At 41.8% G+C, this 288,249-nt stretch overlaps 7 protein-coding genes and 1 non-coding gene across 9 annotated transcripts; 5 read left to right on the top strand and 3 right to left on the bottom strand.

Annotated features, from left to right (window-relative positions):
- The first annotated feature begins 319 nt into the window (after positions 1–319).
- GPX7 (glutathione peroxidase 7) lies at positions 320–7,469 on the top strand. Its single transcript, XM_060142591.1, has 3 exons — positions 320–655; positions 4,916–5,177; positions 6,663–7,469. Exons 1-3 carry the CDS (start codon positions 356–358, stop codon positions 6,824–6,826), a joined length of 726 nt encoding a protein of 241 aa, XP_059998574.1. The 5' UTR covers positions 320–355; the 3' UTR covers positions 6,827–7,469.
- A 16,781-nt stretch (positions 7,470–24,250) lies between these two features.
- SHISAL2A (shisa like 2A) lies at positions 24,251–42,532 on the top strand. Its single transcript, XM_060141935.1, is given in 4 exon segments — positions 24,251–24,345; positions 31,798–31,937; positions 42,292–42,381; positions 42,384–42,532. Coding segments are annotated over 4 exon segments (393 nt in total). The 5' UTR covers positions 24,251–24,331.
- A 22,110-nt stretch (positions 42,533–64,642) lies between these two features.
- Positions 64,643–81,443, bottom strand: LOC132516185 (cytochrome c oxidase assembly factor 7). Its single transcript, XM_060142589.1, has 3 exons — positions 81,293–81,443; positions 77,159–77,299; positions 64,643–65,879 (listed from the first exon to the last, which is right to left on the bottom strand). Exons 1-3 carry the CDS (start codon positions 81,396–81,398, stop codon positions 65,431–65,433), a joined length of 696 nt encoding a protein of 231 aa, XP_059998572.1. The 5' UTR covers positions 81,399–81,443; the 3' UTR covers positions 64,643–65,430.
- Positions 81,444–89,500: 8,057 nt separating this feature from the next.
- On the top strand, positions 89,501–89,607 carry LOC132516496 (U6 spliceosomal RNA). The gene has a single exon (XR_009539330.1). It is a non-coding gene; the product is annotated as a U6 spliceosomal RNA (small nuclear RNA).
- An 18,337-nt stretch (positions 89,608–107,944) lies between these two features.
- ZYG11B (zyg-11 family member B, cell cycle regulator) lies at positions 107,945–188,208 on the top strand. The gene is made up of 14 exons (XM_060140061.1): positions 107,945–108,125; positions 132,043–132,208; positions 138,074–138,828; positions 148,552–148,692; positions 151,358–151,534; positions 152,662–152,726; positions 155,380–155,479; positions 155,729–155,779; positions 158,078–158,239; positions 158,350–158,397; positions 168,464–168,661; positions 168,787–168,839; positions 169,944–170,041; positions 183,302–188,208. The coding sequence occupies exons 1-14, from the start codon at positions 108,096–108,098 to the stop codon at positions 183,490–183,492; spliced, it is 2,235 nt and encodes a 744-aa protein (XP_059996044.1). The 5' UTR covers positions 107,945–108,095; the 3' UTR covers positions 183,493–188,208.
- On the bottom strand, positions 162,701–163,212 carry LOC132516184 (mitochondrial pyruvate carrier 2-like). The gene has a single exon (XM_060142588.1). The coding sequence runs from the start codon at positions 163,210–163,212 to the stop codon at positions 162,850–162,852; it is 363 nt and encodes a 120-aa protein (XP_059998571.1). The 3' UTR covers positions 162,701–162,849.
- A 7,994-nt stretch (positions 188,209–196,202) lies between the features above and the next one.
- Positions 196,203–254,590, top strand: ZYG11A (zyg-11 family member A, cell cycle regulator). Its single transcript, XM_060142587.1, has 14 exons — positions 196,203–196,292; positions 210,442–210,607; positions 223,202–223,953; positions 233,040–233,180; positions 235,186–235,362; positions 237,597–237,661; positions 239,004–239,103; positions 239,202–239,255; positions 243,048–243,209; positions 243,543–243,587; positions 247,448–247,642; positions 249,798–249,859; positions 250,262–250,359; positions 254,427–254,590. The coding sequence occupies exons 1-14, from the start codon at positions 196,203–196,205 to the stop codon at positions 254,588–254,590; spliced, it is 2,271 nt and encodes a 756-aa protein (XP_059998570.1).
- A 2,365-nt stretch (positions 254,591–256,955) lies between these two features.
- ECHDC2 (enoyl-CoA hydratase domain containing 2) lies at positions 256,956–283,329 on the bottom strand. Of its 2 annotated transcripts, XM_060140059.1 has the most exons (10): positions 283,099–283,328; positions 269,936–270,003; positions 269,778–269,865; positions 267,254–267,340; positions 266,326–266,418; positions 264,839–264,895; positions 264,436–264,623; positions 259,912–259,962; positions 258,441–258,488; positions 256,956–257,581 (listed from the first exon to the last, which is right to left on the bottom strand). In XM_060140059.1, exons 1-10 carry the CDS (start codon positions 283,229–283,231, stop codon positions 257,504–257,506), a joined length of 891 nt encoding a protein of 296 aa, XP_059996042.1. In that variant the 5' UTR covers positions 283,232–283,328; the 3' UTR covers positions 256,956–257,503. The 2 variants fall into 2 exon arrangements, with proteins under 2 accessions (XP_059996042.1, XP_059996043.1); XM_060140060.1 differs by lacking the exon at positions 267,254–267,340 and having other exon boundaries at positions 283,099–283,329.
- Positions 283,330–288,249: the final 4,920 nt, after the last annotated feature.

Here is a 288,249-nt window from a genome sequence, read left to right as displayed (position 1 = left end):
AGGGGACGTCCATTCATTCACCTAAAGTTCGTAGGCACCATTCAGCTGACAAAAAAGTTTCACATCCATTTTTCTATTACTCTCATTCTGTACTGTCTAGGTGCATCAGGAAGGCAACAGATGGAGAAACTGGGGTCCAGAGAGGTGCTGCGACCAGCCTAAGGGCACTGCACTAATTAAAAACTAGCTAAGCTCCCAGATGCAGTTTTCCATCTCCCTTTCCCTACCTAGTCGCTGCATCCTGGAGCAAGAGGGAGCCTCATTGAAACGAATTCCGGTCTCAGTGGGCAGAATCCTGAAACCACGGCTCTAGGGTCCGGAAAGGGGCGCGGAGTCCAACGCTCCCGCAGTACAGATGGGGAGACTGAGGTCCAGAGCCCGGCTGTCCACCGCCCGCGGAGAAGGGGGCGCGTCCTGCCCGGCTGGCCGCTTGGAGCCGGGGCCGCCTCCTCCCGCCCGCCGCGCCCGTGACCCCAGCCCTGCCTTTGCCTTTGCCACGCCGCCTGCTCGGGAGCGAGTCATGGTGGCGGGACTGGCGGCAGCATGGCTGCTCCTGGCGGCTGCGGCCTGCGCGCAGCGGGAGCAGGACTTCTACGGCTTCAAGGCGGTCAACATCCGGGGCAAGTTGGTGTCTCTGGAGAAATACCGCGGCTCGGTGAGTGTCCGCCCGCCGGGCCTCGGCGCCATCCAGCCGGGGCCTGACGGGGGCGCCCGGCGCCCGGGACCCTGCCGGGTGTGGCTCCGAGGGGCTCTGGCCGCCCGGCCACCCTGCCCTGGCTCCCCACCCCCACCCAGACATCCCGCCGGGCGCGGCGCCCCCAGATCCTGCGCCGGGTCTGTCCCTCGACTACGTGGCATGGCCCGGCGCGCGGTGAAACCCGAAACTCTCGCTGCCGGCGCCGATTTCCCTCCCAGCGATTTTGGGCAGCGGGGCCCAGCCTCTCACACACTGGTCTAAAAAGTAACCCTAGCATCCTAGGGCCTTTGTCTCTCCCATCCCCAGTTTCCACGTTCGGAACAGAGGGAGTTGGTGATAATCAGTCCAGTGAGAACATTGTGGAAATGAAAGCTCGGTGCAGAGGGAGTTACCATTTCAGACACACGGGGACCTTACACAGATCATCCTTTAGAGAGTAGTACACTAAGTCCCAGAGAGGGAAGGTCGCACAGCGCTAGAAAGCACGGAGCCTGGAGGAGAACCGATTATCCATCCGTGGCCTACTCTAGGCAAACTTTTTAGCTGGGAGCTCAGGCTGAGATTTAAGTGTCATCCAGTATAACTGCTACCTCCTTACCGAGAGGGAGTCTTAGCTCAGAGAGGACTTGAGAGAGGAAGTGTGCCTGGGTGAGTCTTTGAAACAAGAGTGAGTTTTAGTAAGACCAAGAAGAGCACTCCAGGCAAAGAGAACTGTCAAATGCCAAGACTCAGAACTAAACAGTAAGAATGGTGATGCTGGTGGGGAGGTCTTCAAGCAGTTGTGCTTGAAGGAGCATAAAGCATGAGGGTGAAAGACGAGGCTGAAGAGGGTAGGGAGGGACCAAGAGGGGCCTTGAACGCTACCTTCAGAGACCGAAATGTTGCACTGTGTGTAATGAAGAGCCCTCCAAGTTCACTTCTCAAGGTGGACCTCAGGCTGTGGTGTGGAAAGGGTGGGGAGTTGGTTTCTAATGGACAGGGAGGCCCAGCATCTGGATTTGGATGGACCACACACACACACACACACACACACACACACACACACACACACAAACGGCTGTTAGCATTCTCCTCCCAGGAGCAAGGCCATCCTTAGTGAAGAAAGTACTCTCTAAGCCTTGGAATTCTCAGTTATCCTGGGAGTACTGGGTATAGTAGTCCTTGTCCTGATTGCCCCCCGCCCCAAGGTATTGTGAGTTTCAAATGAGGTGACAATGTGGAAGCACTTGGTAGAGTGCTTGCTCTGTGCTTGTGTTTGTGGGGCCCCAGCAGGAACCTCATCCAGGACTCGGGGCAAAGGGCCAGTAAGAGCAGGGCCCATTGCCATTCAGGCCTTCCCTTCCCTCTGGAGCAGCTCACCAGAGAGCCCCAGGTTTAGCACTTGACCAACTCTGCTACTCATTAATTCATTATTTATTGCTGAGCACCTACTGTATACTAAGTACTGTGCCAGCTCTGTGGATACAACGGTGAACAAAACAGCTAAGTTTCCCCTTTAACAGAGCTTATATGCGGTGGAGAGGAGAAAGGCAATAAACAAGGAACGGAGGAATGAACAATGTAATTCCTAATAGTAATAGATGCTAAGACAAAAACAGACAAAGGCTATTTGCTTTCAGAAGTAATAAGGCATGCAGGATGTGAGGAACAGAAATCCTGGAGAAAAATTACCTGGAAAGTAGTCCCAGAATTCTGAGTGTTTTCATCCTCTAGGTCACTGGTAGATCCTAAAAAGCATTGGAGTGAGAGGCCTAGAAATCAATCAGAAAGAAACTGAAAAAAAAAAAAAAAAACGAAGTCACACACCTGCTACGAGGTGGAGTTAGAATTTGAACCCGGGCAGTCCAGTTCCAGAGCCCATGTCTTAATTTCCAGCTTATTTCCAACTTTAGAGGGAAACCAGGAACAGTCAGTCCAGGGAACCTGTAAACGAAACTGTGTGTTAACCCAAGCTTGGTTTGCCACTTGGGCAATATGGTCATTCATTCACCTGCAAATAGCTACTGGCTCATTATGTGTATTTTACCATGGGTTTTTTAAAAATTGGAAGCAAAACCCACTGGCTTCTTTATAGGCACTACATGCCTGCCACTGGGTCCAGCCCTGGAGACATAGCCATGAGCAAAATTGTATGGTTTGTGCCCTCACGCTAACTGGGAAGACAGTCATTTAGACCAGTGTTGAGTGTAGATAAATGGGTGACACTCAGGAATGCCCTTGGCTACACTGTGAGGTTATGTACATATAGGCCTGAGTGTAGCGTGTATGTGAATGGTGTATTTGTTTGCTTGCTTCTGTGTACTCATCTGAGTCTGCATCTGTGCTTGTATACGTATATGTAAATTTACTGTGTGTATTTAGGTGTATCTGTCTGTGTTTTGGTCACTTTAAAGATAAGCTTTTTGGATTCAGGCACGGAAATAGAAATAGGATTTCCCTCCTTCCAAAAGTATGGGCAGACACACAAGATGTAGGTTAGAAATAAACAACCTTTAATGCTCTCAATGCCCAAGGATCCAGTAAAGAAGAAAGAGGAAGACCTCTAACTAGTGAAGGGAACTAAGAGTCCCAGTTTCTCACCACCAGAGGCGCAATATGGCATATGCTGACAAAATGGGGGAGGTTGTTCTAACAGCCTGTGGCCCCAAGGAATGGGTGAGGGAGATACAGCACAGTGGTTCTCATCGTCTAGCTCAGTGGTTCTCAGCTGGTGGTGATCTTTTTCCCCAGGGGACATTCGGCAATGTCTGTAGACATTTTTGATTGTTAAGACTAGGCGACTACTGGGTGGAGGCCAGGGACGCTACTAAACATTCTACAATGAACAGGACAGCTACCTCACAACAAAGATTATCCAGCCCCCAGTGTCAGTAGTGCTGAGGTCTAGAAACCCTGTCCAGCCTCAGCAGTCTGTGCCCGAGCATGTCCAGTGCCCCAAGCTGCCCCTGGAAGGTGGCCCTCTTTATGGAGCCAGCTGGTATAATCCTGCCTTTTCTAAAAAGTGGCCAGGACTTCCCTGGTGGTGCAATGGTTAAGAATCCGCCTGCCAGTGCAGGGGACACAGATTCTATCCCTGGTCCGGGAAGATCCCGCATGCCGCGGAGTAAATAAGCCTGTAAGCCACAACTACTGAGCCTGCATGCTGCAACTACTGAAGTCTGCGCGCCTAGAGCCCGTGCTCCGCAACAAGAGAAGCCACAGCAATAAGAAGCCTACACACCGCAGCAAAGAGTAGCCCCCACTCGCCGCAACTAGAGAAAGCCCATGCATAGCAACAAAGACCCAACGCAGCCAAAAATCAATCAATCAATAAATAAAATTTTTAAAAAAATAATAAAATAATAAAATAAGAAGTGGTCAGAGAGATAGGGCTTGGCTACCTAAACACAGGGTGAGAATTTAAATCCTTTAATAATATATAACTAGAAGCTAAAAACATAGCATTGGTGCCAAAATTGTAACTGCAGTAATATATTCAAGTTCCATCAGCCAGATTTATATTTATCACCGAACGGCAATAAATAAATATATTATAAGGCAATCATAAATTTAAGGGTTAGTCTAGTGATAGAAGAAAGTGGTATTTGTTTGCTGGAGGGAGAGGGGCAAAAAGGGATTGCCCTGAGGTTCTTCGGATCCTTTTATCAAGAAAACCATGTCTGTCTATGTACCCATTCAGGTGATCATATATATGTGCACACTTACTTATTCATTCAGCACATACTTTCTGAGACTTTTCCATGTGTCAGGCCCAGTAATGAAGTGAACATAGCTCCTGCCCTCAGTGGGTTCACATTCTAGAAGGAAGACCAACACATGTATAGGCAACTACAGTGTAGAATGATGAGTGCTAGTTGACTGAGCCAGAAATTGAACCCAGGTCTGCCTTTTCTCTCTCCTGTATCACCTCCTGATGTGCGTTCACCAGTATGTGTGCCTCTCTCTGTGATGGTGTTCTGTGTGTTTGTGGGCATGTGTGATGTGTGCTAATGTATCTTTGTTTCGAGGGGCACAGGCATACCCATTCATGTGTATTGTGTACTTATTCTCATGAATGTTTATGTATGTGTTTCACACGTCTGTAAGACCCTGCATGTTTATGAGAGAGAGCATTAATTGTTGAGGGGGCATCACATACGTGGGCATGTCAGGCCATGTACAAGCGTGTGCCTCTTCACTGGTTTGTGTATGTGTCTGGGTTTTGCTTTTGCCACCCAGGTGTCCCTGGTGGTGAACGTGGCTAGCGAGTGTGGCTTCACAGACCAGCACTACCGGGCCCTGCAACAGCTACAGCGGGACCTGGGACCTCACCACTTCAACGTGCTTGCCTTTCCCTGCAACCAGTTTGGCCAGCAGGAGCCCAACAGCAACAAGGAGATTGAGAACTTTGCCCGCCACACCTACAGTGTCTCTTTCCCCATGTTTAGCAAGATCACAGTCACCGGCACTGGTGCCCACCCTGCCTTCAAGTACCTGATCCGTGAGTCCTGAGCCTTTCCCTCACCTTCCTTCAGCTCCCTGGGCAGCAGAAGCTACTGGCTGGCTGGGTGACCTGGGGCCCCTTAGACCCACACAGGCGGGTTGATGGTCTGTTCTAGCACTAATCTTTGAGGATGAACTGAGGAGTATTCCTGCTTAAGAATATCCCCGCCCCTGCTGCCTTGCAGTTCTCCCTCAGAGTCACTCTTGCAGACTTCTCTGGGCTCCTGTTTCCATCTGCAGTGGCTCCTAGAAGGAGACTGGACCCTCAGATTTTAGTCAGTGTGAATTAGTTGAGCTTATGGACTTAGCTGCAGGCAGGGGATGCCACATGCCTGGAGAAGGCCGGCCCATATCTCCTGTCCTGAGTCAGAGGCAAATTGTGTAGGCCACAGGAGAGAAAGCTTCTGAGCTAAAATACCAGATCTTGGGAATTCCCGGGCAGTGCAGCAGTTAGGACTCGGCACTTCCACTACCTGGCCTGGGTTCAGTTGCTGGTTGGGAAACTAAGATCCCAAGCAAGCTGTGTGGCGCAGCCATAAAAAGAAACAAACAGATCTTAATATTTGAGAAATAGATTCCTTCCGCAGAAGCCTCAGAACCACAAAATGGGGTCATTAGCCAAGCTTGTCATTAAGTACTGTTTCCTTTCTCAGGCCTCTCTCTTCCTTTGGGGGCTCCATTTTTGCCTTCTCCCACCTCCTATTCCATGTTTCTGGTTGCCTTCATATCCCTCACTACCACCCCCCAACCCCCCCCCACCCCCCGCCCCCCCCCACCCCCCCCCCCACCAATCCATTCACCTGGAAGAGTAAATAACAAACAACAGTGTAGCAAACAAAAGGTCCCTTACTGAGGCAATTTGAATTTTGCTTTGTGGGTCAATCCTAATATTTGTTTTTTTTCCCCTGTGTGTTTTTATTAGTTCCTTCTCAGTTCCCATAGTTATAGATCAAACCTGGCTGTGCTTTAGAAGCACCTGGGGACCTCTTAAAAATGCATTAGCCTGAGACCTACTGAAGCAGAGCCCAAGAATCTGTTTATATTAACCCCCCTCCTCCACCACCACCACCACCACCATGATTCAGATGCAGAGAGTCCATGGACTAACATTTGGAAACCATTGAGATTTAATCAGAAAATAGGATATAGACTGTGTAGTAGTTTGAGGTCATTAATAAAGGAAGGTCTGATGTTGCCTTACCCAGCACTTCACAGAATCATAGAGCAGTAGTTCTCAACCTGGGCACCAGATTGCAATCTCCTGGAAAGCTTTTGAAAAATACTGATGCCTGAGTCTCACCCCCAGATATTCTTACTTAAGTGGTCTGGGGGTATGGACTGGGCATCAGGATTTTTAAAAGCTCTCCAGTTCATTCTAACTAATAGAACCACTACTTCAAGGGAGGGATGGACACCAATAGTGGGATTCCAGGAGAGGGGACACAGGGAAGCACACTTTGCTCTCCTTCTTCCTTTGCTCTAGAGACTTCTGGAAAGGAGCCCACCTGGAACTTCTGGAAGTACCTAGTGGCCCCAGATGGAAAGGTGATAGGGGCTTGGGACCCAACCATGTCGGTGGAGGAGTTAAGGCCCCAGATTACAGCGCTTGTGAGGAAGCTCATCCTGAAGAAACGAGAAGACTTATAACTACTTTCCCTCCTCTCCCACTGTCCCCTCCCCTCACTGTTCACCAAGTGACTGTTCACTCAGTGTTCACTGAGTGACCAAAGCAAACTCAAATGGTGCTACAAGGGAGAGACTACTGACTCTCCTTCCTCCACTCTTATCCCACCTACCCCATCACTCCTGTCTGGGGAAAATTCTAGTAGTTTGATTATTTGAATCTTAGAGCAACCTGTAAGAACCCCTGACCAGTGACAGCTCTTGACCAATGACTCAACAACCAATAAGAACCTCTGGCCCCTGAAAACATGTGGCAAATAGAGGTACAAGCAATAATCTCCTACCTGTTATGAACTCTCTAAAATGAGGCCAATTCCTGCCTCACAGGGCTGTTGTGAGATTGAGGATGAAAGGCCTACGAAAGTGCCTAGGGCAGTGCCAGGTAACTAGGAGGCGTTCAATAAATGTTTTTTGCATATGAACCAAAAAATAAGTTGTGATCAATAAAAACTTGAACCCAACATGAATTTCCAGCCATGAGAATCCAGGCCAAACATTTGTTGTTGTTGTTGCTGTTGTTATTGTTTTCCTATGTATTTTTTTCAATTACAAAATTAATACAAATTCATTGTAAAATAAGATGATACAAAATAAAAATGAAACTATCGCCCTCATTTCCTATATGGTCACTCCCTGGAGGTAAACACTGTTCGCAGTTTGGTACCAAGTCTTCCCAGGCTTTTTTTATCAAGCCTATCATTATTGCCCAATAAGCATTCACTGACCAAAAGTACACTACAATTACAAACAGGCAAAGGATAAGAACAGATAATTCACAGAAAAATAGAGACGGATAATGAGGATATGAAAAGATGTTCAGCCTCATTCAAGTTGGAAAGATTTTGTTAAATGATAATACCTGTCATTGGTGAGGATGTGGGGAAATGGGCATTCGCATAAGCTGTCAGTGGGACAACAAACTGGTACAGCTTTTTAGAGGATGACTTGTCAATATCTTTTAAAACAAAATGTTTATATGCTTTGATCCACCATTTCTCCTTTTAAAAGACTCTCAAACTGTGCAAATATGTGTGTACAATAATATGTATGTACATTGTTCATAATGGTGAAAATTCGATGCAATCCTTGTGTCCATCAGTATGGTTTGGTAACAAATTATGGTACAAATCCAAATGATAATAATAACTAATACAGGGCTTCCCTGGTGGGGCAGTGATTAAGAATCCGCCTGCCAATGCAGGGGACACAGGTTCAAGCCCTGGTCCAGGAAGATCCCACATGCCACGGAGCAATTAAGCCCGTGCGCCACAACTACTGAGCCTGCGCTCTACAGCCCGCGAGCCACAACTGCTGAGCCCACGTGCCACAACTACCGAAGCCTGTGCACCTAGAGCCCGTGCTCCACAACAAGAGAAGCCACTGCAATGAGAAGCCCGCACACCACAACAAAGAGTAGCCCCCACTCGCCACAACTAGAGAAAGCCTGTGCACAGAAACGAAGACCCAACACAGCCAAAAATAAATAAATAAAATAAATATTTTTAAAAAGGGAAATAATAAAAAATATATTAAAATAATAATAGTTATTCAAATGAATGAATTAATTTCTATGCTACCATAGAAAGTTGTCCAAAAGTGAAAAAATGGCAAATTGTAATGAACACATGCACACACAAGAAAACATCCAGTACAAACAAGAATAATATTTTTATTAAAAATTTACAATGTTAAGTGTGAAAGAGAGAGGGAGGGATGGAGGGAGGGAGGGATGTAGACCAAACTGTTAATGGTGGCTGTCCGTGAGGGCGTGGGGTGGGATAACAGGAGTCATTCACTTTCTTTGTTAAGTATTTTTGTAATGTTTGAATTTTGTGTGTAAAAATACGTATTTCACTTTTATATAAATATAGAAAAGAGGTGATGAGCAGAGTCACTGATAGATAATTTATCGGCCAATGAGAATTTCATGTCTACTTCTCCCAAAGTCACTCTTCTAGAAGAAGGAAACTCAGATTCAAGTCTTGGCTGTGCCCTTGACTCACAGACTGAGCAAATTGTTCCCTCTCTGCTGTCTTCCATTTTCCCACTGGACAGTGAAAGGGTTGAACTGTGCTCAAAGCCTCCCTTAATAATCCTTCCCAAAAGCTGCAAGAGTAAATGAAGGCTTTCTGTGGGCTGACCACATACCACCCTGTGGTGGCCTACAGCCTGTCCTAACACACCCTCCTCCAAGCTCTGGCTCTGCACGTGGTCATTTCCGCGTGTGTGCAGGTGCACACACACACACACACACACACACACACAGTGAAATCCAGCTATCACAGAAATTTTTGTGATGAACAACTCAGAACCACATTCTCAATGGACATCTCTCTGACCTCACCCTACTTGACCTGTCAGCCGCTTCTGACATTGCTGATTGTATGACTCTTCTCCCTGACACATTCTCTTCCCTTCTTAGTTTTCCTGCCCCTGTCTTCTCTTGGTTTTCCCCCATCTCTCTGAGTGCTCCTTCCTTCTCAATGTCTGTCCATGACTCTTCCTCCTCTGCCCACTCCTTCCCTGTTGGTCTTCCTTAGGCTTCTAGGCGGGTCCCTTTTCTCACTTCATATACTCTTCCACAACCATCTCATTTTTTTCTCATGGTTTTGACCACCGTCTACATCCTGATGATACCTAAATCTCTACCTTGTATCTATGCTGGACTCATACCCACTTGCCTACTGGGCATGACTAGAGACACCTCAATTCAGGGTCTCCAGAACTAAACTCATCACCTCTCCTTGACACACTTGCTGTCCATTATCCCCAGCCTTCACAAACCCCCTAAGCCTTTCCTTCCACACACCACTCACTCACTCACCACATTCTCATTGTTTAAGTAACTGCCTTCCTTTCTCTCCTCGGCACAGTGCTTGGCCCTTAGCAGATTAAATTTAATTATATGGGAAGCATTTTGAGCACTGGCTCCATGCTGTCCCTGCCTAGACCCTATCTGGAAAACCAAAGACAAGCAAACAGTTCCCCCCAGCAGTTTAGAGTCCAGCTGAGGATGTTGCACTCCAAATTAGACCTTTATTCCTAGGCTTTATCAGCTTTCTGCTGTTCCCAAGTCCCTTCTAATGTGCAAGAGTCCTCCTAGGAAAAATCTCATTTTATGTTGTTATCAACTGTTACCTCAGTCATTGGTTAAGCAATATCTGCTAACAACTTAGTTTTAAATTAATCCCTCGGTAATCATCTAACACTTGAATAGTTAATATTTGATTTTTCTACTGATGCCTTAATTATCTTCTAACACTTATAAGCCAAAAAAAATTTTTTTTAACAAGCCTGCATCTGACATTAATTAATTTATTTATTTTTGCTGTGTTGGGTCTTCGTTTCTGTGTGAGGGCTTTCTCTAGTTGTGGCAAGCGGGGGCCACCCTTCATCGCGGTGCGCAGGCCTCTCACTATCGCGGCCTCTCTTGTTGCGGAGCACAGGCTCCAGACGCGCAGGCTCAGTAGTTGTGGCTCACGGACCTAGTTGCTCCGCGGCATGTGGGATCCTCCCAGACCAGGGCTCGAACCCGTGTTCCCTGCATTAGCAGGCAGATTCTCAACCACTGTGCCACCAGGGAAGCCCCTACGCCAAATATTTTATTTATTAGGTTATGTCTTAGCACTTAGCAGTTTAGCTATTTGCTAACACTTAATTATTAATCAATATTTTAGTTGTCTGCTTAAATCATATTACCGATCACTAAGCTCTCTGCTATTAGTTTAGAGGTGATAAGCAAGCCTGGGACCACCAGTTAGGAGTTTGGAGAAGGGCTCATTTCTGGCTGCCGATACGATAATAGCCTCTGTCTTTTGTTGAGCTCTCGTTTCACCCTCAGATGATTCTCATTCACTATCAACTGGTCCTAGGTCCTCAAAGAGAGGGTAGACCCATCCTAATTGCTTATTTATTTCTCTGAGCTGGTCTGGAGTGTGGAGGGAGGAGAGCGTGACTATGAGGGGAATCTCTGGAAAATTATGGTTGGAAGGGACTTTCATTCATCAACAAATATTTCTTGAGCACTGCCTATGTGTCAAGTTCTGCATTAGGTTCTAGGGATATATCAGTGAACAAAACACCCACGTTCCCAGCTGTCATGGTGCTCAGAGAATAGTGGGAAATAGTGGGAAACATTAAACAAATAATTACACCAATTATTATACAATTACAATTATGATAAGCACCAGGAAGAAGTACAAGGAACCATGAGCATGTATAAAAGTGGCATTGGACATATGCTGGAGTGCAGTGGAGGCTTCCATGAGAAATGACATTTAAGCTGAGAGCTGAAATTTTAATAAGAGTTAGGGCAGGGCTTCCCTGGTGGCGCAGTGGTTGAGAGTCCGCCTGCCGATGCATGGGACACAGGTTCGTGCCCCGGTCCGGGAAGATCCCACATGCCGTGGAGCGGCTGGGCCCGTGAGCCATGGCCGCTGAGCCTGCGCGTCCGGAGCCTGTGCTCCGCAACGGGAGAGGCCACAACAGTGAGAGGCCCGCGTACCGAAAAAAAAAAAACAGGGCAAAGAAGTAGAGTGGAGGGTTTGTAAACAGCAGTGGCTGGAGCAAAGACCCTAATGAGGGAAGATGCTCAACAGAATGGAGCCAGTGCTGCTTGGAGCGAAGTGATAGGGAGAAGGGTCAGAGAGGTAGGCAGGGGCCAGATCATTCAAGGTCTTGTGGGATCCAGGTGAGAAATGATAGTGACTTGACTTAGCATCACAGAGTCTGTCTTCAGTCCCAAACCTGAAGGTCAGAAATAAACCCTTGGCGCAGAGGCAGACACTGAACTACAGATAGGAGAAGTAGATGGCTCTGGGGCTACCAGGAGCACCGGTCAGCATGGAGACACCTGTGGAAGGCAGGCAGATCTGAAACCTCCCAGCTCCAGCAGGGCCAGCCTGGTGTTTGCTGGAGGGAATTGCTGAAGCTTGGTTAGCTACAAATCACCAAGCTGCTTGCATAGATTCCTGGGCCCCAGAGGGATTACATTGCAGGTGGTCAATAGGCTACATTTCAAGACAGAAACACTGCCTTGGGTATAACAAAAAAAAACCTCTGCAGCTTCCTCTCCTCCCCACATCTCCTTCAGTCCCTACATCTTAGCCCTTACCTGTGACTTTTTTTTTTTTTTTTTCTGTACGCGGGCCTCTCACTGTTGTGGCCTCTCCCGTTGCAGAGCACAGGCTCCGGACGCGCAGGCTCAGCGGCCATGGCTCACAGGCCCAGCCGCTCCGCAGCAGGTGGGATCTTCCCAGATCGGGGCACGAACCCGTGTCCCCTGCATCGGCAGGCGGAATCTCAACCACTGCGCCACCAGGGAAGCCCTTACCTGTGACTTTTACCACTTTGTGTCGGGATAGAGATTTGGCAGCTGTAACAAGAACCCAAAGTAAACACAGTCTCAAAAAAAGTAGAAGTTTTTTCTATACCATGTAAAACTTGGACCTTTACCTGCTCCATGAATTAGTCAGGGGCCCGGGCTTATGGCTCTGGCATCCCTAGGACGTTGTCATCAGCCGCATGACCCAAGACAGCTGATCACCTCACCCCATGCCTTTAAGGGCATGACTACATCACATTCTACAAGTCAGAAGAACTTAGTCTATAGCCATACCCAGACATAATTTACTTTCACTAGGAAATAAAGTTTTTATTCTGTATGGCCATGTGCCCATATGAAAATTGAGTTCCATTAACATAAAAGAAGGGGAGAACAGATGTTGCAGGGGTCAGGGACAAATAGACAGCTCTGCGCTATATCTTAACATTTTTCAAATCTCTCTCCTCTCCTTTTTCCTGCTACGACTATCCTAACTCAGGATTTATCATCTTTCTGGCTCATATCCTTGGCCCCAATTCCCTCCTTCAATCCATCCTTCGTGTCACAAGCTGAATGATGTTCCAAAAAGCAGACCTGAGCATATCACCTCTCTGCTTCAGTGTGCCCCCCAACCCTTAACCTTGGAATAAAGGCTTGGTTCTTTAAACTGTCATTCAAAGCCCTTGTGCCTCATCCTCCTCAATTTCTCACCTTCGGTGTTGCTACAGCACCAAACTTCTTGCTATATTCTCTCTCATTTCTTCCTCCCATTGCACAGGTAGAAATTCTCTTCCTTTCCCTCATATTGCTGTGCACCTTATCTCTGTTGTGTTCTTTGAACGTAAGAAATGTCTGGTCCATAGTAGGTGTTCAAAAGTCATATATTGACTGACTACCTCATTGTCATCATCTATGTCTGTTTCTAAGTGTCCTAAAGACTGTCTCAGCCCCTGCATCAGCTAGGTTCCCCGTAAAAGGCTCAAATCCTCCCGTGGAAGGGGTGACCAATCTCAGTAAGATGGGAAAGCCCAATCAGAAGGCCCCTTCTTCTAATCTCTTGGAATATGAGTGCTCCCTTCTGAGCACATGACCCATTGCGCCCTTCTGATCATGCTCCAGAGGGGGTCCCAGGGCCACAATCGTCCCTGGTGTTAGTGATGATTGCATGGGAAAAACTTATATTTTAAAAATTACTCGTTCTTCATATGACATTCAAATTTAACCAGCTGTCTTGCATCTTATCTGGCAACACTAATCCAGGGTTGAATACCGTGCAGTGGGAAGTTGAACTAGATAGCCTCTAGGATCCTTTCAACTCTAGGAAACAAAAATTCTAACTCTTCTGATTCACCTTGTAACTCCCAATGAAAGCAGAAACTCAGGATTAAAGTCAAAGAGCTAAGAACATAGTTAATAGGCTAATCAACAGAACAAATGACAATGTCCCCTTACTAGATGTGTAACATTGGGACAGTCACTTAATCTACCTCAACCTCTATTGCTTCATCTAGCCAATAAAAGGATTTTACCTAATAAATGCTGGGCACTGTGTTAGACACTTCTGTCTATGTGCTGTCTCCCCTGGAATGTTCAGACAAACTAATGTGTGAAAAGGCTCTTTTTTTTTTTTTTTTTTTGCAGTATGCGGGCCTCTCACTGTTGTGGCCTCTCCCATTGCGGAGCACAGGCTCCGGACGCGCAGGCTCAGCAGCCATGGCTCACGGGCCCAGCCGCTCCGCGGCACGTGGGATCTTCCCGGACCGGGGCACGAACCCGTGTCCCCTGCATTGGCAGGCGGACTCTCAACCACTGCACCACCAGGGAAGCCCGAAAAGGCCCTTTGTAAGTGGAAGTGGGCTGTAACAAATATGAAACAGTATTAGGATTAGTGTAGCATCTATCTCTAGCTGATTTCCTTTACTGAAACCTTCAGGGGAAAGAAGTTTCCCTAGTTTGGTCATATTGTAGGGGAAAAACATTGTCTAGGACTCTAGTGCCTAGAGCAGTGATTCTTAACTAAGGGTGATTTTGCTCACCAGGGGACATTTGGCAATGTCTGGAGACATTTTGGTTGTCACAACTGGGTAATGGGTACTACTGGCATCTAGAGGGTAGAAGCCGGGGATGCTGCTAAACATCCTACAGTATAAGGACTGTCCCCTACAACAAAGAATTACCTGGCCTAAAATGTCAGTAGGCTGAGCAGTCATGGTCAAGAGTCTTCCAAGCAGAATTTATATCCCAGCTCTACCACTTAGCCACTGGGCGACTCATGGACTTTACCTCTCTGTGCCTCAGTGTCCTCTTCTGGGACATCTGGGATATTAATAGCACTTACCTCATAGACCGATTTTGATGATTAAATAAAAATACACCCATAAAGCACTGGAGTATCTGGTCCATAGTAAACATTCTGTAAATGATAGTTCTTCTTATAGTTATTTAAATATTACTGTCCCCTCTTAAAAGATAGGAAATTGAGACTCAGAGAGGGGAACAGACTTGCCCAAGGTCAAGAGAAAAAGCAATTCTAGTCATGGGGTTGACAAACGTCACCAAGAATCTTCTGTAAACAAAGGCTGCAGTTTTCTTGTGTGTGGACCTAACATGAGACACCATCCTTGCACTCAGCAAAGTGGAAGGAAAAGGAGAACTAACCTTTACTGAGTGCTCACATAACCTATATCTCATCTCTTAAGGTAGGTATTATGATTTCCATTGTACAGATATGACTAAGTGAGAAGTCTAAAGTCTCCCAGCAAGTCAATTGCCAAGTAGCAATTGAAATCCAGGCTGACCCAGTACCAAAGCCCCTGCCTCTCTCTCTGTTCTCTGCTCCCTAGACTCTGGTAACACTCCAGCAGGGACAGGGAGGATTTATGGTTGGAGATTTTGATTCTGGGAGAAGGCCGTTCAATCCAGGGTGCAGCAGTCTTGGAGTAAATTGCAGAAGTGGCTGATCTCAGACTGAAAAAAACTGTGAATATGAAAAATGCTTAATAACAAATAAAGTGCTGGACTCATGTTGAGACCAAAGAAGGAGGTAGACAAAGGCAGTGTTTGTTTCCTTGAACTTTGGGGACTGGCAAACCCAGGACAAATCCTAGTTTCTGCCATTCCTGGCTGGGTCCTTGGGTGAGAAATTAACCTCTCTGAGGCTCAATATCTTTATATCTAAAATACCCATTCAGAATCATTCGTTCATTTATTTTATCTTTTTAACATCTTTATTGGAGTATAATTGCTTTACAGTGTTGTGTTAGTTTTTGCTGTATAACAAAGTGAGTCAGCTATATACATACGTACATCCCCATATCCCCTCCCTCTTGCATCTCCCTCCCACCCTCCCTATTCCACCCCTCTAGGTGGTCACAAAGCACCCAGCTGATCTCCCTGTGCCATGCAGCTGCTTCCCACTAGCTATTTTACATTTGGTAGTGTATATATGTCCATGCCACTCTCTCACTGCGTCCCAGCTTCCCCTCCCCCCTCCTCATGTCCTCAAATCCATTCTCTACATCTGTGTCTTTATTCCTGTCCTGCCCCTATGTTCATCAGAACCATTCTTTCGTTCATTTATTCGTTCTTCCTCCTCCCTTAACCTATATGGGTACGCAGATTTTGAAGGTGGCCAGCAGAAAGGACAATTAGGAGTTGAAATCTAGCCTGAACTCTACTTACTCAGCCTTGCCTTTGGCATAGAGCTATATAAAGCCAGAGGAAGGGACACTTTTTTTTTTTTAATATTTACTTATTTATTTAGGCTGCACCGGGTCTTAGTTGAGGCACTTGGGATCTTTGTTGCCACATGTGGGATCGTTTGTTGTAGCATGTGGGATCTTTTAGTTGCAGCATGCGGGCTCATAGTTGTGGCATGCAGGCTTCTTAATTGTGGCATGCAGGCTTCTTATTTGCAGCATGCAGGCTCATGGTTGAGGCATGCATGAGGTATCTAGTTCCCTGACCAGGGATTGAACCCGTGCCCCCTGCATTGGGAGCTTGGAGTCTTACCCACTGGACCACCAGGGAAGTCCCAAGGGGCACTTTTTTCTGATTTGCACAAAAGCACACAAAAGAACAAAGGTGGCACAAAGCAGCAGCTTGAGAACCAGCCCTAGACTAAGTGTGGTGAAGCCAGCACCGAGCAGGTATAACTTTTGTCCTAGAGGAGCCTATAGTCTGAAGTTGTGGTTCCTAAGTGAGATGATGGCACATGGAAGTGTTCAACAAATGGTACACATAGACAGAGCAGACGCTGCAATAAACAATGGTGCTTTCGGGAGCGGGGAGTCTTCAAGGGAGTATAGAGGATTTAGATAAGCAAAAGAAGGGAACTACATGAGCAAAAACTTGGGAGAGGAGGCTCCCTTCCCAGGTCAGATTGGCTGAAACAGAGGCTTCCTGTAGGAGAGAAGAGGCAGGTATAGTTGGAGACGTATGGAGAGTTCAGATTTTAGAGGTCAGACTAGAACCACTGGGGCTACTTCAACCGCTCAGGTCAAGACTTCAGAGGACCTCTCCGTTGATAAGTGTGTGATGGGAGAGAATCAAATGCAGAGAAAAAAGAATCATATAACTCTGCCTCAAAAGTCAAAAGAATTCTCTTCAGCATTGTACTGGAAATCCTAGACAGTGTAACAAAACAAGAAAAAAATAAAATGCATCAACTGGAAAGGAAAAGTAAAACCGCCTTTATTCACAAGCAACATAATATGTTGCCTGTGAGGAAATCATGTTTTTTTCATGTTAACATAAAAAAATCCTTAGTCTATAAAAAAGCTACTAGAACTAATAACTGAATTTAACAAGATCTCAGAATACAAGGTGAATATAGGAAAATAAGTTGTATTTCTGTAAATTGGCAACAAACAACTGGAATATCACATTGAAAATGTCATTTACAATAGCATCAAAAATAAGAAAAAGGGAAAAATTTTACAAAATGTGTAAAAGACCTGTACATGGAATAGTATAAAACATTGCTGGGAGAAATTAAGAACTAAATAAATGAAGAGATATATACCATGTTCATGGATTGGGAAACTCAATATTAAGATGTTAATTCTCTCCAAATTGATCTATTGATTCAATGCAATCCTAAACAAAATCCAAGCAGGATTTTTGGGGGCAAAATTGACAAGTGGATTCTAAAATTTATATGGAAATGCAAAGGACCCAGAATCATGAAAACAATTTTGAAAAATAAGGACAAAGTTAGGAGACTTATCCTACCTGATTTTAAGACTCACTTACAAAGCTACAGTAATTAAGACAGAGTGGAACTGGCATAAGGATAGATCCAGATCAGGTCAATGGAATAGAATAGAGAATTCAGAAATAAATCCACACATACATGGTTAATTGAGTTTTGACAAAGGTGTCAAGTTAATTCAATAGAGAAAGGATAGTCCTTTCAAAGGATGGTTTTGAAACTACTTTTACTTCATATCTGGCACATAAATTAACTCAAAAAAATCAGAGGCATAAATGTAAAAGCTAAAGCTATAAAACTTTTGGAAGAAAACATAGGAGAAAATCTTTGTTATCATGGGGTCCGCAAAGATCTTTTTTTTTAAACTTTTTTTGGCCGCCCCCCCCACCACCACATCATGTGGGATCTTAGTTCTCTGACCAGGGATTGAACCTGCACACCTTGCATTGGAAGCGTGGAGTCTTAACCACTAGACCACCAGGGAAGTCCTGGCAAAGATCTTTTTTAGATAGAACACAGAAAGCACTAATCTTAATAGAAAAAAAGTGATAAATTGAACTATCAAAATTCTTAATTTCGGCTTTTCAAAAAACACCGTTAAGAAAAATGAGAAAGAACACAACATTGTAAGTCAACTATACTTTAATAAAAAAAATTTTAATGAGAAGTCAAGCTATAGATTGGGAAAGAATATTTACAATAATATATTGATAAAGGATTTGTATCCAGAATATATAAGAACTGTTACAGTTCAATAAGAAGATAACCCAATTTAAAAATAGGCAAAACGGGGCTTCCCTGGGGGCACAGTGGTTAAGAATCCGCCTGCCAATGCAGGGCACACAGGTTCGAGCCCTGGTCGGGGAAGATCCCACATGCCGCGGAGCAACTAAGCCCGTGTGCCACAACTACTGAGCCTGCGCTCTAGAGCCCACAAGGCACAACTACTGAGCCCACGTGCCACAACTACTGCAGTCTGCGCACCTAGAGCCCGTGCTCTGCAACAAGAGAAGCTACTGCAATGAGAAGCCCGCGAACCACAATGAAGAGTAGTCCCCGCTTGCCACAACTAGAGAAAGCCCGCACCCAGCAACCCAACTCAGCCAAAAATAGTAAATAAATAAATAAACAAATGTATTTTTTAAAAAAATAGGCAAAACATACATTTTGCCAAAGAAGATACATGAATGGCTAATGAGCACATGAAAAGTTATTCATCATTAGCCATTAGGAAAAAACAAATTAAACCCACAATGAGATGCTACTTCACGTCTACAAGAATAACCAAAATAAAAAATACTGACAATACCAAGTGCTGGTGAGGATGTAGAGCCCTGACTCTCTCTCATACATTGCTGGTGGGGATGCAAAATGGTTCCAACCACACTCTGGAAAAGAGTTTGGCAACTTCTTATCAAGTTAAACATACATCCACCCTATTACCCCAAAACTCCACTTCTAGGATTCACCCAAGGGAAATGAAAACATAGCCCCCCCCAAAAAAATATATGCAAAAAATTTTATAGAAACTTTATTCATGATAGTACCCAGCTGGAAACAACTCTAATGCCTATGAACAGTTGAATGGACTAATTGCAGTATTTCATATAATGAGTATATTTCCAGGTACTCGGCAATAAAAGGAAGGAACTACTCCTACATGCAACAATTTCTGTGTATCTCAAAGGCACTGTGGTGAGCAAAATAGGTCAGGCACAAAAGAGGACATACTATCGGATTCCATTAAGACAAAAATTCAAGAACAGGCCGAACTAATCTATAGGAAGGGAGAGCAGAGCAGTGGTTGTCTAAGGCCAGGCTAGGGGTGGGGAGGAGGGCTGACTGCAAAGTGGCACAATGGATGGTGACAAGTGATGGAAATGTGCTGTATCCTGACTGTGGTGGTAGTTACATGAGTATAAAGTCACCAAGCTGTACACTTAAAATGGGTATATTTTACTGTTTGTAAAATATACCTCAGTAAAATTGATTTTAAAAATAAAAAATCACAAGAGAAACAGCATTATATAGTAATAAAAGAAATTGGAAGAGGCTTCCCTGGTGGCGCAATGGTTGAGAGTCCGCCTGCCGACGCAGGGGACGCAGGTTTGTGCCCCAGTCCGGGAAGATCCCACATGCCGCAGAGCAGCTAGGCCCGTGAGCCATGGCCGCTGAGCCTGTGCGTCTGGAGCCTGTGCTCCGCAACGGGAAAAGCCACGAGGTCACAACAGTGAGAGGCCCACGTACCGCAAAAAAAAAAAGAAATTGGAAGGAATCTGAACTTTGAAGAAAATGGATAATAAATTATCATATATTCACTAAGTGGAAAACTATATAGCAGTAAAAGTGAATGAGCCAGATTGAGCATACACATCAATATAGACAAAACTCAAAAACATAAGACTGAGTGAAAAAAATCAGGCTCCAGAAGAATACATGCAATGTGATGCTATTTATTTAAGATGTAATCACACGTAAAGCAATTTCATACATTGTTCAAAGATCCATACATATGTGATAAATGCATGAATAAGAGCATGGGGACGATAAACACCGAATTCAGGAGAATACTTATGTGGGGAAGGAGGAGTATGGAGGGCAGGAGTGGGGCTTCAAACAGGATTGATCAAATTTTTTATTTCTTAAATTTGAGTAGTACATGGGTGGTTCTTGTATTATTCTTTATGTTGTTTGTGTGCTTTAAAGATTTCATAGGAAGACAAACAGCAAACTAACGAAAACCTAAACCCAAAGAGTGACCACTTAGAGTTGGGGGAGAGCCTAGCTGGTATCAGGAGATCTGAGCCTCAGTCCGGTTTGTCCCTGGATTTCATGTTCCAACGTGGCAAAGTCACTTCTCTCAGGATGAGAAGCAAGAGCCTCATTCTGGAAAAGAAGAGAAAGAATCAGTCTTGGGCAGCAGGGGAGCGGTGGTGCGAGGAACCGGCCTTGCGCTTAATGCACATCAGCGTCCTTCCTTTGCTTCTCCAGCTGCGGTGACCTGCAAGCTGGCACCGGAGCCGGGTCGTGGATGGGGAGAGCCATCGGGGAGGGGCGTCGGGCGGTTACAGCTGGATGCAGTAGGGCAAGGGGAGAGGGGGGTGCTCCACTGCGTCCAGAGTCCAAGGACTCCGGGCAGACCCCTCAGTGAGTGAACCGAGTCCTCACCGCGGGTTGTGCCCGGGTTCTCAGCCTCCGTGGGCTTCAGTCACCGAGCTGCGCGGCCCACGACAGCGAGGGGCGTTTCTTTCCGGACCCCTGAGGACCGGGCTCCGGAGCAAAGTTGCCAGGTCTAGAGCGCATTGTTTTGAGAACCACGCAGAAGGAGCTTCCAGTTACTGTGACTCACTGGGTGCCAGGCTTCATGCTCTTCCATCTTCACTACTGCCCTAATGCAGAGAGGGAAAGTGACCTGCCTAAGGTCACACCGCAGGTGATTGTAGCTTATTACTTGTATATCCTTAAGCAAGTTACTTAACCTCTCTGGGTCCAGTTTTCCTATGGGTAGAGTGGGTGCAAAATTATGTGTGTATCTGGAAGACTCCATACCAAAGTATTAAGAGATATTTCTACCTAGTGAGGTAATGGGTGATATTTTTTTCTTTGGGTTTATCTATATTTTCTAATTTGTTGTTTTATAATAAATATGTACATATTTAATTATTTTAATTTTTATTAAGAAAGTAACACTGCACAGAGTTGTGAGGACTGAAGGAGACTATGAAAAGCACAGAGTTCTAGTTCACAGTGTGTTCTCCATAAATGTGAGTTCTCCCTGCTTACCCTTCCCTCCTACACTTTCCTTCCCCTCTGGTTGGAGACTCTGGCCCCCAGACCTCAGGTTGGGAGGAAGGAGGGAAAAAAAAAAGCTGTGTGGCTTTGGATAAATCACTTGACCTCTCTGAGTCTCAGTTACCTTCCCTGAAGAATGGGAAGAAAAACACCTACCTCAAAGGAAGTTTTCAAGGACTACATGACATGCAAGACCGGAAACTGCCTGGCACATAGGAGGTCTGCAGTAAGTGTCTGTAGGAAGAAACATGACACACATGATGAAGGAACAGGCATTAGAGTAGGTTCTAGACCAGAAGAGGTAGAAGATTTTCGCATAGATTCCAAAGAGCCCAAGGGGTCCATTGATAGAGTTCAGCATGGGAGAGGTCCATGAAGTTGTATTGAAAAAGATTACATCCTTGTTTTCACTACCCCTAAGTCAAATTTAGCATTCCCTTCTATCATGCATGTAAGCAACAAATCACAGTAGTATTAGCAGAACCTGTGACTTTGTCACCAATAAAAATCAGTTATTTTTGTATTGCATTACAGTAGCATTATCTTGAAATACTGTTTACACTCATTCACCATCTCAAAGTTACAATAGTTAATAGACGAATCTCTCTATCTCATTATTTAATATGTTAAAAAAGAACTAATTCACAAAATAACTATTTTGATAATGATTCTACATAATTGGTATCCTTTGTAATCCTAAGTAATTTACTTTCTGTAGTTAAAAATCTTCTTCTGAATAGGGGACCATAGTTTGCATCAGACTGCCAGAGAGGACCCTTGGCTAGACAGACACGGATACTAGTCCTGCCTGGGCCACTGGCTGCTTTGTGACATTGGCCTTGTTATTTCTCTCAGGGGCCCCATCATCCCTGCTTGGCTCACTCCACAGGGTTGCTGGAGGAACAAATTAATTCTTGGCTGGAAAAGGGCTTTGGAAACTGTTGACAGCTTCCCAATTTTGCCAAAAGCCAGAGCAGAGTGCTTTGTACCTCACAGCTGAATCCCATGTCTCCAGGAGACCCCCAATCCTTTCCACAGGACTCCACCCTTTCTCTTTGCTCTCCATCTAATAAAGAGGCTAAAGTGCACCTCCATTAAAGTAGTCATACAGTTCCCAGTTTCCAGAGGTTCACAGCCTAGGGGAGGAATTTTCTGGAGGATAATAACAATTCCTTCCAGTTTTCATATTTGACCTTACAGTGACCCTTGAAGACACTACCCCCTCAAAACTCTTCCCTTCTCCTTCAGAGGGTGATCCCTCCGTGGCCATGGTCCCTGAATTTCCCCCTTCACTGCCGTGTCCTGTCATCATCTGTCCGACTGCCCCACTATACAGTGTTTCTCAAGGGCAGACCCAGATCTGATCTCTCTCAGGGGCCCCAGAGCCCAGGTCAAGGGCATGGCACACATCAGTATCTGAGGAGCTGACCTGGATGAAGAAAAGGAACCTGAAGCACAGAGAGAAAAAGCAGAGAAGGGGTAGAGCTAGGGCTTGAGCCCAGATCCCCTGATGCCCATGATTTATCCCATACACACTGAAAGCAAGGGATGGAGTAATTAGGGACTCCCAAGGCATCACATTAGCTCTTTCCTACTCTATCCACTGCTGTGAGAAATGAGGAGAGCTAAATATTTTGTAATCTTGAGTGAGTCCCTGCCCATCTGTACAATGGGAGGTGTCAGATTCAGTGGCTTTCAAACCTTTTTGACCTGATTCAAAATAAGAAATGCATTTTACATTGTGATCTGGACCACAGTACACAGAGACACATGTAAATGAAACAAGCATTTTATGGAAGAATACTTAACTTTGCTATTTGCAGTGCGCATTTTCTATTCCATTAATTTTTTTTTTAATGCCAGCTGTAACTCAGTAACTGATTACATGACCCATAGGTCCTTTTCAGCTCCAACACTCTGTGATTGGCTGAATGGGAAGTATTGACAACTAAAGTTCAGCTGTCCCTAGTCCTGGTTCAGTGTAATTGGGCCATACTGTGCACCTCTCAGAGCCTGGGTTTCCCCAGTGTACCCTGAGAGGACAGACAGGCAGTCTCCAAAGGCTTCATACAGTTCCTTCAGACTGTGGTTCTCTGATCCTAGTGAGAACGCCGACCTTGTGATATGGAAATGATGTTTGAGAACCGAGAGGTGTGTTGGCTTTGCTTCCTGCTGGGTGGAGTTACCATCTGGACATCCACTAGCCCCCTTTGTCCTAGGCCAGTGTGGCAGAGAGTATGAACAGGGGAGCGTGAACATGTCAGTGCATGAGTTAGCTGCTCAGGGAAAGGAAGTGGCCGGCAAGGAAGCCAGATGATGACAACATATAAAAGTCACTGGAAAAGAGGCTCTGCGAGAACCCCAGAAAGAGCAAGGGCTTGGGAACAAGACAGACCCACGTTAAAATCCCATGGGCTTTAAGAGCCCTGGAAAATGACTTTAATTTGACCCTAAGCTCTCATTTATAAAATGAGTATGAAAATCCCTGGTCCTCTGGGTTGTTGTGAAGGTTAAGTGAGGTCGTGCATTGATCATCCCTATACTGACTCTACTGTGTGGTCCATGGCAGGTCCCCTGTCTGTGTCCTGCACTAGCCTGGGACTGCCCCGCACAGCGCCTAGCACAAGGGCGGGTGCTCAGCGCAGATGTGGAATTCAAGCCGGTGGCTTCGATTCCCGCTCTGCCACCCGGGACATGCGCTGTCTCTCTGAGCACCCAGCGCCCTAGTGTATAAACTGGGAACGTAGTGGGGCCGGTGGGGGACGCTGGCAGAGACGCGGGCGGCTCCCTCCTCCCGGCTCCCGCCCGCCTTCCCGCCGCTCTCCACGCCCTCCTCCTCCCTCTCTCTCCCTCCTCCATCTCCCCTCCTGCCGAGCCCTGTCGGGTACCTGGTCGCCTCCCTCCGTCCTCGGGGACTCTAGGTCTCTAACCGCTGCGTCTCCGCGCCCCTCGCTGTGTCCTCCTTGTCTCTGCGTCAATCTCTGTCTCTCTGCTTATCTCTGCCTCTCTCCTTGTATCTTTCTCGGGCTCAGTTCTGTCCCCGTCCGTTCGTCTCTCGGCGGCCGTCTTCTGCTGCGGCTTCCGCGACCACAAGTACTGCTGCGACGACCCGCACAGCTTCTTCCCCTACGAGCACAGCTACATGTGGTGGCTCAGGTACCGGCCCTGGCCCTAACCCCACCTAGAACCCCACTCCAGTCTTAGCCCCCGTGCTCCATCCTCGGCCCAGCCGCCTGCTAAAGTCTCAGTCCTCATCCAGGTGCCCACCACAACGTCAGCACCGACACCCACCCAGTCGTTACCCTCTCAGGCTCTCGCCCTGTCACCAACCCAGCTCCCCCTGCGGCCGCTTCTCCGCTCCATTCCCCCATTTTGACCCAACCATTATTCAGATCCATCCTTGAACCTCACACCAACTCTACCCTGAAAAACCTTCACTTCATCCCCACTCCAAACATCATCATCCACCACCCTCAACCCAACCTCAAACTACATAACAAGCCCCAGCCTAACAGCAAACTCCCATCTTGCAGCCTTCACAGGATACCCAGACTCCTCCCTTATCCAAGTACCAACCAGGGTCCCCTCCCTAATGCCATCATCAGCCTCATCCCTGACCTAACCCACTCCCCAGTACTTGCTCTATCAGCAGCCCTAACCTCCGCCTCAGTCCTCCCTGCAAGCCCACCTCAGCTCTCCTCCTCACCCCAACTCCAAACATTATCTAGACCTACATTCAAACCTCACTCTCAAGCCTTAATACCTCACCTGATGCTACACCCCAACTCAGCCCGAGCCTCAGCCCAACCTCAATTCTTCTGTTCCCCCTCATATTTAGTCATGCTTTCAGCCACCCCTTCCTGAGGCCTTAGCAATGCCAGACCCTGTGGTGAGTTCTGAGCTAAGGCAGAAGACCAAAGACTCAGAGTTGCCTCCAACTCCATAATGAGACAATGACATGATGCCACAGCAGAAGCCAGATTGGTGTAATTTGGGTGAATCCCCACCACAGGACGTCAGTTTCCCCACTAGTTCAGAGAAGCAGGTGGTTAGGCCAGTGCTGACATTCCTGGAACCCAAGTGTGGGACTGAGAGGGTAACAGGTCTCAATCTCTGTGGGTCTCCAAAGGCCTCACCCAGAGAATAGGACCTGACCCTGAGCCTGCTCTGGGAAACAGGCATCAGCGAAAATGGAGTGGGCTGCCTCAGTAGACAGTGATCTTCCTGTCTCTGGAAGTATGTGACCAGAGGCTGTATGCCTGCTGTGTAGGAAAGGACAGTCTGCCTCTGAAACCTCTCTGAGCCTCTCTCTTTTCATCTATCAGATGGGGAGGATGATTTCTGACTAGGGCAAGGACCAAATGAGATCAAGAGGTAAAATCAGCGTGGCATATGCCACTAACAATTACAGATATTAGTTTTCTAGACTGCTCAGTCTGTAATTCCAAAGGATTTTCAGATGGCCAGGTTTTCAGATCCTGCACATTTGACTGCTGTCACCTGGGGAATTATATTCATATATTCTCTGTTCGTCCATATTTGCATTCATTCATTATAGCCTTTGCTTTGTGCCAGGTGCTAGGCTTGGCATTAGAGACACAGAAATCAATGATTCCCTCTCTGAGGAGTTCACAGTCCATTTAAAGAGATATGACGTGCATCTAAAATATAACAATGGAGTATTTGTTGAAGACCCACTGTGTACTCAGTACTGAGCTGAGTATTGAAATATGACAGCGCTGACCTCCCTTTGAGGTATGGAAGCAGTGTGGAGCGTTGGGGCTGGTTAGAACCTGGTCCAAACTTTGGCTCTGTCCCTTATTAGCTATGTGAATTTGGGCAAATTATCTCCGAGTCTCTTTTGTCATCTTTAAAATGGCAATAGTAATACCTGTCTCATGGAATTATTGTGAGGATTAAGTGCAATAATGCATGTGAAAGTGACTAGTGCATATAGTAGGTGCTCAGTAAAAGGGAGTTCCCTTTCCCTGGTTCATAGGTGGGGAAAGTGAAGCTCAGAATATGAAAGTGAATTGTCCAAGATCTTCGAACAATGTCGTGGTACACTGAGATTTAAAGAACATTACCTAACACCACCAAGGGCTAGACGCATTCACACATTCACAACCCTGGCACATCTTCTCTCCATCTTACAGATGAGGAAACTTGAAAGAGGTTAAGTTACTATCTTAGAGTACCCCAGTGAGAGGAAGTGGCAGAACTGGGATGAAAACTCAGGCCTATCTGGTCCCAAGCCCAGGCTTGAGCTGCTGCACAAATGTCTAAATCTAGCCTGGCTCTCATAACCTGCTCTACTCAGATCACTTGAAAAGATACTCACTGACCTTCTGCTGTCTTCTGGACACTGTTGTAGCACTTGGAGACACAGAGATGAGTAAACTCCTCAGCACCCAGCCAGGATCCCATCCCACTACTACCACCCCCTTCCCTATACACCCCTTGGGGTCCCTCTCCTTGCCTTGGACCCTCTTGAGACATAGAGTGCTTTAGTGGCTCAGACAGTGAGCTAGAGGGTTGGATGGGGTGATCTCTGAGGTCACATTGCATGTTGTGTGCTTCCATTCTCTGACCCCAAGGGCAGCTGAAAGGTTCTGGCCTGCAGGGCTGACTCTTCCTAGGCATGGCTATAATATGGTTCATAAACATCACAGACAATTGTAAAGTGGAGGAGGGAAACTGGGGTCCTCAGGACATTAGGTGATCAGTATACTCCAAACCCTGAAACAACCCTTCCGGCATGGGATGTCAGAGCCCCGCCATTGCAGGGTGGAGAACATGTTTTGTTCTGGACTCCATTTGGCCCTTTTCATGAAAGCTGGCCCTTAAAAACATGAAAATCAGCAGGTAAACACTGTTTCCTTGGGTAGTGCTCAAGAAGAATTGCTGTCTTTAAAAGCATGTCTCAGGATTTCCTAGTGGCACAGTGGTTAAGAATCCGCCTGCCAATGCAGGGGACATGGGTTCAAGCCCTGGTCCAGGAAGATCCCACATGCCGCGGAGCAGCTAAGCACATGCACCACAACTACTGAGCCTGTGCTCTAGAGCCCGTGAGCCACAACTACTGAAGCCCGCGCGCCTAGAGCCCGTGTTCCGCAATGAGAGAAGCCACGGCAATGAGAAGCCCACGCACCGCATCGAAGAGTAGCCCTCGCTCACTGCAACCAGAGAAAGCCCACGTGCAACAATGAAGACCCAACGCAGCCAAAAATAAATAAATAAAATAAATTATTTTAAAAAAAAGCATGTCTCAGGAAATGAAGACTCCCTGTGGAAAAGCAGCTGGTGCTATCACATGTCTGGCTGACTTTCCAAACATCCTTTATCAGTAGTTCTGTTTTTTTTTTGTTTTTTTTTTTTTGCAGTACGTGGGCCTCTCACTGTTGTGGCCTCTTCCGTTGCGGAGTGCAGGCTCAGCGGCCATGGCTCACGGGCCCAGCCGCTCCGCGGCATGTGGGATCTTCCTGGACCGGGGCATGAACCCGTGTACCCTGCATCGACAGGTGGACTCTCAACCACTGCGCCATCAGGGAAGCCCCATCCTGTTTTTTATCAGGATGTGAGCCAAAGGCAGCAGCCTTGCTGGAGGGCAGAACTGGCGATCAGGCACTGTATATACACTATCTCATTTAATCTCTATGGACACTTGGTGATATAGTAACTTTTATGAATGAAGAAAATGAAGCTCAAAAGGTGAAGGATTTTTCAACTTATATGTGAGAGAACCAGGATTCACACTTAGAACTGTCTGACTCAAAAACCCTAACAAAGGGGCTTCCCTGGTGGCACAGTGGTTGAGAGTCCGCCTGCCGATGCAGTGGACAGGGGTTCGTGCCCCGGTCTGGGAGGATCCCGCATGCCGCAGAGCCGCTGGGCCTGTGAGCCATGGCCGCTGGGCCTGCGCGTCCGGAGAGCCGCTGGGCCTGTGAGCCATGGCCGCTGGGCCTGCGCGTCCGGAGCCTGTGCTCCGCAATGGGAGAGGCCACAACAGTGAGAGGCCCGCATATTGCAAAAAAAAAAAACCCAACAAATGTTAGACCATCCCTCCAGTTCTTTCCTAGAAGTCACAGTGGATTACCTATCTTTCAGAGTCATAGATCTGTGAAATCCTAGAAGGCTAGCAGCTCTTCAATCCCATTTCCCACCATAGGCAGGAATCTCTAACTTCATTGAAAGGTGGATTCATCCAGGTCTTGTGCAAACCTGTCCGACAATAGGAAACTTACCACCTCTTGAGGCAGTACATTCACCATGGGAAAACTCTGATCATTTGAGTTCATCTTATACTGAGTACAGATTTTCCCCCTTGGACCCTCCCTTGTTGTTCCCAGCTCTGTCCTTGGGAGCTTGTTCGTCCATTCCCAGACAGACCATCAGAGCAGTGCCCACTACCAGACTGACCGCTGATCTGGAATATATTCCCCCAGCTTTCTCACCCACTCCTCAAAGGATCCTACTTTTACAGGGCTTTTTCCAGCTAGGTGCCCATGGATGTCCCTTGTAAAGGGTGTGGTCCCAACCTGAGCACGAGTCTTCCAGATAACAGCCTTATAAACAGTGAGTGTATCTCAAGAAAGGAGATAATACTTAGTTAAATAGTAAACTAAAAAGTAGTAAACTAGTCCTAAAGAACTAAAAAGTACTATATGCTCAATGTGGAAAATGTGGAACGGACAGGAGAAACAAAAAAGGAAAGCAACCATGAGAAATCCAGTGTCTTAGCTTGGGCTCCCCAGAAGACTTGGAAACAAGGATTTGAGGGCAAGTAGTTTATATGACCAGCAATCCTAGAAAATACTGGTACAGGGTGGGGAAGTGAGATGGGAAAGGGAAGGAGCTAATGATGGTGTTACCACGCAAGTCACCACCAAGGGCCACCAGAGCTTAAACTGCTGAACTCTGCCAGCCAGTGTAGAACATACTCTCAGAGTCATCCCATCTGAGGGCCAGGAAGCTGGATAGTTACATACCAATTTCTTTCAGTCATTGACTGTGTGCTGGTGGGAGAAGGGAGGCATTAATTTTCCTGTACTTTTGACCTGTTCGACGTGCAGACAGAGACTGTTCTGGGCCCAAGAAAGCCCTCAGACAAAGAGATACGTTTGCGGGCTTTTGAAACCCTGGCCAGAATATTCCACAACTGTAAGACCCAATGGGACACAGACAGGACATCCACAGCCTGTGCTACTCCCAGAGACAGCCCGTTAGCATTTTAGTGTATTTACATCCAACCTTACCTATGTTATGTTATGCATGTACATGTTATGTTTATGTTTATTTATTTAAGTTAGGACTACACTATATAATTAGTAGTGGGTCCTGCTTTTCTCACTTAACATTATCTCATCAGAATTTATCCTTACGAAATTGATCTATTTGTACTGAGGTGGATACACCTAGAGTCTGTCATACAGAGTGAAGTAAGTCAGAAAGAGAAAGACAAATACTGTATGCTAACACATATATATGGAATTTAAGAAAAAAAAAGTCATGAAGAACCTAGGGGTAAGACAGGAATAAAGACACAGACCTACTGGAGAACAGACTTGAGGATATGGGGAGGGGGAAGGGTGAGCTGTGACAAAGCGAAAGAGAGGCATGGACATATATACACTACCAAACGTAAGGTAGATAGCTAGTGGGAAGCAGCCGCATAGCACAGGGATATCAGCTCGGTGCTTTGTGACCACCTGGAGGGGTGGGATAGGGAGGGTGGGAGGGAGGGAGACGCAAGAGGAAAGAGATATAGGAACATATGTATATGTATAACTGATTCACTTTGTTATAAAGCAGAAACTAACACACATTGTAAAGCAATTATACCCCAATAAAGATGTTAAAAAAAAAGAATTTATCCTTGATCTTAAATATTATTTGAAAACATGTTTTTAATGGTTCTATACTATTCCACTGCAGGGATATCCAATAATTTATTTAGCCTTGGGAAAACACACTCTCCAAAGCTCTAAGGTGTTTCTGTTTAGTGGAAGTTAGCCATCAGCTAGCTGGGAGTGAAATCCAACAGAAATGGCAAAGGCAGGAATCTGAGGCTGGGGTCAGGGCTGGGGGTGGGGCAGAAAAGCTGCAGGAATCACAGGCAGAAAGGGCACAAAAACAATCCTGGTGCTACCTATCCCCTACTATTTGGAGAACATCCCACAGTGTTTGGTGCAAAGTAGGTACTCAATAATAGTTACTAAGTGCCTGCTATGTGCTGGAGCTTGTACAAGGAGAGAACAAAGCCAGTTAAACATGGTCTCAGTCTCCCTACAAAGAACACATGAGGAATATGTTGAACTTCTATGCACCAAGTATATTACATATATCATTCATCCTCACTACCACCTGTGAGGTGCTGTGTTTTGATCATTCTCACTTTTCCGACAAAGAAGCTGAGGCTCAAAAGGCTAAGTAATTTCATCAAGATCTCACATCGAGTTAGGTACAGACCTGGGTCCTAAACTAGGTGGGTCTGTAAGAGTTCCAAAGCTCTGTTCTTTCCCTACCACATTGGGCTGTCTGACCAAGTAGGAAGTGCTAAAGGCCCAGAGTAGGTGTTCTGGCTGGGTGGGCCTGGCCTGGAAGAAGAAAGGAGAGAGAAAGAGGACCAAGGAAAGCGCTGAGGAGGAGACATTTGAGATGGGCCTTCAAGGACAGGTGAAATTCTGATGTGGGGGGATGATGGGAGAGATCATGTGAAACAGGAAAGACAGTGGACCCCAAAATGAGCCAGAAGGTAGTTGTATGGAGACCAGGTGACCAAGGCCTGACTTGGGGCAGAGGCAGTGAAGTTGTGGGGTGAGGGACCAGCAGCAGGGAGGTGTTCTAGACGTGGAGTCCACACTGGTGTGATGACCCACTAGAGACTGGGTCAGAAATTACCTTGAAGCTGGAAGGACAGCGGGTATTGAACTAAGGCCTGCTATGTGTCTTGATTTTTGATAAATTTATTTATTTTTGCCTGCGTTGGGTCTTTGTGGCTGCGTGCAGGCTTTCTCTAGTTGCGGCGAGCAGGGGCTACTCTTCATTGCAGTACGCAGGCTTCTCATTGTGGTGGCTTCTCTTGTTGCGGAGCATGGGCTCTAGGCACGCGGGCTTCAGTAGTTGTGGCACGTGGGCTCAGTAGTTGTGGCTCACGTGCTTAATTGCTCTGTGGCATATGGGATCTTCCTGGACCAGAGCTTGAACCAGTGTCCCCTGCATTGGCAGGCAGATTCTTAACCACTGTGCCACCAGGAAAGTCCCTTGATTTTTAAGAAACAGCAGTGTGAGGAGGGCTCTTTAAGATCATCTCTAGCTTCCTGGGGTGGGAGCAGGTTGAGGAAAGGAGAGGAGAAGAAAGGGAACACATACTGAGTCCCAACTACATGGTGACACTGAGCCATGTCAAGTTATGTATGTGGTGAGTACTTGCCACATAGTTGATGCTCTTTCCCATGCTTAGGGCCAGAAAACCTGTTTAAGGCAAGGAGAGACGAACAAAAGTTAAAGTCAGCTGACTCCTATAACACCTACAATACTTCTCTTATAACATGCTGCTTCCCAAGTCCTTTCCTGACCCTCTGCTCCCTTATGGTTTTCTCTCCCCAGTATTGGTGCTCTTGTGGGCCTGTCCATAGCAGCAGTGGTCCTCCCGGCCTTCATTGTCACTGCCTGTGTGCTTTGTTACCTGTTCATCAGCTCAAAACCCCACACAAAGTTGGACCCAGGATTAAGCTTACAGACTACAGGTAAGAAAGAGGTCACATGATTTCCTTGTATTCAGCAGGTTAGCACCTTTGCAGAGGGGAGATATTTAGAAATTATGTTCGGAACATTTGCCTCAAAAGTGTTTCTGGAATATTCTGAAGCAGCAGCACATTTCTCAGGAGGTTCATGATATGGACATTTCCATCCCAAACTCTTCCATGTGCTCATTGTTAATCAAAATAATTTGATTATAGTCAGCATCCTATTTGTTACAGGAAGATGTTATTAAACGTCCTACAATATATAGGACAGCACCCTACAATAAGGAATTATCTGACCCAGAATGTCAATAGTGCTGATGTTGAGAAACCCTAGAATAGAGACTCCAGAAACAGACTAATTAAAGAATATAATAACATGAATAAAATGTTTAATTTTAAAAATGAGGGAAATATTGGCAAATTTGCCTACATCAAATACAAATAGACATCAAATACAAATAATACAAAAGATACCATACATAAAGTTAAAAAACAAGTGGTGGACTGCAAAGATATAAATACACACACACGGTCAATCCTAATTATTTGCAGAGTCCATACTTGTGAATTTGCCTACTTGCTAGAATTAATTTGTAACCTCAAAAATCAATACTTTCAGTGTTTTTGAGGTCATGTGCAGATGTGGATGTACACAGAGCAACAAAAAATTTGAGTTGCCCTATCACACACATTCTCAGCTGCGGTTGAACAAGGAAGGCCATGCTCTGCCTTCTTGTTTCTGCTCTTATACAGTAAACAAGTGTCCTTTTCGTGGTATATTTAGTGCCACATTTTTATGATTTTTGTTGGCGGTTTCGCTGTTGAAAATGACCCCTAAAGTAATGCTGAAGTTCTGTCTAGTATTCCTCAGTACAAGGCTGTCATGTGCCTTATGGAAAAAATACATGTGTTCAGTACACTTTGCTCAGACAGGAGGTATAGTGCTGTTGGCCATGAGTTAAATGTTAATGAATTAGCAATATATATTAAATAAGGTGTTTTTAAACAGAAACACACACAAAACAAAGTTATATATTGATTGACTGACAAAAATGTGACCAGAGGCTCACAGGAACCTAACTTTGTAATTCCCCAAGGAGCAATAATTCAGTATTCGCTAATTCAGTGTTTGTGGTGACTTTTTAGAACATAACTACAGTGACTAATGAGAATCAACTGTATCTAAAATAGAGACAGGATTGATATCAAGAATATATAAGTATATCTTTGAACAAGTGAGAAAAACATAATCCACTAAAAAATACAAATGCCCAACACACATGAAAAGATGCCCAACCTTACTAATAATCAGGAGAATGCAATTTAAGAATGACATACCTTTTTTTAAAATGATTACATTGGCAAAACTCCAAAAATGGATCACATTAATAGTGAGAAGGTTACATGGAGGGAATGGACACTCTCATATACCACTGATAAGAATAAATTGGTAAAACCACTTTGTAGAGCAATTTGGCACTATCCATTTAAACTAAAAATGTGCATACCCTATAACTCAGTAATTCCACTTTTCTAATTATCTGCCTTAGAGATATAGTTGCACTAGGAGAGGACTTGTAAAGATGGATTCCATGACAGCTTGTCACACTGGAAACAAACTAAGTGTCCATCAGTAGAGGAATAATAAAATATGATACTGCAGTTAAAAGGAATGAATTAGCTCTAAATAGACCATCTCATTTGCTCTTCACAATAACCAGGCAGAGTACAGAACTTATTACTATCCATTTTACAGATCAGGAAACCGAGGCCTCAGTCACCTACTGAGTGAGTGACAGAGCCAACTCCACCTCCACCTTCCTTCCTCTCCTTATCCCTGTGCTGAGAAAGGGGAGTCCCTACTTTATGCCAGATACCATTTGAAACTTTACATGCACTATCTTGTCTAATTTTCCAAACTACCCCAGTGAGGTAGGTGTTATTATCACCCATGTTACAGATGTGAAAACCAGGTTCCAGGGAGGTCAGATAACTAGCCCAAGGGGTCACAGTTTGTAAATTGCAGAGCTGGAATTCAAATATGTGTGTTTTTCTGCCTCCAAAGTCCTACTCTTTCTACCTCACCAGGTCAGGTGTGTGGGGTGCTTCTGCTTGTGCCCTGCTCCCCTCATCTCTCCCCACCCTATTCCCTGTAGCCTTTCTAACTCAAGGGAACACAGTTCACCTGTCCGTCGATCCTGTGAATGAAAACCACCCTCCTGCTTTTCACTGCTCAGCCACCAGCTGGGTTATTCAATTATTCAGTCACCAGGGTTTGACACAGCTTGTGTTCTTGCTATTTGCTTCTTATTTTTCAGATGGAAAATGCATTTCCTGACTGTTCACTAAATGACAGTTTTGGGCTCTCTCTGCCTTTTGCCCAAACTCAGCTCTTAGCACCTCCCTTTTTTCTTCATTAAGTGCTGTCCTCTCCTTCCTCTGAACCCACAGCATCAACCCAGGAGCCTCTTGTCCCTCCTGCATCTGAGATGTTTACAGGCCGCTACCTTACACTAATCAGAGCTTGCCCCCTTACACAGACTTTCATCTGTTTCCATCTCCTTCTCTGGTAGGACATGTAGAGAGATCATTAGCCCCATTTTACAGGGGAGGAAATCAAGGCTTTAGCCAAGGGAAGTGAATGGCCGAGTCTACACAGCTGGTGAGCATGTACTGCTGGGATGTCAACCCCGATCTCCCCACGCTAAAGCCCACACTCATTGCACATGGTACCTGGGGTCCTGATCTCTGAGTCGGGGGGCAAGGACGGGACGGGGAGTTCCTTGGCAAGAGCAGAGTGGAAATAGAACAGAGCTTCTGAAAATAGGCTCCTTCTGCTGCCCAGATGGTCTGTACTGTCCCATTACCCCCACCCTACCCCATCCCTCAAACTTGGGATGCAACAAAGACCATAAACTTTTTTTTTCTCGTACTTTGTGAGGAACTAGCTTGATCAGAAGGCTGACCGAGCTTCTACGTTTGTGCTAGGCACTATGCCAAGGACTTTAAACATATTATCCCATTTAACCCGTTCAACTACTCTACCAGGTGGTTATTATCAATCCTATTTTACAGATGGGGTGAGTGAGGTAAATGTGGAATTGATATTCCAACCTAGGTACCTTTAATAAGAGACAAAAAGTGGGGGGAAAAAAAGAAAGACAAGAGTTCAGTTCTCATCCTCCTCTGAAAATTGTTGGTGGGGATATCATTAATCAGCCATTCTCACTTATTCATAGGGCTCCTAGAAATCAAGTCTGATGTTCTCACTGTATCAATGGGTTGCTGAGGCCCAGAAAAGGACATTCATGTGCCCAAGGTCACCCAGGCAATTGGCCAAGCCTTTGCTTCCTGGGCCAAAGATCTTTTCCTGTAGCAGGCGTTCTTACCTTCCAGGTTCCACTTCCTCAGAGCCCACTGCTTTTTGTTTTTGTTTTTTTTTTTGCGGTACGCGGGCCTCTCACTGTTGTGGCCTCTGCCGTTGCAGAGCACAGGCTCTGGACGTGCAGGCTCAGCGGCCATGGCTCACGGGCCCAGCCGCTCCACGGCATGTGGGATCCTCCCGGACCGGGGCACGAACCCGTGTCCCCTGCATCGGCAGGCGGACTCTCAACCACTGCGCCACCAGGGAAGCCCTGCTTTTTAATTAACCACACTTGGGGAGGTAGTACCTATGACCCAAACAAGCCTCAGTGATGGGTCAGTCTTGACTCATCTCCAAGCAGGGAGAGAATCTGAGAACTCCTTTCCTGGCTGGTCACTACAGGCTAAGACCCCAGGTAATGGGGGGACTGGCCAAAAGGTCCCTGGAGAAAGGTAGGAAAGCACAACACTGGGCTGGGGTATCAGAGAATCTGGCTCTAATCCTGACTTTGTCACTCTCATTGTGTGGCCTTAGGCAAGTCACTTCTCTCTGGGCCTCAGTTTACTCTGTAAAATGTGTACAATAATACCCACCAAGAAAGCTATAAACCTAGAGGTGATGCTTACATAGGAGCTACTTAGTCTCTGATACATGGTAGACTTTTAACAATGAGTAACCCTCATTTTTATTATTATTAGGCACTTAGATTTTTACATGTTAGTCTCCTCAACCTGTCTGTTAATATCTCAAATATAGGAACCATGTCTTAAGCGCCTTTGTATCCCCAGCACCTAACAGAGTTCCTAACCTATACTAAGGGTATGCTTGCTCTGTGGAAAGAGCCCAAGCTTTGGAATCGAGCAGAACAGAAAGTGTATCCTGGATCCAATACTTAATACCTGTGTCAGTGCTAACCTTCTCTGTCTGGGCCTCAGTTATTTATCTATAACATGGAATAATAACACCCACCCTCAGAGAGTTGTTAGGAGAATCAGATAAGATTGTTGTACCGGTGTGTCTTAGCCAAACATGGATCTTATTGTAGCTTGAAAATTGAACTTTTTATATTTGCCTTTAGGCATCCTCCTCTCCAAGTGCCTCTTGGCTAGCACCTTTATAAGATAGAACTCCCTCCCCCAGGCTTCCGGCACCACTGAGGGACTTTAATAACTTTCATTATATATTAGCCAGAGGAAGAGGCAGAAATATATATGAGTGCTCAAGAGTTGGACCATTGCCTATTCTGCTGGTTTCCCTGGAAGGGAATTGAAGGGTTGTGGAACTGAAGGCCCTGGGATACATATGTGAGGGAATCCGTGGGATCTGGGAAAGATAATCATATAAAAAAGACATGTTGGGTACACAAGTTCAGTATGAACCTGCATTGTGATGTATCTGCCAAAAAAGGGTGAGTGGAAGCTCAGATTACATTAACAAAATTATAGAGTCTGGACGCAAGAGAATGATGGTCCTTCTTTACTCGCAGTTGAATAGAATGCATCAGCTGTCACAGCTCAGAGGTAACATTTTAGCATCCACTCCACAGGTTCCCAACTTTGGGTTCCAAGTATATCACCCAAGGGTCCCCAAATATAGCAATGAGGATTCTTGAGCAATTTCCAATATTTCAAAGGTTTTACTGGGACCAAGTTTCTTTGTTTTGAGCTAGAATTATATTAGTCCAAGGAGGGTAATTAGCACGGGCTCTTTCCTGCTAATCAGAACTCTTTAATAGAAAATGGGAGGGGGGGAGCTAGTACCTAATAAAGGCAGTCTATTATACAGACAGAATCCTTTACAATTTGGAATTCCAGGGAAAAGAAAGAGAAAAACAAGACCAGCCCTACTTTCTACCCCATTTTATAGAATAGTAACTGAGATCCAGAGAGGAGAAGAAGTTAGCCCAAAGTAGCACAATGATTTAATATCAGAATGAGGATCTGAGCCAAGGTTTTATAGCTCCTAGAAGCCCAAGGATTCCCCCTGAGCCCTGACTGCCAGCTGCTCAGAGACCCACAATTTCAGAGGAACTTTGACCAATCAGAAGGTGATCAGAGGCAGGTGACCAGCTTGGTCTGAGAAACAGATTATGTGAGTACCGGCTGAAGAGCTGGGGACATTTGGCCTCAAGCAAAGGAGTCTCAGGGTTCACGGCCTAGGACCTCCAGTCTCTGCAAGGCTACCCTGGGGCACGAGGAAGAGACATTTTGAGAGAAGCCAGAGAACAGAGTTGGGATCAGTGGGGGAAGCCTTAGGAAGGCAGATGTTGATTCAATAAAGCTGGGTCTTTCTTAGAATAAGACCTGAAATACTTTTGTAAAGCGAGCCCTCATCACCATAGTCGTATTTAGTTCATCAATTGTAACTCTTGGTTTAAAAAAAAAAGAGCACCCCCAAGCCTGGAAGTTAACCAGGAAAAGGCTAAATGTGGGATTCAGTGAAAGAGATTCTTGCATTGAATAGAAGATTGAACTAAATCCCTGTACCAAATGGAATGCCTTAAAATGCAAGCTTAAATAACAAAGGATCCCAAAGAATCTGCAAAACAGGCACAGAGAGATGCACAAAACAACCTCCCAGACCTAATAAGTGCATTCAGCATGGTCACAGTATGTAAGGTCAGACCCAAACATCAATTGTATTTATATATACCAGCAACAAACAACTGGAGACCAAAATTTTAAATACAATATCATGTATAGTCACTCTGAAAAAAATGAAATGCTCTGGTATAAAACTAACAAAACATGTACAGGAGCTATACGATAAAAAATACGAAATGCTAATGAAGAAAAGCAAAGAAGACTTAAATAAATGGAGCTAGAACACATATTAAAGCCACAATGAGATACCACTTCTCATCTATCAGAACCCTAAAGTAAAAACACTGACAATCCAAAGTGAGGACATGGAACGACTGGATCTCTTATATACTTCTAGTGGGAATTAGAATGGTATAGCCACTTCCGAAGACAGTTTGGTGTTTTCGTAAAGTTAAACATACTTACTACATGTATTAGTTTCCTATGGCCACTGTAACAAATTACCACAAACTTGGTGGCTTAACATAATAGACATGTATTCTCTCACAGTTCTGGGGGCCAGAAATTCAAAATCAGTTGTGCTGGGCTGAAATCAAAGGCTCCATGGGCGAATCTGTTCCTTACCTCTTCCAGTTTCTGGTGACTGCCAGCATTCTTTTGCTTGTAGCTGTATCACTCCAATCTCTACCTCTGTCTTTACATCACTGTCTGTGAGTGTCTATCTCCCTCTGCCTTTCTCTCTCTTTTTAAAAAATATTTATTTATTTATTTGGTTGCGCTGGGTCTCAGATGCAGCTCGCGGGCTCCTTAGTTGTGGCTCGTGGGCTCCTTAGTTGTGGCATGCATGTGGGATCTAGTTCCCTGACCAGGGATCAAACCCTGACCCCCCTGCTTTGGGAGTGTGGAGTCTTATCCACTGCACCACCAGGGAAATCCCTGCCTTTCTCTTATAAGGGCACTTGTGGTGGCATTTAGGGTCCATCCAGATAATTGAGGATAACCTCATCTCAAAAGCCTTAATTTCATCACATCTGCAAAAACCATATAAGGTAACATTCACAGATTCCAGAGATTGGGACATGATATCTTTGGGGGTCACCATTCAGCCCACTATACCATACAAAACAGCAATCACACTCCTAAGTGGTCCTAGAGAAATGAAAATGTGTGTCTGCACAAAAACCTATATACAAATGTGCATAACGAATGAACTGTCAATACACATAACAACTTGAGTAGATTGCAAGGTATTAAACAGAGTGAAAAAAGCCAATCTCAAAAGTTGTACACTGCATAATTCCATCTATATAACACTTCTTAAATGACAAAATGATAGTGTGGAGAAGAGGTTAGTGGTTACCAGAGTTAGGTTTAGGAGGAAGGTATGACTATAAAGGGATAGCATGAGAAGGTTTCTTTGTGGTGATGGAACAGTCCTTAATCCTGATTGTGGTAGTGATTATATAAATCTACACATGTGATAAGCTTTCATAGTACTATACACCAAAAAAAAAGTCCATATAAAAATGGGTAAAATTGAATAGGATCTGTAGTTTAGTCAATTGTACTATGTCAATGGCAGTCTCCTAGTTTTGAAATTACTCCATGGTTATGTAAGATGTTATCATTGGGGAAAGCTAGGTGAAGGGTACAATGGAACTCTCTACTATTTTTGTAACTTTTTGTGAGCCTTAAATTATTAAAAATAGAAAGTTCAAAACAAAACAAAACAAAAAAGGAATTTTTTGGCTCTGTAGATGAGAAGTCCAAAAGTAGGATGAGTTTTAGGAATGGTTTCAATAGAAGTTCACAATGTCCTCATGCTTGTGGCTTTTTCCTCTGAGATTCTCTCAGCTCTGCCCTCCATCTTGTGTTGGCTTTCTCCTCAGACTGATTTTTCCCATGATAGTAAGTTGGCTGCCAGCAGTCCCTGGGACTGTGTGCTTTTTGTTCCCATCTAGCCAGGAGGAGAAAGAGGGAGCTATCTCTTCCTTCAACCAGGAGGGAAAAAAAGGCCTGACCTCTACCCTGATTGGACTACCTCAGGTCCTGTGCCAACCCTAAACCAATCACTGAATCCAGGGAAATGCTATGCACTGACTTCTCATCCCTGTAGCAAAGGAACAGGACTACTTGATGGGCTGGGATCAATCAGGGTCCCCTGCTGGAGCTGAGATGGGGCCAATCCTACCCAAACATAATTGCTATTACTGGGTGGGAAGAGGTGGAATGGATGTTGTATAGCCAAGTCCAATGTCCCATACAGCCTCCTTTTTTTTTTTTTTTTAAATTTAATTATGTATTTATTTTTTGCTGTGTTGGGTCTTCATTGCTGCGCGAGGGCTTTTCTCTAGTTGCGGCGAGCGGGGACTACTCTTCGTTGTAGTGCATGGGCTTCTCATTGAGGTGGCTTCTCTTGTTGCAGAGCACAGGCTCTAGGTGTGTGGGCTTCAGTAGTTGTGGCACGCGGGCTCAGTAGTTGTGGCTCACGGGCTCTAGAGCACAGGCTCAGTAGTTGTGGCTCACGGGCTTAGTTTCTCCACAGCATGTGGGATCTTCCCGGACCAGGGCTCGAACCCGTGTTCCCTGAATTGGCAGGCAGATTATTAACCACTACGCCACCAGGTAAGCCCTACAGCCTCCTTCTTGAAATTCACTCTTCCCTTGGTTTCAGAGGCACCATTCATCCTCGGTCTCTTCCATCAATGGGTTTTAAAGCATAAGAGTTTTCTAGACAAAGAAGGTATAAAATGTCATTCCAGGCAGAAGAAACAGTAAAAGCGGAGACCCATAGATGTGAAGGAATGGATCCATTCAGGGAAAAATGAAATTTTGGTATAATAAAGCATAGAGTTCTTGAGGGAAGAGTAGTAGTAAAAAAGCTAGAGAAGGGGTGATGGGGCTAGTACATGAAGAACCTTGAATGCACCTCAAGGATCACAGGTAATGGGAAGACATTGAATGCTTTTGAGAAAGAGCAGTACATGGACTCACTTCACCTTAGAAAGATCTCTCTGGACTTCCTTAGTGATGCAGTGGTTAAGAATCTGCCTGCCAATGCAGGGGACACGGGGTTCAAGCCCTGGTCCGGGAAGATCTCACATGCCGTGGAGCAGCTAAGCCCGTGCGCCACAACTACTGAAGCCCGCATGCCTATAGTCCGTGCTCGGCAACAAGAGAAGCCACCGCAATGAGAAGCCCGCGCACTGCAACAAAGAGTAGTCCCCGCTCGCCACAACTAGAGAAAGCCCGCGCACAGCAACAAAGACCCCAAACAGCCAAAAAAATAAAATAAATAAAAAGATCTCTCCAGCTATAGCCTGGAGGGTGGACTGGAGGGGACCCAGCCGAAGGCTGTTTTTCCTGGGCAGAAGAAAATGAAAGCCTGACCTAGTGTGGTGGCCTTGAGGATGGAGAGAATGGGTGGATACGGTAGATAGTGATTTGGTGGAATCAACAGGACCTGGTGAATTGCTTGACTTTGGAAAGGGGGAGGGGGAGGAGGTGTGAGAGTTGACTCACATTTCTGGCTTGAACACTTGATATACTTTTTATCCAAGAAGGCAGAAATGCTTAATTGTGTGAAATGCTCCCGATAAGCCAAGGGAGACAATAACTTATAAGTAACCATGGGATTCAGTGCCTTCTGTTGAGGGCAGAAACCAAGTAAGCTGCAGCAGAATAAGTCATGAATGGGAAGTGGGATATGATAAGGCCAAGTGAGCTTCCTATCAAGCTCAGTCATAAAAGGGGGAGAGGATTAAGCAGCCAGTGAAGAGACTCATGAAATCTATTCTTAAAGCAGAGAATAATACATGCTTTTAAAATTTCCAGCACTTCCCTGCAGGCTAGCTGTGTAGTAAGCCTGTATCTTCACCTATAAAATGAGTGTTTGTTTGTTTGTTTTGTTTTGTTTACATCTTTATTGGAGTATAATTGCTTTACAATGGTGTGTTAGTTTCTGCTTTATAACAAAGTGAATCAGTTATACATATACATATGTTCCCATATCTCTTCCGTCTTGTGTCTCCCTCCCTCCCACCCTCCCTATCCCACCCCTCCAGGCGGTCACAAAGCACCGAGCTGATCTCCCTGTGCTATGTGGCTGCTTCCCGCTAGCATATATACACTACCAAATGTAAAATAAAATGAGTTTTTAATAGTACCTACCACACAGGTTTATGGTGAAGGTGAAGTCTTCATATATACTAACAATTGTTTATTGTCTGTCTCCCCCATTAAACGTTAAGGTCATGAGAAACATTGACAGCTCCTAGTTCATGATGTGGTATATTGTTAATGAATATTTGTTAAATGAATGATGCATTTAAGACTCTGAGCGCAATCCTGCCCACGGTAAGCACTCAGGGGAGTTCAGCGCGTATGATCCTGATGGAGAGAAGGGCTGCAGGAGGAAGCCCCATGCCCTCGGCTTGCTGTTTTCCAGACCCTGATGAGCTACTGCCTGACCACCAAGGTGGGAACATGGGCAATTCAGTGGAGGTGCCAGGAATGAGCCCTCTCGGGCAGAGTCACCCTTCCTGAACCCATGGCCGGACTGCAATGGAGAGCAGGCTGTGGACCCCAAACGCCTCCTCCAGCACTGCTTCATGGCTACAGTGATGGCCGGTGACATTCTGGGCAGCCCTGAGGAGGCCCCTGTCCCCAATCTAGACCCAGCTCCATAAACACCCAATAAATATTTCTACACCATCCTCTTCTGGATTCTCTCTTCTTGGTAAAAAGGTGGGGCTGGGGATAATCAAAGGGACTTTGGAACCTAGCGGCATAAATGAGGGCTTTTCCAAGCAAACCCACTCAGGTCTTACTGTGGATCCAGCCATAGTGCTCTGCCTGGCCCACTGTGGGCCGAAGGGAGTTTAGACACGGGTCCCCGGTAAAATGGTCGTAACAACTGCAGGCGATCAGGGAGAAGCCTGGGGCCTGTGGAGACTCAGAGGAGCCCCTCGCCTAACCTGGGGAATCAGAGAATTCGGACCTGGTCTTCCTGCCACAGAGCAGATGTACTTAGGAAGCCCAGGGAAGATGACCAGGACCCAGGGGCAGGTGACTCGTGCCCCTCCAGCAGCTCTGTGTCACTCCTGGAGTGAGTCCCTTGCCAAGGAACAGAAGGAGAGGGAGTGTAGAGTACATACACAGGGCCCAGCCATGTTTAATATCATTCAGTTCCTCAGGTGAATGAAAGAGTGAATGATCGCGTGAGCGAGGGAACAAATGGTTAATAGGCTCCACAGTGTGGCCTGGATAAAGTCCCTTAGTCTATCTGAGCCTCAGTTCCCTTGCAGGGTCATGGTGAGTGTTCAATGAGTTGATGGATATGAACTCTCTTCCTAAACATGAAAGTGCTACAAAAACTCCAAAAATTACAGGTGTTTTTCAATATAACTTAGTAATTAAGAGCAGGGACTCTGGAGCCAAATGCCTGGTTTAAATCTGGTCCCTGCCCTTACTTGCTAAGTAACATTTGTGCCTAATCATCTGTACAAGCAGGGATAACAGTAATATCTATCTCGTAAGGCTTGGGGGAGGATTAAATTACTTAGTCCATGCAAAGCATCACACTTAGAACAGTGTTGGCTAACGGAGAGCATTGTGTTAGCTATTATTATTGGGTTTTTAAAATATTATTAGTCTGATAGCAAAGGAATCTTAGGGCAGGATGCTGACTGCCTCCCCTCTCTCCCAGCTGCTCTCCTTATCTCAATTTTGGCAATGGCTTTAGGCTTTGCCTTGGGGGCGCAAGGCAAAGATGGGGAGACTCAGTAGCCACTGAAGGCAGTTCTTGACATTTCTGACAGTGATACGACTCACTACTGGATTTGGCAACAGTAGAAGGGTCACTCTTAGATATCTGTGCATGGGGCCTGCACCAGCCAAGGGTATATGATGGGCAGCAAGACAGGGTGAGTCATCTCAGAAGTGCCCTAGGCTGCAAATCGAGAGATTTTGGTTCTGGTCTTGCTTTTTTTGTGGTCTTGTGTGTGTGTGTGTGTGTGTGTGTGTGTGTGTGTGTTATTCTCAGCACTCTAAACCCAGCACCTTTGTCCCCTTATTGTCCATTCCGTGGTGTCTATCCTGTGCCAGGACTTGTGCAGGTTACCAGAAACAACAGGGAATCAGCCACAGCTCCTGCCCTCAAGGGGTTCATATGGAGGGTGAGGTGGGTACACCAAAGGGCAGTGGGCCCAGTGGTGGCCCTTCATGCAGCTGGAGGGAGGAATAAGTGATGTCTGAGCTGAATCATCAAAGATGAGTCAAAGTTTCCAGGTGAGACAGAGTCACTGTTCAAAAACAGTGAGAGAGAGCCTAGCACAGCCCAGGAATTGCAAGTTATTTGTTGTAGAGACAGCTTAGGGTACCTGTGTGTGTGTGTGTGTGTGTGTGTGTGTGTGTGTGTGTGTGGCAGGAATGGGTGATACGTGGGAGATTTAGTCACTGATGCTCTATGTGACCTTTCACAGCACAGATCCTGTCTCTCTCCTTGGTACCCCCATTAGGAAAATTCAGTTTTTCTCAGGACACTTTCTGTGCTGGCCTTCTGGCAGGTTACAAGGAAGAATCCTATAAAGACCTTATTTTTAGGCTGTTCATGGTCTGTTAGGGGGAGACGATCTGTAAATTCTAAAAACTCAAGTGGTCATCAGTGGCCTAAGCCCGTGGTCCTCAGACTTCAGCCTGCATCAGGATCAGCTGGAGGGCTTGTTTAAAACACAGATTGTTGCTCCCTGCCCCCACCCTGCCCTCAGAGTGTCTGATTGGGTAGGTCTGGAGTAAGTCCTCAGAATTTGCATTTCTAACCGGTTCCAGGTGATGCTGATGCTGCTGGGCTCGGACCACCCTTTGAGCACGACCGGCCTGGAAGAATAAAGAGAATTCGGAGCTGGGGAGGCTAGGAGGAGACCTCACACTGAGCAGGGCTGAAGGCCTGGTAGGTTTTCCCCAGCCGAAGCCTCTGTGGATGGGGTGGTGATAGACGGAAAATAGATTTCTGTGCGCCTCTGCTGACCTACACATCCCAGGCCCCATAAAGCTCCTCCCCCACCCCCCTCCAAAAAGCCACATCGCATCACCCTTGTTCAGCTTCTCCCGTTTGAATTCAATCAGCCCCCAGAGCTGGCTCACAATGGGGTTGGCTTGCCTCAGTCCTAGGTTGGAAACAAACTGCCCAACCGGTGGTGCAGGAACCCCCTCCCCCAAGGCAGCCAAGGAGGAAGGAAGCCGGTGGGCTGACGCACAGACAGAAATAGTCTGAGCTCACCGCTGCTCCCAAGCACACACTGACCCGCAATTATTTCTTGTAAATTGCTTTCCTGGTTATGTTCCGAACATGTGTGTGTGCCTGCCTGAGAACAAACACTCAGGGCAGGGGGTGGCGGTGGCTCACTGGGGAGAGGGCTCTAGAGGGAGTGGAGCCCAAGTCTCAATCTTCGGCCAAGAATTAGGGAACTCTTGGATCTTAGAACTTGGAAATATTAGAACCTTCCACTCACCTTTATGGCACTCCTGTCAGGTGGTTTTCTAGCCTGTCCTCAAATATGCGCATTTGTTTGTTCCTTCAACATTGATTGACGGTGATTCTCTGCCAGGATCTGGGCTAAATGAAATCCCAGTCCCCATTCTCAAGGAGTTCATGGCTATGGCATCTATGGGAGATCCCTAACCCAGACAAAAGCTTCAGGGAAGGCTTCCTGGAGAAAGGGATGCCCGAATTGTCTTGAGGGATCCACTGATGGGGGAACGGGAGTTTGTGGTACAAGACAGAGAATAGCATTCAAGGCAGAGGGAACTGATACACAAAGACCCAGAGCTAAGAGACAGCATATGATGATTTCAAGGAACAAGAAGTAGTTGAGTTTGGTGAACACTACAGTCAAGGTGAGGGATGGTGAGATATGAAGCTGTAGGGATATACGGGCCAAGTCCTGAAGTCTTTGCCACATCAAGGGGCTTGGGCTTCATCCTCCTGGCAAGGAGGAGCCATAGGAAAGGGTTTAAAGCATTGGAAGGAACTCGGCACCTTATGCGATAGTTTTTTATGTTCTTTATGACACTGAAGTAAAATTTGCCACCAGGAGCTCTGCTTTCAGGGCCTATTCAACAGCTGCCCCTTTGGTTCCTGAAATGTCAGAAGTCTGATGGACAGTGATGGATCATGTGCCCACAAGAAATGGCTCAAGCCTTGGACATCTCTCCTCTTGTCAGGAGGAGGCCATGCCACTGCCATTTGGGACACTGCTTCTCCTGGTCTATGTCCAGTTAGCTCAGGGGCCAGAGTATAGGCAACCAAAGCCCAGGGCACAGGCCAGAGCCCAGGGGAGCAACATGCCTTGCTCTGTCCCAGAGACCTGGGATGCTTTCATGTGTGGAACACTCACAAGGGTGTGAGTGGCTCCCTGCATACCTTCTACGTACCTCACAGGATCAAGGCCATCCAGAGTGGGTGCTCCACTCAGGGAGTGGTTTTTGTTGTTGTTATTTTGGGGGGTTTTTTTGTCTGCACCATGCAGCATGTAGGATCTTAGTTCCCCCACCAGGGATCGAACCTGAGCCCCCTGCATCGGGAGCGTGGAGTCTTAACCACTGGACCACCAGGGAAGTCCCAGGGAGTGTTGATTGAGGATGTACTGTGAACCCAGCACTGTGACAAGCCTTAAGGGATAGAGGATGCAGCCCTGCCCTTAGGGAATTACTCACTAGGGATGCAAAGTAGTTTTGACCCATGAAATCCCTAGAGAACAATAAGATTTTGAAAGCAAATGCCAAGCTGTGGAGTAAAAGGCCATTAGAGTTGCAGAGATTCTAAAACAGGAGAAAAGAAGTAGTTTGGACACCTTTGTGGAGGAAGAGGGGGTTGAATTTGACCTTGATGGACCATGGCAATATTTGAAGGGTCTCAGTGAGGTGGAGGAAGTGTTCTATAATGTCAACTTTATATTTAAAGAGGGTACTACTTGTGGCTCCAAGGGCTTTGGACGAGTAGACTATTCACCACACCACCCCCAGCCACAGTCATTCAATAAACTACACTTAATATGTTTTGTGTGCCTTGTCCTGAGCTCTAGGAACAAAGAAATGAATCAGTCATAATTCCTGCTCTCGGGGAGTTCTCAGGCCATTGGGGAAAGACTGACAGGTTAATACACAATTACAATAGTTTGGAAAGTGCTATGATTTCTTTTATTCATTCATCGGTTGAAAGATGGCTTACCACTAAGATAGGTTATACAAGCCTACATGGCATTGCATTAGTGCAATGTAACTTTGCCACCCCTCGTATCCAGTAGTGGAATGTATTTTTCCATCCTTTGTTTCTGTGCCGACTTTGCAACTTGCTTTGACAAACAGCAAGTGGCAGAAGTGACACTGTGCTATTTTGAGTTTAGGCCTCAAAAGACCTTGCAGCTTCCTCTCTCACCCTCTTGGAATGCAATGTCACCATGTAAGGAAGCCTGGGCTAGCCTGCTGGCAGATGAGACCATGTAGAATATATGTGAGCTCTCCACTGAGGCCCCCAGGCCAACCAGCTCCCAGCTGAGCTACCAGATAACTGCAACTACTGAGTGACCCCAGGTGAGATCAGCAGAAGAACCGCCAGCTAAGCCTAGCCCAAAGTGCCAATCCACAGACTCATTAGCAAATAAGCGGTTACTGTTTTAAGCCATATGTTTTGGGCTAGATTTTTACACAGCAATAGATTACTGGTGTAATTCTTTTCACATATTTCATTACAATTGTGAATATACCTGTCTTCCCCGTTTTTTGATAAGCCCCTCATTAGAGGAAAGAAACGTCTTTGTGCCATCTTCTGTTTGCCACTCCAGACCCACTCTCCATATCTTAGAAGGATGATTTTTATGATTTACATTAAGGCACTACTGTGCCCTTCGGATGCTGTTAGGGGTTGGTCAACTAAAGTCCCAGCAGAGTATAAATTCCCCTGGCTTCCTCCTTGAAGTTACATCATGGGCTGGCTGCATCTCTATGGGAAGGACACAGCTCCTGTCACACTGTGCTTACCACAGCTCTCTTTGACTCCAGATTCTTGTAATTTCTCCCTCCTTGCTCCTTTAGGCCTAAGGGTAGTAACTAGTGCCCTAACATTACTTGCCCTATTCCTTGTCCCTGTATTACATAATCCCTTTATTAAACTCTTCTCAAAATTACCCAATTTGAGAAATGCCATTTATTTCCTCCTGACACCCTGATTGATAGTGTTGTATTAATTAATCTATCCCAGCTGCCAGCTATCTCATGGTATATGCTCAATAAGTGTCATTTGGTGAAGGAATAAACATTCCAAGCGATCTGCTGTTAGAGTTATACTTCGGTCAGAAAGACTTGGGTCTGGATCTTGGCTCTGTGGCTTCCTAGCTGTGTAGCCTCGGCCAAATTTCTTCACTCCTCTGAGCCTCAGTTTCCTCATATGTTAAATAACAAATAGCAACACTGCAGGATTGTTGCTCAGATTGTATTGATAGATAATGTTTGTAAAACCTGTGGATCACAGTAAATGATAAGTATGACTTTGGTGAAGAGGTAGGAAGGATTTCATAACCATTTTCCCATTTGATTTTCACTACACCACTGTAAAGATCACTATCCCCATATTTTTTTAGCAAAGTAAGACCAAGGGACCAAAAATCAACCTGCCCAAGGCCACACATTGAGCTGGAGGTAGAGTCAGAATTTGAATCCAGGTCTCTGACTCCCAGTTCAGTGCTGTTTTTGCCATACCAGCTGAGGAAGAGGCATGACCTCAACACACCTCCCGTCCTATAAGCCAGCTGGGAAAGCAAACAAAAACAAAGTGGGCCCTCCTAGGAGAAGCCAGCAGGGGGTCACCTGCCCCACCCTCTTCAACAGAATTTTTTCACCTTTTCCAAGAAAAGGTCTTGGCCCGGCTGCCTGCCTCACTGCCCAGCAGGAGGCCTGAGAATGAAATCATCCTTCTGGAGACTGGAGATGGAGGGAAATCATGCTTGGCTGGGAAGCCCCAGGACATGAATGCTGGGCATTTCGTAGGGCAGCTCAAGGCACTAGAGTCCTCTCCCTCACCTGCGCCCACTTGGGCGCCCTTTTCCTCACCTTTCCCTCACGCAGGGCTTCCTTCTCCAGTAAGCCTTCAGCCCTCAGTGAGTGAGCCCTTCTCTGAACTATCACAGTACCTGGCACATAGTAGGTGCTCTGTAAACCTTCTGGAACAAAAGAATGAATGTGTCCATTTGCATAAACATTCATTCCACAAATACCAGATGTCTCCTCTGTGCCTCCCCATGTATTGGGCTGGAGGACGCAAAGACAAATCAGCCCATGCCTCACAGACCGCATGATCCTCCTCTTAGTATTCACCACCTCCGCTGTGTTTACTAATAGTTTGATCAAACACTGTCAGAGCTCAAAGGGCCCTTGGAAACCTACCCTTTCAACTGTCTCATTGTATAGACGGGGAGACCAAGGTTCAGAGAAACAACATTCTGGTACAGAGAAGGGCAAGGATCAGAGGTCGGCACAGCTGGGTTCGAATGCCCGCCCTGCCAGTGACTTGCTGGTGACACTCGACCTCTCTCTGGACCTGTCTGTAACGTGAGCAAAGAAGCAACGTGCACTCGGCACAGAGGGCTGCTCGAGTGCAGAGCTCTGTCTCCGAGAAGGCCTTTCTCCAGGGAGGAGGGAGCTTTCTTTGTCAAACCTTCATTTTCAAAGCCTCCTGCTCCGGGTTCTCAAGCCCCGCCTCCTCTCCTGGCTGCCGTGCGTTACCATGGAGACCGTAAGCCCCGCGCAACACCCTGCTGTTCCGCACCCCTCCCCCTTCACCCTCTCTTTAAGCTGTTCCTCCTGTGGCTGCAGATCTCCCCCAGGGCTGATAAACTCCCGAACTTTCCCAAGACAGGAATTATTATCCCCATTTGAAATCGAGGAAAACTGAGATCCAGAGAAGGGCAGGGATTTGCCGCAGGGACCAGCAGCCTGTTACTGGCAGAATCATAAACACAGCTTTGCTCCACGAGGGGCACCCCTTCCTCACCACAACCGTCTCTCTGTGTGGCCTTATGTGCTCCTAATCAGGGAGGTTTGTTTTCCCTTTTTTCTTCTTTCTGCATTTTTGGTAGTTTAACTTTTTATTCTAAGGAGATCAGAACGTGTTCTGACTAAACCTAGAGTGATTTGAAGTTCAGTCTTTACATTAGTGACTTTAAATCTATTCTTGGATATGTTGTTTAAGTCCTTTGTTCACTGAAAATAGTGCTGGATGATAAAAGCTGCCAAAAAGCTATCGCAGAATGTACCAGCCCTGATTATGCTGATGCAACAAGGATAATCACATTTTAGAGCACTGCAGCATGCCAGAAAGCATTAAGAAAAATGGTACATGACCGTGCAGAATTTACACAACAAACATCCAAAAATTTGGACACATTATACCAAGTAGTTAAAAGTGTTTTCACAACTCTGGAAGACAAGGGTATCAAAACTTTGGCATATGAAAAATAGAATTTTTTCTGCAAAGCTGGGTTCCAGTCCCAACTGGCTCATTTTGATCTTCTGCACATTACTTAATCTGAAGGTAGAATACCACCCACTCCAGTGTGATGCAGTGATGGGAAAGGACTTTGGAAGTTGTGATATGTTCAACAGATGTTATTTATTGTTGCTAAAAGAAGGTTGGAGAAGGATCTCCTAAATTTTTCCCAAGGGTCTCCAATTGTCAAACGATTAGGTTCCAAAATTTTCTATGACTAACATATGTGATGCTAAAGTCTGTGATTCTAGAATCCTGAGCCTGATTCTAATCCCAGAACCCCATGAGTCTGACATTTTCTGATTCCATACAAGTGTGAAGTCAAGGTCTGAAGGCCAGGGCAGGATGGAGACCCAGGTGAGCAGCATGGTCTTAGGCCCCTGGGGCAGAGCAGCTGTCCCTGCTGTTCACCTTCTGGGCTCACCCATGGAGCCTTAGCCTAATTCCCATCAGACCTGTCTTCAGTTCATCGGCCTTCCTCTAGCCAGCTTTTGTTGGGGCCTCATTTCCTGTATTATCCATATTCATCACACATTTTCTCCCATTAGGTCCAATTAAGCCATTTCGCCAACACTGCAGGAATCAAAACCCCTGGATTTGGAGGCCCAGCAGAGGAGGCCCCAGTTTAGGATGATTCCACCACCCACCTCCCCACCCCCACCCTGTACCCCAAACACCCTTATTCCCTCACACCCCAGATCAGCATAGTGGCTTAAGGAGCATTACTTTCTGTAGGTTCTGGTACATGATGTTCCCTCCCTGCTGGCCTCACAGGCAGCTTCTGACTCACCCCAAGTCTCTAATGTACCAGGGATCCACGTATTCAGATGGGTCTGCTTCACAGGATGCAGCAGCATATGTACATGTGACCTCACATGCATGGACACCACCAGAGCACCAGTGCTGGGCTGCAACTTGAGACCCAAGTTCCAGGCTACTACTGTTTACAGGGTTACCTTGAGGTAGTACCTTCCTCTCTATCTAAAGAAAAGATTCTGGTCCTATGGGCCTCATGGGGTGTTTTGAGGCTTTTGAACCAGCGTATCAACAATGAACTGTTCAACAATAATGTGTGATGGAAAGTGATATATAAATACACTGTACTACTAAGATGTTCATGGTCAGTCCCACATCAGCACCGACATCAGCACCGCAGCCTTGCTGTGTGACCTCGGGCAGATTACTTTACTTCCGTTTTTTTTTTTTTTTGGCCACGCCATGTGGCTTGTGGGATCTTAGTTCCCCAATCAGGGATCGAACCCATGCCCCTCTGCAGTGGAAGCGTGGAGTCCTAACCACTGGACCGCCAGGGAATTTTCTTATTTTACTTTTCTGAACCTTAGTTTCTGTGTGCGTGTGCGTATGCGTGTGTGTGTGTGTGTAGTTTTTTTGAGTGCTTACTATATGCTAGGCACTGTGTCTGGCATGTTACATGATTTACTCCATACCAGTTAAGATTCGCGGTTGCAAACAATTGAAACCATCTCTGGCAAAACTAAGCAAAAAAGAGCTTTATCAGAAGGCTACTGGATGGCTCACTGAAATGTGGGGAGACTGGAGAACTAGTCATGAATCGGGGCAGCTGGGCACAGCCAAAGTTCTGCCTTAGGAACTGTTTAGGACAGACTCCACCTCAAGCCACACAGCCTCTTGCTGCTCGCCACTGCAATGTTGGGCTCTGGTCCCCACTGCAGCCTCCTCCTGAAGTAATCTCTGACCGTCTTCACCCCTCTAACTCCCACCAGATTCAAGGCCCAGCTGGGGCACCAACCTGGCCCAGCCCAGACCCTCAGGGATCAGGTGAAGAGCAGCTGCTTTTTTTTCAGCTTCCATGTAGCTTGGAATTCCTCCAGGTAGGCAAAGTGTTTGGATTTGGAGTAGCCAAAAGTAGGCAGTGTCCACTACAGGTGCCAGCAATCTTGAGTCAGGCAATATTACACTTTACACATGAAGAGACTGAGTCTCTGAAGGGTTTATCTACTGGTCACCCAGCTGATAAGTGGGTACACCAACACCCACCTCATAGGAATGGGAAAAAAATATGGATGTGGGTGGTTAGCAAAGATTAATCCCCCTTTCCTCCTCAGTAATAGCTCAGCCATGGGGAAGGCTTCTTTTTTTTTCTTTTTATTATTTATTTATTTTGGCTGCACTGAGTCGTAGTTGTGGCACACATGCGGGATCTAGTTCCCGGACCAGGAATTGAACCCGGGCCCCTTGTCTTGGGAGCACAGAGTCTTACCCACTGGACCACCAGGGAAGTCCCGGGGCAGGATTTTAAAACCTTGTTCATATTCCCTATGACTCTGGAGCTCTCCCCAAACTTTCTGGCTATGTGCACAATGGAAATTTATTCCAAGAGATTGACTGCTATGCAGACAGATCATCATCACCACCCTCATCATCACCACTACCACCACCATCATCATCATAGTCCTTTTAGCTCATTGGAGCCTCACAAAACCCTGTGAAGTAGGTATTACCTCAGTTTACCAAATGAGAAAACTGGGGCTCAGAGAGGTTTAGTGATTGTCCCAAGCTCACAAAGCAAGTCAGAACCCAAATCATGTCTAGGTCTCCTGTCTCCAGAGTCTGCTCTGTCACACGGCCTTTATTTCAAAGGAGCAGGCTGATAGCAGGACATCCAGGATTCAACAGAGACACAGAATGTCAGGGCAGGAAGGGGTCTAAGCAATCTTCGCATCCTTTCCCTCTTTTCACTGATGGCAAAGCCGAGGCCTAGAGAGAGGAAGTGCCCTCCCCAACTTCACACATTGCCATCTATGAAGGCTCATTCAAGAGCCAGGGTTTGAATGCAGTTCCCTTGCCTCCCCGTTTACTGAGCATTCCCCACACCACTCTGGAGCTCATTTTAAAGTTGCTGTAACTGAGATGGACAGCAGGAGAATACGTGGCCCACCCAGCTGTTGGGATGAGGGCCTGGCTAAGGTGTGGGCCAGGAAGAAAGGGCATGGCAGCAGGATGGCTGGGCGGTAGGAGGCTTTGCACCTCCAGAACATCCTGTTCTCTCGTAACCAGGAAATGTCTCCAGACATTAGAGCCAATTATCTTCTCCTGGTTGGAAATGATTGCAAGAGACTTAAATTTGTCAGTTATTGGAATAGCTGGGGAGAGGGGTCTGAAGGCGATTATATTAGACCTGGACAGATCAAACTCGTGGGCCCAAAGAACTGGACGGTCTGCAATCGTTAGCACCTTGATCTGAGGCTCCCACCTAGATGCTAGGGATTTTCCACGTGCTTTGGCCCTTGAGGCAGCCTTCCCACCACACACGTGTCCCCTGACTGCATCCTGATTCCAGAGTCAGCTCAGACAGCATTCCTCTAGGAACATTTTTGAACTTCCGCAGCCCCTACAACTTCCCTACATCGCAGCCCTCACCACGCTGGGTTGTCAGTGTCCGTGCTGGTCTCTTCCATTACAGACTGTCAACTACAGGGCATGGAGTTGACGTGGTCTGCCACTGAGGGGCCTCAGCGAATGTTAGCTAATTGAATGAATGGATGGAGAAAAGGAGGAGAGAACATCCAAGAAGCCAGCCCTCACCCCAACTCCTTCTCCATTTCCAGTCTAAACTCCAGGCTAAGGGCAGCAGTCTCTGTCCTAATCCAACTCCTGAATTTGGCCTTTAGATCAGGTTCCTCTGGTAATGAAGCCTCAACTCCCCCGCTACTTATCCTGACCTGGCTTCCCCTTCTCATGACCAGCTCCAAGGATCCTGAGTTGCCTTCAGCCTAACATCCCCAGAAGCTGAACTCCAGCCCTGAGAGCCCCACCTGCAGGTGGCCCAATGGCCAGCAGCTTGGCATGCCCTAGAGTAGCCATAAACTGGGCATGCCCTCTGGGCAGACCCTGAGACAAGCACTGAAGAGAGAGAAATGGACAAGGTGGTCTCCTGGGGTCCTGAGTCTGCAAGGTATTTGAGATATACCTCAAAGAAGAATAGGCAAAGTCAGAAAGGAATAGGCATCTCAGTGTGAAATTGACAGAAGCCCGTAGGCCAGCCTGGTGCCCATTGGCACAAGGCTCCAGCAACCAATCTTCGCTGGGCTCTTAATAGGACACTGAGTAGGAGATGTGGAAGATATAGAGGCTGAATCAGATAGAAGCCCAACCCTAAGGTAAAACTAAGCAAGGAGGATGCCAGGACATCTAGAAGGAGGTGTTCTAGGAACCCAGTCACATCAACATTCCAGAAATACTAATATTCTAACACAATAATATCCCAGCACACCACATTCTTTCACCTTGCCATTCCATTATGGGGGGCCACTCCACCCCACCAGCCTTCCTCTCTCTGCCATTCCCATATTCTGCCCTACTAACATTCCTCCATACCATCACTCCAACATTTTAAAAGACCATTATGTACTACAACTGAAACTTTCAACCTTCCAACTTCCTTTGACTAAAAGCATTTATTTGTTTTTTGGTTCACTTATACCAATGGCTCTTAATATTTTGGGGAATACAGACTCCTTTGAAAAATTAAAATCCATGGCCCCTTCTCCCCAGAAAAACAAAGTATGTGCACATAAATTTTGCAGATTATTGCAGATTTTCAATGACTATGGGCAAGATAGTCTAGACTCTAAATTAAGAACTGTTTACTTTTACCCTATCTTAATCCAGAAAGGCATTTAAGTAAAACAAGATCATTAAGTTTAAGACAGGACAAGATAAGTTTGAGAAAAACAAAATAGGGACAAAGTGGAGCCTGGAATGATGCAAAAAGTGCAGAACATAGTGACGGGCACAGCTAAATTTGCGTCCCACATTTTTAGCTCTAAGACTTCCAGCAGCCAAGGCAAAAAGGGAAAGCTGTTTACTTACACAGTTCACTGTGTACATGAGATAAAAACAAAGCACTTACTCCTCAGGAGACACACAACTATTCTTGGTATGAAGATCAGACAAGAATTTCTCCTGAGAGTCTCACAAAGAAGGACAGAATGGACCATGACCTCGATAGGGCTCTCACGCAGCCCCAGAGATGTGTTACGCAATAGAGAGACCAACTCATTCCGGTTTGCCTGGAACTTGCTCAGTTTTAGCACTGAAAGTCTCGCGTCCCAGGAACCCTTTAGTCCCAGGCAAACTGAGATTGGTTGGTCACCTTATTTGTGAGTTAAAGGTCAGTCAAAGCTTACCTGGGCTAAGGTTCTACAGAATTGTGTGTAGTCAAGATTATCCTTGGAAGGCCTTTCAATCACCCATCAGGTAGGAGAATAGAGCCACCTCTCAACAGCACAGCCAATTCGTCCTCTAGCAATGGAACAGGTTGCTGTTTCTTTGGGGAGGTTTCTGATGAAGAGATTGGCTTGCTTGGGGGCAAGAAATACGAGAATCGCACTCAGTGTGGTGGATTGTACGAGGCATGTAGGAACTGATACCAACAGAAGGAACAGCAGGTTTACCTCTCCCGTGACACACTCATCCTGCGGCATATGCTGAGTGGGTGAAATATTTAATTTATTATTGGGCTTTCTCTTTCCATCTCTCTTTTTATTAACAGCAAGTAAAGTTGAATTTCTGTAAGTTAAATAAAAACAGTACCCACCCCATGGGGTTTGTGTGAGAATTAAAGGAGTTAATATTTACAAAGCACTTAGAACAGTACCTGACACAGAGTGAGTGTTTGCTCTTATTATTAATGTAGACATGGTGGCACTTCACTGTATGTCCTACAGCAATCCTGGATAGGTGATAGCAATTTGGGAAAAAGATATTCTGTGGCAGGGACCAGTTTTAGGGACCCAGCCCTCTGTAGTTGGAACTTCATGAAGGGATAATTTCTAAACTTCTAGAGGAGCTGAGGACTGCCTGCCTTCAGACAATCTGCCCTGAGCACTGGTTCTGAATCCAAGATCTTAAGCGTGAGTGACGGTGAACACTGGTGAGGGCCTTGCCCCTTTCAGTCCACTCCTTGCCTTAGAAGATCCCCAAATAACCACCCAGAGAGCAGCAACTCACCAAGCTCCCGCCATGGTCCAGACTGCACACTGCTCTCATGCAGTCTGCTCTGGTCCTAGGGCAGGTAGCCCTGGCTGTCTGAGATCTGTTCAGAGGCCTGAACAATGCGAAATGCTATGCAGATATGAGAGACCAGGGTTAGTATACAGTGGTGCTAAGTTCAGAGTCCAGACGCATAATGAGACTGGAGCTTGGGCAATGCCCATAGGGAGGAAAGGACGGAACACCAAGGCAATTAATTCAGAAGGCGTAGCGTGGGTCATACTTGATATTTAATTATGTGGAGGTCAACGATTGGTAAGAAATCCCAAGACAGCTGGGTTCCTGAATCCTCCTCCAGCAGAGCACACATTTCCCAGAGGCTTAGCATCTCAGAGATGAAAGAAATAACGACTAACTGATTAATTTAACAAAGGGTAGATGCTTACTCTGGTCTAAACAATGGACTAATTGTTATGAAGTCTGACCTAAGTCCTAAGGTGGAAGGTGACACTTCCTTGACTGCTGGCCAAATCCCAGCTCCACCACTTACCAACTCTGTGATTAGCAAATACTGACCTTTTCTAAGGCTCAGTTTATGTATCTATTAAATGGGAATAATGCTAAATAATAGCTACACCACAGGATTGTCTTGAAGATTAAATAAAACAATAACTAACAAACACTTAGATACAAGTATATGTCAAACACTGTTCTAAGTGTTTTCCATATGTAAACTTTTTTTTTTAGAAAAATGAATCTTTTTTTCCTTTATTGTTAATTGAAGTGTAGTTAATTTACAATGTTGTGTTAGTTTCAGGTGTACAGCAAAGTGATTCAGTTATACATACATATATATACATATATTACATATATATGTATGTGTGTGTGTGTATATATATATATAAATTTATTTTTTTCAGATTCTTTTTTTTTGTTTTTGTTTTTTGGAGGGATTTTTTTTTATTCAAACTGTAAACTCATTTAATAACAATAATGCCAGGACGTTGGTACCATTCTTATCACCATTTTCCAGATGATGAAACGGAGGCACAGAGAGGTCAATTAAGTTACTCCAAGTCACACAGCTAATAAGTGGTGGAGCCAGGACTGAAAGAATGCAGTATGGCTCCAGAGCCTGCGTTCACGACCACTCTGCTGTCCTCTATGTTTTCAGTGGAGTGCTTAGCACAACTCCTTGCACACTGTAAGCACCCAGTCAATGTTAGCTGCCAGTATTATGATTATATTTTTAACAGTTTTATTGAGGTATGCTTTATATATTGGGGTTATATTTTGACTATTAGAAAAGCCCTTCTCACACTGAGCAGAAACCCCCCTCAGATCATGCCTCTTCTCTGTGGGTTCCTGTTGTATCCCCAGAACCTCCTTAGAGCCTGTCTTTCCCTTGCCTGGTTATAGCCTCTTAGAGATTTGCGGTCACAGGTCAGACCCGTTACGGTGGGACTTGGTCTGGCTTCTTTCCTGTCTGTTGGTGACTCAGCCATTGGCCCATAGGATTTGATGAGCCTCTCTGACAACTCCCAGGACCACAGCAGGTTGGGGGCAGTTGCCTCCCACCCCAGAGCACAGCACCTACACAAATAAACTACAAAATGTGTGGGGTCCAGTGGAATAAAAATGAAAATGCAGGGTCCCTTGTTCAAAAATTATTAAGAATTTCAAGACGGTAATGGCAGAGCATTAAACTGAGCACGGGGCCCTGTGCAAACGCATGGGTGGCACATCCATGAAGCTGGCCCTGAAAAGCACCCTGCATCTTCAGCTCTTCATCGCCCCAACCCAACCTCAGCCCGTCCTACCACATGCCCATGTGGAGGCAGGGCCTGGAAGCTCCTGGCACACCTGAGAAACGCAGGAAGAATTTGGCACCAAGAGAGTTAAAGCCCACTTGGGCTCTGGAGTCTATCAGTTAGTGAAACGCCTACCTTGAACTTTACTGGCTATAAGACTCAGTCTTCCCCCCTCCCTCCTTGGCTCCCTTTGTCAGAGACAGCCCTCTGGGTTTAGCGGATGGTGGTACAAACACCAGACTAGGAGTTGGGAACTTACCATTGCCTTGCTAGACCACTGGAGGCATTTCATGTCCTCTCTGGTGTCAGTTTCTTTACCTATTAAATTAAATGGTTAAATTCAGTATCAAATGAAATGTTTTTTCACTGAGCACTGACCAGGCAAGTTCGCATTATAATAATCATATCATTAAACTAACTACTTATTATTTGCCAGACACCATTACATTACCAGACATATGACACCACTGTACATTTCTCCATTTAATCCCCATGACAATCCGGAGGTATTTTCCAGAACTCTAAAATATAAACTTGACAGGGGTAGTGATTTTTGTCTGCTTTTTTCATTGATGTATCCCCAGCTACTAGAACAATGCCTGGCACACAGTAGGTGCTCAAAAGCTATTTGTGGAACAAATGAATGAGGAAACAGGCTCAGAGAGGCAGCAATGTGATTTGTCTAAGGTCTTATCATTAGGAAACGCCAGAGACAGGACTCTAATCCTGCCTGGCTCCAAAGTCTAGGCTTATGCTTATTCACCTGACATGTGGGTGTGATTCTCATTTTATAGATGACGAAATAGGCTCAAGTGAATGGGGATCTCTGCTGCCTCTCAAATCCTGTGTTTCTAAGCACACGAGCCCCACTTTGCAGTAATAACATCACTTTGAAAGCTGATGTCATTTGTCCCTTCTGCCTAGGACTCTTCAGGGGTCTAGAGAGTACTCTTCTCTTCTCACAGAAGCAGGGTCAGTGGCAAAGGCACACCAGGCTCAAATCCTGCTCTGCTACATACTCACTGTGACCTTGGGCAAGTTCTCAACTTTTGTGAGCCATAACATCTTCATCTGTAAAATGGATTCCATACTTCCTAGACCTTTCTCCAAGGATGTCCCCTCCTCCAGGAGGTGCCCTGCACACAGTGGGTCCTTAATAAACGTGGCTGTTATTACCCCACCCCAGAGCAGCTTCAAGGTCAAAGCTTGCTGCCACTGATGGCTAGAGTCCGCTGGGGCCTCCTGGAACCTGATCAGAGGCCACCGGCTTGGGGAGAGTAGGGTCAGCTGCTATTCTTGGAGTTGATGGAGCCCAGCCAGGTTTCAAGTTCCCTCAAGGAGCCCTGACCCGGGCGGCTCAGTTGGTCATGTGAGCCGTGAGCTCTGACCTCAGCATGTTCTCCCCGGCCCTCCACATGGCCCAGGCTGGAGAGAACCCTGGGGCAGAGTGTGCTGCAGGGAGACCACATCCTCCTGAAGCTGACCTCAGCCTTTAACTATGTTCATTAGCATCTACTTGGTGCCCAGAAGGGTGCTGTTTGGGGAATCTCCCAGAGACTGCAAAGAATTTTCAACATCTGGATGACAAGCAGGCTTAGACAGAGGAAAGAGGGATTAGGAGACAGGCAGGACTAAATTTTAACCCCAGCTGCACTACTTTCTGGGTCTGTGTGTCTCTTTGCAAGCCACTTTTTCTGTCTGGGCTTCAGTTGTCTGAAAAATGGTGAGAATAAAAACTTCCTTAGAGGGTTGTTGAGAGGATGAGAGCATCTGGCACATAGTAGATGCTCAGTAAATGATCATTATTTAGACTGTGAGCTCCTAAATAATGGGGAACTTGTCAGATTCAGCTATGTCTCCAGTGCCCAACCTAGGGCCCAGCCAAGAGGACACTCTCAGTGTTGGTTGAATGAATAATGAGTTACAGAGGCACTGAATGGCAATGCCTCATCGGGATCCCATCTTTCACCACACTCAAACCCACCCCCACCCCAAACCTCATGTAGAATCAGTCACCTCTGCATCAGCCCTGACAGGTGAGCATCTGCCCTCGGCTTGCACACTCCTATGATGGGAAGTTCACCTCTTCCCATGTCTTTACATTCTGTCAAGTAAAAAGTTCCTCCTTCTATTCAGACCTCTATGAACTGAAGTCTGTCTCCTTGCAGCCTCCATCCACTGGGTCTAGTTTTGCTCTCTGGAGCTGTACGGAGTAAGCCTAGTTCTACTTCCAGAAGAGAGTCCCTCAGCGACTTATTACACAATTAGAATGTTCCAGGCATTGAGCTAAGCACCTCACTTACTTTATCTCATTTAACCCTTTAACCCACTCATTAGCCCTGAAAAGTAAATATTATCCCTACTTCAAAGATGAGAAAAATGAGGCTCAGAGACGTAATGTAACACATTTGTATGTGGCAGAGAAATGATTTAAATCCAGGTCCTTCTCCAAAGCACTACCTTTTCAATACTCAATGGACCCACTGGAAAATAAGATTCCCAGAGTCCCTTCCCTTCCCTTTCCTTCAATAAAGATTTATTTAGTACCTTATCTGTGAGGTCCTGAGCCAGGCCCTGGGAATAGAGATAAGTCGGACATAATCCATGTGCTTGACACACTTACAGCCTACTCCAAACGATGTGAAAAGAACTAGAGTCAGAAGCACAAGGACTGTCAGAGCATCACAGACGTTGGAAGTCCAGGAGGGCTTCCTGGAGGATGTGACCTCTGGGCTGAGTTTTGAAGGGCTATTAGGAGTTGGCCAGGCTTGTCCCAAATAGGGCAAGAAAGCAGGATGTTTTGGTGGAACTACTGTGCAAAGAGCTGAAGCTGTGGAGTCCAGACTGCGCGGGGGACCTGAGGCCAAGAAGCTCAGACTATATACCACTTGATTGGGTGCCTAAGAATCTCCTGGGATTTGCTTATTTAGAATCCTGATTTTCGGGAATTCCCTGGTGGTCCAGTGGTTAAGACTCTGCACTTCCACTGCAGGGGGCCTGGGTCTGATCCCTGGTCAGGGAACTAAGATCCCGCAAGCCACGTGGTGCAGCCAAAAAAAAGAATCCTGATTTTCTTTTAGTACGTCTAAGTGGACCCAAGAATCTCTGTTTTAGGTAGGTGCCCCAAGAGATTGAGGAGTAGGGGGTCACCACTGCTGTAAGGGCCAAAAAGTCTTTGAAGGATTTCAAAGAGGACAGAATTCTTGGTCCCTATCTTTGGAACCTCATAGACTAACCAGGGAGACAAACAGGAAAATAAGTAATTATAATGAGGAGCAAAGACCATTAATTCTTAGAATTTCAAGAAAGATATTCTTAGTATTCCAAGAGAAAAGTGTGGCCTACTTGACTTGTGATTCTTTAGCCATGAGGATATTAATACTGGTTTGCTGGCATTAAGTTACTGAGCATGTACTTTAGGGTGCCAGGGTGGCCCTGTGTTAGGTCCTTTTCCTTCATTGTTTCAAAAACATTCTTTTTTTAAAAGACATCTTCCTGAATAGAATCCAAGAAAGAGTACCCATCCATTCATGTGCCACCTCCGGCTTAGACAGGAGCTTTCCTTGATGAGCAGTTAGTTTCAAAACCAGTACAGTCCTGCAGCTTACACCGGTTTTTGGATGTGCCGAGAGGAGCCTGAGCCTGATTTATCTTGAGGTGGTTGGCTAAGATGCCACTCTGTGCTGTTCATCTCAGCAAGCAGCAACTGTTGGCCTAGCATGTACCCAGGCTCAAGTCCCTGTTCTCCAGGAACTCCACGTCTTGCTGGACGTGGAGACCATAAATACACAAATAACACAACTCGGGGCACTATAGAAAACCTCTATCCTGGCCTGGGGGATGAAGGGAATGCTTCCAGAACCTTAAAAGATGAAAGGCATTCTACTTAAAAGGTAGAAGGGCATTCCAGACAGAGGAACCAGCAAAACAAAAAGCAGGGAAGTAAAAAAACCAGCCTGGGTGTTTTTGTTATTACTTTTTTTTTTTGGCTGGGGGGGGGTGGCCATGGGGAGTGACTGGGGGTGGGGGGCGGAGTGCAGAAAGTACAAGCAGTTCGCTGTTGCAGAAGCCTGTTAGGAACAAGATGGGGCTAAATACAGAGGAGGGACTGTATCATGGGGGTGGGGATACGTGTTGGGGAAAGAATTTTGGCCTTTCCCCTTCAGACAGTGGGGAGGCCTGATTTATAAACTGTAACACAATCACCATTCCTCAAGCCTGGGGAGGGGCACCAGCTGGGAATAGTTTCCACTCTGGGCCCCCAGCAGGTGCAAGTCTTCTCAGGGACTCTCTCTCCACTGGGGCAGCAAGAGAAGGGAGGAGGCAAGGCAGGGCCCACCCCAGCCCCTCATCAGGCCTGCCTCCTGCAGCTGTTTGATGCCTGCACACCCCTAGAGAGCTGAGGCCCATCAGCTCCCTGGATGTGAACAGAATGGCAGCAAAGGCAGCCTGTTTTAGAAGCTAGACTACCTCACAAGCAAACATTGCCACTTGCAGAGAAAACAATTATCTAATTGTAAAATCTGGTCCCATAAAAATCTTTCTAAAGGAACAGCTATCATTCTGTGATAGGAGCTACTATTTAATCTTAACAACCCTAGTAGAAGGCATTGTTGTCCCCATGTGAGAGGTGACAAAACTGAGACCCAGAAGGTTGGGTAACTTGCCCAGGATGGCGCAGCCCATAAAAGGCAAAACCACATTAGTCCTCAGGTTAAGACCTTCAGCCCCAGGAACTGGAGAGTCTGGTGCCCCCAACCTCAATGCAGAATTCAAAATAAGAGATCTAAACTGCAAAACGAATGTCAGGAAGCCAAGGCAGTTTTGATTTTTTTTTTCCCCAGTGATTACTTAATGCTTTTTAAATACATAAAATTATTTTTTAATTTGTATTTTCTCATTCTTTAACACTCGCACTCAGTAATTCTTTGACTAAGGCAGAGTTGCCCACATCGGTAGGGCCTTCGAAGTCTAGGCCTTTTTCCTCTGCCATGCTGCCTCTCACAAAATTTTTCAAGCAATTTCATAAAACTTTGACAAACTAAAATGTAAAGTATTTCTAAATTTTTAAAAAAATTAGCAAACAGCTCAAAAAAGTTTTTTTGTTCCCCTTGATCTCAAAGGCTCCAAATCAATACGGGTGGCTCCCCTATCCATCCATGTGCCCAGGCTAGAAATCCGGGTTTTTTTTAACCCCATGCTTGAATCCACCCTCCTCCTACTCCCACAGGCTCTTTAATCCATTTTCCACACTACAGTGATCTAATTTCCAAATGTAATCATTTCATTCTCCCGCTCAAAACCCCTCAGTGTGACTCTGTATGACAACACCCAAATCTCGAGACCCCCCAGCCTCCTCCTCTCTCTCTGGGACTCCTGATTCCCTTTCTCACAGCCCTGAGCACTACACTGAGATTTTAGTGAGAACACTAACGAGAACACAAACCACTAGTCAATTATGAAACTTCTTCCCCATTGCACCATCCAGCTCAAGCCTGGGATGGAGGAAAAATGTTGGATATAGTTGCCTGCTGCCCAGAAGACAGAGTAATGATCTTGTTTGCTGAGACCAGAGTGTGAAAACCCATTTTCAAACCTTACCTCAAAGGTTGCACAGAAGTGAGAAACTCAACCATGCTGGCTCTTATCAACCTATTCCTTCCCATAGCAACCTGGATATGAAACGGCCTTGGACCCTGCTGGACAATATATTATTATTCTTTGCATTTTAAAAAAATTAATTAATTTATTTTATTTATTTTTGGCTGCACAGGGTCTTCATTGCTGCGGTGCGGGCTTTCTCTAGTTGCGGCAAGCAGGGGCTACTCTTCATTGTGGTGCACGGGCTTCTCACTGCAGTGGCTTCTCTTGCTGCGGAGCACAGGCTCTAGGTGCGCAGGCTTCAGTAGTTGTGGCATGCGGGCTTAGCTGCTCTGCAGCATGTGGGATCTTCCTGGACCAGGGCTCGAACCCGTGTCCCCTACACTGGCAGGTGGATTCTTAACCACTGTGCCACCTGGGAAGTCCCTGTTTCCACCTTCTGGCTTTTGTGAATGCTGCTATGAACATGGGTGTACAAATACTTCTTGGAGACCCTGCTATAAATTCTTTTGGATATATACCCAAAAGTAGAATTACTAGACCATATGGTAATTCTATGTTTAATTTTTTGAGGAATCGCCATATTGTTTTCCATAGTGGCTGCACCATTTTACATTCCCACCAACAATGTATAAGGCTTTCAATTTCTCCACATCCTCTCCAATACACGCTGCAAAACTGAAAGCCCGAAAACATTGTGATGACAGAAATAATGATCATGTCATCAGCAGGCAAATGACAAGCTCGCCCCCTAGTGTCAAGTAAGGAAGATAACAGAAAAAGCAAACATTCTTAAAAGGCAACCACCACCACAAAGAGCATAATCTCTACCTTACCAAGAATCTGGAGCGAACACTAATAACACAAACTACTAATCAATCAAAATAGTTTATTCACAGGGACAATTAAAAAGGTTCAGCTCTGAGGGACAAAACGTATCGCCAACCCTTGCATACAAATCCCTAGCTGAAGTTACCTCATTAGCTGTGCCAGATGAGTAGCCTGGGGATGTTAATTTTTAACGTGTGAATGTCTCCGCTAAAGGAAGGCTTATGTTGTATCCTCTTTAGCAACCCTGAAGCACAACGGCCTTTAACTGTTACGTCACACGTAATTCCCAATCTCTGAATTTGCTGAAAGATCTGACTCTAAAGGCAAAAAGGAAGCCCACACCAACGATTAAGTCAGAGGGTGGCAGTCATGACTATTTAACTGTTCTTAGCTCCTTAAACCCGCTATTATGTAAATCAAGATACTTTCTGATTTTTTAAGCCCTCCCAACTAAAATAATGATGATAATGATGTCTGATTCTTTCAGGCCCTGTGGCTGCTAATTTTTCCAACTCCCTGCTCTGTCTCTCCTGCCCACCCCTCCAATCTCTATGGCTCACTGGTTTGCTGTTTTTCACAGAGCTGCAAGAGTTTGAGAACCAAAATCCCATCAATGTGGATCACACCAGATAAAGGAATACTGATTGAAGTACACATTTCAGACTACATCCCCGTAGGTGACACTCTGGGGCAATGGGTCTATACAATCAGAGTTATTGATATTAAATCCCAAGTCTTTCTGCTCCAGCAGGTCGACCTCCAAGGGCTGCATCAGAAGTAGGAGGTGCCAGCCTCAGGCTGACTGCTGCCTAGGAGGGCGGCCACACTACCCAAACGTTACAGGCTGGACATTTTTCTGCTGCTCTTTGTGCAGCTGTCGGGCCCGATTTTTTAGCTCTTCAGCCTTAGCTTCGTCCTTATCGACACCATCCCCCAGCTTGTACATGCGGCTGGCATTGGCACAGGCCCAGACATGGCCTAGGTCACAGGCTTTCATTGAGTATTTGCATGCCAGGCCCATGTCCTTGGGAAAGCCGGGGGCGCCCTGCAGGAACATGGTACTGAGGTTGAAGCAGCTAGAGGCATAGCTGCCATCACAGGCCCTTGTGTAGTAGTCTCTGGCCCTCTCCAGATCGGGCTGGCCATCCTCATTGACCTGTCCATCATGTGCCAGGAGACCAACGTTGTGGCATGCCTCCAAGGACTTCTTTCCTGGCTTCTCACATGCCATCAGAAAGCAGCTGGAGGCAGCTTTCAGATCCTGGGTTAGTCCACCTGGGAGGAAGGAAAAAAAGGTCAACCTAAGCCAGGGCAGAACCTGAATGTCTCAGGCCAAAGTCAGGGAGCAATTCCTGAATATAGTTTATAAACTTTGAGCTAAGGCAGCACGAAAAGAAGATGGCCTGGTATACTGCACAGATTTTCCAGCTTTTTTAGCCATGGAATCTTCTGTTCAAATGGTATCTTATAAGGAAGCTTAAACAGGTAAAAAGGGTGAAATGATAATATCTACCTCTGGGGGTAACAGCAAGATCATAGCATCTTATAAGCACTTCATTAAACGCTTAATTTTAATATATACTGAATGTGTATTATTTGCCAATTAATATGCTAGGTTCTAAGGAATAGATGCTGTCCCTGCCTTTGTGAATCCTGTGGTCTAATGAGACAGACATTAAACAAGCACACAAGTAAATGTATGATTATAAGTGTGACAAGCATATGGAGAAAAAGTACAGAATGCTATGAGAATGTATCAGGGCTCTGAACTAGGAGGCAAGGTCAAGGAAAGCTTCCCCAGGGACTTCCCTGGTGGCGCAGTGGTTAAGAATCCACCTGCCAATGCAGGGGACACGGGTTCGAGCCCTGGTCTGGAAAGATCCCACATGCCTCAGAGCAACTAAGCCCATGTGCCACAACTACTGAGCCTGTGCTCTAGAGCCCGCGAGCCACAATTACTGAGCCCGTGAGCCGCAACTACTGAAGCCCGCGTGCCTAGAGCCCATGCTCCGCAACAAGAGAAGCCACTGCAATGAGAAGCCCGCGCACCGCAATGAAGAGTAGCCCCCGCTCACCACAACTAGAGAAAGCCTGGGTGCAGCAACGAAGACCCAATGCAGCCAAAAATAAAATAAAATAAAATAAAATTTAATTTAAAAAAAGGAAACCTTCCCCAAAGAAGGGACATTTGAGCTGTGATATAATGGAAAAAAGAAGGAAAAGAAAATAAAATATGTAGTGGAGAAAAAGAAAAGAAAAAGGCAAAGAAAATTGTTCCAGGCAGCAGGAATAGAATACAAAGAGAAAAAGAGCCCATGTGGCTAGAACCCAGAAATCGCTAAGGAAGGGAGGCTGGAGGGCAGGCAGGGGCCAGATCATGGAGTGTCTGATGGGTCTCCTTAAGGACCTTGCACTTAATCCTAGGAGCAATGGGAAACTGCTAATGGATCATTTTAAGGAGAGGTGGTGACAGGGCTCACTTTTTTCTTTGTTTTGTTTTTTAATGGAACATTTCAAATCTCCATTCTCAAAAAGAGAAACATTTTAAGTATCTCAACGTTTAGTTTTTAAAGTCATTCCAAACATACCACCTAGAAATAACCATCATTATCATTAAGAGGACACCATGCCAGTCATCTTCATAGCATGTGTTCAAATTAAATGTCAGCTGGCTGAATGGACAGCTAGACAGAAGCAGAGTTGACCCTTGAATGATACGAGGGTTAGGGGCGCCCACACAACCAAAAATCCAAGAATAACTTAAGAGTCAGCCCTCCCTAAATGTGGCTCCTCCACATTGGCAGACTCAACCAGCAGAGGACTGTGTAGTACTACTATAGTATTAATTATTGAAAAAAAATATACCTGTAAGTGGACCTGCATAGTTAAACCCATGTTGTTCAAGGATCAGGTGTATTCTGAAAAACTGGATTACCCGTGCTACTTGTAAATAAAAAATTTAACTTTGATTTTACTTGTATTTATTGTTAAGACAACCAAACTGAAGTGAAACTCAAGAAACTGCTAACTTCAAATGAATATTTCAACAGAGAAATTTCCTAAATGAGCCCCTAGAGTTATAGATTATTAAAAGGTTAGCACCACAGTTTTGTTTTGTTTTTTTAACCAAATTTCAGACAGTATTGACTCATGAGGATGTTGTCACCTCACACTTCTCCCTATCTCTCTTGCCCTGCCTTCTATTTTTTGTTAGATATGTTATTTCAACTTCGGGAGACACAGAGCACAGTGGTTACCAAAGCCTGGGCTCTGCAGCCAGAAAACCTAGGCGCCAGTCCTGGCTCCATTACTTGCTGGCCGTGTGAGCTTAGACAAGTTACTTAAACTCTACAAAGCTTCAGTTTTCCTCATCCGCAAAATAAGGACAATAGTATCTACTTCATATTATGGAAGCTTAAATGTGTCATTACAAAGAGCCTAGTACGTAATAAGTGCTCAGTAAATGTTGTGGCATTTTTATGCCATAAAGGTTTATATTATTTACATTCTATTCAGTTACCCTAATTAGCCCAACATTCATTCTAAATGGGATTCTGCTCATCACCAGTCTTTTCATCAGAGCTCCTCCATTTCTGAATTATTTCTCTTGATTCACCTACTTCCTGATTATCACATAGATTTTTCTAGAAAAGCGTACAGCTTCTACAGCCTCTGAGTTCTTTCAGTTTTGAGAATGCATTCTTGCCACATTTCTATTTAAACAGTATATAATTAGGTCTTGCTTTTATATCCAGCCTGATAAACCTACGCCTTTTACTGGAGTGTTTACTTAGATTTAATGCAATTCTTGATATAGCTGGGTTTAAGTCTACAACCTTATTTGTTTCCCATTTGTCCCAAATGTTCTTTGTTCCTTTTTTCCCTTTCTTACAATTCTTTTGAATTGTATATTTCTAATAGTCCATTTCATTCTCATCATTGGCTTTTTAGTAATACTTCTTTTATCAGTGGTTTACCTAGTGAAAATACTATGTATACTTAATCACAATCTACCAAGAATTAATATTACAGCACTTCACATATAATGTAAGAACCTTACAATAGTACACTTTCATTTACCACATTTCTATCCTTTGTACTACTGCTGTCATGTTTTACTTCTAAATATATTACTTATTTGTTTGACTTCTATATAGTGTAAACCCCATAACATATAACTATTATTTTTTTAAGTCAAGCATTTTTTTTTTTTTTTTTTTTTTTGCAGTATGCAGGCCTCTCACTGTTGTGGCCTCTCCTGTTGCGGAGCACAGGCTCCGGACGTGCAGGCTCAGCGGCCATGGCTCACAGGCCCAGCCGCTCTGTGGCATGTGGGATCTTCCCAGACCGGGGCACGAACCTGTGTCCCCTGCATCGGCAGGCGGACTCTCAACCACTGCGCCACCAGGGAAGCCCATAACTATTATTTTTGCTTCAGTTTTTTAAAGACATTAAGAAATGAGGAAAAAATTCTTACATTTACATGTATATTCCAGTGTGCTTTCTTCTTTTGTATGGATCCTAGTGTCCACCTTTTTATCATTTTCCTTCTACCCAAACAACTTTTCTTAACTTTTCTTGTAGTGTAGGTCTGCCAGCGACTCATTCACTCAGCTTTTGTTTATCTGAAAATGAATTTATTTCATTTATTTATTTATCTTTTTGGCTGTGCCATGCAGCTTGTGGGATTTAGTTCCCTGACTGGGGACTGAACCTGGGCCCTCGGCAGTGAGAGCGTGGAGTCCTAACCCTTGGACTGCCAGGGAATTCCCCATCTTCATTTTAAAAAATATTTTCAGGGGTGGGATAGGGAGGGTGGGAGGGAGGGAGACGCAAGAGGGAAGAGATATGGAAACATATGTATATGTATAACTGATTCACTTCGTTATAAAGCAAAAACTAACACACCATTGTAAGGCAATTATACTCCAATAAAGATGTAAAAAAAATATTTTCAATAAAGTAGAATTCAAGTTTGACAGTTTTTTTCTTTCAGCATTTAAAAGATATCCTTTTGTCTTCTGGCTTACATTACTTCTGATGAGAAGTCAGTGATTATTCTCACCAATGTTCCCCTCAATGTGTCTTTTTCTCTGACTGCTTTTAAGATTTTCTCTTTACCTTTGGCTTTCAGCAAATGGTGATAATGTGTCTAGGTATGATTTCATTGGTTATCCTGTTTGGATCCAGTAGGCTTCATGGATCTGTGGAGTGATATTTTTCATCAAATTTGGAAATTTTATACTGTTATTTCTTCAAATACTTTTTTCTGCCCCAATCTCTTCTCTTTCTGGACTCCAATATACGTTATGTTAGATTAAAGGATAGTGAACCCCACAGGATGAGGCTCTGTGTTTTGCTTTTTCTCTCTCAGTGCTTCAGTTTACATAACATCTTCAATCCTGTCTTCAAGTTCACCGATCTTTCAAATTCACTGATTATTTCCTTCTGATGTGTCCAATTTGCTATTAAGCCTGTCCAGTGAATTTTTCATTTCAAATATTATGTTTTTCAATTGCAGGATTTCATTTGGTTCTTTTTAATAGTTTCAATTTCTGTGATGAGACTTCCCATCTGTTCATTCATTGTGTCCATCTTTTATTTAAACCCTTTAATAAATTTATTTTCCTTGTTTAAAAATATTTGACTGCTAATTCCAACATCCCTGTCACATCTGGGTCTGTTTCTATTGACTGCTTTTTTTCTGTTTAGCAATTTCTTACTTTATGCTGGACATTGTAGATGCTACTTTGTTCACTCTGGTTTGTTGTATTCATTTAAAGACTGTTATACTCTGGTTTCTCTTCAGATCACATAAATCTTTCACCTTTTACTAAAGACTGTTGAGTTTTGTTCTCACAAGTAACTAATTCACTGGTGAATCAGCCTGATCCTTTTGAGGCTTGTTTCTAAGTTTTGGAACCTTTCTGCAGTCTGTATTCAATGAGATCTCTCCACTCTGGCTGGTGGAATTCAAACAACTCCCAACACTGTGAAACCTCTGGAGTCTCTTTTCAGTTCACACCTCCCCAGTAGCTTTTCACTGCAAGGTCTCTCAGAGTCTCCTCCTATGCATGTGCAGCTTAACACTGAGCCAAAGACTTAAGAGCACCCCTATGTGGCTATCTGGAGCTCCTTCTCTGTGTAGCTCCTTCTTCTCTGGTATCCTGTCCTGCAAACTCTGGCAGCCTCAGTGGCCAGAAACTCTGACCTCTGCCTCATCAGTTCAGCAAGACTATCATACTCTACTTGGCTTCCACCTCTTTGTGCCTAGTCTGAAAAGTACCTCCAGGCAAAAAGCCAAAGCAATCATTCATGGGGCTCATCCTGTGTGTTTCCCTTTTCTCAGGGATCACTGTACTGCACTGCCTATTTTCCAATGTCTGAAAATAGTTGCTTCATATATTTTATTGAATCCATGGTTTATATCCTTAAAAGTTCATTTTAGTTGCCTTATGGAAAGATTAGATACCTGCATTAATGAAGCAGGAGACGAAGGTGGCTTGGATAAATATGGTAGCAGGAAAGGGAGAGACAGGACAGATCTGAAACATATTTTAGAGCTAAACTGGCCACAAGCTACTAGGTAGGGAGAGATACCACTTGCTAAACTGGAAGACAAAAGGGGTGCAATATGTGGGAGGAAAAGAAAACAATTAAGATTTCTATATTGGATTTGTTAAGTTTGCAATGCCTGTAAGAACTCCAAGTCAAATTTTCCAGTAAACAAACAGTCAACTATATGCAGTCTGGAGTGGTTTTGCCTAGAGATAAAGGTTTGTTTGCAGTTATCATCACTAACTTATTCACTGCCACATCCTAGAGACCACCACTATTAATTTTTGGTGTATTTCCTCCTACTACCTTTTCAATGTAGTTTGGTCTTGTTTTTACATGTTGTAATCATGTGTTTGTTCTTCACTCCCCATTAGAAACCCATCTTCATATGTTTTATTAAGAATATTTCATCAAAGAGATGTATCAGAATTACTTTCCACTTCCTTTTAAATGGCTTCACAAAAATAGTTCAAAGCTGATTTCACTGATGAAAACACCTGGGCAAAATACCTTGGGACACTCTAAGTGTCCAATCCAAGGTAACTTCTGCAGCAACCAACACAAACCAGACCTGTTCACACTGACAGAATGTTTTACAATTTAACAAAGCAGTCACGTGTGAGTTCATTTGATGCTTAGAAAAATCCTATGAATAAGGTGTGAGCTGACCTTATTACTCCAATCTTGTCACTGAGGTATTTGTAGCTCAGGGAAGGAAAATGCCTTGCCTGATACCACACTGTCCATTAGTGCTCAGGATGAAAAGTGACCTCCCACTCTTCCCCCCTGCCCCAAGCTATCCTTGATAAAAGGAGAGTTATTAACCAGTCTTTGTCAAGAAAGGACACTGGGTGTGTTTTCAGAACAGAGGGCAAATTCTTAGGCTCAGAACTAGGCAGGGGGGTCAACAGTATTGGCTTTTAGAAATGGCAGGGCCCAAGGTCTCCTAACTAACAATCCAAAAGAGTCTGAGTAGCAAAGATCAGCTAATGGGATCTCCTGTGACAACACCCGACCTCGAGGAAATTATTTAACAACGTCAGCTTAACAGAGGATTAAGTATTATTCTCTAAACACTCTTGTGTTCTTTCACCTGCTTACCTGCTCTCTATTCTGAAGAGAAGACATAACTCTATTCTACCTCCAGCAAATAGAATCTGCTCTGTCCTTTAAGAACCAGTTTCAATGCCTCCTCCTCTCAGCACCCCCTGATGACGACATGCTCCCAGAACTGAACCCCAAAAGTACTTTACATGTCTCTCTATAAAGATACTTATCGGGGCTTCCCTGGTGGCGCAGTGGTTGAGAGTCCGCCTGCTGATGTGGGGGACGCTGGTTTGTGTCCCGATCTGGGAGGATCCCACATGCCGCGGAGCGGCTGGGCTCGTGGGCCGTGGCTGCTGGGCCTGCACGTCCAGAGCCTATGCTCCGTGGCGGGAGAGGCCGCAGCGGTGAGAGGCCCGTGTACCGCAACAACAACAATAACAACAACAAAAAGATACTTATCAAGCTCTCCCAGGTTAACAGGTATTAGTATAAATACTTCTTCCCTGGGGAGGGGGTAAAAAAAAAGATTTCTTCCCCCACACTGGTCCATCTTTGCTTCACTGTACAGAGTAAATACTAAAAATTTGCTCAACAAAGGAGCACTTAAGAAAGAAAAAAGTCTCAGTGCACAACCATTAATCATATAAGTTTGTCAAAGAGAAGGGAAAATAATTTCACAACCTCCACAACCTCTTTTGTTCTCCTTAATTCAATAAGGAACTAAAAGTCCCTGTGGAAAATGTAGTAAAATATGATATAAAGGCAAAAGGAACCCAAAACTTTACCAAGACCCAAATTCAGAGACTAAACAACTGGGAACATTTTTATTTTTGCACAGTATATTATATAGCTGAGTTCACATCATACGTAACTTTGTGTTCCGCTTTCTTCACTGAACATTGTATCATAAACCTTTCCTGATGTCAACAAAAATTATTTTAAAATATTATTTTTTTTCTTTTTTCACATCCTTATTGGAGTATAATTGCTTTACAATGTTGTGTTGGTTTCTGCTGTACAACAAAGTGAATCAGCTATACATATACATATATCCCCATACGCCCTCCCTCTTGAGCCTCCCTCCCACCCTCCCTATCCCACGCCTCTAGGCTGTCACAAAGCATCAAGTTGATCTCCTTGTGCTATGCAGCAGCTTCCTACAAGCCATTCATTTTACATTTGGTTGTGTACATATGTCAATGCTACTCTCTCACTTCATCCCAGCTTCCCCTTTCCCACTGTGTCCTCAAGTCCATTCTCTAGGTCTGCGTCTTTATTCCTGTCCTGCCACTAGGTTCAACAGTACCACGTTGTAGATTCCATATATACGTGTTAGCATACGGTATTTGTTTTGCTCTGACTTACTTCACTCTGTATGACAGATTCTGGGTCCATCCACCTCACTGAAAATAACTCAATTTCATTCCTTTTTATGGCTGAGTAATATTCCATTGTATGTATGTGCCACATCTTCTTTATCCATTCATCTGTTGATGGACATTTTGGTTGCTTCCATGTCCTGGCTGTTGTAAACAGTGCTGCAATGAACATCATGGTACATGTCTCTCTCTCTTTTTTTTTTTCTTCTGCGGTACGGGGGCCTCTCACTCTGTGGCCTCTCCCGTTGCGGAGCACAGGCTCCGAACACGCAAGCTCAGCAGCCGTGGCTCACGGGCCTAGCTGCTCTGAGGCATGTGGGATCCTCCTGGACCGGGGCACGAACCCACGTCCCCTGCATCGGCAGGCGGACTCCCAACCACTGCGCCACCAGGGAAGCCCATGTCTCTTTTTGAATTATGGTTTTCTCAAGGTATATGCCCAGTAGTGGGATTGCTGGGTCATATGGTAGTTCTATTTTTAGTTTTTTAAGGGACCTCCATACTGTTCTCTATAGTGGCTGTTATCAATTTACATTCCCACCAACAGTGCAAGAGGGTTCCCTTTTCTCCACACCCTCTCCAGCATTTGTTTCTAGATTTTTTGATGATGGCCATTCTGACCAGTGTGAGGTGATACATCACTGTGGTTTTGATCTGCATTTCTCTAATGATTAGTGATGTTGAGCATATTTTCATGTGTTTGTTGGCAATCTGTATATCTTCTTTGGAGAAATGTCTATTTAGGCCTTCTGCCCATTTTTGGATTGGATTGTTTGCTTTTTTGATATTGAGCTGCATGAGCTGCTTGTATATTTTGGAGATTAATCCTTTGTCGGTCGTTTTGTTTGCAAATATTTTCTCCCATTCTGAGGGTTGTCTTTTCTTCTTGTTTATGGTTTCCTTTGCTGTGCAAAAACTTTTAACTTTCATTAGGTCCTATTTGTTTATTTTTGCTTTTATTTCCCTTACTCTAGGAGGTGGGTCAAAAAGGATCTCGCTGTGATTTATGTCAGCAGAGTGTTCTGTTTATGTAGAAACATTATTTATTTATTTATTTATTTATTAAATAAATAAATAAATTTATTTATTTAAAAGATATATTTATTTATTTTCGGCTGCATTGGTTCTTCATTGCTGCACACAGGCTCTCTCTGGTTGTGGCGAGTAGGGGCTACTCTTTGTTGAGGTGCGTGGGCTTCTCAACGCGGTGGCTTCTCTTGTTGCGGAGCACAGGCTCTAGGCGTGCAGGTTCAGTAGTTGTGGTACGCGGGCTCAGCAGTTGTGGCTTGCAGGCTCTAGAGCACAGGCTCAGTAGTTGTGGTACACAGGCTTAGTTGCTCCGCGGCATGTGGGATCTTCCCAGACCAGGGCTCAAACCTGTGTCCCCTGCATCAGCAGGAAGATTCTTAACCACTGCGCCACAAGGGAAGTCCCAAAACATTATTTTTTAATGGGCTAAATAACATTCCAGCTGCTGGAAGTAACATTATTTATTTAACTAAACTGCTACTGTTGGCACATAGATTTTTTTTTTTTGTGGTATGTGGGCCTCTCACTGTTGTGGCCTCTCCCATTGCGGAGCACAGGCTCCGGACGCGCAGGCTCAGCGGCCATGGCTCACGGGCCCAGCCGCTCTGCAGCATGTGGGATCTTCCCGGACCGGGGCACGAACTTGTGTCCCCTGCATCGGCAGGTGGACTCCCAACCACTGCGCCACCAGGGAAGCCCAGATTTTTAAAAAAAATAATTAATATAATGCAGTTATATATTACTTATAAATTATAAATTAATGAAAATAAAATTCTGCCAGATAGATAATGCTCGGGTGAGAATCTTTGCATATAATCTTTATTTGCATTTCCAGTTATTTCCTTAGGAAAAGATACTAGGAGAGTTACTAGGCCAAAGAAATGCTCCTTTGTTCAAGCAAGGGAACCTGATATTCCTATTAATGCTAAACTTTCTTCAACTTTGAGACTACCATAGACCCCATGTCCCATGTGAAGGGAGAAATAGCCCACACAGCTCCAGAGATTTTAAAAGACATCCTCTTGATCAAACTTTCACTGAACATCCTTCTAACCAGGCTTCACTGGGTACTGGGAACAAGGGATCATCCTCAAGGAGCTCATGATCTAGTGAGCAAAAAAAGAATTGCCTGTCTAAGGTCATATTCCCTATTTGTGGTGGTTTTAAAATATGCCCATGAATTCTTTTTTTTTAATTTATTTAATTCATTTATTTAAATAAATTTATTTTTGGCTGCGTTGGGTCTTCGTTGCTGTGCACGGGCTTTCTCTAGTTGTGGTGGCGAGCAGGGGCTACTCTTCGTTGTGGCATGCAGGCCTCTCATTGCGGTGGCTTCTCTTGCTGCGGAACATGGGATCTAGTCATGTGGGCTTCAGTAGTTGTGGCACACAGGTTCAGTAGTTGTGGCATGCAGGTTCAATAGTTGTAGCTCATAGGCTCTAGAGCACAGGCTCAGTAGTTGTGGAGCAAGGCTTAGTTGCTCCACAGCACGTGGGATCTTCCTGGACCAGGGCTTGAACCCATGTCCCCTGCACTGGCAGGCAGATTCTTAACCACTGCGCCACCAGGGAAGTCCCAGCCCATAAATTCTTGATATTCCTTCTTTCAACAGGTGGAATTTAAGTTTTCTCCAATTAGTGTAAGCTAAACTTACTGACTCATTTCTAATAAACAGAGTGGAATAGAAATGAAAAGTGTGTGACTTCCAAGGGTATAGTATAAAAGACACTGTGGATTCCATCTTGCTCCATCTTTGGATCACTCACTCTGGAGGAAGCCAGATGCCATGTCACCAGGACATACAAGTAGCCCATGAAGAGATCCATGTGACAAGGAACTGAGGTCTCCTGACAACAGCTGGCAAGGAACAGAAGCTTTCACCAACAGCCGTGTAAGTGAGCCAGCTTAGGATTGGAAACTCTGGTTCCAGTCAAACCGTCAAAGGACTACAGCCCTGGCTCCCTGGCTGATGTCTTGACTGCAACCTCACTGAGAGACCCTGAGGCACACAGCTCAGCCACTCCCAAATTCCTGACCCACAGAAACTATGTGAAATGATAGGTTTGTTGGGATAATTTGTTATTTAGCAATAGATAACTTAAATACTACTGAATACCAACTGCAATTAGGTCATGAGGAGAAAAGCAGATGGAAAGGAATTAATTATTGGTCCCTTCCTCTGTGCCAGGCACATGCTGATGCCTTTACCTACATCACCTTATTTAATCCTCACAACAAACCTGTGAAGCAAGTACTATTTTTTTCTCCATTTTACAGGTGATATAACTGACGCACAGAGCTAATGTGACCGGCTCAAGGTCCCACTACTTGCAAACAGCATTCCTTAAGGTCTGCCTGACTTGAAAGGCTGTGCTCGTCCCTCCATCACTTTGCTAAACTCTTGACTCCAAATTTTCCTATAACATGCTTCCCCAATGCCTGTGAGGACCCTTCTGTAAAGAGGGCTCAGTATGAGCCTCAGGACGTGATGTCAGCACTACCATCAATGATAAGGACCAAAGAAAGCAGGCCCCTCCTTACCTTTCCCAGTCACATAATAGGCCCCCAGTTTGTAGCAGCTATCACTGTGTTTGTTCTCTTCACAGTTGAACTTCAACACCTTGGCAGCCTCATCAAAATTCTTCTGGATCCCTTCCAAATAGTCCACCAGCCGATAGCAACCTGTGAGGAAAGGGCAAAAGCTGCTGTTCAAGTCTGGGGCAGTGGGGAGGGTCTAGGTGTGGCAGGCCAGATGTGCCTTTTATTGAGGACCAGCCTCTCTCCTAAAGAGCGCAGGTAGTGTTCAGCCACTCCTACAAATGGCACTGTCCGCCCTCAGCCTAGGACTGAGCAATGTACAGACTGTGGAGACCTTGGCCCCACACTGGCTCCACCACTCACCGGCCCTCTGTTCCGCCCAAAGATGCACTGGCTTCTATAATGAAACTCTGCTAGCTTTGGAACTTCTCAGGAAGCTCAGCAGTAAAACAGTGAGAACCAACAGGGTCCATGGGCTGGTCTTCATAGCTGCAAGAAAGGGATGCCTTGATGACTATACCTTAATCCTTGGCCAGGCTGGGTACATTAAGAAGAAAGAGTTGAAATGGCAGCTACCAAAGGAGTTGGAAGTAGACTCCCTCTCCTTGGCAGTCTCTGGTCCCTCCTTAACATCTCTCTCCTCTGTCCCTTTTTTTTCATCCACAATAACACCCATCTCTTGTTCATTTTCATTCAACGAATATTTGAGCATCTATCTGCATCAATGTACAAGGCACTGCTTTAGTTGCTGGGAATACAGTCACTTGCCTGCCTAAAAATTACATTGTAGAGGAGGAAATACAATAAATAAGTAAATAGGTTAGCAAGATGCATTCAAATCTTAATAAACAAATATGACTGAACTATAACAGGATGATAAGATAGTTCGTTGTGCATGTTGGGGGAATGGTTAACACAGACTGGGCAAGATCAGGGAGGGCCTTATTGGGGACTTCGATGCGTGAGCTGAGATGTGAATAACATGAATGAACTAGCTATTTAAAGACAATGAAATGGGAAGGAGGCAGAAAGTCTCAGGCACAAGGAACAGTAAATAAAAAGACCCAAAAGGGGGAATAAGCTTGGCACAAATAAGGTATAATGTGGCTGGATCCAGGAAGAAAGAGGCAGGAAGTGAGGAGAAGGTAGGGACCAATCACAGGGCCTTGTAGAAGATAGGAAGAAATTGGGATTTTACTCCAAGTCAATGGCAAACCACTGGAGGGTTTTAAGAAGGGAAGCAATATGATTCGATTTTTTTTTTTGTTTTTTTTTTTTTGCTGTACGCGGGCCTGTCACTGTTGTGGCCTCTCCCATTGTGGAGTACAGGCTCTGGACGCGCAGGCTCAGCGGCCATGGCTCACGGGCTCAGCGGCCATGGCTCACGGGCCCAGCCGCTCCTCGGCATGTGGGATCTTCCCGGACTGGGGAACAAACACGTGTCCCCTGCATCGGCAGGCGGATCCTGAACCACTGCGCCACCAGGGAAGCCCCCGATTTGCATTTTTAAAAGGTCATTCTAATATATATGTTTGTATGTGTCTGGATGAATATGGAGTAAGTTAAGTGTGAAGGGACATACTCCAACACTGATAATAACAAAAATGTGTTATTTTGTCATTTAAAAAACGAATAAACATTTAAAATAACAAAATAAAAATTTAAACATCAGTCTGTGAGTTGAGAATAGATCTTAAGTGAGTGACAGTGCAAATGGAGAGCCAAGTTAGAAGGCTATTTCAGTAATCCAGGTGAGAAATGATGATTTTGAACACTAATATAGAAGTAGCTATAGTAACTACAGCCTCCTCTCAGGCTCTCCTTCTAAAGTGCCGCAGCCTGCCCTTCTTATATGCCCACCCTCCCCTACTTCACTGCTCCGTACATCTCCAGAGTACAAAAGCATGTATGGCTCTCCACTGCCTACAGAATAAAGTCTAAATGCCTTTCCGTAGCATTCAAGGTCTGAAACACTCCATAAACAAGACGAAAAGACAACCCTCAGAATGGAAGAAAATATTTGCAAATGAAGCAACTGACAAAGGATTAATCTCCAAAATTTACAAGCAGCTCATGCAGCTCAATATCAAAAAAACAAACCACCCAATCCAAAAATGGGCAGAAGACCTAAATAGACATTTCTCCAAAGATATACAGATTGCCAACAAAAACATGAAAGGATGCTCAACATCACTAATCATTAGAGAAATGCAAATCAAAACTACAATGAGGCATCACCTCACACCAGTCAGAATGGCCATCATCAAAAAATCTAGAAACAATAAATGCTGGAGAGGGTGTGGAGAAAAGGGAACCCTCTTGCACTGTTGGTGGGAATGTAAATTGATACAGCCACTATGGAGAACAGTATGGAGGTTCCTTAGAAAACTAAACATAGAACTACCATATGACCCAGCAATCCCACTACTGGGCATATAGCCTGAGAAAACCATAATTCAGAAAGAGTCATGTACCACAATGTTCATTGCAGCTCTATTTACAATAGCCAGGACATGGAAGCAACTTAAGTATCCATCGACAGATGAATGGACACAGAAGATGTGGCACATATATACAATGGAATATTACTCAGCCATAAAAAGAAACGATATTGAGTTATTTGTAGTGAGGTGGATGGACCTAGAGTCTGTCATACAGAGTGAAGTAAGTCAGAAAGAGAAAAACAAATACCGTATGCTAACACATGTATATGGAATCTTAGGGGGAAAAAATGGTGCTGAAGAACCTAGAGGCAAGACAGGAATAAAGACACAGATGTAGAGAATGGACTTGAGGAATGGGGAGGGGGAAGGGTAAGCTGGGACGAAGTGAGAGACTGGCATGGACTTATATACACTACCAAATGTAAGGTAGATAGCTAGTGGGAAGCAGCCGCATAGCACAGGGAGATCAGCTGGGTGCTTTGTGACCACCTAGAGGGGTGGGATAGGGAGGGTGGGAGGGAGACACAAGGGGGAGGAGATGTGGGGGATATATGTGTATGTATAGCTGATTCACTTTGTTATAAAGCAGAAACTAACACACCACTGTAAAGCAATTACACTCCACTAAAGATGTTAAAAAAAAAAAAGGTCTGACACACTGTGGCCCAGGGTCCCCGTCAATCTTATTTCTGACTACATTCTGACTTCAACCTTTCAAAAGAGCATTTTCTTCTCTTCCTCTGCTCCATTTTATCAACACTACTTGCCTATCCCTCCTGACCTCTTCCAGAAGTCTTCCCCAACCATTCTGCTCCTCAGTGACTCCAACTCCTGTGAAATCTCCCTACACTCAGGGCATAGACCAGCCCTCAAAGAACAGCCCTGAGTTCTTTTTAAGCCATCTTACACTGCAGAGCAACTCTGTGTAGTTGGTCAGCTTCAGCTAGACTGCAAGCTATTTGAAGGTAGGGCCAGTGCCATTTTTTTTCCCCTTTATAAAAATGAAGTAAGAAGAAGAAAACCACCCAAAGGTACTGGCTGCTCTGGGTGGCCCCTTCTGGACATCACCATCCACCCACACACTGAAGTCAACTCAATGTTCCCAGAACACACGGGGCACATTCACGCCTTAGAGCCTTTTCACTAGCTGTTACCTCTGCCTGGCATGATTCTCCCTTACCTTCTTCAACACTGTTCAAATGCCACTCTCCCAATGATTCTCCCTGACGTCTCAATTTAAAATTGCCCTCCTGAACTCCTGATTCTTCTCAGTCAGTTCTTCTTCCCATTGCACTTACTACCTTCTAACATAATATCTCATTTATTTTCTTATGTTTCTTGTCCAGTATCCCCTACTAGAATGTAAGCTCCACGAGGACAGGACGTTTTATCAGTTCACTGATGTAGCCCCAGTCCCTCTACTCCAAGCGCCCGCGCGCTTCTCTTCTTTCCAGCCCGGCCTCTAGGCTCGGTGCCGGCAGAGTAAGCCCCGGCTGCGAGCCCCGCAAGTCACGTGGAACCCATCCTGCCCCTCCCCAACACACAAAGAGCCGTCCGCGTCCTACAGACCCCGCGTGTCCGGCCCGCGGCTCCTTCCAGATCCTCTCAGAGGTCGCTCGCGCGACCCGTCCAGCCCCCCGCCCCTGCGCACCGAGCCCTCACATGTCCTTAGGGCCGTGCAGGCGGCGCTCACCGTCCGGGTTCTTCTCGCGGTAACACTGGTAGTTGCACTCCACCTCCATGTTCTCCAGAAAGGACTTCACCTGCTCCTCGTCCTGGAAGTCCACCACGCCCGCCATCGCTCTTGCTCGCCCAGCCAAAATCACCCAGCCACTCTGCCCCTGGCCACGCCGCCCGCCCGCCTCACGGTCACGTGAGCCGGCGGAGGGGCGGGGCCTGGGAGCGGCGTGCCGCCGAGGTCCGCGGTCACCCGGGCGCCCGGAAAGCACCGTTCCCGGAGCCTAGGCTCTCCTCTGTCCTCATGCTGTTAGTCTTTGGCCGTCCCATCTTTCCCTCTGGTCAGCCCACTCCTGAAAGTGGTAGCAGTCTTTCTGCAGCACTTTGTCCCAGGCTTGTGGTCTTAATGCTTCTCTGCCTGCAGTCATTGATTCCATTCATTCGTTAATTCGGTGTTCCCTAAGCGCCTCTGTGTGCGTCACCAAGTGCTTGGTTTTAGTAATACAACAGCTAGGAAGTATGGCCCCTGCCTTTAAATAGCTTGCAGTTTAGTAGGAAGGCATTTGTTTATTCATTCAGCAAGTATTTTGAGCACCTACTATGTGCCAGATGTAGCTAGACAAACCAGTGTTCATAAGTCTGTATAAGTGCAATGAAAAATCTGGTTCATCTCTGCTTTCCTCCCAGACCTACCCCGTGCCTCCAACATGAATGACCTAAGGAATGAATGGCTATGGAAGATGATAACTGGAACACAGTAGCTGTACTGGTTGCAGTAATAATACTGTTATAATAGCTAATGCTTAAACAGTGCTGAACTTTGTTCCAGATTCTATTCTAAGAGCTTTATACTAATTCTCATGGCACTCATTGTGACCCTATGGGGTAGGAATTATTGTTATCCCCATTCCCCCAATGAGGAAACTGAGGTACAGAGAGGTTAACTTGTCCAAGGTCACACAGGAAGTGAGAGAGTTGTGCTGTAAATCTTTTTTAAATAAAAGAATGAGGTGCAAGAGGAACATGTCAAAGACATGGGAAAGAGGAGAGGAACTTCAGCTGGTTTTTGCTTTTTCTCCTGCTCAGAATCATTAGTTCCATAGTGCCTAGACTGAAAGCTCTCCAAAGACAGTCAGTTCCTATTCATCTTTGAGTCCCAGCCATTCCTCCTCTAGAGCCCTCAGTGGAGCTCAATCCATGGTTTCCCATTACCTATAGCAATGCTTCCCAAATGGCTTCATTATTAACCTATCCCTAATGGCATCAGAGAGTGGACTACTTCCAACCACGTCCTTATTGTAGAGCAGCTTACTGTACGTGGGAAATGTCTTTGAAATCCCAGTTTTATTTTAAAAGTTCATTTGTTTTTACATTCAATTCCATAATACATCCTTCGTAGCATAACACATTCCAGTTGCTATGCCACATTTACTAGTGGTTTCTCAAACCCCCAATCACCTTGGGAGATTCCCTCAGTACACATGTCTCAGATAGAGAAGCCCTGACCTTTGATTTTGAGTTCACCTTCCTTTGGCTGGCCTCCAAAGCCCTGTACAATCTGATTCTAGCCTCATCTCCTGCCTCTCCTCCCCCATATCCCACCCAACTTTCTGTTCTCTGGATGGGTCCCAGGTTTGTGTCCCTGTTTACTATTGCTCTTTTTTTTTTTTTTTTTTTACTTTTTTTTTACTTTTTTTTTTTTTACTATTGCTCTTGATGCGTAGACTACCCTTCTCAAATCAGAGAACTTCTCCTCTGTAATGTCTTCCCAGATGCAACAACCATACACTCCTAGAGTAGATTTAGATCCTCTAACTTCAGTGTTCCACCCCACTTGGTCTATTCTTATATAATGTAGTAGGGGATGACTGGCTTTGGAGGGCAGACAGATCTCAGTCAGGGTCTATGTCCTATGTTTACTAAGTTGTGACCTTGACCCAATCACATTTGTGAGCCTGATTCCTCTTCTGTAAATGAAGATCCCTTGTGGGCTTCCCTGGTGGTGCAGTGGTTAAGAATCCACCTGCCAATGTAGGGGACATGGGTTTGAGCTCTGGTCGGGGAAGATCCCACATGCTGCAGAGCAACTAAGCCCTTGTGCCACAACTACTGAGCCTGCACTCTAAAGCCCGTGAGCCACAACTACTGAGCCCACGTGCCTAGAGCCCGTGCTCTGCAACAAGAGAAGCCACCACAATGAGAAGCCTGCACACTGCAACAAAGAGTAGCCCTTGCTCACCACAATTAGAGAAAGCCCACACACAGCAATGAAGACCCAACGCAGCCAAAAATAAATTAAATAAATTAAAAAAAAGAAGATCCCTTGTATGGCTGTCAGTAGGACTAAAATTGCATGTATGCAGTATGCTTAGCACAGTGCCTAGCTCAGAGTCATTCCTGTTCTAGAAATGTTTCTTGTCAAGCCCCAAAAGTCATGAAAGTCTGTGTCCCAACCAGACTGTGAGCTCTATATCTGTTGTGCTGGACACGGGACCAAAAACAGAGCAGAACTTGGTTGAGGGTAATGTAGATAACTAAAGTCAGGGACTGGGCCACAAATATGTAATATTTTTTCCTTAATCATATTTGCTGAGTTGAACTGCATTGAAATGAGACAGCCTAAGCAGTAGAGGGCGATAGAGAGTTGGAGAAAAGATGAAAGAGAGGCTGGACCAAGTTGGTCACATATTTTTAAATGAAATATAACGTCATCAAAAGGACAGCTAGCTTCTTTTTTTAGGCCTGTCCTTATCTCTGTAGTTTTATTCCCCTATATTCTTATAAATGCTTGCATTTACTTTTAAAAATATTTATTTTAATTATTCAAGTGATACATGAATATATGTTTATTGTAAATTAATCTTATGTTTTTCACCTAATAACCCTTTTTGATAAGCATGATACAGCTTGTAGACTGTTGCAGAGAAACTGAAGGTCCGAGAAGTTAGGTGATTTACCCTAAAACACACAGTGAGAGGACCAGGAGAAACCAGGCCTCTTGGAATCCTAGCAACCATCCCAGATCCTAGAGGAAAGAATTCAAGGGCATTATAGTTCTCACTTCCTGACTCCAGACTTAGATTCAACTAATAATATTAATTGGTCACTAATTATGAGTTTAGTACTTTAGATATATTATCTCATTTATTCTTCACAACATTACACTTCATTCGTTCAACAAACATTCCCTGGATGTTTAATAATATAATGACTAGGGCTTAAGGGATGCAAAATTGAAGAATGCAAGATTTCAACAAGAACATGCAATTCTTAGAAGAGCAAAAGCACTTGTCAACAAATATATGGTGAGATGCTCCTCCTAATCATTAAAGGAAGGCAAAGTTAAAACGGTGCAATATTTTTCATTTCATATTAACAAAGATTGGCATCCTGTGTTTGTGATGGTGCTGAGAAACCAGCATTGCCATACGCTGTTGGTGGGAATATAAATTGATGCCTCCTCTTTGGAGAGCAATTTGGTAATATTTATTAACATTTAAAATGTGATTATAGGACTTCCCTGGTGGTGCAGTGGTTGAGAATCTGCCTGCCAATGCAGGGGACACAGATTTGATCCCTGGTCCTGGAAGATCCCACATGCCGTGGAGCAACTAAGCCCGTGCACCACAACTACTGAGCCTGCGCTCTAGAGCCCATGCTCTAGAGCCTGCGAGCCATAACTACTGAAGCCTTAGCTCCCTAGAGCCTGTGTGCCGCAACTACTGAGCCCGTGTGCTGCAATTACTGAAGCCCGTGTGTCTAGAGCCTGTGTTCTGCAACAAGAGAAGCCACCGCAATGAGAAGCCTGCGCATCACAATGAAGACTCAATGCCGCCAAAAATAAAATAAAATAAAATGTTAAAAAAATAAAAAAAACAAAATAAAACGTGCTTATATATTTTGGGAAGGGTGGGAGAAAATATTTGCAAGCCGTCTTTACCACAATGGACTTGTATCCAGAACATATAGGGAACACCTACAGCTCAACAATAAGAAGATAACATTTAAGAAAATGGGCAATGTATTTGAGTAGACATTTCACCAAAGAAGACATAAAAATAGGTAACGAGCACGCAAAAAGACACCCAGCACGGGGAAATGCAAATAAAAATCCACAATGAGATACCACTATAAAATTACTAGAATGGCTGTAATCAACAAGACAAACAGTAGCAAGTGTTGATGAGGATGCAAAAAAAAAAAAACTGGAACCCTTATACGTTTCTGGTCAGAATGTAAAATGCTGCAGTCATTTTGTATTTTTGTTTGTTTGAATTTCACTTTGTTTAAGGACGCTTAAAATGAGATCTATCCTCTTAACAAATTTTCTTTTTTTTTTTTTTTTTTTGCGGTACGCGGGCCTCTCACTCCGGACGCGCATGCTCCGGACCCGCAGGCTCAGCGGCCATGGCTCACTGGCCCAACCGCTCCGCGGCATGTGGGATCCTCCCAGACCGGGGCACGAACCTGTATCCCCTGCATCGGCAGGCGGACTCTCAACCACTGTGCCACCAGGGAAGCCCTTAACAAATTTTTAAGTGTACAAATATATTATCGTTGACTATGTGTACAATGTACAGTGTTGTACAGCAGATTTCTAAGAGCTTGTTAATCTTGCTTAACTGAAACTTTATGTCCTTGATTAGTAACTCCCAGTTTCCCCTTCTGCCCAGCCCCTGGCAACCATCATTCCTCTCCTAGATTCTATGAATTTGACAATTTTAGGTACCTCATATAAGTGAAATCATGTAGTCTTTGTCTTTCTATAACTAGTTCATTTCACTTAGCATAATGTACTCAAAGTTCATGCATGTTGTAGCATATTGCAGAATTTCCTTCTTTCTTAAGGCTGAGTAGTATCCAATAAATAAATAAATAAATAAAACACTTTCTTTATCCATTCACCTGTCAATGATATTTAAGTTGTTTCCACACCTTGGTTAGTGTTGTGGAACCAAACTAAAATGAGTCACTTATGTCAGGGACAAAATGGAGACGGTCAAAGCAAGCACATAAAGAAAACTTAATCTAACCTTACTGGAATTTACAGCTCTTCTCAGAAATCAGCAGAGGATACCACCCAATCCTCAAACACCAAGTCTGTTCACACTATTTCTAGACTTTGTTCCCCTGACTCAGCTACCTTGATCCAAATAAGAAAGAAGACCACTAGGCAACCAATCAGCTGAAAAAAACCAAATAACTTCCACACTTACACCATAAAAATTCCTTAGTCTGTGAGCAACTCCGAACTCATCGCTCCTTGTAGCCTTGAGTTTCCTCACTTGCAGGTTGAAAGCCTTGCAATAAACTCATCTTTCTGCCTTGTTTTATTCAGTATGCAGGGTTTGATTTTTGACACTGTGAATAGTCAAAAACAAACTCTGTGAACAGTGCTGCAATGAACATGGGGAGGTGCTAATATTTCTTCAAGAGGCTGATTTCAGTTCTTTTGGATAAATGCTCAGAAGTGGGAACACTGATCATATGATAATTCTATGTTTAAATTTTGGGGAAATCTCCATGCTGTTTTTCATAATGGTTGCACCATTTTGCATTTCCATCAACAGTGTTCAAGGGTTCCAATTTCTCCATATCCTCGATGTCACTTGTTGTCTTTTGTTACTTTTCATAATAGCCATCCCAATAGTTGTGAGGCAATAACTCACAATACTTCATTGTGGTTCTGATTTGCATTTTCCTGATGATTAGTGACTTCTGAGGCATCTTTTCATATACCTGTCGACCATTTGCACATCTTTGTGAGCTAAGGACCACTCAAGTCCCTAGCTCATTTTTAAATCATGTTATAAGTTTTTTGCTATTGAGATGTAGGAGGTCCCCACATATCCGGGAGGTTAACCCCTTATCAGATATCTGGTTTGCAAACATTCCCTCCCATTCCATAGGTTGCCTTTTCATTCTGTTGGCTGTTTCCTTTGCTGTGCAGATGCTTTTCAGTTTAATGTAGTCCCATGTGTTTATTTTTGTTTTTGTTGCCTGTGCTTTTTGTGTCATTAAAATGTGCTTACATTTTTGACCCAGAAATTGAACTTCCAAAAATGTATCCTACAGAAATTCTTACACAAATAAATAAAATTTGCTGCAGGTTTTGTTGTTGCTGCTGCTGTTATAATAGAAACAACAAATATCCAAGGATAAGGGCTTTGACTACAATGTAGACATTTTAAAAAAATGAGAAAGGTCTTTTCTACCAACCTTGAAAGATGTTCAAATATATTATTAAGTGAGAAAAAAGTTGTATAGAATAACTTAATTTTTGTTTAAAAATAATCTTTTTATATTCACAGAAAAAAAACCTGAGAGAAAATACACTGAACTGTTAATAGTTAACTTTGAGCTGGGAGAAAGGGAGGAAATAGTGTACAAGGAACTTCCAGTGTTTGTATTCTATCTTTATTTTTATAATGTTACTTTTGTAAGCAGAAGCAAACAATAAAAGAAAATTTTATGGAGATGATGTCTTTTCTGGACATGTTCACTGTCTTATGGGTCATTTCAGGATAGGTATTAATATATCGATTTTATAAACGAGGTTCAGAAAAGTAAAGTGATTTCTTCAAGGTCACGCAACCCGCCAGTTCTCCCCCAGAGGTCAGTTGACAGTGAGCTGACAGGACGCGCCCGGTGCTGAGAGAGGACCAATCACATCTGCTGTGAGGTCACTTTGAAGGCCTGGGATTGGCGCTGGTGTCTAAGCTGAGCCGGCAGTCAGCAGCCCATGCAACTGCGGGTGGCAGGAGGCTCAGGATGATTACGCTTTCCTGGGGTTGTTCCGGGGGCACTAGTTCTGTCCTCTATAGGTCTCCTGGGGACCCTCAGCACTGGGTGGGTTAGCCGTGGAGACGCCCTGCCCTTCTTGCTGTTGCCAGTCAACCCCCCAAGCCCGTGCCGGCCTAGCCTGCAGCTGCTCTCCCTGCATCTCTCCCACCGAACACAGGAAAAGGCCGTGACAGGTGCCAGTCCTGTTCAGACTCCCGTTTCAGCAGCGGTGGCTGCATATCATAAAGTCCCCGCATGACCTGCCTGGAGCCAGCACAAGCAATCAGAGACTGGTTTCATGCAACCTCTACTTCCCTGCCTGTCTTTGAGGGTCCCAGGCTGTGCTGCAAGCTGGAGAGGGCCCTGCTTTATAGAGGAAGAGAAGGAGGGAGGTCCAGAGAGAGGAAGGGGTTTGGCCCAGAGTACACAGCAAGTTAATGACAGAGCCACAGACCCCTCCTTCAGGACAGTAAATTGGATGGTAAACTTTCCAAATTTACCCTCACCTCCTCCTAACAAATACCTTCACTCTTCTCTGCCTCTGGCTTCCTCTGTGTCTCATGCCTGTAAAGCATCATCTGAAGCAGCAAGGTTTATCAAGAACGATAAGGACTTTAGAATCACACTGACCTCGGAATCCCACACTGTAAGACCTTGGACTTACCTGGCCTTATTTTCCTCTCTGCCATGGGATGTTAATCTCTACTCTACCTTAAGAATAAATGAGAAATTGGGAGGCAGCTTGGTAACTTAGTGGTTTTCAAAGTATGATCCCTGGACCATCAGCATCAGAATCACCTGGGAATTTGTTAGAAATGAATATTCTCCAACCCTACTCCAGATCTGCTGAATCAGAAACTTGGGGGCCCAGCAATCTATGTTTTAACAAACTCCCCAGATGATTCTGATACATGCTAAAGTTTGAGAACCACCAGTACACAAAGGGTAAGACTCCTGGGTTTGGAGTCGGGCATTTATGGGTTCTTCTGAAAGTGTCTTTGTTCTGCCTGTTACTATTTGGGAGTCCTCAAGCAAAGCATTTCACCTACATGCTCCTTAGTTTACTCATCTGGGAAATGGAGGTAATGGTTCTCTCTACGTAACAGTGTTGTTTATTTATTCATTCAACAAAATTTTTTTGAGTGCCTATTATGTGACAATCATTCTTCTAGGTTCTAGAGATACAACAGTGAACAGAACAGACAAAAATCTCCGACCTCATGTAATGTACATTCTAACGAGACTTTGAGGATTAATTAATATAATTATAATAATGTATAAAGCTTAGTACAACATGGGCACATATTAAGCATTCAGCAAATGGCAGCTATTATAAATGGTGGAGAAATTGCTTGTAAGCAGTGAAATGCTCTATTAGACTAAATTGTGAACTCCTAAGAATTGTCTGATTCATGCCTGTGTCATCAAAATCTAACATAGGGTGCTCGCCTCGGTAGCACATATACTAAAATTGGAATGATACAGAGAAAATTAGCATGGCCCTTGTGCAAGGATGACACACAAATTCGTGAAGCGTTCCATATTTCTCAGAAACTAACACACCATTCTAAAGCAATTATACTCCAATAAAGATGTTAAAAATTTTTTTTAAAAATATCTAACATAGGACCTGGAGCTGAGTAGGGCTTGGTAAATATCTGATAAATGTATGTACAAAAGTCAGAGATTAATGATATCTCTCTTGTCTGAATGGGTCTCTTTTATAATCCTTTAGAGTTGACGGCTCACCAGTAAGCCATACCCTCCATAAACCTTCCTCTCTCCCTATATTTGTATATTTCACTTGGTCCAGTGTAGTGGAATAACTGAGGACATGGAAAGGAGACGTGACCCATGAGCCCCCCCCCCAGCAAACTGGGGGCTGGTGAATAAGCCGAACTGCAAACGGTCCTGATTGCTTTGAGCCCCCCTGGCAAACCGGGGGCCTGCGAAGAAGCATTGAGTGCTTTGGGCACTGGTCCATGAGATGTCCTCAGTATAATCAGAGTGGTGGGAACGCAAGGAAATGTCCTTGTGCTACTTCAGTATGATCAAAATAATGGTGGGAACTTTGTGCTGCTTTTGCGCTCAAGGACGAAGCACGGCATGTTTTCAAGAAAGCCAATTATTGCTTGTATAATTAATAAATACATAGTTGCTGCTTTGGCATTTCTGAAATGTTAAGAAAACAAGTCTTAAAGTGTAAACCTAGATAATGCTTTAATAAAAGCTACCACAGCAGGACAGACGGCGCTGTTTTGCCTGAGCGAGCGGCAGCCCTCTCCTGCTGTGCTTCGGCACAATTCATCTCGTGTGATGAGCTAACTTTCGTCCCTGTCATAAGATAAACTACAACAGTCCAGTTATTGAAAGGTCATTCTTTCCACATTAACATGTTGTGATGGGTCTGAAATGTAGTTGTTCTATGATAAATCTGTATAGAGTGAATGAGTGGATGCCGGAAGAAGCATAGAAATACACTGGAAATAGCACTGAAATAGGAGTCAGGAGGCTTCAATTATAATTCCGGTTCTGCCACTTCTATAGTGTTTGGTCTTAGCTAAATCCATTTTCTTTTCAGATCCCCAGTCTCTCTATCTGTGAAGTGGGGCTTAGAATCCCTACCCCACCACAATGCTGGAAGAAGACAGACTAACTTTGGTACCTAAGTTTTAAGGATGTCTCACACAACCGTGACTGTGTTGTCTCCTTATCATACCTCTCAAGAAGAATTGCTGAAAGCAGTAAAGGAGATAAGGTATATCTCTTTGCAAACCTTCAAACACTGTAAAAATTAAATAAGATACTATTTCAAATCAGATAATCTACAATTTATAGATTATAGGTTGGAAACATCTGCTAATCCTTGATACTGAAAGTGTGATCTGCAGCATTGACACCATTTGAGATCTTGGTAGAAATGCAGACTCTTGGGCCCCAGCCACACCAACTAAACCGGAATCTTCATTTTAACATCCCCAGGTGATTCAAATGCACAATAAAGTTTGAGAAGCACTGCTCTAAATCAGACTCATAGGACCTACGCATTGAAAAGATTTTGAAGATCATCTTCAACTCCCTCATTTTACAGATGACTACACTGGAGCCCTACAATGAAAGGGACTTTTTCTAAAAGGCAGATCTAACTGTGTCACCCCCCACGTTGGAAACTAATGGCTCCACACTGCCCACATCGTCAACTCAGCAATTAAAGTCCTCTCATCTGGCTGCTGCTGACCACTCCACTTAATACTTCCCCACAGATGCTAGACAAACCAATCACTCTGATCCCTGCTCCTGTGCTCTGAACTCCTCAGGCTATTTTCTCAGTGTGGGCTGCCCTTCCCACTTCTCTCCAGCCTCTTGACACCAGCTCAGACTATGACACCCCTGGTCCTTATTTAGGACACTGGTTGACAGTGGGCATGGTTACCCAGCTGAGATCTCCTCTACCTCCTGAAGCACTGTGGTCATTATCTATTTTTACATTACTTGTTTTACCAGACTGCGAGCTCCTTAAGGGTAGAAACCAGGTTTCAGGTCCCAACACAGAGTCAGGCACTTTGTAAGAGCTCTATTTATCCCATATGACTAATGATCTCTAACGTGTCTTCCAGGTCTAACTTTCTGCATTTTTAGACTGTGAAACCCCAGACAGCAGGGACTTGATAGTCTCTTCTTTTTCCATCTTGCTCATGAGCCTCCATGTGTGTGAGCACAGCAGGCACTCATTCACCACCCAGGCTGACTGGTTCAGCTGTTGCGATAGTAGTCATTTCCACGACGTGCCCCACGACCTGGTGCACTGCAGCATGTTCAGGGAAGTCCAAGTGACCCAATGGGTTGCAACACCAAGGGTAGGGAAGGGATCAGATTTCAGAGTAAATCATTTCAACTCTGGGCTGAGATTTAGTGCCTTCTAAAAATGCTCACAAGTGTTTCTCTGGTGGCACAGCAGTTGGGAATCCGCCTGCCAAGGCAGGGGACACGGGTTCGAGCCCTGGTCTGGGAGGATCCCACATACCACGGAGCAACTGGGCATGTGTGCCACAACTATTGAGCCTGCACTCTAGAGCCCACGAGCCACAACTACTGAGTCTCAGTGCCACAACTACTGAAGCCCGAGTGCCGAGAGCCCGTGCTTCGCAACAAGAGAAGCCACCACAATGAGAAGCCCGTGCACCGCAACGAAGAGCAGCCCCCGCTCGATGCAACTAGAGAAAGCCTGCGTGCAGCAACGAAGACCCAACACAGCCAAAAATAAATAAATAAAGTAAATAATTTTTTTAAAATAAAATAAAAAAATAAAAATGCTCCCAAGTAAAGGGAACCCTCCTACACTGTTGGTTGGAATGTAAATTGGTGCAGCCACTGTGGAAAACAGAATGGAGCTTCCTTAAAAAACTAAAAATAGATTTGCCATATGATCCAGCAATCCCACTCCTAGGCATATATCTGGAGAAAACTATAATTCATAAAGATACGTGCACCCCAGTGTTCATTGCAGCGCTATTTACAATAACCAAGACATGGAAGCAACCTAAATGTCCATTGACAGCTGAATGGATTAAGAAGATGTAGTAGGGGCTTCCCTGGTGGCGCAGTGGTTGAGAGTCCACCTGCCGATGCAGGGGACACGGGTTCGTGCCCCGGTCCGGGAAGATCCCACATGTTGCAGAGCGGCTGGGCCCATGAGCCGTGGCCGCTGAGCCTGCATGTCCGGAGGCCTGCGTACTGCAAAAAAAAAAAAAAAAAAAAGAATGAAATAATGCCATTTGCAGCAACATGGATTATCATACTAAGTGAAGTAAGCCAGAAAGAGAAAGACAAATACCATATGATATCACTTATATGTGGAATCTAAAATATGACACAAGGGACTTCCCTGGCAGTCCAGTGGTTAAGACTCCATGCTCCCAATGCAGGGGTCACAGGTTCAATCTCTGGTCAGGGAAATAAGATCCTGCATATCTCGCAGTGTGGCCTAAAAGAAAAAAAGATCAAATATCACACAAATGAACGTATTTTCAAAACAGAAACAGACTCACAGACAGAAAAATTTATAGTGCCCAAAGGGGAAAGGGGGTGGGGGAGGGATAAATTGGGAGTTTGGCATTCGCAGACATAAATTATTATATATAAAAATAGAAAAACAACAAGGTCCTACTGTATAGCACAGGGAACTATATTCAATATCCTGTAATAAACTATAATGGAAAAGAATATGAAAAAGAATATGTATATATATATATATATATGTATAACTGAATCACTTTGCTGTACACCAGAAACTAACACAACATTGTAAATCAACTATACTTCGATTAGAAAAGTAAAATAAAAAAGTAAATGTACAAAATAAAATTATGTACTTTGCAAAAATAAATAAATACAATAAAAAATACAAAGGCTCACAAGATTTCACACTGTGTCCCAAAAGTCAGTTCCTGAGGCCTCCTGTCTCTACATACGAATTGATACAATAGGTGCTCAGTACATGTTGATAAGTGAATAAATGAATGAATGGGTAAATTGTTCTGGACTTCTAAACATAACCAAATGCTCTCAAAAAAAAAAACAGTTGTGCAGGAAGAGAGTTATAACCAAAGGTCACATAGCATTAAAGATGAAGTATAAGTTCTTCACCTTTGCCCACAAGCCCTGGTGTAATCTGGCCCAGGCTGCCTTGCCAGCTTTGCCTCTTCCCCTCCCATACGTACTCTTTTTGCCTCATCCCAAATGATTTGTAGACCCTAAAAATGTCATCTGGTTTCATGCTCCAGTGCCTTTGCACGCATGGTTCTCTATACCTAGAGTACTTTCCCCCCCCTCTTAATTTAGGTAATTCTTATTTGTCTTTCAAAGACCAGGTTAAGTTGTACCTCTTCTAGGAAGCCTGCTGTCACCCCTCAAGGGGCTAGATGCCTCTTCTGTGCTCTGGTAGGTGCCATGCTTCTTTTTATGAGTACTGATCATAGTCTTTTGCTGTTGTCTACCTTTTCCCCCCAAAGACTTGAGCACCTTGAGGACAGGGACTAGGTCTTATTTATTTCTGTGTCCTCAGTGTCCAGCATATGACATGACACAAAGGAGAGATATTTACTGGGTACATTATCCAGTGGAAAGAATGGAGAGTAAAAGAGTTATCATTAGTCAGGAAATTTGCCACCCATAGAATTCCAGGTTTAAGAAGGGCTTTGCAAAGTCTCATTATTTAATATTTGTTGAAGAATAAATTATTTACATGCATATGACCTCCTAGAAAAGGGCTAGGACAGTGAATAGTAAATGACAGGCAGGGATGCCTGGGGAAGTGGAATTTTACCACCCTCCCCTCCATGTCCATGGTAGATGCATGAGTAGAAGGACATGGACAAATGACCCGCTACAGAAAGATACATTGGAGACAGGCCCCAACAGTCTGACTAGAGTGACTATTCCAAACTAGCTGCCACTTTTTCCTTTCTCCTACCCTTCCCTGGCAGAGAGTGGCAGAAAGGTTAAAGACAAGAAAATGTGCACCCAAGGTATGATATCTGGATCAGTTACCAGACCCGGGAATTAAGTTAGTTCTATAACCTGGGGAAATTCACTCGTCTAAGCTTCAGTTTCCTCATTGTAAAATAGGAATAATAATATCTAGCTTGCAGAATTGGCAGGAAGATTTTATAATAATAGTTAATACTTATATAACACACATCATGCCAAGTCCTGTTCTAATACATAGACATTACAGCATATTATATATATATATGTATATATACACATATTTAGTAACTCAATGAATCTGGAACTCTATGAGGTAAGTACAACTTTCATGCAAACTTTATAAATAAATAAACTGAGACACAGAAATGTCACATAACTTTTCCAAGATCATACAGCTAGTAAGTATGGAGCTGGGAGTAAAACCAAGGCATATTGGATTGCTCCAGAGTCTGTGCTCTTAACAAGTACTGTACTCTATTTGCCTCTTCAGTAAGATAATTGTGTGAGAGTGAAGGTATCTGGCCCATAATAGTACATAAGAAACAATGACAATAAGCAAAGTAATCCAGTACCTGTAGTTGATGAGATAGCATAAAATGGATTAACATTAAGAGGTACAATATTACCTTATTACTCTTAAAAAAATGTCTTATCTTTAAACTGTTACATACTCCTGAGATTGGAAGAAGGTTTTCTGTATGAACAGTCTGGGCTATTTTAAGATGCCCTAAAGGTAAGGTGGCTTTGCCTTCTCCTGAGGAACTGGAACAAGTTCTTAGCACTTCAGCCAGAGGGCATTTGAGGGACATGAAGATCCCATGAAATTAATTCCTCCAGTCAGACCCTGAAGACAGAGACAAACTGAATCCAGTCAATGCTCTCAAGGAACGCACAACTAAACTAGGAAGGCAAACATAAGAGACCATCTCAGTATAGCACTGCTGTGGGGGGAAGCTCATAAAGGACATGTAACTTAATTATGGACACAGCAATCAGGAAAGGCTTTTCGGAGGAGGAGGAGACACATGAATCTAGTATCAAAGGGCAAGTGGAAGACATATTTGAAGAAAGCAAGAAGGGGTTTCTTGGCAGAGGGAATGCTATGAACAAATGCACAGGGGCTTGAAATAGCACTCTATATTCCAAGAACTACAAGTAGTTCAGTGTGGTTAGAACAGAGCAGGAGACACGCAATGGTAGTGCCAAGACATAGGCAGAAGCCAGATGGGGAAGTGCCTCACTTGACAAATTAAGGGGTTTAACCCTTATCTTACAGGTGATGTAGAGCCACTGACTCAAGTTCCAAACAAGAGTATAATATTAAAAGATAATCTTGGTAGCAAAAGGGAGTTAAATTAGAGGTTTAAGACTAGAGACAGCTTTTAAGCACATGAAAATATACTCAATATCAGTAATCATCAGAGAAATGCAAATTAAACCACAATGGATACAATTTCACACACTGGGATGCCTGTAATGAAAAAAGATGAACAACAACAAGTGTTGGCAAGGATGTGGAGAATTTGCAACACTTATACATTGCTGGTAGGAATGTAAAATGGCGCAGCTGCTTTGGAAAACAGTTTGGCAGATCATCAAAAGTTAAATATAGAGTTACCATATGACTCAGCAATTCTACTCCTAGTTATATACCCAAGAGAAATGAAGACATACATTCACATAAAAACTTTTACATACAGTTTCTTTTTTCTTTTAAATTTATTTATTTATTTATTTATTTATTTTTATTTTTGGCTGCATTGGGTCTTCGTTGCTGTGTGCGGGCTTTCTCTGGTTGCAGCGAGCGGGGGCTACTCTTCATTGCAGCGCACAGGCTTCTCACTGCAGTGGCTTCTCTTGTTGCGGAGCACAGGCTCTAGGCGCACAGGCTTCAGTAGTTGTGGCATGCGGGCTCAGTAGTTGTGGCACATGAGCTCTAGAGCGCAGGCTCAGTAGTTGTGATGCATGGGCTTAGCTGCTCTGCGGCATGTGGGATGTGGGATCTTTCCCGGGCCAGGGCTCGAACCCGTGTCCCCTGCATTGGCAGGCGGATTCTTAACCACTGTGCCACCAGGGAAGCCCCTACATACAGTTTTATAGCAGCATTATTCATAATAGCCAAAAAGTGGAAACAATCCAAATGTCCATCAGCTGATGAATAGATAAACAAAATACGCTACACCCGTACGGACTATGTAATAGAATACTATTCAGCCATAAAAGGGAATGAAGTTCTGATACGTGCTACAACATAGATAAGCCTTGAAAACATAATGTTAAGAAGAAGGAGCCAAACAAAAGAGCCACATATCATATGATTCCATTTATATGAAATGTCCAGAGTAGCCAAGTCCATAGAGATATAGATTAGTGGTTGCCAGGGTTTGGGGGTAGGAAGGGATGAGGAATGACTGCTATTGAGTGCAGGTCTCTGGAATTAGTGGTGATGGTTGTACAAGTTTTTGAATATACTAAAAGCCACTGAGTTGTATTAAAAAAGGATAAGTTTTATGGCATGTGAATTATAGAAAAAAAAGACTGGTGGCAGAATGACCAGTGAGGCTACCGAAATGGCCTAAGCAGCAGACTTCAAACAGGGAAATCTACACCATTGGAGGTTCATGAAGACTTTCCAGGGGCCACACAAGCATAAATAATTCCTACATCCCCAACTTTTACGTGTACCTTCTTTTCTAAAGCTAATCTGCCTGATAATGTGCCTTTTATTTCTCCTCTTTCACAATAGCTATTCTCTCATCTTCAAAGGAAAGATATGCCACTGAACTATCTTGACTATTACTATGGGAGTACCGCCCTGGGAGTAAAAATGTCTGGAGCATCATTGAAAGGATGATTTGAATATACAGGGCTTCTGATGGAGAGTCCCAGGACAACAAAGCAAGAGTGTTAAGTAAGCAATAATTAAACTGATAATAAAAATGTAGATGTCAAATTAAAAATGTATGAGGAGGACCATAGTTTCTCAAAATTCTTCTGGAGAGTACCAAAGGATAAAATCTAGAATTAGCTTTACCTTAGGATCCCCTGGGGTGCTTAACATCCAAAACTCCAGTTTTGTGGTATATCCAGGCAATGGAGCATTACTTAGCATTAAAAGAAATGAGCCATTAAGTCATGAAAAGACATGGAGGAAATGTAAATACTTACATTTTCATCAAGTAAAAGAAGCCAACCTTAAAAGGCTATACAGGGGCTTCCCTGGTGGCGCAGTGGTTGAGAATCCGCTTGCCAATGCAGGGGACATGGGTTCGTGCCCTGGTCCGGGAAGATCCCACATGCCGCGGAGCGGCTGGGCCCGTGAGCCATGGCCACTGAGCCTGCGCATCCGGAGCCTGTGCTCCGCAACGGGAGAGGCCACAAGAGTGAGAGGCCCACGTACCACAAAGAAAAAAAAAAAAAAAAAAGGCTATATATACTGTATGATTCCAACTATACAACATTCTGGAAAAAGCAAAACTGTGGAGAAAGTAAAAAGATAAGTGGTTGTCAGGGGTTGAGGAGAGGGAGGGATAAATAGCGCACAGAGGATTTTTCGGACAGTGAAACTACTCTGTATAATATTATAAGGGTCCATACATCTACTTATACATTTGTCCAAACCCATAGAATGTACAACACCAAGAGTGAAATTCTAATATAAACGATGGACTTTTAGTGATTATGATGTGTCAATGTAGGTTCATCAGTTATAACAAACGTACCACTCTGGTGTGGGATTTGATCATCCGTGAGGCCATGCATATGCAGAGGCAGTGGGTATTTGTGAAATCTCTGTACTTTTCTCTCAATTTTGCTGTCAGTCTAAAACTTCCCTAAACCAAAAAAGTCTTAAAAAAAAAAAAAGTCTCCTGTTCTAGAGGCCCATCCCAATCCAGTTAAATCAGATTATTTAGGTGGTGAGCAAAGGCCTTATAGTTTTGAAACCCTCCTAGGTGATTCTGAAGTGAAGTCAGGGTTGAGAACCACATAGGCACTGGTGATAGGGATATAAAGGAGGTGGGAACAGGTTTGAGAAATCACCCATGGAATTCTTCGTCTGGGAAGAGCCTTACAAAGCCTCAATATTCACTGAAGAATAAATCGATAATTTACATATGATCCTGTAGGAGCTAAATTGGTGGAATTTGGGTGATTGCTTGGTTGCAAGGGGTGAAGGAGAGGAAGGTGTCAAGAATGACTCCCAGATCACTCTTAAAAACTCATTTGTGAGCATCTGCTCCTGATAGAGGGAGCACAAGAAGGGGAATAAGATTTTGGGAACGATAGGGAATTAATCTTTGAGTCTGACGCTATGAGATATCAGTGGGATATCCAAGTGGAGTCTGCATTTGACATTAGATATGGAAGCCTGGAGCTTGGAAAAAAGATTTGGGAGAAAAATTTTGGACTCATCAGAATACAGGGCTGGTCTCCTTGTCTGCATAAAGCCACTGGAGAGTTTGTCACCATTCAAGAAAAGCATAGAGATGTACAAAGATAAAGAGATTGTGATGCATGTGTAGGATGTTTTCAGACTTCACACATGAAGGAATTTTGAGTTTGACAAGGTTCAGGGTGCAGTCATAGGAGTGGGTGGCTGAAGTGGAAGGGGGTGTCATTAGAACTGAGGTGGTCAAGGAGTAGAGAGGCCAGAGAGCTGGATGGGTCATGAAGGTGAATGTTGAAGTCACCCATGTTGTTGCAGGATTGCAATAGCCTAGTGGATTTCAAACTTTAGTGTGGATCAGAATCAGTTGGAAGCCTTGATAAAACAGACTTCTGGGTCCCACACCCTGAGTTTCTGATTTAGTTGGTCTCAGTGGCCCAAGAATTTGCATTTATAACAAGTTCCCAGGTGAGACCGATACTGGTGTCTGGGGACCACACTTTGACAATTACTGCAATAGAGTGAAGACTGGGTCAAGTGTCAAGGTCTTCTATGAATGTGTTTAGTTGGTGAGAGCAATGAAGAGGGAGTGACACCAACTCTAAACAGTTGATTTAGAATGTGGTCCTTTCACTTCACCTGATGGTCAGTTCTTTGCCCATCTTGGGCATATATTTCTCCCTACCACCTATACCAGAAGTTTGGGGAGCCTTTATCTCCCCTTCCTGGCTTAAAGTTTTAACCTCTACCTCCTAGGGCTTTGATTTCTTGTTTGAATCAAACAAGTGCATGGAATACATTTCACCTTGATGTTTGAATCAGAAATAGCTAGAGGTACCTTTACTCTAACACCAGCAACTTTAAGGGAAAAACAGAAGACTGAACTGCCAAACTGCTTTCTAACCCCAGAGGTTTCACTATGTGATGGGGAGCGAAAAAAAGAAAAGGTAAAGAAAACACTACAGAGGCCATTTATAGATTACATGAATAATAGCTGGCATATTTCTCAAACTAATGCTCTTTCTCACAATAAACATGTTTTGCGCCTTTATGCAACTCTCTGAAACATATTTTACAGACTTTAGAAGTTAATCTTATCTATTCACATGAAAGGTCAGGAAAATACAGGAAGGACTCATAACTTCTAATAGAAGAGAATGGTAGGGAATTCCTTGGTGGTCCAGTGGTTAGGACTCTGCGTTCTCACTGCTGAGGGCAATTCAATCCCTGGTCGGGGAACTAAGATCCCACAAGCCATGAGGCGAGACCAAAAAAAAAAAAAAAAAGAAAGAAAGAAAGAGAAAGAAGTGTAATCTTACTGGTTAGTCACATAAGAAAGCTTATTTCACATCATTGTACTTATAGGTCCAAGGAGTTTGTTTCCTTTCTGAACAAAAACCTCTGTTCATTGTTCCTTTTTAATTAAGACAAGACAAGAAATACTTAATTGATTTTTAATCCACATTTCTCTTCTCTGGAGACATAATTTCTGATTCCACAGTCAGAAATGCTCACCAGTTCCCCCATGAGGGCTTGGAGCATCATGTGAAGAGGATTTCTCATGTACATTCTAATTTTTCAGAGTTCCTGTGGCCCATTAAATACTACCTACTCTCTGTCCACCCTGGAGGCATAGGTATCTAGGGAAATCAAGACTCTGGCTAGGTAAGTTCAGAGCCAGGATGTTAGAACTGGTAGAGGGACCTGGGAGGTCACCCTTCCTGACCATGTACCCCCTCAGGACATTTTACAGATGATCACATTGAGCCCCAGAGAGAGGAAAGATTTGCCCAAGGCCTCAGCATTTCAGAGCTCCAAATGAAATGATAAACTGGGATTTGATAAAGGTAACAAATCCCACGTCTCCAGTGTCAGAGCCAAGGACTGGAAATCAACCCTTCCGACTTCTGGCATAGTGTTCCTCAGTCTTATCCTGAGCGTACACTTGTGTCTCAGCAGCACAGAGAGCTATAAAATCGTTCTGTTTTTCTCCTCAAATCACCCTCATTTGCCTTCTGGCATCTGATAGAAGATACTAGGAAGGAAGGATAGAGTGGGAGAGTGACTTTCCCAGTGTCTTCCTGGACCAGTATCATCAGCATCTCCTGGGAACATGCTAGTGATGCAAAATCTTGAGCCCCAACCCAGACCTAATGGATCAGAAACTCTGGGGGAGACACATAGCAAACTACTTTAACAAGTGCTCCAGCTGATTCTGATAGACACTAAAGTTTATAACGGATTCTAGTAGAAAATTAATTCCACATTAGAAAGACCTCCTGTTCACCAGGTTCTTCCTATCCTAAAGAGAAATTCCAATTCTTTCCAAGGCTCTGAGGTAGTGGAATGAGCTCTGGGGTCAGAATTAGTTCTTACATGGCTGACTTGTGAGGTTTCCTATCTCTGAGCCTGTGTTTTCTCATCTATCAAATGGGATAGTCACCGCTTTTACCAGCCCCAGGGGATTGTTATGAGGCTTGAATGTGAGGCTGGCTGATAAACTGCTTTCTAAAACACTGCTGTGACTTTGTAAGAGATTGCTAGAGTTAATATTTGTATTGCTACTTTCAGCTTGAAAAAAATCCCTTTGATACAGCCTAGCTCTACACAGAGAATAGCCAGCCCACCAACTAGGGTGGACTTCTCTTAATAGATACTGCTTGTTGGAAACTTTTGCCCTGAGTCTTGGATTCTGATGAGTGGTTGGAATGGAGCTCAGCACCTCATGCTCAGGAGTAATGAGCTGAAATTTCATCATACCCAGTAAGTTTGTTTTCTCCCATACTGTTAAGGAGGAACTTGTTTATTTCTAACTGGGAGTCTTTTTCATTATCCAACAGAGTAGTACAAAAGGCAGTAGACCTTTAGAATGGTCCCCTCCCTTAAAGATTCAGGGCACTGACTATTAAAAATAACAGGAAATACTGCCTTGGAAATAAGTGAGTTGTAATGAAATTCCTATTCTTTGCTTTTGTCTTTTCCCATTTAACTTTCTTGAGCTACTGACTTTCAGAATTAGGAGGAAACTGAACAATCATCAAATCCAGTTTAAAACTCATTATAGAACTCCCATCTATTATATCCCCAATATTTTGTCTCTTAGCCCCTTTTTGTACACCTCTGGTGACCGAGAGTTTACTGCCTCACGAGTATACAGCCCATTCCATGTGAGACAGTTCTTGCTCTTAGAATGTTTTTCCCTTTTTTGAGCTAAAAATCTACCTTCCAATAGTTTCCCATCCTCTCTTTGCCTCTAGCTTTACCTTCTAGAGCAAAATTGATATTCTCCTCATAATAATAATAACAATACGGTTATCATTTAAGAATAAAGGAGGGCTTCCCTGGTGGCGCAGTGGTTGAGAGTCTGCCTGCCGAGGCAGGGGACACGGGTTTGTGCCCCGGTCCGGCTGGGCCCGTGAGCCATGGGCGCTGAGTCTGCGCGTCCGGAGCCTGTGCTCCACAACCGGAGAGGCCACAACAGTGAGAGGTCTGCGTACGCAAAAAAAAAAAATTAAAAAAAAAAATAAATAAAGGAATCTTCCAAATTCTGTAAACAATTGACTTTCTAGAGAAGTAAATTATCATAAACCCTGAATACCTTAGATTCAGCCTTGATTATAGTCAGAGACCAAAGGTCACAAGCTTCAATAGCAGGAATTTTTAAGGATACAAGTGTTTTTGAGAGGGTGAAGCACTCACTGAATTAACCATTAACTTCTGTTTACATAGATAAGAGGAAAGAATAGTGTTTAATTATATGCCATTTATCACTGAATTTAAGTTAAAGCTATACTTAGTCTGAATCTTTTCTCATGAAATTGAATTTCTATGTTTATAAAAGGAACAGACCTTCCCAATAATATCAAAAGGTTTATTTTGATGGTTCCAAAGACTGTTGATTTGTAACCTTGAGATTATGAGCAGTTATAGGAAACTACCTCTGTTGTAGAAGGTGACATTTGTTCACTTAAAGTTATAAACTCTGTTTGCCAGAAGAGGTTGATTATATTCACCAAACATGATGAGTAACTACTGATCTAGTTCTGATTAACTCAACAATAATAGATTGTACAGAATCTCTTAAAATTAGGAACATTGATAAGTCATTCCTCATTGTAAAAAAAAGTTTTAATTGTAAAATAAATAAGCGGCTCAATCTTTTAAATTTTATTTATTTACTTTTAGAATAAGTAACACATTCTCATGATTAAGAAAATCATAAGATACAAAAGGCTAGTCTATGAAGAGTCTCTCTTCTACCTGTCTGCTGCCATCCACTTGTCCTCCCTAGCAGCAATCAGACAATCGAGGATGTCAGTTTCTGTTAAATTCTTCCAGGGATATTTTCTGCATATACAAGCAATCATGAATACATATTACTACCACCACTTCTTACAGGAAAAATAGTATGCAATATACATTGTTTAGGACCTTGCTTTTTCACTTAACAGTAGATCTTGAAGATCGTTCTATATCAAAAAACTTTCTTGTTCTTTTTTATGGCTGCAGAGTAAGCTTCGTATGAATACACTATTACCGTATTTAACCAGTTTATTAATAAACTCTATTAATGTTTATGAATAAACATTTAAGTTGTTTCCACTCTTTTGCTATTACAAACAAAACTTGTACATATGCTTGAGCATATGTGTAGATAAAATTTTTAGAAGTAGAGGTAATTCCCTGGCAGTCCAGTGTTTAGGACTTTGCACTGCAGGGGGCACGGGTTGGATCCCTGGTAGGGGAAGTAAGATCCTATATGCCTCACTGAGAAAAATAAATAAATAAATAATTTTAAAAATTAATAATAAAAAAAAATAAAACGTCCTTGTGACAAACATTCTTTAAAAAAAATTTTTTTTAGAAGTAGAATTGCTGGGTCAAAGTGAATGTACATTTAAAAATTTGATAAATACCACCTCCAAACTGTCCTCCATAAAAGTTGTTCAAATTTACACTCCCACAAACAAAATGTGAGACTACCTGTTAAAACCACCACCACACAGTGTCTTATCAGACTTACAAATCCTTGTCAATCTGACAGGTGAAAAATAGTATTTCAAAGAAATTCTAATTTGCATTTCTCTTATCTTGGGCAAGAGTGAGCATTTAAGAGCCATTGCTATTTCTTTTTCTGTGAACTATTTTTTTTTTTTTTTTTTTTTTTTTTTTTTTGCGGTACGCGGGCCTCTCACTGCTGTGGCCTCTCCGGCTGCGGAGCACAGGCTCTGGACGCGCAGGCTCAGCGGCCGTGGCTCACGGGCCTAGCCACTCCGCGGAACGTGGGATCCTCCCGGACCGTGGCACAAACCCGCGTCCCCTGCATCGGTAGGCGGACTCCCAACCACTGCGCCACCAGGGAAGGCCCTGTGTGAACTATTAATTCATGTCTTTTGCACTTTTTCCCCATGGATTTTTGTTCTTATAGATTTCACCTCTGTTTATAAATATGACAATTACCCATCTTCCTATGATACAAAATGCAAACATATATACATATATATATGTATATATGTATAGTCATTTTCATCTGACTCTTCTTATGGTGGCTTTTGCTTTACAGATTTTTTTTATTTCCACATAGTTGAATTTATCAGTCTTTTATAACATCTAAGTTTTGTTTTATACTTTAAAAGACCTTCCTCACTTTGAGATTATAGAAACTCCCATGGTTCCTTCAAGAAATTTTTTTTTTTTTAACATTTAAATCTTTGATGTATTTGAAATTTCTCTTGGTGAACAGTGTGATGTGCAGATCCACGTTAAATTTTTCTAGAATAACTGGCTATCCAGTTATTCTAACACCAAATGTAATGCCACATTTTTTACTGATTTGATACCTTTATTATACAAAATTCTCATGTATATTTGGATATATTTTTGGTCTTTCTATTCTATTTCATTGATTACAGGTCAACTGTGCTCCATTCTTTCTTGATGGCAGAGTACTGATATTTTTATGGTGATTTCCCTCCACTACCACCAGGTCCTCAGGGGAAGTGATTCTCAGTTCAGACACAGACAGTAAATCATTATTGGTCTAAGCTAATATTAGTGGTCTTATTCCCTTTGCTATTCGCTGGTTTACTCATGGCCAGTAGACTTGAGGGGAACTCAATTGAATGGCTACTAGGAATAATAAAATTCTATTAGACATACAAAGGGGGATGTTTACAAGTTGGCAGTTGGATATATAAGTCTGAAATTCAGAAGAGAGGTCTGGAATAGAGGTGTAATTTGGGGAATTATCATTACATAGATCGTATTTAAAGTAACGTGATAGATAAAATCATTAAGGAGTGAGTATAAATGGAGAAGGTGAGAGGTCAAAGTATTGAGCCCTGGGGCACTGCAGTATTTAGTGTTTTTTTTCTTTTTCTGGCTGCACTGTGAGATCTTAGTTCCCCTGACTCGTGCCCCCTGCAGTGGAAGCACAGAGTCTTAACCACCAGACCACCAGGGAATTCCTGGCACTGCAGTATTTAGAGGTCAGAGAAATGTGGAGAGACCAAGAGCAGCCAGTAAGACAGAAGAAGAACCAGGGCAGTGGAGTGTCATAGTAGGCAAGGAGGAGGAATTGATAAGCTGTGTCTAGTGCTCTTGGTAGGTCAAGTAACACTGATGACTGATCGTTGTGAGTAAATGGACATCACTGCTGACCTTGACAAGAGCATTTCAGTGGAGTGGTGAGGAGAAAGCTCAACTGGACAGGGTTCCACAGGAAATGGGAAAAAGGAAGTGAAGACATCAAGTACAGTACAGACCACCTTTGTGAGAAATTTTGCTGTAAAAAAGAGCAGAGAAATGGGGGCTGGAGGGTCAAACTCAGTCAAGAGAGGTTTTGTTTTGTTTTAAGATGGAAGAAATACATTCATTTTGGTATGCCAATGGGAAAGAAAAACAGAAAAATCATGACGTAGAAGAGAGGAGAATTGCTGGATAGATGTCTCTGAGAAAGTGAAATGGTAGGAACCTAGCACTGTGCTACTCAAAGTGTGACCTGTATACTAGTGATGGTCCACAAAAGTTTGTCACCAGTTTGTGACAGAAATCAAGAGTAAATATTTAGAAACTTTTATAGCAATTTGACAGAAAAATGTTATGTCTATTGGATCTAATAAAAAACAAACAAAAAATCTGACTGGAGTAGTCAAAATTCATAGAGACAGAAAGTATTATAGAATGGTTGTTGTCAGGATCTGGTGGGAGGAGGGAATGAGGAGTTATTGTTTAATGGATACAGAGTTTCAGTTTTGCAGGATGACAAGAGCTCTGGAGTTGGATGGTGGTTATGGTAGCACAACAATGTGAAGGTAGTTAATGCCACTGAACTGTACACTTAAGAATGGTTAGGAGGGTAAAAAAACTATATCTATATCTATACTTGGGCTTGCATTTTGTATGTCTTTTTTTTTGTATGTCTGTTTTTAAATTTAATTTTCTAGTAATTTTATTGCATTTTACAAAAATATAGGTTTATGGCTAATTGCGGGAAGAAAACAAGTCCTTTTGCGCATAGTTTGAGAAGAATTGAGGAGGGTTTGACGTTAGCTAAAAGGCGAATAGTTCGTTTGTAGTAAGGAAAGGAAGGCAGAGTATAGGAGCAGAGTTACAAGCAGAGCAGAGTTTTAGGTAGGTTGCAAGTCATGGTGGTGGTAGTGGTGGTGGGAACTTATAGATGTTCTCTTTTGTTTGCTTTATTTCACAGTAAATTGGAAGCGAAATCATCAGGTAAGTGAGATTGGGCGCTTCCCTGGTGGTGCAGTGGTTAAGAATCTGCCTGCCAATGCAGGGTACACGGGTTTCAGCCCTGGTCCGGGAAGATCCCACATGCCATGGAGCAACTAAGCCTGTGTGCCACAACTACTGAGCCTGTGCTCTAGAGCCCGCAAGCCACAACTACTGAGCCCACGTGTCACAACTACTGAAGCCTGCGTGCCTAGAGCCCATGCTCTGCAACAAGAGAAGCCACCGCAATGAGAAGCCCGCGCACCGCAACGAAGACCCAATGCAACCAAAAATAAATAAATATATTTTAAAAAAAAGAAGTATTGGAAGTTTGAAGAGAGAGATATGAAATAGTTATCTGGTGGGGTACGGGAGTGACGGAACTGGAGAAATGTAGTAGGATAGCCAAGCATTAAGGGCCACTCGGCGGCATGTGGGATCCTCCCGAACCGGGGCACGAACCCGTGTGCCGTGCATCGGCAGGCGGACTCTCAACCACTGCGCCACCGGGAAGCCCTCTACCCGCTTTTGCTACAGGATTACAGTTTCCTCAGGTGAGTACAGGGAAAGGAAAGAAGGCCTGGAGAAATGAAGATGAATACCTAGGACTGATTTTCATGATGGACATAGAAGCTAAGCTGTTCATGAAAGGAAATGAGGACATAGGATAGTGCGAAAAATAGTGAAAAGGTAGTAAGATTCTGAGTCTTGGTGGAGCTGAAGAGTTTTTGGAGTTGGGTATTAGAGGAAGTGAGCTAGAAAGGAAGGAGGTTGAGGTGGGAGAGTTGGGTGATTAAAACTGAGATTATAGAGGAGTTACAGTTACTGGAAATGCGAAGACCTAAAGTATGAACAAGGAAATGAGAGGCTGAGGCAAGGGTGATCCCTAGAGGAGAGGAACCTGAGAAGTTAGGGCATTGGAGGAATCATCTAAAACAACTGAAATCACCAAGAATTATGACAATAAGAATGAATGACAATAAACCAGAGCACAGGGGTCTATAGGTGACCGAAAGGAGTGACAGCTCTAATCTCCTGTTACGTCGTGTATTTAAAGCTCTTATTTATAAGCTCTAGTTATTTGAGTAAGTGTGGCTCCTTTAAGGGCCTGGGAGGGGGAGAAGCCAGAAATCGGGGGCGGGGCAGGTGGGGGAGTTATTGTTGGTACTCCTCCGCCGAGTCTGCGCAGTGAGAGAGAGGAGGCGGGGCCAAGCTCCTGCTGGCGGCGAAGGCGGGGCCTCGGGGGCGGAGTCTGCGCTCCGGGTCGGGCTGCGGCTGCGGCTGCTACCCTTCCAGCTTGTGAGGCAGGGAGGCCGAGGCCTGGGCCAAGCCCGGAGCCGCTGTTCATCGGAGCCTCCTGGAGCCCCCGCGCAGGTTCAGCCTGGGGTCGGGCTCAGGCCCGGCCCGCCGCGGAGCCCAGGACAGAGGTTGCATGCCCGAGGACCAGGCCGGCGCAGCCATGGTGAGGGAGCGAGGCCTGCCTGAGCCGCAGCCGCCAGCCACCCTGGCCCCCGCGGCCCTGCCCTCCCCAGCTCTGATGCCCCGTCTGCTCCTGCCTTTACCTCCCCACCTTGTTACCTCCCCCTCGGTGACCGACTCCTTCTTCCCCTTGGTCTCCGGCCACCTACTGGGGTGACAGCCCTCCCCCCCTTAATCTCTCTCCACTCGGTGACACCCTTTTTTAAATCACCCCCAGTGACAGCTTCTTTCGCGTTCCCCTTTGCCTATTCCTCCTCGTCCTTTAACCCGACCTTCCTTTTCTCCTCTACCATTTTGCCTTGTTCTCTCTTTTGGGAAGTCTACGCCGTCCTTCTTTTTCCTCCCTCTTTTTCGCTCCTGCTCTTTGCTCTCGCTTCTTACCCCCTTTCACCATTTTATTTCCACTGCCCTCTCCTCTCTGTATCCTTTCTCCTTTTCGTCCTCCACCATCCACATTTCCTCTCCCCCTTATCGGATGTCCTCTCTTCCCCGCTCTCACAGCTGTCCCCATTTCCTTCTACGGGATTCAAGGGTTTAAGCAGGAACAATTTGCGGACGATTGCTTCCCAGGAGCTGTAGGGCGGGCAGATAGCGGGTCGCAGGCTTTCTTTCTTCTTCCTTTTCTTTTTTGTAGAGGGAAGAGGGAGATTGGAGGTGTTGGCGAGAGTCTGCAAGCCTTATTACCTAATGTCAATGCAAAACCTGAGTGATAGTGTGTTTTGGAGTGATGGAGTGAGGCATGGGGTGAGGGCCGGCATGCATACTATGGCCTTATGAGATATCTAGCCTTTTGACAGAAATAACTTAAAACGTTTTAAAATGAATGTTTTTTTTTTGAGTATCTTTTAATGTGGAGTTACAGTTTGAGAAATTTAAAAGTATTTATTTACAAGCTTTACTATTACTCAGAACAAATGGTTTTTGTTTGGAGGCAGAGACCAGAGCATCTGGAGACCGAAAATCAGCTTGGCAGTCAGATTGTGACAGTCTCTTTAATACCTTGTATTATCTTCATTTGTTTTGCCCTCTCTGCTTTTAGTTGGGAGAGCCTTACATTTGCAAATTTTCTCTCTCCTTCCTGTTTCTCTCTCTTGCCTGTTTGAAGCTTCAGTGGGTTTTTCATTGAGTTGGGTTACACATGGTTTGCAGTTCATTTAATGAACCCTTTGCTCCATTATATGCAGCAATCTAAATTTTGGTCTCTGGGAGGAATAAGACATTCTAGTCAAAACGAAGTCCTAGTAATTATGTTCTCCTAGGAGGTTAGTTAATTTCTGTTTTTTCCCCATCTGCTTTTTTGGAAAGTGGTTTATTATAAAGTTATTTAATCCGTGAACTTTCCCTAACTCACTGACTCTGCAATTTTAGGTTGTCATTCTCCAGTGTCTGACTCCACAACAATCCTTCACATTCACAACTCATCACACTGTCATTGTATGTTAACCTGTTTCTTCCCCTGAAATGTGAGTTCTTCTAGGCAGTGACTATGCCTTACTTAATCCTGTTATTACCAGTGCCCAGGCCAGGTAGGTGCTTGAATGATTTCACTTTATGGTCTCGTTTTCCATCTGACAAATATAATCTTGAACTGAAATTTGAGGCAACTAGTGGACTACACAGAAAGAGTGAGTTTGAGAATCTTATTTTTGGTGCAAAAAGGAAATTTAGTAAGATGTGATGATCTTCTTCTCAGAATAAAGAGCTGTCGCATCAGATACACCAAATGGCTAGATTTTTGGAAGTGTTAGCCATCCCACTGAGAATGAATGTATGTATGAGTACAGAGGGAGTTATGAACTCCTTTTTGGGCATTTAGGATCCAAAAGTGCCGTTTGAGCTGGGCCTGAAAGGTGAGTTGGATTTATATAGATCATTTTGGGTAGGGGAAGAATGCTTTGTTGTGAATGTGAGTAGAAAGTAATTAGGATGTATTGTAGGTAGCAGGATTACCTTTATGTGACATGAAGAATGCAGGAATGAGGATGTGTAGTAGGAAATGAGACTAGAAAGACATTAGACATGGTTATGGTTTAGACTTTGTCTCCAACTAACTGGATTTTTCCTTACTTGTTAAAACACATGCACACAGTGTAAAAGTATATGTATGGGAGAGGTGAAGAGAAGGCAAAATATTAGCTTATTATGAACTAGGAATTATTTGTAGAGGCTACTTTAAAAAATTTCCTTGTGTAACAGGTGTAGTAGGCACTCAATAAATAGAACCAAACATTATTATAAAGCTTCATATTTTATATTTTTCAAAGTTTTCATTGTTATGTTGTGTTTTGAATAGCTAGGGATGGCTTCCCAAAGGATCCTACTTTCAGGAAGAAACCTAAAGGATTAAATTACAGGAGTTGTGTTGTGGAAAACCAGATAGAACAAATAGCACATGTGAATGACCTGTAATAGTACTCTCTCTTGCCTGTTAACCCTGCATATCCTGGAGTTCTCAGCTCAAGGAAGTCAGGGAAACCCCAACTGTCCTGCCTACTCATCAGAAAAACTCCCAAACAACCCTAAGTCACACACCTCCATTATGTAACTCTCTTTCATAGAATACACATCAATTGTAATTTTGTATTTCTTGCTCTGACTTTTTGGTTAATGTCTGTCTCTACCCCCAGACCATAAAAGTCAATGATACAGAAGTGGCTTTTTTTTTTTTTAAGATGTTGGGGGTAGGAGTTTATTAATTAATTAATTTATTTTTGCTGTGTTGCGTCTTCGTTTCTGTGCGAGGGCTTTCTCTAGTTGTGGCGAGCGGGGGCCACTCTTCATCGCGGTGCACAGGCCTCTCACTATCGCGGCCTCTCTTGTTGCGGAGCACAGGCTCCAGACGCGCAGGCTCAGTAGTTGTGGCTCACGGGCCTAGTCGCTCCGCGGCATGTGGGATCCTCCCAGACCAGGGCTCGAACCCGTGTCCCCTGCATTAGCAGGCAGATTCTCAACCACTGCGCCACCAGGGAAGCCCCCAGAAGTGGCTTTTGACTAGCTTCTGAGGGCCAGGTAATGTTCTAGGCATTGTGGTTACAGCGGTTTTAAAAAAAAAAAGGCATGGTCCCTTGGGGTAAGGAAGATAGACGTAAACAAATGTGTAATGAGAATAGTTATAAATGCTAAGAAGAAACGAATCAGGGTAAGGTATAAAGTGATATCTATTTGTGTATGGCAACTATTTTAAATAGTATGGTTAGGCAGCAACACTAATAGCTAATATTTATTGAACGTGACTGTGTATAGGCCCTGTTTTAAGTGCTTTACATATTTTATCTCATTTAATCCTCATAGCAATCCAATGAGGTAGGTATTAGCTCTTTGAAGGTAGAGACCGTGTTTGTTTGGCTCATATTGTATCTTTTTTTTTTTTGCGGTACACGGGCCTCTCACTGCTGTGGCCTCTCCCGTTGCGGAGCACAGGCTCCGGACGTGCAGGCTCAGCGGCCATGGCTCACGGGCCCAGCCGTTCCGCGGCACGTGGGATCCTCCCGGACTGGGGCACGAACCCGCGTCCCCTGCATCGGCAGGCAGACTCTCAACCACTGCGCCACCAGGGAAGCCCCTCATATTGTATCTTTAACACCTACATAGTGCCTGGTGCATAATAAGTGCTTAATAAATATTTGTTGAATGGATGGATGACTTTGGGGAGGGTCAGAAAAAGTCAGGGAGGCTTTGTTGAGAAGGGACATTTGAATTGGAGTTTTAACTTCTGGGTTTTATTGGGTAAGAGTTAGGAAAGGAAAGCCATTGTTTTTTTTTTTTTTTTTTTGTGGTATGCGGGCCTCTCACTGTTGTGGCCTCTCCTGTTGTGGAGCGTAGGCTCCAAACACGCAGGCCCAGCGGCCATGGCTCACGGGCCCAGCCGCTCCACAGCATGTGGGATCTTCCCAGACCGGGGCACAAACCTGTGTCCCCTGCATCGGCAGGCAGACTCTAAACCACTGTGCCACCAGGGAAGCCCAGGAAAGCCATTCTTGGCAAAGGGACTAGCTTGAGCATAGAAGCTGAAACTGAAGGATGTATGCAGGGAAATGTATGATTCTAGCATTAAGGGTGTGATAGGATGCAAGACTAGGTGAGACTAGGGTCAAATTATGGAGGACCTTGAATCATAGGCTCAGGAGTTTGGGCCTCATTGTAAAAACCTTGGGTACCTTGAAAGATGTGAAGGAATTATCATAAGAGATTTTGAGGATGATCACTCCAGATCAATATGAAACATGATTTGGAGTGGCAAGAGCTGTTGCACTAGTCTGGGTGAAAAGGAAGTGCATGAACTTTCACCCTAACCTTGCGGTGGTGGTGGTGGTGATTTAAATTGGAGGAAGGTGAGTATAGGGAAATGAAATAGGAAGATCTGGCACACCACTTTTTGGCTAAGTGAATTTTCCACAGAGGCATTACTAAGGAGTTATAGAATCACTAACAGCTTTGCAATTTTGCTCTCTGGGCCTCGGTTTTCATATATTATGCTGCCTTTAGGGATTTATGAGAATATGAAAACAAGGTAAATTTACCATACCAAAGTCCTTAATTTACAAACAGTAAGTCTCCCAAAGGTCATGTGTTAGGTCATATAGAGGGAGAATTAGCACTTCCCAACATTATTTAATTTTTTAAAATAGTTTTTGTATGATATGAGAAAGGAGTAATTTTAATCTATATATATTTAATATATTTATTTTTGAATTATATATATAGGTTATTTAATAATATACTGAACAAAATACCTTAAATTTCAGCCATTACTGTTCAACAAATGACACATTAACATAAGGTAAAGCATATTTTTAAATGAATATATATTACAGTGTAGATTGAAATTAATTATGCTTATGGCATCAAAATAGATAAGAACTGACTTTTTAACCTTAAATTAGGAATTCTTGCTTTTTTTGTACTTTAAAAATCAGTGGGTGTTTTTAAATTAATTTTTATTGGGCTATAGTTGATTTACAATGTTGTGTTAGTTTCTGGTGTACAACAAAGTGAATCAGTTATACATACATATATCCACTCTTTTAAAAATTCTTTTCCCATATAGGTCATTACGGAGTATTGAGTAGAGTTCCCTGTGCTATACAGTAGGTCCTTATTAGTTATCTATTTTATATATAGTAGTGTGTATATGTCAACCCCAATCTCCCAACCCCCTACCCTGCTTCCCCCTTGATAACCATAAGTTTGGTTTCTACATCTGTGGCTCTATTTCTCTTTCGTAAATAAGTTCATTTGTACCGTTTTATAAGATTCTACTTATAAGCGATATTATACGCTATCTGTCTTTCTCTGTCTGACTTACTTCACTCAGTATGACAATCTCTAGGTCCATCCATGTTGCTGCAAATGGCATTATTTCATTCTTTTTATGGCTAAGTAATATTCCATTTTATGTATGTACCACATCTTCTTTATCCATTCCTTCGTCAGTGGACATTTAGGTTGCTTCCATGTTCTGGCTATTGTAAATAGTGCTGCAATGAACATTGGGGTACATGTATCTTTTTCAATTATGGTTTTCTCTGGATATATGCCCAGGAGTGGGATTGCTGGATCATATGGCAACTCTACTTTTAGTTTTTTAAGGAACCTCCTACTGTTCTCCATAGTGGCTGCACCAGTTTACATTCCCACCAACAGTGTACGAGGGTTCCCTTTTCTCCACACCCTCTCCAGCATTTATTGTTTGTAGATTTTTTTTTTTTTAAGATGTTGGGGGTAGGAGTTTATTAATTAATTAATTTATTTTTGCTGTGTTGGGTCTTCCTTTCTGTGCGAGGGCTTTCTCTAGTTGTGGCAAACAGGGGCCTCTCTTCATCGCGGTGCGCGGGCCTCTCACTATCGCAGCCTCTCTTGTTGCGGAGCACAGACTCCAGACGTGCAGGCTCAGTAGTTGTGGCTCACGGGCCTAGTTGCTCCACGGCATGTGGGATCCTCCCAGACCAGGGCTCGAACCCGTGTCCCCTGCATTAGCAGGCAGATTCTCAACCACTGCGCCACCAGGGAAGCCCTGTAGATTTTCTGATGATGGTCATTCTGACTGGTGTGAGGTGATACCTCATTGTAGTTTTCATTTGCATTTCTTTAATAATTAGACATGTTGAGCATCTTTTCATGTGCTTTTTGGTTGTCTGTATGTCTTGTTTGGAGAACTATCTATTTAGATCTTCTGCCCATTTTTTGATTGGGTTCTTTGTTTTTTTGATATTGAGCTGCATGAGCTGTTTGTATATTTTGGAGATGAATCCCTTGTCAGTTGCTTCATTTGCAAATATTTTCTCCCATTCTGTGGGTTGTCTTTTTGTTTTGTTTATGGTTTCCTTTGCTGTGCAAAAGCTTTTAAGTTTAATTAGGTCCCATTTGTTTACTTTTGTGTTTATTTTCATTACTCTAGGAGGTGGATCAATAAAAATCAGTAAGTTTTTATAATTTTTCTGTTTTGTTTCTAAGTGACAAAACAAAAAGAATGGTTCTAGGCTGTTGCTTGCAAGCTTGTCTCCACAAATAAAACATTGGAGGTACGGATAGTTTATTTCTAATATTGAAAATCCAAATTGGATATAACTGTCATCACATTTCTTTTTTTAATACTTAAAAAAATACTGAGATACCTTGATGTACCATTTAAGAATCCTGATAAGATAAATGCACTCATTTACTCTTATTTCATCATCAGTGCAGCTTGTGTTTCCTGTCTTTAACCAACAGTTCATTCTAAGAATAAAAATAATTTAAAATTACTGTGTTGTTCTGTGTTCAGATGAAGTTATAACAACTGAGTGACTATAATATGATGAGCCAGTTTTCTCATTTCCACTAATTCACACATGTTCAGTGGATAAATTTTTGGATACTCTCAACTATTCTGTTTTTACAGGAGAAAAATTTAAATAATTATTTTATTAGATGGTCAAAAATATACAAATTGGTGTTTACATGTGTATAACTGAGTTACTTTGCTGTACAGCAGAGATTGGTACAACATTGTAAATCAACTATACTTCAATTAAAAAATATTTTTAAATATACAAAATGAAATAGGTATCAATGTTGAATTTAATGATTGAATCATCCATGAATTAGGAAATGCTGGCCAGAACACTACTTTTTGCATAGGTTCTAAAGCTAACCCTAAAAACATATAACCAATAAGTAGCAGAAATAGTCATTATCTGCAATAGAATAAAAGACATTTTTAATGCTAATAATTAAAATGGGAAAATAATGTTAAAACAAAATTCTTTTTCTTTTTACAGAACTTTGTTTTTGTTTTTTTATTTTTGGCTGTGTTAGGTCTTCGTTGCTGTGCACAGGCTGTCTCTAGTTATGGCGAGCGGGGGCTACTCTTCGTTGCGGTGTGCGGGCTTCTCATTGTGGCGACTTCTCTTGTTGCGGAGCACAGGCTCTAGGTGCACGGGCTTCAGTAGTTGTGGCATGCGGGCTCCAGAGCGCAGGCTCAGTAGTTGTGGCGCATGGGCTTAGTTGCTCCACGGTGTGTGGGATTTTCCCGGTCTAGGGATCGAACCCGTGTCCCCTGCATTGGCAGGCAGATCTTAACCACTGTGCCACCAGGGAAGCCCAAAACAAAATTCTTGAATGCTGGGACATTTATTTAGAGAGCATGATCTCAAACATTTAGTGAGCACACAGTGTATCAGATGATATACTAATTAATCTTTACAGTTCCATGAGGTTGATGATGCTTTCTCATTGCACAGTTAAGAAAACTGAGGCTTTGAGAAATCAGGTAACTTTCCTATAGTCATATACCTAATAAGTGACAGAACAGGATTCAAGCACAGGTTTGTCCAACCCCTAAGTCTGTGCTATTTCAAATACCTTCCCTGTACTCTATGAGACTGTAGGAATCTAAACTGAATTCAGGCATTTAAAATATTTGTACTGTTGTTTCCATTATAAAAGTAATTCATATTTATTGAATATGTCAAAGGGCATATATAATTTTATGGTTCTTGATCCATATTGCCCAATCGTCTTTCTACAAAGCATTTGGAGAGTATCAGATGTTGGTGGCATTCTGTGTTTAGCATTTAGATACCTTTTTAACATTGAAAAGCTTGAGACACGTGACAGGAATATGCTTTTAGAATACATCAGCTGGGGGAGAAAACCAAAAGGCTGGTAGAAATTAAGTATTATTTTAAAGTGATACTGCACTCTTAATTCTAACAGTATCTACTGTGCACTGAAAGTGTACATTTCAAGATATTATTGTGGACAGAGCATACTTGGTATGCATGTAAATTTGTGGACTCTTCACTATGCTTAAGGAACCTACAGTTTAGGCCCCACTAGTTTATAGTGGTCTTATAGCCCTGCTGCAGCCACACAGATTGTACTGCACAACTCAGGTGGCAGCTGTACATATGGCCAGCAATGGGTCTACAAAGATCTGTATCCTGTGTACTTGGCAGCATCTAGCACATAGTGGGGGCTCAGCAAATAGTTTTGCATAGTATACTAGGATTCTTGAGATCTAATTTTTTTTTTTTTTTTCTCGGTACACGGGCCTCTCACCGCTGTGGCCTCTCCCGCTGCAGAGCACAGGCTCTGGATGTGCAGGCTCAGCGGCCATGGCCCACGGGCCCAGCTGCTCCGCGGCACGTGGGATCTTCCCGGACCAGGGCACGAACCCGCGTCCCCTGCATCGGCAGGCGGACTCTCAACCACTGCGCCACCAGGGAAGCCCTTAAGATCTAATTCTTTAATGAGCTAATCATTTTATGAGAAAAAGTCGTTTCATTTCCTGCTCAGTAATACTGAGCACACATGGCTTGTTTATCGTGCCTCTAGTTTTGCTTACACTGTTACTTTAACCTAGATGCTGTGCCCTTCTTGATTATTTAACCTTCAGGTGTCCCCTTAAACCCTACCTCCTTGTGAAGCCTTCATTTACCCTCAGGCAGCCTTGGGTTCCTCCTTTCCTGTTTGCCTCCCCTGTACATTGTATGTGCTTTGGTTACAGCAGTTACCCGGTGGTCGAGGTATTTTTGTTAAGGAGGCTGGCTTTCTCTCCAAATTATGAGCGCCCTGAGGGTAAGAACAGAGTTGTATTTTTTCAGCTTCATGTCTTAAGCACTTGGCATAATGCATGAGACACACAGTAAGTAAATAAATATTTGTTCAATGAAAGAATGTGTGTATTTTGTAGAGAAGTGCATAAGGTGATGTTAACTGAGATGTGAGTCATGAAAAAGGGGGAAAAAAGGTGACACTCTGTACAGGTCCCCTGAGGGGAAAAAGAGTTTTGATGGGTAAGAAACTTTGGATCAGATAGTTTCTCTTACTAGCGTTAAGTGATACTTTTGACCTAGGATAAACATTTCTGTACAGAAGAGTTCATCAGAAAGAGTTGGGGAAGAAGCCAAGTGATTTCAAGATGAATTGCAAAGCAATATCCCTTTGTATAAAAATTTACAAATTATTTGTCTGTAATTTGTGGAGGTATCCTTCTGGAGAACAGAATATTTAAATACAGATAGTAAAGAATCAGTGACTGTTAAATGTAGAGGGGTGGTTAATTATTTAAACATTTTGTTAGCTCTGTATAAAGATCTTTTTTCTTTTTTCCTATCTCCAGTTCTCCCTCGTATAAACACTTTTCTTAACTCTCAAAAGCATCTTAATGCCTGTTCAATGTCATATTCTCCTTTTCTAAGGGCATTTAAAAAAAGTTTCAATGTTCTTAGTTACGTAATATCAGTTATATTCTTTTCATAGGCCTTTTAACCTATGGCAAATCGTTTTATCTCTCTGTGCCTCCATTTTTAAATCTCTAAAGTGAAAAGGTTGTATTAAATCCTCTCTGTGATCCCTTCCACCTCTTAAAAAAATGTAGTAAGATTCTAGCATGTTAAAGGTAAATATTTTAGTAAAGTAGATATATTCTATTACCTATAGTACTATGGAATCAGGGCATGCCGCTTTTTTTTTCTTTCTTCTTTATAAATTTATTTGATTTATTTTTGGCTACATTGGGTGTTCGTTGCTTTGGGTCTTTGTTGCTGCGCGCCGGCTTTCTCTAGTTGTGGTGAGCGGGGGCTACTCTTCGTTGCGGTGCTCGGGCTTTTCATTGCAGTGGCTTCTCTTGCTGTGGAGCACAGGCTCTAGGTGCACGGGCTTCAGTAGTTGTGGCATACGGGCTCAGTAGTTGTGGCTCGCGGGCTCTAGAGTGCAGGCTCAGTAGTTGTGGCACACGGGCTTAGTTGCTCGGGGGCATGTGGGATCTTCCTGGCCCAGGACTCGAACCCGTGCCCCCTGCATTGGCAGGCGGATTCTTAACTACTGCACCACCAAGGAAGTCCCAAGCTGCTTTTATAGGTTTTAATTTTGTGTAAACTCCATTAATATATTACCCAATTTTTCACACCAGAAACCCTTCATTCAATTATGTTAATATTTCCATGGTACTTTAGTATTTTAAAGACACGTTCATACACATCCCATTTATTCCTCACTGCCATTTTGTGAGGTAGTCGAGATGGAGGTTTAGCATTGGTTTTACAGATAAGCAAACTGAGAAGTTAATTTATTTGCCTAAGGACACACAGCTACTAAGTAGCAGAGCCAGGACTGACTGCAAGCCCAGTGCTCTTTCCATTATTAACCGAGCTTCTCTGTTTACCATATTATATTTCAAAACTAATGCTAGTAGTTTAGAGGAAAATAATGCTAAAGTATATTTATGAGTTGTTGATTCCTATGATCTGCTCATCTGCTCAGTGATTACTGACCTGAATTTTTGTTTTGTTTCTTAGAATAGCTTTATTACATGAGCTAAGATGGATGGGAAGGGGATTTATTTACCTTTGCAGGCCTTGATCTTTTTTAGATAGAAATCTAGCTCCTTGCCCTATAACACACAGCCATTTGCCACACTGCCCAAGCCTTGAAGTGACACATGCAAGAAGCTTGCCTTACCTGCATTTTTATTTGGTGTCTAGGGATCTCTAAAGAGTAGTTGGTGGTTTTTTTTTGGTGGTGGTTGTTTTTTCTGGCTGCGCCACATGGCATGTGGAATCTTGTTTCCCTGACCAGGGATCCAACCCATGCCCCCTGCAGTGGAAGCGCAGAATCCTAACCACTGGACCGCCAAGGAATTCCCTAGTTGGTGGGTTTTTTTAAAAAGAAAAATAATTCCCCTCAGTCCATGCCAAATAATTCAAAAGATCTGTACCCTTGAGCACAATATATCTGTGCCTTTGGTACTACCTTCTTGACCTTCTCCCTCATTTGTAAAATGATTGTATTTGGGGAAAGAGAAGGTAAAGGGATTAAATCAAATCTAAGGTTACATTAGGTGTTTATTCCTGGAAGTCTAACTTGGTTGAATCAGTAAAAAATACAAGGGGAAAAAAACCCCATAAACTAAAAAGAGATTTCCCATGGAATACTACTAAAATGAGGAATCAAAGATTGTTCCAATATCTGAAGTTTCTTATATCAAAATGAACTCAAATGACATTTGTCTGCTTTTCAATCCCATTGTTTAATTTCAAGGCTAGACTTGGGACTTAATATTTCTCTCTAGACATATAGTCTCTTTCTCTAGGAGCAAATAAGTATTTTAAATACACCTAATAATAAATTTGTGCTTGACTGTTCGTTTATTCATTCAACAAACATTTAGTGCCTACTATGTAGCAGGCATTATTGTTGGCTCTGGGAATACAGCAGTGAACAAAACATAGTGTTTGGTCTATGGAGTTTATATTGTGTAGTAGTAGCTAACATTTATTGAGCATTTAATATATGCCAGTCACTGTTCTAAGTGTCTTTCACCTAAAATTTATTTAATTCTGACAACAATCCTGTAATGTAGGTACTGTTATTGTCTGTATTTTACAGATCAGGAAACTGAGGTATGGGGAGATTAAGTATTTATGCCTAAAGTTATATTGTTTTGTAAGTGGTAGAGCTGGCATTTTAATCCAGGCAGTCTGACTCCCAAACCCATGCTTTTCACTGCAGTGTTACATAGTCCTTCAGAGAGATGTCAGTAAAAAAATTTATTTCTAATACTGAAATTGTCAAGTTTGTAATCTTTGTAGTCACCTGGTTTCTGGTCCAATCTTAAGGAAAAAATCATCCAGGGTTACAAAAAAAAGGAGCACTGTCAGAGCCATTACCTTCTATTGGAGGATCTGTCAGTCCTAGGAGCCTTTCAGGTAGGAGATGAGATTTTTTAGCCTGTCATATGAGTCGGAACTGAGACAACTACATAAAGCCAGGACCCTAATACCTAACAAAATGCCCACACTGTTGGTGAAAATGTAGACTAAAAAATATCTGCTTGATGGTGTAGGGAAACAAAGGAACTTATTTATCTTGACATGGTCTCTGGATGGGAAAATTCTCTCTTGAGAATTTACAATCATGAACCTTCTGCCCTGTGTGTCTGAAACTTGAATTTATATAACTTGTGCAAGATCATGACTATTAAGTGAGAAGGGAACATTTACTGAGTTATTACTCTGTTAGGCATTGTGCTGGGGGCTTTAAACACATCTTTGCCCTTCATCCTGACAGTAGCATCATGAGATAAGGACTAATATTATCCCCATTCTACAAAGGACAGGACTGAGGATCAGAAGAGCTAGGTTATTTGCAGTATAACAGCACTGAATTCAAATCTTGGTCCAGTATTCTTGCTGCTAAGCACAATGCCTCTGGAAGCGTCACTTCATTTTTGTGCCTCAGCTTCCTTAACTGTAAAATGAAATTTGTAATATATTTCTTTTTACTTCCTTTTGCTTCATAAAGTTCCTTTTTTACTTCATAAAGTTATCAAATGAAATAAAGGATGTGAATTTGCTTTATTCACTGTAAGCTACTGTTACTGGCATCATCTGTAAAGTGTATTTTTCCTTTTAATTAAGCAAAAGAGAGACCTTATTATTCATCAATTTTGAAGTCCACAAGGTCTGTCTTGAGAAATTAAGGCAATCTTAATCCTTTTTTTTTTTTTTTTTTTGCGGTATGCGGGCCTTCCACCGCTGCGGCCTCTCCCGTTGCGGAGCACAGGCTCCGGATGCGCAGGCCCAGCGGCCACAGCTCACGGGCCCAGCCACCCCGCGGCATGTGGGATCCTCCCGGACCAGGGCACGAACCCGCGTCCCCTGCATCGGCAGGTGGACTCCCAACCACCGCACCACCAGGGAAGCCCCAAATCTTAATACTTTTTGTGTCAGATATTTCCTGAAGTAGTTTCATGAGGAGAAATAAAATGAATTTTGAGATAAGTTACCATCTAGTAACTTCCTAATTCATTCAACTATTAATTTATTGGATGCATTTTTGAGGACTTTAGTTCCCAAATATAAAAGACGCCTGATCTATTTCATTTTTTATCATACCAGCAACAGTGGAAGCCCCAGTCTCCTCCAACAGTAGACTACAATTGCAATATGTAGTCAATTCTCAGTGTCCCCCACCTCCCCACTTGCTAGAAATAAGTAGCCCACTGCTTAGAATGCTGAAATGCTTCTTTGTCATGATCCTGGCAATATAGTCACAGAATGAAGCTTTTAAATATATAAAACAAAGCAACCAGCAAATTATATAACTAAGTCACAGGGAAGTGACTGAGTATGTCCCTAGCTGAGTATTGCATAGATGACTAAATACTTCAAGGAAGGAGAGTATAAGAAAGAAAATTTTAAATTTAGGAAGATTAAAAGAAAGCTATGAGAAGAAGGTTAGGAAGAGCTAATGAGTATCAATGTGTGATTCCTCAGAGACTGCTTATGAAGAAGTCTGTCTGATACTTGGAAGTGTTGCAAAGCTCCTACCAAATATGTACCATACAAATGTAGCTTGTTGGAATTCCAGTAGTTTCTTGGAAGAGAGCTTTGTAATCAGTGCCTCAGCAATGTTGTCTTGAGTTGATAGTAGTTTCTTTTATTGTTACTAGTTTTTTTTTTTTGCGGTACGCGGACCTCTCACTGTTGTGGCCTCTCCTGTTGCGGAGCACAGGCTCCGGACGCGCAGGCTCAGCGGCCATGGCTCACGGGCCCAGTCCCTCCGTGGCATGTGGGATCTTCCTGGACTGGGGCACGAACCCATGTCCCCTGCATCGGCAGGCGGACTCTCAACCACTGCGCCACCAGGGAAGCCCTGTTACTAGTTTTGTATCTTAATTGTGAATTATCATTGATTTAACTTTATTATTAATCTAGTGTGTGGTGATATAAATTTGCATTAATAGAACTTTTGACATAAAAATTTCCAAATTTAGACTGACAATGTATTGTTATTCAAATAGGAAACATCCATTTTATTTTTTATTTTATTTATTTATTTATTTATTTTTGCGGTACGCGGGCCTTTCACTGCTGTGACCTCTCCTGCTGCGGAGCACAGGCTCCGGACGCGCAGGCTCAGCAGCCGTGGCTCACGGGCCCAGCCGCCCCGCGGCACGCGGGATCCTCCCAGACCGGGGCACGAACCTGCGCCCCCTGCATCGGCAGGCGGACTCTCAACCACTGCGCCACCAGGGAAGACCCGAAGCATCCATTTTATTGTTAAAGCAGATGTCTATAAAAGTCCCTTGTAGTGATACTTCTTTGTTAATATGGTTCTCCACTGGAACTTGGGAACCAAGAGGGATGGGTAGGCTGTGAGGTTTTTTGCCCCACTTAAGTGGGCCATAGACAAAAAGCATTTGAAAACTACTAACTTTCCTTGAATTCATAGTCTTGAGGGGGAGACTGCCATCTAAACAAATAAGTTATACAGTGGCTGATTGTAATAGAACTATATACAAAATGTAGTGTGATTAAATCTGTGTTTTGGGATGTGAGGGACAGCTTCATGGAGGATTGGACATATATACTGGCTCTTGTAGTGTGAGTAGGAATTTGATAGATGGACAGGTAGGGAAGGGCACTCTAAGGAGAGGGGACAGCATATATAAAGAAGGGGAGGCATAACTACCACTGGTAACATTCCTTCTCTGAACCTCAGCTTCCTCAACAAAAATAATCTCTTTTCTCCTTACTTCATAGAGTCATAATGATTGTTTTGAAAAGGCTTTGTAAATTGAAGTGCTAGACAGATGTTTAATGAAGAAGGTTCTCATTATTACTTCCTTTTTTTCTTTTCTTCAACATTTGAAAGCCTTCTCTGTCTCTCCTAGGTGGTGTCATTTCAAGACCTCTCCTAACCTCCTTTCAGCTTAGTTGTTCTTTTCTTCAGTGTTCTTTGTTTTTTTCTTTTGTTTTGTTTTGTTGTTCCTTCAAGGTTCTGATTTATGACATCTAAAGACAGGAGCAGAAGAGCAGATATTTGTGTATATACCTAGCTTTAACAGCAGGAGAAATTCTTTAATTGCTTATGTGTAACTATTTAAGCTGTGATCCACGTAGTTTAGAGCAGTGTCATAATCCATGGAACATAATCTTGCAGCCAAAAGTCATTTTGTAGTAACTCAAAGTCTTTATTTGTGGATTTTTGAACATTGTAAAATAGAATAGAATTCACAGATGTGCTTCTTAAAATTCCCATTTTATTTCCTATCTACTTCCCTTTATACATCATAGCTGGTCCCTTGCCTTTCCCCTGAAAACCCTGCCAAGACTCCTTTTCCAACCCAGTCCACCATTATTAGATGGTAAAACCTCTGGAGAACTGGGAAAGGGTATAGGAGCAGTGGTAAGAAGTTACATTATGGCCAATTTAGGAAAAATAAAAGTGTGTGTATATAAATACACAAGCACATGTTTTCATTCAAAATTAAGATAGTTTTATTGAGTCTAATAAAAAATGTCTATTTTTACTAGTTGAATACATATGTTATTGAAAAGTATGGCTATCATTGATTCAATTGACACTGATTTTTGGTTATCTTGTAATGTTTGAAAAGCAGAAACATGAATATAGCTTCATTTACATTTCCACAAATTTTTACTTTTGTCTTTTTTCATTTTTAATAATCTATTAATTTTGAAAACTATATGAAACATTTATGTAAGCCATGGAACATAGTAAACAAATATCTAAAGACCAGCATCGAGCTTAAGAAATAGAAGATAACCACTGCCATTTTTTCCCTTGTGTGCCCCATTCTTCTATGCCACTTCCACCCACCCCCAAGGTATCCAAGGTATTCACTGTCCGTTTTTTTGGGGGGGGTGGGGCCTTGCCAAACCTATGCCCCCTGCATTGGAAGCTCAGACTCTTTAACTACTGGACTGCCAGGGAAGTCCTGTCAACCATCCTTTTTTATTTTAAATCTTGCCCTTGCTCTTTTCTATAGATTTATCATAACATATTGTTTAGTTTAGAGGTAGCTTTATAATCTTCTGAAATAACTTTTCAGGCAATATCATTTCCTATGCCTGTATAGATGTTTAAGTGAAATCCTGCTGCACGTACAGTTTTTATTTTGCTTAGACTAACTTCATTCTTAGCATTTTACTGTCTTTAAAAGTTATTCAGAAACATACATATTGCTATGTAATTATCTATAGAGTTGAAAATACCATAATTTGCTTGCCATTTCCCCCCTGTTTTAGACATTTCTATATGTAGGTTTATTTTAGGCGGGTCAGAAAAACTGATTAATCCCTTTGTGTAAATACCTTTGTTAATATCTCTGATTATTTCCCTTTGCTTGTTTTTTTGGGTTTTTTTGGGTAAATTCTTAGATGAAGTACTAGATCCAGAGACTGGGTGGTTTTTTTTTTTTGTTTTTTTTTTTTGTGGTACACGTGCCTCTCACTGTTGTGGCCTCTCCCGTTGCAGAGCACAGGCTCCGGACGCGCAGGCTCAGCAGCCATGGCTCACAGGCCCAGCCGCTCCGCGGCATGTGGGATCTTCCCAGACCGGGGCACGAACCCGTGTCCCCTGCGTTGGCAGGTGACTCTCAACCACTGCGCCACCAGGGAAGCCCAGAGACTGGGTGTTTTTAAGATTGTAATTAAGTCTTTTCTATCAAGAAAAATTGTGCCAATTTATACTTTGACCAGCATCATTTGAGAGGACTAATCTGGGTACACTTAATTTGAATGATTCACAATGTCAGGATTATATCCTGTTCTAGAAAACACTGTGTTAACCAAAAAAATTAAATAAAGGACTGTGGTGTTCTTTCAGGCTGGTGGTGATTTTGCTGTTTTCCATAGGATATTTTTTCAGCCATTGTTCAGGAACCATGTCATTCTGCCTGCTGTTACATGTGATAGTTAATTACAGGGCTTAGTTATCGCTTCTGATCACTTCCCCTGAGAATTTATCTATTCTTATGACTCCACTGTCACCAGTAGGGGATGATATTTTAATCTGTATGTTCAGCTGAATTCTCTCACAGAAGCATTATTAGTTCCTTTTCTGTACTTGCCTAAGCAGACAGACTCTCCACAGCCTTAACAAATTCCCCTGAAGAAATAATTCCTTGTCTTGTCTTCTTATCAGTCTTGGCAGTGACCTCATGGGAGTATTAATTACTATTTCATTTTTTATTTTTATTTTCTAACTTTTTATTTTGACAATTTCAGACTTATAAAAAGTTGCAAAACTAACACGAAGAATTCTCATGTAGACATTCACCCAAATTCCCCAAATGTTAGCATTTTATCCTGTGTGATTAACTGTGCTCTTTAGACACACACACACACACACACACACACACACACACACACACACACACATATTTACTCCTGGTTAACTACTACTTTAAATCATGGAGTTTTTTTTTTTAAATCTCGACTTCTCCTTCCTCTAGCCTTTTCCCTCCTTCATCTGAGCGGCCTATATGGGATAGGAAAAAGGACATGGTATTTGTAATTAAATACTTTGGTTCAAGGCCCAATTCTGCCACATTTTTAACTAGATGAACTTGGGTACACTGTTCTTTCTGATCTCCAGTATCCTCATATACAAAATGGTGTCTATTATACCAGCTCCACAGGACTGTTGTGAGGGCTAAATGAGCTAATGTATGTCAAAAGTATGCTGTATGAATGCTGGTCAGTCCTTCAGAGAATACTCGTGTATCTAGTACAGTGCCGGGCATTGTGCTAAGTACTGGGGATTCAGAAAAAATCAGCATCTATTTCCTATTCGGTCACTTACTGTATTTTGTCAATTCTTCCTTTGAATTATTTTTCACTTCTGATTTTTTTTCCATTTTCTTTGCTTCTATCCTAATCTATAGCAGTATCACCTCATGTGTGAGTCACTGCAACAACCAACAGGTCTCCAAGTTGTTTTTTGGCATTTATGTCAGTGACAAACTAATAATTGTCCTGAGGTATGGTACAGTATAGTGGAAAAGATATGGACTTCATAATCAGTAGACCTAGGTTTGCATCTTTGCCCCACTTCTTACAAATACTGTAACTCTAGGCAAGTATCTTTACCACTATTCTAATTTGAACTCATTCTTTTTTTCTTTTAACAGGTAACTATCAGGGAGTGTTTTGGCTGCTAAGGATATACAGAAAGGGTTAATATGTTCCTTGAACTTGAACAGCATCATGGTCTAGTGGGGGAGACAGATACAGTCATAAGTAACTATGGTGTAACATAGAATTATAAAAGAAAACTAGCTTTGGAGTCAGATATAAAGGGCAGCCTATGTAGTGGTAAAAGCACAGACTTAACTCTAGAATCAGATTGCCTGGGGTCTAATCCTGGCTCTGGCACTTATTAGCTGTATCATCTTGGGCAAATTAATAAACCCCTTAAAGCCTGAGTGTCTTCATCTTCATAAAATGGGGATACTGATAGAACTTACAGAATTTTAATGAGAAGTAAATGAAATTATATATGTAATGTACTTAGCAGTTTATTGCATATAGCACATAGCATATGTTAACAAATAATGAGCCCAATAATTATGATTATGATATTAGTATAGTATAGTGGCTTAAGAGCTTAAAAATATAAGCTTTGGCCTCATTTTTTTTTTTTTTTTTTTTTTTGCGGTCCCGTTGCGGGCATGGCCCACGGGCCCAGCCGCTCCGCGGTGTGTGGGATCTTCCCGCACTGGGGCACGAACCCGCGTCCCCTGCATCGGCAGGCGGACTCTCAACCACTGCGCCACCAGGGAAGCCCCGCTTTGGCCTCATTTTTGAGTTGGAGTTCGAGTTTATCAACATGCTAGCCATGTGTATATGGGGAAGATATTTAACCTAAACCTCAGTTTCCTCATTAAAATGCATATTGTAATGGTGCTTGATTCACAGAATCTAGAAATTGAAAGAGCTCATGTATCTAAAGAGCTCTGACCCAGGACCTGAGGCATAGTGTTTCATGAATGATAACTCTTGTAATTTTTATTCTTGCTCTGCCATCTGCTGGCTCTGTTATCTTTCATAGTAAATTAATCTTTCTGAGCCTTAGTTTACCTACTTTGTTCAAAACAACGTTGTCTGGAAGATTGCAAGTATATATAAAGTTGCTGGATTGGTGCCTGGTACCACACAACTGTCATTCAGTACATAATAGCTAATAGTTAATGGTGCAGATTAATTACCCAGGTGTTGAGGGTCAAATTAATTCTGCCCTGGAAATTAGGAAAGATACTCACAGAACTGAATGTTGAAGGATGTGTGAGATTTTGCCACATAGAAGGACTAATCTAAAAAAAGGCTCAGAGGCGTGAAAGTGCCTGTTAAAGTGCTTAGGAAGTGATGGTAAATAGTAGGTTGCTTTAGGGAACACTCAGTTTAGTATATCTAGTAGGTAGCATGTTTGGAGGGAGAAGGAAAAAGTGGAAAATGCGGCTAGAAAGGAAGGTTGGAGCCAGTTAGTAAAACATTTCGAATACCTTACTAAATTGTTTACACTTTATTCTTTAGGTCTCTGTTTTTCCAACTTCTAACAGCAGAGGGAACTAAATTTGCTGTGGGATAGAAAAGGGAATTACTTGAAACCAGTGTTACAAACAGGAATTTCTTGGTAATCTTGTGTTTTATCTTAAAATTCATATAGTGTTTGCCTTTTACATAATATATTTGTTTCAGTACAAAAATATTTTAAGTTATTTACTGGTTGCATAACTTGATTACCTCTCCCCCAACCTCCCATACTCTCATCCCCTCAAATAAGCTTTGAGTGTGTTTGCTATTCTAAAATGTGCCAAGTTAATACTGTAGCTTTAGTCCCCTGGCACACTTCTGCTAGGAACCCCTTGAATGTGTTCCCAGCATGAGAACTGTGCTTATAGATGATATGGAGCCTTTGAAATTTTTTTTAGGAGAGTGATAGGTTAAAAGCAATGCAGTGAAGAGCTGGGTTGGTCCAGATTGAGTAGAAGCCATTTCAATTAATTAGAAAGAACTTTCCTGTTTGTTCTTCCTAGAAATTGTTTAGTCTTTGAACTGTGTGGATCTCCTTATGATCCAAATGAAATCAGACTTGACCTTCTCTCCCTTCTGCTTTTTTTAGTAGGAACTTTGTTTTTACTTTGCCTAGGGTATGCCTAATTGGTGAAGGGAAAAATCTTTCTGAGCAGGAATTTCCAAGAGATGAATTGTTTAGACATGGAATTCCAGCTTCTGCTTTGTCCTTTCTTTGTTAGTCCTCCTGTACTGCTGCTGTGTGTTTAAAAATAAGGGGAATTCCCTGGCAGTCCAGTGGTTAGGACTCAGCACTCACTGCCATGGCCCGGGTTCAATCCCTAGTTAGGGAACTAAGATCCTGCAAGCTGCAGCACGGCTTCCTCTACTACTACTACTACTACTACTACTACTAAAATAGGAAATACTGATCTGTCAGTACTTCTGTGTTAGCTTAAAGTACTGGAATTTGGAGAGTCACAGATGGCCGTATGGTTTTTGGAGTAGATCTCAGATAATCTGAGTACAGTTCTAGTCCTGCCCTGGCTTGATATATAACGTCTCTGTTTTCTTCTTTAAATGGAGATGATTATCCTTGTTCACATCACAGACCTTCGAGTATCAGGTGAGATAACATATTTAGAATTTGTATATAAAGTTGAAAAGGTAATATATTATGGTGGATAAGGGCATAAGCTCTTGGAGCTACATTTCCTGGGTTTGAATCCAGCCTCTGACCCCTACAAGCTCTGTGTTTCCAGACGCACTGCCATTATTCTAAGTTCTTTGCTTCCTGTTTTATCTCATTGAATCCTCACAGCAACTTTATGAAGTAGGTATTATTATTATCTACATTATAAGATGAGAAAACTTAGGAGCAGAAAGGATAGGTAACTTGTGTAATGTCACACAGTTAGTAAATGAAAAGTTGGGATTTGCACTCTAGCTCCAAAGCCCAGGTGGATTAACTGTTAGGCACATGTACTTGCCAAAAGAAGAGCAGCTGACTAGAACAGTCTTATGCTTACTAATCGGAATTAACATAGAGATAAGGGGAAGTTTTCTTTGAAAAGGAAAAATTTGTGGGGTCTAAAAACCTGTTTTTGTTTGTGGGCATATTTTATCAATTGGAAAAAAATTTTTTAGAATGATTAATTAAATATTATAAATGTCCATATGTTACTACCTGGGTTTGTTCTGTTAAAATGACTTCTAAAAATTATGTACTCAGAAGGTTCAGATGTCTCCCCTCTGATAGTACCCAACTTTCATTTATTTTCTCTTTTGTAAAATAAATAGATCATTTTGAAACTTACCAGTGGAGGTCAAAGGGCATCTTGTTTCATCTGGGTGATGAATTTTAGACATTTAAAAAGATGGTACAATGAAGAGTAGAAAAAGCAGAAAGAATTCATACTTACAACACAGGAAATAAGACAGAATAGGCAAAGTTCTGTGATGCAGAAGTTGAATTTGAAGAATTACTTACTCTGAACTTTTTCTGATTTGTCCTAGCTACACCTAGCTGCAGAGGATACAGAGATATATAGTCTTTGTTACAAGTGGTCCTGTGCCCAGGTAAAAATAAAAGGTTTTATTAACATGGAAGAAAAGAAGAACAAGTTTTAGGGTTGGCAGCTCACAGTCTCTGCTTCATTGGGCCAACCATTTAACTTTTGTGAAGTCTGTTTCCTCATCTTAAAAAATAATGTCTTTGTTGTCCATCTTACTCAGTTATTACAATATCAAATGTGTCAATGTGAAAGCGCTTTGTAAACTGTAAAGTATGTAACCATTTTAATAAGTTAAAAAATTATTTATTTATTTATTTATTGGCTGCATTGGGCCTTCGTTGCTACACGTGAGCTTTCTCTAGTTGTGGCGAGCAGGGGCTGCTCTTCCTTGCGGTGTGCAGACTTCTCACTGCAGTGGCTTCTCTTGTTGCGGAGCATAGGCTCTAGGCGTGCGGGCTTCAGTAATTGTGGCACATGGGCTCAGTAGTCGTGGCACGCAAGCTCTAGAGCGCAGGCTCAGTAGTTGTGGCTCGCGGGCTTAGTTGTTCTGCAGAATGTGGGATCTTCCCGGGCCAGGGATCGAGCCCGTGTCCACTGCATTTGCAGGTGGATTCTTAACCACTGTACCACCAGAGAAGTCCCAATGCTATTTTAAATGGAATTGTTGCCTTAATTTCATTTTCGTATTTTTAATTGTAAGTGAATAGAAATATAGGTATTTTTATATATTGATCTTATATCCTATAACCATGATGAACTTGTTTTTGGTTTTTCTTTTTTAGATCTGATAGTTTTTTTGGTGTGAATTCCTTAGGATTTTCTTTTGCAAAATTATGTTACCTGCAAATAGAGACAGTTTTACTTTTCCTCTCCAATCTGTATGCTTTTTATTTCTTTTTATCTTTTTCTTTCTTTTTGGTTTTCTTTTTTTTTTTTGCCTAATTCTAGGACCTTCAGTACAATGTTGAATTTGACGTGGTCAGACCAGATATCTTTGTCTTATTCCTGATTTTAGGGAGAAAGTATTCAGACTTTCAACATTAAGTATGATACTAATTGGGTTTTTCATGGATGACCTTTATCAGGTTGAGGAAGTTCTATAAACTACGTAATTTTTAAAACTTACCTTTTAAAAAATTATTTATTTATTTATTTGGTTGCTCCAGGTCTTAGTTTACACTTTGTCACTTACTGTGTGTAGAATAGTGAGAAAGATGTTAGTTTTCTGAGCCAGTTTTCTGTTGTTTAGAAATGAAGATAATCCTTCACTGCTTTGTAAAGTAGGGGTGCGGAATAAATGAAATAATGGATAATTCATGTTAAACACTCAGCAGAGTCATATAGAAAGCACCTAACGGATGGTAGCTACTGTAATTATATTTTAGTTATATTATTGTTGTTGGGGACACTTAGAGTGTTTATTTCTGTAATTAAAACCCTTATACTTAATCTTTGTGCTTATTTGATTAGTTCTTTATTCCTCAGGTTGGAATAACTGGGTTAACCTTTTTCTTTTTTGAGGATAACACCTATAGCACATTCTTTTACCCAAATAAACTGATCATATTTGAACTATTAGGTTGGGATAGGAATTTTGTGGGAGATTAACTTGGAAAGTAAATTGGGGCTAGATTTGGGAAGGACTCGGGCATCGTCTAACAATCTAAGAATTTTGTCTTTTGTCTCCAGCTCCATGAAGTCCATTGACATTTTGAGCAGTAGAGGGTAATTTAGGGCTGGTAAGTTAGGAAGATTAATCTGCTGTGCTTCTGAGGTCTTCCCTGACCATCCTTGACTGATTAGGGTACTCTGCTATGTGCTTATGTGACTCCCAATATATCCTCTATATTTAGTATTTAATAGACTTTATGTAAATACTTGTTTAAATGTTTCTCTTTTCCTGCTTCTTGAGAACATGGACCACATGTTGTATTCCCACTGTCTAACACGGTATCTAGCACAAGGTAGACATTTGAATAAAAGTACTTGTTGAACAAGGAAATGAATATTTTGTTCTCCACTTTTCTGGAAACTAACTTGTTGGCTTTTGTTTTCCCTTTGTTTCTTCCTGGGATCCAAGGAGGAGGCATCTCCTTATTCCTTACTTGATATCTGCTTGAATTTCCTGACTACCCACCTTGAGAAGTTCTGCTCGGCAAGGCAAGATGGAACACTGTGTCTGCAGGAACCTGGAGTATTCCCACAGGAGGTGGCTGATCGGCTGCTTCAGACCATGGCTTTTCATGGTAAGAAATGAAATAAATAGAGGAAACAAAAATTTTGTGCTGTTAATTGGCGTTGGATTTTGAAGTGCTACTGTGGCCATTTAATGATTTTCGTAGAAATAACAGAAAACCCTAATTCTAGGAAAAGGAATTCATTTATTTTTGCCAATCCTGCCACTTACTTTATAATTTGTGATAAGCATTTTTATTTTCTAATGTGGCAAATCATTTTTTTGTTTGTTTCTTCTATACTGTTTTGTTTTGAGGAGCCATTCTCAAGGCAAAAATAACTTCTCTTCCAAAATAGCAGTTTAGAAGTCTGCTGGTCTAAAACACCTTACATTACCATTTGGCAGCAGGAAAATCAATAAATACTACTATGGAAAAACTAGTTTCTGCTTTTGACCTTTGAAATGGGAAATCATAGCTAATTTATTACTTCTGTTTTTAAGAACAAATTCTGAAAATAAATTATGAAAGATTTATCTGTGAAATTCTGGTTATGTATATTGATAATTTTTGTTACCTCTATATAAGTTTTAAGTTGAAAGAGATATAATGCCTTTATATATTTAGGGTGTATAAACTCTTACAAGTAAGAAACACAATTTTTCCCACAACTATAAAATAGAATGAAAATGTGGCAGTAATGATAATTATCATTTATTGATTGCCTCTTGCATGTAATAATGCCAAGCATTTTATATGCTTTTCTTGAATTTGACTTTTCTCAAAAACCTGTAACATAGCTATTTTTATCCAATTTATATACAGATAAGGAAACTGAGGTTCAGAGATGTAACTTGTTAAGAGTCACAGTGTTAATAACTGTCGTGGTTCAAATGCAGATCTGTTTGATTCTAAATCTATGCTATTTTCACTGCCACACAACCTTCCTATACCTACATTAGAGGTATTCCTGCTCCTAGATGCCTGATGATGGTATACACTTTTGTTGTGACTTTAAATATGTAAATACACACAGACACATACACATCTATTGGGTTGGCCAAAACATCTTACAGAAAAACCCGAACAAACTTTTTGGACAATCCGATAACATAAATATATTTATAAATATTATATTTTATTAAATATTAAATATAAATATATAAATTTATTATGTATACTTAAAGTCGCAGCAAAAGTGTATACCATTATCTGGCATATATATATATAGAGCGAGAGCGAGAGCGAGAGCGAGAGCGAGAGCGAGAGCGAGAGAGAGAGAGAGAGAGAGAGAGAGAGAGAGAGAGAGAGAGAGAGAGAGAGAGAGAGAGAGAGAGAGAGAGAGGGGGAGAGAGAGGGAGGGAGGGAGGGAGAGGGAGAGAGAGGGAGGGAGGGAGAGGGAGAGAGAGAAGGAGGAGAGCGAACACAAATGCAGATAATGCATTCCAAGGAAAGGTGGGAGAAATAAGGCTGTAATTGAGGTATTTTGGAATAATTTAGGGAAGAAGAAGATACCTACATTCCTTGGTTTCCACTAAGCTGCTCAAGTCTGTAGTGTCTTTGAATTCTTCCAACCTGCCAAAGGAACTAGGGTAAATTTCAGTAGATATTATCCATGTTAAAGTTAAAGGTCCCTGGGCTTCCCTGGTGGCACAGTGGTTGAGAGTCCGCCTGCCGGTGCAGGGGACACGGGTTCGTGCCCCAGTCCGGGAGGATCCCACATGCCACAGAGCGGCTGGGCCTGTGAGCCATGGCCGCTGAGCCTGTGCATCGGGAGCCTGTGCTCCGCAACGGGAGAGGCCACAACAGTGAGAGGCCCGCATACCGCAAAAAAAAAAAAAAAGTTAAAGGTCCCCTACAAAGCTGCACAACAATTTAAGAGATCATGCCAGTGCTAACATTTCTTTCTGGTCTCAATTGAATGATTACACTTACCAAGCTCAATTTAAATATTTATATATATAACTGGTCTTGTCAATCAAAAGAATAAATGTTAACTGAAGTTTTAACTTTGCCAGATTCCTTTTGAAATATGACTACTATTGGTTAATAATAGCAGCTAACATTTATTGAATGCCTATTTTATACCAGGGACTGTGGCAAATGCTTTATATGGATAAAATAATGAAAGTAGTTTTTAAGTAAATGTAACTAAATAATTGTCCTCCAGAGTAATGTCTTGGGGAGGCTATATGCTTGATCAAAATGTGTTTTCTACCTCTTTTTTTTCAAACTGCCTTCAGATGAGGAAAGTGAGAGTCAGAGAAACAATGTGCTGTCCCCATTTGTGTTTCCCCAGTGTGATTACCTGCCTTTTTCACCGAAAAGTGTTCTGAATTATTTAATCTCTTTGTAAAAATCATATCCACCTTCAGTCAGGAGTGGATACTGCTAATATGCAAAAGAACAAATTCTTGTCACAATTTTAAAAAGTTGTTTGGTAAATGTTTGTGTGTTTGAAAATTTTCATAATAAAATGGGAAAAAAGTTGTTCTGTGAATTTTTTTTTTCTTTTTTTTGCTGTGCCATGCGGCTTGTGGGTTCCTAGTTTCCTGACCAGGGATCAAACCCAGGCCCCTGGCAGTGAGAGCGTGGAGTCCTAACTACTGGACCACCAGGGAATTCCCTATGAATGCTTTTAAAATTGATAATATATTTTTTCTAATAGCATAATGATTTAAAAAAATAATTTATTTACATAAAAAAATTTTACTTATTTACCCGACTCAAAGGATTAATGATATTGGTGGCAATCCTTATTAAAATAAGACTATTACTAAAGAGTTTTACTTATTTGGTTCTGTGATTCTCTTGTCATAATCTTTGCTCATTGTGTCTGTTGTCTCAAAGCTAAAAATCTTCCAGGAAATGTGTGGATAAAAGCTAGGAATCAGAATAAGAATTTTACCACCTAATGATAATGCTATTTAGCTATTATGAATATAATATCTAACTATTAGCTATTATGAATATAATATCTATTAGCTATTGTGAATATAATATCTAATATTATGAATATTATAGTGCTGTAATCATCCATGTACAGGTCTTATTTGGACATAAGTTTTAATTTCTTTGGGATAAATACCCAGGAGTGCTACTGTTGGGTTCCATGGTAGTTGCATGTTTAGGTTTTAAAAAACTGCCAAACTGTTTCCAAAGTGGCTTCGCCATTTTACACTCGTAACTATATAAGACTGACCCAGTTTCTCTGCATTTTGCCAGCATTTGGTGTTATTACTATTTTTTATTTCAGTCATTTTGATAGGTATGTAGCCGTTATTTCTTCAAATACTTTTTCAACCCTACCCTGTTTCTCCTCTGGGACAAATAGCTCTGTTCCATTTTTTTTTTTTTTAGTCTATTTTTTTTTCTTGTTCTTTACGTTTGGGTGATTGCTATTTTTTTATCTTTTAGTTCACTGATTCTTTCCTCTGTTCCTTCCTGTTGTTTAGCCCAGCCATTACTGTATTTTTAAATTCTAAAATTTTCCTTTGTTTATTTTATTTATTTATTTTTGGCTGCATTGGGTCTTCATTGCTGCACGTGGGCTTTCTCTAGTTGTGGTGAGTGGGGGCTACTCCTAGTTTTGGTGCGTGGGCTTCTCATTACAGTGGCTTCTCTTTGTTGCAGAGCACGGGCTCTGGGCGCGCAGGCTTCAGTAGTTGTGGCATGCGGGCTCAGTAGTTGCGGCTCATGGGCTCTAGAGTGCAGGTTCAGTAGTTGTGGCGCATGGGCTTAGTTGCTCCGCTGCACGAGGGATCTTCCTAGACCAGGGCTCAAACCCGTGTCCCCTGCATTGACACGCGGATTCTTAACCACTGCACCACCAGGGAAGCCCTCCCTTTGGCTCTTCTTTATATCTTCTATTTCTTTTTTGAGGCTTTTTGTTTTCCATTTGTTTCAAGCATGTTTCAAGCGCACTTTAGGTTTTTTATGATGGCTCCTTTAAGATCTTCATAAAATAATTGTAACATTTCTGTTATTTCAGTGTTGACATCTATAGATTGTCTTTTTTCAGTTTGAGATTGTACTGGTCCTTTGTATGATGAGTGAATTTTTATTGAAATCTGGACATTTTGGAGACTACTGTTTTGGAGACTACATGACACTACTGTTTTAGTCTGTGTTTCTGACACCACTTTAGCAGTGGAAGGTGGAGGCACTGCCTTGTTATCGCCAGATTGGGATAATATTCTGGTTCTCCACTTGACTTCTGTTGACACCCAAGACTTGGGGCTCCTCATGATTGCTGTGTAGGGGATTGGCGTTCTGTTTCCCCACTAGGTCTCTACTGATACTGCCCTAGCTGACGGAGGTATGAGTACCTCATTTCTCTTCTTCAGTTGGCCTCCACTGACAGCATGTTGGGGTGAGGTGACCTCATTACTTACTGTTGGGCAGTGATGAAGTCTCGACTCTCTACTAGGCTTCCTTTGACACCACTCCAGCACTGAGGGGGAGGAGCACCTCATTACTGCCAGATGGACGTGAAAGTCCTGGCTCCCTACTCAGCCTTCTGTAACACCTCCTGGGGCAACTAGTTACAGCAAGGTTGAAAGTCTAGGTTCCCCTCTTGGCATTTGCTGGTGTGGATGAGGGTGTGGCCACAGTTTTTTCTTTGGTGTTTGACTGAAGTAAAGTAGTTACTGTCTAAAAGTTGCCTGCCTTGCTAGGCTGCCCCATTCCTGATACTTTGGCTAGAGTGAGCAGATTTTGGGGGGGAGCTACTTTTGTGTGTGCTTGTTGGTATTTACCAATTGTCCACTTCTCTGACTTTAAGCCTGGGATGTATGGTGCAAGGAAAAAACCCAGTATCCAACGTATTGTTCTTTGTGTTCCAAGACCCCTAGCTGGTCTGGTTTCTTCTCTTCACCTTTCAGAGTGATCTAGCCTCATTTCTTTTCTCTTCCCACTTCCATACTTAAATTTCCAGAAACGTACCATGTTCTCACTCATATCTAGGTTTTCCCCTATATTCTTTTTCCTCTCTTTACCAGGGAGACACCTTATAGCTCTAGCTGTTTCTTATGTTCAAGCAGTGTAGAACTACTTGTTGTTTTCTAACTGTGTGCTGGGCTTTCACATCTCTAAGGCTGTTTTTTTTTCCATTTTTTAAATTGAGATATAATTGACACGTAACATTGTATTAGTTTCAGGTGTACAGCATAATGATTTGCCATAGGTATTCTAAGGCTTTGCTGATGCTGTTTATTCTTCATTTAATTCCCCTCACCTTCTTTCTCTATCTTTGAACTTTTCCTTCATCTTTGAAGGACTTTCTCAAAGATCACCTTTTCCATGAAGTCTTTTTCAGATCTCCAGGCATCATGGATTATTTCCTTTTCTTTGCTTTCATGATACTGTCTACTTGGCTCTGGTATACCATTGGCTAGATCTAGGCACATAGCCCCATCTAAGTCCAAGGGTAGGTTGGGAAACGTAGTTGTCCGTGTGTCCAGGAAGGGGAGGAGAACCAAATGTTAATAAAATCAATAGTGTCTGCCACAGTCCTGATTCTGCCATGTGCTATTTCTGTGCTCTTGGAAGGCCACTTTTTTTTTTTTTGCGGTACGCGGGCCTCTCACTGTTATGGCCTTTCCCGTTGCGGAGCACAGGCTCCGGACGTGCAGGCTCAGCGGTCATGGCTCACGGGCCCAGCCGCTCTGCGGCATGTGGGATCTTCCCAGAACAGGGCACGAACCCATGTCCCCTGCATCGGCAGGCAGACTCTCAACCACTGTGCCACCAGGGAAGCCTGGAAGGCCACTTCTTTGAACCCCAGTTTACTCATCTATAAATTGTAGATAATCATATTCTTACCTAACTGAATTGTTACGTCAATTAAATGAAGTATTGTTACATGGGAGTGCTTTGGAAATTTTAGCTATCCTTTAACTGTTTTTTGAAGTTAAAGTGTTGCTTGTTTTTTCCTAGGTCTCCTGAATGATGCAACTGTAGGTATTTTTAGGGGCAACCAGATGCGCTTAAAACGAGCTTGCATTCGCAAAGCCAAGATCTCTGCCGTTGCGTTCCGGAAAGCCTTCTGCCACCACAAGTTAGTGGAACTTGATGCCACAGGTGTGAATGCTGATATCACAATTACAGACATTATCAGTGGGCTTGGCAGTAACAAATGGATCCAGCAAAATCTCCAGTGCCTAGTGCTGAATTCATTAACTCTCTCACTCGAAGATCCTTATGAACGGTGCTTTAGCCGGCTTTCTGGCCTTCGAGCATTAAGCATCACCAATGTTCTCTTTTATAATGAAGACCTGGCTGAAGTTGCCTCATTGCCAAGATTAGAGAGCCTGGATATTTCTAACACCTCGATCACAGACATCACGGCTCTGCTGGCCTGCAAAGACCGACTCAAGTCTCTAACCATGCATCACTTGAAATGTTTAAAAATGACAACTACCCAGATACTGGATGTTGTTCGGGAACTAAGACATCTGAATCATCTTGATATTTCAGATGATAAACAGTTTACATCAGACATAGCTCTTCGATTACTAGAACAAAAGGACATCCTGCCCAACCTCGTCTCCCTGGATGTCTCTGGGAGGAAGCATGTGACAGATAAAGCTGTCGAAGCCTTTATACAACAACGGCCCAGCATGCAGTTTGTAGGTTTGCTGGCCACTGACGCTGGCTACTCTGAATTCCTCACAGGCGAAGGACATTTGAAGGTTAGACTTTAAAAATATATTCCTTTGTCTGGCTGACCAATGTTTTAGTTGCATAAGACTCCATTAAGGTGAATGTCTAATAACACATGGAACATGTTCATGAAACAGGACATTATATAGTGGAAAGGGCTTGCTTTAGAGTTAGAGTCCTAATTAAAATCCCAGCTTACTTGCTTCACAACCCAGAGCAAGCTATGCTGTAACTTTTTTGAATTTACATTTATTTATAAAATAGATATGATTCGTACCTTGCAAAATTCTTCTGAAGATTAATAATTATATATGTAAAGTGGAAGTCATTATAGTAGGCCCTGGATAAATGATAGTTCACATGATGATAATGTTTAGATATTTTGAACCACTTAAACATACCATTTCTAAAGGATCACTTCAAAGAAACTAGGGATGCTCCTTGTTGAATTGAGTATCTGATGGAAGAGCAAGTTCTCCAAGGAGATGTCTATTGTAGAAATGGTAAAATTTTGCTTTTCTTAAGGTTTCTCATTGTTTCTAATTGTTTAAATTCCGTTTAGGAAACATCTGTTGGACTTGATACAGCTTGGGATTCAAAGATGAAAAAGATATAGGATTTGCCTCCAAGGAGCCTGATAGTAGTAGTGATGTTATAACTATAATGCCAAGGATCAGTGAAGTTGCTGTAAGAAAGTAGGAGAAATTTTTTCTAGCTGGAGAATTTTAGACTTGATAGAAGATGGTATCTGAATCAGACTTTGAAGGATAGAATTATAACAAGTTAAGGAAAACTAATATTCTTCTAACATACATTGTATCCTATATGTGCTTTATATTGTATATGCTAATATCTATAGATAGGTATTAACTCTATTTTATAGGTGAGAAACAGAGTCATAAAATTACATGATTTACTTTTTTTTTTTTTTTTTTTTTTTTTTTTTTGCGGTACGCGGGCCTCTCACTGTTGTGGCCTCTCCTGTTGCGGGGCACAGGCTCCGGACGCGCAGGCTCAGCAGCCATGGCTCATGAACCTAGCTGCTCCACGGCATGTGGGATCTTCCCGGACTGGGGCATGAACCTGTGTCCCCTGCATAGGCAGGCGGACTCTCAACCACTGCGCCACCAGGGAAGCCCATGATTTACTATTAGTTAGAACCAATATTTGGATCTACATCTGTCTAATTCCAGAGCCCCATTTTTCTTCCCCTACTTCCTATACCGCTTAAGCAGAAGTATCATTTGATCCTACCGGGGGCAGAGTCGGGGATGGCCTAGAAATGAATACTGTGAGCAAAATGACAAGGTATCTTTTTTGAGCATTATTTTATTTATTTTTTATAGAAGTATAGTTGATTTACAATGTTGTATTAGTTTCTTGTATACAGCAAAGTAATTCTTTTACATATTCTTTTCCATTATGGTTTATTACAGGATATTGAATATAGTTCCCTGTGTTATATAATAGGACCTTCTTGTTTATCTATTTTATATATAGTAGTTTGTATCTGCTAATCCCAAACTCTTAATTTATCCCTCCCTCTTTCCCCTTTGAAAACCATAAATTTGTTTTCTATGTCTGTGAGTCTGTTTCTGTTTCATACATAAGTTCATTTTTCTCATATTTTTTTAAAATAAATTTATTTTATTTTTTGGCTGCATTGGGTCTTCATTGCTGCGCGCAGGCTTTCTCTAGTTGCAGTGAGCAAGGGTTACTCTTCATTGCTGTGCACGGCCTTCTCATTGCAGTGGCTTCTCTTGTTGCGGAGTATGGGCTCTAGGCACGCGGGCTTCAGTAGTTGTGGCACGTGGGCTCAGTAGTTGTGGCTCGCAGGCTCTAGAGTGCAGGGTCAGTAGTTATGGTGCATGGGCTTAGTTGCTCTGCAGCATGTGGGATCTTCCTGGACCAGGGCTCGAACCTGTGTCCCCTGCATTGGCATTTGGATTCTTAACCACTGCACCACCACAGAAGCCCCTGTCTCATATTTTAGATTCCACATGTAAGTGATATATGGTATTTGCCTTTGTCTGTCTGACTTACCTCACTTAGTATAATAATCTCTAGGTCCATCCATGTTGCTGCAAATGGCAATATTTCTTTCCTTTTTATGGCTGAGTAGTATTCCATTGTGTATATATACCACATCTTCTTAATCTATTCTTCCGTTGATGGACATTTAGATTGCTTCCATATCTTGGCTATTGTAAAATAGTGCTGCTGTGAGCATTGTGGTGCATGTATCTTTTTGAATTACAGTTTTCTCCAGTTATATGCCCAGGAGTGGGATTGCTGGATCATACGGTAACAGTATTTTTAGTATTTTAAGGAACCTCCATACTGTTTTCCATAGTGACCGCACCAATTTACATTCCTACCAACAGTGTAGGAGGGTTCCTTTTTTTTGTGTAACCATTATTGATCTCAAAAAAGGAGAAGGAAAGTTTAGTTATAAACATTTTAAAACATTTCAGTTCTTAGATTATTTGTAAATGTAGACTTTAAAAAATAGAATGTAAGAAATTATTTTGAGTCACTCTTTTTTATTCATTCAATAAATATTTTATTAAGTGCATACTCTGTACTGTGCTGGACATGGGGATTTGATGGTGAGGTGAAACAGGCATGCTCTTGCCCTCATGGAGCTTGTAATTTAGTGAGGGAGTCAAACAATGAAGTTTCATATGTCATGGGTATATGCTTTAAATATATATATATTTATATTTCATATACATTTTTTTGGTATTTTATTTATTTATTCATTTATTTATTTATTGGCTGCATTGGGTCTTCATTGCTGCGCGCAGGCTTTTTCTAGTTGTGGTGAGCGGGGGCTACTGTTTGTTGCAGTGCGCGGGCTTCTCATTGCGGTGGCTTCTGTTGTTGCGGAGCACGGGCTCTAGGCACGTGGGCTTCAGTAGTTGTGGCTCGCGGGCTCTAGAGTGCAGGCTCAGTAGTTGTGGCACGTAGGCTTAGTTGCTCTGTGGCATGTGGGATCTTTCCGGACTAGGGCTCGAACCCGTGTGCCCTGCATTGGCAGGCGGATTCTTAACCACTGAGCCACCAGGGAAGTCCTCATATACATATATTAACATATAATATGCATACATACATATGCTTTAAACTGCATAGTGCTAAGAATCTAGAAGATATACAATGCTACTTTTGAGAATGTTTAACAGAGAGACTCGACTTAGTTTAAGGCTTCTCTGAGGACTTGATGAATGAGTGAAGATCTTATGGATGAGTAGCTTGGTAGAGGAAATTCCAGGCAGCGAGAATGATATATGCAAAAGATGTGTGGTAGGAAGGAGCATGGTACATCCAAGGAACTGCAAGAAGGCCACTGTGGCTAGAGTTCCAGAGTAAGAAGTTGAAGTTGCAGAGCGATAAAGTGAGGCTGGAGAAGTAGGTGCCAGGGTCAGATTTCGCAAGGTCACATAAGCCAGGTGCAGGGCAGCAAGAAGTTTGAGGAACTTACATACAACTTGTTATGGAACAAGATAGATTTCTAGCACAGGGCTTGTTGGTAAAGGAGATATAAACATGTAAATTACTATTTTAGTGTTACTTAACTCTCTAAGAAGTGGGTCAGACAGTAAAGAACTGTAAAAAAATCAAAGGGAAAGAATTCTTATCTCTGTGTACTGGGAGGTTCGGAAGGATTTCCCAGAAGAGGTGAGCTTGACCTGTGTCCTGAAGGATGAAAGGAATGTGTCCCTAGTACACTGCACAAAATAATCTTCTCAAGGCAAAGATCCTCTAATAGTTGTGATTCCTGAGTAGTACAATTTTTGCTGATTGTTCTTACTACCAACAGATCCTAGAGTGAATTAGCCTAAGTTTTTTTTTTTTTTGCAGTACGCGGGCCTCTCACTGTTGTGGCCTCTCCCGTTATGGAGCACAGGCTCCGGACACGCAGGCTCAGCAACCATGGCTCACGGGCCTAGCCGCTCCGTGGCATGTGGATCCTCCGGGACCGGGGCACGAAACCCGCGTCCCCTGCATCGGCAGGTGGACTCAACCACTGCGCCACCAGGGAAGCCCTAGCCTAAGTTTTTTAGTTGAGGCTAGTAGGACATCTGTGTTCCACAATGCCTCTGTGAAACAAGTTTGATTTTACAAATGGAACAGTTACTACTTTGAAATCTTGGCTTTAGGAAACACCTACTTTATTTGCTATCATCTAGTTTCTACCTCTGTAAACATTGAAGCAGTGATTCTCAGCCTTGACTGTAATTAAAATTACCTGGAGTGTAATTATTTGAGATGAAGGATGTGTTAACTAACCACATCATGGTAATCATTTTGCAATATTTACATGTATCAACTCATCATATTTTACACATTAAACTTACATGATGTATTTGTGATATATGCATGTATAATATTATATATATCTTGATGAAGCTGGAAAAAATTTTTAATTAAAAAAAATCATCTGAGGAACTTGAGCAATTAAATCAGAACCACAGGGAGGTGGACCCAGACATCAGTATTTTTTAAAGCTCCTTGGGTGATTGTAATATGCAGCTAAAGTGGAGAATCATTGTTTTAAAATATTTTTTTAAAAATAGAGATCATTGGAACTTTGTCCTTTATTCAAGTATACACAAAAGTTGATGTTTATTTTTTTTCCATTAGTTATCTATTTTATACATATTAGTGTATATATGTCAATCCCAATCTCCCAGTTCATCCCACCCCTCCTTTCCCACCTTGGTGTCCATACGTTTGTTCTCTACATCTGTGTCTCTATTTCTGCCTTGCAGACAGGTTCATCTGTACCATTTTTCTAGATTCCACATATATGCGTTAATATACAATATTTGTTTTTCTCTTTCTGACTTACTTCACTCTGTATGACAGTCTCTAGGTCCATCCACATCTCTACAAATGACCCAATTTCGTTCCTTTTTATGACTGAGTAATATTCCATTGTATGTATGTACCACATCTTCTTTATCCATTTGTCTGTTGATAGGCATTTAGGTTGCTTCCATGACCTGGCTATTGTAAATAGTGCTGCAGTGAACATTGCGGTGCATGTGTCTTTCTGAATTAATGGTTTTCTCAGGGTATATGCCCAGTAGTAGAATTGCTGGGTCATACGGTAATTCTATTTTTAGTTTTTTAAGGAACCTCCATACTGTTCTCTGTAGTGGCTGTATCAATTTACATTCCCACCAACAGTGCAAGAGGGTTCCCTTTGCTCCACACCCTCTCTGGCATTTATTGTTTGTAGATTTTTTGATGATGTTCATTCTGACTGGTGTGAGGTGATACCTCATTGTAGTTTAGATTTGCATTTCTCTAATAATTAGTAATATTGAGCATCTTTTCATGTACCTCTTGGCCAAAAATTTGATGTTTCTTTTAAATTATTTGTTTGACTACTAATTTGAGAGCTGAAAAATAATAGGTCATGTTAAGGGAAGAGAGCTGAGATTGCTCTGTCCCCTTGTTTAGAATTTTCCAAGTTAGCAAAGTTGATGAAAATCTTGTCTGAAATGATTGTCTTAGTATTGTGATGCTTTAAAAACTAGTTTAGGTTGACATTTTTGGCTTTACATGTTTTTTAGATCACACTGAAAGATGCAGGAAATAGAGACAGTGTGACTCCCCAGTATTCCTTATGAGGCATTATATTATACTGTTAGTGGGTGGTTATAAGAACAAAAGTTTTGTTTTTTTCCACTTTCATATATATTATTTATTTTGATCTCTTGACTCTGTGTGGGAAGTATTGTCCTCAGTGGGAGGGAATGGCTTTCTTAAGGGTCACAGCCAGCTGATGAGCCTGGTATGTGTCCTTTCTACTACATCTCATTGCCTATATTTGAGAATCTTAGTTCTTTCCTTTACTCTCTGTTTCTAGTCCCAACACAGATGGTTTTCTTACCACAGAATTACCAACTCTGTCATCTCTGTTTCCCTACCCAATTTATTCGTCTGTAAGCATCAGTTTCTTGAAGCTTCCACTTCTCCACAATTAGGACTCTTATGTTTTTTGGCTGCCTCATTCCTAGACTCTGGGGTTATTTACCAAACTGTGGTTCCCAGTTCCTGAGAATCACTGGTTGTGTGCTAAACCCAATATTCTCAGTTGTCATCTTATTTGATCTAAAGTGGCATTCGACACAGTTGATCTTGTCCTCCTTCTTGAAATACTTTTTTTACTTAGTTCCTAGGATATCAGACTTGTCTTGTTTTTCCCCTACTTTTTGGACTCACCCTCAATTTCCTTTATTGGTTCTTCCTAATCTCCCAGGCCCTAAACCTATATGCTGATGACTCCTAAATTTATATCTCTAGCCTAGACTTCTCCCTTGAGAACTAAGACTCTTATATTAAACTGCAGTAATCAACATCCAGTGAGGGTACATATAAGTGTTTTTAAGCAAAGGAGTCAATCCATTTTAAAAAACTCTAAGAACTTTTTAAAGATGTCTGAGCTAAGGCCTCTGCCCTTGAGGAATTCTAGTCTCGTGGAGAGGAGGCAGACCAATTTAAAAATAGCTTTAAGCCATTGTAAGAAATGCTATAATAGAGTTATATACTGAGTGCTACAAGAAAGTTTTTCCTTAGAATATACATTTTAGTTTTAATCCATATATTAAATATTAATAAGGCTTAATTTAGTGGTTAGGGATATTTTCTCTGTTTTAAATTGTTTGCAGAAACTAGTGCATACAGACACTTGTTTGTTTTGTTTTGTTCGTTTTTTTTTTTTTTGATCTAGCATACGAAATTGATTGAATTGAAGATGCGTTTAGTTTGAGGAGCCAGATTGCTTGATTTGAGGGTTTATCACTGGCTAGAGAAGTGTTGATCACTGAATACACATACAGGCAATGAAATTTGGTTTAGAGTATTTACATTCCAGTAACAAAAGTTCTTTAATTTTGGGCTTCCCTGGTGGTGCAGTGGTTGAGAGTCCACCTGCCGATGCAGGGGACACAGGTTCGTGCCCCAGTTCGGGAAGATCCTACATGCCACGGAGTGGCTGGGCCCGTGAGCCACGGCCGCTGAGCCTGTGCGTCCGGAGGCTGTGCTCCGCAACGGGAGAGGCCACGGCAGTGAGAGGCCCACGTACCGCAAAAAAAAAAAAAAAAAAAGTTCTTTAATTTTATATTTAAAGGTAACTTGAGGTTACATTTCATGTAAGTTAATATAAAGCTGTTGGAATCAACCAAATGTGGACTGATGAAGTCTGATGAAGATTATTGTTAATGTGTTTTCCCTCATACAGTCTTTTTTATCTCATGTAATAATTCAGTGTCTTTCCAAATCTAAGAAAATCTAAGAAAAAGTTCAGGGTGATTCCAAAAGAACTGAACACTTGGAAAGGTTTTATTATTCAATAACTGCTTATATATGTGAATACATAGTCAAGACCAATGTTTATGTATGTATATTATACATAAATAGTTTAAAAAGCATTTTGTAAAGAAACTTCCACTGTTATTCCTACAATCTTACAAATGCTCAAAACGTGCCTTTGTGTCACTTGGTACACATCTGTACTGTAGTCTAATTCTTATTAGACCTTTGTAGCATATCCTATCAGTGTTTGAAATGTCAGCCATGATGCAGCCCTTCATTTCCTCAAAGCTGCATATTCCTGCCTGAATACTCTATGTTCATATAAAACCTAGTTACTGTGTAATATATTTTAAAAGTGTTTATTTTTGTGTCACCTTTTATAATGGTACTGCCAAAAAAAGACAGTCTTCCACCTTAATGAGAAGATTCTCTCTCTCTGAACAGCAGCAGGGTTTTGGGTTTTGTTTTTGTGTTTTTTTGTGTTTTTTTACCTTTTTGTAAAATAAGACAGATGCAAAGACCATAAATAACAAATGTATACCTTAATGAGTGAAAATAAGGTGAACACACTTGAAACTATCACTCAGGTTAATAAATAGAACTTGTCAGCTACAAGCTGATCACAACTCCCTCCTTCCCCACAAAAGTAATCTCTGTCCAGACTTTAATGATAATCATGTCCTTGCTCTTTTAAATAGTTTATCATCCAACTGTTTACCTCTAGGCACTTAATCTTACCCATTTTTCAAAATTATATGTCTTTTGAGTATCTTTTATAAGTTCCCTCTCCATCCCTTTCTTTTCCTTATAATTTGTGTATTAACGAATCCAGCCCTTTGATTTGTAGAGTCTCCCTCAACCTGGGTTTTCTTGATTGTATGCTTGTAGTGCATGTTTCACTGACTTTGTATTTTCTGCAGACTGGTAGTTGGATTTAGTGGCTTAATCAAACTCATGTTTGATCCCTTTAGCAGGACCCTCAGGTGTTATGCTCTTTCATCAAGGAAGTACATGATGTCTGGTTGTTTTTCTTTCTGTGATTTTTAGCAGTTGTTGACACTCAACACCTAGTTATTCATTGGGGATCATGGTGATATTCTAGGAGTTTCTTTTTTTTAAGAGTTTTGTTTATTTATTTTTGGCTGCATTGGGTGTTCATTGCTGTGCATGGGGTTCTTTAGTTGTGGCGAGCGGGGGCTACTCTTCGTTGCAGTGCATAGGCTTTTCATTGCGGTGGCTTCTCGTTGTGGAGCACGGGCTGTAGGCACACAGGCTTCAGTAGTTGTGGCACGCAGGCTCAGTAGTTGTGGCTCACGGGGTCTAGAGCTCAGGCTCAGTAGTGTGGCGCACAGGCTTAGTTGTTCCACCTCATTTGGGATCTTCCCAGATCAGGGCTCGAACCCATGTCCCCTGCATTGGCAAGCGGATTCTTAACCACTGCGCCACCAGGGAAGCCCTCTTTTTTTACTCATTAGTTGGATTACTTTTCTAAAAAGCCACTTCCTGTTAATATACATTTCATTACCCAATGGTATATGAACCACAGTTTAAGGATATTAACCTGTATAAATGGGAAATTCCTAGATAAACTTACTTTTGAACAGCACCTCTTGATGCTGAGTGGGAGCTTGATAAATCTGGGAAAATTAATTGATACATTTATTTGATAAGTATTTATTGAGTGCTTATTATGAGCCACACACAATGCTCCCTGTTGAGGTACAGTGGTGAATAGGTCAGTCTACTAGGGGGGTTATGATAATGGCTATGAAGGAGGTGTTTCAAGGGAGACCTGATTTAGATTGGTGGGTCAGAGAAGGCCTTTCTAGAGAAGTGTCATTTAACTTGAAATGGGAAGGATGACTAGAAATTAGGTAGAGAAAGAGAGGAAGATTTCACCCAGAGAGGATATTATATTTAGTAACCTTTTCCTGGGAAAGAGCTTGGCTTATTGAAAGATCAGAAAGAAAGGCCACTGTAGGGTGCGGGGGAGGGATAGATTGGGAGTTTGGGATTGACATATACACACTGCTATAAAAATTTTAAAAAAATAAAAGAAAGGCCACTGTAGTTATAACATTGTAAGTTAGGGGGAGAGGGTTACCTTAAGAGGCAGTTGGAGCCTAATCATGGGTAGTAAGACCTTATAAATAGTGTTACATATCTTGAGATTTATTTTAGGTACAGTATAGAAAATTTTACCCATAGACTTATAGTAGGGTCTTAGCCTATCTAATATACATCTCTTTAGCATATGTACACCTCCGTAGGGTGACTTTTCTGGATGGATTGGAAAGTGATCATTCCCATTTGTTTCAGGCTTTGCAAAGCTACCCTGGATGCCATCCACACAAATGACATTTGGATAGAGACAGTTAGAGGGTTGAAAAGAATCCTAAAAACTCATCTTCTGTCTGTGTTCAAAGGTGTCTGGAGAAGCCAATGAAACTCAGATTGCAGAAGCATTGAAGCGGTACAGTGAACGGGCATTCTTTGTCCGGGAAGCTCTATTTCACCTTTTTAGCCTGACTCATGTGATGGAAAAAACAAAACCAGAAATTTTAAAGGTAAGAATAAGAAACTGCATATGAGAAATTTGAAATTGTCTTCCTAGATAGATGATGGTTTTGTGAAGAAAATTAGTGAAAATTTGCATTTAGTCTGTTGTTTTGTAATGGGGTTGATAATGTATAATTTCAGTTATTAGCCATAAATGAGAATGAGAGGAGATAGTTGCATAGTGTTACTGAAGTTTTATAGTAGTAAAGTTTTATAGTAGTAAAGTAGTAAAGTATAGTAAAGTAAAGTAAAGTAGTATAGTAGTAAAGTAGTAAAGTTTTATAGTAGTCTCATTTAAGCAATATAAATGCCTTCAAGTTCATATTTAACTATCTAAAACCAGTAATCACTGTGATATGTTTTCACCAGCTATAGTAGAAAATGGAATATATGACTGGAATCAGGACACTGCTTTGTATATTACTCCTGTATTGCTTCCGTATAGGCTTTTTTAAGAAATACAATATTGGAATTTTGTAAGGTACTTTTCCATGCAATTTATGAACCTCCTGTGTTTTTGTAACTAATCTGCGTTATTCCTCAATTAAGATATTTTAACCAAGACAGCTTTTGAAAGGCAAGAAAGGAGGATTCTTAATTTTGTTGATTACTTAGGACATTGTTTGTCAGAATGTGGTCCTCTATCCATCAGAAGTCTGGGATACTGCTTATTTTAAGAAGCATATTTGTGAGAGGCTTCCCTGGCGGTCCAGTGGCTGAGACTTTGCCTTCCAATGCAGTGGGTGCGGGTTCAGTCCCTGGTTGGGGAGCTAAGATCCCACATGCCTCGTGGCCAAAAAACCAAAACATAAAACAGAAGCAATATTGTAACAAATTCAGTAAAGACTTTGAAAATGGTCCACATCAAAAAAAATCTTTAAAAGGGGCTTCCCTAGTGGTGTAGTGGTTAAGAATCCACCTGTCAATGCAGGGGACAAGGGTTCGAGCCCTGGTCCGGGAAGATCCCACATGCCACAGAGCAACTAAGCCCCTGTGCCACAACTACTGAGCCTGCGCTCTAGAGCCCGCGAGCCACAACTACTGAAGCCTGCACGCCTAGAGCCTGTGCTCCACAACAAGAGAAGCCCCCACTCGCTGCAACAGAGAAAGCCAGCGCGCAGCAACGAAGACCCAACGCAGCCAAAAAATACATAAATAAATAAACAAATGAATTAAATAAATCTTTAAAAAAATAAAATAAAAATAAAAAGCATATTAGTGAACCTCATGCCAAGACATTTAGATTCAATAGGGCTGGGTACAGGAATTATAAGGAAAATTAGAGTACCTCAGGAATTCGTGAGGTACAAGAATCTAAATTTTAATAATCCCCCAAGATAATCCTTATGCACATTCAGTTTAGAAACCAATGAGTATAGGACTATATTATATTTGATACCTCATTTAGTGGGCATGACAATCCCAAGAGATAAGTTTTATCTCCTGTTTTACAGATTATGTACCTGAGGGTCTGTGAGGTTAAGTAACAGAAAGTTAGTGTCAGAGCCAGAAATGCCTTAACCTCCCAGTTTCTTAGATTTTGAGAATGGGGTGTTTGGAAAGGAACCAGTAACATTTAAGTCCTAAGGTGTTACCCCCAACATCTGTCACCTCCTATGTACATACCAGAGGATGTTGGCACTTGGTATATGCATTATCACTTTTTGGTTTTGGTTACTGTGAACCTGAGTAACAAAGGACCAGACCTCTAGTTCTGATCTGAAATATTTACTCATTTATTTACTTCATTCATTTAGAGAATGATGCAGAGAGAAATGTGATTCTTGCAAAGGAGAGCAAAGAAAAAAGGTGGTAGCTGGCTGAAGAAATGTGTGGTTTTTTTTTTTTTTTCTTTTTTTGGATGGGAGAAAAAAATAGCTTGTTTGTATGCTGATATTAATGATCCAGTACAGAATAAAAAATTGATACAGGAGTGAAAGGAGAGAACAGCTGAAGCAGTGTCCTTGAGTAGACAAGAAGGGAAGAATCTAGCATATAAGTGGAGGGATTACCTATAGAGAGGAGCCCCAAAGGGTCATTTATGGTAATAGGGAGGAAGACAGCATATGCACATGTATATGCTGGTAAGGAGGTACATGTGGAAGTGAGAATCTGAAGTTCTTTATGATTGATTCAGTTTTCTCAAGGTAACTGGAAGCAAGGTCTTCAGCCAGTAGTGAGGAATGGGGAGGATTTGTTGGGGATGAGGAGAGAGGAAAAGGAGAGAGGTAGTTATGTCAGCCAGAGGGAAGTGAATGGATTTTATGGTACTCTTAACTTTAGCAGTGTTCTTAAGGAACTGAATGTTGGAATTTGAAAGTGAAGGTTGCTACTGGTTTACTCTCTTCAAGTCAGTAAGAATTTGTTTAGTGCTTAGCATATAATAGGCCCTGAACTAGGTCTTGGAAATACAAAGATGTTTTCCCTGAATAGAAAAGATTCTTTAGCCTTACAGAAAAATCTCTAGACATGAACAACTTGATACCTACCTTGACCAGGTGAACAGGAACTAAATATTGGTGAGTAACTGCTATGTCCTAGGCTCTGCACGTGAGGATAAAAAAGATACTTAAGACATCTTAGAAATTATTATAGATCAACAAAGTAATGTTGCTATATGAAGAGAGCTTATATTTATAAGTTGGATCAAAAGAATTAATTTTTTTTTTCCAGCTTGTGGTTACTGGGATGAGAAACCACCCTATGAATTTGCCAGTGCAACTTGCTGCAAGCGCTTGTGTGTTTAACTTAACGAAGCAGGATCTTGCTGCAGGAATGCCTGTGCGACTCCTCGCTGATGTGACCCATTTGCTGCTCAAAGCCATGGAACATTTTCCCAATCACCAGCAGGTAAGCATATGGGAACTCCCATTCAAATAGTCCTTTTAGTGTCTCTCACCCATCTCCCACCTCCATACAGTTCATTTTAGTAGACCAAGGCTGGAAATTCAAATGCCTTTGGAGGCTGTGAAGTAATAAATTTATGATGTGACTGAGTGCAGGACAATAGAGAAGTAGAAAACTAGAGAATGCTTTCCTTGCCTAAAAGTATTTCAGTTCAAATGTTAAGGGAAATAAAGCAAGCCATACAAAACATCTTGCACCTAGACCTTGAGTTAGTGATAATTTCAGCAAACAGGCATAGGCGTAGAGCTTTTGTTCTGAGCCAGGTACTGGTTCAGTATTCAAGTACTCAGTACTTAAGTACTGGGATAGAGAAATGAGTAAGACATGGATTTTCTATTTCTAGCAGTATAGGTAGACTACAAAACTTGTCCTGTCCTCAGGACAGGACTGTTCAAAATTTGAACAGTTTGGCAAGTTAGTAAAAAATACTCAAAGGTGCAAAACCAAGTAAAAATGGCAACCCAGATAGGTGAGTGGGTCATTAAAGCCAGCTTCCCTCATTGAGAGCAATTGCCAAACTAGATGAACTTTAGGCTTTGGTGTTCATGGACTCTGGAAGCCAGGTGAACAGAAGACAAAATAGGACCCACCCAAAGGCCACCAGAAGGGAGGGAGATTAGCTGGAGTTATCCTATTTATTACCCTAGTTCTCACGTAATAGAAAAGATTTAAAAAAATGTGCGGGCTTCCCTGGTGGCGCAGTGGTTGAGAGTCCGCCTGCCGATGCAGGGGGCATGGGTTTGTGCCCCAGTCTGGGAAGATCCCACATGCCGCGGAGTGGCTGGGCCCGTGAGCCATGGCCGCTGAGCCTGCGCGTCCAGAGCCTGTGCTCCGCAATGGGAGAGGCCACAGCAGTGAGAGGCTTGCGTACAGCAAAAAAAAAAAAAACGTGCAAGTAAACTTATATGGGCCCAGTGGAAGTCAGTCTTTGAAGAGTAGGTGGGCAGAATAAAGGTTTTAAGAAATAAGTGGTGTTTTATCAATCTTTCTTTTTTTTATAGAGTCTACCCCTGTTTAAAAAATAAAATAATATTTTATTCAGGATTTTTTTTCTCCGTTTGGTTCTTTAGTTACAGAAGAATTGCCTCCTTTCACTTTGCAGTGACCGAATTCTTCAGGATGTTCCATTTAACAGGCAAGTGATAGCACTAGAACTTAAAATGGGGCAAAATGGAATTCTAGAATATGTCTTGGGTCATTTCTTACCATTCAGGATATTCGTGGTGTACAATTAGTCAAGTGGATGGGATTGTGCGTTGCCTTGTAGAATGCTAAATCTACTTTCTCTGATTTAGTGCTTTGATGTTCATGATAACAGATTGGCCCCTGTTTTCATAGCCCTTTTCATAAGAATTTATATTGATTATAGTTTTTAGAATATCTGTACAATATTGTGGGCTGAAGAAATTGAGGCATATAGACATTCAGTGTCTTGCCAGTGGTTTTGTGACTAGTAACTGCTAAGCTAGAAAGACTCAAGCCTTCTAGGTCCAGTGTTCTTTTCTCTGTATCATACCTCATTATTATTGTTATTTGATATTTAATTATAGAAGAAACTTTTTAAGCAGAGGTTAAGGGAGACCATATAGCTGTATTCCAGTAAGTATAAAGGGTTTCCTTGTTTTCTAAGATGTGATTTGGGAGCTAAACAGGTTATTTTTTTTTTCATTTTACTACTTTAAAATATAATTTTTTAATGATGGTATTTTGAAGAAGAAATTTATACTTTATGATTTAGTGAGAAATGTCTTTCTCAAGCAGTAATTTTACTGTGAATTATTTTTATTTGGGTAACAGTACACTGTTATCTGGCATGGCTGAGGCAATGAAGTATTCCATTTACTATTTGAAATAAATAGTTTGGATAAAAATATAACTACATATATCTCATGTAGATTGCTAATTTTATTTTATAAATATATTGAGCATCTGTATTGATCACATGAAGTCATAGGTAGAAAAGACATAATCTCCTAAAGAAAATTATAAACTACCCCAGGGTTGGCAAACTTTTTCTTAAAGGGCCAGATAATAAATGTTCTAGGTTAGTGAGCCATTGGGTCTCTGTTGGACCTACTTAACTCTGCCGTTGTACCTCCAAAGCAGCCATAGACACTTTATAAACAAATGGGGATAACTATGTTCCAATAAAACTTTAGAAAACAGGCAGCTGGGCCCACAGCTATTAAGATCACTCAAGGTAGGCTATCATTTGCCTTTGATGTAGCCCGTGCACTCTGCTAGAATTGAGCTTCTTTGTGGTGAGAGACGGTGATTGGTTAATCTTGCCCCTAGTACTTAGTACTTAAGTGGATGCTTAATGGAAGGATGGATGAATGAATGAATTATGAGTATAATAGAAGACAGTCATTCATAGAAGAGGATGACAGAGTGTACTGGGCCCCCAAGCAAAGAGGGAAAGATTCCATCTGCTTGGTGATCATTAAAGATTTCATGTTAGTGATGGTATTTAAGATAATAAAGATAACAACTAATGTATGAAGCACTTATCAGGCACTGTGCTAAGTGTTTTACATATGCTTATTCAGTCCTTACAACAGTCCTGTGAAATTGTTACTCTTGTAATCTTCATTTTACAGATGAGGAAACAGAGGCACAGAGAAGTTTAGTAACTTGCTCAAGGTGATAAGATAGTAAGTAGCAGAATTTAGATTTAAATCCAGACTGACTCCAGAGCTTCTACTTTTTATATCCATGCCATATTGCCTTGAAAATGAAAGCTGGTTGAGTGATTGTTTTGTGTTTTGGGAACTGCACAGATAAAGGCACAGAGGAAGACAATACTAGTAAAAAATTAACCTTTATCAAAAGTTTGGTATGTGCCAAGTTCTGTACTAAGTCTTAAGCTTTATGTGTGATATCATATACAGCAGTCCTACGGAATAAGATCATATTATTTTACAGACAAGAAAATTGAAGTTCAGAGAGATTAAGGAAGTTGCCCAGGGTCCCAAAGTTAGTAAATGGTGAAGGTGATATTTGAATGCAGGCTGATTCCAAAGTGTATCATGTTCTTAATGACCTGACTGCATTGCCTCACATGATAAAATAGTTTATTTTATTATTGTCATTAACATTAGATAGAGCTATAATTCCGACCCCAAAATTCAGAGGACTTTGGAATCTGCTCTTAACTACCAAGCTATATTACCTCATAATTATGGGCATGTTTGGGGACTAATAAAGTTTCCACATGTCATATCCTCTCTTTTCCTGCTTTCTTTTTTTCTCTAAAGCATATGTCAGTACCTAAACAAACCATATATTTTACTTATTTATTTATTATCTGTCTTCCCACTATCTGTAAGCTCTAATGAGAGTAGAGATATTTTCTGTTTTGTTCACTACCCTCTCTCCAGCACCAAGAACAGTATCTGGCACAAAACAGGAGCTCAATAAATGTTTTGGAGTGAATGAATGAATGTTCCCATTGTGCTAGGTACTGGGAGGAACCCAGAAAATACTTTAAATTATTGCTATAGTATAGAAATCACTGCAGAATAGAAATATGTTGTAATTCTAGAAGATGAATGCCAGATATTTTTGACCATATTTTCCAAACTCTTGTTCCTTTACAAAGTGTTGTCAGAATTAATAATGACACCATCTCCACAACACTAAGTGCACTTGTTATTCTCTTATCAATTAGGAGGAATTTTCCCCTTCCTTCTCACCTACCTAAATTGTAGCATCAGTTCCCAGCTGGAGCTTTGGGAAATGCCTGGGGCCTCCAGGATTAATTCATGAAACTCTTTGTGTGTTTTCAGGTTTGAAGCAGCCAAGCTTGTCATGCAGTGGCTCTGCAACCATGAGGATCAAAACATGCAAAGGATGGCAGTTGCAATCATTTCCATCCTGGCTGCCAAGGTGCCTGAACTCTTGTTGCATAATCTTCTGTAGGAAACTATTTCCCATGACAGTTACTATTTTTCCCCAAATCTGTGTGCCAGTGAGGTTTTAGTAAGCCAGGTAACTTACTGAAGCTGTATTCAGTATTGTGGAATTCCAGGTTGATCAGAGATTTTAGTCTGACCTTTGGAGTCTGTTACAGTGAATGATATTAAACTCACACTGGTGAATTCTTGGACATTTACTTTGTCTTCTGCTTGCTTGCAGCTTTCTACAGAACAAACTGCACAGCTTGGTGCTGAACTCTTCATTGTCAGGGTAAGTCTGTACAGACTCCTAAACAGTTTTCATTTGTATTATTTTCAGGCAGTGTTGTGTATCTTCTGACATTTTATATTTTAAAAGATTATTTTTGTTACTTCTAAGTGAGTGAATTAATTTCTCTTCATTGAGGCAGATTTACTCCTTAACAGAGATGGAAAGAGCCCTGAACTAGGAGTCAGATGACCTGGGATCTAACTTGTAAACTCACTTTGTGAATTTAGATAAATTACCTGGACCATTGGGGCCTGAATAAACCTTAAGATCCTATCTAGTTCTAAAATTCTGTGATTTTGTTATTTATGAAGAAAATGTGGAGTCTCTATTTTAGGCGTAAGGTTGTGCTAGATGCTTTAGGGAAGAAGATAATGTAAATAGCTGATATATGATTTTACTTGCTTCGTTTGAGGAATTAATATAGTGAACAGTGAAAAGTTAAAAGCTTTAAAGAGAATAAATTTAAACCATGCCTTAGGGGAGACTGAGGAAAAAGTCCACTTAGGAGCTGCTTGTTACAATCCTGGCGTGAGATGTTTGAATAATAATAGTAGATGGAAAAGTCAAATGAGAGACTCCCCTTTTCTATAACTTACAAGTTATGTATGTAATGAGAAAGTAAGTCACTCATTTGGTAAATATGGATAGGATACTCATCAGGTACCTACCACCTTACTAGGTGTTAGGGATCTACACTGAATTATATCTATAATTCCTGCCCATAAGAAATTCACAGTATAGTAGAGAAAATAGCTATGTAGACCTGGTCGTAATACAGTCTAATAAATATATAATAATAAGAGTGATATGAGTGAAAAAAGCAGTGTAAAAAGAGGAAAAGGCTGTGATGGTATAAAGGAAGGAGTAGTCAATATATCTGGGCTTATTCCCAGTTCTATCACTTACTAGCTGTGTGATTTAAGACAAGTCACCTAAATTTTCTTAGGGATGATAAAATGCTTTATACAGTTGTTATGAAGATTAAATAAAAAGGAAAAATTAATTGAAGGAATATGCTAAGTGCCTAGCACAAAATACGATACGTATGTTAGATGAATAGAAAAGGATGCTGATTTGATTTATTTTTACTCTTTTAGGGATGACATTTTAGTTTTAAAAATGGCTTTTTATTGCTGTACATGTGTTTCAGTAATTTTGGCGGGAGGTGTACTCAAAGATATTAAGGAAGTAGTGCACTTATATGCTTTGGGAGAAAATTGTTTGGTTTAAAGTAGGAATTAGCAGGAATTAATAGTAGTAGTAATGATGATGCTAGCTAACTTTTTTTTTTAAGCCCTTAATTATCACCCACAATTTACAGATGAGGAAACAAAGAGTTAAATTGGCAAACAAGGTTATTACACAGTTAGATGCAGAGATTATATTTATGCTCAGGTAGCCCAATTCTAGTGCCACACTCTTAGCCGCTATGCTATTAAGTTACATAATTGCAACTAGATGTTTGTGTTTCTTAAAAATTTTTTCCTGAATTGTACATAACTTTAAGTAATAGTGTTCATTAGTGTTACTTGTATCTGTTGTTGCAGAGCTCCCTTTTACCCTCAAAAGTGTAAACTAAAAATGGAATTATGTATGCCCGTGTAGGTCTTAAAATATTTCTTTTTCAAGCTTAAATTTCTTAGGTTAAAGCTATGATAGAAATAATTTACAAAAGGAATTTCAAAGCTATTATCTTATTTAAATCCAGTTTAGACTTTAATTCTCTTACTATTGTATGTAGTTTGTCCTTTCTTTTTTTCTTAAGGAAAACTTGGAGTTAGAGAGAATTAGGTCTTCCAGTTCTTACTTTCTCTTACTAAGTTGACTCTGATCAAATTACTTAATATTTCTCGGACTCAATTTCCTCTCCTGAAAAATGGGGATGACAATATTACAACATAGGATATGATTTGCTGATGTGTAGTAAATATTAGATTCATTCCCTCTTCACCCCCTCCACCTTTTTTATCCCAGGATCTGCAATGAGTATATGTTGTGACCCGTTGGATAAGATAGTTGGTCCTAAGCTTTAATCATCTTGCTTTTCATTTTATTTACAGGCGATTAGATTTTAGGTGTGATCAGAATATTTTAAAAGTATTTATGAAAATCCTCTATTTTTTTCTTGTTGAAGGAAAAGTCTGATCCAAGAGGCTGTTTGTTGTCCTTGTAAGAACCTTTATAGGAAATGTTTGAAACCCTGAAACTAATCCTCATGGACTTATTAGTCAGTGTTATTACCAGTAATTGTAATAACAATTCAGTAATTAGAAATTAATTCTATTTTCCTCCTTTCAGCAACTTCTTCAAATAGTGAAGCAGAAAACCAATCAAAATTCAGTGGACACTACTTTGAAGTTTACTTTGAGTGCACTTTGGAACCTCACAGATGAATCTCCAACCACTTGCAGACACTTTATTGAAAATCAAGGGTTGGAACTCTTCATGAGGGTTCTAGAGGTTAGAATGGGAATTTAGCCTACAGTTTTTGACATTGATTTATTGATTGATTTGAGCATTTATTTATTATATTTGGTTCTTTAGTTATAGGTTTCTCGTTCTTTTTACAGTCATTCCCAACTGAGTCATCCATTCAACAGAAAGTCCTAGGACTTTTGGTAAGATATAAGTATTTCCTGCTAATTTCAAGCTGTAATTATTTTCCATCTGAGGTAATACATAGAAAGATGCTACTCTATTTGTAAACACTTAATGACGTTAGAAAATATATATAATATAATTAAGGGGAAAAAACAGGCTACAAAATTATATATACATATTAAGATTTTCACCACACTAAGAGGAAAGATATAAATTACATACTTTTACTTATATATTTTGGTGTAGTACAAAGCTTCACTGTGAGCGTATTTTACTTGTATAATCAGGAAAAAAAAATCTCATGAAAAATGTCACTAACCTACAAGTGTCCTTAGATTCTATGTTTGGTAATTGATAATTACTGCTTAAACAACTGTTTAACAGATCAGATGTTCCATAAATATACTGGATATATGTTAAAGTGAGCCCTCTAGGATTTTGAGACAAAGGTGAGGATCAGATATTTTATCACCTTTAATCACTGCAATAGGAAAAGTACCCATATGGTAAAGCCCATTTCAAAGCAGACCTCTGCTCTCGAGGAATTAGATCATAGGAGGCATAGATTAGTGTTTGTTTTCTAGATGCAGCAGTATGAAAGATGGATTTTGGGGAAAGCTGAGGGCTGGCATTTAAGGAAGACTATCTATTTACTGTAGTTTTAGTTATATAAAGCAGAAAATGTAAAACTACCTAAATGCCCAGTAATAGAGAAGTATTAAGTAAATTATAGTATTTGATTGTTTTATTCTGGGTTTGTAGATTATTAGATACAGAATTTGACTCAAGTCATTATAAAATGAAAAAGAGAATTGATTTTAAATATTCAGAGAGATCTTATAGGGCTTTAAAAAATGCTTTTTAAAAAAATTTCATAGGAATACATGCTGGGGACTTCCCTGGTGGCGCACTGGTTAAAAATCCACCTGCCAATGCAGGGGACATGGGTTCGAGCCCTGGTCCGGGAAGATCCCACATGCCGCAGAGCAACTAAGCCCGTGCGCTACAACTACTGAGCCTGTGCTCTAGAGTCCGCACGCCACAACTACTGAAGCCCACATGCCTAGAGCCCACGCTCTGCAACAAGAGAAGCCACCGCAACGAGAAGCCTGTGCGCCTCAACGAAGAGTAGCCCCTGCTTACCGCAACTAGAGAAAGCCTGCGCGCAGCAACAAAGACCCAACACAGCCAAAAACAAATAAATAAATAAACATTTTTTTAAAAAAAAAAGGAATACATGCTTATTGTAGCTAGTGAAACAGTGAGAAATGTATTTAAAAGGTTTAAGGTTTTTTCCCCAACATTTCTTTATTTTCATCTCTGTGAGGTAATTAATATTAATACAACTTGGTGTGCTTCCTTACATATCTTTCTCCATTACTTTGTGATTGAATTTTTTCAATAATTTATTTTGAGATATAGATTCTAATTTAATTTTTCATGGTCAGAGAACATACTTTGTTTTAAGTCCTTTTGAATTTATTGAGACTTGTGTGTGGCCCAGAATATGGTCTATCCTGGTAAGTATTCCCTGTGCACTTGATAAGAATGTATATTCTGGGCTTCCCTGGTGGCGCAGTGGCTGAGAGTCCGTCTGCCGATGCAGGGGACACGGGTTCGTGCCCCGGTCCGGGAAGATCCCACATACCGCAGAGCGGCTAGGCCCGTGAGCCATGGCCGCTGAGCCTGCACGTCCGGAGCCTGTGCTCCGCAATGGGAGAGGCCACAACAGTGAGAGCCCCGCGTACCGCAAAAAAAAAAAAAAAAAAAAAAAAAGAATGTATATTCTGCTATTGTTAGAGTGTTCTATAAATGTCAGTTGGGTCTAGTAAGTTGATATTATTCAAGTCTACCACAGGCTTACTGATTTTCTGCCTACTTGTTCTAGCAATTATCATATTCTATCAGTTTCTGCTTCCTATATTTTGAAGTTCTGTTATTAGGTTCATAAACAGAATTGCTATGCCCTCTTAATTGACCCCTTTATCATTATGAAATGGCCTGGTATATTCTTTACTTTGGAATCTCCTTTGTCTCCTTAATATAGCTATTCCAGCTTTCTTTTGAATAATGTTACCATGGTTTATCTTTTTCCATCCTTTTACTTTTAACCTATATTTGTCTTTATATTTAAAGTGTGTTTCTTATAGACAGCATATACTTTGCACCCTGTTTTTTTATCCAATATGAGAATTTCTCCTTTTTTTTTTTTTTTTTTTTGCGGTATGTGGGCCTCTCACTGCCGTGGCCTCTCCCGTTGCGGAGCACAGGCTCCTGACACGCAGGCTCAGCGGCCATGGCTCATGGGCCCAGCCGCTCCACGGCATGTGGGATCTTCCCGGACCAGGGCACGAACCCACGTCCCCTGCATTGGCAGGCGGACTCTCAACCACTGTGCCACCAGGGAAGCCTCTCTCCTTTTTATTTGGACTGTTTGGATTATTTACATTTAATGTAATTATTGGTATGGTTAGATTTGAATTCATCAACTTGGTATTTGTTTTCTCTTTGTCCTATCTGTTCTTTGTTTTTTCTTCTTTTTCTGCCTTAAAAAAAAGGTTTAATTGAGTATTTTTTTATAATTCCGTTTGATCCCCTTTCTTGGTTTATTAGCTATTACTCTAATTTGTTATGTTAATGATTGTTGTGGGTTTATAGCATACATCTTTAAACACAGTCTCCCTTTAAGAGATTTTATATAATTTCATGTATAGTATTAAGAACCTTATAATAGTAGATGTCCATTTCTGCTCTTCTTTCCTTTATGTCATCATTTTCATGCATTTTATTTTATATATGTAATAAACCACATAAACACTTTTTTAATATCAATTATCTTTTAAGAAGATTTAAATAATTTTTTAAAATTTGTATGTTCACCCAAATAGTTACTATTTCTGATGCTCTTCTTTCCTTTGTGTAGATCCACATTTCCAACTGCTCTCATTTTCCTTCTACCTAAAAAACATCCTTTAATATATTTCGTAATGTGGGTCTGCTGATGGTGAATTCTTCAGCTTTTGTATGTCTGCAAACATCTTTATTTATTTAACATTCATTTTTGAAAGATTTTTTGCCAGGTGTAGAATTCTAGGTTGACAGTACTTTAAATATGTTTGTTACCTTTTTTCTGATTTGCATCTTTCCAGTGAGAAATCTGATGTCATTGTTATCTTTATTCATCTATATTGTATATGATTTTTTCCTCTGGCTACTTTTAAGATTTAGGATTAGCAACAACAGTTCTGAGTAATTTGATTATGATGTATTTTAGTGTAATTTACTTCATGCTTCCTGTATTTGGGATTCATTGAATTTCTTGGTTTATAGTTTTCAAGTTTGAAAAGTTTTTGGCCATTATCTCTTCAAAAAATAAGTTTTGCACCCCCTTCCCTCCAACCCACTGGAGTCTTTTGGAGACTCCAATTTCTCATATATTAAGCTGCTTGAAATTCACAACTTATTGGTGCCTTTAAAATTTTCTTTGTTCTATTTTCTATGTATATTTCAGTTTGAATTGTTTCCATTGCTATGCCTTCTAATTCAGTAATTGTTTCTTCTGCAGTGTCTAATCTGCTGTTAATCCTAGCTAGTGTAGTTTTTATCTTTAGACATTGTCATTTTCTCCTCTAGAACTTCATTTGGGTCTTCCATATTTTTACTTAACTTCTTGAACATATGAAATATATTTGTAATAACTGTTTTACTGTCCTTCTCTGCTAATTTTAACATCCTTGTTAGTTCTGGGTAAATTTCAAATGATTGATTATTCCCCTCCTTTAGAGTTGCATTTTCCTGCCACTTTGCATGCCAGGTAGTTTTTTTTTTTAGATGTTGGGGGTAGGAGTTTATTAATTAATTATTTTATTTTGCTGTGTTGGGTCTTCATTTCTGTGTGAGGGCTTTCTCTAGTTGTGGCAAGCGGGGGCCACTCTTCATTGCGCTGCACAGGCCTCTCTATTGCGGCCTCTCTTGTTGCGGAGCGCAGGTTCAGTAGTTGTGGCTCACGGGCCTAGTTGCTCCACGGCATGTGGGATCTTCCCAGACCAGGGCTCGAACCTGTGTCCCCTGCATTAGCAGGCAGACTCTTAACCACTGCGCCACCAGGGAAGCCCGCCAGGTAGTTTTTGATTGGATGCCAACCATTGTGAATTTTACCTTGTTGGATGCTGGATATTTTTATTTTCCTATAAAATATTCTTGAATTTTGTTCTGGGATTAATTGACTTACTTTTAAACAGTTTGATCCTATTTGATCTTGCTTTTTTTAATTATTAAAAGTTTGCTGTATTTTTCTGTTGAACCAAGTACTACCTCCCAATTACAGTTAGATTTTATGCATTACAAACGTTAGCACAGTTAGCATCACCTCATTGACAACTGAATAATAAATCAAACTAGGTCCCAGCGGTTATGTCCACATCTAGGTTGTTAGGGTGATCAGAACTCTTATTTGTTTGCTTTAGCTTTTAATCCTTGGTTATATCTCCAAATACGAAAGAGCTGAGAGGCTCCTGCTGTCCAACAAAGAAATTAACAGCAAACAGACTCCAGTTTTTGGGAATAATTACAAGTGAGTATCTTGACCAAATAAACCTTGTAGCCATCAAAACAGCAGATTGGGCTGTGCTGAGTTTTTCTGCAGGTCTGACCATGTCAGCCAATCCAGCACACACCAACCCCCATTTCATAATTGGAGCCCAGAAGAATACTGTTCTGGGACCTGCTGGTTGGTTGTACAACGGCCTCAATTTCTCAGGCAGCAGGAGCTCCACTTTATCAAGTACCCGGTGGTAGGTGCCCCGCAGGCCCTGGGCGCCGGCGGCTGACATTTCTGCAGACGAGTGATCGTGGGCAGCCGGGTGGGGCAGCGGCCACATGCTCCTCCCTAGCTGGTAATGAAGGGCAGCTGGTCACTTTCCCCTGCCTCAATGCCTCACGCCCTCCTCTTCCCCAGGGTTCCCTTCCCGCAGCTCAGCCTGCTCTGCTGAGAACCACCCGGTGGCCCGCGCCCAGAGAAGGTTGTGAGGGCGGAGCTGATCTTGCTTTTATGATCTATTAGGAGGATCCAGAGCAGTGCTGAGGCTAGGGTTGATTATTCTGTACTACTGAAACAAGACCTTCTTGAGTACTCTGCTCAATGCCCTGTGAATGAAGAGTTTTTCCAGAATGGATGGTGAGAACAGGCACTATCCCTGGCCCTTTGTGAGTGCTGGGAACTTTTCTCTAATCTTTTTGATGGCTTTTTTCTTCCCTCAAATAGTTTTCTCACAGTCATGCTCTGATCAGTACTCTGCTGAATAGAGTGCTACTCCTTGCAGCTCTCTGGATTCTCTCCATGTACATTGTCTTCTCTCTGGTACTCTGTCCTATGAATTGCCTTGGTCTCCCTGGACTCTCAGCTCCATCTCTTCAACTCCATGAGCCCACTGGGCTCTGCGTTTAGTTCTATATCCCTGTGCCACAGCCTGGAAACTCTCTCAAGGCAGCATCTCACCTTGTTTGTTTTCCATCTCTAAAGGTCACTGTTCTTTATTACCTAATGTCTAGTATCTTGAAAACTGTTGTTTCATGTTGTGTTTTTTCAGTTGTTTTAGAATAGAGAGTAAATCTGGCCCCTTTTAGTCCATCTTGGCCAGAAGCAAGAGTACTCATCAATCTTTCATTAAATAGATTTAAGAATGAGAAATTTGACTTATGTACTTAGCCACGTATTTCTCATACTACTCTTTTTTTTTCAAAAACATTTCTTTTAGTGTAAGCTGGCAATGAATTTTCATTTAGGTTTTGTTTATGTGAAAAAGTCTTTGATTTAATTTTCAAAAGATAAATTTTTGCTCACTATTGAAGTCCAAGTGGATATTTTTCTGTTGGGTTTTGAGGTTTATAAATTTCATATATTTGAAAAAATTTTGTCATTTCTTCAAATATATTTTTCCGTACCCTCTTTTATCTCCTCTCTTTCTGAGACTCCAATTACAAGTATGTTAGATTGCTTAAAATTGTCTCAAAAGTCACAGAAATACTCTGCTGGCTTTTTTGGCAGGTGTCTTTCCTTTTTTCTTTCTGTGTTTTGACCTTGCTGTTTTCTATTACTGTTTTTTAGTTCACTGATTATTTTTTTCCTGCAGTATATCATCTGCTGTTAATCTCATCCAGTATATTTTTCATTTCAGGTACATGTATATATTATTTCTAGAAGTTACATTTAGATCTTTTTTATATCTTCATTTTTTTCCTCCTCAAGCTTATATTTTTCTTTCATTCGTATCATATTTATAACATTTATAATAGCTGTGTTTTAAAATTAATTAATTTTATTTTTTTGGCTGTGTTGGGTCTTCGTTGCTGCGCATGGGCTTTCTCTAGTTGCGGTGAGTGGGGGCTACTCTTTGTTGCAGTGCTCAGGCTTCTCATTGCTGTGGCTTCTCTTGTTGCGGAGCATAGGCTCTAGGCACATGGGCTTCAGTAGTTGTGGCATGCAGGCTCAGTAGTTGTGGCTTGCAGGTTCTAGAGCACAGGCTCAGTAGTTGTGGCGCACGGGTTTCGTTTCTCCATGGCATGTGGGATCTTCCTGGACCAGGGCTCAAACCCATGTCCCCTGCATTGGCAGACAGATTCTTAACCAGTGTGCCACCAGGCAAGTCTCTATAATAACTGTTTTAAATCCTTGTCTACTGATTCTATTATCCCTGTCATTTTTGGGTCTATTTTTATTGATTGACTTTTCTCCTGTTTAAGGATCATGTTTTTCTGACTCTTTGTATGCCTGGTAATTTTTAGTTGGTTGCAGTCATTGTGAAATCTAATTTACTTCGTTGATTAGTAGTTTTGTTGTTTTCCTTTAAAGAATCTTGGACTTTGCGCTGGCATTCAGTTAAGCTACTCACGGATCAAGTTGTTCCATTCAAAGCTTATTTACAGTCATACCTCATTTTATGCACTTCACAAATACTGTGTTGTTTACAAATTGAAGGTTCGTGGCAACTATGTGTCGAACAAGTCTGTCTGCACCATTTTTCCAACAGCATTAAGTCACGTTGTGTTTCTGTGTCACATTTTAATAATTCTTGCAACATTTCAGAATTTTTCATTAGGATTATATTTGTTATGGTGATCTCTGATCAGTGATGTTTGATGTTACTCCTGTAACTTGCTGAAGGGCTCAGATAATGGTTAGAATTTTTTAGCAATTAAATATTTTTTAATTAAGGTATTTACATTTTTTTTAAAGACGTTATGCTTTTGAACACTTAATAGACTACAGTATAGTTAAACATAACTTTCTATGCACTGGGAACCAAGAAGTTTGGGTGGCTCACTTGATTGCAATATTTGCTTTATTGTGGTTGTCTGAAATCAAAGCCACAATATCTCCAAGGTATGCCTATATTTGCTTTGTTAAAGTGGCTTCAGATCAACCTTTACCCTACTACTTTATCCTAGTTACCCCACTACTATCAAATGTTTTGTTTATTATGAGATCTCTTCACTCTGGCTGGTGAGAATGTGAATTATTCCTAACCCTGCGTGACTTTGGGATTTGTTCACGTACTGCTTTCTGGTGGTTCTTTCCCTGGCCTTGTGGAGTTTCACTCCGTATCAGTACTCAGCCAAAGATTTTAGGGGATCCCTCTGCAGATGTCTTTCCTCTCTTTCTCTTTCTCTGGAACTTTTTCCTCTACATTGCTCTGTTCTACAAATTTTTGCTGCCTTGGCCACCCTGAAGACTGATCTCTGTCTCCTCAACTCAGCAAAACTGCCAACTCTTCAGGTTCCCCTTATATGCGTAGCAATCTAGAAACTGCCCCATTTGAATATCTTCTCTCAGGGATCACATTCCTGTATAGCTAGTTGTCTGCTGTCTGAAAACAGTTCTCTCATATATTTTGTCTGATTTTCCAGCAACTTGTTTATGGCAAGAAAGAATGGCCATAATTCTTTTGATGCTCTATTCCAAATCTTTCCTTATCTGTTGTTTTTAATGTTGTTAAATGGTGTTGTCTTTTGCATTTTCGTGTGTATGTGTATGTGTGTGTGTTTAACTTTTTAAAATCAGGTACTATCTTATATTACATGAGGTTCTTGGGAGAGTCTAATTTTCTACTGTATTTGATGATTTCACTCATTATGGATTGTTTTCATTGTGAATTGTAATTTATCACCATCTGTGGGGCTTTGAGTACAAGGTGTGTCCTTCTCAGAGGGTCTTTATATTTCTTTCTATCAAGCTTCCCCAAGCTTGAAGGAGACAGAGGACTATCTTTTTTTAATTTGTTTATTTTAAAAGGCATATCTATCTTTCCTTTTCTTGTCACTATAAAATGATACATGCTGTGTTAAAAAACATAAATAGGGAAGAGTATAAAAAATGAATGTGAGAGCTTCCCTGGTGGTGCAGTGGATAAGAATCTGCCTGCCAATGCAGGGGACACAGGTTCAATCCTTGGTCCGGGAAGATCCCACATGCTGCAGAGCAACTAAGCCCATGCACCACAACTACTGAGCCTGTGCTCTAGAGCCCGCGAGCCACAACTACTGAAGCCCGCGTGCCTAGAGCCCATGCTCCGCAACAAGAGAAGCCACCACAATGAGAAGCCTGAGCACCACAACGAAGCGTAGCCCCCGCTCACCGCAACTAGAGAAAGCCCGCACACAGCAACGAAGACCCAACACACCCAAAAATAGATAAATTAATTAATTTTTAAAAAATGAATGTGAAATTCCTTTTCTTGTTTGAATATGTGAGATTAGAGAGGGGCATAGGAGACATTGATTTATCACTAATGCTGATGGAAAGGTACAGGATTATACACATTCATGTAGTGAGTAAAGTTAACTTGTCTCTTCCATCCTCACTCTTCTATGATTGGAAAAGAAAACTTGTTAGCTGTTACAGAGAATACATTTGAACATGGTAGCTTTCATTTTCATTTGTTATAGAATGACAAGCTAGGGAGTGAATAGTTTCTTACCAACGAAAAGGCCAGGGTTTTTGGTTCCTAAGAAATGGAATCAATGTGTTAGGAAGAGAATTATGATTTCATAGTAGATCAAATGAAGTTTTAAGAATGAGGATTAGGGACTTCCCTGGTGGTCCAGTGGTTTAGAATCTGCCTTCTAGTGCATGGGATACAGGTTCGATCCCTGATTGGGGAACTAGGATCCCACATGCCATGGGACAACTAAGCCCATGCGCCACAACTACTGAGCTCGCGTACCTCAATGAGATAGCCCACGTGCTGCAAACTACAGGGCCCACGCACTCTGGAGCCTGCACACCACAGCTACAGAGCCCGCGTGCCACAACTAGAGAGCCCGTGCACTGCAACTACTGAGCCCACTCACCAGAACTAGAGAGAGATACCTAGGCGCCGCAACAAAGAGCCCGTATGCCACAATGAAAAATCCCGCATGCCTCAATGAAGATCCTGCATGCTGTACTAAAACCTGACGCAGCCAGAAATAAATAAATTAAATAATTTAAAAAAAAAGAATGAGGATTAATCTTTAGAGTAGTGAGATAAGTTGAATCTTAGATCGTTTTGGAGAAGATCAAGCACAATCTAAATTGGCCAGAGCCCAGATTACTTCTTTTTTATGTATCTATGTCAATCCACTCTTTTACTGAGGTATAATCCTTTGAAAGTTCTTGCCTTGTATTAGTTCCAATCTCTGGACCTTACTTTTGCCCTTGCATGTCTATTAAAACCCAGTTCTCTTGCCCCTGCAGGCCTGTGATAGCCTGTTATGCTCTAGTTTGATTCCCGGTTTACATTTTGTCCCACAAAAAAAGTTACATATATAAAGTTTGTTTGCCTGTTTTTACTTAGCACTTCTAGATATTTTATAGCAGGAAATTTTTAGGTTATCTAGTTTACTGTTTTACCTGAAACAGAACTTGCTACTGTTTCTTTATTATTTTATTGTTTGGGGAGAAGAGGAATAAAATCACCTGTAATCCCACTGTGCTAACATAGCAACAATATTCGCTTTTGTCCATACATATGTAAATCGTTGCAGTGTCATTTAGCCATTTATTATACATATTATTTTAATTTTTATATCTTCTTTTTTTTCCAGAACAATATAGCTGAAGTACAAGAATTGCATTCTGAATTAATGTGGAAGGATTTTATAGACCACATCAGTAGCCTTCTACATAGTGTTGAAGTGGAAGTCAGTTACTTTGCAGCTGGGATTATTGCCCACTTAATATCTAGAGGAGAACAAGCTTGGACATTGAGTCGTAGCCAGAGGAATTCTCTTCTGGATGATCTGGTAGGGTAATTTGGTGTTTTTTGGAAGCATACAAACAACATTCATAATCGTTAAACTGTCAAACCCTCAAAATGCAATGCTAAATAAATATTGTAACCCTTTCTTGTGTGCTTTGTGTCTTTCAGCATTCAGCAATTTTGAAATGGCCAACTCCAGAGTGTGAGATGGTAGCATACAGGTAACTAGCAAGATAATTAATATTAAGCCAGTAACCTAGTCATTTTGCTTGTGTAGAGGTCATTCCTATTAGATGTAGATTTTACCCTTTGGCGTCTATCTTTGTACTGGCTTTAAAATAAAGTATTTTAAATTTATTTTGCTACCTGTCATTCATCAGTCCTTCCTTCATTCTACATTTATTGAAAACAGGTGCCAAGGTCTTGTTCTGTGCTCTTGAAATTCAAAGATGAGTAAGATATGGTGCCTCCATACAAGAACTTTACAGCCTAGTGATGGAAACCAAATGTAAATCAGAAATAATTCACTCCTATGCTAGTTATGTACATAGAATGCTCTGAACGTGCACTGGAAAATGGTAAAAAGCTTCCAGAGGAAGTAGATTGTGAGCTGAGTTTTGAGAGATAATTAAGTAGAGACAGAAGATTTTAGGTAGAGTATTAATGCAAGGAGGTCTAAAACGAGAACACATTTAGAGAACTAGAAATAGCACCTGATTTGTTCAGGGAAACAGTTTATAATAATTTACTGAAGGGCATACTAGATGCTAACTCTGTTTATGACAGTTAGGTGACTTGATAGATAAGTTACTAATATACCAGAAGTATTCCAGATTGCTGCATAAATATTATTATTGCAATTTATTTTGTTGTCTACTTTATAAATGCTGATGCTGCCAACACTTTTGATTCCCACTTATGTTCTGTACATTTTTGGGCAGAAGACTTGTAGAAATAGAAAGGCTAATTCTAGAGCTCCGTCATGGTGTTGTTCTGGTTAGTTATCAACTAACTTCTCCTTATCTAAGTTTCCAAACCAAAGTCTGCAATTCTTCAAATGTGTATCTTCAAGACCAACAGGTGCTTTTGAGAAAAAATATGTTGTTCTGATCGCCTTCCATCTTCTGTACCAAGACTTTTGTCTGAATATACTCGTTTATCAAATGGCTAAGACAAAGAAAAGATGTTCTACAGAAGCTCATTTATATTATATAGTTTAAAAATAGCAGGATGAAATTTCTGTAGCAAAAAGCTCAGGAATCATTGCTTTAGAAAATGACACTAAGTACAGGATGTAACTTTTATTCTTTTCTTTGAACGTATAGGTCCTTTAATCCATTTTTCCCATTACTTGGCTGTTTCACAACACCAGGAGTCCAGCTATGGGCAGTTTGGGCCATGCAGCATGTCTGCAGCAAGAATCGTATGTACCAAAAAGAGAACTGTGTTTTTCTTTTTCAAGTGAAATTCTCCTTGCACAGGAAAGCCATTTCTAAATTGTGTTTGATTTTTAAGGACACAGACTTTTAAAAATACAGTGTAAAGAGAATCTTAAGTTATGAACTAAATTTATACTTTCAGAATGAGCTTGGCAGTATTAGAAATCAATGACAGTGGTGAATGAGACTACACTGTTCTAAGAAAGAACTTCAGAAATCTTCATAGGAGTTTCTTGAGTCTTAGGCTGTGCATGCCTAGGGTGAGACTTCCTGAGGCCTGAAAAAGAACAAATACCAAGGAGCTTCTAACTGAACAACACATGGAGCTTACATAGGTTAGAAAATATTCGAATTCCAAACAGTGGAAAGAACTTAATACCCAGGACATTCACTACAGATGCCAGAAAGATTAAACTAGCCCTAAATTAAAGGTTTCTCTAAGGCAACCCTGTGAAGCTTAAAAGCAAGTCTTAAAATGATCAAGCTGCTCTGCAAGTAAACTGTCTGTCAGAGAAAAACTAAGCACTCTGTTAAAAAAGACAACAAAATCTATACACTCAACAACATGTTTAGTCATATGGTAAGAGTTGCTAGGTGAAAGATGAAGCAGAAAAATAGGACCCATAGCCAGGAGAAAAATTAGACAATTGAAACAGACCCAGAAATGGTAGTGATGATGGAATTAGCAGGAAAAAATTTCAAACTTTTTTTATAGCTATGATCCAAGATTTTAAAGAAAACATGAAATTAAGAGGAGGAAAAAAATAAAAATTTGACATGAAAAATATTTGGGTGAGCTTAAGAGTAGATACAAATGAGAAAAGGTCGGTGAAATTGAATACACAGCAATAGAAAATATCCAAACTGAAAGAAAGCTGGTTTAAAAAAAATTAGAAAGCAAGAACACCAGAATTATCCTGATATCAATACCAGGCAAAGACATAAGAAAAGAAAATTACTGAACAATATCTCTCATGAGCATAGATGAGGAAATTCTTAAAAATTTTTTAACAAATGGAACCCAACAGTATATAAAAAGGACCAAGGAGGTTATTCCAGGAATGCAAAGTTGGTTTAACATTTGAAAGTCAATGTGTTTCATCCTATTACCAGACCAGGAAAGAGAAACAATCTGATCACCTCAGTAGATGCAGAAAGAGCATCTAAGGATATCCTACAGCTAACATCAAAATTAATAGTGAAAAATTGAATGTGACTGTTTCCCCTCTAAGATCAGGAACAAGGCAAGGATGTCCAACCTCACTGCTATTGAACATTGTAATGAAGGTTCTGTCCAGTGTGATCAGGAAAGAAACAGAAGGCATCCAGATTGGAAAGAATGAAGGAAAACTGATTTTATTCACAGGTGACATGATATCTATGCAGAAAAATCCCATGAAATCTACAAGAGGGCAACTAGACTTAATAAGTGAGTTTAGCAAGGTTCCAGGATAAAAGATCAATATACACAAATCAGATGCATTTCTTTATATTAGCTGCAACCAGTATAAATGAAAAAATGACATTTACAGTTTTACCAAAAACTATGAAATACTTAGGGATATATCTGACAAAGATGTACAAGACCTGTACACTGAGAAAAACAAAGGCATTGCTGAGAGACGTTAGGGAAGGCCTAACCAAATAGAAGGACGGCACTTAGGAGTTGGAAGACTTACTATTGTTAAAATGGCAATTCTCTCCAAATGTATTGTAGATTTATATAGTCCCAGTCAAAATCTTAGCAGTCTTAGCAGAAGAGAAATTCACTGGCTGATTCTAAAATTCATACAGAAATGCAAAGGACCTAGAATATTGAAACAACTTAGAAAAACGAAGAACAAAATTGGAGGAGTTATACTACCTGACTTCAAGACATACTGTAGAGCTACAGTAATCAAGACAGGTGTTTTGTGGCTCCAAATGTGTGTTTTTTTCCATACCTCATCAAGCAGTTCTGTAATTCTCAGCAGACATTGACTGGGTGTCCAACAAATTTAACTCAATTCTGACACTGTCTCCCTGGAGATAGTGTCAGATCCCACAGGTTAAGGGCTCAATCCCACAATACTGCTGTCCCCACTTCCGATGCCAATCCCAAGTTTATGTTGTTACCTGTGCTTCTGACTGACTAGCTGTAGATCTGAGGTTCCCACGACCCCGCCTCCTTTGGTTCAATTAATTTTCTAGAGCAGCTCACAGAACTCGGAGAAACATTTAATTATATTTACCAGTTTATTATAAAGGATGCAGATGAGCAGCCAGGTTAAGAGATACATAGGGCAGGGTTCTGAAGGATTCTGAGCACAGGAGCTTCTGTCCCCATGGAACAGGGCTGTCCCATCATCCAGGCATGTGAGTGCATTCACCAACGTGGTGAATGCTTCCTTGCCCTGAGAGACATTTTCATATGATAAACTGGACTAATTATTAATGACTGAATGGGACTCTAGTAATGTGCTAGTATCTGTTAACTGTTACAATCATTTTGTTTTAAGGGATCTGTCATCAAAGACCAGAAGATATAATAAGAACTATATTTGGTCTTTGTTCCTGGTTCCTAGCACAGAACTCCTCAAACCTTTATAATTTCCTGAGTGATAGGAGTGTCTTTTGTCATTCATAAGGATCCCCTTTTGACATACGGTAATGAGGTGACAGAGTGGGATGTCTCCCAGGGCAAGGCCACTGAGGTTTGCAGGCTTCCAGTAGATTTTGTAAGGCTCCAAAAGCAGAAGTGGTCTTAGGGTGAAGCCATATATTGCTCTTTAACTAAGAAATAATATCATCTCTTGCTCTGAGACTTTTTTTTTTTTTTGCGTTACGCGGGCCTCTCACTGCTGTGGCCCCTCCCACTGCAGAGCACAGGCTCTGGATGCGCAGGCCCAGCGGCCATGGCTCACAGGCCCAGCCGCTCCGCGGCATGTGGGATCCTCCCGGACCGGGGCACAAACCCGTGTCCCCTGCATCGGCAGGCGGACTCTCAACCACTGCGCCACCAGGGAGGCCCTGCTCTGAGCCTTTACTGATGTGTTAATGTCATATTGAATTTCTCTTATTACATAGCCTATTTATTCATTCCTGTACCCTCAGCTCCTGATCCTCCTTCTCTTCATGTACACTCAAACTTTTCCACCTTTGGAAGGGACATTAATTTTGACCACTGTGTTGGTCTGGATTGCCAACAGCAATACTAGTCTAGCAAGTGTCTCCCCCTCAGTCCGCTGTCATTCAGATAGGATAAGATTACATAGGTGCAGAACTAGCAGGCTGTTTTTACCAGGAGGCAATATAGTTGCATTCAGTGTTATTCCCAATTTTGCCAGATGGAGTTAAGGCATAACCCAACCCATTAGGCCCTTGGGAATCCTGACAAAAAGAGTTTACAACATTGTTACAATTTCTTGCTTAGGAATCATCCCTGCTTCCAGCATTTGTAGTTGCAGCCCTGGTTCTGTGACCACTGCACCAGGTAGGGGAATTAAAAAACGTTGTGATATGGGGAAGAAGAAGAAAAAAGTTTAGTCATTATACCAGTATCCTCCCTTAGCAAGAATTACATAATCATATCAACATCCTTTCCCACTCCCTCTTCCCCAGGTTCCCCAGAAAAACAGGAGAATATCTAGTGGGGACGTTCTATCTATCTATCTATCTAGTTGTGCTGGGTCTTAATTGCAGCTCATCAGATCCTTGGTTGCCGCATGTGGGCTCCTTAGTTGCGGCTCCAGGGCTTCTTAGTTGTGGCATGTGGGCTCCTTTGTTGTGGCATGCAAACTCTTAGTTGTGGCATGCATGTAGGACCTAGTTCCCTGACCAGGGATCAAACCCGTGCCCCCTGCATTGGAAGTGCAAAGTCTTATTCACTGCTCCACCAGGGAAGTCCCTAGTGGGGATATTCTTTTAGCTCCACTCATATTGAGTGTGAGCATACATATACTCGTGAAGGTGTGAAAGCTAGCCTTTCAGGCCTCTATCTCCCCCCTCCCTCCCATCTCCGATTTTAGATAACTAATGTTTTAATTGCCCATTCCAATTCTGTATCGAACTATTACTCTGAGGAGGATATCTCTCTGCCCATTGTTGGACATTGTAGGGATGGAAAACATTTTCCTTGACTCTGGCGCTTTGTGCCTTAAAATGCAAGAGGAATATGTCTAGATTCAGTCCATTTCTGCATTGCTGCAGTTCCTCCGTATCCACTCATCTCATGGACTCAGGTGGCCACCTCAAGCAAGCGCATTGGGATATCTGCTTGTCAGTTCAGCTTCTGAACATGGAAGAGAGTTCTTCTGATGGGCACAGATATGTCCTGCCTTAATGACCAGGTTTCCATTGCCCTTGTATCCACCTACACGGCTAGACCATTGGCCACTGCCCATGAAAAAACCCAAACAGAGGGTTTTACCACTATTCAGTATTTCATCCTTGGGAAAGGATGGGAAAACAGCATGCAGTTCAGTCCACAGAGCTGTTTTGGTTTTACCTTTTTCAATCAGAATGGTGGCCTTCCAAACAGGATGTTGTTTGTTTACCTTGGAACTGCTATCCACAAACCAAGCAGCTGTTTGTTGGTTGTTGGCGAGCTGTTTATAGGGCACTGTCCAAGTGACTATACAATCTGGCAGCTCCTTGTGCAGTTCCAAAGTCAGTCCTAGGGACTGACTAGGGAGAAAGAGGCTCCCTGCTCATGAGTATCTCCTTGTATTCTCCAGGTAGCACGATCCTGTATAAACGAATTCTGTTTTATCATGGAACTCTTCTGGGCACTGCCATCCCCATTAGAGTGTTTCTCTGACATCACTCAAAACGTCTTGGGTATTTCAGGTTTGAAGATCATTGTTTGTCCTTCAGTCATGAGGGTAGCTTCAATTAATGTCAAATAGCAAGGTAGTAAATGCCCCTCAAATGGGAATTCTCAAGTCCAAAGTCCCAGTAATCATCTCTGGTAGGCACTCACAGGCTTTTGTCATAAACCCCAGTCATTGTAAAAAAAAAAAAAAAAAAACCCCAGTCAGTCCTTCACATAGGGCTATGGCACAGAGAATTTGTCCCTACCAGCACTCCAGCTTCTATTCTACATTGCATTGGCTTGGGCGACCTTACTGGTTCCCATTTAGCATGCCCAATTAACATTGCTTGAAAGGTAGATTTACATGCTTTCTGTTTTATGATGTTAGGTAGTGGAAACATTGCCCAGTCAATAAAATGTTCATTCTCATAATACCATCAGGTAAAAGAAATGTAACCACTTCACATAAAGTCTGTTCAACCATACCAATTCTCCTACAAACTTTTACCTTAATTCTTTTAACCCTTATATTCCTAACTGTAATCATCCACAGATTTTGGTCTTACAGTACTAGGTAGGAGAGTGTTCCCCAGCCAGACATAATACTCATTTCCATAAAATACTGAGGCAAAGGAGACACAACTTCTTTACATAAAGTCTGTTTAAACATTCCAGTTTTCAGGACTTCCCGGGTGATCCAGTGATTGAGTATCTGCCTACCAATGCAGGGGATGTGGGTTCGGTCCCTGGTCAGGAAAGTAAGATCCCACATGCCTCAGGGCAACTAAGCCTGCAGGCTCTAGAGCCCGTGGGCCGCAACTAAAACTCCATATAACCAAGTAAATAAATAAATATTTTAAAAAAAAAACACTCCCAACTTTCATAATCCTGTCAATCCTTACATTTTTTTTTTAAACTCTCTAATTGTAGCCCACATCAGGATTTCACCAGGAACTTCTCCACTTCCTAAGTTACCCACTCTTGTGCAAAAGGCTTTAAGTCCCCAGTAAGGAGTCAAGCCAAGGAATCCTGGCCTTTTGTCAATCTTTGCCTTGATTAGATAAAACAATTGCAGGTCAGGTTTGTAGTCATCTCTAAATTCCATTAGTTGGGACTTCCCTGGTGGCGCAGTGGTTGAGACTCCGTGCTCCCAGTGCAGGGGCCCCGGGTTTGATCCCTGGTTGGGCAACTAGATCCCACATGCATGCTGCAACTGGGAGTTTGCATGCCGCAACTAAGGGGCATGGCTGCTGCAACTAAGACCCAGCGCAGCCAAATAAATATTTTTTTAAAAAAAAAACAAACATTGGGCTTCCCTGGTGGTGCAGTGGTTGAGAGTCCACCTGCCGATGCAGGGGCACAGGTTTGTGCCCCGGTCCGGGAAGATCCCACATGCCGTGGAGCGGCTGGGCCCGTGAGCCATGGCCGCTGAGCCTGCGCGTCCGGAGCCTGTGCTCCACAACGGGAGAGGCCCCCGTACCGCAAAAAAAATTAAATTTAAAAAATAAAAAACATTTAACAAAACTCTTAAAAACATAAATAAATTAAAAAATAAATTCCATTGGTAACTTTTACTGTTAGTAACTGATTGCAGCACAGCTGCTACTCCACATCATGGAGTAGCCACCCAAAAACCAGAGGTTCCTTATCCCTCACCTTTTTATCCTTTCTGTTCCCTAACCACATGTTTCCATAAGACAGGACCAGGATAGCAAATCCCACTTCTGACACCAATTCTGATATGTGTTTTTTCCACATCCCACCTAAAAGTTCTCCATTTCTCAGCCGACACTGACTGGGTGTCCTACAAACTTAGTTCAATTCTGACACTATTTACCTCGAGATAGTGTCAGATTCCACAAGTTAAGGTCTCAGTCCCACAAAACTGCCCTCACTTCAGACACCAATTGGAAGTCCAGGCATAAGCATAAACAAAGAATGTTCAAAGGACCAGAATAGAGAGTACAGAAACAGACCTATACACATATGGTTAGTTAGGGTTTTTTTTTTTTTTTTTTTCTCTGTACACTTTGGCTTTTTTTTTTTTTTTAGGCGGTACGCGGGCCTCTCACTGTCATGGTCTCTCCCGTTGCGGAGCACAGGCTCCGGACTTGCAGGCCTAGCGGCCATGGCTCATGGGCCCAGCCGCTTTGCGGCATGTGGGATCTTCCCGGACCGGGGCACAAACCCGTGTCCCCTGCATCGGCAGGCGGACTCTCAACCACTGTGCCACCAGGGAAGCCCCTGGTTAGTTAGTTTTTGATATAAGTTCAAAGCAATTCAATAGAGAAATAAGAGTCTTTGCAACAAACAGTACTGCATCAAGTGTATCTCTATCTGCAAAAAAAAAGAACTTTGATTCATACTTTGTATAAAAAAATTAACTCTTGGGGCTTCCCTGGTGATCCATTGGCTGAGACTCCAAGCTCCCAGTGCAGGGGGCCCAGGTTTGGTCCCTGGTTGGAGAACTAGATCCTGCATGCATGCTGCAACTAAGAGTCCACACACCACAACTAAGAAGCAAACATGCCACAACTAAAGATCCCTCATTCCACAACAAAGATACTACATGCCACACCTAAGACATGGCACAGCCAAAATAAATAATTAATTTTTTAAAATTTAACTCTTAATGGATCATAAGTCTAAATATGAAACCAAAAACTATTAAAAGTTTCTACAAGAAAATGTGACAAAATATTTGTAACCTTGTCTTAGGCAGATTTTTTTTTTAACATCTGTATTGGAGTGTAATTGCTTTACAATGGTGTGTTAGTTTCTGCTGTATAACAAAGTGAGTCAGCTATAGATATACATATATCCCTATATCTCCTCCCTCTTGCGTCTCCCTCCTAACCTACCTATCTCACCCCTCTAGATGGACATGGCACAAAGCATGGAGCTGATATCCCTGTGCTATGCAGCTGCTTCCCACTAGCTATCTTTTTTACATTTGGTAGTGTATATATGTCCGTGCCACTCTCTCACTTCGTCCCAGCTTACCCTTCCCCCTCCCCATGTCCTCAAGTCCATTCTCTATGTCTGCGTCTTTATCCTGTCCTGCCCCTAGATTATTCAGAACCACTTTTTTTTTTTAGATTCCATATATATGTCTTAGCATATGGTATTTGTTTTTCTTTCTGACTTACTTCACTCTGTATAACAATCTCTGGGTCCATCCACCTCACTACAAATAACTCAGTTTCATTTCTTTTTATGGCTGAGTAATATTCCATTGTATATATGTGCCACATCTTCTTTATCCATTCATCTGTCGATGGACACTTAGGTTGCTTCCATGTCCTGGCTATTGTAAAGAGAGCTGCAGTGAGCATTGTGGTACATGACTCTTTTTGAATTATGATTTTCTCAGGGCACATGCCCAGTAGTGGGATTGCTGGGTCGTATGGTAGTTCTAATTTTAGTTTTTTAAGGAACCTCCATACTGTTCTCCATAGTGGCTGTATCAATTTACATTGCCACCAACAGTGCAAGGGGGTTCCCTTTACTCCACACCCTTTCCAGCATTTACTGTTTGTAGATTTTTTGATGATGGCCATTCTGACTGGTGGGAGGTGATACCTCATTGTAGTTTGTTTTTTGTTTTTTTTGCAGTACGCGGGCCTCTCACTGCTGTGGCCTCTCCTGTTGCGGAGCACAGGCTCCGGACGCACAGGCTCAGCAGCCATGGCTCACGGGCCCAGCCACTCCGCGGCATGTGGGGTCCTCCCGGACCAGGGCACGAACCCATGTCCCCTGCATCGGCAGGTGGACTCTAAACCACTGCGCCACCAGAGAAGCCCCCTCATTGTAGTTTTGATTTGCATTTCTCTAATGATTAGTGATGTTGAGCATCCTTTCATGTGTTTGTTGGCAATCTGTATATCTTCTTTGGAGAAATGTCTATTTAGATCTTCTGCACATTTTTGGATTGGGTTTTTTTTTTTTTTTGATACTGAGCTGCATGAGCTGCTTGTATATTTTGGAGATTAACCCTTTGTCAGTTGCTTTGTTTGCAAATGTTTTCTCCCATTCTGAGGGTTGTCTTTTCGTCTTGTTTATGGTTTCCTTTGCTGTGTAAAAGCTTTTAAGTTTCATTAGGTCCCATTTGGTTTTGTTTTTTGTTTTTACTTCCATTTTTCTAGGAGGTGGGTCAAAAAGGATCTTGCTGTAATTTGTGTCTTAGAGTGTTCTGCCTATGTTTTACTCTAAGAGTTTTATAGTATCTGGCCTTACATTTATGTCTTTAATCCATTTTGAGTTTATTTTTGTGTATGGTGTTAGGGAGTGTTCTAGTTTCATTCTTTTACATGTAGCTGTCCAGTTTTCCCAGCACCACTTATTGAAGAGACTGTCTTTTCTCCATTGTATTTCCTTGCCTCCTTTATCAAAGATAAGGTGACCATAGGTGTGTGGGTTTCTCTCTGGGCTTTCTATCCTGTTCCATTGATCTATATTTCTGTTTTTGTGCCAGTACCATAGTGTCTTGATACTGTGGCTTTGCAGTAGAGTCTGAAGTCAGGGAGCCTGATTCCTCCAGCTCTGTTTTTCTTTCTCAGGATTGCTTTGGCTATTCAGGGTCTTTTGTGTTTCTATACAAATTGTGAAAATTTTTGTTCTAGTTCTATGAAAAAAGCCATTGGTAGTTTGATAGGGATTGCATTGAATCTGTAGAATGCTTTGGGTAGTAGAGTCATTTTCACAATGTTGATTTTTCCAATCCAAGAACATGGTATATCTCTCCATCTGTTTGTGTCATCTTTAATTTCTTTCATCAGTGTCTTATAGTTTTCTGTATACAGGTCTTTTGTCTCCTTAGGTAGGTTTATTCCTAGGTATTTTATTCTTTTTGTTGCAATGGTAAATGGGAGTGTTTCCTTAATTTCTCTTTCAGATTTTTCATCATTAGTGTATAGGAATGCAAGAGATTTCTGTGCATTAATTTTGTATCCTGCTGCTTTACCAAATTCATTGATTAGCTCTAGTAGTTTTCTGGTAGCATGTTTAGGATTCTCAATGTATAGTATCATGTCATGTGCAAACAGTGACAGTTTTACTTCTTCTTTTCCGATTTGGATTCCTGTTATTTCTTTTTCTTCTCTAATTGCTGTGGCTAAAACTTCCAAAACTATGTTGAGTAATAGTGGTGAGAGTGGGCAACCTTGTCTTCTTCCTGATCTTAGTGGAAATGGTTTCAGTTTATCACCATTGAGAATGATGTTGGCTGTGGGTTTGTAATATATGGCCTTTGTTATGTTGAGGTAAGTTCCCTCTATGCCTACTTTCTGGAGGGTTTTTGTCATAAATGGGTGTTGAATTTTGTCGAAAGCTTTTTCTGCATCTGTTGAGATCAAATTCTTAAATATGCACAAAAGTATGATCTACAAAAGAAAAAACTAGGGACTTCCCTGGCAGTCCAGTGGTTAAGACTCCACACTTCCACTGTAGGGCACGCGGGTTCAATCCCTGGTTGGGGAACTAAGATCCCGCAAGCCACACGGAGCAGCAAAAAAAAAAAAGAAAAAGAAAAACCTGCTAAATTGGGCATGAACAAATCAAACTTAAGGATTTCAGCTTTTTGAAAGACATTATCAAGAAAATGAAAAGTCAGTGCACATACTGGGTCAAAATTTTCAAATCACATGTCTGATAAAGCGTTTGTGATCAAAATATACCATGTACTCTCAAAACTTAATGATAAGAAAAGAATACAAGAAAATGGACAAAAGAGTTGAACAGACTTTTCACCAAAGATTTACAGATGGCAAATAAGCACATGAAAAGATGCTCAACATCATTAGGATAGTTGTATAGATCAATGCAATAGAATTGAGAGTACAAAAATAACCATGCATCTATGTTGAGTTTTAACAAGGGTGCCAAGACAATTCAGTGGGGAAAGAACAGGTTTTTAAAGAAATGGTGCTGGGAAAACTGAGTAGGCACATGTAAAAGAAGGAACTGTGACCCTTACCTCATACCATATACAAAAATTAACTCAAAAATGGATTACAGGCCTAAGTATAAGAACTACATTTACATATACATAAGCATATAAAACTTTTAAAAGAAAGCATAGGTATAACTCTTTATGATGTTGGATTAAGCAGTGATTTCTTATATAGGACACCAAAAGCATGTGACAAAAGAAAACTAGTCTAATTGGATTTAATAAAAAATTTTAAAACTTTTATGCTTTAAAGGACACCATCAAGAAAGTGAAAAGACGACTCCCAGAACGGTTGAAAATATTTGCAAATTATATACCTGATGAGAGATTTGTTTTCAGAATATATAAACACAATAGTAAAAAAGAAAATAACCCAGTTTAAAAATTGGCAAAGGATCTTCAAAGAAAATATACAAATGGCCAATAAGCATTAAAAGAAGTTCAGAACTTCCCTGGTGGTCCAGTGGTTAAGACTCCATGCTTCCCCTGCACGGGGCACAGGTCTGATCCCTGGTCGGGGGACTTAAGATCCCGCATGCCACAGGGCGTTGCCAAAAAAATAAATAAATAAAATTAAAAAAATAAAGATACTGTCATGATGGCCAAAAAAAAGTTCAGCATCATTAGTTATTAGAAAATATAAATTAAAGCCACAGTGAGGTGTAAGCCACTTTACACCTGCTAGGAAGGCTGCCTATAATCAAAAAGGTGGACAATGACAAGTGTTGATGAGGACATGAAGCAACTTTCTCATTCATTGCTGATGGGAATGAAAAATTATACAACCATTTCAGAAAACAATTTGGTGATTTCTTATAAAGTTAAACATACATTTATGGATGGATCTAGAGACTGTCATACGGAGTGAAGTAAGTCAGAAGGAGAAAAACAAATATCGTATATTAATGCATATGTGTGGAACCTAGAAAAATGGTAGAGATGAACCGGTTTGCAGGGCAGAAATTGAGACACAGATGTAGAGAACAAATGTGTGGACACCAAGGGGGGAAAGTGGTGGTGGTGGGGGATGGGCGTGCAATGAATTGGGAGATTGGGATTGACATGTATACACTGATGTGTATAAAATTGACAACTAATAAGAACCTGCTGTATAAAAAAATAAAAATCAAGAATAAAATAAAAAAATAAAAATAAACATACATTTAGCATTTGCCCATCATTTTAGGTATTTTCTCAAGATCCAGGAAATGAAAAGTTCCCAAAAAACTTGTGAAAGAATGATTATAGCATTTTTAGTCATTGTAATGAAATGCTCAGGGAGAGAGAACATCCAACAAATGTCCATCAGTACAATAACATCAAAAACATGTGACGTATTCAATGCAGTGGAATACCTCTCAGCTTAGAACAACAAAAAAAGATTACATACAGGTAACAACTTGGAAACATCTCGAAAACATCATGCTGAGCAAAAGTAGACACAAAAGGTTACATGCTGTCCATTTATATGAAGTTGTAGGCAAAAGTCTATATCACAGAAATTAGAACAGTGGTTACCTGGGATGAGGGGTGCAGGGGAGATTGACTTCAAAGGTGCACAAGGAAACTTTTTAGTTGTTGAAAATATTCCATATCCTGATTGTGTTGGTGGTTACACAAGTGTATACGTTTGGCAAAACTCATAAAACTATAGATTAAATTAGGTGTGTTTTATTGTGTGTAAATTAGACTTTATGACTAAAACTAAAAAAATAAACTTTATAAAGTTTATATATGACTAAATAAATATGACTAAAACTAAAAAAATAAACTTTAAAAGGCATGTGTAAAAAAAGGCAAAAGGAAAAAAATATTTAAAAATAATGAATACTGCATGTACAATATGACTGCTATTAAATATTTATTTATTTTTGGCTGCGTTGGGTCTTCGTTGCTGCATGCAGGCTTTCTCTAGTTGCAGCGAGTGGGGGCTACTCTTCATTGCGGTGCACGGGCTTCTCGCTGTGGTGGCTTCTCTTGTTGCAGAGCACAGGCACTAGGCGAGTGGGCTCAGTAGTGGCTCACGGGCTCTAGAGCACAGGCTCAGTAGTTGTGGCGCGCGGGCTTAGTTGCTCCGCGGCATGTGGGATCTTCCTGGACCAGGGTTCGAACCCGTGTCCGCTGCATTGGCCAGTGGATTCTTAAGCACTGCGCCCCAAGGGAAGCCCTAAATTTTTTTTTTAACATAGGAAATGCATAAAAGTGTAACAGTACCCATCTTACTCATGATTTGGGGGTCAAAGAAGATTGTCTATGTCTTATGGTTATGATTTTTATATATATTATATATAATATATATATAATGGTATGTGTATTATCTATGATCTATGTGTGGGCCTTGTAGTGTAGGCAGAACATCATTACAGAGATGTTTTTCAAACTCTAACTTATGTTAGTGAGCAATAACAAAACAGCTTAAGTTTAAGCAAAAAAATAAAAATTATTCCACAAAAAAACAAATTAAGTTTTTTAAGGAAAGCTCTTTCTCCTGTTTTCTTTCAGCCTCAAGGTATTGCAGCATGCTGATTGAGGAAGGAGGATTGCAGCATTTATACAACATCAAAGAACATGAACAGACTGATCCTCATGTCCAACAGATTGCTGTGGCCATCCTGGACAGCTTAGAGAAACACATTGTACGCCATGGAAGACCACCTCCCTGTAAAAAGCAGCCCCAGGCCAGACTAAATTGATAGCTATAGGTAATTGGATAATTGAATCACAGAAATTCTTTTTGTGATAGGTTCACTTGGAATATCTTACCCTCTCTGATATTTTGGGGGTTTCTACAACAAGAGTCGTAAAGTGAGTATGGGATTGATAATGTACAGTACTGCCCATGTGAACAGTCTCTGATTTGTCTTGTGATTTTTAACTTATCAGATGAGAAGAGTCTCTTCCTTGATCATTGACTTTTAGGAAAATTTCCACATCCTTCAGTGTTTGAACTTACTTGTGCTTAAAATTCTACAGTTTTATGAGGAAGTTTGCACGGACCCTTAGGCCAGACTTTTCTGATCTTAAAGTCCCTTCAGTCAATTTGCAGCTTCAGATAAGCTGTTAACCTGATTTCTGGCAGTGCTTCAGTTGTAAATTTTATATTGCTTCTGTATAAAATGCCTTTATTCTCTGTCTGTGTATCTTTTATAAGATGTCCTTCTTAGCGTGAAAGAATGGAAATCTGAGTCCTCTCCTTGTGAAAGCTACTCACTGGCTGGTGCTCGGATGGCTGGCAGAAAATATATTAAAAAGAAAAACTACTAAGGGAAAATAGAGTTTAGGAACTGGGAAAAGGTCTGCTCTTGTGGTATATAGTTTTTAAACTGGGACTGGCTAATCTTCTGGGGCCCACCTCTCCTGAGGCATTGCGTAGTAGCTTGTTCTTCATATTTATTCCTGGAGGCATGGGCTGCTGCTTCCTACACAGACTGCTGGTTACTCTCTAGAAATATTTCCCCAAGCACCACAGTTTAAAATATTACAGCATTCTGCATTAAAGATTAACTGTCTGAATTTCTTTATGTCATATTGTTGTGAAAATGTGAATTTTACAAAAATCTTCTCTTCCTCAAACAGACCATCCTTTTCCCTCTATTTCAAAGTCATTTTGTTCAGTGGAATAGAGACTACACATGGTATTACCTGCTCACTTAAAATACAATTAACAACAGTAGATTTTGCCATGAGAAGTTAATTTTCTTTTGTTTCAGACTACATGTATCTTAATATTTTCATGTTGGGAAAGGATATCCACATCTCACTGCCAAAAGTAAACAAGAAGAATTAGACTATTGTTAAATGTAATGATTCTAGTTGCAGTGCATAAAAGGAAATATTTTGTGATGGGTTATTTTTTAGACAGTTGCCTTTCCTTTAAGAGAGTTGTTACAGTAAAGAATCAGTTGTCAATAATGGCAGTTGGGAGGCAGCAAGTCACCAAGAGAGTTATTTTTCATTAAACAAAAAAAAAGGCAAAAGATTTATACGATCTGAAGAGAAACCAGAGTATCCACCTTAAATTTTAGTTTGTGAATAAAGTTAACCTGCAGTCTTAGATGACTGCATCTTTTTCATAGATGGCCAAAATGTTTTCAATAGAGATTTTAAATAATACGTTTAAAACCATGGTGATTATTCAGAAGCATTTTTATTTAGAAAGGAGCTGGCTCATTAGTATGCTGATAATATTTTTGACATACACATTTCATACCACTATCACAGTAGTCATACTTGAATTATTTGGTACTCCTTCACGGGAGTGAAAACTTAAACTAAATGAAAATAGATATTTAGAATCATTAAAAACCATATTAAATTATGGGTTAATTCTGACTTAACCAGTTTAAGGAATGTTTATAGGTGTGAGATAAATTTTCACAGATTATTTCTATTTCAGAGGAAATGGAAAATTCTTTTAAAACTTTCCCCCTTTTTCTGGGTTTTAAATATCTAAGGCAAAATGTAGAAAATAGGATGGCCTACAAAAGCTTGGAGTCGCTAGCTATGTAGAGCATTTCTAGGTCTTCTAGCTTGTGTAGTTAAGGAAAAGCCTATTTGAGAAGTTTGGCTTCAAGTTTCTATTGTATCCTATTCAAGACAAAAGTACATGTTCCTTCTAGGCTAATCCTAGGTTTTTGTCTTTATGAATTGTTTTCAAAAATGGCTAAAAATGTGTGGAAAACAATAAATCCCTTCATTACTCAGAATAACTTGTTGATAGATGAAGACTCAAATATATTTAAATTGAAATTGAAATTTGCTACTTTGAGCACTGGTAATGGCCAGATACTTTTGAATCTTAAAAGCAAAATAATTAGGCACATCCCAAATATATAAAAAATTTAGTGCCTTTGTGGTTGGGATAGCTCTTAAAATTGTGTATCTAATTATGGCACTGAATTGTCTATAAGGTCTTGAATCTGGCTATAATACAGTATATATGTATATGTGTATATACATGTATATATATATATATATAAATTGAAATTATGAGGTGTAACTGGCCTGTCTCTACAGAAAGAATCTATTAGGCCTCCCGTTTGCATTTGTACACTAGAATGTAACAGAACTTGGTGCCTTCAAGGGTTACCTCTTCAGTGGCTTAGAGGTGCTGTTTCAAGCACAATTTAGACTAGGGTTGAACCACTCATTGCTCAAATCATTGGTGTGCTCAGATATTGCAAATTATCACTACATCAGTCCACAAGCAACAGCAAGGTTTAGATCTACTAAAGGAAAAAGGAAATAGATCTACTAAAGGAAATGGGAAATGGAATTAGACTTTTTAAACTATAAGGATGCATGTGTAAATTTATTGAGTAAAACAAGAACAGTCTGAAATTAAAGCAAAAATAATTAGGGTATCTCATTCTTTCCATCAAGTAAGTTTTGCTGTTCTCTTTATACTCTAAAAAATCATTTTTTCCTTTTGCAGTTGAAAAGGAACATAAATCAAATCAAGTAGTAATAAGGGGTTAATTTACTCTCTGGCCAAGGACTCAGTGGTTACTGATCTTAGTTGAGAATTAAAGTCATATCAGACTCACAGATCCAGGAATTGACCTTAAATATTGCCGCTCCTCACCCTTGGACAGAAATGCCGTTTAGTGGCACTAGTCAATTTAAGTGAATTACCCAAGGTAGAGATGAATCCCACAAAGCAACTATGGGAATTTAATTTCATGATATCTTTTGTTTGCAAGCTTCCAAAGAATCAAGGATTCATGTTTTAAAATATCAGTGCTGTATATCCAGCCTAGGAAGTTGATCTTGCTAGTGGGACCTATTGAGTTGGCCCTTTTTCTCCCCAGTCACTTACATTTGGCTATATTTTAAATTATGCCATGCTCAAGATAGTATTGGGCCATCATCTAGACCTTTGGAGCACAGTTTGATGAAAACATATTTTATTATGGTTCATTATGTGCTAAATTAGGGTAGAATCGATTAATGAACCGTGGTTTTGGCTTAGTGCTTTAAAATGCCTGACACCCCACCCTGTTCCCCCATAGAACAAGGTGCAGCAATACCCAAGGTTGAAAAGAGGTCATGAGTAGCCAGGAAAATAAACTTACTTTGTTGTATATGTTGAAACCCACCCCTCTCCTGCCCTCTAATGGTCTGTTTACATTATTTGGTTATTGTGCAACTTTTATCTTGAGATAAACAGTATTATTAAACTGAAGGTGTAAGTTAAAGGCAATATCATACTGTTGGCTGACGTGGGCAGTTTCATCTGTATGTTACTTATTTGGGGGCTTTATATGGCTAGGGCTTCAGAGTAGTGTTCCGAGATAGCTTACAGAGAGGTTTGCAAACTTATGGTTTCCCTCTCAAATCCATTGTAGCAGTTTCAAATGATTGTGTGGATATTGGATATTTAAATTTTACCATTTGCTTTGTATTGACACATTTTTCATTTTTTGTATTAACTCACGAACTGTTTATTTAAGTAATAATGCAAATCCAGACTTCATCCAGTGATGAAAATAGCGGTATGATAGGAAATTTTGCTGAGTGTGCTTTAAATGAGTAACTGCTTTATCTTTTTTTAGTATTTCATAGATTTTGTGTGACATGTACACTCCTAATTATGCATTCTTTGGTTTCCAAATCTTAACCTAAGACATTCTTATGTTAACTGATTGATAGCCTAAGAGAGAACTTTCTCTGCCTGTTTCTCCCCTCCCCCAATTTTTTTTGGGTAAAGAAAATCAATGCTATTTCTCGTTTCTCTGGATGAAGCAAAGCTCCTTTGGACAGCACAACCTAACTGCATAGCTAGATAGAATGGCTATCGAGAATATTTAGAAAATCCAAATTTATCAAATTATGAGAAATCATAAATGTAGTTCATTAATAATATGTGCTTAATTTTGAACTTATTTTGGAAAATTGTTCAAATTGGGTTCTTTTAAGCTTACTTTAATCAGCTTAGAAGCAAGAAACTACTTTGCTAATGAAAGCTGAGACATACTTTCATAAAAGCAGGAAATTCTTGAGAGCATTTAAAAATGGGAGGATGTTATGTCAAGATTTATACTTTCAGATAATCTGTAAGAATAAAATTTTTAAATCCCTGACTTTTGTAGAATTCCCGCTGTCAAATTCTCACTGACTTGTGAGTATGGAAAAAGCTATCTTTTGCTTGAATTCTGATGGAAGAGTTTAACTCCTTTTAAAGGATATGAAAAATTCGTTGGAAAGTGTAATGTGTATACATTTCAAAGGCTGTCAATTGTCTGGACTGAAGGCACTGTTCTTACTGTGGCCAGATGAATGGGAGTGTCCTGTACATGAATCATGGTGTTTTAAATCAGGACATCACTTAGGTATTACTGTTGTGTATACAGATTTTTGTTTTGGGGATTTTTTTTTTTTTTTGGCCTAAATAAATGTTACAAATTTTATGTAAAGTGTGTCTTGTCTACATTTATTCTGGGCATTTGCTTTAAAATTTAAAACTGATGCTTCAAGATTCAGATTCCTTGGTCATCCGTTTGTAACAGTTGCTTTCTGGAAAAGGCCAGTGGGTACTATTTATGTGTTGGAACTTGCATAATTTATAAATCCTTCAGAGAACTTAACAGTTTTGTGGAGAAGAGGAAGTGTCAAATAAACAGATAAATACTACATAACATTGTATTACAGACCAGTCCATGGTACTTGTTATAAAGCCACAGAGACTATACCTAATCCAGACTGGGCACCCATCAGACAGCCCAAGAACACTTCCTAGAGAGCATATCTAGGTTGACAGTCATTCACACAACTATTGAGATAATTAACTGATATAATATATATTGTATGAGTGCATTTAGTGAGGGAGGTTACCAAAAAACAAAGTATAATATAAGAACCCCATGACCAGGAAGAATTCTTAGTGACTTTAGTTTCAGAAACGTCATTTTTATAGTTGAAGAGACTAAGTCATAGGTAAAATGACCTTGCCCAAATCACACAGCAAGTCAGTAACAGACTCTGCATTACAATTCTTATTTCCAAATTTACAATCCAATGGGCCCCCTCTCCCCCTATTATTGCATAATCGCATGAGATTGCTTAGCTCTTAGGGAATATGTGATTAAACATCAAATGAATGGTACAGAAAAGAATGTGCGCCAGATGGTCAGAAGTGGAAGTTGACCATCCTTACAGATGGTGTAGGGCAGCATTAGTGTTTAGATGCTATAGAATTGTTAATGAATGATCACTACAAATACTAATGCTTCACTAATACACAAACATGAAATTAGATGTGTTAGTGATAGGGTTTTTAATAGTAGTTTTATTATAATTTTTATAATAATTATTAGCTTAAAAAATTTATTTTATTGTTTTTGTTTATTTATTTATTAGTTTTGGCTGTGTTGGGTCTTCGTTGCTGTGCGCGGGCTTTCTCTAGTTGCCACAAGCAGGGGCTACTTTTCGTTGCGGTGCGTGGGCTTCTCACTGCGGTGGCTTCTCTTGTTGCAGAGCACGGGCTCTAGAGTGCACAGGCTTCAGTAGATGTGGCGTGTGGGCTCAGTAGTTGTGGCTCGTGGGCTCTAGAGCACAGGCTCAGTAGTTGTGGCGCACGGGCTTAGTTGCTTTGCGGCATGTGGGATATTCCCGGACCAGGGCTTGAACCCATGTCCCCTGCATTGGCAGGCGGATTCTTAACCACTGTGCCACTAGGGAAGCCCAGCTTTTCTTAACCTTTTATTGTCTCCAATAATTCACTCAATACTAACATGGTATTACTATGGGCCATACATACTGAGGAAGATAAATAACCTTTGGCCAATATATTTTTTTTTTTCCTTTGGCCAATATTTAACCAAACAAGTTGTTGAGCTGTGTTGTCTATAGCCTGTCTTCAAAAAGACAAAATCAAACCTTCCAACATTCTTCCCCTCCCCCACCCTTTCTCACAGTTTTTATTATGTAGATCAACCCAGTCTCTTGGCTAAATTTAAATTTCTTCCTTTCCTCCTGATTATCTTTCCATCTTCTATTCCCCATTCTTAATCTGCATCATAAGACTCCAGTGCACAGCTCTGAGTAACTGCATAACTCCTCACATTGAGAAGAGTAGGTGAATGGCAGAAACCATGAACACTCACATTAATCATTTTTGTCTTTTTATAATTTAAGATTCTAATGCAGTCTGAAAATTCAGCCTATAAAAGAGCAAGTCATAGGGTGGGCGTGTTGACTGAGCTCTTGGCTTCCAGAAACCAGACTTCACAGCAGGTTTGGGGAAATGATACCAGTGACCAGATGTTGCAGATGAATGGCTTACTCCTGTGCATTCAGTATGACAGCTGTTTAAAATCATCTTGCAATGACTCAGTCAAGGACTGTCACTAGAGAGTGTCTCTCCTAGACTGTGATGAGGCAATAAGAGCTAAGAACAAAAAAACAAAAAAAAAAGCCCTCAGCTCTCCTGTTACTTTACATAAAAACACATTACAAAAGGAACTGTTTTGGGGCTTCGCTGGTGGCACAGTGGTTGAGAGTCCGCCTGCTGATGCAGGGGACACGGGTTCGTGCCCTGGTCCGGGAAGATCCCACATGCCACGGAGCAGCTGGGCCCGTGAGCCATGGCCGCTGAGCCTGCGTGTCCGGAGCCTGTGCTCCGCAACGGGAGAGGCCACAACAGTGAGAGGCCCGCATACCGCAAAAAAAAAAAAAAAAAAAGGAACTATTTTCAATGACATATCTAGAGTGTGATTGTCATGTTTGAATGCGGAGATTAAGGAGTTACCAAACACATTTTCTACCTAATTCTTGGTCTCATCAATTCAGTCTTAAATAAAGCCCTTTCGAAACTGGATATATTATGAGTAATGAGTCAAGTGCTGTAGTTAACCCTCAAACATCTTGTAAGGGAAGATAATTATCCCCTATTTTACAAATGAGGGGAAGCCTAGTGAGGTCAAATGAGTTGCCTCACATCACACAGATAGTAAGTAGAGGAATTTGTCGATTAAACCTAGATACTGTTTTAACACCAGCGTCCCCACTCTGAAGAATGTTTGCTGCTTTGTACAATCTCAGTAGTGATGTCTTTGAATAAAAAGACAAATGTATAATCAAAAGCCCTCTGAAACTGGTTCATGAAATAAACCACATTATTGTTTGTGGGTACTAGCAATGGATTTAGTGTCTTCTCTTTTCAAGACCTATGGGAACAGATCAACTATAGTTTAGGATTTGGGGGTCAATCAATTACCACTATGCGCCAAATTCTATTGTAAGGGGTCTACAGTTTCAAATAGCATTAGTTATTCAGTACATTCCAATGCAGTCAGAAAATACATCGAGGCAAGCACTATGCTAAGCATTTTTTTTTAATGTATATTTTTTCAACTAAGCCTTGCAACAGCCTTGTAAAGAAGGTAATCATGGGCTTCCCTGGTGGCGCAGTGGTTGAGAGTCTGCCTGCCGATGCAGGGGACAGGGGTTTGTGCCCCGGTCTGGGAAGATCCCACATGCCGTGGAGCGGCTGGGCCCGTGAGCCATGGCCGCTGAGCCTGCGCATCCAGAGCCTGTGCTCCGCAACGGGAGAGGCCACAGCAGTGAGAGGCCTGCGTACTGCAAAAAAAAAAAAAAAAAAAAAAGGTAATCATTACATTTTATGGATAAGGAAATTGTGAGGTATTAAATAACTTTGTCAAGGTCACAAGTTATTAGGTTTCAGAGTCACACATGAGACTTGGGTCTGTCAGACTCTGAAATCTATGCTCTTAATCACTGTGCTATAAAGGGGAAAAACCAATTTTACCATTAAGGACAATCCCAAATCCAATTTAACCATTAAGGCCGTTCCCATGCACACTTTTGGCCTGTCTCAGAGAATGGAGACCATTGACAGCTTTCCAAGTTTATGATTTTCAACCTCACGGGCCCTCAGTGTCATTATGGTAGTGGCTCCTACAGTAAAACATAAGATTTTACAAATTTGGGGAGAAAATTTCCTCCCCCAAATAATGGGGCTAACGAGACCAACAACCCATGAAACTGATAGAGATAGAGGTTACTTCAATGTGAAAACATCTGAACATGGCTTATCTAACTAGTATAGAGCTTTAGGAGAGTCAGCTGCCACAAACCCCATTTCTAGGGAGGTCTCCAATCAGAGAGGCACTGACCTTGGGCCTCAGGACATTTCCAAATAATTGTACAAACAACACTCATAACTTTCCATCCTTTGAAGCCCTAAACCAACTCCCCTGTCTTACTAAGCCAGGATGTAAACCTTTCCCCATAGCTGTACGAGGAGTTACTTTCTATGTAGGATATTCCACTGTGTGTAATAAATTTTTCTCTGGTTTATCTGTTCTCAGTTAATTTACAGGTCTCCTTCCACTTCCAACAATCGGACCTAAGTTGGTAGAGGAGTTTTTCCTCCCAACAGGGTTCACAGTAAGTTCATTAAAAAAAAAAAAAAAAAAAAATCGTTAAAACCAATAAATAGGAAGACATAACTTCAAATGGATGCATGTAGTTTTATATGTATCACTTGTCCTTATTTTACTCATTTTGATGCCCACCTGTGATAAAGACAACAAGAGTCTTTGGATCAGCCTTAGGGAACCATTTCCTTAGTTAATTTGGTTCCCCAGGAGTGGTTTCTCTTTCTTCAAGTTCACTACTTCAGTGTGTTTGTTACCTTTTACTAATTAAGTTAGTAAAGAAGGAGACTAGTCAAGAGGGCGCTCTCTGAACTCTAGGCTGCCCCTCCCTAAATAGAGGCAACCTTTTCTTTAGGGCCATTGATGATTTGTACTCCTCTGTGGTTCCAGTTTCTTTGTTTCCTAAGCAGGCTCTTTCTATGATAATACAGGTTTTACTGCTGATCACTACAGTAGGAGAAATAAACCGAATCTACAGACATAGATAACACAAAGACTTAGTAGCTAGTCTTTGTGTTTCTGATGCCCAGAAAGAGATAAAGACTTGCTCAAAGTCACAGAGCTTCAAATAACCCTTAGAAATCATCCTGTCTACTTGAGAACACAAAAATAACACATGGGGTGTTAGACAATCTCTTAGTTTTTGAAATTCTGCAAGTTTGGTATTATTCTTTATTTAGCTCACTTTCCAGAAGAGGAAACTGAGGCTCATAGGTTAAGTAACTACCCAAAGGTAAGGTGGAGATGGAATCTGAATTCAGGCTTTTTTGACATCAGAGCTCATGACCTTTCCCCTATACTTCATGCCAACAAAGCTAAAGAAATTTTACAAAGTCCTTAAAGATATCCAACCACGATTTAAAGAAATCTTGACTCTGGTTTCCTAATTTCATTTCAGAAGTTTAATTTCTTGAAACTTCCCAATTTCTATGTTTCTGCACTATCCTTCCCCTACCTATTCAGAGTTTTCAGGAAAAGGGTGGGGCATATCAGTGAAGGCTCTCTAAAGGAAGTGACATCTCAGTGAGATCAGAAGGATTAATAGGAATTACTTAGTAGGGGGAGGTGGCATGGACAACAATGAATGTGCAAAGGTACATTTCTAGAACTGAAACAATTTCAGTACCTAATTTTTTTTTTAATTTATTTTTGGCTGCATTGGGTCTTTGTTGCTGTGTGTGGGCTTTCTTTAGTTGCAGCGAGTGGGGGCTACTCTTCGTTGTGGTGTGCGGGCTTCTCATTGTGGTGGCTTCTCTTTGGTGCAGAGCACAGGCTCTAGGTGCGTGGGCTTCAGTAGTTGTGGCTCGCAGGCTCTAGAGTGCAGGCTCAGTAGTTGTGGCGCGTGGGCTTAGTTGCTCCGTGGCATGGGTCAGATGGGTCACTTGGGTCAAATGCTGCTGAACAAATAAGATGAGAGGAGTGACAACTGAATTTAGCAACTTTGAAGTTGACAAGAACGGTTAGTAGAGTGGCAGAGGTGAAAGAAAATGGTAAGAGAAAAATTGGAGACAGCAAGTGCAGACCACATTTTGGATAAGTTTTGCTCTAAAGGATGGAAGAGATGTGAGGGCAATACCTGAATAGGGAAATTAGGTCAAAAGAAATGTTTTTTTGGTTTTTTTTAATTATGGGAAAAATATCAGCTGGTGGGAATGATCCAAGAAGGAGGGGGAAAAATGATAATTCAGGAGAAAGGATGTTGCTGGACGATGTCTTTGACTAAGCAAGGCAAGATGAGATCTATTGCACAAGTCCAGAGTTGGCCTTAGATAAGGGTATAAATAGTTCATAGTAACAGGAGGGAATGCAAAGACAGAGAGCCTATACTGGTAGGTGGGTAGATGTGATGGGGGGAGCTTGGAATGTTCTTTTTGATTCTTTTCTTTTTTCAGTGAAAGAGGAAACTGACAGTATGGTTGGGGGAAGAGGTGTTGGAGAGATGATAGAAGTTAGGAAATAGTCCATTTAATGTACTCTAATATAAAATAAAAATTAAATTTAAAAAAGTATACCTGAAACTAACACAACATTGTAAATCAACTATAGTCCAATCTAAAATAAAAATTAAATTAAAAAAAGAACATTGATTGGATTTGGATTTAGAAAACTCAACTTTGACTCCCAGGTTTTCCACGCATCAGGTAGGTAAAATTTAACTTGTCTGCTCAATCCCTCAGGTAGTTCAGTTTCTCTATGGGTAAAATGGAGATACCTAAGGCCTGGGATTTCTATTTGTATGAGGATTAAATAAAAGAATAAATGTGAAAGGAAAGCATTTTGCAGTTATTTGAACTTGAAAAATAACTTTAACATTTGAATCCACTTATCAAGGACTTGTTTCATTACTCATTTTCATGTGTTTTACATAATCTTTTTTTTTCTATTTTTTTTTTGTCGTGCAGCTGAGGGATTTCAGTTCCCCTACCAGGGATTGAACCTGGACCATGGCAGTGAAAACGTGGAATCCTAACCACTAGACCACCAGGGAGTTCCCTACATACATTATCTTATTTAATCCTTATATTAACCCTGTGAGATAAGGCATTCTCATCCCATTTTACTGATGGGGAAGTTGAGCTTCAGAGAAATTAAAAACCTTGTCCAAGGTTCACAAGTTAGTAGGTGGCTGAGCAGGCATTCCAAAGCAGGATTCAAATCCAAGCCCCCTACTCTCAATAACTATCCTTTTCCAAGACATATTTTCTCTTAAATTAGCTAAAGTGTACTAATTCACTACTCTCTCTCAGGGTTTCTTTCTTGCAGCAGGTTAGAAGGGTCTTCTCCATACTTTTTAGGTCACAAGAAAGCTGAGCAGTTCAGTTTGTGTACTTACTAGATCAGAAGTGGTTTTGATATTTGATTCATCCAATGTCAGTAGAAGGTGAAACAGAGGTCTGATATAAGAGAGTGCTGTTGCCAGATGTGTAGGAGAAAGGACTTTAAAAAATAGATTTCAAAATGTAGGGGCTTCCCTGGTGGTGCAGTGGTTAAGAATCCGCCTGCGCTGCCAATGCAGGGGACAGAGGTTCGATCCCTGGACTGGGAGGATACCTCCCTGTGCGCCAAAACTACTGGGACTGTGCTCTAGAGCCTGTGAGCCACAACTACTGAGCCCGTGTGCCACAACTACTGAAGCCTGCATGCCCTAGAGCCCGTGCTCCGCAACGAGAAGCCACCGCAATGAGTAGCCCTCGCTCACCGCAACTAGAGAAAGCCTGTGCCCAGCAACGAGGACCCAACACGGCCATAAGTAATTAAAAAATGTATACAATCAGCCCTCCTTATCCACGGGCTCTCCATCCCTGGATTCAACCGCTATGGAAGATGTTCAGGAAAAAAATTCCATAAAATTTCAAAAAGCAAAAGTTGAATTTGCCAGTACCAGCCGCTATTTACACAGTATTTACATTGTATTAGTATAAGCACTCTAGAGGTGATTTGAAGTATAGTGGACAAGGTGCCTAGGTTATATGCAAATGTTACACCATTTTATATAAGGTATTTCAGTTTCAGAGGATTTGCATATGGTGGATCCTGAAACCAATGTCCCTGGGGACACGGAGGGCCCAACACATTCTATTTCCCAACTCCACAGAGCTGGTCCATGGCCATGCCTTTGACCAGCGACAAGAATGTGGTACCTAGCCCTATGGTGTCGGTTGGAGGGAGACGGTCTCAGAGGGATGTGTAGGAGTTGGGCGAGTGGTTCGGAAGGCCTAAGGTTGGTCTCTGGAGCGTCAAAAAGGCGGAAGAAGGGCTGTTGGGCCCTCGAGGCGTGGAGGGGTGGTCGGCCCGGTGTGGGTGGGGAAGGCCGTCCTGGGGGCGGGGTCTGCGGCGGACGAGTGCTTTACAAAAGCCCAAACCTTCCGCAAGACCGCAGAGTGCCTGCCCGCCGAGCGGGCGCTGTTCAGCTGCTTTCCGGTGCCGGTCGAGACCACCTCTCGCGGGATCCGGGCCCGCTCGACGACCGCTCTCTCCTCGACGCCTCTCCGGCGGGGCTCGCCATGGTTCACTTCTTGCACCCAGGCCTCTCGCCCCGGACTATCGTCCCTCCGGACGCTCATAAGGACGACCTGGGCTGCGGCGTGGCGCAGGTGAGCACCGGGGAGGGGGAGGGGGGAACGCGAGCCTAGGCGGGACGCCAGGCCCCTGGCGAGCACGGCGAGTCGTCGGGGACTGTGTTGAGGCACTTGTTGGCTCGTTTGACCGACGCGGGGGTAAAGTCTGAAGAGGCTGAGCCCCCTGCCAGGCTTCTATCTTTTATGGGAAGTGCATGCCGGAGAAGAGTTTTCCTCCCAGGGCGTCCCAGCCTTGGAGCCGAGCGAGCAGACCCTGCGCAGCTGAGAGGAGGGGCGGCGGGATGAGTCCCGCCTCCTGCGTGACCTTGGGCGAGTCCCCTGCTCAGGTCTCTGATGCTCACCTGTGCCTGCGAGGGCGGCAGCTATTTTGCAGGGTGGTGTAAATGTAGACGTAAGTGCTGGGCATGGCTTTAGACTTGGCCCGTAGTAGACGGTGGCGCTTTTTGTCATGATTCACCCAAATGCCTCAAACGTCGACCGTTCCCCGTGTGTTGGGGATCTGTTGCTTCCCAGAGGCCGTGACCTGTCGGTCCCGGGATCGTTAACAGGAAAGACCTTCTGAGCCCGGCGGGGGGCACTGGAGCCCGGAAGACTGAAATTCCTTAAATTCCACGTGTTTGTTTCCCTCTCTTTTCCGTCGGAATGCCTGTTAGACTAAACTGAGTAAAATGCAAACCAAAAGAGTTTGTATTTGGCGCCTACTGTGTGTCAGGTATTGCATTTATAGAGTAATCTCGGATTTTTTTGTAGGCATTTTACTGGTGTATAGGGAAATTGAGAACCGTTCCTTGACTTTCTAATGATCTGGAGCCTGACATCAGTTGTTCTGATGTCAGACTCCATGTTCTACAACATCCCAAGGGCTACCGCTCTTAGAACTCAAAATCTAATGAACGCTCAACCCACAATTAGTATGGGGGGGGGGAGGAGATATCCTGATTGAGGTTGTACTTTACACGCTGACGCCGTGTTGGCTTTTGTGTCCTTCAAAGATCTAGCCTGTATTCCTGTAGACGCTTTTGGACTCACTTTTAAAAGCTGCCTAAATAATTTGTAAATCTGTTTGTAGCTAATGGAAAAGCTGCGTTTTTAATGTATGTACTGATACAGCGTGTCAAGCACATTTTTTGTTGGCGCTGACTGGAATTGAAAAACAAGGTTTTCTTTAGAAAAGTGATCAGACTAATAATCCATTTTCTGTCTGGTTCCATACTGTACTATGTACACTCGTTTTTGTGGTTAAGATTTTATTTTTAATTAATTTTAAAAGTTGTACAATGCATGAATACTTTTCCTTTAGATATATTTCTCTATGCTGTTTTTAATTTTATTTAGCAGTGTTTTGTAGTTTTTGGTGTAAAGGTCTTTTACATATTTTGTTAAATTATCCCTGTTTTTGATAGTACCGTAAATACTTTTTAACAGTTTATAATTTGGGGGGTATATTGATCTTGTATCCTACAACTTCGGTAAAGCCACCTATTTTCTCCAGTTTTTTTAAGATTTCTTAAGATTTTCTTTACAATCTGTCATCTGCAAATAAAGGCAGCTTTACTTATTCCCTTTCAGTCTGTGCTTTTTATTTTCTTTTTTTTAAAATGCATTTTCTAGGACCTTTTGTAGAATGTAGAAGTGGTGAGAATAGACATCTTTGTATTGTTCTAGATCTTTCACCTCCAAGTATGATACTGGTTGTAGGTTTTTCCGTTAGATGCCCTTTGTCAAATTAAGGAATTTTTCTTCTATTCCTAGTTTAATGAGTTTTTTTGTGTGTGTGTGGTACGCGGGCCTCTCACTGTTGTGGCCTCTCCCGTTGCGGAGCACAGGCTACGGACGTGCAGGCTCAGCGGCCATGGCTCACGGGCCCAGCCGCTCCGCGGCATGTGGGATCCTCCCAGACCGGGGCATGAACCCATGTCCCCTGCATCAGCAGGCAGACTCAACCACTGCGCCACCAGGGAAGCCCTGTTTTTGTTTTTTTAAATCATGAATGTGTGTTGAATTTTGTTAAGTGCTTTTTCAGCATTTAATAAGATGTTTTTGTTCTTTATTGTGTTAATGTGGTGGATTTTATTGATTGTGAATTTAACTTTACATTCTAGGAATAAACACCACCTGGTCATGATGTATTATTTTTATATATCGAAGAATTCTATTGCTAATATTTTTGAAATATTGTTTATGTCCATGTTTATGAGGCAAATTGCTCTTTAAAAATATTTTATCTGGGAATTCCCTGGTGGACCAGTGGTTAGGACTCTGCGTTTTCACTGCTGTGGGCCCGGATTTGATCTCTAGTCGAGGAACTAAGATCCCACAAGCCACGCGGCAAGGGCAAAAAAAAAAAAAAAATTATCTGGTTTTAGTATCTAGATAATGTTGGCCTTAAAATATGAGTTGGGAAGTGTTCCCTATTCAGTTTTTTGAGTTTGTGGGATATTGGTATTATTTATTCCTTAGATGTTTAACAGAATTCACCAGTGAAACCATTGAGACTTTAATTTCTTTGGGGGATTTTTTTTTAATTTATATTGGACTATAGTTGATTTACAATGTTGTGTTAGTTTCAGGTGTACAGCAAAGTGATTCAGTTATACATATATCTATTCTTTTTCAAATTCTTTTCCTCTTTAGGTTATTACAGAATATATTGAGCAGAGTTTCCTGTGCTATACAGTAGGTCCTTGTTGGTTATCTGTTTTAAATATAGTAGTGTGTTATGTCAATCCTAAACTCCCAATTTATCCCTCCCCCTGAGGGAAGGTTTTAAACTATATCTACTTCTTGGGGGAAATGCTCATAAATTTTGATATATTGTTAAAAATATTTTATAAGTACTGTTAAGAGTCCTTCTTTGACCCATGGGATATTTAGAAGTGTACTGCCTAATTCCCAAATAGTTGGGGATATTCCACATATCTTTTTGTTTAATGCAAATACATTGTTGTCAGAAAACATGCTCTGTGATTTCAGTCCATTTATATTTATTGAGATTTGTTTTATGGCTCAGATATTATCTATCTTGGTGCATGTTCATGTGCACTTAAAAGGAGTATGTGTTCTGTAGTTGGGTATAGTATTCTATGAATGTCAGGTCAAGTTGATTGAGAATGTTAATCTATATTCATTTTTTTTTTTGGCCACACAGTGTGGCATGCAGGATCTTAGTTCCCCTACCAGGGATCCAACCTGTGCCCCCTGCAGTGGAAGCGCAGAGTCCTAAGCACTGGACTGCCAGGGATTTCCCAATGTTAATCTATATTCTTACTCATTTTCCATCTACTTGTTTTTATCAGTTGCTGAAGACAAGTGTTAATTTCCAACTGTAATCATCAGTTTTTCTGTTTATTCTTTCAGTTTTTACTTTATGAACTTTGAAGCTGTAAGTGCATATGCATTAGGAATTATGTCTTCTTGATGAATTCATCCTTTTATCATTATGAAATGTCCATCTTGATTTCTGATAATATTCTTTTCCTGAAGGCTTCTTTTTCTGACATTAACATAGTCACTCCAGTGTCCGTATGATTAGTGTTTTTTAAACAATGCTGTGTTGTTTAAAGCCCATCTCTTGTAAACAGCAGGCTTGCTTTTTTAATCCAGTTTGACAATCTGTGCCTTTTAAATTAGAGTAAATATAATTATCAAAATTGTTGTGTTTAAGTTGCTGTTTGTGTTCTATTTGTCCTATGTGTTTGTTGTCGTGTTTCTCCTTTGCCTGGCTTCTTTTCAACTGAGTATATACATATATTTTTTTTGGCCATGCTGCGCAGCTTGCGGAACCTTAGTTCTGCGACCAGGGATTGAATTTGCACCCTCAGAAGTGAAAGCACGGAGTCCTAACCACTGGACTGCCAGGGAATTCCCTCAGTTGAGTAGTTTTAAAGTTTCATTTTATCTCTTCTGTTGACTTACTAGTTCTGTTACTCTCCTTTCCCTGCCCCACCCCAACTCTCTTTAATGGTCACCCAAAGATAGCAGTTTTTTAAATGTGGACTCAAGACCTCTGGGGTCTCTAAGACTGCATTCTCTTTCATTAAGTCACACATTAATGAAATTTGCAAAAATGTAAAACAGTGCTGCCGTTGTCACTAAACTTAAAAATTCTTTTTGAAAATATAGCTGTTTTAAAAAAATGTTCTTTCTTGGGAATTCCCTGGAGGTCCAATGGTTAGGACTTGGTGCTTTCACTGCCGAGGCCAGGGTTCAATCCCTGGTCTGGGAACTAAGATCCTGCAAGCCACACGGTATGGCCAAAAAAAAAAAAAAAGTTCTTTGTGTCAACATTTGATTTTTATTTTAACTTTTATTATTTCTAAATGAATTAATACATATTTTAAAGATTTCTTAGTTTTAATGCAGAAAATGTTGAAAGATGTAATACAATTTTTAAGAGTATAAAGGGGTCCTAAGTTTGAGAGTCACAGCTCCAGGTTCTAAAATATACATGTTTGACTTACCACAGTCTACTTTTAAATATATCGCTTCACCTTACAACAGTGTTCTTTCATTTTCTCACCTCTTTCCTGTACTTTGTACTTTTGAAATAATACATTTTACTTCTCCATGTTAGAAATTGCACAATATTGTTTTTACTTTTTCTTTGATCAATCAGTTATTTTTTAAAGGAATTAGGAAATAAGAAAAAAAGTCTGAAAATGTCTTTATTTTACTTTTATTTCTGAAAGATATTTTCATTGCACTTAGTTTTTCTTTTTTTTAAATATTTATTTATTTGGCTGCACTGGTTCTTAGTTGTGGCATGCGACATCTTTAGTTGTGGCATTCTAACTCTTAGTTGTGGCACATGGGATCTAGTTCCCTGACCACGGATCAAACCTGGGCCCCCTGCATTGGGAGCGTGGAGTCGTAACCGCTGGCCCACCAGGGAAATCCCTGAAAATGTTATTTCATTGTCTTCTGGCTAGTATTGCTTCTGATGAAAATTTAGTGGTCATACTTCCTTTTTTTTTTTTTAAACTGTGTCCATATTACCTCTGGTTCCCCCCTCCCCCAGTCTTAAGGTTTTTCTCTTTATTGTTGGTTTCTAGACATTTATTATGTTGTGGTATCTTTTGTTTATTTCACTTTGGGTCCATTTTTGCTTCTGGGATCAGTGGATTTATATTTTGTATCTAAAGTCAATATTTTTTGACTTTTTAAAAAAGAAAGCTATTAAGTTTGTTGTTCTTTGTACCTGGTGAATTAACTGTGTAATTCAATAAATATTACACTGTAAAATAATTTCATAGATTCCAAGTGTAGGACATTGTCCTCCTTGACCATTATTTCTTAAAATATTTTTTCTTCCCCAATAACTCCTCTCTTCTGGAGTTTTAATTATACATTTGTATTAAACTGCTTAAGATTGTCCCTTGGAGTTCTATGATTCTCCACTTTTTTTTTCCCAGACTTTTTCTGTTTCAGTTTAAATAGTTTCTATTGCGCTACCTTCAACTTCACTTATCTTTAATTTTGTAGTATCTAATCTGTTGATAATATCATCTAATGTGTTGTTTACATTAAATAATGTATTTTTCAACTCTGAAAGTTCCATTTGGGTCTTTTTCAGATCTTGCACTTCTATGTTGAGATTGCATATTTATTCCCTCATTATATTCATATTCTCCTCTATATCCATGAATTATAATATCTGTTTTAAAGTTCTTGTCTGCTAATTATGTTATTTCTGGGTTCCTTCCTCCCTCCCTCCCTTCCTGGCATTGCGCAGCTTGTGGGATCTCAGTTCCCTGACCAGGGATTGAACCCGCACCCTAGGCAGTGAAAGTGAAAGCACGGAGTCCTAACCACTGGACCTCCAGGGGATTCCCTGGGTCTGTTTCTGTTGACTAATTTTATTTTCTGTCCTGATTCTTACCATATTTTATTGTAAGCTAAACTTTATGGATACTATTGTATTTAGATTTTTGTTGTCTTCCTGAGTCAGGCCTATATGTGAGGTTTTTAAAACAGATTTTTTTTTAGGGGGGACCATGCCTTGGGGCATGCGGGTCCTTAGTTCCCTGATCAGGGATTGTATTCGTGCTCCCAGCAGTGGAAGTACAAGTTCCTAATCACTGGACCACCAGGGAATTCCCTGAGGTTTTAATTTTTTAATTTTTGTTCAATTATTTTTTAAAAATTTATTATTTATTTGTTTTGTCTGCATTGGGTCTTAGTTGCGGCACACACGATCTTTTTTTTTTTTTCTTTTTTTTGCGGTACGCGGGCCTCTCACTGTTGTGGCCTCTCCTGTTGCGGAGCACAGGCTCCGGACGTGCAGGCTCAGCAGCTATGGCTCACGGGCCCAGCCGCTCCGCGGCATGTGGGATCTTCCCGGACCGGGGCATGAACCCGTGTCCCCTGCATCGGCAGGCGGACTTTCAACCACTGCGCCACCAGGGAAGCCCACACGATCTTCATTGAGTCATGCGGGATCTTTCATTGCGGTGCACGGGCTTCTCTCTAGTTGTGGCATGCAGGTTTTTTCTCTCTAGTTGTGGCACAAAGGCTCCAGGGCACGTGGGCTCTGTAGTTTGGGGCACACAGGCTTTCTTGTTGAGACGCTCAAGTTCAGTAGTTGTGGCATGCGGGATCCTAGTTCCCTGACCAGGGATCGAACCCTGGTCCCCTGCATTGGAAGGCGGATTCTTTTTTTTTTTTTTTTCTTTTGCGGTACGCGGGCCTCTCACTGTTGTGGCCTCTCCCGTTGCAGAGCACAGGCTCCAGACGCGCAGGCTCAGTGGCCATGGCTCACAGGCCCAGCTGCTCTGCGGCATGTAGGATCCTCCCGGACAGGGTCACGAACCCGTGTCCCCTGCATCGGCAGGCGGACTCTCAACCACTGTGCCACCAGGGAAGCCCAGAAGGCAGATTCTTTTCCACTAGATCGCCAGGGAAGTCCCCACTGAGGTTTTTAAAGTGCTATTGTGGGGAATTCCCTGGCAGCCCAGTGGTTAAGACTCTGCGCTCCCAAGCGCAGGGGGCACGGGTTTGATCCATGGTTGGGGAACTAAGATCTCGCATGCCACATGGTGTGGCCAAAAATCAAATCAAAAGAAAACAAAAATGCTGTTGTAAATTTTTTAAATTTAATTTTCCAATTAAATGTCAGTTGTATATAAAATGCAGCTTTTGTTTTGTTTTGTTTTTTTACCTTGTACCCATTAAAGCATGTTCATTAGGAGAGTTATATAGTACTGTTTATATTTTAGAAATGATGAGTCTAAACTCTGGGTAGAGATGGATTGGAAAAGGATTAAGAGTGAAAGTAGAGAAACTAATTTGCAGTTTTTTAGTATTCTAGGAAAAGATATGGTAGTGACTTGGATTAGAAATTAGTAGTGGAGCTAGAAAGAAGGGGATGAACTAGAAATTTATTTGGGAGGTTTAACAGTCATACTCACAGCAGGAAATAGATGACACATTCAGAATAGGGATAATTTAATGAGAGTTTAATTAAGGGACTACTTCCAAAGATAAGGGAGAGGTATGGAAAACCACAATAATATACTACTCAATGTCCAGTAACAGTAGCTATTGCCACCCCTAGGCCCAAAGGACCTCTCAGAAGGAATATCTTAGTTTATCTGGGCCGCTATAACTAAAATCCTGTAGACTGGGTGACTTATAAACAACATAAATTTATTTCTCACTGTTGTGGAAGCTAGGAAGTCCAAGATCAAGGTGCTGGGGGATTTGGTGTCTGGTGAGAGCCCAATTCCTGGTTCATATACATCTTTTTACTGTGTTCTCACATGGCAGAAAGGACAAGGGAACTCTCTGGGGTCTCTCTGATAGGGGCACTAATTCCATTCAGTGAGGGCTTCACCCTTGTGACCTAATGACTTCCTGAGGTTCCTCCCTCCAGATATCATCAAATTAGAGGTTAGATTTCAACATAAGAATTTTGGGGGGACTTTCCTGGTGGTGCAGTGGTTAAGACTCTACGACCCAATGCAGGAGGCCTAGGTTCAATTCCTGGTCAGGGAACTAGATCCCACATGCTGCAACTAAGAGCCTGCAGGCCACAAGTGAAGGTCCCACTGGCCTCAACTGAAGATCTCACATGCGGAACTAAAGATCCCGCATGCTGTAATGAAGATCTTGCAGGTGGCAATGGAGATCCCGCGTGCCATAAGTAAGACCTGGTGCAGCCAAATAAATAAATATTAAAAAAAAAAACTTCAGAAGAATGCAAACCTTTAGTCAGTAGCAGGAGAGAGGACTGATTTTAGAGGAGCGATGAGGGAGACATAGCCAGCCCAGGGTACTTTAAAAGAGAAAGAGCTGGGGAAATTATCTGTGGTGATTCCATACAAGTCACCTCAGAGTAGAGGTAGAGAAGATTAAGGAGTGGGTCTGGGTGTGAGGTAGGTAGCAAATGGAAGATGTCTGGCACAAGTAGAACCAACAGGATTTGCTAATTTATTGGATGTCTGTCTTGTGTGGGATGTTGATTAAGGGTAAGGAAATGTCAGTAAAGATTAAGCAGCTGAGTAGATGTGATGCTGTTTACTGAGTAGGGAAAGACCGGGGAAGTTCAGTTTCATACATGGTGAGTTTGAAGTATTTGTGACACAGTTAAGTAGATATGTCAAGGAGACAACTGGTTATCTAACACTGTGGCTTAAAGAGAGATCTGACCTGGAGGTAGTAATCTAGAATTCATTGGATTTATAGATAATATTTAGAATCATGTAATCAGTAGTTAGATATTATAGAGGCAGAGTCGTTAGTCATTAGTGGTCTTGATGGGAAATCGACCTCTAAAACATGCTACTGATTTATAAAACAAAAACCAGTAACAGAATACTGTAGTATAATTCTATTTATATAAAGTTCAAAAACATGCAGAACTAAACAGTATTCAGGATAATGATTACCTCTGGGTGAAGGGATGAGAAGTAGCATCAGGGAAGGGTATATAAGGAACTTTAAAAATTTGGTATATTCTATTTAAGCTGTGTGGTGAATACAAGAATGTTTTAAAAGTATATATATATATATATATATATATATTATTGTGTTCGAGTTCTTTTTATTTTTATTAATTTATCTATCTATCTATTTATTTATTTGTTTGCGGTACGTGGGCCTCTCACTGTTGTGGCCTCTCCCGTTGCGGAGACAGGCTCCGGACGCGCAGGCTCAGCAGCCATGGCTCACGGGCCCAGCCGCTCCGCGGGATGTGGGATCTTCCCAGACCCGGGCACGAACCTGTGTCCCCTGCATCGGCAGGCGGACTCTCAACCACTGCGCCACCAGGGAAGCCCCCTATTTATTTATCTTTAACATCTTTATTGGAGTATAATTGCTTTACAATGGTGCGTTAATTTCTGCTCTATAACAAAGTGAATCAGCTATACATATACATATATCCCCATATCTAAAAATATTTATATTGTTTTATATTTTATTATATTATTTAAATATTTTACATATGTTCTAAACATCTTTTATATGGATTTAATCTTTACTGTATTTAAAAAATATTTATTTGTTTTTGCTGGGTCTTTAGTTGCAGCACATGGGCTCCTTAGTTGTGACATGTGAACTCTTAGTTGCAGCATGCATGTGGGATCTAGTTCCCTGACAGGGATTGAACCCCGGCCTCCAGCATTGGGAGCACGGAGTCTTAACCACTGCACCACCAGGGAAGTCCCCTTTACTGTATTTTGAAAATGAGGCTGCCATGTCCAGTAATATGGCAAATAATGTCATAAAGTCTTAAAAGGAAATATTCTGGATAAAATATAACAAACACTTTCAAATGCAAAGTAAGGAAAATCCCGAGCATCCCCACCCAATTCAAAGAAGCTGGAAATCACCACTGTAAGCAGGCCCTAAAATAACCAAAGATTAGAGACTAGACATTTGCCAAAAGCCGGCGGGAAGTTTGAATGGAGACTGTGAACTGTAATATATACATATATATGTGTATATGTAAACATGGGTTAACAAAGGCTCGTCATACTTCAGTGAAATGGTAGGTCTAAAACAATCTGCTTATGGGAAAGGGAAACAGGGAAGCTTGTCAGTTTTGGCTTGGATTTTGAGTGAGAAAAATATGTCCTAAAAATTTGCTATCACAGGTCTGTCCTCATACAGACTAAGGGTTTTAACTGACATTTCTAGCTTGGTTCAGGAAATGTGTAGCTGAGAAATTATCAAAATGGCCCCTGGTGATGCCCCTAAGTAAGTAGAATTTAGCATAATCTCTCTGATGTGACATATCTTCTTCCCAGGCTTCACAGGAGTCTAGTAAACTCTCACTAAAGATTAGCTCATGGACTTCCCTGACAGTCCAGTGGTTAAGACTCTGCGCTCCCAATGCAGGGGGCACGGGTTCGATCCCTGGTCAGGGAACTAAGGTCCTGTATGCCGTGCTGTGTGGCCTTAAAAAAAAAAAATTAGCTCACAATCTTAAATTATAAAACATGAACCTCTATGATTAAGAGTCAACAGAGGGACTTCCCTGGTGGTCCAATGGTTAAGACTTCGCCTTCCAATGCAGGGGGTGCAGGTTCAGTCCCTGGTCAGGGAGCTAAGATCCCACATGCCTCACAGCCAAAAAACCAAAACGTAAAGCAGAAGCAATATTGTAACAAACTTAATAAAGGCTTTAAAAATGGTCCACATTAAAAAAAAAATCTTAAAAAAATCAACAGAATCAATAACTAACAGAATTAGATTCCCAGAGACTTCAGAAAATGGTATTACTGAAACAGTATAAAATAAGTGTATTTAAAATTTATTAAAGAAATAAAAGATGAAATAAAAATGAAAAAAGAACAATATACAATTCAACAATGAAGAACTAAATGCCACAGAATAAAGAAATAGTAACCTGGAAGATAGATCTAGAGAAATTACCCACAGGAAGCAGAATTTCCATTTTCACATGGGCATATGAACCAATTCTGGGTATGAGACCCAAGTAAAAGTCCGCTGAGACTGTGTCAGGGAATTTTTTTGCTTCGTTGGCTCCTTTCTGACATGAATTCTGAAATGGCGAGGATTTGGAGCAGTTGAAACTCTCATATGTTCTTTTGGGAATGCAAAATAGTACAGTCACATTCTAAGAACGGGTTAGCACTCTGTTATGTAAAGTTAAATACATGCTTAACATGTAGGAACTGTTGAATTCCAGGGACCCAGGAATCCCATTTTTAGGTAACTACCCAAGAAAAATGAAAACTGTGTTCCCACAAGACTTTGTGAATAGTTATAGCGGCTTTATTCAAAATTGTCAAAAACTTCAAGTAATCCAGATGCCCTTCAGTTGGTGAATAAAGAAATTGTGGTATATTCATTGCAGTGGAATGCTTCTCAGCAATAAAGAGGAACAAATTACAAAAACATGCAGCAACACAGATGAATCTTTGTTAAATGCATTATGCAAAATGAAAGATGTCAGATTCAAAAGGCTCAGTTACTTAATGATTCTACTTATATGACATTTTGGAGAATGCAGAACACTGGGGACAGAACGAAGATAAGTGGTTGCTTGGGGTTGGTGGGAGGGATTGTCTGCAAAGGGACACTAGAGAATTTTTGGGTCATGGAACTATTCTATATCTTTATTATGGTGGTAGTACACGACTGTATGCATCAGTCAAAACTCGTTGAACTAACTACACCAAAAAGTAATTTTTTTGCTATATGTAAATTAGACCGCAGTTAAAAGAAAAACAAAAATGAATAACAGGATAGTGATTACAGTGTGCAGAGTAAACTTACTGAAGAAATATGGTTGAAGAGGATGTGGGGGTCAACAGAAGGCTTTTGTTTTTAAGGCAAATAATAGAGCATAAATTGTATGTTAAGAGTGATCCAGGGGCTTCCCTGGTGGCGCAGTGGTTAAGAATCCGCCTGCCAATGCAGGGGACACAGGTTCGAGCCCTGGTCTGGGAAGATCCCACATGCTGCAGAGAAACTAAGCCCGTGCGCCACAACTACTGAGCCTGCACTCTAGAACCCACGAGCCACAACTGCTGAGCCCACGTGCCACAACTGCTGAAGCCCGTGTGCCACAACTACTGAGGCCTGTGTGCCTAGAGCCTGTGCTCTGCAACAAGAGAAACCACCGCAATGAGAAACCCGCACACTGCAATGAAGAGAAACCTCCGCTCACCGCAACTAGAGAAAGCCCACCACAGCAATGAAGACCCAACATAGCCAAAAATAAATAAATTTATTGGGAAAAAAAAAAAGGGTGATCCATTTGATGGGAATTCCCTGGTGGTCCAGAGGTTAGGACTTGGTGCTTTCACTGCCTGGGCTCAGGTTCAGTTCCTGCTCAGGGTACTAAGATCCCACAAGCTGTGTGGCCTGGCCAAAAAAAAAAAAAAAAGAATGATCCATTTGAGAAGGAGAGTTTGAAGATGTGCATGAATGAAGAAATAACAAGGAGGGGCTAAGGCAGGAGGGATGAAATCCAGCCAGCACACGTGGAAGTGTTGGTCTTTGCAAGGAGGTACATGTTTTCCATATAAGAGGAGACCAAGGAAAAGATGCATGCAGTTCCAAACTAAATTTGATGGTGAGGTGGCTTCATTTTTCTCACTGAAGTGAGTCAGATTCTGTTACCAGCATGAAATGGGTTTGAGGAACAAGTAGAAGGCATGAAATAATTCTTGCCTGATGGTGAGAAAGTGCCCTGTCTAAAGAGACCTTGAAGGATTTCCAGCTACTGAGGGCTCATTTGAAGTTAATGTTTATGAATTTTCCATGACATACTATGTTGTGTGACTCTTCCCCTCTTCTTCTTTTTTAAAAAATATTTATTTATTTATTTTTGGCTGTGTTGAGTCTTAGTTGCGGCACACAGGGTCTTCATTGAGGCATGTGGGATCTTTCATTGTGGTGCACGGGCTTCTATCTAGTTGTGGCCTGCAGGTTCCAGGGTGTGTGGGCTCTGTAGTTTGGGGCACGTGAGCTCTGTAGTTTGGGATACATGGGCTCTAGTTGAGGTGTGCGAGCTCAGTAGGTGTGGCGCGTGGGCTTAATTGCCCCGTGGCATGTGGGATCTTAGTTCCCTGACCAGGGATCGAACCCAGGTCTCCTGCATTGTAAGGTGGATTCTTTACCACTGGACCACCAGGGAAGTCCCCTCTTCCCCTCTTCATAGATGATTAGCTGCTGGGTGTTGCCATAAAAAAGGTGAATAGTGAAGTTCTTCCAGGAGAATGTCTTAGAGTGTAATGGAGGAGAGGGAACAAGGAGTTGAGGATATGTGTAAAGGAGTAATTTATACTTCGGACTATGGAGGGAATTTAATCAGTTAAAAGTGAGGTGGAGGTCAGTGAATGTATTGCATGTTGAAACCTTTGACAAAAATGCAATCTCTGGCTAATCACTCTCTCTTCATGTCTGAGTGCCATACCTTTCAAATATATGTTTTTAAAAATTTATTTATTTGGCTGCACCGGGTCGTGGTTGCAGCATGTGGGATCTGTAGTTGCAACATGCGAACTCTTAGTTGAGGCATGTGGGATCTACTTCCCTGACTAGGGATCGAACCCAGGGCCCCTGCATTGGGAGTATGGAGTCCTAGCCACTGGACCACCAGGAAGTCCCTCAAATATTTGTAGAATGAACAAATGCTAGTCTCTTAGAGAAGATGTTTTACATCTGTCAGTTCTAATTCTTCTACAACCTCCTGGGTATAGCAACCTTTTACAGTGTGAACACTTATGAGGGTGGGAATAGGCAGGCCTTCTTATCCTCTGGCATGTAGTAATCATTCAATAAATATTTATAGAATGAATGACCATGTGATTTCTGCTTGATTAGTCCCTTATGTTGTATGAAGTTGTCAGATTTATTGGATGTATTCCACACTAAACTGTTAGCTCCAAAAGGATTAGAACTATATCTTACTCATCCCTGTATTTTCAGTGGCTGGCAGAGAACAGGAGATAAGTGAAGGGTTGAGAGAACTTAATTTTTTTTAAAGATACAACAGAAGCTACAACAGATAGAAGTCTTCCATTCAGTTAATAGTTGGAATAAGGTAGTTTTATTACATATAAATCATTAGAGTGAGGAAAATGTATCTTAAGATGTCCTCATTAAGTAGTTTGATGTATGGCATGACCACTTTTATGTTGTATTTTTATAGATGTGTTCTAACAAATTTCTCTGGGGGTTTGTTTGCTAGGAGGAGGCGTCTCCCTACTCTTTGGTCAACATCTGCCTGAACGTCCTGGTTGCTAACCTGGAGAAATTGTGTTCTGAAAGATCTGATGGAACACTTTGTCTTCCGGAGCATTGGAGTTTCCCTCAGGAATTAGCTGATCAATTCGTTGGGGTCATGACTTGGCAAGGTAATGATAAGGCTCCTTTATAGTGTACTTTTATAGCACTTTACTATTTGAAAAGCACTTTCACATATAATTCCTGTTTTGCTCCTCACAGCAACCCGGTGAGAAATACAGAAGTTATTCCCATTTTATTTGTGTGGAGGTTGGTTCTCCGAATCTTTCTGGGATCCCTTGATGGAAATTGTCTTGCATCTAGGCTTGCCCTGCTCTTGCTATAGTCTCATCTCCCATTCTTTTCTTTGTGAATATGAACCTTTAAATTTTTTTCCTTTACCTCCTATTGTAGTGGGGCTTTCAAAGAGCTATGTTTAATTTGCGATGTTACAGTTTTTTCTTAATGAAAAATTTTGGGGGGTAACACATTATTGAGATAAAATTCACGTACTGTATAATTCATCCATTTAAAGTATACAATTCAGTTATTTTTTTATTTTTTACTTTTTTAGTATATTCACAGATTTGTGCAGCCATCATCACAGTCAATTTTCATCACCTTAAAAAAAATCTCCTTATCCATTCCACCCTAATTTTAAGCAGTCATAATCTACTTTCTACCTGTACGGATTTGCCTTTTCTGAACATTTAATATAAATGGAATCATTCAACATGTGGCCTCTTGTGTCTGGCTTCTTTCACTCAACATAGCATTGTCAAGGTTCATCCATGTTGTAACATCAATCACGACTGAATTTTTATGGCTGCATAATATCCCACTGTATTGATATACCCCTTTTTATTCATTTCTCAGTTGATGAACATTGGGTTGTTTTTACATTTTGGCTATTATAAATAATGCTACTATAAACATTAGTGTACACATTTGTGTGTGGGCATATGTTTTTATTTCTTTTGGGTGTATACCCAGGAGTGGAATTGCTGGATTAATTGCTGGATAAAATGGAAATGCTGGATTGGGGTGGAATTGCTGTGTTTAACTTTCTGAGGAACTTCCAAACTCTTTTCCAAAGTGGCTGCACCGTTTTATGTTCCCACCAGCAGTGTTACAAGAGTTCAGATTTCTCCACATCCTCACCAAAACTTGTTATCTGACTTTCTGATAGCCATCCTGGTGGATGTGAAGTGGCATCTATTGTGATTTTGATTTGCATTTCCCTAGTGACTAATTATGTTGAGCATTTTTTCATATCCTTGTTGGCCATTTGTTTTTTCTCTTTGGAGAAGGCTCTATTCAGATTTTTTGCCTATTTCTTATTAGGTTATTTGTCTTTTATTATTGAGTTGTAAGATATGTCCCTCATCAAACATGGTTTGCAGTTATTTTCTCCCATTCTGTAGATTATCTTTTCACTTTGTTGATAGTGTCCTTTTACTCACAAAAGTTTTTAATTTTGATGAAGTCCAATTTATCTTTTGTTGCTTATACTTTTGGTATCATATCTAAGAATCCATTGCCAAAGCCATTGCGAAGTGCTAAAGATTTTACACCTACATTTTCTTTTAAGAGTCTCATTGCTTTCACTCTTATGTTTAGTACTTTGGTCCATTTTGAAATAATTTTTGGCATGAGGTGTACGGGTCCAGCTTAATTATTTTGCATGTGGCTATACAGTTGTCCCAGCACTATTTGTTAAAAAGGCTGTTCTTTTTTTTGTGTTGAATAGTCTTGGCATCCTTGTTGGAAATCAGTTGACCATTGATGTATGGGTTTATTTTTGTACTCTCAATTCTATTCCATTGATCGATGTGTCTATCCTTATGTCAGTACCAAGTAGCTTGATTACTGTTTGCTTTGTAGTGAGTTTTGAAATTGTTAAGTGTGAGTCTTCCAACTTTGTTCACCTTTTTCAGGATTGTTTTGGTTATTCTGGGTTCCTGATATTTCCATGTGAATTTGAGAATTGACTTGTCAATTTCTACAAACAGTCCAGCTGGGATTTGAATAGGAATTGCATCAAATATGTATAATCAATTTGGGGATTATTGCCATCCTAACAGCATTAAGTCTTCTGATCCATGAATATGATGTCTTTCTATTTATTTAGATCATCTTTAGTTATTTTCACCAGTGTTTTACCATCTTAACGATCTGAAATCCTTAATACATGAGCGTGGGAGAGCTTTCTACTTATTTAAAATAGATCTTTAATTTATTTCAACAATGTTTTCTAATTTATGGGTATAAGTTTACATCTTTGTTAAATTTATTTCTAAGTATTTTATTCTTGATGCTGTTACACAATTGCTTTCTTAATTTCATTTTTGGATTGTTCATTTTTAGTGTACAGAAATCCAATTGATTTTTTTTTTGTTTTTTTGTTTTTTGTTTTTTTGTTTTTGCGGTACGCGGGCCTCTCACTGTTGTGGCCTCTCCCGTTGCGGAGCACAGGCTCTGGACGCTCAGGCTCAGCGGCCATGGCTCACAGGCCCAGCCACTCCGCGGCATGTGGGATCTTCCCGGACCGGGGCATGAACCCGTGTCCCCTGCATCAGCAGGCGGACTCTCAACCACTGCGCCACCAGGGAAGCCCCCAATTGATTTTTTTAAATTATTTTTAAAATTTTTATTAGGCTGTGCCATGCGGCATGTAGGATCTTAGTTCCCCATCCAGGGATCAAACCCGTGCCCCCTGCATTGAAAGCACTGAGTCTTAACCTCTGGACCACCAGGGAAGTCCCTACAATTGATTTTTTATGTTAATCATATACCCTGGAAACTTGCTGAATTGATTTATGTGTTTTAATAGTTTAAAGGATTTCTTAGAATTTTCTGTATACAAGATCATGTCATCTGCAAATGGAAATGGTTTTACTTCTTCCTTTCCAATTTGGATGCCTTTATTTGATTTTCTTGTCCAACTTCCCTGGCTAGAACCTCCAATACAAAGTTGAAGTATTGAAACATTCACCCTTTTCTTTTCCTGATCTTAGGGGGAAAGCATCTAGTCTTTTACCATTAAGAGTGATTTTAGCTTTGGGTTTTTTGTAATTGCCCTTAACAGGCTGAGGAGGTTCCCTTCTATTTTAGTTTGTTGAATGTATTCATCAGGAAGAGGGTGTTGGCTTTTTCTGCATTTGTTGAAATGTTCACGTGGGTTTTGTTTTTTATTCTTTTAATGTGGTGTATTACATTAATTTGCTTTTGGATGTTAATCCATGCTTTTCTGGGATAAATCCCACTTGGTCACATTGTATAAATCTTTTTGTTTATTACTAGATTCAGTTTGCTGGTAATTTGATGAAGATTTTTGCATCCATAATTTAAAAGGATTTTGGTCTGTGATATTCTGTTCTTGTGATGTCTTTATATGGATTTTTGTCATCAGGCTAAAACTGACCTCAATGAATTGGGAGGTGTTCTCTTTTTTTTTTTTAGAGGAGTTTGTGAAGAATTGGTATGTATTCTTCTTTAAATGTTTGGTAGATTTCAACAGTAAAGCCCTCTTGGCCTCTTTATGTGGATAGTTTTTTGATGATTAATTCAATCTGTTTACTTGTTATAGGTCTATTCATATTGTCTGTTTCTTCTTCAGTAGCTTTGGTAGTTTGTGTTATTCTGTCAATTTATCCATTTCATTTAAATTATCAGATTTGTCAGCATACAGTCTGTTCGTGATATTTCTTTACAATTCATTTTATTTCTGCAAGGTCAGTAGTTCTGTCCCTTTCAATTCTCATTCTAGAAATTTGAGTTCTCTTTTTTTCTTGGTCAGTAGAGCTAAGTTTTGTCAACTTTGTTGATCTTTTCAAAAACCATCTTTTGATTTCATTGATTTTTTTTTTACTTTATTTTCTTTTCTGTCCTCCATTTCATTAATTCTCATTATAATTTTTATTATTTCCTTCCTCCTGCTCATTTTGTGTTTGGTTTGCTTTTCTTTTCCCTGTGTCTTAAGGTAGAAGTTTAGGTTATTGATTTGAGAGCTTCTTTTTTAAATATATACAATTAGAGCTATAAATTTCCTTCAAGCACTGCTTTAGCTGCATCCTGTAAGTGTTTGTATGTTGTCTTTATTTTTCATTCATCTCAAATTATTTTGTGATTTTTCCCTTTTGATTTCTTCTTTGACCCACTGCGTTTTAAGGAATATATTGTTTAATTTCCAAATACTTTTGAATTTCCAGGTTTCTTTGTTATTGATTTTTAAATTCATTTAGCTGTACTTTGAGAACATACTTTATTTCAGTTTTTAAAAATTTATTGAGATTTGTTTTTTGGCTCAATATATGCTCTATTTTGAGAATGTTCCAAGTGCATTTGAGAAGAATATATATTCTGCCATTATTGGGTGAGTTGTTCCGTAGATTTCTGTTAGATCTAGTTGGTTTATAATTGTTTTAATCTTCTATTTCACTGTCAATCTTTTGTAGTTTTTCTGTATAGAAAATAGTTTTTTAATCCTTTTTGTTATTCATGCTAAATAGGATATACATGTACTTTTAAAATATATTGTTGGGACTTCCCTGGTGGCACGGTGGTTAAGAATCTGCCTGCCAATGCAGGGGACACGGGTTCGAGCCCTGGTCTGGGAAGATCCCACATGCCGCAGAACAACTAAGCCTGTGTGCCACTACTACTGAGCCCGTGCTCTAGAGCCCATGAGCCACAACTACTTAGCCCGCTTGCCACGACTACTGAAGCCTGCGTGCCTAGAGCCTGTGCTGTGCAAGAAGAGAAAACACTGCAATGAGAAGCCCGCGCACTGCAACGAAGAGCAGCCCCTGCTTGCTGCAACTAGAGAAAGCCCGTGTGCAGCAACAAAGATCCAATGCAGCCCCCCCACCCTAAGAAAAAATACATTGTTAGATTTGATTTGCTAATATTTTGTTGAGGTTTTTTTGTTGTTGTTGAGGATTTTTGCATCTGTGTTCATGAGAGATATTGGTCTATAGTTTTCTTTCATAGTAGCTCTGTGGTTTGTTTCTTATTTTATTTTTTATTTATTTGGTTGCACCAGGTCTTAGTTGCGGCAGGCAGGCTCCTTAGTTGCGGCATGCAGGCTCCTTAGTTGTGGCTTGCAAACTCTTAGTTGCGGCATGCATATGGGATCTAGTCCCCTGACCAGGGATTGAACCCGGGCCCCCTGCATTGGGAGTATGGAGTCTTATCCACTGTTCCACCAGGAAAGTCCCAGGTGCTCTGTGGTTCTGGTGTTAGGGTAATGCTGGCCTCAAAGAATGAGTTAGGAGGTATCCACTGTGCTACTATGCTCTGCAAGAAATTGTAGAGAACTGGTACAATTTCTTCCTTAAATGTCTGGTAGAATTCACCAGTGAACCCATCCAGGTGCTTTTTGTTTTGGAAGGTTATTAATTATTGATTCAATTTCTTTAATAGATACAGATCCATTCACATTGTCTATTTCTTTTTGTGTGAGTTTTGGTAGATTGTGCCTTTCAAGGATTTGGTCCATTTAATTTAGGTTATCAAACTTGTGGGCATAGAGCTGTTCATAGTATTCCTTTCATATCCTTCTTCTAAAAAATTAATAAATTTATTTATTTTTGGCTGCATTGGGTCTTTGTTGCAGTGCACAGGCTTCTCATTGCGGAGGCGTCTCTTGCTGCGGAGCACAGGCTCCAAGCGTGCAGGCTTCAATAGCTGTGGCATGCGGGCTCAGTAGTTGTGGCTCATGGGCTCTAGAGTGCAGGCCCAGTAGTTGTGGCACATGGGCTCAGTAGTTGAGGCACGTGGGCCCTAGAGTGCAGGCTTAGTAGTTGTGGTGCACAGGCTTAGCTGCTCTGAGGCATGTGGGATCTTCCCAGACCAGGGCTCGAACCCATGTCCCCTGCATTGGCCGGCGGCTTTTCAACCACTGCACCACCAGGGAAGCCCATCATATTCTTTTTTTTTTTTTTTTTTTTTTGTGGTACGCGGGCCTCTCACTGTTGTGGCCTCTCCCCTTGCAGAGCACAGGCTCCGGACAGGCAGGCTCAGCGGCCATGGCTCACGGGCCCAGCCGCTCCGCGGCATGTGGGGTCTTCCCGGACCAGGGCACGAACCCGTGTCCCCTGCATTGGCAGGCGGACGGACTCTCACCCACTGCACCACCAGGGAAGCCCCATCATATCCTTTTAATGTCCATGAGATCTGTAGTGATGTCCTCTCTCTCATTTCTGATATTGGTAATTTGTCTCTTTATTTTAGTCTGGCTAGAGTCTTACTGATTTTATTGGTCTTGTCAAAGAACCAGTTTATGGTTTTATTGATTTTTCCTTTATTGATCTGAGGTAACATTGGTTTATAACATTACTAGTTTTACACGTACAGAATATATTTCTACTTCTGTATAGAAATATGGTGTACCCACCACCAAAAATTTAGTTTCCTCTGTCACCATACAGTTGATCCCCTTTACCTGTTTTGCCCTCCCCTCCACTTCTTCCTGTCTGATAAACACTACTCTGTTTTTTCTATCTACATGTTTCTGTTTGCTTTAGTTTTTCTTATTTTGTTTGTTTATATTCCACATAAGAGTGAAATTATATGGTATTTGTCTTTCTCTGTCTGACTAATTTCACTGAGCATAATACCGTCAAGGTCCATCCATGTTGTCAGAAATGCTAAGATTTCATTTTTTTTAATGGCTGAGTAGTATTGCATTGTACATATTCCGCATCTTCTTTATCCATTCATCTGTTGATGGGCACTTAGATTGTTTCCATATCTTTGTTATTGTAAACAATGCTGCAGTCACCATAGGGGCGCATGTATCTTTTTGAATTAATGTTTTTGTATTCTTTGGATAACTACCCAGAAGTGGGATAGCTAGATTATATGGCAGTTCTATTTGTAATTTTGTAGGACTCTCCATACTGTTTTCCATAGTGACTGCACCAATCTACATTCCCACTAACAGTGTATGAGGGTTCCCACATCCTTGCCAGTACTTATTTCTTGCCATTTTGATAATAGGGTTTTTTTGGTACATCATTCATCCTCTTTATTTTTTTAATTTTCAAATTTGTGTATAATTTTTAAAGGTTATAGTCCATTTACAGTTATTACAGAATATTGGCTATATTTACCGTGTTGTACAGTACATCTTCGTAGCCTTTCTTACACCAGTAGTTTGTACTTCCCAGTCCCCTACCTCTATTATTGCCCACATACACACACTGGTAATCACTAGTTTGTTCTCTATATCTGTGTGTCTTCTTCTTTTCTGTTATATTCACTAGTTTGTTGTATTTTTTTTAAGCTCCACATATAAGTGATATCATACAGTATTTGTCTTTCTTTGTCTGACTTATTTCACTTAGCATCATGCTTTCTGAATCCATCCATGTTGCTGCAAATGGGCAAAGTTTGTTCTCTTTTATGGCTGAGTAGTAGTCAATTTTATATAAATATAAATATATAAAATATATAAATATAAAAATTATATATAAAAATGTAATATATAAATATAAATGTTATATATATACACACACACACACACACACATACATATACACACCTTCTTTATCCATTCATATTTATGTATGTTCCTGTTGCCATTTTCTTAATTATTTTGGGTTTGTTTTTGTAGGTCTTTTTCTCTTGTGTTTCCCACCTAGAGAAGTTCATTTAACATTTGTTGTAAGGCTGGTATCCATTCATCTGTTGATGGACACTTCGGTTGCTTTCGTGTCTTTTTTTATTTTTTTTTTTAATTTTATTTATTTATTTTTGGCTGCGTTGGGTGTTAGTTGTTGCGCGCGGGCTTTCTCTGGTTGCATAGAGCAGGAGCTACTCTTTGTTGCAGTGCATGGGCTTCCCATTGTGGTGGCTTCTCGTTGCGGAGCACAGGCTCTAGGCGCGTGGGCTTCAGTAGTTGTGGCTCGTGGTCTCTAGAGTGAAGACTCAGTCGTTGTGGTGCACGGGCTTAGTTGCTCCACAGCATGTGAGATCTTCCTGGCAGGGCTCGAACCCGTGTACCCTGCATTGGCAGGCAGATTCTTCACCACTGCGCCACCAGGGAAGCCCTGCTTCTGTATCTTGGTAGTTGTAAATAATGCTGCTATGAACATTGGGATGTATGTATCTTTTCAGATTAGTGTTTTCATTTTTTCTTCGGATGTATACCCAGGAGTGGAATTGCTGGTCATATGGTAGTTCAGTTTTTTTGAGAAACCTCCATGATGTTTTCCCCAGTAGCTGTACCAATTTACATTCCCACCCAACAGCATATGAGGGTTCCCCTTTCTCCACATCCTCGCCAACATTTGTTATTTGTGTTCTTTTTGATGATAGCCATTCTGACAGGTATGAGGTGACATCTCATTGTGGTTTTGATTTGCATTACCCTGGTGATTAGGGATGTTGAGCATCTTCTTTTTATGCGTGTTGGGCATATGCATGTCTTTGGAGAAATGTCTTTTCAGGTCTTTGCCCATTTTTAAATCGAGTTGTTTGTTTTTTTGATATTGAGTTGTATGAGCTGTTTATATGTGCATTGTGGATGGATGTTTTATTGGTTGTAGACTGAAGGGGAGAGACCACGGTAGTGTTTCACTCTGCCATGTTGCTGATGTTACTCTCTCTGCTCTAATTCTTATTTCTTTTCTTCTGCTTACTTTGAATTTAATTTGCTCTTCTTTTTCTAGTTTCCTAAAATGGGAACTTAGATTATTGATTTTAGATCTTTCTTTTCTAATATATGCATTCAGGGCTATAACTTTCCCTCTAAGCACTGCCTTTGCTGCATCCCATAGATATTGATAAGTTGTGTTTTCATTTTCATTTAATTCAAAATATTTTTCAGTTTCTCTTCACATTTTTTCTTTGACTCATGTTATTTAGAAGTGTGTTGTTTAATCTCCATGTATTTTGGGATTTTCCAGTTATTTTCTTTTTTTTTAAAGAAACTGGTCATTTGTTTTGTAAAGTGTCCTACAATCTGTACTTTACCATTGTTTGACTGCAATGATTTGACATGTTTCTCTGATCCTTGTAATTCCTATAAATTGGAAATTAGAGGTAGAGTCTTGATCAGATTCAGGTTTGATGTTTGGTAGTGCCCTATACTTCTTAAGGGTGTGAATAAAGTCTGATTGCCTGGTTGTTTTTCACTTTTGGTGGCCATAGATGATTGTTACCTTCCTAGATTTATTAAATCATCAGGGGTTCTTGTATGTATGACAATGTTTATTACTCTCAACTTTCCTGGCTTAGAGTACTTTGTTTTTCTGTTTTTTAATTTTATCCTTGGTTACTATTCCACAGTTTCGTTTGTATGCCTCTGTTTCTCCATATATATGTTAAATGTTTTATGTTGCTCAAGTTTTTGTCTTGGGTACCCTTCTCACTTTGTACACTACCTGGGTAATTTTGTTTGATTTAGCTACCACTTCTACTTGAATTTCCCAGAGTTTCCAGTGCAGGTCTTTATTCTAAGCTCCAGAACCACATATCCAGGATGCCTCTTACATATCTTATAACTCTTCTCTGGGCTGCTGAATCATCATATTCTTTTGGTTTTCTTCTACCTCATTGGCTGCTGCTTATCTGTCTGCTCATCTAGCTTCCCTTGAAGGGTAGTACAGAAAGGGTAAGAGTTCTGGCTTTGGTGCCAGACTATTTGGGTTTGCCACCATTTCCATGGGCCAGTTACTTAAGTTCCTTATGCCTCATCTCATCTGTAAAGTATGACTAATAGTAATACATACTTCATTGGGTTTTATGAGGATTCAGGGAGTTAGTATATCTAAAATGTTCAGAACATTCATAAATGGTTAGTTATTATCATGGCTATTATTCTTCATTCTGCTATTTGATCTTTTTTTTTTTTTTAATTTTTTTAATTTATTTATTTTTGGCTGCGTTGGGTCTTCATTGCTGCGCGCGGGCTTTCTCTAGTTGTGGCGAGCGGGGGCTGCTCTTCGTTGCGGTGCAAGGGCTTCTCATCGCGGTGGCTTCTCTAGTTGCAGAGCACTGGCTCTAGGCGCGCGGGCTTCAGGAGTTGTGGCTCGCGGGCTCTAGAGCGCAGGCTCAGTAGCTGTGGCGCACGGGCTTAGTTGCTCTGCGGCATGTGGGATCTTCCCGGACCAGGGCTCGAACCTGCGTCCCCTGCATTGGCAGGCGGATTCTTAGCCACTGCGCCACCAGGGAAGCCCCTGCTATTTGATCTTAAACGTAGATGCTTTTTGGTACTTGGTCCTTGTTCCTCTTCTTCTTACATTCTCATGTCATCCATTCCCATGGTTTTAAATACTGTCTCTATGCTGATTAATTCCAAATGTTTATGCTTCAGTCTTTTAGATTTAGAATATGTAGAACTGAGAAGACCTCGGCTGATCTTATGGGAAGTCCTGAAGGTGGAATAACTACTCAGATCTGTGTTGCATTAGGGCGTGAGGGCTGGATCTTTATACCTCCCAACACAGTCTTGGGATATGGGTTTCCATGGGAAAGTGGTATGACCATGGGTGAAGCAGTTCTTTTCAGCTGATGCAGTCCCCATAGATGAGGGCTGTCAGTTGGTGGCATTCCCAGCAGCTCAAGTAGTAAGTCCTTTATATCTAAATGTGATCTGGTGTCCCATCACAGCATCTGCTACACTGCCATTTCCTCCCATCTCAAAATCTTCCTAGTTGTTCAGTGACTTAGGAGTCATTTTTCATTCCTCCTCCCTCTACCCTTGAGTCTGTTGACACATTTTCTGTCTTCAAAATACATATCTCAAACGTTCTTTTCCTCCTAGCCCCTGTCATTGACACCTTTCTCTTACTTCTCCCCTGGTCTCCCAAATGGTTTCCTTACCTCCAATTCTGCCCCTCGCCAAGCTCTGCCACACGGCAGAGAGCAGTCCTCTTATACCTTAATCAGATCTGTCTACACCTCTGTCACTCTTTAAAGGCTTCTCCTTGTACTTAGGATAAAATGCCAATTATTTACCCTGGCCTGTAAGGTCTGACTCTTGCCTCTGTCTCTAATCTGTCAGATGCTAGTATCCCGTTCACCAACTATGCTCCAGCCACACTGCTTTTCTCTCATTTCACAGAAAAAGCCAAGCTCTTTCCCATATCAGGTCTTTCGCTCCTCGTGTCTGGAATGATAGCTGCCTTTGCTTTTCATATCCTTTTGGTCTCAGCTTAAATGTCGCCTCCTCATACCTCACCGAGAGACAGAAGATTCTTGTCCTCCTCCTCCTTTTCCCCACCCCTGCATTATCTTCTTGTCTTGTTTGTTTCCTTTAGAACACTGACTACATTTTTAATGTTAGTAGTATTCTGCTTGTTTTATATTCTTTTGTATCTGTGTTCTCTTCTAGGATGTAAATAAATGCCAAGATGGCAGGAGCCATGTCTGTCTCATTCACCATCCTCAGCTTGTAGCATAGCACTTTGCATACCTTGAGCACTTGATATTTGTTGAATAAATGTAATAAGTTCCTTCTCAAAGCCTTGAATATTGGGGTTTCCTTTTTCCTATCTTAGTAGCACAGCCCAACTCAAACTGGGAACTTGTGAACCATCTTATACACCTTTTTCCTCAATTCTTTCCCCTAGTCCATTCAGCTACCATGTTCTGTCAGTTTAAACTTTCATTTCTCATCATTAAAATCATTAATAATCTCTTGCCCCATCTCACTCCCATCAAATACCATCCTAATTCTTGTTACATTATCACATAATTGGTCTTTCTAAAAAAATAATTATGACCATTTTTTTTTGCTTAAAAATTTTGAGTTGTTCATTATTGTTTATAGGTTAAATGTCTGCGTTTCCTAGCTTTGTTTACAGGCCCCATCTGCCTTTTACCTCCTTCTCCACTTTCATTTCCAGCCATGCTTCCCCTTGTACGCTATGGGCCAGTAGCACTGATCTACTTAGGGTCATTCTGAAAAATCTGTTGTTCTGTGCCTCCATGTCTTTGGCGTGTTCTTCCACCTTTCACCTTCACCCTGGGAGACTGATATTCCATCTTAAAAACCTTCCCCGATGTTAACCTCATTTGTATTAATTCAGTACCTGGTATGAATCACCATTGGATATAATACATTATTATAATGATTTATTTGCCTGACATGCTTCCTAGACTGAATTCTTTATGGTCACAGGTGTCTAATTACCTTGTGAGCCTGTTACTTAACATGGGATCTCACACATAGAAGATGCTTAGTAAATCGTTTCTAAATGAAATCTAGTATAACCCACTCATTTTACAGATGAGGAAAATGAGGCCTAGAGAGGTAAGTGACTTACCAAAGGCTGTGCACTAATTTGGTTAAAAGTAGTCATTAGTGCTGTTTTCATATTATATACCCTATACTTACCTACCTCTTTTATTTTGTTCTTTTTTTTCTGTGAACAAGGTTGCTGTGGTTAAAACTGTGGGCTCTGGAGTCAAACTGGTTTTGATGCTTGATTCTGCCACACATTTTGACCTTGAGCAAGTTACTTAACCTCTTTAAGCTCGAGTTTCCTCGGCTATAAGATGGTAATAATCGTAGTTCTTTTATGGTGTTATTGTAAAGAGTAAATGAGATGATTTGGGTAAAGGGTTTAGAACAGTGCTTGGCACAGAGTAAGCAGTAAATGTAGGTCATTATTGTTGTTATTATTAGCATCTGTCAAAGTTCTTTGGCCATAAAACCTCCTGGAAAAGGCGTGAGATTTAGTTGTTATTACAAGCTGGTTCTGGTTCTCTTATAGGCAAGCTGACTGATAGAACGGCAAGCATTTTCCGAGGCAACCAAATGAAACTGAAGCTGGTCAGTATTCAGAAAGCTAAAATATCTACAGCTGCGTTCATACAAGCCTTCTGCCATCACAGACTCATTGAACTGGATGCTACTGCAGTACACACTGACCTCTCAATTCCAGACATCCTAAGTGGACTCTGCAGCAATAGCTGGATCCAGCAAAACCTCCGATGTCTCCTGTTGGACTCAGCAAGCATCCCTCGCAATTCAAGACTGTTGTTCTTTGGTCAGCTCACCGGTCTTCGCATCTTAAGTGTTTTCAGTGTTTGTTTTCATAGTGAAGACCTGGCTAATGTTTCTCAGTTACCCAGACTGGAAAGCTTGGATATCTCTAATACTCTGGTCACTAACATCTCTGCACTCCTTACCTGTAAGGATCGACTCAGATCTCTCACAATGCACTATCTAAAATGCCTGACCATGACCAAACCACAGATTCTCGCAGTCATTAGAGAACTTAAATGTCTGCTTCACCTTGATATTTCTGATCACAGGCAACTCAAGTCAGATCTAGCTTTTCATTTGCTACAGCAGAAGGATATTCTGCCTAACATTGTGTCACTGGACATTTCTGGGGGCAGTTGCATCACTGATGAAGCTGTAGAACTGTTTATACAGCAACGGCCTGCGATGCAATTTGTGGGACTATTGGCTACGGATGCTGGTTATTCTGAATTCTTTGCTACAGCGCAAGACTTGAGGGTTTGTTCTTTACTGAAATAAGTTTGTTTCATTTGTTGAAAACAGTTTTAAGTTTTTGTTGTATATCAGAATCTGTACTAGGCATTAGGGTTACAAAGACAGATTAAAAAATTCTTAAGGAGCTTAATTAAGAATTATTGCGTAGCTACTGTGTGGTAGGTTGTGAAAATATAACCTTAAACAAGATACAGTCCTAGCCTCCACGTCTTCGAGTCTGGTTTGATAATGATAAGCAGAGCCATTTATACATTAGCTCTTATGTGCCAGATGTCATGCACATTGTTTTTTATGGATGAGGAAATGGAAGCTCAGGGAAGTTAAGCTACTTATCCACAGTCATAGAAGTATTAAATGATAGAGCTGAGACTTGTATCCTGGTCTTTGTGACTCTAAAACTAGTGTTTTCACCTCTGGTGACAGCTAAATATAATGAATAAGGCAGGTGATCAATATGCCTAACACCATTTTTGGTGAAGGTATGACAAAAAGCAATTTTTAAAAGAGTCTTAAGAAAAAAGCATTGAACACTGCTGGAATATGTTTATAGCCTCTCATGGTGCTGTTTTTAAAGCAGCATATATTTAAATATCTAGAATATTTCTCTTTTATAACAGTGGCTTTCTACCTCAGTTGTACATTATAAACACTTTGGAAGCTTTAAAATACACGGATGATTGTGTCCCATTCCCCAGAGATTCTGATTTCATTGGTCTGGGACTTGTTCTGGGCGTCAGGATTTTGAAAGCTTGCACGTAGTTCTAGTGTGCAGCCGAGGTTCAGAACCACCACTTTAAAAGAACCCCTTTAAAAAAACAATTATACCGTATGTAATTTTTCCTAGGGTGAGAGAGAAAAGTGATTTACAGTCATTAGTTGTTTTCACAATTTTATTCTTTTGATTTGAAAATAGCAATTGTTGTATTTTAAAGTCCTTTTAATTTTCTGGCTTGTTAATGAAGGTGGAAGCCATCAGTTACATCATTAGGCTACAAATAGATAATTTGAACTTTCAAATTAAATGTGTATAGTAGAGATGTTCACCACGAATGAACACCTAGGCCAGTTTCAGATTAATGGCATTTAGTGTCACAATGATCAAAAGACCACAGTGATTTAAAAAAATAGATTTTAACACATCAACTCCTGATATATACAGTAATATTGGACAAGTGCTAGAATATTCTGAAGGCAGATTATGCATGTAGTTAAGATACTGTCAAAGTGGGTACACCAAAAGAAAATGAGAGAAGTCTTCTTTCAGTAAACTTTATCTGGTATACATGTAAGTTTAGTTTATTTTGAAAATTTTAAATTATGCCTTATATACAGTGTTGCATATTGTGGGGATGGAGAGGAGAGACCATAATCTTCCTAGTACTAAGAAACTCTAAAGCTCTTAATCTAGACTTACATGGAGTGTAAGGTATGGTAAGTTTAAAAGGTGTGTTTCAGAAAATCTTATATTTAAGAGAAATACGTATTGCTGGAATCAGATGCAAAATATACTAAGTATTTTTGTTTGGGTTAATCAAAAGTTTGCTTAAATTAAAATGGATAAAATTAAGTGTTAGTGAAAACCTAACAGAACAAGTATGTGTTATTTCCTGCACCCAGTGTTAGAGTGGGCAACGTGTACTTAATTGCTTTAAAATGGGTGGAAAGGGCACCTGCCATTAGTATTAAAAGCCATGTAACATTTTCATTTGCTAAGAAATCCTTGTTGATGCACTGGTGGGGCGTAGCAAGAATCCCTTTTGAGGATTGTTTTGTAATGACATCTATAGGAAGCCCTGGAGAGAGAGGGTGATGCAACAGCTATCTGGTCTTCCGCTTAGCCTCACTATGGCTTATCCTTTGTTTCTCTTTCAGCTCTTACATCTGGATGATCACAAAACTTTAAAAAATTTTAGAATATATCCAGTGTTTAGATTCTTAATAATGTGTAGGTCATTGGGCAGTTGATCTATGTATAGTACTTGAAAAATTTTTAAATAATTTTTAACTTTGCAGATCACTAACTTCAAACATTTTTCCAAATTTGTTTTTTCATATTTTATCTCTACATGCACGTGTACACACACGTGCACACACACACGCACAGAGTTTTTTTCTTGAGGGTAGGTTGCATACATCATGCTCCTCTGCCCCTTAACATACTTTAGTTTGTATATCCTAGAGCAAGGATAGTCTTTTGGACTCTTCCGAGAGCAAGGATAGTCTCAAGGATGACCACGGTGCAGCTATCAAATTTCAGGAAATTTAGCATTGATGCAATACTTTTATATAATCTACTATATATATTATCCCAGTAATGCCCTTTATAAAATATTTTTCCTTTTAGTCCAGGATTATTTTTGCATTCAGTTGTCATTTCTTTATAATTTAAACTAGAAGAGTTCCTTAGTCCTTCCTGTCCTTTGTTACATTGATATTTTTGAAGAATACAGACCAGCATTGTTTCGTTGGCTTTTTTGAAGAGTACTCCTCATTTTGGGTTAGTCTGATGCTTCCTCATAATTATATTCAGGTTCTCCCATCTCTGCCCGGAATACCACATAAGGGATGTTGTGTCCTTCTCAAGTATATTACAACATGAAGCACACAGTGCCCCTCATTAGTGAAGTTACTTTTCATCACTTGGTCAAAGTATTGTTCAGGTACTAGGTAAAATAGCCAGGTGCAGATAAAATATTATCTATATACTGTTGTATTGTTTCTACACTACATAGGTAATACTATTCCTCTTGAAACTAATAAGCAATATATAAGATATTAGAAGACTATGCCAATATCCTGGTCCTTATCAAACTTTCTGATCTAGATACAGCATCCTTTGATGTTTCTTACCTGAACCAATCTTTACTGCAGTGGTTGCAAAGTGGTGATTTTCCAACTCCAGCTCTCCTTTCTACATTTAGCAAGTCTAACGTATCCTTAATGTGGACTCATTGATTCCTGATGTTTTCAATGATTTATAGTTCATTACTCTTCTTAATTATTGTGATGCTCAATTTGTCACAGGTTGGCCAATGAGAGCTCCCGTGTCAGTTTTTACATGCCCCCATTTTTGTTGTTGTTATTATTTTGAGTACTTCTTAACTTTCTGGCAAACTAAGATGTTCTAGGCTTCTTATACTTCTCTGTTTTGGCCTTGGAATTAGACATTTCTCCCAGAAGCCCTGGTTCCTTTTAGGAGGAAACCCATATTTGAGTACTAGATGTGTTTTTAAGCCCTTTCAGCAAACAGAGCCAAGAAATAGATGAAGTAAGTTTAAAAGTGATACTTCCAAATGACCATCCTCATACTGTTCTTTGCCCTTCCACATTCTGTATTTGTATCTCTCTTTCCCACAGTGAGAACTTTGGCTCTCAAAAGCGTCAGCACATTTGCTTAATCCTACAACACATATAAAATAGTTTCAGAGTTGCTACACCTATACTACTTGTTTTTTTCTTTTACATTATTTATTTATTTATTCGGTTGCACCAGGTCTTAGTTGCAGCAGGAGGGCTCCTTAGTTGCGGGTCTCCGGCTCCTTAGTTGTGGCATGCGAACTCTTAGTTGCGGCATGCATGTGGGATCTAGTTCCCTGGCCAGGGATTGAACCCGGGCCCCCTGCATTGGAGCGCAGAGTCTTAAACACTGCGCCACCAGGGAAGTCCCACACCTATACTACTTTGAAACACAAACCTACTAAAAAAAGTTGAAGATATGTTTGCAGTTCTTTCTTTTCCCTCTTGACTGAGAGTATAGTCAAAGTACTAAGCACATATATTTAGGTTTTAAAATTTCCTCTTCTTACACAATAGGTAGCATAGTATATGTACTCTACACTTCGCTTTTTTTACTAAGCAGTATGTCTTGGAAATCATCCTGTGTCAGTTCATGTTCCCGTTTTCTGGGAGGGGATGGTAAAATACATATAACATAAAATTTATCATTTTAATCTTTTTTAAGTGTATAGTTCAGTGGTTTTACATACATTCATAATTTTGTTCAACCGTCACCACGATTCATCTTCATAGCTCTTTTCATCTTGTAAGGCTGAAATTCTATACCCATTAAACACTAACTCCCATTACCCCTTCTCCCTGGACCCTGACAACTCCCATTCTACTTTTGTCCCTATGAATTTGACTATTCTAACTACCTCATGTAAGTGGAATCATACAGTACTTGTCTTTTTGTGACTGGCTCATTTCCCTTTGCATAGCGTCCTCAGGGTTCATCCGTGTTGTGGCATACTGCCTTTTTCAGGTTGAATAACATCCATTATGTGTTTACCACATTTTGCTTGTCTGTTTATCATCGATGAACACTTGGGTTGCTTCCATGTTTTGGCTGTGTTGGTAATTGTGAATAATGTTGTTACAAGCATGGGTATACAAATATCTCTTTGAGACCCTGCCTTTTTTTTTTTTTTTTTTTTTGCTGTGCCACACAGCTTGAGGGATCTCGGTTCCAGGGATTGAACCTGGGCCACAGCAGTGAAAGCCCAGAATCCTAACCACTGTGCCACCAGGGAACTCCCAAGACCCTGCTTTTAATTCTTTTGGTATATATCCTGAAGTGGAATTGCTAGATCTTATGGTAATTCTATTAATTTTTTGAGGAACTGCCATACATACAGCAGCTGTACAATTTTACGTTCCCACTAACAGTGCACAAATCTTCCGTTTTCTTCACATACTTGACAACATATATTATTTTCTGTTTTTTAATTTTAAATTTTTTTAATGGTTAGCAGAGACATTAAAAAAATTTTTTTAACATCTTTATTGGAGTATAATTGCTTTACAATGATGTGTTAGTTTCTTCTGTATAACAAAGTGAATCAGCTATATGTATACATATATCCCCATATTCCCTCCCTCTTGCGTCTCCCTCCCACCCTCCCTATCCCACCCCTCTAGGTGGACACAGAGCACCGAGCTGATCTCCCTGTGCTATGCGGCTGCTTCCCACTAGCTAGCTGTTTTACATTTGGTAGTGTATATATGTCCATGCCACTCTCTCACTTCATCCCAGCGTACCCTTCCCCCTCCCCATGTCCTCAGGTCCATTCTCTACATCTGTGTCTTTATTCCTCCTGCCCCTAGGTTCTCCAGAACCTTTTTTTTTTTTTTTTTTTAAGATTCCATATATATGTGTTAGCATACGGTATTTGTTTTTCTCTTTCTGACTTACCTCACTCAGTATGACAGAGTTTGGTCCATCTACCTCACTACAAATAACTCAATTTTATTGTTTCTTTTTATGGATGAGTAATATTGCATTGTATATATGTGCCACATCTTCTTTATCCATTCATCTGTCGATGGACACTTAGGTTGCTTCCATGTCCTGGCTATTGTAAATAGCAGCAGAGACTTTAAAAAATTTTTTTAAATTTATTTTTGGCTGGATTGGGTCTTTGTTGCTGCACACAGGCTTTCTCTCTATTTGTGGCAAGCGGGGGGCTACTCTTTGTTGCGGTGCACAGGCTTCTCATTGCGGTGGCTTCTCTTGTTGTGGAGCACAGGCTCTAGACGTGTGGGCTTCAGTATTTGCAGCACGCGGGCTCAGTAATTGTGGCACGTGGTCCCTAGAGTGTGTGGGCTTCAGTAGTTGTGGTGTGTGGGCTCAGTAGTTGCGGGCTCTAGGGCACATGGGCTTCAGTAGTTGTGGCTCGTGGGCTCTAGAGCACAGGCTCAGTAGTTTTGGCGCACGGACTTAGTTGCTCCATGGCTCGTGGGATCTTCTGAGACCAGGGATCAAACCCATGTCCCCTGCATTGGCAGGTGGATTCTTAACCACTGTGCCACCAGGGAAATCCCTGTTTTTAAATTTTTTAGTAGTAGCCATACTAATGGATGTGAGGTGGTATCTCATTGAAGTTTTTTTCCTTTTTACAGGGATAACCCTTTTAATTTTTATTTTATTTATTTTTTTGGCTGTACTGTGCGGCCTGTGGCATTTTAATTCCCTGACCAGGGATCGAACCGACACTTCTTGCATTGGAAGCACGGAGTCTTAACCACTGGGCCGCCGGAGAAATCCCTTGAAGTTTTGATTTGCATTTCCATACTGATCAGTGATATTGGGCATCTTTTATAAGGAGCTTATTGACCATTGGTATGTCTTTGAAGAAACGTCTGATGAAGTCCTTTGCCAACTTTTAAATCAGGTTGCTTGGGGTTTTTTTGTTGTTGTTGTTGAGTTATAGGAGTTCTTTATGTAGTCTGGATATTAATTCCTTATGATACATGATTTTCAAATATTTTCTCCCATTCTCTGGGTTGTCTTTTTTCATGAAGTTCAGTTTGTCTGCATTTCTTTTGTTGCTTGTTCCTTTGGTGTCATATCCAAGAAATCACTGCCAAGTATAATATTGTGAAGATTTTGCCCCATGTTTCCTTGTAAGAGTTTTATAGTTTTAGGTCATAAATTTAAGTCTTTGATCCATTTTGAGTTGATTTTTTTATTGTAAGATTTTTAAAAACTATTAATTTAAAAAAATTTTGGGTGCATTGGGTCTTTGTTGCTGCGCGTGGGCTTTCTCTAGTTGTGGCGAGCGGGGGCTACTCTTCATTGCGGTGCATGGGCTTCTCATTGAGGTGGCTTCTCTTGTTGCGGAGCACGGGCTCTAGGTGTGCGGGCTTCAATAGTTGTGGCACGTGGGCTCAGTAGTTGTGGCTCATGGGCTCTAGAGCACAGGCTCAGTAGTTGTGGCGCATGGGCTTAGTTGCTCCGCGGCACGTGGGATCTTCCCGGACCAGGGCTCAAACCCGTGTCCCCTGCATTGGCAGGTGGATTCTTAACCACTGCGCCACCAGGGAAGCCCCAGGGACTGTGTCTTTTGATTTTTCTTCTTTTTCCTTTTGAATGGACTATGCTTTCCTATTTTTTAATATGCTTTATGATTTGTTTTTGTTGTTGTTGAAAACTGGACATTTGAAACTAATAATATGGAAACTCTGGAAATCAGGTTTTTTTCCTTTCCTGGGTTTTGATGCTTTTGTTATTGTTTTTGTATTTTGGGTCTGTGTTGAGGATCAGCCTGAAGTATAAACTTTAAGGTCTTTTTAGGTCTTTTTTGAGCCTTTTCGTGGGCATGTGCAGTCACTTTGGAATTTCCTTTGTATATGCAGTTGTTTTGAATGTCATAGTCATTAATGTCTCCTAAAAGGGGAAAAAGAAAACAATGAAGGGGCAGCCCTTTAAATCCCCTGGAAGTCACTTTAGCTGTGGGAGAGGGGCTTTGAACAGTTGGTGGGGTGGGGGTGCAACAACAGTGGCTGCTCACCTCTTTGTACCTGTTACCAGAAGCAGCAAGCAGTGATCAGAGCACGGATCCCTGATATTTGGAGGGCAGGGTCCGTTTTCCCACATGGGCTCTCACAAGCTAAGTGCAGGGAGCTCTAGGCGCATGTGCTGGTGGCTGGGGGGTAGGTTGGGGCATGGACAGCGGTTATTGTGGTAAGAGCTGAAATTTATGGAATTGAACCACAATTTACTGTCCATACTTCCTCTAGAAGTTGCAAGCATGGATATAAACTCCTTTGTTTACTTTTTTTTCCCTTATTTCTTGAAAATGCTTGTCCACTGTTACATTGCTTTGTGTGTTGCTTGTTAAGTCTGATGACAGTCTAATTCTCTAATTTGTTTGATCTTTTTATGTGAAGGCCCTGAAGATTTTTTTCTTTATCTTTAAATTTAATCCTTATATTGTGCTATGTCTCAGACTTGATCTGGGTCAGTTTTCCCAGGTAGCTGGTAGATTATTTCAGTGTATTGATTTAGGTCTTTTTTTTATTTCTGGAAAGTTTTTCTTGGTAGTAGTTTTAAATATTAGTTCATTTCTTCCCCAGGAACTTCAAGTATATGTGTGTTGGATCTTCTTTATTTTTTTCTATATAAGCACTCAATCTTAGATTCCTTTTTACTTCTTCTTTCTTAAAATTTCTTTCTCTTGTTTATTTCTTGCATTTCTTCTCCTTACTAAATATTTATTCAACTCTACTCTTCCTTGGGTACTTTGTAACTTAATTTTTGTTTAATATGATTTTGTCTTTTTCCTGAGTTTAATCATCCCTTGTTTCATCTTTCTGTTGAAGGTGTTTTTTCACATCCTAACATGCTGATTAAGAAGATTTAATTCAGTTTAAAGTGCTGTGTTACAATTTTCTTCTGATTTGTTGTTGGTTTATGGGAAGAGTTTTTCTCAGCTGAAATGTGTAGATTTGCTTTTTTAAAAATTTCTTATAGTAGCTTTTTATGGAATTGGTTTGAATCTTTTTATTTATTGGCATTTAATTGACAGGGTTCCTAATTCAAAAGCACTCTTCTGTCAATTTAATGATGTGATGTTTCTTCAATGGGTGATGCGACTACTGGTCATGGTGGAGTGGAGAAGAGGTTGTTTTTCTTCTTTTCATTTTGTAGGATCCTGAATTTTACCCCTTTATTTTCTTCTTTTCTTCACCACCCAGGAATGCTGAAAACTGCGTAATATCTAGTTTTATCTACATTCTTTGTTGATTTGATGGTTTGGATCAGGAGAATACCATTATCCTCCAGACCCAAAGTCTATATATAGACTTTCTGAAATTATTACTTCAGTGGTAGCAAGGAAGAATTATATTAATATTAATTAATTAATTATATAACTGGTTAACTCCTTTTTCATCTTAGTTATTTTACGTGGTCTTTTCCCTGTCTTTTATTGTCTAATTCATTCTATATGAGTACTTAGAAGACGTGCATTCATGGTTATTTATTGGTTGTTTAAGAATTTCCATGCTAGCTAGTATTCAATTGTGGTCTCAACTGTAATATAGTTGTAGGGAGATGGTATTTGAATCTGGCCCCACCACTTAACTGGTTTGTTACATTTAACAATGTACATCACCTCTCTGGACCCACCACGTAGAAATGAGGTTGAGAAGAACTTTTACCTACTAGAATTATGATTGAATGAGATCAAGATCGTAAAGCTCTTAAAACATTTAAGTGAAAATCTGTTGTTTCAAACACTGGACACGCTCTAAAAGCCTGTGCTTGAAGGTGAATGGTGAAACCTATTGGTAACATCCTTGTTTTCCAGGTTGCCGGAGGAGCCAATATGAGTCAGATTTCAGAAGCACTGAGCCGATACAGGAATAGGTCATGTTTTATGAAGGAAGCTCTCTACAAGCTCTTCGCAGAGACATTTGCAACGCAAGTAGCCATGCCTGCTATTTTAAAGGTAACTGCACCTCAGAAATGTAGTTTTTATTACTACTTATTATTTGGTTCAATTAAAGTTGTTCATCAGACACGATGAATACGGTTAACTTACATGCCTTATTCTGTCGTGAGGCAAAGTGCCCTCACAGATAGAGGAGAATGGTGTTAGGCTTATACTGCTAGAACATCTCTTGTTTTGAGCCTCTGAATCAATTAGAATCATTCAAATTTTTGAATTTGGTCTGAGCAGGGGATTCTAGAAGCATTGCACTATTTTGTCTAAAGCAGGACTTAATCTTTAAACATGAATTCACTTTGCCTAAACATTGTTTTATTTCTTTACTCTTTAAAATCTAAAATATGGTTTTCTGAAAGAAAACACAGTATCCCCAATAAGAACAGAACAAAATAACAACAATTGAAGGTAACCAAGTCTACTGTTTAAAGTTATTTTGTGAATAAAGTAAAATTACCAGTATCGATCGGGCCAACTTTGCTTTGGTTTACGGAAGAATGAATTTGTTTTAAATGTAATTGGAAGTTTTAAGTGGTTTGGGAAGGAAAACTGCAATTATTTAAAATTAAATGTAACATAAAAATGAAGAGTCTTAAAGTCACCTTGTTTTTATCATTTGTAATTTTTTGTAGTTCCATAAAACTAGGGCTATTTCTGTACCATGGGAGATTAGATTTATTCATAACTTAAAAATGGTACTGTATAAAGGAAAAAACCGGGGATCTTTGTCTCCCATCTGTAAGGAGGAGGTTGAATTAGATGTTCTAAAAGTCCTTTTCATATCTAAGACTGTGTGATTTTTGATTTTGAAAACCATGTTTATTTTACTTCATACATGTTTATATTGTCGATGATGGCAATCCAGTGAAATCCTAAGAGCAGTTTAGCAATATAGAAAAAAGACATTTTCCATAGGAGAAGTGTATCCCAGGTCTGAGTTCATGTCAAAGTGAGGGGCTCTGGTCTCTTAACAGTTCATAAAATCATGGTTCATGCGTGTATCAGCAGACTGGTCTCTGAGGTGGGTAAGGATGATTATCCCTATTCGATAGACAAAGCAGACCACGTTGTCCCTGCATGTTAGAGCAGGTATGGTCTAAGCTTAGTATAACACCTTCATTTTACATTTGTTTCTAGGTCTTACGCAGTCTCTCTTCTAGTTGCCTTTCTAATGTTAGGGTTTTTTTTTGTTGTTTGTGGCTGTGTTGCATGGCTTGTGGGATCCCAGATCCCCGACCAGGGATTGAACCCGGTCACAGCAGTGAAAGCACCAAATCCTAACCACTGGGCCACCAGGGAACTCCCTAATATTAGGTTTTACCACTTTTCAGATTATTTCAAATTCAGATTTCTTCCCCTTCTCTTGGTGGACTCATCCCACCTTTTTGTCCACTTTATGTTTTTTCTTATCACATTTCCCTTCCCTAGTAATTCCTCTCCATTCCACCCCTACCTCCATCTCCTATCCAGATCCCATCTGAGACCCTGCCTAAATGCGTTCTCTGAATGAAGCCTTTGACTTCCATACCAGAAATGATTGTTCCCTGCATAACCACCTTAGGCAGCACTTTATTTACACCTCTTTTTTGGTGCTTTTTTTCAGCTTCGTGTTTTGACCTCCCTTACAATGTTATTTGTTAACATACCTTATTTCTTTCATAAGGCTTTGTGCTCAGGAGTAGGGTGTAAGTGATTGATGTTGTGTCCCCTGTAGTGCTTATCGTAATGTCTTGGGTGGATTGAGGCTCAATAAATGACTGTGAAGTCACAGATGATGAAACAGAGGTCCAGAGAAAGGAAGTGAGTTACCTGAAGTCACACAGCTAGTTAATGGCTACATTTGGATTGAAAGGTATTGCTGGTGTCCTAAAAAATAAATGCCGAGGAAGGGGAAAATCTGTTACTTTTTGTCCCAATAAGCAAATATTTTTGACAACTAAAACAAAAATAAGACTGTGTAAAGAATGCTAATGTTGTCACATGCCACTAAAAACAAGTTCATCTTCAGCTTGTGGCTATAGGAATGAGGAATCATCCATTGGATTTGCCAGTGCAGTTCACAGCCAGTGCTTGTGCCCTCAACTTAACACGCCAGGACCTGGCCAAGGGGATGCCTGTTCGTCTGTTGTCAGAGGTTACCTGTCTACTTTTCAAGGCTCTGAAAAATTTCCCCCATTACCAGCAGGTAATTTGGTTTGAATATTTGACTGCTGCTTACTTGAGGACAAATATATGAAAAATACTTTTTATTTAGTTCTGATTTTTCATCCTGAGAGAGAGAGAAAGAGGGAGGAAGGGAGGGAGAGAGAAATAGGTAAGGAATTCATGTTTGTTATAGAAAAAATAAGAAATATAAATAAGTAATAGGGTTTAAAATTTTTAAATTGATCAGAAACCAGTTACCCAGAAACATCTACTATTAACACTTTAGCACATCCTATAGGCTTAACATCATGTGTGAAATTAAACTGAATTGAATCATAGACCTAAATATAAAAGCTAAATTAAAGGTCTAAATAATATAAAAGCTAAAAACTTCTAGAAGAAAACGTGATGTCAGAGTAAGCAAAGTTTTCTTAGGATACAAAAAGCATACATCATAAAAGAAAAATAACAAATTGGAATTCATCAAAGTTAGAAGCTTCTGCTCAAACACACACAGACATTAAAAAATGAAAAGGTAATCCAGGGCTGGGGAAAATGTTCATTTTATGTATATGACAGAGGACTTTTATCCAGCATGTGAAGAACTGTTTGCCTTGTGACACAAGACAAACAAACCAATTTTTTAAGAAGGCAAAAGATTTGAACAGATACTTCACCAAAGAAGATAGGCAGATGGTAAATGAGCACATGAAAAGATGGTCAGTATCTTTAGCCATCAGGGAAATGCAAATTAAAAGCACATTTGGATACCACTGCACACCTAGGTACCACTACACACCCCCTAGATTGATTGAAATAAAAAACTGACAATACCAAGTGTTGACAAGAGTGTAGAGAAACTGAAATTCTCATATATTGATGTTAAGATAAAATGGTAAAACCACCAGTTCGACAGTCTGGTAATTCCTTTGAAAGTTAGACATGAAAGTCCTCTTTCATGCTACGTAATCATTTTACTCCTAGAGAAATGAAATCATATAACCATATAACGACTTATACACAAATGCTCATAATATCTTTATTCATAATCCCCCCCCAAACTGAAAACTTAATGTCCAGCGGCAGGTGAGTAGATAAACAAATTGTGATACATTCATATAAGGAAATACTACTTGGTGATACAAAGGAATGAAGTACTGATACATATACAACATGGATGAATCTCAAAAACATTATATGCTGAGCAAAATAAGCCAGACGCAAAAGAGTAGATACCATATGATTTTACTTATGTGAAATCTTAGTAAAGGCTAATCTGTAACGACAGTATAATTTTCTGGGGCTGGAATTTTCAGGGTTGGGATTGAGTGGAAGGGGGCACAGTGGAACTCTTTGGGGTGATGGAAATATTTTTTATGTTGCTTGTGGTGGTGGTGGGTGGTATTGTTACACATCTTTATAAATTTGTCAAATCTAATTGAAGTGTGTACTTAAAATGGGAATCGATTTATTAAAAATACAAGGAAGGTGGTCTTTCCTTGTTTAAAAAAAAAATCTGTATTTCCACTTTCTCTTGAAAAGTTGGATGATCCTTCTCAATTCAGTCTTAATTCCTGCATGGCAGTCATCAGTTGGAGCTGAGTAACAACTGCCCCTATAGAAGGGTATGAATTCTCCAGTTTGCCATAATTCCTACCACTGCCCTATTGTTTCGTACTCTGCTTTCTTCACTTGTTTATGTTACTGCCTAGTTCCTGCTGGCATTTCAGGTTTGCTATCCCTGCCTCATACACTGCTGTCATGGCAGTGCATGTCACTGGCCTACTCATGGCCTTTCAAAGAGCTGTTATATTTTTCTATTCCTAAAGCTTTCCTAGAAGGCCTTTTCTCTTTCTTTCCTATCTTTAAAGGCATAGTTCAATCCCTACCAATCATAGGTAGAAAGTAGAAGCTCTATCACAGAATTAGTTATGAGATCTGGTAAAGGCATTTATCATTCAGTAGATGGGCCAGACTTCCGGTAATTGATTTGGACTGACACACAGGCAGGCAACTCTCCACGTAGATCCTTCTAGGGTTCAGGGAGAAGGGAGACTGCCTCTTTGCCAAAAAAGGGAAAGATTGTTCTTTAGGCAAAGGTGAATGTTACAGAGTTTAATAGTAAGATTAAATGAAGAACTTGGAGAGGACCAGGTACGCAACGAGCTCTCAATAAGAAAAGCTTATTAGTAGCACCTTCCAAATGTTTAATTGGAACCTTTATTTAGAATGAGTATACATTTGCTCAGAATTACTTTTCTTTATTCCGTTAAGTTACAGAAGAATTGCCTTCTCTCCTTAACCAATTCCAGGATTCTTGTGGATGTTCCATTTGACAGGCAAGTATAAAATTGGATTATCTGATTTTGGGGTGTTGACCAGTGTTACTCTGAGCATTGTTGGCTTTTGGTTGTTAGCCTAGCAAGGGTCTGATTAAGGCTGGGATAAAGTGTTTGGGGAGAAGGTTCTGTTGAGATTTTTCCACAGAGGTGTTCGGAAGTACTATACTTGCAAGTGTTGTCTCCCAAAGTGTGATTCCAGTTTAGGGCAGTGGGTGGTAAGAACATGGGCGCCAGAGAGTAAAACATCGAATCGAGTCCTAGCCCTTTCATTATCTTTGTGCGTAAGTTTCCTCATTTTTAAAATAGTGACTCTTATGAGGATTAGATATGATGTTTGTAAGGTACTTATCACAGTGCCTAGCATAAGAGTGCAGACTGTTCTAAATATTAACCATTCTTTTTGTTATTATTTTATTGATAATGCTTTTTTTTAAAAAAAAAAACAACACAAAACATCATTGTAGACTCCAGAGGGGTTCCTCTTGAGGCCATTGTAATCTCTCAGATTCATGAGTTCCAAAACATTAATAATCGTTGCCATTAATAATAGTTGCTGCCAACAGGAAAATTAGCCACAGCCTGGTATGAACAAAGCCCATGATTTATGCATGCAAGGTTGTAGGCTAAGCCATTCTCAAATCTAATTAAAGTGTGTACTTAACATGAGAGTTGACTTTTAAAAGTACAGTAGGGAAGGTGGTCTTCCTCATTAAAAAAAAAAAAAATCTGTATTTTCACTTTCTTTTGACAAGTTGGAAGCTCTTTTTCAACTAGCCTTCATTCCTGTATAGCAGTCATCTGTTGGAGCTGAGCAAAAGCCGTGAATAAAGGGCCATGAATTCTGTCTAGCTAAGTGATTTGTTTGCTGTGGCATTTTAGCACTGTCTGCGATTCAGATCATAAATTACTACCTCTTGGGAACTTATTTCCTTTTTCGGACCCATCATAGTTGACACTGCTAAAAATAAGTCTTTTTTAGGTCTGTCAATCTTTGAATCTTGTGCATTTTGCTCACATTCTTTTTTTTATCGCCATGCCTCGTGGCCTTGTGGGATCTTAGTTCCTGACAAGGGATCGAACCTGGGCTCTTGGCAGTGAAAATGCATAGTCCTAATCACTGGACTGCTGTGCAGTTCCCACTCACGTTCTTTTTTGCATGCTCTCCTTTTCCTCTTCTGATTTTCTCTTCTTTTTGCCAAATGCTCTTTGCTTTCATAGTGGAGGCTTTACAGGTCCAAGACTATTTTTGTTAAACAAGATTTGTTGGGGAGGCTAACTGGTTTCTTCACCTCTCATGTAGTTTCACAAACTTTATTGTGAGAAAAATACTGTTTTTTAGGTTCGATGCTGCCAAATTTGTTATGAGATGGCTCTGTAAGCATGAAAACCCCAAGATGCAGACAATGGCAGTGAGCATAACCTCTATTCTAGCCCTGCAGGTATGTGATCGCTAAATGCAAAATTTCTCTCTCCCTAGTCTTGGTGGAGCTTTGATGGAGGTCTAACATTTCACTTTCGGCTTTTTGTTTGTTTATAGCTCTCACCTGAGCAAACTGCACAACTTAAAGAAGAGCTCTTCATGGCAGTTAAGGTAGGTTAATTGTCACTTCTATAACTTTTTTTTCAGTAAAAGTAATTTGTGAACATAGTTTACAAAATTAAATCATTCTAAAAAGCTTATAAAATGAACAATCTGTAAGACCTGCTACCCAGAAGAAACTATTCTATACTCATATAGCTATTTCTTCTCCATATCTCTAAATAAAATGCTTATAATTGTGGTTTCAGTCTGTCATACAGAGTGAAGTAAGTCAGAAAGAGAAAAACAAATATCGTATATTAAAGCATACATGTGGAATCTAGAAAAATGGTACAGATGGACCTATTTCCAGGGCAGGAATAGAGACGCAGACATAGAGAACAGATATGTGGACATGAGGGGACGGGGAGGGTGGGACGAATTGGGAGATTAGGATTGACATAAATACACTACCATGTGTAAAATAGATAGCTAGTGGGAACCTGCTGTATAGCACAGGGAGCTGTCAGCTTGGTGCTCTGTGATGACCTAGATGGGTGGGATGGCCGGGGAGGGGGGCGTGGGAGGGAGGTCCAAGAGGGAGGGGATATATGTATACATATAGCTGATTCACTTCGTTGTACAGCAGAAACTAACAAAACTGTAAAGCAACTATACTCGAATTAAAAAAAAAAGATTTATCAGTTTTAGATGTTATCTTGTGATTCTGCTGGTATGGTAAATAAGAATTTGGCTCTCCTACATCTATACAAATATATATCTATACAAATTACATATAAAAATAAAAATACATATCTATACAAATTACCTCCTTTCCCAACCCCCAATAAATTTATATTGCAAGTTTTAATAAATCAGTGTCTACATTATGATTATGCTAACATTGATTATGAAAAAATGTACATCGTTGTTTTATTTTGCACTTCTCTTATTCTGAGGTGAGGCTTGAGCCTTTTTCTTTTTTGGAAGACTCATTTATAATTTCTGTGAATTGTCTGTTCATGGCCTTTAGTTTTTCTTTAGGGTTGCTGGCTTTTTTCTAATTTATAGGATTCCTTTATGTTTATAGGATGCATGTAATTTTTCCCCAGTTGGCGGTTAGTCTGTTTTTACTTTATTTTTGGCATGATTTGGTACGCAGTAATTTTTAAAAAAATTTTATATTGTTGAATTTATTCTTTTCTTTTTTTTTAAAGGAGAAATGTTTGTCATTGGGTTTTTAAAAAATATTTATTTGTGTATTTTGGCTACAAAGGGTCTTAGTTGCGGCACGCTGGATCTTTGTGTGGCACATGAACTTCTTAGTTGCGACGTGCATGCAGGATCTAGTTCCCTGACCAGGGATCGAACCCAGACCCCCTGCATTGGGAGCGTGGAGTCTTAGCCACTGGACCACCAGGAAAGTCCCCAGATGCTGGCTTTAGTTTGGAGCAGAATGGAAGGCAGAGTACACTGATGCAAGGGCAAGCAGGTTGTTAGATTTTGTTAGGAAGAATAACTATGCTTCCCAGTGAAAACTTAGATGAATTGATCAAATGAGAGGAACAAGAAGATGGCAGTTAAAGTTTGGGGAGTGAGAATTATGAAATAGTAGTCTTTGGAGGGAATTCATGGAGAAATATAGTAGGATTGCCAGTACAGTTGAATGCCCTTTTGAAATTTTGAGGCAGATATTAAGAGTGAGACTCGAGCATAGTCTTTTTCAATATTCAGATTTTGGAGGTGGGGCATGAAGTAGGGTTTAACTAAGGTAGTTTTGCCAAGATGATGTGGTGGAAGAACACTGAAGTTACTGGGAATGCTAACAGTAATAGATAGAGGTAGAGAGAGATAGATATCGATATGGAGAGCAAGTGCTTAAAATAACACGGAGGGAAGTGTAGCCCTGTAGTTCTTGGAGAAACCATTTTAGGTAGTGGTACCAAAAGTTCAGGCTTTAACGTGGATGGATCTAGAGACTGTCATACAGAGTGAAGTAAGTCAGAAAGAGAAAAACAAATATCGTATATTAACGCATATATGTGGAACCTAGAAAAATGGCACAGATGAACCGGTTTGCAGGTCAGAAATTGAGACACAGATGTAGAGAACAAACGTATGGACACCAAGGGGGGAAAGCGGTGGGGGGTGGTGGGGGGGGTGTGATGAATTGGGCGATTGGGATTGACATGTATACACTGATGTGTATAAAATGGGTGACAATAAGAACCTGCTGTATAAAAAAATAAATAAAATAAAATTCAAAGATTAAAAAAAAAAAGTTCAGGCTTCAGATTAAAACAAACTAGGTTCAGCCGCTAACTAGCCATAGCCCTTAGGTAATTTACTTATCTCCTCTGCGCCTCAGATTCTTTATCTGAAAAACTGACATTGGACATGGGAGTAATATTTTGCAGTTATTTTGAGTATTTTTTTTTTTTTTTTTTAAATAGTACCTTTCTTTTTTTTTTTAATTTATTTATTTATGGCTGCGTTGGGTCTTCGTTGCTGTGCGCGGGTTCTCATTGCAGTGGCTTCTGTTGTTGCGGAGCACGGGCTCTAGGCACACAGGCTTCAGTAGCTGTGGTTCGAAGGCTCTAGGGCACAGGCTCAGTAGTTGTGGCACACAGGCTTAGTTGCTCCGCGGCATGTGGGATCTTCCCGGACCAGGGATCAAACCCATGTCTCCTGCATTGGCAGGCAGATTCTTAACCACTGCGCCACCAGGGAAGCCCTATTTTGAGTATTTTTAAGATAAAACGTGTAAAGCATCTAACCATGGGCCTGACCACAGCTGTCATTGCTTTCCCGGTCAGCCTCACTTTCTGCTCCCTCCCTTGCTGCACTCACCCTATTGGCTATCTAGGTGATTGCTACCTGCGTGGTGTGCACTCATATTCTTCTTTTGGCTCTAACAGCTTCATTTTCGTGAATTCTCTTGATGTGTTCTCTCCTGCTTGGGTAAAATATTTGAGATGGTCTCATTCCTCCTGAAAACAGACATAATCTGGTTTGTTTAGCGTTGTTATATTTTATGTATCTTTTCATTAGCTGGTTAAGTGGAAATGGCTGTCCTTTTCCTTTCACATGACAGTCTAGTATGTTTGAAAGAAACCATGAATACTGGCTTAACTTTTGTCTAGAAAAATTCTGATTTGAAATGGTATATTGGAATCTCTGTTAAATAAGTCAGTGGTTTCTTCAAGCTATTAGGACATATTATACTACAAACTAGTGTTATCCTGTAGCCATACTGACCTGCTCAGTGGTGTAGAACAGCAAACTTTTTTTTTTGCCTGGAATATTTGCCCCCCTCCCCCTTTTATGTCCTCATTCCTTGCTTAGCTGCCTTGTCCTTTTTTTCTTTTGGTCTCTTTTACATATTACCTTTGTATGGAGTCTTCCCTCTCCCACCTTTTCTAAAGAAAATTCTTAGGCTTTTATGTGTTCCCTTCAGAGCATTTACCGAAACTAAAAATTATTTTATTTAGTTGAGATAAACTGTTTTTTTTAATCTGTCACTCTTATCTGAATATGTGCCTGACTTCCAAAAGGTGTTGACTAAACATTCTCAATATGTGAATAATGGAGTAGCTGATATGTACTTGATTATGAGGTTTATTAACAAGCACCAAGAACTAGATTAAGTGCTTGATAAACTTTAATATTTTTTCCTCACAAAAGCCCTAAAAAATAGGTGTAAGTCATTTTATAGAGAGAAAGTGGGTCACAAGGCTATTAAGTGGTAGGACTTGGGTTTAGAACCGAGGTTTGATTCTAAAGCTTTTCTTAACCATTGCTTTCCGTATACTGGAATTGAGTCAGTCACTAGGGCATCTTACTCCCTGTCTCTTTGTTTTTTAGGAACTTCTAGCAATAGTAAAACAAAAGACTACGGAGAATTTAGATGACGTCACCTTCTTGTTTACTTTGAAAGCACTTTGGAATCTTACAGATGAGTCTCCAGCTGCCTGCAAGCACGTTATTGAAAATCAAGGATTGGCGATCTTCATCCAAGTCTTGGAGGTGGGAAGACAGGATTGAGTTTATGTGTAAAGTCCTTTTTAAAAATATTTATTTATTTATTTTATTTATTTATTTTGGCTGCTCCTGGTCTTAGTTGTGGCATGCGGACTTCTTAGTTGCAGCATGCAGACTCTTAGTTGGGGCATGAGGGCTTCTTAGTTGTGGCATGCAGACTCTTAGTTGTGACATGCATGCGGGATCTAGTTCCCCGACCAGGGATTGAACCTGGGCCCCCTGCACTGGGAGTGCGGAGTCTCACCCACTGGACCACCAGGGAAGTCCCTGTAAAGTTCTTTTCTTCATGATAAAGTAACCTGTATATTCTTTTCACAGACTTTTTCAGAGTCAACAATACAAAGCAAAGTACTTGGTCTTTTGGTAAGGTGAATTGTTTTGAGTTAACTCTAATTACTTAAAAAAATAGAAAGCTCACGCTCATGTAGTACCTACTATGTGCTAGGCACTTTTGTAAGCAGTTTACGTGCATTAACTCGTTTAATCTTCACACTATCCCTATAAAGTAAATACCATCATATATGAGTCATCTATTGCTGTAAACACACTACAGCTTAAAACAGCATCCATTTTATTCACTTATGAATCTGTGGGTCTAGAGTTTGAACTCAGCTCAGCTGTACAGTTCTTCTGCTGGTCTCTGTGGAGTTATTCATGTCGCTGCAGTCATCTGGTGGCTCAGCTAGGCCTAGATGCTCTAGGATGGCCTGACTCTCAGCTCTGACCGTTGGTACAGGTTGTTAGCTGGGCCTTGTGTCTCCATGAGCTTCTTCACTTGGCAGTTTCTGGGCAGCAATAGAAGGCAAGTGCACTGTACAAGTACTTCTTAAACCTCTGCTTATATCAGATTTTCTAATGTCTCACAGGTCAAAGTAGATTACGAGACCCGGGGTGTTTTCCAACAACCACTTCGCCACTTGTTTGACACCAACTGGGTGTCCTACAGTTCGATTCAGTTCACTTCTGCCACTAGCTATCCAGAGTTAGCATCAGGTCCCACAAATTAAAAAGCTCAGTCCCACAAGTCTGCCTCCACTTTAGTTGCCAGCTGTTAAGCCCAGGCCACCCCTACTTCTGACTGACTGACTTTAAATTGGGGGTTTCCACGACCCCCTCCTCAGGTTGATAATTTGCTAGAATGGCTCACAGAACTGGGGAAGGCACTTTATTTGCTATTTTCAGTTTATTACAGGATACAACTCAGAAACAGTCAAATAGAAGAGATATGTAGGGCAAGGAAGGAGGGATGTGTGCAGAGCTTCCATGCCCTCTCTGGATACACCACCTTCCCAGCACCTTGATGTGTTCACCAACCCAGAAATTCTCCAAACCCCATTATTTAGGGGTATTTATGTGGGGGTGGGGGTCTCATCACACAGGCATGATTGATTATTAATTCAATCTTTGGCCTCTCTCCTCTCCCGCTGAGGTTGGGGGCATGGGGTTGAAAGTTCCAGGCTTCTAATCAAGGTTTGGTCTTTCTGGCATCCAGCCCCCATCCAGAAGCTATCTAGGTGCCTGCCAAGAGTCACCTCATTAGAACAAAGATGCTCCAGTCACTCCAGAAATTCCAAGGGATTTGAGAGCTCTGAGTCAGGAAATAGGGACAAAGACCAGGTATTTCTTAGGCCTACGGATAAGCCCAGATTAAAGGAGGTGGCCACCCCTTGATGGGAAGAGCAGTCACATTGTTAAAGGGCATATACACAGGGATAGGGAAATTGCATTATGTTCTGCACTCTCCCATACATCGTTGTCTACATTTTATAGATATTCAGTCTGAGGCACAGAAGTGCCATTTACCCTATGTTACCTAGATAGTAAGAGGCAGAATCAGAACTCAAACTCAGGCAGTCTGGCTCCAGACCCTCTGATATTAGCCACTTTACCCTACTTCCTCTTTAACAATTGAATTAAGTGTTTAGAAATATCTTTGTTTATACTTTTATACTACCTCCCAATCAGGATATTTGTTATTGAGAGATTTCTTTGTTTCCTAAAGATAAAGGTGAAGATTTACAAAAAGTAACGAAGACATACTACTGTATGCCCCTGCAGTTTGCTGTGCTGGTGCTTCGGAAGACACAGATACATGAAAGTTAAGCCAGTATTCATGGTTTCTTTCAAACATACTAGACCGTCATGTGAAAGGAAAAAGACAGCCATTTCCACTTAACCACAAGCTGGTAGTACTAATAATGTTGGGAGGTGGTGTCAGACATGTATGCAAATACCTCTCTAATTCATGATTGACTGTGGTAAGTGCTGGAAAAGAGGCACAAAGTCCAGTGGGAGCCTTTGATTCTAGATCATGAACTCATTGAAAGCAGGGACTGTGTCTTGCCCTTTGTATCCCTAACACATACAGGACTTGGGACAGAGCAGATGTGAAAGGCTTCATAGACAGGAATACATGATTAGTATTGGAAACCTGGAAGGTACAGAAAAGTAGAAGTAAGGAACAAAGGTCATTTTGGGCTAAGAAAGAATGAGAAAATGTAATCATTTGAGGGACACCGTAATATAGAGTATCTGGAATTTTGGGAGAAGGTGGGAAGAAGAAAAACAATGGGAAATAAGGCCAGAAGGGTGGATTGAAGCCTCATAGATCTATACAATGCTAAGTATCCTTCTTTTTATCCTTTTGAGAGCCTCTCAGAATACTGAGGGTTAGGGAGGTTGTTCCTTGTCCTTCCTTTTTCTGTATGAGGAAGACCCACATTCTCCTGTAGCTCCCATTCAGTATTTTATTCCATAGACTCTTGGGAAGAAAAGGCTAATATAAAAGCCTCTGCCAAGATTAAAGAGGAACTTGGGACTCAACTGAGGTGTCCCTTTCAGTTTTGCTAAGGATCCTATCTATCATCTTGTCTCTTCTTCTTTGGGGCTGCCCATCTGGTAGACTCAATGCTGGTCATGCTGTTGACTAATTGTGTAGCTGGCCCAGGGAAGAAGGGCAGGGGGTCTAAAAACAGTGCAGTTTCTGCTGAAATCATGCTGTTAACAAGAAGGGTATAGCTAGTCTTGGGAAAAGGGGGCAGGGTGGGTCTCAAAACAGTACAATTTTCTGCAGAGTGTCTTATGCCTTTCTCAACATACTAAGTCTATAGGGTATACTTTTCTGAAAGCTGCTTTAGAAGGAGCAGTAACTGCTGCGGTCGCTTTGACTGTGTGTTTATCCTCTAAACCTTTGTTTTTTCATCTGTGTAGTGGACAGACCCTAAGTGACCAACCCCCAGTGATTATAGTTTTTTTGGTGTTCATGTCTTTGTGTAATCTCCTTCCCTAGAGTCTGGGCAGGACCTGTGACTTGCTTCTAACTAACAGAATATGGCAAAGATAATAGGATATCACTCCTGTGATTATATGACAATATGTATAAAATCCTTCTTCCTAGCAGACACTCTAGAGAAGTGAGTGGTTGGAGAAGGGAGAAGCCCACATAGCAAAAAAAAAAAAAAAAACTATGGGCAGCTTCTGGGAGCTGAGAGTGACCTCCAGCAAGAAACCCTCCTTCCTGCAGCCACAGGGGAATGAATTCTGCCAACGGTTTGAGTGAGCTTGGAAGTATTCTCCCCACCCACACCTCACCCATTGAAGCCTCCAGATGAGAATGCAGCCCAGCCAGCCCTTTGATTGCAGGCTCGTGAGACCCAGCTAAGCGAGGCCCACAGAAAGTGGGAGAGGAAAAATGTATGTTGTTTTAAGCCACCAAGTTTGTGTTAATTTGTTACACACATAGAAAACTAATACAGTACATAACGAAAATACTTCCTGCCTTTCATTGTTACTGTTAAACTTAAAGCTAATGTAACATATAGTGGGCCCCCAGGAATGTTAAGTTTTTTAGTCAGACCTGGATTTGTATTCTAGTCCAACCAGTTACTAGCAGTGTGAACCTGACAAGTCAGTCTTGCTGAGTGTCGCATTTCTTTGTAGGACTATTAAAGATTAAGTGCGATAAGGCAGATAAAAAGACATTTCAGTCTCTCTAGCTCAGTGCCTGGCACTTAGTAAGTGCTTACTCAATGATTTGTTATTCCTGATCATCCTCATCATCAAGGGGGTGGGATTGTAGGTGTTAGGCTAAGTCAGAGGGAGGAGGATGGGACTAAGTGTTCTTGTATGTATATGAGCTGAGCAGTAGGAGAGGGAGAGGAACCAGTTCCTGATTCTCCCCTCCTTTCCTGTCCCTCATATTCTCTGCTCCATCTGACCCATAGAACAACATAGCTGAAGTCAGAGAACTGTCTTCCAAGCTGATGACTGAAGATGTGGTAAAGCATGTCAGCAGCTTGCTGCATAGTAAGGAATTGGAAGTCAGCTATTTAGCTGCAGGCATCATAGCCCACCTGACATCTGACAAACAGCCCTGGATATCCCATGACCTCCAGAGGAGAGCACTCCTCCAGGATCTGGTATGAGAACCATTGCTCTTTACAAAATCCAGAGTCATCTCTTCTTGCAGAAAACTTATTTTTCTAGATCGTAAGAATTTTTGAAATATGTGTTCATTGTAGAAAATGGGAAAGAGAGAGAAAAATATAAAGAAAACATTATAAATCACCCACACCTTAACCACCCAAAGCTAATCTCTATTAACATTTTGTTGCATTCCTTCTGGTAACTTTCCTTCTATAAAAGTTATACATGCAAACCGTTTATATGGCTTATTCTAATTCTCTTTCCCACTCTCAGCTCTTTTTAAAGCTATTTCTTTTGGTGTTTACCTCCATATCGCTAACATATGTTGTTATTTCTTGACTTTGTAGTTAAAGACATTATCAATTTATTTTCCCACTTTGGAAAATGAAGATTCTTTTTCTCTTTGTCCCAATGCACACCCTTTCCTATACTTCAAGTATACATCTCCTTTCAGTACATTCAAGCACATCCTGTCTACTTCAGCTTCTCGGAGACTACTTTCCCAAGCCTTCTGTTTTTGTTTCCATCTGATTTGCTTTTTTGTATATCTGTTAGACCACTGTCATCCCAGGATATTCATTTACTATCATTCTGGAGATCCTCTTTGCTCTCTGTGTTGGATTCCCTGTTTCATGGATTGCATACCTTCCCATTTTTTGGTGTACTCCCTCATTCTCTTGCGTCATATCCTCCAGTAGCTTCCTAAGAGATATATGAAAAAGAAAATTTGAAACCTTTTAATGTTTGAAAAGGCCTTTATTTTACATTCACATTTAGTTGATCAAATGGCTAGGTATAAAAGTTAAGTTTTGAAATATTTTCACAATTTCTAAGTCATTGCTCCATTGTCTTTTATTTCTCTGTATCACTGTTGAGAAGTCCTGTGCCATTTTTCTTTGGAAGCTTTAAGACCTTTGTCTTCAGTGTTTGGAAATCACAGTGATGTGCCTTGATGTGGGTTCATTTTCATCTGTTCCATTGGCTACTTACTGCTCTGGAAGCTCATTTCCTTCAATTCTGGGAAATTTCTTTCTCTCCCTCTCGCCCCTCCATCCCTCCTTTTACTTTCCTCTTTTTTCTCCCTGCTTCCCTCTCTTCCTTTTTTTTTTGGCTGCATTGGGTCTTTGTTGCTGCACATGGGCTTTCTCAAATTGCAGCGAGCCAGGGCTACTCTTTATTATGGTGCACAGATTTCTCATTGCAGTGGCTTCTCTTGTTGTGGAGCACGGGCTCTAGGCATGTGGGCTTCAGTAGTTGCAGCACACAGGCTCAGTAGTTGTGGCTCGTGGGCCCTAGAGTGCAGGCTCAGTAGTTGTGGTGCACGGGCTTAGTTGCTCTGCGGCATGTGGGATCTTCCCGGACCAGGGCTTAAACCTGTGTCCCCTGCATTGGCAGGCGGATTCTTAACCACTGCACCACCAGGGAAGTCCCATCCCTCCCTTCCTTAATTTCTATTCTTCTGATTGAAGATTATAAGGTCGGCTTCCAACAGGCTAAACACCCACTAGAGGAAGAGAGTTGGGGGGTAAAGGAGACTCAGCATTTAGTATTTAGATTTTTCACTTTAGCCCCCCGTTTTAGCATGGTACTCCCAACCTCAGCTGTTCATGGGATTGCCCAGTCCAGAAATTTTTGTAAGGGGTGGTAGAGGAGATCTTGAAGTCTTGATTCTTTGGTACTTTCAACCAATCCTCCTATTTTCAACCCCACCTCTAATCTCACTTCCTGAAGTAATACTTTTGCCAAATATTTAAGTCTCTTGGGTGTTCTGTTCAAAATGGTTTGTTTTTTTAACCTTCCCCAGTGCTAGATCTATTAAATTAGTTACCATTTTTCTTCTGCTTTCTTCTATGTGTATTTGTCTTCTTTTAAACCGTTTGTATCATTCTGTTCATGGGATTTAAGGGAGGAGTGGGTGCATGCTCAATCTTCCATCATTAAACAGGAGCCCCTTTTTATTGCATTGTTTTCCACATGACTTTGTTTATATTCTACATATATAATGCTTATCTAATTGATAGTTGGCAGGTTAGGTATCCTAAATTTGAGTAATCAATCCCATGTTTTGAAAACTTATGTTGTTTCATATATATGTAATTATAAATGACATGAAACAATACCAGAATCTTGATATGTCTTTTTGTACAGTATACGACCATCCAGAACTGGCCAAGTTCAAGTTGTAAGATGACAGCATTGGTGACCTACAGGTAATTTCATGATGGTATAGTGCTTTTCTTAAAGCTTGTCCTCAGTCTACTCACTATGTAGAGGCCATGGTACAGTGATAAAATATTAGAATAAAATAGCATGTGTTCAAATCCTGTTTCTTTGTGATATTGGGAAAATCACTTTTAGAAAAACTCTGAGACTCAGTTTTCGTCATCTGTAAAATGAGGCTGGCAGTGTGCAAGATTGAGGGTGGAATCAGATATTGCATGTATAATGTCTCACACAGAGTATAATTTCTTAAATGCTAGTTCTGATTATATGCTCAGAAGTACATCTGTCTTGGTGAGGAATTGACCCTGGGGGGAAAATGTTGACAATTATTATTATATCCCTGATGTTAGCTTGAGTTCTGAAGAAACATCTTCTTTGTACTTATTTAGATCCTTCAAGGCATTTTTCCCACTCCTTGGCAACGTCTCTCGACCAGAGGTTCAGCTCTGGGCACTATGGGCCATGTATCATGTCTGCAGTAAAAACCGTATGTAATTAAAAAGAATAGTTTTCCAGCTATTTTTCTGTATAAGGATTAAGTTCAAGATGGAATTTTGAAAAATTGTTCACCTATGTCCTGATTTTAACACTTTTAAAAAAGCAACTGAAAAGCATTTGTATTAGGATAAAAAATGCTACAGAATTATAATTGGGGGTGTTTGTCAAGCGATATAGAAAGTGAAAGTTTGCTCCCACTCCTATTCCCCATAGGCAAGCACTGTCCATAAGTTGATAACTATACTTCCAGATACTTTTCTGTATACATGCTATAGTTAGTATATACTCTATGAGAATAGGATAATGTTTTTAGACAAAATGGGCTCATTCTGTGCATACTATACTATAGCTTGCTGTTTTTCACTTAGTAGTTTATCATGAATACTATTCTTCCTATAGTAGTACATAGATTTGCCTCTTTGTAATGGTTTGAGGGAGGCTGGGGGGCCAGATGTCAGGAGTTGGTCCCAGGCAGCTTAAATGTTTTTCCATGTTTTGCTGTTTTAAATTCCCCTTGGGAATTCTTGGCTTTTATTCTTTTTTTTTAAATATTTATTTATTTATTTGGTTGCGCCAGGTCTTAGTTGTGGCTTGTGGGCTCCTTAGTTGCAGCACATGGGATCCTTAGTTGTGGCAGGTGGGCTCTTTAGTTGTGGCTCCAGGGCTCCTTAGTTGTGCCTTGCCAGCTCCTTAGTTGTGGCATGCATGTGGGATCTAGTTCCCTGACCGGGGGTTGAACCCAGGCCCCCTGCATTGGGAGTGTGGAGTCTTATCCACTGCACCACCAGGGAAGTCCCTTGGCTTTTATTCTTTGTTAAGCATTATTATTAAAATTTTTGCTTTTATTATAAAAGAAATATAGGCTATAATTTTATACTAAAATACCTAAGATATAACTTTTAGAATTAAAGTTTTAACTATCAAAAGCATAAGCTATCTCAGAATGGCTTTGACAAGTATTGAGGCCTATATGCAAAAAAAACTATAGGAAATAATTTAGAAGCCTGAAATAATTGTGAGACATACTATACTCAGTTCTTTTCAATTCACGGATATAATACAATTCAAGTGAATGAGTAAGAGTTGAGGAATCTGAAAATTATTTTAAAGTTAAAGTGGCAGGATAAATAGGAAAGAACTGACTGAGAAAAATGGTTTTTAGGAGCTTGCCCTAATACTTCTCTTTATTTATTTATTTATGTTTGGCTGTGCCTGTGGCGTGCAGAATCTTAATTCCCAGACCAGGGATCAAACCCTGGCACCCCTTGCAGTGGAAGCGTGGGGTCCTAACCACTGGACCACCAGAGAAGTCTCTAACACTTCTCTTTAAATGGTACTGGCATATGAATAGATGGAGGCAGATCAATCAGTTTGAATGGCACTGAAACAGACTCTGGTATATTCAATTACAACAGTAGTAACTGTAACAACAACTAGAATTTAGTTGAGTATTTATATTTACTGTGTGCCAAGCAGTGTTGTAAGCTATTTATGTGTAACTTATTTAATCTTCACAACAGATAGAACAGGTAGCATTTTATTGTATTTATTGTTACAAATGAGAAAATGAGGCATAGAGAAGTAAAGTAACTTGCCCAAAGTTAAAGTAGCCTGCACCGGCAGAGATAGGGTTCTAACCTAGTGATCTGACTCCAGATCACCACTATTGATTAGATTGCTCTGTATTTCTTTGCTATATGATGTAACAATTTATTTAACATTGTTTCCAGTCTTTTCTATTACAATACAAACACTGGTTCAATGAATAATGACATTCTCTCTCTCTCTCTCACTCACACACATACTATATATTTAGGAAAGATGAACATGTGTGCTAATTAAGAGGACAGACCCCAGAATCAGACTATTTGTACTTTTCTCCCATTTACTAACTGTGGGAGCTTGAGCAAGTTACTGAACCCCTCTGTGCTCCAGTTTCCTCATCTGTAAAATGGGGATTAAAGTACCTATTTCATAGGGCTGTTATGAGAATTAAATGAGGTAACATTTGCAAAGCATTTAAGCATTGCTTGGCTCATAGTACGAGCATTTGTACATAGCACAGTATTAGTACAAGCGTAGTGCATACCATTTGTTAAAAGAAAAGACATCACTTTGCAAGCATAATCTGCAGAATACTTTTAGAATTACTGAGTCGAAGTGTTATGAATGCTTGTTTTGGTAGGTATTGCTAAACTGTCATCCAGATAATTGATTACCAGTTTGCATTCCCATCAGTAATATATTAGAGCTTCCAGTTTACTTTTATTCTTGCAAAAAGGTTTAGTTGAATTTTTTTGGGGGGGGGGGATACACGGGCTTCTCACTGTTGTGGCCTCTCCCGTTGCGGAGCACAGGCTCCGGATGCGCAGGCTCAGCGGCCATGGCTCACGGGCCTAGACACTCCGCGGCATGTGGGATCTTCCCGGACCGGGCACGAACCCGTGTCCCCTGCATTGGCAGGTGGACTCTCAACCACTGCGCCACCAGGGAAGCCCTAGTTGAATTTTTTTTTTTTTTTTTTTTTTTTGCGATACGCGGGCCTCTCACTGCTGTGGCCTCTCCCATTGAGGAGCACAGGCTCCGGATGCGCAGGCCCAGTGGCCATGGCTCATGGGCCCAGCCGCTCCGCGGCACGCGGGATCCTCCTGGACCGGGGGGCACGAACCCATGTCCCTTGCATCGGCAGGCGGACTCTCAACCACTGCGCCACCAGGGAAGCCGTAGTTGAATTTTTTGATCTTTGTCAATCTAAGGTGAAAGAGAGTCTCAGATGATGTTTATTTTAAGTAAGGTGAACTGTCTTATATTTGAATTGTCTGTTGATTTCCATTGCTCACTTTTTGTTTACTGATTTTTGGTCTTTTTCTTTTTAATTTGAAGGAACTCTTGCAAATACTTTTTCCCAGTTTATTGTCTTGATTTTGTTCATTGTTTTTACAAGTCAATATTTTGTTATATGGCCTCTGGGTTTCGGGTCATGATTATACCTTACAAAATTGATGAAAATTTTCAGCCATTTTCTTTTAAAATATTACCCTCCACCTATTCTCTCTATTCCTTTCTTGTAACATCTATCAGCAGTATCTTATACCTTCTCTGAATCTGTCCTACCATTTAAAAACAAATGTTTCCATGTCTTTGTTTCTTTTTACTGCATTCTTGGTAATTGCCTTAGATGTGTTTTTGGATCGTTTCTGTGTCTAATAGACTCTTGGACTGATTAAGAGAATCCCTTCAGACTGAGTTGTGCACATGTCCCTTCAGTACAGCTTTGTATTTGCTTCTGTCAAGTGTTCTAGAGGTTTCCCTGGGATTGGACTAATTCTTATATTAATTTCTCAGCTCAAGGGTTCCCAGAACATTTAGGGTAATATAAATTCAAACCCTATACCAACTTGGGACTGGTTATAAATTCTCAGGAAAGACTTCTCCCAGGAGTCAGGCTAAATGCAGATGTTTCATTGTCTTATCCGTTGTCTTGCCCTTTGAGGGGCCAGCTTTATGCATTGATTTTGCTTCTGACTTCCTAAGTTAAAATCTAAATTCCTAGATTACTGAAACTGACGGTCCCTTTCTGCCCGACGATAGTTACAGGTTAGGCTACACGAGCTTTAGGTGCTTTTTGCTCTTTGTGTCTGACTCCTGGACAATTCCTTTCCTTTGTGCACTCAACTATGAATTAAAAATTTTTTTCAATTATACTGTATCCAGCTCTGGTGTTTTTAGGTTGTGTAGCTCAACATATCGCCTGAACCTGAAATTTGTATCATTTTTGTAATAAAAGATGTTCTTATCCTTTTAGCTAGGATTAGAGACATTTGAAGCCTAGAGTTGTCCAGAAGTAAACATAATAAAATAATCATCCATTATCTCATTACACAAGCCAAGCATTACCTGGCATATTTCTTCTAAATTGACACAGTTTATCTGTTAATTCCTGTGTCAAAGGGCTTAAAACTTTGTACTCTTTCTTCAAAATGGTGAATGTGGTAATTTGGGAATATTTAAGATGCCAACTTGTCCGTCAGGTTTCTTCGCTTGATTTTCTTTCAGCCAGCAAATACTGCAAAATGTTAGTCGAAGAAGAAGGACTGCAGCTTTTGTGTGACATCCAGAAGCACAGTGAGGCAGACCCCCAAGCACAGCACATTGCAGCCTCCCTTCTAGATGACTTCAGAATGCATTTCATGAATTATCAGAGACCCCCTCTCTGCTGAATGCCCTTCTTATCCTCAGGGGCTTCAGAGGTGCTCTGTTGCTCAGTGTCAGGTCTTCTGCCCTGTCACCAATTGAATGTTGAATTGAAATGAAACAAGTTGTCATTGGAGTTTGTGAGTTGACTGCCTTCTTGGCCTTTTTTTTTTTTTTTTTGGTTGACTTTCTGTAACTTATAAGAAGGTTGGGTTTGTATGATAGCCATGATCCCAAATCAAGTTGGAATCATTCTGGGAATACCCTTTCAGCAGTTTTGAAAAATCAAGCCCTGGACTCTGTGTGAAGACCTGTGAGCTTGTGTTGGAACAGCTATGCCAGTTACTTTTCTCTAGCCCCGACCAATTTCTTAACTCTGAGTGTTTGTCAGAGGAAAGGAAAAAGAAAGACTTACGGGGAAACTTTGATATTTATTATTAAATTTCATGTTTGAAAGAATCTCCTAAGTTGTTATTCCTGGTTATATGAAGCCACTGGAAAAGAAGTACATGAAAAAGTTCTAGGAAACGTACACGTATAAATGTACTGTTTGGAAGGCAGAACTTCTATTGGAGGGGAGGAAAAAAAATTATTTTTAATAGATACCAGAGTACCTTCCACTCGTTGGGTGGAGGGAAGAGAAATATATTTTTATGATTTTGGATAGTCTACCTTTGACCTTCCTTCCTCCAGCGTTACACGTTAGACTGAGTAAGCGTAACATTGTATGTGATTGGGTGTGCTGGTGGGGCATGGTCAGAGTTAGGACTGAGAATAGAGTGTTCAGATGAAAGATTATATAGGGATTATAAATCTCAATCCCTCAAATTTTTAATTTGAGTTATGACTGTGACCAAAACTGAGAGGAAAAGGAAGGGCTGTGCCAGAGGTGTGAAGAGGTGCTCTTACCTAATATGGAGATGAGAAAAATAGTGAGCTTCTGAGAACCAGCCTCAACCACAGTATAAACTATCAGAAGCTTTGGTTTGTGTCCTCTGCAAACCCACTCTGTGGAATAGAGTATGAAGTCCTTCCTCACCTTATTATCGACAACTAACAAAACATGTTTTACCATTCATCTGTTTAAGTTTTTCAAAGAAATAAATTCCTTTCTGAATTAGTAGCTTATTTTAGGACTAGATTTTTGTGCTGTTAGCTGGCCAGACTCTTTTTTTTTTTTTTTTTTTTTGCAGTACGCAGGCCTCTCACCGTTGTGGCCTCTCCCTTTGCGGAGCACAGGCTCCGGACGCACAGGCTCAGTGGCCATGGCTCACGGGCCCAGCCGCCCCGTGGCATGTGGGATCTTCCCGGACCGGGGCACGAACCCGTGTCCCCTGCATCGGCAGGCGTACTCTCAACCACTGTGCCACCAGGGAAGCCCTGGCCAGACTCTTAACTGGAATGCTATATACCTTTGTTTGGAATCAGATGAGGCTTATTCTTATTCTAAACCATATTTCAAACTATTGCTCACTGGTGACTGGATAAGAGGAATTTGTAATCTGCTTCCTTCTACAGTCCTGCAACTACACAGTATTTTCTCTCATTCACTCTTTTGCATGATTCAAAAGTCTGTCTTACTTTCCTGACCTGAGTTCCGTGCGTTGGAACATGCTGTTACCAGATACTAGCTTAGGCTAATGGGAGGAGGGTGGGTGGGAAATAGTGCCTGTTGAGGTCCAGTTCTACACTGGGCACCTCTCCAAGTTTTGTCTCATTCACAACAATCCTCTGTGATAGTTGAGTTTTATCCTCCCTATTTAACAGATGAGAAAGAAGAAGTTCAGGTTACTTTCCTGAGTAGATCGATGCTGCTCATGCGGTTGCTGCTGATTCAGAGACTTGGGCTCTTCTGTGTTACTCTCCCTTTCAGGAAATGAGCACAACTTTGGGGCACATTTGTATTTAGCAGCAAGTCAACAATGTTATTGGTATGTGTCCATGCCCGTGGCTTAGTGACTTCTGAGTCTGGCTGGGCGTAGGTGCAGAAAGCTCAGGTCAGTTAAAGAATGACCACGTGGCTGTCTCTTCCCCTGCCTTGGGGCACAGAAGGAGGGCTCCTGAGACTAGGGTGCACATGTGCATATCAGCCACCCTTTATTTCTCAGTGTCGTCATCTTGCTCACTTTTGCTCGTGCTGTTCCCCTCAGGCTTCCTCTTTTTCGCCTCAAATGCCTATTGATCCTTCAGCTTTCAACTCCAGTGTTACCTGCCCATTTCCTGACCTTCCATGTTGTCCGTCAGAGTTAATCGTTCCCTTCTCAGCACTCCTGAAAGCTATTTAATGCTCCATCAAAGATTTGCCTGCCACGTTACAGTTTACAAAAGGTTTTCACAGCAGTGATTTCATCTGGTTCTTAGAAGAACACTGTACATGAATAATAACTCACGTTTATTGAACATCAGGCGTTTTATTATTTGTTTAGTCCTCCCAACAGTTTCATTATAAATGAGGAGGCTGAGGCACACAGTGAGTAACTGGCAGAGAGCTGGGCCTATTCAACCACTGCCAGGGTTTCCTTATTATCTCTGTTGTACAGAGGAAGAAACAGGGCAGTTGAGGGTGGTTCTTACAACCTCCTCTCATCTCTGGTGAGCACCTAGTAACTGAGAGGCAGAGGTCAGGCTTGAGTGCCAGTGATATAAAGGCCCAGAGGGGTCTGTTTTGTCCTTAGTTGATCGTTCTATTAGGGAGAGACAGGTATTCTCCAAAGCCAACCCGACACCAGTGATTGTCTAGCCTGGGTGAGGAGTGATGAAGGTAGCGGTAGGTGGCACCTTCGTGCCAGGCACCGTGCCAGTCACTCTATATCGATCATCGTCCTTGTGAGGAAACTGAAGCCTAGAGGGGAAATGAGGAGGGCAGGCGCGCTGCACGTTTTCCTTCTGGATCCTTCCCTGTAAGGTGTGCATCTCCCATGCGTAAGGTTCAAGGGAAGTCACTCGCCAACAAATCTAGGGGGCCGCTTCTCCCTGAAGGCAGCCATGCCTTCCAGCCGATCCCGGGTCGGGATGTTCTGAAACAACATACAGAGTATTAGTCTGTGGGAGCAGGACCAGAGGCCAATACTCGCTCAAGCTTGTTCAACGCATGACAAGGACAGAATCCAAGTCTTTCGCTGCCTCTGGACTCTGGTGGTGCAACACCGGAGGCCCATGCAACAGTATGGGCCTCGATGGCTCCTTGGTCTCCTGGGGAAGACAGGCTGCCTCTTCAGCACCCGAGGCCTGTCACACTAGCCTCTCTTTGCACACAGCTTGCACGCCTCCAGAGAGCTCAGTCTCGTGCAACAGTCAGAAATGAGGCTACTCAGTAGAGAAGATGGATTAGGCTTTGCGGTAAGAACTCTGGCTTTGAATCCTGGTGTGTAGTTGGTTCACACTACGTCCTACAAGTCCCAGGACCCCCTGTTTAGGAGTATTTTCCTTATTTGTTAAACTGGAGATTAATATTTTTGACTCACCCAGGAGTGAGGGGCTAAATAGGTCAGCCCCAGGTTTATTGCCCCACCATCGAACACACACAGCCTATAGGTGAAAACCAAGGCTTTGATGTCCCACTCCAGCCTGGCCTCTACAATAGCCACTGGTACAGGGATCGCATAAGCTGCTATTCTTCTCTCTCAAGTTCCTCTGTGATTCTCTGGGCACCCAAGTAGAGCAGGATACACCACCATTAGATGGCTGAGGAAACAGTCCCAGAGAGGAGCAGTGTGGCTCTCCTGGGATCACCCCAGGCTAACTGAGGAAGGAATGGCACAGAGACTGACTCTCTGGGTTGGGAGGAACCTACTGAATTGGTCATATAGTACTTAAGGCCACCCACTCTGGCCCGGCTTCTGCTACAAGCATGCAGGGCTGGTGGCAGACACATACCTGGGCATAGCATATCCCTTCAATGGCCATCCCTGATGCAATGTCCACCTGCAAGAAAGAAGTTGTGCGTGGATCACCCTGACCTTGCCCATCCCCATCAGCACTGGGCGCCAGCTAGTCCTACTTCCTACACCACTTCTTACTGATTATGGATTCTTCCAGCAAAGAATTATTGAGGCTTACTGTATGCCAGCCCATATGAAGAGAGAGGAGATGATAAGGAATCCCCTACCTGGAGAGGGAATACCATTCCTAACAGTGGTGAAACAGTGCTGGGACGAATGCGGGCTGTGAGAACAGCGGGGAGGATGACACATAGCCTGTAGAGCTGAGGAGGGTGTGCCTGAGCTGTGCTTGCACAGCCAGTGTTCCCTCCTTGCCGTCTGGCTGCCTCCCCATGCCTCCTGTCACCCCTATTAGTGAACTGTGCTGGCTTCCCATTGCCCTGAGGACTAAGGCCTTTATGACTTGGCCCCTGGCAACTTCCCAGCCTATACTGCACAGTACTTGCTATTACTACCACTTACAAGCACTATTTTAAGAGAAGTACCTTTCCCAACAGGGGTTATTTTCCCTACTATACAGCTGAAGAATCTGAGGCATAGAAAGGTGGAATGATTTGTCTAAGGGCACAACAGTATGTGGAAAAGCAGGTCTTTGAACCCAGATGGTCCAGCACCAGAGCCTATGCCCCTAACCTCCATGCTATGTTGTCTCAGTCGTCCCTTCGTCCTGTTCTGTCAAGTTGCTTATTTATACACCTCTGTGTTTTTCCTCACACTTGTCCCTATTTTTTGGAATTCTCATCCACCCTAAGCCCCAGTTCTAGAAAACATTCTCCAACTCAGCACTGTCCAATACCGTAGCCAGTAGCCACATGGACAGTGCAGCTCTAACCTCTCCAGGGTGTCTGCTTGGTACCCTTGACCCTTTATTAGTGATTTGTGTCCGTCCCCCTCCCCACTTTGGGGGCAGTGACCATATTTGACTCATTTCTGGGTCCCAATTCAGGTCTAGGTTCAGTGTGTGATGAATGAATGAATAAGCTGATGTCTACGATGGGTTAGCTGCAGCCAAGGCCCCACACCTGAGCCCGGTCCACGAGGCCACAATAGTGACCAACACAAACCCGAGAACGTGGACTGGGAGCCACGCAGACCTGGGTTCTTGTTACTCCCTTGTTCTGTGACCCTGGATAAGTCTTACCCTTTCTGAACCTCAATTTCCTTCTCTCTCCAAGGGCTAGAGATGAGGATAAAATGTCATTTGGAATATCACCTGGCTAAACTTGATTTTGTAAGTAGGTAAAAGCAAGGCACAAAGAGAGAGGTCAGACTCAAAGTCTGTTAGAAGAGTCCAGTTCCCGAGCTCTTTCCAGCTGTGCTGTCCATCTGTTTGCCATGAAAGCACCACCTCCCAGCCGCCCCACTGACTTTAGTGGGGCCCAGGTTCCAACCCAAAACCCTCTCACCTCTGTTCCTCGGTCAATGGCTACTTTGCCCAGCCGCACAGCAGTGGGGGCCTAGGGAAAAGAAGCAGCTTGGTTGAGGAGGGGATCAGTGCTCATGGTTAGGCACACAGCTCCGCGGTGGGGGAAGAGGTCTGCACAGAGATCCAGCTGTTCTACTGACAGTGTTAAGTTTCGTTAGTTTTAGTACCTGCTACTTCTCAGCAGATGTTCCTTTTCTACAATGGAGGAAGCCTAACTGATCCCTGACCCTCCCAATCGTGACCATCCGGGGTTCTTGTCATTTAATCCATCCCTCCAGCATGTACAACATTTTCCAAATGCTTTCCCACCCACAGACTTCTCTAATGGTCAAATGGTGCTTGCTGCCCATCCTTCCAGGATGGTGCCATGTTTAATCGAGGCTCAGGGTGGTGAAGCACCTGGCCACGTTTGTCCAGTGAGTCAGTGGTGAAGCTTCGATCTGATTCCCAGTCACCTTTCCCACTGCTGCTCCCTTCCTCTACCTGTCTCATCTCAAGCCTCTCCTGCGAGCAGGTTTTCCCCCAGTAGGGTGAAAAACGGTCAAGATTAGGAACCTGGGCTTTGGAGTCTGACAGGCCTGGGTTGGAACCCTGAGGGGGCATTTTGCAAGAGCATCCAAGTGGCCGTCTTTGCCTCACCGGCCTTGCTTCCAGTTAGCTTGTGCCACAGCAGGCCTGGCACTCCATCCCCAGCCCCACTTCCAGGCAAGGAGTGCCTTTGCCTCCTATATTATTTGAAGTTTTTGTATTTGTATTATTTGAAGTTTTTCTTTATCAGAAAAAGAATGATTTAAAAAGTCTGTTAGCATAGAAGCCATAAATAAAAAAGCTAGCTACATAAAAATGAAGGACTTCAGACTGTGAAAAATACCACAAATAAAAGACAAAAATCAAAAACTGGGAAAATATATTTGTGATACTGTGACAGAAGAATTTCCGTAACAAAAAGCTGGTATAATCTTTTTTTAACATTCACAACAGTATGAAAAGTTAGTTCACAGAAAAGAAATACAGGCACAAGGTATGCTCAGCTTTACTTTTAAAGAAACGTAAATCAGAACAGTGAGGTGCTCCTTTTCACCTCAGCCAGGTAAATTGTAAAGTGTTGGTAATGCCCATTATAGCTGAGGTTTAGGAAACAGGTATTTGCATACATAATTGATAGGAGAGTAAATTGGTACAATGCTTCGGGAAGGCAGTTTGACAAGAACTGGCAAATTAGATGCACATGCTCTTTCATGTTGTACCTCCATGTAGGCATCTACTTCCAGAAGTACACTAAGATGTACAAAGTTATCCACTCCAGCTATTTTTCAGGAGCATAAAGATGTAAGCAATGTGATGTTCCTCATGAGAGTACTGGTTAAATGAGGGCACATCCATACCATGAATGAAAAAGTGCAGCTGTTTAAAAGAATGGGGTTGATAAGTATGTGCTGGAATGGGAAACTCTCCAAGGTAGTAGGTAAAAAAGAAAGGTGCATACTGGTTTGTATATTATTCCATTTGTGTAAAAGGTGTTGGTATGATGTGCCTTTGGGGAGAAGGGTCAAGAGAATGGAGAACTTCACTTTTCTGTTTTATCCATACTGTTTGAATTCTTTTCTATGCATATTTTAATTTCATGTTTTTTAAATGTCTGTTAGAATTGGATTAGCCTTTAAAGGTGTGTTCCTTGTTCCCTAAACCATCTTAAAAAGAATTTAGAGTCATTTAGATATGAGTATATGTGCATAATTTATATTGTACATACAATGAATATTTCTGGAAGAGTGTGCAAACTGTAACAGTGGTCATCTCTGGGGAGAGGGATTGGGGAGTTGAGCGATGTTTTGGTGACCAGCTCTCCCGGTTTGCCAGTGACTGAAGGGTTATTAGGACATGGGACTTTCACGTTGAACCTGGACAGCCCCAGGTAAACAGGGTCACCCTACTTTTAGATTTTTACTTTATGTCCTTCTTATTCTTCTGTTCTGTTTGATTTGCTTGTCATGAATATATGTTATTTAACTACTGATTTCTCATCAGAGAACATTAAAAACTACATAGTAGCTATGTTGTACTGTGTTGAAAACACACATTTATGTTTCTGAGTGTGTGTGTATGTATGTGTGTATGTATGTGTGTGTGTATGTGTGTATATATATACATATATATATGTAGTTGACCCTTGAACAGCCCAGGGGTTACGGGTACCGACCATCCATGCAGTGGAAAATCTGCGTATAACTACAGCCAGCCCTCCCTATAAAGAGTTCTGCATCCGTGAACTCAACCAACCTCAGATCGTGCAGTACTGTAGTATGTATTTAGCTGAAAAAAATCCATGTATAAGTGAACCTGCACAGTTCAAACCTGTGTTGTTCAAGGGTGCACTGCGTGTGTGTGTGTGTGCGTGTGCGTGTATGAATTATTAGAAATATGATTGGTCATTTCATGTTATTTGGAAATGAGAACAGTGAGTCACACTGGCCACAGTATGTTCCATCCCTTTGTTGTTCAAGTAGAAAACGTAGCCAAATCCATATTCAAAGGATGAGGTATGTTTATTATTTAAAGGGAAGATCTGAGTGTTAAGTTGTGGACCTTGTGTTTATTGACAGTTTTTTCTGGGCTCTAATCTCTGCAGCCACTTGACTCCTTAGTCTTAGTAGTTTGTCCGCTAGAGGGCAGCCATCTACCACACCACCCTTTGTGCTCACCCCATCCAAGAACCCTTTCATCCTTGGCACCCAGTTACTCAGCTGGAAGTTAAAGATTCATTTTTCAGGTTGCATCAAAATGTCCTAGCATTTGCATTAGTGACTTTAGTACTAATTTTTGGTATGCTCGTGTTTTGGTATACAACGCTGCTTTTAAATACTGAAACACTAGTAATTATATTAGTAGAGTACCGTTATTTCAATATACTGAAAAATCTGAAGCCTGAATCATCTTGAGATAAGCTCAGAGACCCAGTTATTTAGTTTATGCAGAAAGATAAGCCCTGTAGTCTACAAGTCTTGCTGGATAGGCCCCCTCTGTGGAAGTGTAATTAGCTACTGTCCTGAGTCATTCAGAGTTTTGTATTAGTTCAGAGACTTTCTGACCAACTATAACAGAAACATGACAGCATTAAAATTAACAGCATCAGACTCTCCATTTATATGTGATGAAACTATCAATAAAAAGAAGACAAAAGAAATGCTTTCTTTTAAACCAAATTCACTATCAGTTTTTTATAGTCCCTGCCCTCAAAAAAGACCTCAAAGTTATAAAAAGAGGCAGGATTATTTAAGGAAGACAGTGGTTTTTTTCCAAAATAAAATACCTCTTTTTTACTCTTCATGATTAATTCAAATACTTTTCTCTGTTAATAATATTAAAAGGATAGAGTATGGGTAACAGTTTTATAGGCTTCTATTTTAACTTCGTTTTGTAACGTCTGTAATTTTTTGTATTTGAAATGCATTATTTAGTTCGTTTTTTTAAAAAATCATACACATTCTGCACTCCTTAAAATAAAATACCAGTTTTTTTATTATGCAGCATTAATGCCAAAATACCAGTTACTGTTTTTCTTTCTGGTATTGCAGTCACTTTCTTTGACCTTGATGAACAGTCACTTAACCTTTCTGGGTCTGTTATAGCATAGATACAATGGGGATAATCAGCTCAACTGGATTGTTCTAATAGTTGGGACACTATTAAAGTACCTTGGATTGTGTCGGATGGATGAGATGCTCCGTATGGGCTAAGTCAGTATTATAAATTAGCAAAACCTAGCTCCATTTCAGCTGCTTACATATCTGCAGAAACTTGGGACCTCCCTCTGGGTCCTCTTAGAGGAGTGAGAAGCCAGCAGAGCCTCTCAGGCACTTGGAGATTACATGTAGGCAGGGCCTAAACCTACTCCCTGGGTCTCTAAACCTTTTGGGAGACTATGCTCATAGGCTATTTGAGGATTTTAAAAAATGAATGGAGCTTAACATGTCCTACATCATGTATTTCAAGCACTTTTCCACCATGTAGTATGGTCGGAAAGGTGAGCTGGTAGTTCTTTATCTGCTTTAGAATCTTGCTTTTTCAATTTTGGGGACATTTTAATGCAGTACTGTCCAATACAGTAGCCAGTAGCCACATGTGGCTATTGGCATTTGAAATGTGGCAAGTGTAACTGAGAAACTAAAATTTTAATTTAAATAATGTGGCTAGTGGCTGCCTTAGTGGACAGCACAGGTAGAGGATGTTTACATCATCTCAGGAAGTTCTGTTTTACAGTGCTGTTCTGAGGATTTTCAAGCCTATTTGATTCCAGTCCCTCAGAACTTAATTTTCATTTTAACTTAAAATCTGATTTCATTTACTGGATGGCTGAATGGATGCTAAAACTCCAAAGAGGGTTAATTTTATAAATCTGGGTAAATGGATCTTATGTGGCTGCACGAGACGCCGTTGCCCCCTGGCCTCTCCACACATGCATCCCGTGTGGCACAGGCCCTCCTGTGCTGGGTGATCACCAAACCTGGGGCAGGATCTCCTGGGCCAGTGCTCGTGCCCGGTGGTAGGCGGCGTTGCCCTCCTCATTCTGGGCCACAGCATGGTTCACCAGCCCCAGAGCCTGGGCCTGTGACCCGCTCAGTCGTCGGCCTGTGAAGATGAGCTCCTTCGCCAGGGCCACCCCCAGGCATCGAGGCAGCCTCTGAGTCCCTCCTGCCAGGATGGAATAGGGGTGGTGAATCTGCATGGGAAGTGGGAGGCCAGAGAAGGCCCAGGCTGGGAGTCAGCCAAGACCTCTCAGAAGCAAACTGAGTTAGGTTGGCAGGGCAGAGCCCAGAACATAGGGCAAAAGAGGAAAGTAGGGAATTATGCTGGATAGACTGGAGTTGAACAGGTAAAGAAGGATGGATGCTGTGGGTTGAGGTTACCTGCTCCTGGGAGGAGTCCTCGGGTGGTCTCAATCAGCCCCATGACAGCTGAGGAAGCTGCTTAAACAAAACAGAATGAAGCCCCAGCCCTACCTTCCAGCGCCAGTCCCCAAGGAGAAGAGATACCGCCTGTGGGCTCTGCTCACTCCTCCAGCCAGCCACTTCCCTCGTGGTGTGGCCGCAGCCAGACTCCCCCAGATGCTGCCTTTGGAAGAGCCCTAGCCTGGAAGCCAGCAGGCCCAGGCGCTCATCCTACCTCCCCTACTCAACCAGGCAAGTCTCTTACCCTTTCTGAGCCTCATGGGTGGAAAGAAGACGACTACCCCTCTTCTGCCTACTCCAGAGAGCTGCTAAGGATCAAGTGAGGTAATGGTGCTTGGAACAAGGAAGGGGTTCCTAGAAGGTGCCCGACACCTATTTGTAAGTTAATGGATTCTCTGTCTCACGCATCCTTAGGTCAGGTTTGGCCTAGAGTGTTGCTGACTCCTGCTCCCACCAGGTATTTTTCCCAGCTTTTTGTCAGCCTGAAAATTTCCTGTATTCCGGTCCACATCCTCTTTCCCCAGTTCTGCTTCCTCTGACAAGCCCTCCTTGAGGTGTCCCACCACACAGGCTTCTGAATTCCCTCAGCACAGGCCACCGGAACCATGCAGTACGGGAGGGAGGAGTTGATGTTCACCCTCCTATCCACCAAACCCTGCAAGTTAGCTGCCCTAAACATAGGCAGGTGAGAAGCAGATCCGGGGCTGTGACCTGACCTGGTATTTTGATGCCTTCTCTTCGATACGCATCTTGTAGATATAAGCTCCCTCTATGCCTGGGGTTACACATTCTTAAAAAATGTTCTTCCTGGATGGCGGGAGAAAGCAATGAGGGGAAGAGAGTAGCACCGTGGTGGCACTCAGACTTTCTCTGATTGCCTCCAGGAGGGGCGCACCTAACCACCAAGACAGGAAGGTTAAAAAGTGATCGATTATCTTCATCCTCCCCTCCCTCCACTCTTCAAAGCTCAGTTTCTCTGAACTAGTAACGCAAACCTTTTTGGGTGCCAGTGAACCAGAGGGCAGTGTTCTTGCCCAGGCATGTTTGTGACTAGCTGGGCAGGTGACAGACCGCCCCCACGGCTCACCTTTGCTCAAAACGTGATTGAAAAAGCTGGCCTGGACAGAACTGGAAGGTTGAACAGTTAGTCTTTGTCCCCAGCCTTCCCTCTCTGTGTTCTTTTTGCTGTCATGTTAGCAGTTGCTCTGGGGTTGGTGGGAGCAGTCCTGAGCGGAGGGCAGCTGACTGAGAAGGGTGGGTACTGCCGCAGTCGGGCCAGGCCAGGAGGGGAACCAGCTGCTGCCTGAACTCTCTGTCCCCCACCTTGCCTTTAGTTCTGTGGCTGCTTGGAAAGCCAAGAGCAGTGGCTGACTGCAGAATCCCCAGAATTAGCCTGTTTCACTCTTCCTTCCCCACCCTACCCCACCTCTCCCCGTGCCCAGTACCTGCCACTCGGAGGTCACAGGCCAGGGCGAGTTCCAGGCCTCCACCTAAGGCAAACCCATCCATAGCTGCAATGGTGGGCGCAGGGAAGGCTGCTGTGGAGATGAAGAAAGGCTCAGCCTGCGAGGCCCTGGCAGGACCCGGACAGTGTCTCAGGGAGGGGAGGAGCTAACTGGTTGGGACAGAGGGCTTCATTGGTCCCAGGTTTGGGGACCTTACCTGGTACCTCAGCCAGGTTACCTTAGAAGTTGGTTTTCCTACTGGGGAGAGTTGTGTGATCAGCTGGGGATCGGGAGTGGGGAGATGGACAGGGTAATCTCCTGATGGCCTCCCTGGGACCAGCCTTTTTGCACTCCCTTCTTATTCTGTGTGCCAAGCCCCATACTGAGTGCTGGGAACACAACTGAATCAGACGTGGGGAAGGCAGACCTGTAAACAGGCAATGATGACCCAGGTAATCAGTGCTCTGATAAAGGAAGCTTGGAGGATGGATCAGGGACAGCTTCCTGGAGGAGCAGGCACTGGTGGTCTTAAAGAACGAGTAGAAAGTTCAGATGGCCAAGGAGGGATATTCCAGGCAAAAGAACAGCCATTGTCAAAGCCTGAAAGCATGCTTGGTGAAACCTGACTCTGAAAAGGCCAGGCTTGCACCCTGAGGGCACAGGGGTTGGGGGTCATAACGAGCAGGGCACAAAGGCTGAGAAGCCAGGGCTCCCTCTGGGAGAAATGCCCTCTGAACCCTCGTCACACCCTCCCCCTTGTAGAATTCCTTGTTCCCTGCCCCTGCCGCCCCCCCCCGCCAATCATCTGTCTCTCCACAGAGCTCACAACAGAAACTGTTCTGTCTTTAGAGTAGAGTGGTGGGTGGGGTGAGGCTGGGACCAGCAGGGCCCCAGAATGCCCTCCTCCTCCGCACTCCAGGACCCTCACCAATCTCATTCATCAGGCCTCGGAGCCGCTGGACAAAGACCCCCACCTCCGCCTCACTCATCTGCTCCCGCTCCTTCAGGTCTGCACCTGCAGATGCAAGAGTGACAGCCCGTTACTGCCTCCCAGGCTGTCAAAGGATCCAGCAAAGGAAATCTGAAGAGAAGCAGCCAGAGAGGAAAGAGAAACACCGGGAAAACATGGTTAGGGAAGCCGGGGGCGGAGAGCGGTGGTGGTCAAAAAAAGGAGAGGTGCAACAACAACAAAAAGACTGGATTTCATCAAAATTAAAAACTTTTGTGCATCAAAGGACACTATCAAAGAGAGCAAAGACAACCCACGAATGGAAGAAAATATTGGCAAATCATATAACTGGTGAGGAATTGATATCTAGGATATATAAAGACTTCCTACAACTAAAAACAAAACCAAAAACAAAACCCACAAAGGACAAAGGACTTGAATAGATATTTCTCCAAAGACGATAAGTCAGTAAGCACAGGAAAAGATGCTCAACATCATTAGTCATTAGGGAAATGCAAATAAAAACCACAATGAGATACCCCTTTACACCCATGACGATGGCGATTATAAGCAACAACAACAAAGAAGTGTTGGCATGGATGTGGAGAACACTGATGCATTGCTAGTGGGAATGCAAAATGATGCAGCTGTTGTGGAAAATATTTTGGTGGCTCCTCAAAAAGTTAAACGTAGGATTACTGTATGGTCCAGCAATTCTATTCCTAAGTGTATACCCCAAAGAACTGAAGGCTAGGACTCACACACATAACTTGCACACCAATGTTCATAGCAGTATTAATCACAATAGCCTAAAGGTATAAACAAACCCAGGTCTATCAACAGATGGATAAACAAAATAAATGTGGAAAATAAATATATATATATAAAATTTATATATATATAAGATGGAATATTCATTTTTAAAAAGGATAGAAATTCTGCAATGTGCTACAACATGGATGAACATGAAGGACATTATGCTAAGTGAAATAAGCCAGACATGAAAGGACAAATATATGATTCCACTTGTATGAGGTACCCAGAATAGGCAAATTCGTAAAGATAGAAAGTAGAACAGAGGTTACCGGGGGTTGGGCGAATGGAGAGGAATTGCTTAATGGGTATAAAGTTTATTTGGGATGATGAAAATTTTCTGGAAATGGACAGTGGTAATCGTTGAATAACCTTTTGAATGTACTTAATGCCACTGAATTTTACACTTAAAAATGATTAAAGTGTAAATTTTTGTGTAATATATATATTTGACAATTCAAAAACTGTTAAATAGTAATAAAATAAAAATTTGTTAGTTATTTTTTTCCAGTTTTATTGAGAAATAATTGACATACATCAACTGTATAATTATTTTTTTTAACAGAAGGGGTTGGTGGGGTCCAAGGAGGCTGAGAGGTCAAGTAAGATGAGAACTGAGAAGTGAGTGCAGGGCCCAGTGGCATGGAGGTGGGCAGGGACCTTGGTGAGAGTAGTGACAATGGAGGCGTCATCAAAGGCCAGATGGCAGGGGCCTGAGGCGGGAGTAAGGGGTGAATATAGTCTTCGCAAGTCTTAGATTATCCAAAAGTCAGTTGGGAGAGCCCTTGGAAGTCTTTGATTAGTTCCAGCCCCTCAGTGAGAGATGGGGAAACTGAGGCCCAGAGAGGGACAGGGACTAGCCCAGGGTTCCAGAGCAAGTCAGGGGCAGATTCAGACCTGCAGCTCCCCTACTTCCCTGTCCTTAGCTGGGATAGTGAGGAGTGGGGCTAACAGGGGCATGAAGTGACCATGATAGAAGAGGTCAGACAGAGATGGAGCCAGAAGAAGAGGCCAGGGGAGGAGGAGGGCCTCAGCCAGGGCAGCGGGGTCAGGCAGACTGGTGCACATACTTATCCTGCCATGGCAGACCCCGAGCTGGTCGCCGTGATCTGGACAGCTGAGACCTAGGGACTGAGCCAAATCTCCTTGAAAACTCCTAAGCATCACGCTCCTCCCTCCCTAGCCTTCCACAGCCTCTTCCCACCTCCCCAGTGCCAGTTCTTAGCTCAGCTCAGCTCTCATTCATTTGCTTGTTGTGGGCCTGGGATGCGGCATTTCTCATCTTCGAAATGAAGTGCGTGGCGAGGACCAAATGGTGCAGAGACATTGAAGAGTTTTTGACGGACTGAGATCTTGTAGGTGGGCAAAGGGGCACAGAGTCCCATCTTGGCCACAGACCTTGTGAATGTCTTTGGACTCAGCTTCCTCATTTCCTCAGTGAAGGGTCAGAACAGTGCGTGGTGCAGCAGGAAGAACAAGGATTCGGGGGTCAGAGAGGCCAAGTTCAAACTGAATTCTTACTATCTGTGTAACCCTAGGCAAGGAATTTTACCGCTGAGTTCACATCTCTAAAATGGGAATAATGAGTCCTGTGCTGGAGCTGACCTAAGGACCCCACCCCCCACAAATGCCCTGCAGGCCGGGGGGAGCCCTGCTGAGCCGCGGCGTAGGGGCTGGAAAGGAAACCCACCTGCACAGAATACACCCTTCACTCCACTTCTGAAGATCAGGACACGCACTTGCCGGTCCTCCCGCAGCTGGGCCAGAGCTTCCAGCAGCTGCAGAGGAGACTCCATCAGATACCTCCCAACCCAGCCCCAGCCCACCCTCGTGCCCACCCTTTCTCACCTCACTAACGAAGACGTTCCCCAGGGCATTGCGGGCGCTTGGTCTGTTCATCAAAATCTCAGTGATTCCTGCAGGGGACAGGGCAGCCTTTGGTGAGCCAGCTGTCCTGCTCACTCCTGGGCTGGGGCCTGGGATCTGGGCAGCCTCTACCCTCAATGAGCAGTGTAACTTGGGGCAAGTCTCACACACCCAGGCCTCAGTTTTCCCAACCATAAAATGGGGATAATAACTCTTGCCCTTTCTGCCTCACAGAAGAAGTAGAAGGGCTTGCGAACCTTGGAGCAACATGGGGAGAGGGACAAGAATGACTGCCACAGTGGTTCCTGCCTGCTTCTGCCATTGTGAGACACACACACACCACACACCCCTTCTTCAATTTCGCGTATCTCTCCATTATTCTCTTCTCCATAGCTGGACTTCTTCCTCTTGAGCTGAATGAGTTATAATAATATCACCACCCAGAAACCTCCTCGTGTGCTCTGACTCGTTCATTGTTCCCTCCTCCCCTCAAAAGTAACAACTCTCTTGACTTTTATGGTGATCACTTCCATGCATTTCTTTAGTTTTATCACACAAATGTGCATCTCTAGACTTCAGAGTTTAGACTTGCTAATTTTCAAAAATAGTGATGTGTCTTTTAAAAGCTTGTTAAAATCCTCAGGTTCTGCCTTTAGTCCTGTCTTTCCCTCAAAAGTTGTTTGTTGGGACTTCCCTGGTGGTCCAGTGGTAAGGAATCCGCCTTCCAATTCAGGTGACACGGGTTCAATCCCTGGTCGGGGAACTAAGATCCCACATGCCACGGGGCAACTAAGCCAGCATGCCACAACTACTGAGCTTGCGAGCCTCAACCAGAGAGCCTGCGTGCCCCAAACTACAGAGCCCACACGCCCTGGAGCCTTCGCGCCACAACTTGAGAGAAAACCCTCGCGCCACAACTAGAGAGAAGTCTGTGCACCCCAACGAAGTGCCCGCGCCGCAATGAAGATCCCGGGTGCCACAGCTAAGACCCGATGCAGCCAAAAATAAAAATAAAAAATAATAACAATAAGGAAAAAACCAGAAGTTATTTATTAAAGAACCTGGGGCATTTGACCTGTAAGGTGTCCTGCAGCGTGGAATTCACTGATTGGACACTCATGGGGCAAGTGACCAGGTTCCTCTGTCACAGGATTTAGCAACTAATCCAGAGGCTTGAGCACACTCACATTCCGTCCCCTTTGGCAAGAGAATAACGTTTGCCCTACCCGTGTGATATTCTTTCACCCGCAACAGTCAAGCTTCTTGAAACGGTTTTCTGTACTCAATCACTTTCTTGCCTTCCATTCACTTAAGCCTTCTCCAATCTAGCTCCCACCCCGTCACTCAGCAGAAACCATTCTCACCAAAGTGACCAATGTAACCACATCACTAACCAAGGGACATGTTTCCATCCTGGTCCCAGGCTCCGCAACGGTTAACTCTGCTGACAATACACATGCTCTTCCTTGAACATTTTCTGCCTTGGCTTTTTTTTAATTAGATTTAGTTTTTTCAGAGCAGTTTAGGTTCACAGGAAAATGGAGTGGAAAATGTGGAGATTTCCCGTAAATCCCCTGCCCACTGCACATGCATGTTCTCCCCCACTATTAACATCCCCACCAGAGTGGGATATTTGTTACAAAAGATTAACCTACATGGAAACGTCATTTCACCCAACATCCATAGTTTACATTAGGGTTCACTCTTAGTGTTGTACATCCAGTGGGTTTTGACAGATGTGTAGTAACATATATCTGCCTTGTGGCCCCATGTTCTCCTGGTCTTCCTCCTACCTCTCAGATGATGCCTCTGCACTTTCCTAGGTTTTCTTCTACCCAATTTTAAAATTCTTAATTCATTTATTCAACATATATCTATAATAAGTAAGTCCTGGGAATGTAATGTACAGCATGTGACTTTAGTTAACAATATTGTATATTTGAAAGTTCCTAAGAGAGTACATCTTAAAAGTTCCCATCACAGGACTTCCCTGGTGGCGCAGTGGTTAAGAATCCACCTGCCAATGCAGGGGACACGGGTTTGAGCCCTGATCCGGGAAGATCCCACATGCTGTGGAGCAACTAAGTACGTGCACCACAACTACTGAGGCTGCGCTCTAGAGCCCGTGAGCCACAACTACTGAGCCTGCATGCCGCAACAAGAGAAGCCACTGCAATGAGAAGCCTGTGCACTGCAACAAAGAGTAGCCCCCGCTCGCTGCAACTAGAGAGCCTGTGCGCAGCAACGAAGACCCAATGCAGCCAAAAATAAAATAAATAAAGTAAAATTACTTTAAAAAGAACAGTTCCCATCACATACAAAAAAATGTAACTATGTGTGCTGATGGATCTTAACTAGACTTACTGTGGTGATTATTTCACAATGTATACAAATATCGAATTTTGTTGTACATCTGAAACTAATATGTCAATTATATTTCAATTAAAAAGCCCCAACTCGGGCTTCCCTGGTGGCGCAGTGGTTGAGAGTCCGCCTGCTGATGCAGGGGACACGGGTTCGTTCCCTGGTCCAGGAAGATCCCACATGCCGGGTAGCGGCTGGGCCTGTGAGCCATGGCCGCTGAGCCTGCGCGTCCGGAGCCTGTGCTCCGCAATGGGAGAGGCCACAACAGTGAGAGGCCCGCGTACCACACACACACGAAAAAAGCCCCAACTCTTACAAAAAGGTAACTCCATGAAAGAAAGAAGACATACAAATGGCCAATAAGCACATGAAAAGATGTTTAATTTTATTAGTATCAAATAAATAAGAGTTTAAGAAAAGCTTAGCACCCAGTACAATGACTAAAACTAAGAAGACCGAAAATAAAAACCAAGTATTGGCTATGAAAAAAACCCCTTACATATCTATTGAACAACTATGATACATAATAAATTGTGGGAGTTATAAGTTATGTAACAGCCCCTGTCTTCAAGGTGCTTACAGCCTAATACAAGTAAATGATAACATGAGGTCATAAGTAAAGTAAGTACATGAAGTACTATAGGATTACAGATGGCAGCTCATAGATGGAAGCATTTGAGCAAGGTGAGAATAGGTAAAAATTTTCATTTGAAGAGTGAGGTATGATGGGAAAAATACTACAGGTAAGAGACTACTCAATTTTTTAAAAAAATTATTGAAGTATAGTTGATTTACAAGGTGTTAATTTCTACTGTACAGCAAAGTGATTCAGATATATATATATGTGTATGTGTATATATATATTCTTTTTCCTATTCTTTTCCATTATGTTTTATCACAGGATATTGAATATAGTTCCCTGTGCTATACAGTAGGGTCTTGTTTATCCATTCTATATATAATAGTTTGCATCTGCTAACCCCAAACTCCCAATCCATCCCTCCCCCTCCCCCTCCTCCCCCTTGGCAACCACAAGTCTGTTCTCTATGAGAGTACTCAAGTTTTTAATGTTGAAGTTCCTGAAAGGTCAATCCAGGATCTCTTTATTCAGTCATTTGTACAATTACGAATTTAACACATGTTGGTCTCTGTACCAGACACTGATGTCAGAGGCCAGAGCAGACCCAGTCCCTCTCCTCTTAGATCTTACCGTCTACAGAGGAGACAGACATTCAACCAGTAATTACTATTTGTGATGAGAACATGGGGGGAAGAAGGACAAGGAGGTGAGTGGTATAGAGTGGGCAGAGGGGGCCCCTAGTGTAGAAGGTGAGCAGTGACTTCCCCGAGGAAGAAGTGACCTTTCAGCTGAGAGCTGAGGAACGAATAGGAGTCAGCCAGGCAAAAGTGTGTGTGTGTGTGTGTGTGTGTGTGTGTGTGTGTGTGTGTGTGTGTGTGTGTTGGTGGGGAAAAGCCCATTTCAGACAGAGGGAGTGGTACAGATGAGGGCCCTGAGTATAGCAGAGCAGGATACTATAGGGTTTGTAGAGCTGGGCCTCTTAATGTTTTTTGGCTGGGCCTGAGAATTAAACCAACATAAAACAGATTAAGAGGAGAAAAGCACACAAATTTGTATAAGTTTAATGTAACATGAGAGCCCTCAAAAGGAAATGAAAACCCCCAGAAACGGTAGAACCTACATGCTTTTATAGTAGGCTGAAGAAAGAATGTCAGTTGTGGAAGAGTTAACTATGTGGGAGGCTAAAGGAAGATAAGGCCTGTTTGTACACAGTTGTCTATTTGTATAGAATTCTCTTGGCTTCAGCTCCCTGTTGAAGAATGTTTCTTTTCTCCAGGTTCAGGGAGGCATCTTTCACGTGGGAGTTTTTAATCTCCGGTTTTCAGTAAGCAAAGGGAGATTAGAATGCCCTTCTTGCATCTGCTGTCTTTTTCAAGTGCCTTTAGCTCAAAAAAAAAAAAAAAATCCCTATACCAATGTGGCATATTTTTTGGGGGGGGGGACATTGTGCCACCTTTTAGTGTCTTCGAGAACTGGAGGAGTTCAGAGCAAAGGGAGAGCAGCGTGAGGCAAGGCAGAAGAGTCAGGAGGGCTGCACTTGCTCATCTGCCCCTCTCCTTCACGCCTGCCGTGTGCCTACCTCCTGTACACCCAGGACTGCCCTGCGCACCCGGCCAGCTCTCCTCTGAGCTCCGAGCCTGAATATCCAGCTGCCCACTTGACATCTAGACCAACATGTCAAGAAATGATCACTCTTTCTCCTGCTCCTTTGGTGAGCGAATGACATATCAACTCAGAGTTCTGTCATGTTGCCTCCGTCTTCCTCACCCTTGAGGTTTACTTAGTGTCCCAAGCGGCCAGTTCAACCTCTTAGATCTCATACCTATCAGCTCACATCCCTCCCTGCAGCCACTAACCTGGTGGGCTCTTTATTCTATTACGTGGATCCCTCAACTGGCCCTCTGCCCTCAGCCTTGCCTCCCCTTCCCCCTCCACTTTCGTTCCCTCATCTGGGTCACAGTCATCTTTCTTACCCAAATCTGACCATATTCTTCCCTTCCCTTTTCATCAAAATTAAGTCTAAATCCTTAATACCACCCCAAAGACCCCCTACCATCTGGCTCTTGCATCTCACTCTGGCCTCAACTCACCTGCCAAATCTGGGTCAGGTGTGGGGAAGAGAGAACAGCTCTGGGCAGGGGCTCAAATACTCTTATGCCTTCTTGGCCGTTTCCCATCCTGTAAAGTGTCAGGATGGACTAGAGGAGTGTTTACCAATCCTTTGGGCTTCAAAGCCCCCTTATTATTTTCTCTCAGCGTGTTTAGCTTTGAAGAACAAACAGGATTTATTAAGATGGCATTCTCAGTGTGAGTTGATCTGAGACACGGAGAAGGGCCAATGAAAGTTTCAGGGCTCTCAAGGGACAGGGTTTCCAGCCACAGTTAGAGAACTGTGGTCCAGGACAGAGAACTGTAACATGCAGCCTAGGTGGGCTTCTTTAGCTTCCCCAGAAACCTTCATAGAGTTCTTTGAGCCCAGCAGGCCTGGAGGTCCCACTGAGGAACTCAGATGTCCCAAAGATCCTCTCCAGATGAGAAAATGCTGCAACTTTGGGGAAGGGAAACTGTGGTGGATACAGAGAAACCACATCAGAAGGGTTGAGGAGAACAGTCTAGGTCCAAGGTCATTGTGGCAGACAGACCTTAGAGTGGCCCCCATGTTCACATCCTGCATAATCCCCTTCCCTTGAATGTGGACAGGACCTATGAATTGCTTCTAACCAAGAAAATACAGGTAAGGTCATAAAATATCACTTGTAAGATTAGGTCTAATTATATGGCAAAGGTAATGAGATGTTACTTCTGTGATTAGGTTATGATGTATATAAGACTCTATATTACTAGCATACACTAGAGAAACTAGTGGACCTATGGAGAGGGTTGTGTGGCAAGGTACTGTGGTCAGCCTCTAGGAGCTAAGAGTGGCCCCCTGGCCAAGAGCGAGAAAACAGGACTTCAGTACTACAACCACAGGAGATGAATTCTGCCAACAGCGTGAGGAACTTGGAAGCAGACCTCTCCCCAGTTGAGCCTATGATGAGACCACAGCCCCCACCAGCTCCTGGATTGCAGCCTGCTAAAACCCTGAAGCAGAGAACCCAGCTAAATTGTGCCTGGACTTCTGACCTACGGAAACTATGAGAAAATAAATGTGTGTTATTTTAAGCATAGAGTTTGTGGTAATTTGTTACATGGCAATAGAAAACTAATACAGTCATGACGTCTTGGGATTGACATAAACTTTCCTCTCTTCTCTTTGCTTTCCTGTTCTGTCTTTCCTTTTTCTCTGGCTGACTCTCCCACATTTCATCTCTATTTCCCTCTTTCAGAATGTAAATGTGGTGCTTGGCTCAAGTCACAGCTCAGTCACATACCAGCTTCATGGCCTTGGGCAAATTACTTTACCCTTCTGACCTTCACTTTCCCCATCTGTAAATAGAAATGCTAAAAAGGTTGTAATGAAGATTAAAAGAGATAATGCCCACAAGTGCTTAAACATAGTTTGTGGGTATTGTGAGTGGGGAAGATGCACAGAAGCTGGGGAAAGTCTAGGGCCCCACATGAGCCCTGAGGAGCCAGACAGGGTGTCTTTGGCTTTAATTCATTCACCTGACAATGTGCAAGTTGTACTACCACATGCCAGGCCCCAGAGAAATAGAGAGGACTCAGCCATGGTCCCTGACTTCTTAGTTGAGCCCCTATTCTGGGAACCTTGCCCTTGCTGGGCCCCAGTAGTGCACTGCACCCTCTCTACTCTTACCAGACCCCCTCATGCCACTGGCTGATGATTTGATTTCCTTAGCAGATGACCTAGAGTCACATCTGATGAGATGGTCTGAATCACAAGGTGATGTGGGTGGGAGTCAATAGAAACTACTGGAAGATAGTATAGAGACCAATTGGTTTAACAATCCCTTACTATATAGGAGGGGAAACTGAGGCCCAGAAAAGAAGAGAATTTGCCAAAGTTAATAGTTGGACCCAGCTAGCAATTCTCACTCTCAAAGAGCTAACAACTGATGAGGGAGACAAGTCCAGACACAAGGGATGTAAAAGGACAGTGGTGGGGGGGTGTAATTCCAGAAGGATTTACAAAGGTAGAGAGGAAAGAAGAGGACCCAAGTCAGGGGCATAGTTAGAACAAAACACTGAGGTGGGACAGCTTGAAATGAACAAACACATGGGTAGAAGAGATAAGGTGACAATGTCAGGTTGTGGTGGAGAAACTTGAACATCCAGTTAAGGAGCTGGAGTAGAGCCATAAGGAAGAGTGAAGAGTGGTTAACAAGAGTTAACCAAGAGTGGGTTAACAATCCCATTTTCAAGGACAACAGGCACAACGTGACTGTGCTCTGGTGACATCATGCCAAGTGGAAGGCAGAACGGGTGGCTTCTAACGGGGTGGTGGGGTGGTTCTCCCGTGTGTGGGTCCCCTCCTCATGCCTCCTCCACTGCTTCTCCTCGATTTCCTTATCTCATTCCTTCTGTATGCCCTCTGGCAGGGGCAGAGGCTTAATCTCCTGATGCTTGTTATTTGTGGATAAAAAAGTCCCCTTTTGTACAAGTGAGCCCTAAGGTCTATGACCCGTGGTAATTTTTTAACTAATGTACAAGTCTGTGTTTTGAGTCACTGAATTACCAGAAGAGGTAGTGATGACCTAACAGTTGAGAACACAGGTTTTGAAATCAGAGCTGGTTCCAATTGCTTAACCTCTCTATTCCTCAGGTTCTTAATCTGTAAAGTTGGGAGAATAACTATAATTATTTCAAGGCAAGCGCCATTACCAGTTTGGCAGTGAACTAAGCATGAGAGTAAGGGGTATTGTCTAACACCAGCCATCCCACATGGCCAGAGAATTCTCACCAAGTGATGTAATCGGACACTGGAAGCCCCTACATGTCCATCAAAAGTGGGGGATGCACACTAGGGAGTAGTATACAATAGCAGGGAGCAAGGAACAGATTTATATGGCAAAGCAGCTCTTCAAAACTTAGTATCAAGTGGGAAAAAGGAAGAAACATGAGATGTCTAGAATAGTGCCTTCTGTATAAATTAAAACTCGGACACAAACAATGCTACATAAAACGCAGGGAAGGTTAGAGGGGTTGGACTGGGGAGAAAGTAAAGACAAGAGAAGGACCTTGCCCTGATGGTAACAGGCAGCAGACTGTGGAGTGTGAATAACACCACTGAATGCAAAGTTCAACCACCGCCCCCCAGCACCACCCCCGCAAATAAAACTACCCCCAAACAGAAACAAAACAAAATAAAACCAACCAACTGAACAAACAAAACCCAACAATGCTCAATCAATATGCTCTTAAGTTTGTTAATCAATATGCTCTTAAGTTTGCTAATCAGAGAATGCCAATATGACAAGCAGTTCACAATTGCTTTCTTCTTGCTTTTCACTAGAAGTTAAGATTTTTTTAAGGGTTAAAAATTATAATATGTAATCAAAGCTACTAAAGTGACAAGCGAAGCATTTCAGTATGTAAAGCAAGTAGGATATTTGTTGTCAGCAAGTAAATATATAAAGACTGGAGATATTTTGTTGTTGTTGTTGTTGTTAAAAAAAAAAAAAGAGGAAAATAATTTTGTCCTAGAGCTGATTGTTTATGGATGGGAAAAAATGGGACAAGTTAATATGGATCCAAGGGGTGATAAAAGGTTTGTGAAAAAGGAATTTGAGAATAGAATTTTGTATGTTGTTAAGACTGATTAAGACTAGATTAAATTTAATTAGGTAAATAAATTTTGTGATTAACAGTAAGCTGGTACCAGCCTGAAATTTTGTTCTCTCTCTCTGTTAAGAGAACAAAGTTTTGGGCTTCCCTGGTGGCGCAGTGGTTAAGAATCCACCTGCCATTGCAGGGGACATGAGTTCAAGCCCTGGTCCAGGAAGATCCCACATGCCACGGAGCAACTAAGCCTGTGTGCCACAACTACTGAGCCTGCGCTCTAGAGCCAGTGAGCCACAACTACTGAGCCCGCGTGCTGCAACTACTGAAGCCCATGCACAATGAAGAGTAGCCCCCGCTCGCAGCAACAAAGACCCAACACAGCTAAAAATAAATAAATAAATAAATAAGAGAACAAAGTTTTCTTGGAATGCTGCTTTTGATAATAGACTGTGTGAATTTCTTTGCATTTAAGTGGTTTATATTTGTTTTTAAAATCTTTTGTTAACTTTGTTAAAGTAAATATTATTTCACAATGATCTGTGAAGATTATGGCACATGTAGATAAAGTTCATTCTGCTTCTACAAAGATTAACCCCTCATTGTCAGACTTTTGCCATTCTGATGTCCTTGTAGTATGGCAGTGGTCTACTCCTAAGTCAGAGAATTTAAAATGGATAAACAGGGGCTTTCTTGGTGGTGCAGTGGTTAAGAATCCACCTGCCAATGTGGGGGACACGGGTTCGAGCCCTGGTCCGGGAAGATCCCACATGCTGCAGAACAACTAAGCCTGTGCGCCACAACTACTGAGCCTGTGCTCTAGAGCCTGCAAGCCACAACTACTGAGCCTGCGTGCCTAGAGCCCCTGCTCCACAACAAAGAGAAGCCACCGCAATGAGAAGCCCGCGCTCAGCAAGAAGAGTAGCCCCCGCTCACTGCAACTAGAGAAAGCCTGTGCCCAGCAACGAAGACCCAATGCAGCCAAAAATAAAATAAATTTATTAAAAAATAAATAAATAAAATGGATAAACAATGACTGTAAATTAAACAGGGCTATGGGAAATCCAAGATGGCCGCTTGGCTCTTCCCGGCTCCCTGACAAACCTCATTTTTTAATTTGATGGGTTAAAGCCTTCCTTGGCTGGAGGGTTAATGCCCTCACAATGAAAAAAATAAAAGATTAAAAATGTGTTTTCTGGGACTTCCCTGGTGGTACAGTGGTTAAGAATCCGCCTGCCAATGCAGGGGATACGGGTTTGATCCCTGGTCTGGGAAGATCCCACATGCCGTGGATCAACTAAGCCTGTGCGCCACAAGTCCACACGCTCTAGAGCCCGCATGCCGCAACTACTGAGTTTGTGTGCTGCAACTGCTGAAGCCTGCACGTCTAGACCCTGTGCTCCGCAACAAGAGAAGCCACTGCAATGAGAAGCCCACGCACTGCAATGAAGAGTAGCCCCTGCTCACCACAACTAGAGAAAGCCCATGTGCAGCAACAAAGACCCAATGCGGCCAAAAAAAAAGAAAAAGTGTTTTCCACTTGCGGTATACCTTCTACAATCTCCAGTGGTCAAGACACCCACTTCACTGGATAAATCATACAAGCCTTAACAAAAACTTCAGAAACTTCTTAAAACTATCACCATCAGGGCTTCCCTGGTGGCGCAGTGGTTGAGGGTCCGCCTGCTGATGCAGGGGACACAGGTTCGTGTCCCGGTCCGGGAAGATCCCACATGCCGCAGAGCAGCTAGGCCTGTGAGCCATGGCCGCTGAGCCTGTGCGTCTGGAGCCTGTGCTCCGCAACGGGAGAGGCCACAACAGTGAGAGGCCCGTGTATTGCAAAAAAAGCAAAAAAAAAAAAAAAACTATCACTGTCACTAGCATTCTCAATCATCAGGCAAGGTTAACAAAATTAATAGAAAAACTGGACTCAGAACAAAAATTAATTACATGGGATTAAATGAACTGCTAAATATGATTATAATTCTTTTAGTACTTTTTGTCTGACATAGTGCTAGCTTTTAATCTTTGTTTTTCAGATATAAAGAATCTCTTCTTCTCAAGCTACTTATGGTTTACAACAATTTGGTAATTTACACCTGTGGGTAAAATTAAAACATTTTTCTTTTCTTTCTTCCTGGTCCCTCCAGAAATTGGAGACCGTTGGGTTCTGAGCAGCCTTATCAAAATTGTTATTTCTTACATTACCAAATATGTGACTGAGCCTCTGATAAAATGATAGTCCCATATAAGCTCAATGATTGTAATGGTATAACTCTAGGTATGGGAAAAAGCAACAAGAGGGGATATTTTCCTGGGCCATAAGAGACTAGACTAGTCTCAGGTGGTGCAGAGACTTTTGGGTACTACTAACGAGGCCTAGTCCAGTAACAACACATTGTGTGGCCTATCAGCAGAGGAAATAAACATTCCTAGCGCTGTGGGACAAAACGGACATGAAATGCCCCCCAAACCATGGTCAAATTTATGGCCATGAAGGGGCCCTGCCGACTGGAAACTGGCACTTACCATCTGCCTCAACAACGATTAAATCAGGAGCTGCTGCAGCTGTTGACCTTCAACACCCCCTGAAAGGAGTTCAGGGTGGAGATCAGGAATCGGGCATTCTGTGCTCCGGGAAAAACTGGCAGAACAGGCCTTCAGATAGTTAGATATTTTCAGGTAAGGATTTTTATAAGCCCCAATTCTTGCATTTTCTCATACCTAGAGAAACACTAAAATTATTAATTGTGACAACTGCTTTGGTTTATATGTTAATACCGCATCAAAAGTTAAAACCTACTGGCTACAAGTCTCCTCGAAGTGCCAGGTCTAGACTGGGATTCAGGCTTATTCTCCGGAAAAAAAAAAAAGACCTGTTTTGTCTATTAATGTTCAGGTTGTCACTCTTCCAACTACTTCTGAGTCTGTTACACCTACATCAATCACACTGGGCTAATAAAAGAGAACATCAAAAGATCTATGACCATGCTAACGCTTCATTCCTTTGGACAGGGTAACCTAAGTGCTGACTATATCCGGACCACAGTTAAAGGAATGCTACCAAATGTATCCTGGTTCTTACTCCTGCTTGGGCCTCTGGTTACAATAATTCTTTTACTGTGGCTCCTGCCTTTTTTTTTTTTTTTTTTTGCGGTACGCGGGCCTCTCACTGTTGTGGCCTCTCCCGTTGCGGAGCACAGGCTCTGGACGCGCAGGCTCAGTGGCCATGGCTCACGGGCCCAGCCGCTCCTCAGCATGTGGGATCTTCCCAGACTGGGGTACGAACCCGTGTCCCCTGCATCGGCAGACGGACTCTCAACCACTGCGCCACCAGGGAAGCCCGCTCCTGCCTTTTTAATCTACTTGTTAAGTTTGTCTCTTCCAGATTACAATAGTTTCACATCAAGATGACGGTGACGCAGAGATTCCAGCCACTCCTCGGAACAGATCTTGCCGGAATAACAACAGAAGTCGCCCTGGGACCCCTTAGTGAGGTAGGGTGAGAGCTCTGTGACCCCAACTAGGTAGGGTCTACAAGCCCCTGTCCAGCCTGCAGAAGCTACAGAAGACAGACCATTGCCCTTCATCCTCCCAATAAAGATTTCTGAGGGGTTCACGTCTCTCAGGGGGAATTTGAGGTAGGATATAGATGGGCCCCTGGGCCAGACAGCTGGCATTTGTCAAGTGGAGTAAAACTGAAGCTTTGTTCTCACCCAGACAATCCAAGGACAAAGCTAGTGGCAGAAGCTGAGCTCTGCTGGAAGAAAGAGATAAGATGACCACTCCTGAGGTCAAGGAAAACTTCCCTGTCTACACATGGGCAGGAAGGCTCCGTGGGGGTCAAAAAGGGAGGAGGTGCCACCCCATAATAAGTGTGGACATGCACCCACAGGCCTCTGGTGGGATCCATCTTAGCAAAAAGTTGCGCACGCATGTTGGGGAGGGCCCTAGGGCAGGTCAGGTGTGGAAAAGAAACAAGATAATTGGCCAAATGTAAACAAAGACCTGGAAGGACTGTCCTATATAAGTAATTTAAATCACCTCTTTACTGTGCTCCTCATTAGAGGAAGCCCATACTCTTTCTCTCTGTGTATTTCTGCCTAGCTTCTGACTTAAACTGCTTCTCTGTGTGCGCTCCCATGTTGTGCTGTGTCTCTAATAATAAACTTTGTACATATTTTTACAGTTTTTGCCTCCGTGAAACATTCTTGCTTTCAAATGGGGGAAAGAGCCAGGGCCACTTTGCTTCTAGCCTCTAACCGCTCGCTGGTGGTCTACTGGCTAGGATTCCTGGTTTTCATCCAGGTACCCAAGTCCAATTCCTGGGCAGGGAACTAAGATCTCTTCAGGACCGTTCACTGCTGTCTCCGAGATCAGTTTCAGTCTGCTCCGGGGCAGTGGGCGCGGTGGTCATGGGTCCCGCCCCGGCAGTAGTGCCAGGCGCCGGGAGGGCCTCGGACAGCCCGCCAGCGCTCGCCCCAGCCGCCTCCCGGGCCTCCCAGGACAGAGCACTTACCTTGGTCTGGACCCGCCAGAGCGCACACTTGGATCTCGCGGTTTGCGGCCGCGAGATTGGCGGCGCAGCCACGGGCCTGAAGGGGCCTCCGGGGTCTCGGAAGGCGCAGGGCGCTGGTCAGGACGCGCAGCATTCGGACGAGTCTGGGAAGGTGCCTCTCGGCCCCTCCACCACCCCCTCCTCTCCGGCTGAAAGCTTGCCGCTCAGCCCCAGGCCTTCGTAAACCGCGCCGCCTATGGGCCGAGAGGCCGGCGCGGCTCTCTGAGGCTCTTGGAGACCGGAAGACCTGGGTAGGAGAAAGCCCAGCTCTGCTGTGTGATTTTGGACAAGGCTGCCAACCTCTCTAAGCGTCAATCTGTAAAGCGCGGATATAAAAGTGACTAGTGTCAAAGATAAAGAAACCCGGACACTAAGGTAGTGAGAACAGATTTTAATCGTTAATATACTATTGCAAAAGGGAAGTGTCCAGCGTGACACAGAACTCAACTTGTATTTGTACAGAGGTGACTGGGATTTTTACAGGGAGAATGAAGGATTAGGGAGGTGGGTGACCGGGGACTATGTACAGTCGGGGAAGTAAAACTTACAAAATGCGCGGAGGGGGTTAGTCCACATGAAACCGTTCTAGGTTTGCTAACTGGCGCTTATGCAAGCTTAGGCTCCCACAGAGACTGGGAGACAGGAGCCCTACCTTCAGGTGTTGGCTGGAACAAACAGTAAATTCTTTCAGCAGCCTTGAGTTTTCTCAGGGAGGCACTTTAAATGGGGCTAGAGTCATCCTAGGGATGTGACCTTGAGCTGTTAGAAACTATGTTAGTGTTCCTTTAAGTCTTTGTAGGGGAGGCTGAAGCCTGGTGGAGAAGAGAGCTCAGAGGACACTGGCTAGAGTTTGGTGATGGAGAGAATCTTTGTCACTACCTTGTGGTGGTGTTATGATGATTGGATGGGATGTGTGAATCTTGGTTACACATATGCTCAATAAATGTTATCTCACTTTAAAAAATGTTATTTCATTTATTCATTCGGTCATAGTGTCTACATTCATGGACTTCACCACCTCACCTCCCATTTGCATCTCAATTCATCCCAATTTTACACTCAATAACTGGACTGCAAACATATTTGTGAATGAGAATCTCAAGCGTCTGCCCCCACTGTATACCCAAAATGCTTTTGCAGAGATCATCAGTGGCCTTGTTTAGTTCATTCTGGGTGGATCAATAGTGTTCAGCAAACACTCTCCCCTCTTTCACTTTCCACTTGTTGAAGACCCTAAAGCCACTAACAATCCTGGCCTCCAACCAATGGCTGGACTGTTAGGCGATCTAGAAATAAAACTCTCTTTTTAAAGTCACTGGTGCTTGCTGAGGTCAGCACTATGTCCATCAAGGTTTAAACAAAACTGGTATCTAATCTCCTTCCTGGGTCCAGTGGGAAACTCTTAAGTTCCTCTCTGTGACCCTCAAGATTAATTGGGGTTTATGTCACTCCTGGTCATTTGTGACCTGTTCTTGCTTCCAATGAATTAATTCAGGTTATGGATCACCTGGCCATCCCTCCCTGTCCCTTTTTTACATGTTACTGGACACAACTCCAATTCTGCCACTCCTTAAAGAATCACAGACACGAGGCTGCATGAGAAAGATTTTTACAGAAGGTTGGGGAGCAATTGTGGGACTTCACATCTCATACTTAAGGAGGTTAATGCTAACCGTTATGGACTGAATTGTGTCTCCCCCCAAATTTATGTGTTGAAGTCCTATCCCTCAGTACTTCACAATGTGACTGTATTTGGCAATAGGGTCTTTAACGAGGTAATTAAGTTAAAATGAGGTCATTAGGGTTAGCCCTAATCCAACATGACTGATGTCCTTATAAGAAGAAATTTTTTAACACAGATGGGTATACAGGAAGACAAAGTGAGAAAATGGCCATTTAGAAGCCAAGGAGAGGCCAAGGCCTCAGACAAAACCAACCCTGTCAACTCCTTCATCCTGGACTTCTAGCCCCCCAGAACTGTGCATAAATAAATTTCTGCTGTTTAAGCGACCCAATTTGTGGTACTTTGTTATGGCAACCCTCACAAACTAATACACCAAGTAAAGGAAGTTCTTTTCCTAAGAGGAAATCTGGTGCCTGATTTTTAAAATAACAAGGTGCACCTCCTCCTCTCTACATTATGATTATTTCTGGGATTCCAAGGAAGCTTAGCAAAGGAGCAAGGGAGGTAGGATGAGAGTGGTAGTAATAATATGGCCATAGGTAGTAACATTTTTTTTCTTTTAAATCCTGCTGGTTTTAAGCAAAAAGTTCTTCAGTAATCCCTTCTGAACTATAATATGAATTTAACTATTGTTTTAGTTACTAAAGGATATTTGCAGATCATTCTCACAATGATGATAGTAATGTCTTTAATGGAGGCCAATCGGCAATATATGTTCAGAAGTATAAATCATCTCTTTTTTTTTTACTGTGAAATTCCAATTTTAGGAATTTAACCTACGGATATACCCACACAGGTGTGAAATGACATAGGTACAAGATTATTCATTGCAGCATTGCTTATAATAGCAAAAGACTGGAAACAGTGTTGATATCCAACAACAGGGGATTGGTTAAATAAATTATAGTATATTTGTAAATTGAATACTATGCAGTTATGAAAAAACATAGGAAGCTCTGATATGATCTTCAAAATCTATTTTTGTATGAAAAAAATCAAGATGTGTAATAGTGTGTAAAGAATGCTAAAATTTGTGTTATAAAGAGGGACAGCATTACTTAGGTGGATATATATACACTTGGTTGTAGTTACATAAAATATTTCTAGGATAGGAGAGAGGAACTGGAAGCTGGCAATAGGGGTAGGAGGGAGAATTTTTACAGTTTGACCTTTTGTACTTTTTGAATCTTGATTCATGTTTTAAGTATTATCTACTCAAAAATAAATAGTTAAAATGAAAACAAAACACGACAAAAATTAAAATAAGTACATGATAAAGACAAAAATAAAAGTAACGTACACACAAGATCAAAACATTCAAACAGTACAGATGGATATAAAATTAAAAGAAAAAACTTGCCTCTTCCATCTTGTATGCATTTAAAAGAAGTTTGTTGTATTTTATGCAGCATTTCTAGGTGTTTTGGGGCAGGAGAATTTTTGGATTATCTAGTCTTCCACATTGGAAAGGGAAGTGCCCTTTCCCAATCTTTTCAGCATTAACAGCAATGTTTATTATTACTCCCTCTCCACCTCTATGGGCTCCTTTTTTGAAACCAATGTCCATGGGACAGGCAGCATTTGTTACATAATAATTAAACTGGACTCTCTGACTTCTTGCTCTATTGGGTTATCTTATCCACCAATCACAGTGCTGTCTTTATCAGCCAATCAGAGTTTCAAGAAACAACTCTACACTTAGTAAAAGCCTCTTCAGTGCCAGCCTTATGCTGGACTCTAGGAATAGGCAGGAAAAGGGGAGATTCTTTGCCCCTTCTCTGGTCACGTGAAGATTTTACTAAGTTGACCCATTCTCAGCCCAGGAGTTCTTTACCCAGCCTAGTGGAGGCTCCTTAGAATCAACTAGGAGCAACTTTCTAAATATTGATGCCTAGGCTTTACTCCCACAGGTTCTGATTCAGTAGAGAGTGGGCTCTGGATATGGATGTTTTGAACCTATGGTGATTTTTATTGGGGGTGGTATGGTGTATATACATATGAAATTTCTATAAGGCCTTTTGAAATAATAAAAATCGCCTGTGAACTGAGGGTCCACTTGGTTCAGTTTCCCTTCCAGGGGTAAGGCTGTCTCCTGCAATAACCCTGAGGCCAGTCAGCCTCAATTTGAACATGTCCCTTCCCCCAGAGACAGGGTACTCAGTCCCCATAGAGATAGTGTGATCAGTCTCAGAACACCTCTGCTTGCCACATGTTCTTCCCTTGCCTTTCCGTGTAGCTTCCTCGTTCCGCTTCCTGCCCAACGGCTCCTCAGCAGCCAAGTGGAGTTTCTGCTAAATCAGCATCTGGCCTTAAATTCCACCAGTGCTAGGAACAACTACAGGAAGTTTTCCTGAGGGAGTGAACTTCCAGCATTTGATGCTTTACGCCATGGAGATCTAGGAGGGGCTCTTATCACACACCCTTAGGACTGGAAGGGCCCTCAGAAGTTTTACACACACACACACACACACACACACACACACACACACACACACACACGCAGAGTCGGTTCTCAGTTTTTGGTGGTATTTATGTTCTGAAAGTTGCTGTGAACACAAATTAGTGAATACTGAACAATTGCCCCTAGGGGAAATGCAGTGTTAGGCTCCTGCAAGTTTCTGCCCACAGCGTTTTTTGTCAGCTGATCAATACATAACCTTCTTTTATGTGTGTTTCTGTTTAAAGACATCTTATTAGTCACATATATATATTAACATTGAACTCAGAGCCAATAGCACTATAACATGTTTGAACTAAGTTCATGTATTTTCTTCATAGTGCACCTCACACCCTTCTTGTATCTAGGTATACTAGATAGCATTTCAGGCATCATGCTTGGGGACCACTTTTTTTTTTTTTTTTTTGCGGTATGTGGGCCTCTGACTGTTGTGGCCTCTCCCGTTGCGGAGCACAGGCTCCGGACGCGCAGGCTCAACGGCCATGGCTCACGGGCCCAGCCGCTCCGTGGCGTGTGGGATCTTCCCGGACCGGGGCACGAACCCGTGTGCCCTGCATCGGCAGGCGGACTCTCAACCACTGCGCCACCAGGGAAGCCCGGGGGACCACTTTTAAATAGTGAAATCATCAACAAAAAACACAAAAATGCGAATAAGGTGGCACTAAATAGATCATGAGAAGCACCTTGGTTTACAGCATGAGCTGAAACAGAGCACGGTTCTTGTTTAACCTCAGCTGAGAACAGGCACGTGGGGCAACTCACATTTTCTGCCACCTCAAGGGTTCTTCTAGTATTGATCTTGGGGTTACAAATAGATTTTTGTGAGCAGGAAAATCTGCAAATTCAAAATCAGCCAATAAAAAGCATCCACAGTATACCTACATATATACATATTCCTTCTATTCAGTGCTGAAGGCTTTGTTTCTATCACCTCCTTTAATCCTCACAAAACAACACATGAGAATGAGTT

Source organism: Lagenorhynchus albirostris, chromosome 2, assembly GCF_949774975.1.
Source record: "Lagenorhynchus albirostris chromosome 2, mLagAlb1.1, whole genome shotgun sequence".
In the NCBI taxonomy this organism is placed as follows: domain Eukaryota; kingdom Metazoa; phylum Chordata; class Mammalia; order Artiodactyla; family Delphinidae; genus Lagenorhynchus; species Lagenorhynchus albirostris.
Note: the sequence above shows the minus strand (reverse complement) of the source record. Positions and strands in the feature narration are given on the sequence as shown.

What these genes read in the sequence shown, in the direction of transcription:
- GPX7 (XM_060142591.1), top strand. Translation starts at nt 356, where the DNA reads ATGGGGAGACTGAGGTCCAGAGCCCGGCTGTCCACCGCCCGCGGAGAA. An exon ending in TGGAGAAATACCGCGGCTCG is followed by an intron (nt 656 to 4,915) that starts GTGAGTGTCCGC and finishes TTTGCCACCCAG; the next exon opens with GTGTCCCTGGTGGTGAACGT. An exon ending in TGCCTTCAAGTACCTGATCC is followed by an intron (nt 5,178 to 6,662) that starts GTGAGTCCTGAG and finishes CCTTTGCTCTAG; the next exon opens with AGACTTCTGGAAAGGAGCCC.
- LOC132516185 (XM_060142589.1), bottom strand. Translation starts at nt 81,398, where the DNA reads ATGGCGGGCGTGGTGGACTTCCAGGACGAGGAGCAGGTGAAGTCCTTT. An exon ending in CCGCGAGAAGAACCCGGACG is followed by an intron (nt 77,300 to 81,292) that starts GTGAGCGCCGCC and finishes CTTTCCTCACAG; the next exon opens with GTTGCTATCGGCTGGTGGAC. An exon ending in CTATTATGTGACTGGGAAAG is followed by an intron (nt 65,880 to 77,158) that starts GTAAGGAGGGGC and finishes CCTTCCTCCCAG; the next exon opens with GTGGACTAACCCAGGATCTG.
- ZYG11B (XM_060140061.1), top strand. Translation starts at nt 108,096, where the DNA reads ATGCCCGAGGACCAGGCCGGCGCAGCCATG. An exon ending in TCAGACCATGGCTTTTCATG is followed by an intron (nt 132,209 to 138,073) that starts GTAAGAAATGAA and finishes GTTTTTTCCTAG; the next exon opens with GTCTCCTGAATGATGCAACT. An exon ending in ATTCTCTTCTGGATGATCTG is followed by an intron (nt 168,662 to 168,786) that starts GTAGGGTAATTT and finishes TGTGTCTTTCAG; the next exon opens with CATTCAGCAATTTTGAAATG.
- LOC132516184 (XM_060142588.1), bottom strand. Translation starts at nt 163,212, where the DNA reads ATGTCAGCCGCCGGCGCCCAGGGCCTGCGGGGCACCTACCACCGGGTA.
- ZYG11A (XM_060142587.1), top strand. Translation starts at nt 196,203, where the DNA reads ATGGTTCACTTCTTGCACCCAGGCCTCTCGCCCCGGACTATCGTCCCT. An exon ending in ATTTCCCCCATTACCAGCAG is followed by an intron (nt 235,363 to 237,596) that starts GTAATTTGGTTT and finishes TATTCCGTTAAG; the next exon opens with TTACAGAAGAATTGCCTTCT. An exon ending in GCAAAGTACTTGGTCTTTTG is followed by an intron (nt 243,588 to 247,447) that starts GTAAGGTGAATT and finishes TCTGACCCATAG; the next exon opens with AACAACATAGCTGAAGTCAG.
- ECHDC2 (XM_060140059.1), bottom strand. Translation starts at nt 283,231, where the DNA reads ATGCTGCGCGTCCTGACCAGCGCCCTGCGCCTTCCGAGACCCCGGAGG. An exon ending in GGAACGTCTTCGTTAGTGAG is followed by an intron (nt 269,866 to 269,935) that starts GTGAGAAAGGGT and finishes TCTCCTCTGCAG; the next exon opens with CTGCTGGAAGCTCTGGCCCA. An exon ending in AGGCCTGATGAATGAGATTG is followed by an intron (nt 266,419 to 267,253) that starts GTGAGGGTCCTG and finishes TCATCTCCACAG; the next exon opens with CAGCCTTCCCTGCGCCCACC.